Source organism: Furipterus horrens, unplaced genomic scaffold (genome assembly GCF_987537825.1).
Source record: "Furipterus horrens unplaced genomic scaffold, mFurHor1.1.pri manual_scaffold_5, whole genome shotgun sequence".
Classification (NCBI taxonomy): domain Eukaryota; kingdom Metazoa; phylum Chordata; class Mammalia; order Chiroptera; family Furipteridae; genus Furipterus; species Furipterus horrens.
The window spans coordinates 7,715,266-8,003,623 of NW_028327175.1; the positions used below are offsets into that span (position 1 = coordinate 7,715,266).

A 288,358-nucleotide genomic window follows, 5' to 3' on the forward strand; every position below is an offset into this window, starting at 1 on the left:
ATGTCCAGATGATTTTAATCTCAGCACTTTCTGCCTTCTCCTCCAGGGCGATAGCCCATCCTCACCAGCTGACCCTCATCTGGCCAGAGGCAGAGGGAAGGGCAGTGGGGAAATTCCCATACTCCCTTTATTCCCTTGGCAATCAATTCTCATGGCAAATATAGTCCTTCTAGCTTCCCTCAAAGCCCTCTCTTTAGCTAGTTACGACTTTATTTTGGAAGTTTTAAACAATTTTAAAGATTTAACATTGAAAGTCACTTTCTCCTTGCAGACCCACTGTAACAAACCTAATTCTCTTACAGACAATTATGAAAGTCTCTGTCTAACTAGAGGAAAGGTCAAATATAAGACTGTTCAAAAAAGAACAAATAAGGCATGAAATTATATATTTCAAGACAGCACCTTTCTACAGCCTCATTCACTGCCGCCCGCCTCCTCCAGCAGCAGGTCATTAATCCCTTCCTCCTCCTTCACTGACTCGGGGGGCTTCTTTCTCAAACTTTGGCTGCCATGTCTGCTGGGTTTCTTCTTTCCAGGCCTTTCTCCTGTGGCATTTCCTGATGCTGACCATTTCCTCTGCCTCAGGCAGGAAAGGGGCCGTGTTACAGAAGCAGTACACACTACGTCCAGATTAGCTTAAGACAAGAGGAGGAATTATTGGAAGGATACTGAGCTATCTCCTCCCAAATAAATTGCTTGCTCAACTCTTCGTTTTGAGAGCTCCATCTGGGCCTGGCATTTTCAAATCTCTTCCCCCATCCAGGGCATAAGTTAACTCCATAATAAACTATCAAATGTAGTTGGCCTCCTGTAAACATTTCTGAATATTATTGTTTTCAGTCCATTTGAACCTCCTTGTAACTTCCACACATTATATCTGAAATGTCACTCAAGGGACAATTTGGTATGTAAAGCTTGACCTGGGTGAGACCTGAGTACAGCCATTGTGGAAAACAGTATGGAGGTTCCAAAAAAAAATTTATAAATAAAACTACCATACGATCCAGCAGTCCCCCACCTGTGGGGATATATCCAAAGGAATTGAAATTGGAATCTTGAAGAGATGCCTGCATTTCCATGATCACTGCAGCGTTATTCATAACAGCCAAGAAATGGAAACACTCGAAGTGTTCAACCATGGATAAAGGATAAAGAAAACATGGTATAGGTGTACACTGGAATGCTATGCAGTCTTAAAAAAGGAGAAAACCCTACCATTTTGTGACAATAAGGATAGACTAGGAGGACATTGTGCTAAGTGAAATAAGCCAGCCAAAAAAACCGAAGTACTGTAGGATCTCACTTACATGTGGAATCTAAAATAGTCAAGCCCGTAGAAGCAGAAATTAGAATGGTGGTTTCCAGGAGCTAAGGCGAGGGAGCCATGGGGAGATGATGGCCCAAGGGTACCAAGTTTTAGTTGTGTAAGATGAGTGAGTTCTAGAGGCCCACCGGAGAGCATAGCTATAGCCATGTGCCAGCTATAGTGCCTTTAGCTAGCAACACTAATGGATGCTTAAGATTTTCTAAGAAGATCTTATGTTGTATAATAATAATAACAATAATAATAATAGGAGTGGGAGGAAACTTTTGGGAGTGATGGATATATTTATGGCCTTAACGGGAGTATACTTATCCCATCAAGCGGCATCATTCACAGTAGCCAAGTGCTAGAAACAGCCTAAGGGCCTGTCAGTAAAGGAGTAGATCAAAAACTGTGGTACATTTACACAATGGAGTACTATGCAGGAGAGAGAAAAAATGAACTACCCTTTTGCAACAGCATGGATGGAAATGGAGAGTATAATGCTTAGTGAAATAAGCCAGGCAGCAAAAGACAAATACCATATGATCTCACCTATAAGTGGAACCTAATGAACAAAACAAACAAATGAGTAAAACAGAACCAGAGGCATGGAAACAAGGAACAGACTGACAGTGACCAGGGGGGGAGGGGGAGGGGGAAAAGGGGAGAAATAAGAGGAAGGGTCTAGTCAAGGAACAAGTATAAAGGACCCATGGACATGGACAACCAGGTGGGGATTGATTGTGGGAACAGGGAGGTGGGTGGAGCAGGGGAGAGCAATGGGGGGAGGGGATTGAGACAACTGTAATTGAACAACAATAAAATAATAAAATAAAAAATATATATATTTTAAAAGAACACAGTAACCATTCTTTGTAGAATAAGTCTTTAAAATTAAACATGACACAGATTAAAAAAAAAAAACAACTCCAAAGAATAGTATCTTTAATGAGTATTTTAATCATTGCCATTTTAACGAAAGCTTTGTTGAAATGTATTTATCGGTATTAGAAAAATACAGAGATATTATTTGTATGCAAAAGCATACTTTAAATTCCATTTAAGCCCACTTATTTTATCTTTTGTTGTTTTAATGAAGAATGAATAAGGAATAAACTGAATGCCAATGCTTCAAATTGATCTACCTCCATAGCCCCTGAAAAACCTAGCGTGCATCCACATGGGAGAAAACTGTTCTCTCTCACGTGCAATCCCGCCATAGCTCAGGCATGAACTGATGCTTCCTACTGAAGGAAATGGGGCAGGGCAAAGTGGGGGTCTAAAAAAAGCCCCACCAAAAGGCTGACTTACATGTGTTCTCAGACAAAAAGGCAGAAGGTGCCCAGAACCAGGACATGATGAATTCGGCTCTGACCGGTCGCTGTTTTGATCTCCTGACAAGATGAGGGAGTCCTGCCTGACGTGCCTGAGACAACAGGTGGAGCGTGAGTGTACATCCCAGGAGGGACTCATTGTGCCTTTCTCCATTCCGGGTCCCAGCACTAACCTTTCTGTTTCCTAATCAAGCTACAGATCCGGTTCTGGCCCCTGGGCAGGGTCACTCAGACTTAAAGGATCAGCGGTTGAAGGGAGCACTTCATTTCTCTGGTCTAAATCTCTAATTTTTCTATTAAGAAGTCAAAGTCCAGACAAGTTAGCAATTTTCCCAAGAACACAGTTAACTCAGGCAGAAGTTCATGAACACTCGTCATCCGAACTGATATTTATTTTAAAAGGAAAAAGGAATATCTGATGCAGGCAGCTGGGGGGGCCGTGGGGGGCAGTGGCCCTGGAGGGGGGGGGGGAGAACGCGGCTCCAGCGGGGGACCCCGAGGCGCGCAGGCACATGGACGTGTCCATCGGCCACAGCCATTGCTGGATTCCGAGCAAGCCGCCAGCCCCGGGGGCCTACTGGGCTCCCCCCTCGCAGGGTCCTATGCTGGTGACAGAGATGCTCTGCCCTTGGCACCTCAGGGCGCCAGCCTCACACTCCGTCATGGTCCGCTCCTCGCCGCTCGCCTCCACGCAGACGCTGATGCCTTCGTCCTCGCACTCCGAGGCGTCTCTGCAGACACATCTGCCGTTCTGGGCTGCAAACGGAAGCAGAGGTCGGCTCACCGGCACGTCGTGGAGACGGGCGAGTCAAGGCCCTTTCCCTCCAAACTCACAATGTGGTGATTAGCGACCTGTAGGAGCTCCTGCCCCAGGGACGGAGTCCACTACCCCTGGACACGCAGGAGGACCAGGGGCGCCAGGCATTCCGCTCCACGCAGAATAAGCAGGTTTGGAAAGCGGTGCCAGGCTTGCTGTGATTGTTTGGCCACGAGGGATGGTTCTCCCAAGTCAAGAGCGGTCCAGCTCTCTCCTTGCCCAGGCTGCTGTCCCCGTGAGTCAGAACCCAAGTGGGCTCTGCCAAGCCCCCAACCAAACGGGGAGACCTCAGCAAAGAGCTGAGTGGCAAGGGTCAAAGAGAGACAGAGAACCCGAGAATACAACTTGCTTTGAGAGAAAGGGCATGAAGCACAAAAGGGCACATATCCCACAAAAAAAGAAAAGAAAAAAAAGAAACCCAGAAACAAGCTGTGCAGGATAGCGTTACGTGTGCTGAAGTCACTCCCCTTCTGGACACGCCGGCCAGGTGTGTCCAGAAGGAGAGGAACAAGGTCAGCCAGCCAACTGTGGTGACTACCAAACTCAGAGGGACCCAGATGTCGCTGGAGTTACGAATGTCATCGTCTGTGCTGCATACAGGTGGGGAAACTGAGGGCAGGGCCCCCTCCCCCCTTGGTGGCACAGCTGAAAGTGAGGGAGGGGGGCCATGCTAGTGGTCATGGCCAAGGTCACTGTAAGCGCCACTTGGACACGGCACTAGAAATACCGAATGACAACTCAAAAAATTAACTCCTCTTTCCGTTCTCTTCCTGGATTCCTTCTAGAACAAAGTGTCAGCTCGGCACTGCAGGTTCTTAGCACCTCCCTGCCCCAAAACTCCCTTTGTCCCAAAGAAACAGCCGCCCTCGGGCTCCCAGCAGCATCTGGCTAGAATCTATGCCCTCCTTTTGTTTTAATGTCTGTATTTTGATAGCTACCTAATATTCGTGGCAAGCAAGACTTCCTTTTAAGAAAACGATGTAAAGTTTCTTTTTAAAAAATAGTTCTTTTGGGTCTTTTTTATGGAATTGAGATTGTTTACTGACAAGCAGTAATGTTTATATTTACCCCAAACAGTTCTATAAACAACAGAGCACTTCTAGCAGGACGTCATAGATGTTGAAAACAACAGTAGCACACAGTAAATACAGTGATGCCCTCCACAGCCCCGACTACAGAGAGGAGTAGGCGGCGAACCAATGTGGAGGGAACCATGTTTTCAGATGGTTTTCGCAGGTGACAAGAAGCCCAGAGCACCACCCAGGAGGAGCGTGCAGGTCGGTCGGTGCCACAGAGACAGCTGCGCTGGACACCAAGTTCAGGTTCCCCTGCTACCCCTCTTCCCAGACCTCCCTGCCTGGGGGCAGCACCAGCTAAAGCTTCGGTCCACGCCACCCCACTCAGTCCTCCCAGATCATCCTTGCCAGTGGACTGGATGGATGATGGGCCTCTTTCTTTGTGCAGAACCCACGGACACAGACACTGTGTGGTTTCTGACTGGACTCGGCTTGTCTCTGGCCGGCACCGACCCCAAGGCGAGGGCCCTGCGTCCGTGTCTCCTATGCTTACAGGGTCTCTGGAAGGGGCTGCAGACTCGCCACAGGAAGGCATATTTTCCCGTGGAAATGGCCCGTGAGAGAAGGGACTGAGGACATAAAAGGCCATGAGATTTCTGAAGGCACCGGGACTCAGCAAGTCCTAGGAGAGACCAGTGGCCTTGCTGGCTGCTCGTCAGAGACGTAGCCTAGTTGGTCTGGATTCTCATTCGGTACCAATGGCATCATGTGACACTAGAGAGGGTGCTGTGTCTCTTGTGCCTAAGAGGACGCTGGGCTGGGGAAACCACACTGAGAGGTCACTGATGGAAGGGCATGTGTGAGCCCCAAGGAGGGCGATAGCCTGCGGCTGCGGACCCTGAAGGCACTACACTCGCCACAGCGTCCAGAGCTCAGGAGTCACCTGTACCATGGATCCCGGCAGGTGACCGGATTCTTACTGAAAGCAGAGAGGGAGCTGTTCACATCCAGCTCAGCGCTCAGCACCTGACCGAGGCCTGTCCCTGGGCGGGGGGAAGGCCCTGTGCCGGCCCAGCAGCCTGAGGGCTCAGCAGCACTTGCAAGTTCAAGGCTGGGCCCCTGCCACAGGGCCGCTGGCTGCACCGCTGGGCACAGCACCCCCAGTTAGCACTCCGCACAGGCGCACGGCTGCCTGGAGGCAGGGAGGCGGAGGGGAAGAGCAGCTCCGCCCTGGCTTTTCTCTCTGGTTAAAGCCAAAACTCCAAGGACATAATGTCACGCTACAAGGACAAGGGAAAAATGATGAAGGCAGAGTGGGACTCCCTGAGGTCTGGGAGGACATTCAGACCAGCAGGGATGGGTTCTTGGCCTCTAGGTACTTGACGGAACCTGCTTCCTGGGGAAACCAGCAGGGTTTGGTGGGGGCAGGGCAGGCGGTTCACTCTCAGACCAGTGTGAGCCTTTCCTGTCCTCACGGGTCTGCTCTGATCTGCTGCGGAGCTAGAAAACGACATTTCCGTAAACCTCAGCACTACGGCTTCAGCCGTTTTACAGCTTCAAATAAGAAATTCCCTTTACTTGCTTCGGCAGCACAAACACTAACATTGGAGCAATGCACAGATTGGCACGGCCCCTAGGCAAGGCTGGCACACAAATTCGTGAAGGATTCCGTATTTTTTTAAACAAAAGAAAAGAAAAAGGAACGCCCCTTACCATCACATTTTTCCCACAGTGGACACGCGCCGCAAGCTTTCTGGGCCAAGGCAGGCTGCACACAGCTCTCCCCGCCCATGAGCGTGAAATTGAGGCCCTGGCAGCGGAGAGCGTGCATTTTGCAAACTGTCACGGGCAGCACCCTCCTGTTTCTCTCGTCCCGAGCACACACACCCAAGGAAGACCTGAAACAAATTGTTTTGAATTACATCATTTACAAGTTGTTCGTTCTTAAAAGCTGAGGCTGAGAAGCAACAGGTGAGGCTCTGAGCTCAGGGTCTCAGGTGTCAGGACCCAGGGCAAAAAGGTGGAACAGAAAGTCACATCCCCTTCATGACGAGGACCCAACTGCCTCAGGTCTTCTCAATGAACGTATTTTGCTCTTTATTTGCTCACGACTTCTAGAAGCTGAGATATCTACTGTCAATCAAGTTTCATCTAGAACAGATCAGATACAGCGATTGGAAGAGAAAGCAAGATGGGCCAGGGACACGGGTAGCCTGATGACAGGAAGGGGACAGAAGGGATGCAGAGATCCGACACTCAGAGGCGGAGGTGGGGTGGGGACTGACTACAAGACCCACATGCTCCCCCAGCCCAGCAGTTGATGACTGAATCCTCAAGGGAGGATGAAACTGTGTGTTTCAATGTTATGTTTTAGTGTCTGTGTTTACAAAAGACGTGAGAAATATTTCCGTAAAAAATGATGCCTTTCTTCCTCAAGCATTGGTGCCTCGATGATGAGATCTGGCTTTTTAGAAATGTCACTGATAAAAACAACTACATTTCTGAATGTTGATGGATAAGGAAGACATTCATGTAGTAAAAGCTTAGACAACAAAGTATTTTATGTGTAGTGACAAAGTCTATCTTGACTCGTATATATATTTAGCTCTGAAATTTTCTCTTCTGGCCAAGTGCTAAGTTTACTTGGAGTCCTTTACAAATGAAAACAAATTCTTATATCTCTCTTTTATCTGTGTATGTAAACTTTAAGTAGAAGAACTACTCAAAACAGCTTCAAAGGCAGAGACTTTACAAGGCCACCTGCTGTCAGTATCTGATATGTAAACTCACACGTACAATAAGGGAAGTTGGAAAGATGATGAAAGTGCATCAGAGCAAACAATGGTTAATGGAAACTAACAGCAGAGTGAGAATCCTCAGGCCTCACGCCACTGCCATCCACATCATTTCCTTGTATTCTCCTTGGCACCAGAAGCCCCTCCCTGTAAGACAGCACTACGGTCACCATCACCCACGGCAGCTGTTCATGGAGCTGGATGTGTACTTTGATGATCATCATAATTGAAAGCCAAGTAGCTGGCCAGTAAATGTGTGTTCTGATGAAGTCCAGGGGTCTGGATATGTTTCTCCTACTTGCCTCCCCAGAGCCCCTTCCCCACCCCCCACCTTGCCTGGCAGGCCGCAGCATTGACCCATCAGCAGACTTCCCCCTCCCCTAGCTTTGGGGGCATTTAATCAATGTGAACCATGGTAGGAGACAGGAAGATGGGGAGCGTGCAGGTGGGGTGTTTATTCCCCTGGGTCCCCCCTCCGCTGCCATATCCAGCTCTCCCTCTGTCCCCAGGTTTCTGGCAATGCTCCTCTCTTGCTCCTTCAGGCTTGGGCGTGCACACACACCTGCGTTGTGTCCTGTCCAGGACACTGCCCTGTGGCTGGCAGGGTCCTTCCTCTCCCGTACCCTAGTTAACGGTCTCACTTGTTACCTTCCTCCATCTTAATTTAATCATGCCATCTGTACCCGGCTAGGACATGGCATGGGCATCTAGGAACTCCCTCGGGTCTCCTCCTATAGGGAACTGGTTTCCAGTTGGGTGGCATCTGATAAAGCCATCTAGAGACAGACATTTCAGGAATCAGAAACCCACTGCTTTTCTCACTATTGGCATTGCTTTCTGTCTCAGGAGGATTTCGGTCCTAATCCTCTCAAGCTCTAAATCCTCAGGTGGCAGTTTTGTCCTTTTGCTCAAGTAGTTCTTCAGCCCCTCTCCAGCCAGATTGGAACCCTGTGCTGGCCTCCAGTTGTCGGCCCTGGTGGCCCAGGCAAATAGCAGGCAGCAGATGGAGCTGACGAAAAAGCAAAGATCCTTAATTCTTGGTAAGCAGTACCTCTGATCTACCAGAGAGTAAGGAATTGTTTTATCTATCTTCAGTAAAATAAGACAGAGAAGTGAGCAAAGACAGGGCTTACCGACATTCATAGGGCAATTTACAAACACATCTTGAATTCTTCACTTTCTCCCAGGGCTGACATCTGGGCACGGCCGATGTTACAGGGGCATCTAAGAGGCAAGAGATATGGGCTTTGCAGTCATTGGGGAAAGAGCGTCTTCGTGGTCGACAACATGTCATTTTCATTAATGAATCTGGCTCTACCATAGTCTCAACTGCAAACAGTTTGTACAGTAAACTGGAAAGCATTTTATAAGAGACAGAGCATTCTTTGGAGCACCCTACAAATAATGTCATTGGTCATGGCTGCTACCATTTCTGGAGCATTTACTATTAGCTATGCATTTTCTATCCCCTCCTTAACACACGCCAATTTAAGAAATGAGGAAATTCAAGGTCAGAAAAGTTAGAAAGCTAGTGCCAGTTTACACACTTAACAGACTGGCCAAGCCAGGATTCAAGTCGGTATTTGTCTGAATCCAAGACCAACAGAACAGGGTCCCTTTTATCAAGAAGTTGGTGTTTTGTGCTCGCGACGGCAGCACATAGACTAAAATTGGAATGATACTAAGAAGATGGGCAGAGGCCCTGCACAAAAATAACACACAAATCTGTCCCGGACACAGACAGCAGAAGGAGGTGGCGAGCATGCAGTAAATTATACAGATGTTGTACGATGAAGTTGTAGACCTTCAATTTATATAGCGTTATCAACCAATGTTACTCTAATAAATTTAATTTTTTGTAAAATGTTGGTGTTGGCTGTGTGGACTGCATTTTGCCCACTATATCTTCAATGAAACAGGAAACAGAGATATAACTTGACTTATACAAGGAGAATTCCCTGGAATCCTCGGGAGATTTCTAACAACGTCTCTGATTTTCACGCTGTCTCCCGTGACCATGAGTAATGTCTGGAGGTACTCACAGTCAGAAAACCCTTTCCATTGTTTTGCGTTTCCTACCAACTGATCTAGTTAACCATCATTCCGATCTGACAGGGAAACGCCGGCCCAGATCATAAGGGCATGGTTTGACTTGCATGGCTTTGGCTACACCGACTACGTGGTGAATGATCCACAACACTCCGCAGTCCCCTCCTCCTGCCAGCTCCTTCACAATGGAACTTAGTGCCCTTATAAAACCAGTCACCTGTTGAAGAATACCTCTGTAAAGCAGGGGGTGCACCAACTATGAAGGACTTTCTAACTTTGGAAAACTTAGACGGGAAAGTTTCCTGAACAAACCAGAAACTTGGAAAGTGAGTAGCAAACGTGAAGGACACCTGCCATGTCCCGCAATGTCTGTAACAAATGTTTCTCCTTTAAACACTTCCCTTTAAAGAGCTGTTATCCTAAACGCTGTGTAGTATCTTGAATTGTATCTTAGACCATAAAAAGGAGATTCGTGGACAAATTGTTCATATAAGAACAAAGTCTGTAGTTTGGTCAACAGTATTGTAATAATATTAATGTCTCAGTTTTGACCAATGAAATTATGTCAAGTTATGTGAAATGTTAATAATATGAAAAGGCAGGGGAAAGGTATAAAGAAATCACATTTGCAATTTTTCTGAAACCTAAAATTATTCATACATATATTTTTAATGGTATTATCTAGATCAGTGCTTCTCAACCAGTGGCAGTTTTTCCCCCAGGGACATTTGGCAATGTCTGAAGACATTTTTGGTTGTCACAAAGGCGGCGGGGAAGGGGGTGGGGGCGGGGGGGGCACTACTGACATCTAGTGGGTGGAAATCAGGATGGTGCTAAATTTCTTACAAGGCACAGCACAGTCTCCCACAAGAATTATCAGGCCCAAAATTCCAACAGCCCTGGAGTTGAGAAAATTTAATCTAAATGTACCAAATCTAAAGTCCAATGCTAAAGCCATGTAAATTATTTCTGCATTACGATTAGAATTTCATTTGCTAATTATTCATAAGGATGGGATTTTAGATTTTAAATAGTTATTAGAAGTTATTATAATTTGTGAACATTACTTAGAGAATTACCTAGACCAAAGACTTCTGCATTTAAAAAGAACATAACTTTGTTTTCCTCATAGCTCAATTAACCACATAAACAAGCAATTAGGGCCCACGTAGAATATGTACCTTTACTATTTTAAAACCAGATTATCTTCTCATCAAGACTGAATACTGATTGGGTAGGGAGCAAAGGTTTCGTGTTTCATAGGAACAGAATTTAATTCGGGGAGGATGAAAAAGTCCTGGAGGTGGATGGTGGTAACAGTTACCTAACAATGTGTATGTACTTAATGCCACTGAACTGTACATTTTAAATGGTTAAAGTGGTAAATTTTAAAAAGACTAAATATGGATACAGCCAGTATTTTAAAACATTAACTTTAGAGCCTGACAAACCTGGATATTTTTGTTTATTATAGGCTTACTTTACAGATAGTTACTATTATCTACATCTTCTGAAAACATGCAGGCCTGAGACACATTCTTGATTAAAACTTAAATAGAATTTGCTACTGAGTGGGAGGAATTTCATACCAAATTGTCCTATAAAACGGCTGAAGCAGACGTTTAAGAAAGACAAGTACATCATCGCCTTTGGAAGTCAAGAGCAGCCCCATCAATTGTACATTGCTCTCTCTAACTTTAGAATTACTGTCCCAGGTCCGTTGCTTCAAATATGCAAATAAATTTCAAATATGCAAATAAGTGTGTATGTGTGCCTCAGTGCATGCAGAGCCTTTGACACGAAGCACGCGTGGTAGCTGGGAGCTGGGCCTTCCATGGGCTAGGCCACCCTCTGGTTGTCTACGGTCTCTTTCACAGCGCGGCCCACGGCCAGGCGTCCGTCCCAGGGGGCTCCACGCAGCCTGGCCCTGCAGTTGTGCCCAACCAACTCACGTAATAGCATCCCTCATGGAGTCTAGCACTTCGGTCTCACTAGAAAAGATTAGTTTCAGCCTTGAGTTCAAAATCACACCGTATAAAATGGAATGCAAGAGAGATTTTCTTCTTTCCTGTTTTTCATCATTTCGAACATTTTCCAGTTGTTTAAAAATGTAAACAAAGAAGAAATAAGAGAGCGTTTTAAAAAACAAATCCATTCTTCTTAAGTATTTTTTAAAAAAGAAATAATTTGTCTTCCCAAATCTCTTTCCATCTTTAAGTTCTAAAAAGAAACCCACACTTTTATTTGCCTAATATTCAAAATACTGTATTTTTGGATTGATACTATTTAGACCAACTTCAAAACCCACAGCACTCTTCCTTCAATAACTCTTGCTTTTCAGTGTTAAATGTAAATGCTTTTAAAATTTTAATTTCAATAATACTAATAAACTCTGTGAAAGCCCATAAATAAAACATACAGAACTTTATGTAATTATTATCTCAATTTTGTACTTAATAAAAGTAATTTAAAATCAGGAGGAAACCAGAAATTAGCTTTTAAAAATGCTTTCCCCTGGCACCGTAAGTGATACAAAGCTAATCTTTGATATGAAGGATTTCAGTTAAAATTTAAGAATCACCAGGGCTATTCTTGCCTTTCTTTCATTCCATGAGTCTATGTGTGCCATGTAATAAAACCTGTTATTCGGTCTATGACCCGACCTCCTTCTCATGGAGGGACAGCAGTGGAGGCAAGGACCCAACAGTTATGGTAACTTGGGACCATAAAGGACCACCACGAGGACTATCTCTCCCGAGTGCAGGTGTCCTTGGACAGACCTGGGCTGCTCACCTTTATGCACACAACGGACACCCTTTATCTCAGGACTCCACTTCAGGCTGGATCCACAGAGAAACGTCGAAGGACCTTCTAAGGACATGCCATCTGAACAGGACAAGGTCACCTTATCGCCAATTGTGTAGGAAGGTTTCTGGGGATGACTCTGCATGCCATCCATCAGTGCAGGCAGAACACAGGCCATTTCTGAAGATAAAAAAAAAAGAGCAGAACACAAGGGTCACTGCTTTCCCAAACCATCTTTTTAAAAACATGACAGCCTTGAAGGGTTCTGATAGACTTGTTCTGCTTTTTCACATTAGAAGACATGTTCCACCGTGCCCACATAAAATTAACCAATAAATGAAGACCAAAACAGTTCCCGCCTCCATGCCTACCGTCAAAGCCATGTGACAACTTAAAATAAAATAGCTTATAAACAGAGCCCTACAGTCTGACCTGCTGTCAAAACCAGACTTTTCACAGCTGCTACTTATCTCTCTGGTCTGATTAAGTCCCACTAGAATTTTCCCAAAACTGTGTTCATTTGTGTGTCATTAGCATGTAATCCAATTGGATATTTTACACTCTGAAATGCTTGAAGAACTGTCTTCAAACTTGCAACCATAAAAGTGTGAAATGTTTTTTGGTTTCTCATCACTTTTCTTTCATGTTTGATTAGTTAATTGGTTCAAATTTTCTACTTGAAAAAACAGCAAGGAGAAAAACGGGAAGCATGCATAGTGATGGAAAGCAAGTCAGAATTCACAATTTAAAAAAAAATCTTGGCAATCTCTCGAATGGACAATGGTCTACAAAATACTGCTCTGTTTCTGCACCATTTTCTTCAGAAAATCCATTCATTCATTCAAAACAGCATCTACTGAGCACCTCTATTTTGCCAAGTGTGTTGTCTGCTGCTGGGGATACAAGACACACGTCAAGTTTTGAAGGTTCAAGTTCCACAGAGAAAGGAAGTCTAAAGTGGTGATGACAACATTTGGTCATGCCCTGAAGTATTTACAAATTTGGGAGAAAAAATGTTGAAAGGCTGCTACACTGAGGAGAAAAATGCAGCTTAAAGGCTGAAAAGTTGAGTGTAGTTTTAGGCAGTCTCACGGGGCTAAGAGTTGAAAAAAACATTAGAGCCCAGTCCTGTCAAAAAGAAGGGACCTAAGTAGAAATTCCGATCACAATTTCAGTTGGGGCCCATTAACGGCCACACACTAGGAATAAAGGCAAACTGGGTGTAAACCATCCTCACCGGTTGCCAGAAACAAAACGAATTCTCTCAAGGAAGATAACAGCACCTAGAACCTCAAATTATTTCTTTAATATTTCACATACAAAGTCTAGTATTCAATCAGAACTAATCTAACAGTCTAAAAAGATAAGAATTGACCAAAATAAAATGAAAAGACTATAGAAGCAGACCCACAGCAGATCCAGGTAATGGGATTAACAGACATGGACCTCAAAATAACTGTGATTAACATGTTGGGAAAAAATAAATGACAAAATAGAGAATTTCAACAGAGAATTAGAAAGTACAGGGAAGTAAACAAATGGAATATCTAGAATTGGAAAGTAAAATTAAGAACTCAGTAGAGCTTTTAAAAGTACATTAATAGACCAACAATAAAAAAGAAAAGAAAAAAAGAACCACACAAATGGAACACAAGAAAAAAATCAAAGATACAATTGCACACAACTTTAATAAAATGAAATAAGATTTGAAAAAATAAGTACATTATACACAACTGTACAGAGAATTAACAAACTGTAGGACAGCTCAATAGAAAATTTAGAATGAAACACAGAGAAGAAAATTATGTAAAACAAATAAGAGAATATATATAACATAGAGAGTCTAAAAATGTATCACTTGTGTCTCATGAGGAGGGTGAGCAAGAATGGGAAGCAATATTTAAAACACAGTGGTCAAGGATTTTCTACGACTGACAAAGAACCTTAAAGAACAGGTTCAAGGGCAGCTAGGAGTATCCACCAGCACAAAGACAAAAAAAAATCACACCAGGGCACATTGGAGCAGAGTTGTTTCTGAAAAACAAAGACCGAAATAGAACAGTAAGTGAAAGGCAATGGAATGAAATCTTAGAGAGTTTAAAGAAAATAAATGCTACCTTATGATTTATTACCCAATAAAAATATCTTTCAAAAATGAAGATAAAATAAAAACATTTTAAGATGAGCAAAGGCTGGGGCAGTTTTTCACCAGTAGATTCACAATAAATGGAAAGAAGCTCTTCAAGCAGAAGTAGCTAATTAATCTTTTCATAGAACCAATTTTGGGCTCTATTACTCCCAGCTAGGGAATGTTTATAATCCATTTCAGTGATTTCTGCTCAAGAACTTCAGACAGAGACAGAAAGACAAGAGAGAAAAACAGACAAAGAGTAAGAGAGGAAGTCCTAAAAACCAGTAAAAAAACAGACAGACAAATCTTAAAAATGGACAAAAGACTGGACAGCTGCTTCACCAGAGGGGATGGCCAAATGACCGATAAACAAGTGAAAACAGGTTTAACATCACTATTCATCAGGAAAAAAAATACAGATTAAAAGATATTACTCCATACTCACTCATATAGCTAAAAAATGTTAAAGACAGATGATATTAAGTGTGAGTGAGGATACAGAGCAATCTTAACTTCTTAGATTTGGGTGGGGATATAAATTGATAATGATCACATGGAAGACCGGTAGCATCTTCTAAATTTAAATGTAGGTGTACCCCATGACCCAGAAATTTCACCAATAGGCATATATGCAAGAGAAAAAATGTGCTTGTGTTCACTAAAGCATTCCTTCCATTGCACAGGCCAACTGATATAGGAAAAATATATCTCTACACTGTCTGTCCATCTGCAAGCAAAATTCTATTGCAGTGCAGCTAAGATGGAAGCCAGAGAGTACTGTTAAGGAACACAATGTGCCTACACCGGAACAGAACAAGATCCAGAACATGTAAGGACGTAGATTGATTGTGGTATTGATTTGGCGCACTCCTAGTGATTGAACTTCAGAGGATGCCTTGGTGACCTTAGCCAAGACAGAGCTTCCTGGCCAATTCTAATTGGTCCCTGAAACTTTAAAATTGCAGTAAGATGTGCCGCACCTACCAGGAGCTCTATCAACCAGAGAATCCTGGGGGCTTCCTCAAGGCACTCCTGAAACTTAGGATCATATGAGCCTTTCAGATAAGGGAAGTCAAGACAGGGGGCACATGATGAGCAATTATTTATCTTGATTCATTCTCTTGCACAGTATTATCTTAAATTTTACACTACAGCCAAGGCCACTCACTCTGACAATGCATTTCCCCAACAAGCCACTGTAAATCATCTCTACATCTGGCAACGGGGTCTCCAACAAGAGAGTATCCCTCCCTGCAGGTATACACTATGTTTTTCCCAACAGGAAACACAGTATCTTCACCCTAAAAGAAAGAAAAGAAAAGGAAAGACTATGCCTATTTTGCATTACCAAAATGTTTCTTTAGATATATTTGATATAGAAACCATGCTTTCTTTTAATCATCAGGCATCCAACATTCAAATCACTGATTTAATAATTATTTACAAAAATATTTTTGTTTATAGTCCCAACCAGCAACACTTGTCCCATCATCAACTAAAATAAAGCCATTAATGTCACTACTATAATTTATCGATTGTGTTCAAAATAGCAAGCACTGTACTTTTAAACATTCTACTAAAATTACTATATTACACACTGCCCAAGTGCCTTCTTTCCCTTATACTTTTAGTTAAAGGCAGTTTGTTGTCAGATTTTGGAAACGTCCTTGTCAGTGAATCTTCCATGGTAAGGTGGTAGGGGCTGTTCATTGGGAATACTGCCTGATGAATGCCGGTATGAACAGACAGATAGTTCAAATCCCATCGGTATGTTCATGAAAGTCAAGTTTCCCCCTGATGACTTTTGGAGGAAGCATAATGTTGATCTTCTCCCACCCCACCCTGTAAGGAAAGAGCTGCTGGACTGGGTTAGATTCAAGGGCATGCCATCAGCCTCTAATGCCAAGAGATAAGTTTTTTTAGTAAAGCACAGAAGTCTGAGCCTAGAGTGGGCAATCAGGCTTGTTTGGGGTCTCTTTTGGGAGAGGGCTTAGAGCTGGACCAGCTAGGCTGCAGGCATTAGAATAAGATTCCATGGTGCCCTCTTCTTCCCATTGGTAGTCCTAGCCTGGTCTGGCTCCTTCATGGAAGCTGCTAGGAAGCAGAGGCCCAGGTTGCTATGGAGGTTTGAAGAAAGTGGAGAAGAACACTCAATCTGCTTTTTGTTCTAGCTCCCGGGCCTTACAAAAGGGACCTTGTATAGGAGAGTTGAACTCAGCAGTGTGTAAACTTGGCTCGATATGAGAACTGTTAGTAGCAATTTAGAAAAATATAGACTCCCAGGATCTACCTTAAGCTTACAGAATGAGAAAAAATGAAGGACAAGGGGCAAGTGGCCACTACTATTATTAAGGCCCTGGGTGACTCTGCTATAGTCAGTCCGTGGGCTCCTTACAGGACACCACATGCCCTGGAGTTTGGGACAAGACTCATGGTTTGCTAAAGTATATTAGCTTGCTTGACCTCACTCTCTGATCATATGTTACATTCAGAAACTTCATGGATTGTGGTGACTATAGTGGGACAATATGAGTGTTAGTAATACTAGATTCATCTCTCTCTCCCTCTACACACACACACACACACACAAACACACAGTGCTCTTCCATCTCCCAACAGTACATACATTTGGGAAAATGTCAGCAAAATCTCAGTGCGTGCATATTCTAGGGCCTGCCATTTGAGAGGCAAACTTGTTTGTGGAGAAAGCAAGGCTGGCCACACGGCACCCAGATGCACCCATCTCCATCTCCCATGTGAGCCAGGAGGAAATGCTACTGGGTCTGGGGCCCAAGCCTCATCATAACAAGGAGTGAGAAGGGCACAAATTAACAGGGTCCCAAAGCCAAGAGTATTCCCTAGAATGACACGTAGCAGATAGCTTGTGTTCCTTCACGAACAAGAAAATTTCCAGAAGTACAATGACCCATATCTCACCAACATTGGCTAAATGTCTGATTAGCTCCTGGAATAACCCTAATACTTTATCACAAACCCCATATTTATGAAAAATAACTTTTTAGAAAAAGGCTTCTTTTAATGGCAAGAATAGGGAATATCCTCATTTTTAAGAACTTGCTTATAGATTTCTATTTTAGTGGGAATGGAAATGTTTAGCCACCCTCAGGCACGATTACACTTCTAATTCATCGGGTAGCAGTATTGATTTACCTTGCCTTCTGCAGAAGTCTAATCACCTTGGGCCAAAGAACAAAAGTCATGATCTAAAACCCCCATCACTAAAACCAAGATGCACACACAAAATATTTTGAGCACCGTTTCATTGTGGAGAAGGACATGGATCATGACAGCAGAAGAGAGGTGGGACTTGAAGCAAAGAGTATATGTAAAGGGAAAATATATCTGTCTTGTAACCAACTTGGACAAATCCATGGTCCAAGGCAGGGGGTGGTGGACAGAATTCCATTGGTCCCGAAGGCAAAGGAAAGCAATGCGGTTCAAGCAATCTGGAAGGGAAAGAAAACAAAATATAATTAATGTGAGAAACTTCCACCGTGTGATCAACATTTTAAACCACAGCAAATTTTTCATTTGCATCTGAAAGGATTCCATTCACATAACTACGTTGGCGTGATATTTTTGTCATTGTCAGGACCAAATATCTGACCACTACCTGTGATAGACATAGACAACTCAAACATAAACTCAGGCTTGCAAAAAATAGCTACTAAGTCAGTAGAAAAAAAAAAACAGCAGAAAGAAAAGAAAAATAAATAAGTCATTGGACAACACACCTACTTTATGTAATTTGTAGACCTACTTTTTCTCCTGCTACTTGATACTGAAATTCTTTTAACACAGAATTAATTCTATATTAAAAAATAAGGTAATTAGAGTTAGTGATCCTGCAAGAGAAGTAACACAAAATAATAAGACTTATGACTGAATTTTTACTATGTATTTGGGACTTTGGGTCACTCTATAAAGGTGCATGACTGCCGTTCACTGAACCTATAAGATTATGTGGAGAAAATTCTCCCTCTCAGAGAATTTGAATAAGTTGTCCAATGTTATGAGGTAAAAAAAAAAAAAAAATACCAGGGCTGGATTCAGGTCTAATTAATTAATCAGGCTTTTAAAATCATGCTATTTCTACATCTCACAAGGCCAACGGGGGAGGGAGCCCATGGCCATAACAGTGATAGCAATGACACCCATCATTAAACAATGGTTTTCAATAGTGCCTCTGAGGTCAATGGGTTGCCAGTATTATCTCCACTCCACAGACATGGAATCTGAGGGAAAGCATGAGAAATAGCCGGTGAGTGCTGCCTTCTTTGAAACTCAGTTCGTTACACTCTGACTACACCCCGAGGAAACTCAGCAACGTGAAGGACTGATCATCATATCCTCTTTGTACGAGGAGAAGGGGGAGATGTTTCCTCCTCTGAGACCAAGAAGAGTGAATATTCCTTCATTGTTTGTTTTCCTTCTGTTGTCCCTTTCTGTCAAGCTCTCAGTCTAAAGACAGACAAAATAGTCTGGTGGGCAGAGGTCTCGTCCGAGAACTCATCTCGGTACAGAGAGATCTGATCAGCTCACTGGGGAGAAGTAGGGAGGGGCCACAGGGGGAGCTTGCCCAGGCAATGGTAAAAGGTCTAGGAAGGGATTGACTGAGAAGCTGAACACATCCTGAACACACGCAATTATGGGCAAGAAACTCTGAAATAAAAGAAGGGCTCTCAGGCTCACTCACTGGTTCTTTCTCTTCCTCAAGGATGCCTGGATGATCATGCTACAACTGCCTGCATTTCCCAACGGATGGTATTTTGAATGGATTGTGGATGGAAAAAAAAAACCTGGGTGTAGCCTAGAATTAGGCTGGTCAGGAGGAGGGCGGCAGGGTTATTCTTCTATGGGTGTTCTAGAGAGGACTACCTCTGAGGCAGAAAGAAGCCTGCCATTTGTCCAAAATTGTGTAGCTTTTGTATCTTACGTTGTTTTAGTTGTAAATTAACCCTATGGAAATAACATAATTAAAACTAACAGGGGTAAGTGATAGGATAATTCAGGTGTTAAAGAGGTTAGCTTTCATTGACAGGCTTCAACGATTAAAGCTGTAACTAAAGAGTTAGTTTAGGATTTCCATTTAAGATGGTGGCATAAGTCAACATGGCTTGCCTCTTTGCACAACCACATAAAAAATACAACTAAAATAAGAACAACTATCACTCAGAACTCTCAGGAATCTAGGTGAATAGAAGTCTAACAACTACAGAATCTTGGGAGCGAGGAGTCCTAGCCCCATGCCAGGCTCCCCAACCCGGGGTTCCAGTGCCAGGAAGATAAGTCCCCACAACTTCTGGATGCAAAAGCCAGTGGGGATTGAGTTGGTGGGAAAATTGCCCCAAGCAATTCCTCTTAAAGAGCCCACACACAGACCCCCCTACTCAGATTCACCCCCTCTGAGCTCCAGCACCAGGGTAGCAGCTTGAAAGGCACCAGCGGCATAAAGGGAAGAACTGAAGTGTCTGGCATCAAGGTGAGCAGAAGCCATTGTCCATTTTCTAAACCCTCTCCCCACAGAGCTGGCAAGCTGGTGCCATATCTGAGACTCCATCAACATGGCTAACACTGTTTGACCCACCCTGGAGATCCCAGAGACTCTGTCCCAACCCAACTTATGGGCCCACCCAAGATACTTTTCCATATGAATGACTGGTCTTGGCTCATGCTTCACAACTTCCTAAATCCTTTCAAACAAGCAACAGCTGGCCTCAGTGAGCCCCAGGTCCGGCACTAGCAGCAGCCAGCCTAGATTCACAGCTTGGCTTCACCTGGGAATCTCCAAGCCCAGCACAAGTAGCAGCCATCTCAGATTGCTTTTTAGCTCAGGCAGGGTGGCCCCAGGCAAAGCACAGGTGGGGGCTGACCTTGGCCTGCACCACCTTGGACATTCCATGACCAGCATACCCAGTGGACAGCTACAGACAGTGTCAGTACCACCACCATCATCCTGCCCCTGCACACCTGATTCCTCACAGAAGGCAGAGGTTGGTGATAAGTGGTCACAGCCAATCCTTGCAGCTGACTGGCCCAGGTAAATCTCTTCCATTGATCTTCCAACAGTAACCAAGTCTCAACTACAAGAGGAGGGTGTACTCAGCCCACATGGAGGGCTCACCTCGAGTACCCAGCTTGGGTGATAGGGAAGGCTGTACCACTGGATCCTACAGGACACCTACTACATTAGGCCATAGTGCCAAGCCACAGAGTCAAAGGAGCTCTACCTAATACATAGAAACAAGCACAGGGAGGCTACCAAAATGAGGAGAAAAAGGAACATGGATGGCCTAAATAAAAGAACAGATCAAAACTCCAGATAAAGAGCTAAACAAAATGAAGATAAGCAATTTATCAGATGCAGAGTTCATAACACTGGTTATAAGAATGTTCAAGGAACTTAGTGAGGACCTCAACAGCATAAAAAAGGCCCAGTCAGAAACAAAGGATACACTAATTGAAATAAAAAACAATTTACAGGGAAACGACAGTAGAATGGATGAAGCCAAGAGTCAAATCAATGATCTAGAACATAAGGAAGCAAAAAACAACCAATCAGAACAACAAGAAGAAAAAAGAATCCAAAAAAATGAATATAGTGTAGGCAGCCTCTGGTACAACTTCAAGAAGTCCAATATTTGCATCATAAGGATGTCAGGAAGAGAAGAGAAGGGGCGAGAAATTGGAAATCTATTTGAAAAAATAATGAAAGAAAACTTTCTTAATTTGGTGAATGAAATAGACATTCAAGGCCAGGAAGCGCAGTCCCAAACAGGTTGGACCCAAAGAGGACTACACTAAGACACATCATAATTTAAATGCCTATGGTTAAAGATAGAGAATCTTAAAAGCAGCAAGAGAAAAGCAGTTAGTTACCTACAGAGAGTTCCCATAAGACTGTCAGCTGATTTCTCTAAAGAAACATTGCATGTTAGAAGGGATTGGCAAAAAATATTCAAAGTCAGGAAAAGCAGAAAACTGCAGGCAAGATTGCTCTACCCAGCAAACCTATTATTTAGTTTGCAGGCTGGCACTCAGTCCACTGAGCCACATCAGCCAGGGCACAACCTATTATTTAGAATTGAAGGACATATAAAGAGCTTCCCAGACAAGAAAAAACTAAAGGAGTTTATCATCACCAAACCACTATTTTATAAAATGTTAAAGGGACTTATCTAAGAAAAAGAATATCAAAACTAAGAACAATAAAATGGCAAAAATACTAATCTATCAACAATTAAATCTAAAAACAAAATAAGTAAACAATAAAAACAGAGACAAAATCAAAGATATGAAGAGCATTTTGATGACTACCAGATTGGGGGTGGTGGTCAGGGAATAGGTAAAGAGCTGAGAGGATTAAGAAGTACAATTAGGTAGTTACAGAATAGCCATGGGGGTGAAAAGTGCAGTATAGGAAATGGAGTAGCCAAAGAACTTATCCGCATGACCCATGGACATGAACAATGGTTGGGGGATTGCCTGAGGGACTGGGGGGTGCTGGATGGAGGGGCACAAAGGAGGAAAAATCAGTACCACTGTAGTAGCACAATCAATAAAATATAATTTAAAAAAAATTTTTAAAGTTGAAGAGTTTAGCCTTAATTGATAGGCTCAAGTGACTAATGCATGTAGAAAGCTGTTGTTCCAAAATTGCGAAGCTTCTGAATAAAGACTCCTTTCCTTTATCACCAAATCCTTGACCCTGGAAATTTTCCTAGAGGGTAGTGGCAGGCAGCAGGACCCCACTTGCTGTTCAGTAACCATCTTCCCAGAAACGTCCCCTGACTCCAGCACCCTCCTACATTTGAAGTATGTTCATATTCAAATAGAGATCAAAGCATCCCAGCTGAAAGGATTGTGGACTGACTGAGAAGACAATTGTGCATTCAGCAAAAGGACTAACTTGAATGTTACGACTCCAACTCAGGAGGAACTAGGTTAGTGGAAGGAATTGCAATGTGATATTCCTTATATAAAAATGCATTGACTTTTTAAGAAAAGCTATTAGCCGTCTCAAGCATCTGGCCTTATAGTTCATCCTAAATAAATAAATAAATAAACAAAGGAGAGGGATTTCTGAAAAGTAATCCAACTATCATTGAATGCTTACTCTGAGCCAGGCACTGGACTAATCACTTTACACGCTTAATCTTTTTTTTAATTCTGACAATATCCCATTATCATTTTATGTACTATGATGATCTTAAAGTTAGAGGTGTGGCAAGTAACTTGCCCAGGGTCACACAGCAAGGAGGTGGCCTGTCTACTCAATGTGCTCAATGCCGATGCTGCTGCTCACATCTCCGGGGCTAGACTGCCTCCCCGGGCCCCAGCCTCTTGTAACAACGTCAGGAAAACTTGGAACATGAGTGCAAGGTGGCCACGACATGCCTCGGTCATTCAACTGACCCAGGGCTAACGGGCAAAGCTGTCACCGATACAGATGTCCATTTGACTTTCACATGTTTTGGTAGCAGCCATCGCGCTGTCTGCGCGCACGGTGGCGGGCCGCGAGTGTCTGTCCCCGCCAGCAGGCCTGGCCCCCGTTACCGCAGGTGCTGCAGCTCCTCGTCCTCGCGTCCGCACTGCCTGCTCTCTGTCGCTTCCCCAACGCAGGACTGCCCGCCCCCGCTGGGAGGCGGGTTACTGCATTCCCGGCGCCTTGTCTTCCTTCCTTCGGCGCAGGGACTCCAGGAGGACCAGCAGTTCCAACCTCCATCCACCCTCCCTGGGAGGTAAGGGAGAGGTTGGTCAGAAGGTACTTGGAGAGGAAGGTTTCAGAGCTCAGTGCTAAGCTCCCTGCTCATGTGGTCACTGGGGGGGAGGACCGCCTGGGGACCTACTACCTTCCATGTTCACCGAGGTCTTCCACGGGGCCCAGACGGTCTCTGCACGCTGCCCAGGGCTGTCCATACCAAGGCTACATTCCCAAACGTCTCGCAGTAATATTTTAAATTTATTGATCATTTTACAACCGTTTCAAAGCACTTTCAAAGCACATACATTCCATCACTGATTTACTTCTCACACGAATGAATCCATGTGAGCAGGGGGTCAATTACCATTCTTACTTGATAGGTGTGAAATCGAACCCAAAGTGATTGAATTCCATGCGCCGCGCTATAATGGCTGCTAAGGGCCACATCCAGACTGTAACCTGATCTAACGGCTGAGTTCAGGTTCCTTTCATCACCCCACAGTCTCCCAATCAAGTAAGTAAGTTCCTATTGTTAGGGCAGTGGAAGGGCGTGAGAAGGACATAGTGTACTGGGTACTCAGGCTGCCAACCACGGGCCGGCACCGTACAAAGTAAGGAGGCGCACAGGCGGGGGAAATGCTTTTACCGCCTATCAGGGACCTTTCCCAACAGTGTCCTACAGAAAGCACCTCCTCAGCCCACCCGGGCACCTTCCACCTCGGGGCTGATGCGTGACTCACGGTTCTCTCAGTGTTTCCCCACCGTATTCCTTGAGGGAGGCAAGAGAGAACTTGACCCCTCTTCTAAAAACGTGGCTTTGCTAGTGAGAAACTCACCTCAGAAACTATTCCCCAAAGCCCTTTTTTTTCTGACCGTAGATGGGTGTGTTTACTGTTCCCTATGCTCCTTAGCTATTTCTCCTGAGCAACCTTATCCCCTTTTATCCCTTACTCCACCCCACGCCTCAGCATCACCCACCAAAACTAATTTGTGTAATATTTCCCCCCGATCTTCCTTATGCTTTCTTCGGTAATTAGAAACTGAGTTAATAAAGCCTGCTGAGTATATCAATAGGGGGTAACAATAGCTTGATATATTATGCTTGCTATTCCACTTCTTGACCAGCAGGGGGAGCTTCCATTTTTATCAAAAAACAAAAAACAAACAAAAAAAAACCTGGAAATCCAAGCCATAAAGAGTGGTGGAATTTCAATTTACCAGGACAGACCCCTTGGAGAGGCGTCTGGTGGCAAGGACGCCTTCCTGATGCGTGTCTATAAGCATCATGTATTTATTCACTTAGCAAACATCTATTAGTAACTATAAAATCAAGCTCTATGTCAGGCTCTGGAAATAAAGAAAGAAATCAGTCCTGATCATAAGAAATGAGCTTTCTGGAGGAGAAAGACATGTAAATACACACAAGTTGGTTCATACTTCACCTACCCATAAAGTAACTCCACAGAGCCCAGAACTAAAGTGCTTAAAGCGCCAAGCACACTGTGGGGCACGTGGCAGATGGTCAACAAACGTGTGAATAATTGGGTGATGGGACAGAATACAAAATAGAAATAGAGATGTTTCAAGGAGCATGCCATCAGAAAATTTAGGCAATGCAAACCCGAGCTCCACGGACCTACGCTACAACAAAACCTTAACGAGATGACTTTGGAGGGATAGAAGGTGTTTGGGGCACTAATCGAGTCTAACGCAGGAAGGAAAATGGGGTGAGCACAGCAGGTCTGTCAATTCAGAGAGAAAAGTGGAGATAGTCATGGGCCTTGGCCCCAGGATCTACAATCCAGAAGTGGAACAAGGAGGGAGATACTGGATTGAAATGCCCGTGAGGCTTCCTCCTGTCCACACACCAAGAAGCTCAACCTCAGGGGCCAGAGGGAGTGGAGGGGAAGCTTCTTCCCCGTGGGTCCAGCATAAAAAAAAGAAAATCCGGCATACTGACCGGCTTCATCCTGTACGAGGACTCCCAGCTCACAGGCCACACCAAATGTGTACGGTTTGCAGTGGCACTGACACTCGGTCCCCTCCACAGTGGCGAGGCCGCCGTTTTGACAAGGCTGACAATGGCAGGGGTCAAATTCATCCAGGTACTCCTCGAGAGCCCGTCTCAGGTAGAGCCTTTTCACCGAGGCACAGGGCACTTCCTTTACCAGCTCATACAAAGGTGTCAGCTGTACAGGCAAAGATGTCACCACCAGAAATCAGAACGTTAGGCGACAACATTTTCCTTTTGGCATTTAAGCCCAACCCCCATTAAAACAAAATCAAACGCCACTCTTATGTTAGTTCCAATTATTTTTTTGTTCAAGGTTTTGAAAAAGCAATTTCCTTTCTTTGCAAGACAAATCTGGGAAAAATTAGGACCAGCTAGGGAAGGAATATTTTTGGTACCTTGTGTGCCTGCATAAATGTTTATTTTTTAAAAAACCAACAGGACGTTAATTTTCTAGTTATTGAAAGATTATTTTGAAGACAATACATTGCGAGCCCTGCAGACAACAGAAGAAAATGAAATGCATTCACATTACAGTAAAGAAACACATGTAATTAAATTTAAAATGAAAAATCTTGACCCTGAGAGACTTGACATGTCTCTCAAGTGAAGATCATTACTCCTTCTGCCCGAAGAAATTTATTGCTCTGTTTTGGGTACATCCGACACTTCGAGACCACAGATGGACGGGCTGACTTTAACAATCTGCTCTGCCAGGAACCAAAAGGCTCTGATCTGCAGCACTGGCTGCATTCTTCAGTGTAACTACTGTCACCATGACTCATTCCGGGCTACCTCCATGACATCGCTGAGCACAGAATTAGGAAAAGACGCACATTGCTGGCTTTGGAGAGAGTCAGTACACGTGGGCTGCGGCGCACAACTGTGATTACGTGGGAGTCGGTCATGTTTCCCCCCATCTCTGCCCGAGCTCGGCTGACCCGGGTGGCACCGCGTGGCCAGACAGCTGGGAAATGCCTCTGCCTTCTCTCTCCCTTTCCTGTCCAGCTAATAAGCTTGCACAGCTAGCTATGACAGGGACAGTCCTATGTGGAAAGCGCATAGCTGAAAATGGAAAAGGACATCTGCCTTTCCCTAATCAACAATGTAGCATTTTTAAAGATCTGTATGGGATACTGACAAAGAAAATAGCCACTTTGAATCTTGACGAATGGCACCTTAAGATGAGACTTCCCAGGAAAATTTCCCCCTCCCCCATCACCCTTACTAGGGGGCAGGTGGGTGCAGTATGGTGTTAGGGGGTAACTTGAGAAGCTATTGTAATTTTTTTAATAACACGAGTCCACATTTCTTAATCTCTGAAAGTCAAGTTTCTCCTGAGCCATTGCTTGACGCCCATGGCAGGGACCAGGTCATAGAATCAATTCTCTCTAGCATTTGTTTTGAAAATATGAATTTGTTCCATTGAGGTCGTTATATTAAGGAACAATCTAAGCACACCACACAAATTTTGCTTTTTCTTACATATGATTTTGTCCACAGGATGCACAAGAAATGGGACACAACGGAACCAAACCACACAGGAACACAAAAAACACACAAACACAGACGTGGAACATCCATCTAGCTCACCTCCTGTGTGGAAACTGCCCCCACCTACTTTCGGTGGTACAACCGTCCGTCATTTCTGATTGTTCTCCTACCACCTCACAGCTCACAAGCTGTCACTGCTCCAGCATCCAGCAGGCGCCAGATCTTTTCCGGGGCACCGTGCCACACTTCCTATGGTGCACGCATTTCTTCACAATGTAACATGTATAGACCTGTGCCTCTGGGTTGGGTTAGGTTCTTAATTTTTTGGTGTCCATCTTTTCTTTCCATGAGTGTCACAAATTACATTTTGGAATGTTGTGTCCCTAACCCTCTTTTCCCCATAAACCCTGTCATCTTTTCATTGTGCAATTTGGCCTCGCCCTTGATTTTTTAAGAACACGTTTGTGGCATTATCAGAGCACTGACTGGGTCAATAAAACACCCTAACGTCTTGCCAGCCACATTGGTTCCAGCTTAGTTTACATGACTCCAGGAGCCTGCAAGCCATGACCGCAGCAAGACAAGTGATCTGACAAATCTAACAAGCTGAACTCCTTCTTCTTGGAAGAATCTATAGCTCCCCTGCATCAGGGAACAAAGAAAACAACCAAATGTAGGGCAAAACCTTAAAACGCAAATTTTGTCATGAATGTCTCTTGGGATTTACAAGACATTTTAACTGAAGTATGGACATACAAGATAATCAGCCTTCTGTTTCTTATTACTGTGCATGCATTCCTTTTCTCATATAAACATAAGCTGGGATTCCGAAAATGCCGATTACGATCTTCTCTGTTGAACCACCTTGATTTCATCTCATGTTCCCAGTGCCCACCAACATGGCTGCTTTCTGCTGCTTTAAACAGAGCGTCACGTACCTTTTGTTCGATGACTTGGGGAAGCTCAGTCACAGATCCTGCCCAGGAAGAATATCGTTCCTGATTCCCAGCAGGATTGTCCAGCTCCAGGTAGCTGAGGCCCGACACGAAGCCTGGACTTCCCCCCCTGACAAAGGGGTCCCCTTGCAGTTTATTGCTCGCAGTTGCTACACGAGGAAAAAGCGAAGGAAGGAAGTCAGGAGGCACAAATGAAAATTAGAACGTAAACATGAAAAGCCTACCAAGTGTTAAAACACAACCCATCCAACTCTATGACATTCTGGAAAGGGCAAAACCATGAAAACAGTAAAAAAACAAATCATGTCTGCCAGGCGTGTGCATTGGGACTGGTGAATAGGTGGAGCACAGGGGGTTTTTCTGACAGCGACATTATTCTCTATGACACTATAATGATGGACCCATGTCATTATACATTTGTTCAAACTCACAGAATGTGTACACCACCAAGAATGAACTCTCATAGGAACTGTGGACTTCAGCTGATAATAATGTGTCAACGAACCCTGGCTGGTTTGGCTCAGTGGATTGAGCATCGGCCTGCGAGCTAAGTGTCGTTGGTTCGATCTTCCAGTCAGGGCACATCAGAGAAGGAAAACTCTGACTCCAAAAAACCTCCGCTCCCTTGCGGCATACCTCTTCAGGGGAAAGGCTAAGGGAGTAAACCCCGACAGAAAATCCGGAGCCGGAGTCCCTAAGGCGGTTTGATGTTGTAGTCAACACCGGCAACTCCTGCGGCGCACCTGAAGCCAAGCTGTATTGACTCCGTCTTTCCCTTGGACCCTTCAGCTGCGAAGAGAGGGGGGGTCTGCTGCATGGGCAACAGCAGACCCTCCATATCACCCTGCCCAGGCTCTGTAGCTTCAGCTTCACTGGAGAGGACACTCCAGCGTCATCGCAAGATGTCGATTCAACACGGGAGGAGACAGATACCGTGTCACTCCCGAGTCGGACTGCACAGCCATTCTCGGCGGTGCAGATAGACTCTTAAGAAGCTACACCATCGTCTCTCGAGACGGACGGCTGCCAATACGAATGTGTCAACGCAGATCCATCAATTGTAGCAAATGTACCACTGTGGCGCTGGGTGCTAATAACGGGGAGGCTGTCTCTGTGTGGGGACAGGGCATATGCGGGAATTCTCTGAACTTTCTGCTCAACTGTGCTGTGAGCCAAACACTACTCTCAAGAGTAGAAGAAGGGGAAGGGTCTAGTCAAGGAACTAGTATAAATGACCCATGGACATGGACAACGGGGTGGGAAGAAGGGGGAGGAGGGAGGGGCAGGGGAGAGCGACAGGGGAGAAATGGGACACCTGTAATAGAACAACAATTTAAAACTGAATAAAAAAATAAAGAGTAGTATCTACTTAAAACAAAAGAAAACCAGTCGTTACCTGACAGCAGATGATTTTAGGGAATTATTGTTCACAGTCTTAATGTTCGTAGTGTAATAAGAGTATTGTGTTATGCAGGAATAGTATTTCTTCAAGGATACATGGATATATTTAGGCGTGAGGCATCATGATGTCACTTCCAAATGGTTCAGTGCATATTACAAACATATAATATTTACACATTGCTGAGTAGTCAGTGTTATAAATATTACATGTAGATATATAGCAAGACATCAAAATAATAAGTGTTACACAGGGGAGGTGGATATGTATGTAGGTGTTTATTATTCTGTTCTCTCAACTTTCCTGTATGTTTAAAATGTTTCATAATAAAATGGGGGGAGTTCATTGCATCTGCAATGCTAAAAATAAGCAAAAAACTGTTGACTAACAGGCATACAGTAACACATGAAAAGTGTTCTAAAAAGTTTGAATACTAATTTAATCCTTTTTTCCATTTATGTGGCTTTTATAATTGCAGACATATTTTCATCTCCATTTGTAATTGATTCTTACACTGGTCATGACCGGAAATTTCTAACTGGCAGATAAGACTTGGTTGATTTTCATTTCCTTTCTATCAACTCCATTTCATAAAATTTTCAGAAAGTTTTGCAAATTCAAAAATTGTCATTTTATCAGCTGCGATTATTAAGCCCAACATTTTAAATAAACTGTCCAAGTACTTCCTCATCTTTACTATCAGCTAATCTTTAATGTGCAAATAGTCCCCCTTTTTAATGAAGCGTGTTGCCAAGTTCAGTCTGTGAACTACCTGAATCAGTCACCTGGAGTGACTGCAGATCTCTGAGCCCCAACCAAGGACTATGAGGGAACAGCCTCGGAATCGCTACTTTTAACAGGCTACCCTGGGTAACCCTCATACACGCGAAATGAGAATCATTGCCTTCACTGGAACCCCTGTTTACGAACTACAGATTGCACAAAATCAGCTTTTAGGGTTATGTGTGGGCCTGCGGCCTTCCTGTCCACACCCCAGTGAGCTCCGTGCTGGGGCCCTCTTCCGCCACACAACCAGCCTGACGCAGCAGTGCGGGACCCCGACTGTGAAGGCTGATTTCATGCATGTGTAGCCTCTGTCTGATGCTAACCAACTATGATCTTGGGCAACCTTTCTGCTGCTCAATGCCCTTGTCTGTAAAATGGGTATATGAATAATACCTGACTCTTAGCTAGGCAGAGCATATTAGTAAATTTTTGTAAATCACTTAAAATTGCACTGGGCACATAGTGTTATGTGTTTGTTAAATACAAAATAAAATAAAATCAGTGACTAGCTTCCGATCACTAGCCCAGATGATTTGTGAGGTCGACACCGTCCCAAGGCTCCCACTTCCGTCTCTATTTCCAGATCAGTGTACTTCCATCTTGTTCAAAGCCTGGACTCCTCCTTTGTCATGTCAGCTCTGTGGGCAGCCACTTTCTCTGGCAAATTCTACTGTATCTCCAGTGCCTACAACAACTCCTGGCACATACTGTGGGCTTCATAAACTGTTGATGATTGAAGTGAGTAAATCAACTTGGTTGCACTACCCTGTTTCCCTCCATCTTGTAGTCACCTACCAATATTCCCAGAATCCCTCTTCTTCAGTGAGAACTTTGGCTGCTGAGTCAGTTTTCACCTCCTCCCCACTTTCTGCCATCACCCCAAGAGAACTTAATCTCCAATATTGCTCCGACCATGTCCTCCCCCAATGCACTGCAGTCTCACTCCTGTCCACAGTCCGCAGACTCACACTGTGCATCTTTTCTCACTTCTATCCCCACCACATCACGAATCTCTTCATTTGAAGGCAATTAAGTGTTAGTTGCCAAATCCAGTGAAGAGTCTTCAGTCCTTTTCTTACCCACATTTCTCTCTGTTGACCTCTCCTTCTGCTTTACGTGCCATGTGACTAACCTTTCATGGTTCTTATCCTATCAGATCATTCTTTCTAAGTCTTTCTTCTTTCTTCATCATTTTATCTTTGTAAACTTTCATTTACTCACCGCCTGTATTAAATCCTTGAATGGCACCCCTTGTCATCAGGATGAAACCCCAACTCTTTAACTTGGCATGTAGACATAGTCTGAATCAGCTCGCTCTCCTGTTCCTTCTTCACTCAAAGACTAGCATTCTTGGTTCCCCACCTCCCTGCCACTACCGCCACCACCACCAATAGCATGTGCCAGAGACTTCAGCCTCACTGAGCATCATGTTATAGAGCAACCTGAACCCTGTCCTGATGGTGACATCCTTCTAGGCTTGTCTGTCAACCATCACCATAGGGGAGAGAGGTGGTAGACGCTGAGGATGTATGTACAGTCCACAGGAGATACCCAGGGAACCTCACTCTGCATGAATCTCGTTGCCTTGACATATGAAAGAAAGATCACGGGCAAAAATAACCAGACACATGAAAAACACAATTTTAAAGGACCCTGATGACCAGAAATCAACCAAAGAGAGAGGGATGGAGGTGACGCTGATAATGCATACGACCCTTTCCCATTTACCTGAAGCCCATTTTAAGGCATCTTCCAACTCCTTGCATTTGCTTGAAGAATATGTAAACACAAAATTGATATTTTTGGAAGAACATCCCTTCATACTTATTGATCTAAGACCTGGTGGGAAAAATTAAAGGGTGCTTAATTTCCATCTTTGTTGAAGACCTTTGAGATGCAGCCAGGTATGAAAGTAAAGATAAGAGGTGGTCTCCTCCTACTGTGCCCATATAATCAAGACTGATATGACAGATACATTTCAAGTGCTTTAGAAGAGTCAAGGGTCAGAAAGAGGGATATCTGATTTTTGTTATTAAACAAAGTAATAAATACTAAAACTTATTTTCAAATGGTTGAGCAAATATTGGCCCCTAGTAATTTGGACCAGAGAGAGAAGGAGATGGGGGTGATTCCTACAGGAAACCATGGAGGGAGCAGAAATTAAATACCCCAAGGAGTGATATCTTTCCGTTGTGCATAGTCAGCCTCTCAGCCATGAAGCAAATAAGTAAAAGCAGATGTGTGGTGGGCTCCAGCCCATCTAGTGGAGACCTCAAAGCCTGGCTCCAATTCTACAGCAATTAATTCCTAAACCAGAGCTTGACAGCCCCCATCTTTCTGTCTTAAACATCTCTTATTTCTCCCATTTCCTTCCCCTGACTTATAACTTCAGTACGTGAAAACTACTACCCATTGACACAGGCATTTCTTTTTTTACATGATAGAAGGTAACAAAGTGTAGAAATGTATTTTACTTGTATAACTGTATTAATTACAATAACCTCAATATTTCTTAAAAGACAATTGGGGGAATACACAGGGTGGAGCAACAGCAGGTTTACAGTTGTTCATATGGACAATAATACAATAATAAATAAAAAATAATTCAAGAATAAACTGTGTTTCATGTACTCACAACTGTAAACCTACTTTTGACCCCCTGTATTATGTCCCAGGAAATTTGGTTATATTTAAATTAAAACATTTAGGAGGAACAGAAACTGCTCACAAGTTAAATTTTACTCAAAAAATGAAAAAAAAAAACAACTTTTGTCAATTTAAAAGGCTTTGAAATATTTTTTCCATTTCTTTTAAGTGCTGAGGAAAAACTAGGGGCCGTGAAACTGAGTTTAGATCAAGCCACTTTGTGGATTAATTTTCCAAAGAAATATCGCCTCTGTCATTTCTACAAAAAACCTATGTGCATACAATTTATTTCCAACTGGTAACGTTAGAAAAGTTCAAATATTACTTGAATGTTATTGCTAAAGATTAAGCCCAACGGAAAAAAAATTAGCCAATGGAAACACAGAAACATACTACAGTTCACGCACAAGACACAGCTACAAGACCGCCTCCGAATCTCACAGAAGAGGCCTTACTCTCACTCACTCGAAAACTCACAATGGAAACAATTACTGTAAGTCTGGGAAACTGACTTGCCTTCTCTCTGGTAAACATATGATTAGACAATTGGAAACATTTCCATATAATCTCCTAATGACAGTTAGGTCAAGTAAGCGTATGACCTGAATCCTGCAATACCAATTTTTTTAAGCCTACTGCTCTAATGTTACCATCTTGTTTTAACAGCAGCTATTCACTAATTATTTCTCGTTACGGAAAAGGAAATAAAGTGTGCTGCCTAACATTTTTAAACTGCTGCTTTCATGAGATATTTAAACGTGTTTTTTTTTAAAAGAGGTCTTACTCTCCACCAAGGTCATAAGGGCATCTTGACTGATAAGGAACACCCCTGAAGCCATGATTTGGGATGGAGAAAGAAGCCTGGGCATCAGCTTGAGGACAAAGTCGGGAAGGAGCAGGTTTGACTGGGAACATTAGCAAAGCAGGGCCAAAAGGTCCCTGGAGAGGAAACGTGGATACTTAGACACAGCTCCCTCCCTTCCCACACCAGGGCGGCTGGTGAGGATCTCACTGTGACATCCACAAAGCACGGACTCGGTGGCATGCCCTGAGTTGAACAAAAAACAGGCCTTTCTCTCGGCCACATAGCAGAATGAAAACACCAAGCTGATGTTGGAGCCAGTTAGACCTTCTTCCAATCTACATGCCCTTTGATGAGTTTTCTCCGAGCACAGGGAGCTGTGTCAGTCTGTAGCACAAGAATTCTGGTGGCCACCTTACGGGGTGACGGTGAGGATCGTTGCTAAGATACGAAACTGTTGTAAGGAAGGTGCCAATGAACTTAAGTTATGGTTACAAGTATTAGGTAGCAAGGAAACTTGTGATATCCAGAGCAGATTTTTTTAAGGAATGTGAATGGTAAAGAACAGAGGTAAATAAAATACTTCTTTAAAAACATCTTGATTTCTGCAATAATAATCAATCCCTTATTGGTTTTCCCCAAACAATATTATGTAATCTGAGGAATGGGAAAGGTTAAAAAGTATTCTAAAAATTCAATCACCACTCTCTGGAGATAACCAATATTGATAATGGTTTAACTCACATTTCAGGGCATGGTCTAAAAGAGTAGGCAGGCTTTTCTCAAAGTCTGTAAGATTTTGAGTTAGAGTATAATGAATTCTTACAGGTTGGAATTCCTTTGCAATTTAATTTCTATCTGTCTTATTTTAAAGGTCTAAAGTTTAAGTTTACTAGAGGTCACTTCCCCATTACAATCCCTGCAATGCTTTTATACAACATTAAAAATATATATACTCTACCGCTTTCTTGCATTTTTTCCGTGTCCACATAAAATAGAACTTTGTATTCTCCCCCTAAGGATCCAGACTGCAGAAAATGTGTCCCATAGCTGTCAATCAATTTCCGGTAGGCACTGTAGTCATACAGAGAGGGGAGGTAGGAAAGTTCTCTCCAGAACGGCTCAGCGAGTTGTAAAAATTCCGGATTGTTATTGATGAACTGAGCCACTTCCACAGTGTTCTCAATAATCAACAATTGATAACTCTGTGGGAAGAGGACAGAAGAAAGGCAGTTTCAGGTTGAAGTGAAAGGTAATGGAGACAACACCCTGTCCATTGTCTCATCAACAGCCATCTTTGACCCAGAATATATGAATTTCAGTTTTGATGCATGATAAGGTATATTCTGAGCCCACTCACTTGAAGCAATCTAAGGAATTTTTGGAATTCCAAGTAGGAAAGATATCTGAGGGATGTCGTGATAATTTCTTCTATACATGACCTTTAAAACGCCACGATCAAGTTGGTATGCCCTCCTCAACTACAAAGAGAGAACCAACTTCATGAATTGCTAAATAATTTCACAAAGAAGTACATAAAATAATGTGTCCCCAGGGTCCACGCCTTGGTAGGGTGACTGTATAATTAGCTCGCATACTGAAGTATTAACAAGTTAAGCCACTTTATAATGAGGTCTTTGAATTATTTCTTAAGCCTTCTTGATGCTGTCCAAGAATGATCTACCTTATACCAAAGCCTCATTTATGGGAACAATATGAATATGATAAATGTTTTTATAGCTCATATCTCCACAGCTTCCTAATCACAAAACAAATAAAATATTCCTTTATGTCTCCCTTGCATGGTTTATTAATCAAGCTACTGACTTTGAGGATGAGACAAAATAGGCAGATCGTGACTGATGACCAGCCTGAACAGGTTTTCAGCAGTAAGCGCATATCCATTAGTACAATTCCTGTCAACTCTTCAGGTTGCCCAAGACGAAAGTTTTGAAATTTCAAAACAGCAAAGTATCTTAAGTCTTTTCACTTCCGTATGTAAGAACTTTGGCATCTCAAAGGTAAGAAAATAGTTTACATTTTTTCTAGTATTAGCATTTAGGAACACATATTAATTGAATTTTTAAAATTATAACCCTTAATACAGTAGTATCAGTGATCGTGGAGGAGAAATTTAAGAAAGTTTTAACTAGAAGATTTGGAGGTAAGTTTTGGTGGGTGTTTTTTAGGTTTTCAAATAAGTACAAATACTTTAATGAAAAAATAAAAATATAAATAAATATATCAAAGAGAATTAACAAAACCATATCTTTTAAAGAAATTCTTATTGCATTATCTCTTTAAAGAAGATATTATTGCCCTATTTAAAAAATGAAAGCTGATCCTTCTGTTAATGTTATAAATACTTAAACCTGTAAAACATGGAAGTGTTATCTAATATTTCATACTAACCTTTTTCTTATGCTCTTCATTGCAACCTGAATAATGGCTCTGTGAAGAAGATGATGAAGATCCAAAAAAAGAGCTTTTCTGCCGAGATGATGAATAGTCTGTTGATGTTTGTTTTATATAAGACCAGCTACTGTTGTAAAATTCATAATTAAAATCATTACTTATTTTCACCTATAAAGAAAATGAAAAGTTTTGCTATAAGCAAATTAAGGCCTTGGACATAATCAAGAATCTTGTGTCCTAGATCCTTCCTTATGGTTACTTTCTTCATGTAATCTCCCAAAGATAAAGCTCTTCACTGACACAAAACTATTGTGTCTCCTGTTGAGACGAGGCCTATACAAATATAAGGAATAGAGTTAAATCTGTAACTACTTTTTGTTAAGCAGGAGACATGGCGTCCAGAATGGCAATCCCAAGTGACTCACAAAATATATCTGTGTCCAAACATCTTCCATTTCCCTTTAATGTCAACATTTAGCCCAGAAGTGTGCAAATTAGCCAGGCTACACTAAAAAAAAGAACTACAATGCATTTATAGAACAGAGATACAAATAAGTTATATGAAGCAATCACATTATTTGGACTTTGTTTTGGAATGGTCTGTGTGATCCAGTAGTAGTTTTAACTTTCCAATCTGTTATGATTTACGTAAGTAAGCCTCTCACCCATCTGCTCTGTGCATAACTGTAAGAATCATCTTTTTTCAAGGTGTGGGATCTTACATTTTCTTTAACTAATACGTTCTTTATTCCAGCTTAGATTCTGGATTCCCTCAAACTGATCCTCCCTCTGAAATCACAAATTCAAACACCCTACACTGACATCGCTAACTCCTTGGACTCTCTCTCATTCTATTATTGCCACATCTGTCATTCAGCTTTGTAGAGACAAGTTCATCGAGTTTTTGTCCTTCCTTTCTTCCAATCAGCATCTTCACTTTTTCCCTTCCTTCCTTTGCACTTATGCCTTCAACCATTCTCTTGCCAGTGAACTTAACTTCCTTTCCTAGATATGTCTGACATCGTATTTGTCTGGCAAACACCCAGCCCGGGTTCAATGCTTGCAGTCAAACTGCTTAGCGCTACTAAAGAAAAATCACACAACTATAGATCAGTGCCCCCGTAAGTCCATTCATGATTTCCAACCGCAGTGGAACCCTCAATACATTCTAGCGGTCCTGTGATTCTCTGGTCAATTTTATCTCTTCCTCATTCTCTACAGTATCTCCTTCAAAAGCTCTACACCTCCCTCAATCCTCCAACCTTACAGTCACTTCCTTTACTCTAAGAAGATGAACTGAGCCTCTTTCTTTATACTCCCACTACCAGACAGTTTCTTAAACTTCTGCAGAAGTTAACCAGTCTACAGAGTTATTGACATTTCTTCTTTTCCTTTTCTCCCCATGTCTTTTTCCTCCTGTCTGAGGCTAATATCTCTGTCTCGGTATTCATTCCCTCCCACATCTTCAAAGGACTTATTCAATGGATTGATTATTCCCTCTCCAACAACGTCAATTTCTCCTTCTTTACTGTTTCATTCCTTTCAGCACTTACACATACTCTAACCTCACCAAAGTAGAGTGCACTGCAAGGACTCTGGGGTCCCACTTCCAGGGTTCAGGCCCTGTATTTGTCACCTGCTGCCTCTACAATCGAAGCTAAGTCATCCAACAGTTTTCTGTTGCAGTTTCTTCATCTGTAAAATAGAGATAATAGTACCTACTTTCTTGAGTTATTATAAAGAAAAAAAAATACATGTAAAGCACTTAAAATAGTGCTTCATATATAAATGCTTCTTAATACACATATTTTTATTATCATTTAAGTTATTCCTGGTTTACAAGCTAGACTGAGAAATCTCAGACACCTAAACTCAACTAAATTTAAACAGAGGAAGCAGAAGATAAAATAATTAAGCATTAGTTAAAATTGGTTTTAGAATACACTATTGCCTCACTTACCGCGGGTATTATGTTCTAGACCCTCCCCCCACGATAGGTGAAAATCCGCAAAGTACAAACCTTCCATTTATTTTAGTATTTATATATATTTTAAGGCTCTATAAACCCCTCCCCACACATTTATAAACCATTCCCAGTCCCTTATTAACCTTTTCCAACTTTTATAAACACTACTTATGTTTTTAAACATATTCTACACTCTTGAACCCACGTAACTTTAACAACATACGTATACAGTACCGCAAAACCCCGCGATATAGCGAAAAATCCGTGATAAATAATATAATGAAGTACATTCAAAACCAAATACAGGAGAATCCAGGAAGTTATTCATTTTTCCCATCCTAATCTCTCCTCGAAACTCATTACATGCTGAGAATCAATACAAGTCTTACGGCCGTCTCCCAGGATAAACTAAGCAGACTGACACCTTTCCAAAGGGACCATGGAGCAGGCATATGCTTATGTTTCAAAGGCTTCCTTGTGGTATGAAAAATATGAAGAATATGCCTCTGCAAGGTAAGCAGCTGGCTCCGGGTTTGCTTTGAATGAACTCTAATGCTGGTAATAAAAACAAAGATTTTGTCGTATGATTATTCGCTAATATTCACATTCCAACAAGCCAGATGTCCCCTTCTGGCTCATACAGTGATGAACACCCTATGGCCTGAGTTCCATCTTTGAACTCTGGAGGACAGTCACCACCCACAGCCCACCTGGGTGTAGCTGACATACTGCCCATTGCTTCCACTCCTCTTCCCAGGCTGGATCCTCAAAACATCTATCTTCTTCATTCAGTAACAGCCTCTAATTTCCCTCCGCTGTGACAAATACGTACCAATTCAGTGACTGGAAAGGTGTTGAGAGGTCAACCCCAAAACAAAGCCATGCTGAGGCAAACAAGTGTCAGGATTGGGCTGTTCTAGACCACTCCTCTTCTTCCAAAGCCGTGGACTCCAGCAGGCCTGCCTTCCAGCCGTGTCTGAAATCCCCTTCCCTACTATTCTCTTTGACCTGTAACTTTCTAAATTACGCCCAAATACATACATATTTTTTCAATTCTCTCTCTTATAATTATGAAAGAATTCTCAACACATCCTCCGAGGAATAGAAATAGAAAAAATGTTCTAGAAATGCCTATTTCACATTCTTCTTCTGGCCACAGGTTAAATTGGAATCCCTGTCACTCACCATGTAGGAGTTAGAATTGAAGTGCAATCAGCCCTGGCTGGTGTGGCTCAGTGGACTGAGCGTCAGCCTGCGAACCAAGTGTCACTGGTTCGATTCCCAGTCAGGGCACATGCCTGGGTTGCAGGCCGGGTTCCCGACTGGGGATGTGCAAGAGGCAACCAATCAATTGCACATCGATGTTTTTCTCCCTCTCTTTCTCCCTCCCTTCCCCGCTCTCTAAAAATTAAAATTTAAATTAAAAAAAAGAAAAGAAAAGAAATGCAATTAAATGCAATGCACTGGGAGAGTAAAATATAGTAGAAAAATAAAGGGTTGCCAAGTACAACAGGTTGGATCCAAGCTCTGCTACTTAATAACTTTGTGACTTGGAGTAAGTCAGCTAAAGTCCCCTGAGTCTCAATTTTTACATATATAAACTTGTAAAATATCACTGTCTTCCAAAGACATTGTGAGGATCAAACCTATACAGAGTGACAAAAATAGTGCAGGTGCCACAAGAGATACTCAAATTGGCGGCTATGATTACTTTTCACATCAGTTTCACTTTTTATTTTCATGATTCAATAACTCATAAATGTAATTTATTCTGTTGTAAGTTGGAAGATGGTGAGATTGCTATTCATAATCAAAACTGCTTTCTGGAGAGGGTTGATTCTGATAAACAAGGGCCTTTCTGTCTGAACATCCTAATGGGTTCAGTTTACAAATTTGGGAGTAATAGATAGGAAGCACTGAGACAGAAACTTGGGCATTCTGGGAAGAAGGAAGGAAAGCACGAAGAGAGGAGATCTTATAAGGAAGGGGCAAGGAAGGGGCGAAGAAGAGGAACAATTTTGAACCTGCTCCATGGATGCTACCAGCTGATGTGTCTGATAAGCAGCACCACTAGCCCGAAATAAGAGCAGTCTCCACAGTTGAAAGGAAGGAAGGAAGGGAGGGAGAAAGGGAGGGAGAAAGGGAGGGAGGGAGGGAAGAGGGGAGGGAGGGAATAGCTAAAACAGGATGAGACCAGAAATTCATTTTGTTGAGCTCATGAAAGGACAGACGTTTTTACACAAAGAATGTCAACTGTTTTTGCTGAATGTGTTTGCACAGCTGCAACAGAAAAATCTGTCCTCTATACACTGTATTACCTACAAATCTTCAGGAATGTCCTCCAAGGCCCTACTGCCTTTGCATCAGAAGGTCTTGTGCTGAAATCAAGGAACAGAATGGGTATCGGTGTGTCTGACAGAACATGTGAAAAGCAGAAGCCTGGAGCCAGAGGAAATCCTGACTGAGGCCATCAATGAAATGTAAAAGGCAGGCAATCGGATGACACCGGCCAGGCTGCGAAGCACAGGCCACCCTTTCCCATCGCTGCTTGGAAACTTTACCTAGAAAAGTATGTCATAGACCAGGCACCAAGTTGAGTTCCAGAAACGGCCTAGAAAAATTCTCCCTCATCAGCATGGCACTCGCGCATGAGAACATTCAAAGCACTTTCATAAGAAACTATTGGGAACAGCAATAAAAATGCCATCGACATCAGCATGAATAAAATACAACACCGTCATTTTGAGTGAAAACAAAACTATGCCTAGAAGTCTATTTGGCAACGAGTCCCAGATTCAAAGTAAATAAAATCGATGTCATTAAATACCTGGAATGTATAGGAGAGGACATTGGCACTCAGTCTGTAGTGGTGACGTCCGTCCGCACTAAACACCTTTCTGCACTGACCACCGAAACTCTTCGTGTTGATGACTCTGTTCTTGAACTGGCCAGTGAGTGCGTTGTAACTGTGTTTTGTCGTTGTTGTTTTTTTTTTTAAGGAAGAACAGATGGCAACAATGAGAAGTAGCACTTGCTGCAAAAAGCGTCATTAGAGAACTCTGGAAATCCAGTGCAGCTAAGGATGTCTTGGGGAGAGCACAGATGAAGAGAACAGGACCCCGCTGCATGCCGTTCACTATCCAGCCTCCCCTGCTTGGTGTAAGGGCTAAAACTAGTATCTAGGAAAAGCCAAAGAACAGCCTAAGAACACACAGCTCTTTTGTGTTTATGGCATCAGCGGGCTTGAAGCTAAATCTATAGATAAAACCAATACAATTAAGATTACTCTTGAGGAGAGAGAGCTCTCTACAATGAATTTCAACTAGCTGCCACTGGTATCCTCTTTAGAGTAATTTTCATATCTCTATGAATGAATTTTAAAATATCATAGAAAAAATATATCTATCATTCTATAATAATTATTTTAAAGCCTTGAAATCTTAACTTGTGTCTCTGACCCTTAAAAATTCTTCAGAATTCTTTTCATCCCAACTTTACCTGTAAATGAAATTTCCCAGCTAGTTTGGATCAATTAGTTTTCAACCTAAGGAGCCCTATGTCAGTGAATCAGCTCTCTCTCTCTCTCTCTCTCCTCCTCCCTCCCTCCCTTCCTCTTCTCCTTCCATTGTGGGACCAACTCTGTGGGTTTTTCCAGGGTCTGTGCAGTTTCCCTGAATGCAGGACTTTGGTGCTAGAACCAGGGCAGTCCAGGGGCAATTAATTGGTCGCTTGATGTTTTACCACTTATATGTGTTTCCAGGTATATAGACAGGAATTAAAAGTTGTTTCAGGATGTGGCAAAGAGCTCCCAGCCAAAGACTTGGCTATCAGGTGATTCGCTGTTAGATTTACCAAAAAATAAATACATAAAACAAAACAAAATAAGAATTATAACCCGCCAATGTGCACAGGGGGTTGCCCAGCGCCTCACCCGTTTCCAGTAAGTTCTATGTTGGGAGGAGGTTGATCGAGGTCACAGGAACGTCTGCTTTCTACGTCCTCACATCTGTCTTCATCAGCGCTGTCTTCTTCACAGTCAGAATCGCCATTGCAAACCAAGGATTTGCTGATGCACTGACCTGCCCATGAGGAAAGCCGCCACACAAGAGTAAGAGAGGGAAGAAAGGAAACACCACATGGGATCAGAAAGGTTTGCTCCCAACCCCCAGAACCACACCGGCCTGCTAATGTGAATTCGACCTAAACCCTCAGCACGTCCAGGGAAAAACTTGTGATTATTCTGGTCCTCATTTTGCAACACACAAAATCAATTCTCACCTTGGCTGGATGCAAAATTGAGACTAGAACCTGGATTCCCATTCTAGGCTTTCCCCCGTGAGCGTCAAGCAGTCTGTCTGAACCCTCCCGAATCATAGAATGCCAACCACTGGGAAGGCAGAGTGACCTCCTGCCTCTCAACTTTCAGTTCCTTTTCTGGAATCACTGACAAGCCCTGCTCTCCTTGGTGGCGGAGGTGCGTGAGCTTTGAGAGCACGGGAACTAAGCCAGAGGCTCAAACTCAACAGTTCTCAGCCCCTACTCTGTGTGAGACACTCTGCTGGGTGTGGGGATACAAATACAAATAAAAATGGTATTTGTCAGGTTTTTAATATACTTTATAATGTAACAGTAAAGACTACGAAGACGTAGACCATTACAATTCAACATCATTGCCGCGGGAGACATAAGCCCAGGGTTCGTAGGGAGCGCTGGAGGGTACAGATGATCCAGCCCCTGCCCACCCCACCCCCAGCAGCCTCTTCAGACACCCTGCCAACTTCCCATGCCCTAGGCACACTGAATCACTTACATGAGTAAAGGCCAGGCCTTCTGTCAACTCCGCTGACCCCACACTTACAGTCCTCTCAGCCTAGATGGGTTTTCTCTACCTATTACCCGCTTGTCTTCAAGAATCTAATTACACACTATCTCCTCCCAGAAACCATCCTTATCTCACAGGCTCCAAGGCATGCGCTCACTCTTGTCCTCAGAGTAGGTACTGCACACACTGTCATGACGGTACGGCATGCACCCCACTCTGCTGTCACTCAGTCCAATGCAGCAAACGTCTGTTGGGGGTCGACTATGCACCAGACACTCCAGATGCAAAAATCAAATATAATACAGGGTGGGGCAAAAGTAGGTTTACAGTAGTTCATATGGAAAATACAATAATAAATCAATAAATAATATAATATAAGCATAAACTTTGTATTTTTGCATACTCACAACTGTAAACTTACTTTTGCCCATCCTGTATTTCTTCAAGGAGTTCACAGTCTGCCAAGAGACACCCAGGCTAACAAATACTCCATCGTACAGATGGTACAATGTACATAGAGAACACAGAGAAGCGTTAATGAGCTTTAGTAGTTAAAAGTTTAGGGAAGACTTCCCGAAGGAGGTGTCATTTGATTTGGATTTTGAAAGTAAAATAGGAGTTTGACAGGCATTGTTGAGGAACACGTCTAACACAGAGATCATTTATATAGTATTCTGTTCATAAAACTTCTAATTTTTTTTTTTTTTTAGGGAAGAGGCTATGTGTTCCATTTCCAAATCCACAATCCTCATCAGCACCTCTGGAACATAATAAGAATAATAAATGTTTGCTAAAGGTTGTTGAGCTAATCTGACCGCACAAATGCAGCATGGACAAGAAATCAAATAATGGAAACACTTGGCTTCAATCACCCGTGCACAGGCGTGACCTGTATTGCTCCTTGATTAGCGATTACAGTTGCTTCTCTTATAAACATAATAATTTGGGTAGTAAGATCATGTTTGCCCAATCTCAGTGCTCCTACGAGGTCTTCACCAAAAATGCAATGCTAAGAACTGCTTGGGTCTGTCAGGAATCATGTTTCTTTTCAAAGAGGCAGAGTAGCCCCACTTTTATTACCACAGGCTTCCCTTTGCCTTGGGAGAACTACTAGTTAACTGTGTGATTATTATATCTATAAAAATGAGAATTGATATTTGGGGAAAATTCATTGATAGGTCCATATAAATTCAGTAAAATTCAACAAATGTCTTCTGAGCAAGTGAAACAAATAACATTTGAATTTGCACTTTGCAGGCTATGCCTATGGAAAACAAATACCTGAAAAACATCTGAACCGCTCTCCACACCCCTCTTCTACTGGACATCCTTGCTTAGGCTCGCACGCTTGGGTTTGAAAAGCACTTCCGGCACAAGGCAGGCCGCCATACTGCCCGTAAACAGCAACTGTCCGCCTGCGGGTCTAAACAAAAAACGGGTTGTGCTTATCCATAGCTTCGGATCCCTATATCTGAGAAATAAAATCTGAGAAAAATCCATACAGCTGGAGAAGCAATGTTGGGGAAATAGTTCTGGTGTCCTGCAGAAGTAAAACCTCCAAAGCAATGAACGCATAGACCCGCTTGTCCTTGAGTCCAGTGACATTTGGGTTATTATTATAGACTACACACACACACACACATACATAGATATATTTACTATGTATACTTACTATATACATTTACTCTCAGGAGTACTAAAAAAATTATATATATATATATATATATATATATATACATACACATACTAGTAAATCTTTAAGAAAGTAACCTGAAAATGTTAAAATGTTAGCTGGGTAACAGATGTGCAAAAAGATTGCAATATATAACAATTAATTTTTGCTAAAGCTATATACCAAGAGCTCATTAGAAAAGCAACAATGAATTTGGCTGGAAAGAGGGTAATGGTATTGGAAAGGGGATTGAGATGAAGTGGAGTTATGGAAAACTTCAGAAAAGAGGTGGCAATTGATTTGAAGTAAATATTAATCCTTTGGGGGAAGTCAAGGCAAGGCAAAACAATCCAGAGAGCAGTACACTAATAGAAGTCTAAGTACTCCAAAGGTGAAGCTGCATCTACAATGAAATTTTATGAGACAATGAAAATCATTGACTTCTGAAATGGGAAATATGCCAAAATCAAACCTCTGGGGAAAAAAGTAGGAGAAAATTGAGGAAATGATCAAATCAAGTGAGAAACAAGTAATCTTAAAATTCACTAATCGGAATTAAGACATGTATCCGATGTTTAAACAAAAGAAAGACCTACAAAACCCTTTCCTCCCTAAAGGCAATCAAAGGTCCATCTCTTGTGCTCAGCTCTTCCCATTAATAAAAATGAACTAAATCTGAGATTCAAGAGAATTTAAACCTGGAGCAAAGACCAACAGGGAAGACTAGAAATGTTGAATCTATTCATCCATCTTAAACTGGGTCAGAAGTAGGGGTTCCGTGGGACAAAGGGTCACAGTCCCGTGATTTGAACGCTGAGCAGTTTTACATCAGCCTGGGCCTGACTCTGGCATTTTTCAGTGAGGAATGGAACTCTGTGCAGTTTCTTGATAAGTTTTTAGTTTCTGTATTTAATTAATGAAGACACTTCTCACATATGGCTTATTAACTAGTTCTCTGAAGCTCCAAAGCACAGATTGAGTTGTTTGTATAAGTAATGTTTTCCCCCCTACCTACCAGGACGCCCTTGATGACAGTCTAAGCTCAGCAGGCTGATTCTCACCTGTCAGCCTCTGACCTTAGGACCCCTTTCTCATCTTCACTTGCCTCTTTCCAGATGAAAATTGTGATTTTACAAGCTAGGGGTGTATCCATGCTGACCTTCGCGCAAAGAAAAAAATTACTAATATGAAAAACACATTCTATCTATTTCTATTTAGTGTTTTTTCTTAAATTATAAAAATGTTTTCTGTGGTTAGTGTTGTTTGATATTTGTCTTGTAGTTCATGTACTTTTTGACCTATAATCAGAGTTGTCATCTACTATATTTGCCAGAAGGCACATTCTGCATTTGTGTTGTAACTTATTTTGGGAATACCACTCATGGAGGCACTAAACACATGCTTGATGAAAGTGAGGATGATGAAGATGCTTCAAAATTATCTTCCGCAATATGTTTCTGTGGTTCTAGTAGTTAAAAAATAAATTTTAAACACACATTTTTATCCAAACAGAATCACCTCTAAAATATTCTACAAATAGCAAGTAATGTTGTACGCCTGAAACCATTATGTTATGTGTAAATTATATTTCTACAATAAATATTTAAACATTCAAATGTTCAGAACCTTTAAAACAAACATAGTTTTGGAGTTATCCTAATAAAATTATCAGAAAGGAGAATATATGCCTATGTATAAAAATTTTTATTAAAGTTTTATTTACAAAAATATAAATATAAATAATCTAAATCTCAAACAATATAAATAATTGAAATCTCAAAAAATAGGAAAAAAGATAAATAAGTTTGCTGTATTAATATAAGAGAATGTAATACAGCTGTTAAAATTCATGCTAATAGTATGCTAGGTTAAAACAGTAGTGCACAAAACTATGATCAAATAATGCTGTTTTTAAAAATCATAAACACACAAAGAAAATAACATGAGAGAAATAAATACCTAAATGCTGGTATATTGGTTTCTTCTAAATGGTAGAATTATAAGTAGTGTTTTCTTTTTTTATATTTCTCTGTTTTTTCTGCAATGAATAATTTATAACAAGAGAAAAGGCAGACAGTTTTAGAAGTACTCTATAATCTCCTGATCAGGTCTAGTATTTTATTTGTACTATTTAAGAATTAAACTTTAAAACATTGCAAAATGGTTGACTTTTCATGGTCCTTCACTCTTTGGCAGGTAAAACAAGGCAATGATTTTGCTACTTGTTAGTGTTTATCTCAGATAAGAAGAAAAACTGAGGCTGCCACGCCCCAGGAAGAGAGGAAGCGGGCGAGGACAGAGACCATGTCGCCAGCGCGGGCGCCAAGGTCGCTTGCAGCCGGGCTCTGACGCGAGCTGGATGCAGAGTTGCGCACAGACCAGGTTCTGCGTACAGTTGACTGTCCCGACCAGAGGCGAGGCCTGGAGTGGGCTCCAGGTATTTAACGGGACCCAGAATGGTGTTTCCCAGCTAATCCACAGGGAGTTTCAGACCAGCGCCATCAGCGGAGACGCTGATACTGCCACCACATGTATTGGTGCAGGTGCTGCCGCGGCAGGAGTGGCTGGCTCTGGTGCTGGTATTGAACAGTCTTGCGGCCTTATCATTGGTTTTGCCAGCAGCCCTGGGCCGAAGGAGCGGCTCTCCTGGGATTTGCCTTGTCTGAAGCTACGGGCTCTTCCGTTCCGTGGCCGCTTTCTTGAACTTGTTTGCCATGTAACAATCACTACTGCTTGAGCCTTGGCTGGGGAGGTCAGTTGGTTAGAGCTTGTCCCCACACACCAAGGTTGCAGGTTCAATTCCAGGTCAGGGCACATGTAAAAAATCAACCAATGAATGCATAAAAAGTAAAACAACAAACCTGTTTCTCTCTCTCCCTTCCTCTCTTGCTCTAAAATCAATAATTTTTTTAAAAATGACTGCTTGAAATGTTGACATTCGTATTAATTATAAATGTAATTCTATGTACTTTACTGGGACTCCGAACACCCTAGTATGGGTGTCATGGAAATATACATTATTTCCAAAGTCATTTCATTAAAAATGAAAACAAAAAAAAGAGAGAGAGAGAGAGAGAGAAAAGGTGAACCTAGTAAATGTGAAACATTTTGAATTATCTACTAATTTCATTTCATGCTATCCTTATTTCTCTAATAGCTCAAGAGTTAGTGAATTGCTTTTAATTTTTATCCTATGTATTATTTCTTGGCTCAAATGTAAGATTTAGGAAAGTCTCATAAGAAAAAAAAATTAGAATGCAAAAATTAGTTTATTACAATATTGTTATACAAGTTATACTTCTTTTCCTTTGAAATTGCTAATCACAATTTCAAGGAACATAATAAATAGCATTCAAAAGTTAATACCAGTCTGTCCGTACCTAAGCTATTTCAGCATATAAGTAATAAATACAAATTTTCTGCACGGTCCTACCTGAGATTTAGTACAACCGTTGCATTCTGACCAAGGGCCGAAGGACCCCCACTGGCAATTGACTGGATAGGAGGTGCTGTGCAATTGTTCATCATAATGCAGGGAGAAAGAGAAGAGAGAGGGGACACAAACAAGTCAGAATGGTTAAAAACAGTCAAATACAGTCAAAAATTGCTTCACGGTTCTTTTCCTAAGAAAAAGAAAAGTATCCAAAATTATATTTTAAAGATATGTAAAAGGGATGCATTCTTTTAGAGATTAAAGTTTATTAAACCTCCATAAGGTAGCGGGAACTATTTAAACTCTTGAGTTGTAGACATATTAAAAGAGACGGGTCACTAGCCACCGACAGAGGGGAGGACAAATACACAGACGCCTGGGGACATGTTGTGGAAATATAGACAAGGGAGTGTTCAGAGTTGGGAGGGATAAAGGAGAACATATAGGAGGCAGGTACTATGGTCTTTAAAAGGATTCTGAAACCCTGGCTGCTGTGGCTCAGTGGATTGAGCATCGGCCTGCAAGCCAAGTGTCGCTGGTTCGATTCCCAGTTGGGGCACATGACTAGGTTGCTCGTCAGGTCCCCAGTTGGGGTGCGAGTGAGAGGCAACCACACAGTGATGTTTCTCTCCCCCTCTTTCTCCTTTCCCCTCTCTCTAAAAATAAATAAGTAAAGCAAATAAATTTAAAAATAATTTTTTTAAAGGATTCTGAATGGAAGAGTTATTCAGAAACTCTGAAGTGGGGGAGCAGGTGTTCTAAGAAATGGAATACTAAAAACTGGCAAAGGCTCAATGGACAGGAATTTATTTTTAAATGCTCCCCTGTTCATTTAGGTCATTTCTTAACCACACGCCCATATAGGGGATATTCAAGCTTAAATAATTCCACTCAAAAAGACACGTGGAAAATGGGGAGGTGATGCCCATGCAAGGCTAGACTCCGGCCATGTCAGGGCATAGACCTAGGAAATTAAGGCAGCCTGGGCCAAAAGCCTATTTACAGCGGGTAAAGGAAAGGAGACTCCTGATTTCTGGATTTCAAGCACATTTCTAGCCTGGGAAACATCTCAAGTTAAGGTGATTTGTGCTTATCTCAGGCCATCAGGTGACCTTAAAAGTACTGCATCCCATTCTGCAGTACGTGTGTCTCGGCGCTCCTATGGAGCCAACCTTGCTGACCTGTAGTCTTGACATGGCACCAATGATCCAAATGCCTTACACTCATTGACCCTTAAACAATCTGAACTTGCTATTTTTCTATTTTGGGGCCCATGGACAGCTGCAGCCCCAACACCGAGGCTCAGGGAGGGACACCACCAGCTTGGCCTGAACTTCTCTGTGCTCCCACAGCACCTTGTCCAGGCCCCTCGTGGCAAGAGCCCTTAGCACGTTTGTACTGCAGTCACCAGTTTCCAGATCTGAACCACCCAGCACCCTCTCCACGCGGGCCTGGTCCTCTTTGCGTCCCCGGTCACTAGCGCAGAGCCTGACACGTCATATTCGGATGGTTTGATAAAGTGAACTAAGCCGGTCCCGTCCCACCAAACGGACCACGAAGGCAAAGCGAGGCCATGGGTAAATGCTGCTGCTTTTTTCCAGGTCTTAAGAGCCAATAAAACTAGTTTCTTTAAAAGCTCTCAACCTTTAGAACCCAAAGAATGTTCTGCAGAGACGACATGTAAAGATCAAACTCTGCGCTGAGCTGCGTAGGGCAGCTGCGATTCTCTGAAATTCAGGTAAAACTGTGCAACTGGGACAGACAGAAACCTCGAGGTAGTTTTCATCTTCAGCTTTTTTCCTTACAGCGAATAAAATAAATTAAGAATAAGACTAAGACAAGCTTTTTTTGTAGAAAGAATCAACATGCTCAGGCTGCAATGCAGAAATCAGGCCACGCTAAAGAGTTTCCTAAAAATAAACAAAAAAAAAATTTTGTTTTTTAATGGTTTCCACACACAATCCAAAAAATTCTCACCTTGAGAAAACTGGGAACTCTCCTATAAATCCCACCAAGATGAACAAACGTATTGCCTGGGGAAAATAAAAGCATTATTTTAGTTTGCATTTCTTTAATGAGTTGAAAGCAAATTCATTTGTACAAGTCAAGATTTGTGGTTTAGGAATATAAAGAGTGCAAAGACCGGCCCTGGCTGCTGTGGCTCAGTGGATTGAGCGTCAGCCTGCGAGCCAAGTATCACTGGTTCGATTCCCAGTCAAGGCACATGATTAGGTTGCAGGTCAGGTCCCCAGTTGGGGGCGCGAGTGAGAGGCAACCACACAGTGATGTTACACTCCCTTTCTTTCTCCTTTCCCCTCTCTCTACAAATAAACTAAATAAATAAATAAATAAAATTATTTAAAAAAAAAAAAAAAAAGAGTGCAAGGACCACGGAGAAGGCTCGATGATTCAACCTGTCTTTTAAGTTTCCATTTTAAATAAGAGTTTAATATAATTCTGTTAAGCTCCCCTCCTACGATTCCTTTCTGTAAGAACAACTAGGAGCTGGGCGGTGTCGCGAACAAGTTAAAAATGCTCACTAAACTGTCACAAGCATGCCATTAGGGTGCGATCATCTTTGAATTCCTTTCTTTCTCCACTGTCCTTCTCTCTAACTCCAACACCCACGGGGACACCCAGAGAGGAGGAGTCTGCGAGAATGAGCAGGCAGGCTGAGGAGTCAAAGGGGAAATACATTTCATCAGCGAAGACGCAGAAGTTGAGACACACCCCTGGCCGGAGAAGCGGTGACGTTCGTCATACTCCTTAGTTCTGCGGGCGCCTCTGTCGCTCTTTGAAAAACCTCTGAGGTCTTTGGTCATCGCCTTTACCTGATAACACCAGCTAAGCATTGTATGTGAAATGTAACTACATTTTGTTTGAAAAATGAAATGTGTACTGAGAACAAGCTTAACAAGAAATATAACACAGACTAATAGTTTACTTCTGGTTGTGAAATAATAGGTGATTTCTATTACCTTACTGTTACTTTTAAGTATCCTCCTACTTCACCTGACAAACGAACGTGTAGGGAATACAATTCAAATCCTTACCGGAGACGCTCTAGGCATATCAGATGCATTCAATTCATAACCCACTATAAACGTCTTTAAAATCATCTTAACTCCTCGTGTTAACAGTCCAAATATCCTTTCTCCTCTGCCCCAAACCCTTTTTCTGTCAACGCAGCTGTGGAGTTGCTTCCTGTCATTTCCCCAGCCCCATGTACCTGCCCTCCAAGGTCACCTGTCCTCATATCAAGTATCTCCCTTCAGTTATGAAATGCTTCTTGCCTACCTCTGTCTTTCATGCTTCTTCAAATCTTTTTGCCCCTTATCCTCATTGGCACAACCAAGGAGCTGTGGGCAAGATGGAAATGAGTAAATAAGGGGCTGCGGGGGCCGGGACACTGCCTGAGTTTTCAACAAACGTGGGAAGCATAGAATTAAAGCAACACCTTTTAAAGGTGTTTTTTCTAATTAAAAACATGGGTTTTTTCCTTTTTTAAATATGTCTCTACACTCTCAATTTTCCTGCCTTTGGGAAAGCTTATGTCATAGCTTTATTAGTCACCCCCAGGCATTAACAAATTTTCAGAAATTCAAAATTCTGGAACAATTTAATAGTCAAGTTTCAATTTATCATCTGATTTTAAATTTCTGTCCTACTCAAAGTTCCTAGATGCTTATAACGGGGTGGGTATTCTTCCGCTTCTCTTTTCCACCCCCTTCTCCAGACTGCTTCTATCTTCTTAAAAGTCAGAGCAGCAGGAGTGAAAGACGAAAGAGTCCCAAAGAACTTTTTTTAATATCAAATTGATTGGGGCGACACCGCTTGACTCATTCAGCGGGAGTCTGGTGATGGCAAATCAGGGTGATTGGATGTTTGAATGCCAATTCTTTACCTCTCACAGTGTCTCTGCAGTTCTTTGGATGCCCCCTGCCTGCCCCCACCCACATCATGGCAGCACACTGTTCTCTCAAAAGCTCGGTGTCCAGAATGCAACCGATACTGCTGTGTTCTTTGTTCTGCTAAAGGCAGGCCAGTCAACCAGCCCGTGCCTTTAGATTTTCTCAGATGTGAGGAGGGTGTCATTCTATATATCTCTCATTCTCAGAGGGACACAATCTCACATAATCTCAAGGATGGAGATGGCCAAGGGGTACCTCTTTCTGTGAGACTGCATTGAATGTCCAGTATTTCACTTCAACACGAGGAGTCACTGAGCACTTACTGTTCTTGGACTTTGACTACCAGTCAACTCAGAAATCATGAAAAAAGAAATTCTTAAGATTCCATGTGTTTTAAAAGAATTCCAACTATATTTTAGCGAATATCTTTGACACCACCTTCCCCATATATGTACTCCTTATTATAACCCATGAAGATCTGCTTATTACAAAGCCAGTTTCTGTTCATGAGTTACACAAGCTGGATCTAACAACCAAAAGAATTTCTTAAGAATTTGCTAGCTAGAGACCTGAAAATGAAGCAGTTATTATGTCTTGCCTTTTGATAGAGTGTCTTATCAAAGGGACAAGGTAGAAGACACCTTAATGACAGAAACAGACACGCGTCTGTATTGACTCTATAAAAATTGCTTAGTTGAAAAGATGTGGTGTCTTCAGACTGTGTGATATGGCTAAACTGGAACTACATTACCCAGAATTCTCTTTTGTCCTTTCTTACCTGAACATTAGTGCTACCTCCTTCTTCTAAGCTGTTCCAGCTACAACCATCATCTCCACCCTTCTAATTTCTTCAAGTCTAGTCATTTGTGTTTATCTATTGAACCATGAGCACATTCGGGGTGAAAAAATAAAATACTAATTTCTGTAGTATACACTGGGTTCCAATATCCTTTTTCTTTAAGTAGGAAAAAAATCAAATTTAATTCATTGGCTTTTCCTAATTAATATTTTAATCAATATATTTTGAATATAGGGTACTATACAAATGAAGAAGTTAGGTTTTAAAGTCAATGTACTCATATCTTTATTAGAAATAAACATCAATTGTTATTCTAACAATAAAAAAATGCACAATGGCACAATAATATGATTGAATGCCCTGCAGCCATTAGAAGGACATTATAGATTCCAATGACAGGAGAGCACACTTATGATATAGTGAGTAAAAGGATCCATATCTAATTTGATAGCAATTTAATAAAGTATATTTTGTACATATTCATATAAAAGTCTGAAAAGAAATGGATTAAAATGTTAATAGTGGTTACCACTGGGTGGAGAAATAATAGATATTATCTTCTTTTTTAACTTATTTTTCCCAATAAGGTAGTACTGTAATCTGGAAAAAGACATGTTTTTTAAAGGCACAAATACCAATGCAGTGTAACTGAGCAAAGACAGCTGAAGATGTCAGATCCACTCTGGGTGTAGAGAGGAAGGAGAGAGGCCCTGTTCTGAGACACCATGGTGCCCGACCACATCCCAGCCCCATGAGAATCAGGCCTGCGGTTCACAAACCTTGTGTTCTTCTCTGTCCAGGGAGGAGATCGTAAAAGGCTGGACTACAACCAGATCAACGAGAAGCCCTTTTTGCTCTGAAGTCTTTCTGAAATCGTTCAGACCCAAGTGGTCTCCTAACCCAGGGATACAGAAAGAACCAGGGGGATTCTAGGACCACCTCTCTGAATTCAGTTCATATGACTGGGGAGACAAGACAAAAGGATGCTGCCCCTTAAAAGACCAGACCCAGAAATCATTTTTGGTAGTGTCTTCATAGCCCAAGTTTCCCTTCTCTGTAATGTATCATAAAAATATTCCCTTCAGGTTTCATGTAAAAATATGAATATATACTTTCAAATAGAGAACTTTGCATACAACTTGTAGGGAAATAATTTCTTTATTATCATGGCAAAATAATACCATAATAATCAATGATTGTGGATAAATTTTTAAGCACAAAGCAGTTATTAAGATGACTCAAAATAAATAAGGAAACTGGTTGATGGCTAATACAAATATTAAGAGAAGGTCTATTAGCTAGATGACCCTAAGAAAAGCATCATATTCTTTCTGAGCCAACAAATGTCATAACATTTTAAATAAAAATACAAGACACAGATAAAGATTAGATTCTATCATAAACTCTAGCTTTTGTAGGGTAACTTGGTGTTCTAGCATCATAACATTAAACAAATTAACGTTGTGATTTGTGTTTAATTTTTAATCATTTAATTCCATGTCTGAGTTATTCAAGACCCATCTCTTAGTCCTCCTCCAACCTCATCAGACTGAACATAGATTCAGTGTCACAAGTGGACAGTATGGTGACCACAAAGGCAACCTAGCAGCTGACAGGACTGAGAAATTATTGTTTCAGCATTATAGTGCAAAACTTTTAAGGTTTAAATACCTTAAGTTTTCAATAATAAAATTAGAGTCGAAATTTCAAGTTATTTTTGCATCCCAGAAATATAGTCTATGGGAGTGATTTCTGTCCTTGGTCCTTTCTCGGGTTGAGTGATAATTTTTTTATCATCTGGCCACTTTGCATGAGGCCAACATGTGTACTTGCTAAAGCCTCAGTTTCATTCCAACTACCTGTAGCCTCTGCTGTCCTCACGCTCTGAAGTTCCAAGTCTCTGAAACCTCTTCTTTTTATAAAGCTCTCACTAAGTCAGTCACAGGGCCCCTTGCTTGGCTCCAAATCAAACGCACAAAACTACCCTGGAGGGAATTTTCCCCTAAGAAATAACAGTAGTGCTGTTATATTTCTTAGTGGCTTTCTCTGGACTTTCATAAACATAGTCTCCAATTTCTGATCCCCAGATCTCTGAACCAGTCAGTTAACTGCAGGGCAAGAAAAAGGAATTCCCTTTGGCTGAGCTGTTCAACATACTTAAATAAGGAGTTTAACAGTCACCTTCATCGCCCCTATTTCCCTGGTCCTCTCCTTATCTGAGTTCTTCCCATGGAGCCTTCCTCTCACGTGCGATAGCTCCGCTTACAGAGGTAATGGAATCATGATCTCACCTCCATGTTGGGCAGGAGAGAGGACGAAAACTTCTGCTGGGAGTGCCCGTGAATGCTCTGCGGCGGAGGAGCCCAGCAGAGCGCGCCCTCCCGGCTCTCCCTCCCCGCTGGGCTGGGGCTGGGGCTGCCCAGGGTACTCTTATAGGGAGCGAGTGCTCTCAGACCCTGCTCCCAGGCCAGCCAGCGCCTCCTCCGGGAGAGGGGAGCCTGCCCTGTGATTAGTCTGCGTCTTGGAGTCAGATGCATCTCATCACTCCCCACAGGCCTTAGCTCCAGCCAGCTGGGGCTGCTCATCTGTGCACTTGGGAGGCAACATCTGTAAATCAAGAAAGGCAGAAAATGTTCTCAGCTCAGCGTTTAAGTGATTCTCAACCAAAGGACGCTGTGTGAGGCAAAGAATAAGTCTTCATCCCGTTGCAGTCTACCAAACTAAGTGACCGTTCTCAGGATTCTTTCAAGGGGTGTTATACACCAAACTCAGAGATTAAACACTTTGTGGGAGAGAAGATCTAAATGCAGTTCTGTCACTCAAAATGTACGGGGAACATTCTGGAGTGGAAGCACTCCCCCAAAAAATATATATATAAATGGCCTAAAATAATATGATGCACATCCTTCATGCTTGACTTCCATAGAATGATCAAAAAGAACTTTTTTTATCAAATATATTAAAAGGCATCACTAATTTTCCCAAGAACTTCCCTTGAGACTTTGCTATCCAGATCACTGTGTTGGAAAATTCTTGTCACGGTCCATCCATCTCCATTTTCTCTCCCTCAGTGGCCGCCCTGTCTCATTCTGCCAGAGCCTCATTTTTCACGGCTTTACATTGTTCTAGCAGCTTTCCAATATCCCTTTCACCGATTTCACAAAATACTGGTGTTTGGTACGACTTTCCAGGTGTTCTCTGAAGCCGAGCTCCAGTTTTACTTGCACAGTTAGGCTCAACACCCTGACACTTGGTGTTAGGGTATCACGAGCAGGACAGACGTAAGTGCGCGCTACGTGGGAGGAGACATCAGACACGTACTGGAAATGTAGACATCTTCGGGAAGAAGGGTCGTGGGAAGGGGTACAGGTAAAGCCACAGTCCTCGGAGACTGGTCTCGGTGAAATAGAAAGCCACCAGAAATGCTCCCACTCGGGGAGCAAGAAGACGGAGAAAGTCACGAAGCAGAGAGGGGGAGGTTGCAGAGGAGAAGGAAAACGAAAACAGCGCCTGTCGGGCCAACTGGGGAGAGAACTCAGGGAGAGGTGTGTGAGCAGTGACGCGGTGACGCGGTGACAGCACCTCCGAGCACCACCCGATGGCGGTCTGAGAGAGGGAGTGCGGCCCGAAGACCACGCCACCTGGCAATTAAAGCATCGAGCCTGAACTGAGGGCAGGGTTTCCCGACATGCTTTCTCCTCTGCTGCAAGGCACTTCGGAATCATTAATTTTGTGGTTCAGTCAGTGTAAGAGGTTGTGTGTATCATAGAGCCGCGCTGTGCTCGGGAGGACACTCACCACCTCCCCTGGTCTCTTCCCACATGGCAATGACACCCTCCCCAGTCGTGACAGTCAAAAATGTGCCCGGACAGTGCCAGAAGTCCCCTGGGAGCAAGATCACACAGTCCTCCACTGAGAAGCACTGGAAAGATGTCTCTGCTAGCAGACGCCCAGCCTTAAGATTCGCCAAGCACAGGGCATTATAAATTCAATGTTCTGGAAGCGCTACAAGGCACACACCTTGCAAATTAAATGTTCTGAAAGTTCAACACCGAGTAATACTTCTCTTTCACTTTTTTTCAAACCAGAGTTTCCCAAGTTCATGTGAGCACAGAACCTGCATTTCTAACAACTCCCCCCACCCAAGTGGCACACGTGACATGACATGCTCCGGCGTGTGGTGTCTGAGCCAAAATTGAGTCGGTAGAGGAGAAAAGCAGATTTCTGCCAGACGGGAGAAGGGTACTCAAGGGCCCGTCCCTTTCCCCACCTCCTGCCTCAACACACCCCCTTTTCCCAGTTAGCCCTCACTTCCCTTGGTAGCACCTCCAAAGCTGTTACCATCCCCACACCCTCATAAAACTACTAGACAACCGGTGATAGCCAGAAGCTGTCATGGTTCACCCAGGGGAAATATTTGAAAACATTCATTGTAACAAGCCTGTTTCGTTTATTAGCCATTTGGTTTTGTTCTGAATTGTTCCAACAGATCCCACTGCCTCTGGAGGCGCAGGGGAAATGAACTCACTGGGGAAGGATAGGGCCTCTTTTTTCTCTCCCGTGCGGAGACGGGTAAGGTCAGAATTGAAACTGCCACGCTTGGAGCGAGGAAGCAACAGCGCCCCCGCGTGGCAGGTGTGCTCAGCCCCTGGAGTAAAAGAAGAGCAGTAGGCGGTGGAGTCAAACCACGTGGAAGCCGTGAGAAACAATGACTCTCCTTAGGCTCCTAGTCAAAGTGCTTGTTAAGCTAATAAACACGCCAGGTGGTCTCTCTTTTTCCCTTAAAGTGTCACTGCGTGAAGAGTGAAAAATGACTCTTAGGCAATGCCTTCTCCAAATCATTATTTCAGCAAAATCATGATTAAATGTTTTATCATTACACCTACTACGATTGTGCCCATCTCTGCCAGTAGCACTACATTAAATACTGCAATTTGTGCGTTAGTTTAAAGGGAGGTCACTAGATTAGTAGCCTCTATTGGCATCCAGTCTTTCATATGAAAGTTGCTTAAGGTTTAAGCAGAGTAAGAGCTATTTACAGGGCTTCACACTCTTCTTTTAGACAGAGGTCACTGCCCCTGATACCACCACACAAGCCTCCCACCCACCCCACGCCCCGCTCGAGGATCCAATTAACATGAGGAGGTGGTAAGACTGCCTGTCATTTTGTCATTAAGGTTTTCAATAGTGGTGGGCACTTGCTAAATTCAGGAGAAGGCTCGATAGCAGTTCGAATGCTATCTGGGTCTTTGCCTTATCTGCAATGCACATAGTAGCAGCAGCCTGCAGGTCCAAGATACATTTCATCTGGTTCACATTTGAATGAAGGCCAACAGCTCTGAGAAGGAAGGCGCAAAATACAAAGATGCCTGGTTGCCTGCAGAGGAAGGGTGCATACCAACAGACAAGGTCACTTACTCATTCTACACTTTAACCTTGAGACACCTACCTACAAAGAAAGTTGGGTTTGTCTGGGTCTTTTTGGTTTTTGTTTTTCAGATCAAGGGTTCAGCATATTGTAGCCCTGAAGTAAAAATTAATCAGTCTCAGGTAATGTCAATCTATTCTGTAATTTTAAGCCCTGGCTGGTTTGGCTCAGTGGATTGAGCGTCGGCCTGCGAGCTAAGTGTCGCTGGTTCGATCTTCCAGTCAGGGCACATCAGAGAAGGAAAACTCTGACTCCAAAAAACCTCCGCTGCCTTGCGGCATACCTCTTCAGGGGAAAGGCTAAGGGAGTAAACCCCGACAGAAAATCCGGAGCCGGAGTCCCTAAGGCGGTTTGACGTTGTAGTCAACACCGGCAACTCCTGCGGTGCACCTGAAGCCAAGCTGTATTGACTCCGTCTTTCCCTTGGACCCTTCAGCTGCGAAGAGAGGGGGGGTCTGCTGCATGGGCAACAGCAGACCCTCCATATCACCCTGCCCAGGCTCTGTAGCTTCAGCTTCACTGGAGAGGACACTCCAGCGTCATCGCAAGATGTCGATTCAACACGGGAGGAGACAGATACGGTGTCACTCCCGAGTCGGACTGCACAGCCATTCTCGGCAGTGCAGATAGACTCTTAAGAAGCTACACCATCGTCTCTCGAGACGGACGGCTGCCGACGACGATTCTGTAATTTTAGGCTTTTCCTCTTTAAACTCTCTCTAGCAGATGTAGTTTGATATCAGGCTCATCATTACATACGCCACAGGCCATGAAAGAATAAAGAATGAGCGGTGGAAAGAAGTAGAATCCCGAATTGTACAAACTCTTCGAATGCTTGTGAAAAAATCTTGGAAACAAGTGAAGCACAGTCACAAACACATAACTAGAAACTTCCTAAAAGAAGGAACTTTTCTGGAATCAGTAAAGGGTACTAATTTATGTTTCACTAGTATAAAAATTTGCTGTAAAGGTGGAAAGTCTGACTCCAAGTCTTAGGCAAGTTGCTTACTTTGATCCTCTTGCTTCCTTATCTAAAAAGTGGAAATAATATTGTCTACCTCATAGGGCTGTTACAGTAAATGAATCCAAGTAAAGCAGTTTGCACCGTACCTGGAATATGGTAAGCTCAGTTCAATAAATGTCAGCTGTTGTGCAAAAGATTAGAAACAACCCAAATATGCATCAGTCATGGATGGGTTAAGTAAGTTATAGTATACAATTAAATGAAATATTATACAGTCATAAAAAATTGAAGAAGTTCTCTATGCATTGATATGAAAAGATTAACAAAATACACTGTTGTTACTTTGGGGTGAAAAGGAGGAAGGATAAGGGGAATATGTATTCATGTTTTTTTGTATCTGCATGAAGAAAGTCTGGAAGGATACTCAGGGAACTAATAAAAAACTTCACCTGACTGGGCATGTACGTGAGAAGAGAACTGGGTAAAAAGATGGGCACAGATAGATAGGAAAAGAGATGGGACAAACACTTGTCTACCTTAGGATGGTTTGCATTTGTAATACATTAATGAACATATTACCTATTCAAAAATAAAAATTTAAATTATTTTGTTAGCTGCTAGTGTTGCACTATTCAGGGTATGATAAAATAAGCATCCTAAAGATTCTCTGCCCTTGGTTTGCCTCTTGGTTCATCCACCCCATTTGAAGGAACTGGGTTATGCGCTCAGGATACGCATTGCACCAATAGGTCTCGCTGAAGGGCTACGGGGAAGCCAGAGCCAAAATGACGGTCTGGACGCTAAGCAGATCTAGTGATTCAGAGCTCTTCACTTTAGGGACTGCTAATACAGTTCCTAGACTTTTTTTTTTTTTTATGTGGCCACGTTTTTAAGTGCACGCGCTCTCAGAGTGAGCACTTGAATGAAATGCACTGACCATATATGTTTAAATATACATGAAGACGTGCTCAGTTTCCCATACTCATAAAGAGATCGGTGTATCTCTCTTCTGGCTCCTTCTTAAATGTCAGTTAGTGTGGGGTCCTGCTTCCTGGGAGAAAATGGGCCTTGCCAGAAAAAGCGTCAGACAGATCTTGTTTTGAATCTGAGCTTTACCATTTACTATTTGTGTTATTCTTTTAAGCCTCAATTTTCTTACTTAAAATAAAAATAATGAGGTAGGAGAGGGTAAAGAGGAGTAAACTGTGATGAAGCAGACTCAACTTGGGGTGATGAACACACAATGCACTGTACAGATGATGAGCTATAGAATTGTGCACCTAAAATCTGTATAATTTTATTAATCCATGTCGCCCCCAAGTTTCAGTTAAAGTTAACATTGAAAAAATAAATAATGAAAAATTTGAAAAAGAAAGCCTCTTTACTGTTCATGACTCAAGAGTGCCATCTAGCGACCATTCAGGCACTTGACAAACACAGAGGCGTTCCATCAAATTAGAAAAGAGAAAATAAGTTTTATTTGTATACTTTTTTTTTAAATAAAAAATAATGAAATATTTTATAGGGCTGATGAAACTCAATATACATAAAATTCACACTGCAGTATCTTGAACACATACAGGTATCCACAACCTCAACATCCACAAACAATAAATGAGTCTTTCAGAAAATACACATAAGTGAATGTGAGCCGAAGAAAAATTTCAGCAAAGTAGTTCATTCAAAGATATCCCTTTCATGATACACAGTTTGGGTGCCAGACTTCCTGAGAGGAATAAAATCAACTTGCAAGCACTGAGTCCAGAATGAGCCTGATTAATAAATACAACTATGTGACTGACATTAGATTCTTATGGGCCTGTGAAGACAGTCATTGGAGAACCTGGAGTTTACTATCTAAATTTACATGATCTGAAAGGAATGTGTACAGGCTTATAAAGTATCAAGGTCTTGTATTTACATTGAAATTATGTCAACTGGGCACAGCCCACACCAGTGAGACAGCCAAGGCATAGTTGCATTATGATAACTTTGACAAAAAAAAAATGATATTTTTTATTGCCCCAAAATATTTCAAAACACGTGACCCCCAATTCAAGGTGAAATGAAGAGGGCACCCCATTTGTGGAAATATCAAAAACTCCGCAGAACATTTAACACCCAACATAGTGTCAATAGAGGTTAGTGGCTCCTTCCGTCAAGACTGAAATGGGGAAACCTCAAAGTGGGAAGTAGTCTTTCAAAACTGTCCAAGCACAGGAAGTAACCTTTCTGTTTACGGGGGAAACTGAGCAATTGGGTTGTATAAAACAGACTTACAAAAATGGACATACTGGATGTTTTATCAGAAGTATATCTAAAATTGCCACCTCTCTTCCCCCATAGTCGATCCTATGTTTTCAGCCAATGTATGTTGAGGGACACATAGTCTAATGGGGTGGGCAAATATACAATAAGTCAATGGAATACAAGTTGATAAGGCACCTCTGAATTATTCTTGAAGTTTTCCTTCACTCCCCAGCCTCCCACACACATCAGTCAAGGTCTGTAGAATATACTTCTGATTTATACCTCTGTTCATTCTGATCTGCTGTCGGTGGATAGCCAGACCCTCCCTGACCCCTGTTTGTTTTTTGGGGTATAACTTATACATCATAAAACTCACCCTTTCAGAGTGTATAACTCAGTGGTTTAAAAAATATTCACATGAGTGTGAAATCACCACCATCTAAATAATTCCAGAATATTTTCATCATCCCCCAAAGAAATTCTGAACCCGTTAGCAGTCGGTCCCCGTATCCTTCAGCTCCTGGCAACCACTAATCTACTTTCGGTCTCTATGGGTGTGCCTCTTCTGGACATTTCATCCAAACAGAGTGATGCAATATGTGGCTTCTTGTGTCCGACTTCTTCATTCAGCATCATGTTTTCAAGTTTCATCTATAGCGTGTATCAGTACTTCGTTCCTTTTTATGGCAGAATAATATTCTGTGGATAAACCACACGTTATTTATCCATTCATGAGCTGATGGACAGGTACGTGTTTTACTTTTTGGCTATGGTACACATAACACTGCTATGAACATTTATATACAAGCTTTTGTATGGACATATGTCTGCAACTCTTTTGATAATATACCTAAGAACAGAGTTACCGGGTCATACGGTACTTCTTTCCCTAACATTTTGAGGACCTACCAAATTGTTTTCCAAATCAGCTGCACCATTTTGCATTCTCACTAACAACGTGTGAGTGCTCTAACCTCGCCATGTGCTCTTCAATGCCTCTTCCTGTCCATCTTCTTCATTAGAGCATAAGAGAGGGTGCAAAGTGGTATCTCACTGTGGCTTAAATTTTCATCTTACTGACAATAATGTTGAACTTCTTTTCATATGCCTTTGGCAACTTGTACTTCTTCATTGGAAAAATGTCCTTCATGCATTTTCTTCATTGAGTTTCTTACCTCTTTGTTATTGAGTTGTGAGAGTTCTTTATATACTTTAGATACTAGACCCTTATCAGATATATAACTTATAAATAAGTTCTCCCATTCTGTAGATGGTCTTTTCATTTTTTTTCTAGTGTCTTTTCATGAACAAAAGCTTTTTAATTTTGGTGGTTTAATTTACCATTTTTTGTTGTTGTGCCCTTAGTGTTAGTGTCACATCTAAGAATCCACGGTCAAATCCAAGATCGCGAAGGTTTAGCCTTATGTTTTTTTCAAAGAGTTTCATCGCTCTCTTTAGGTTCTTAGTTTTTTTCATAGATTCCTTATAATTGTCTCTATGTAACACCATATCATCTGCAAATAGAAATAATTTTACTTCTTCCTTTCCGATCTGGATGCCTTTTTTTCCTTGCCTAATTGCCTTGGTTAAAACTTTCAGTACAATGTTGAAGAGAAGCGGCAAGCAGACATCCTTGTCTTGTTCTTCATCCTGGAAGGAAAGTTTTTAGTCCTTTGCCATTAGGTATGAAGAGAAGAAAGATAACTTTGGACTCCAGAGTACCCATCATAGCAAACTGGCTGGGAACGCTCTTAGGCAGGCCTTTCAGAGAGGCAAGGAGCCTCTCTCTCAACCCTCATGCCTGGGACTGAACTGGTGTCTTTTGGGGCACTGGGATGGTCATGATCATGGGTGAGCTGATGCTGCCAAGGTTTTAAGTGGCAGGAACAGGGACTCTCTCAGCCCTGTAAGGGCTTAGTAGAACCAGTACTAGGCTTAACTACTTACTATCTGTCTCATTGATCTCATTGATCTTATTGTGAATCTTTCTTCACTGGTTTCTACTTAATACTAATAATTGGGGTGCTGGGGAGAGGTAGGGGATGCAATGGGAAAAGTTGATGAGTGTAACCCAGAGTAAAAGAATCCAAGAATTCTTACAGAAACATTTGTGAATAGCTGCCTCATACTTGCTTTGCCCCTCATTCCTCCGATATCGGCGGTCTCACACCGAGACCTTGGTCCTTGGTTAGGACCAAGGACTCTCTTATCTCATGGATAAAATGGACTCTGTTATGAGAGGACTTCCACACTTTCACTGTGCATCTACCCCCCTGCCATTCCCTGGGCCCCAGTACTCTGCCTCGCCCTTTGCTACCACAGACAATCTCCACACACTCCTAACGGAGGCCATTCCTCCAGCATTGACCAGCTCCCATCCTGTCTACTCGCAGCTGAAACCTGAGGAGCCAGACTTCACTGCCTTAAAAACAAAAACAAAAAACCTCTGCTTAGAAACAACCCTGCACTTAGTACCATCACGTTCTCCACCCCCTTTACCATTAAGCATTGCATGATGGACTCACTGTGGGACCCCTATTCCAGCAGAGATATTTAAATGTTTCCTTGGGTAAGTGCCTTTCCAAGACCCAATGACACTGTACATTAGGGCCGCGATTGGGTGCTCAGAGCATTTTTCAGAATAAATAACATTCGTAGATACAACTCCAGATCCCACGTGCAACTCCAGCCAGAGAGTTTCCAACCCTCTCAGCCAAAGCTTTGCCTAGTGTTTGATCTGGTTTTGATGAATGCCCCGATAAAGTGCAATAAAGTATACTGATTGTGCCTATTTCAATAAAGAAAACGTATAGTTTTTAATCCAACAGTTTCCCCACACTTTATGCCGAGGGGGACTTCTTTTCATTCCCATAACCCATTAAGCACGCTGCTGAATGATGTGCCCCTTCTGGTTAAAAAGAAAAGAAAAAAGGTAGAATTGACCCTCTGTTCACCCTAAGTCCCCCCCCCCCCCCCCCCCGGCAAGCATATAGAATATATGGTGCTGCCTATAATGAAAACGGGTCCCTGGAGCATTTTATATTCCGTCTGAGAGCAGCCTTCAGAAAGATCGATGGGGAAAATGCCAATGATGAATTCAGCGCCCGTGAAAGGGGGCCTGTTAAGCCTGCCTCTTCCAGGCTAGACTCAGTGCCGTGAAGTGGCACTTTCTCAGGAGTCAGGGCCGACACCACGCATGGCAGAGACTGTTCCACGCGCCCAGCCCCTGCCCTCGCTTTTTTCCCCTTCTCTTTCGACCAAAAAAAAAAAAAAAAAAAAAAAATCCCCCACGCCAGTTTTTATGCACTTATTCAGGGCATATTTTCTGGATATCCTTAACCGAAATATTTATCTGTCATGAGGCCTGGAAGTGTAGCATTAATCATTTATCCTTTGCTTTAAATAATCCTCCAGGCTGGGCAAAAAATAAAAAATAAAAAGGCCTACTTGAAAAGAGAGCTGACTATGTGGAGGGAAAGAGGAAAGCTGTAGGAAATAAATCAAGCTGCATTTTAGTCTTCCAGTCTGTTGTTGGGCCCAGCCAGTGATGTCAGCCCTCCTGGCTGTCAAAGCTCCTGCTCGGGCCTCCCCCCTCCCCCAGCCCCCTCTGCTGTCCAGTCACTGACTTCACAAGGGACTTCTGGACTGCAGCCTGGTCCCTGCAGTGGCCCCACCACGTGCCTGAAGCTGCTGTCGCCAAGGCAACATAGGAGCAAACAGGTTGCTGCGGATTCCTCGTCCAGGCAGAGCAGATTGAATATTCTGTCTTCCCCCAACGCAGCAGGTGTTTTCTTTCAGGAAGGGCGTCGCGACAAGTGTCAGCAGGTATTTCCCTGCTCGAGAGCCCTTCCCTTTGCCGGTCTGGACAGCAAGCGGTCGTTCCCGGGAAGAACAGGCAATGCGCTCGCTGGCGGAGCAGCTGTCGCCCCTTCGCTCTCCTTCATCTCCTCGTCGGAGTTTCCCCGAGTCCGTTTGGCCGCCGACGCTGGAAGAATCGTCCGAGGGAGCAGAGCTTCCTGTGAGCCAGCATGCATGAGAGCTCAGTCTTGATGTGCAAACCAAATTCAGGGTGGAGGGCCGTGGAAGAGGGTATGGAAATTCACGGTAAAGCTTTCTGGGGGTCTACTGTTTTCTGGCCTCTACACGTTTGACGAGATCCCAGGAAGTTTCATAAGCACTAAAACCTGAGAAGCACTACCCTAAAGCAGGCCAGTTATAGGGACTAGGAGGCCAACAGTGGGTCAATGACACCAATATCACAGTCAAAAAAAGGGAACAAGAGCATCTTACAGCTTCTCAATCTAGTTGCCCAGTGCTTGCTGAGCTCTTACTATGAGCTCTCCTCGGGGCCTCAGCGATACAGTAGTGCACAAAAGGGACAAAAGTCCTCCCTTCACGTGCTTCAGCTGCAGATCAGGGTCAGGACACAGCAATGCAGCTGAGGAGTCTCAGTGGAAGGGCTGGGTGGGAAGGATGCCTGTCAGTGTCACTAAGAAAAAGACCTGCCCTAGCTCTGCTCAACATAATAATAATAACAAGAATTATAGTCACTATTGACTGAGTACTTAGAATGTGTCAGGGCATGTGGCCCCTCATATGCATTACTAAGCATTCTAATGCAGGCCTTTGTAGCAATAACTTTTCCCCCTCTGACCAACTTGGCCATCATAGAAAGAGCATTGCTGGTGAGCTCAGGATATTCGGACCCAACTGGCGATGGGACCATTTGCTGGCTGGGTCATCTTCAGCAGCTCACTCACCTTTCCTTGCTCTCAAGTTCACTGAATGCAAATATTGTCTGCAAACTGTCACCATGGAGAGGGCCAACTGACTTCTCTACGCTAAGCATCTAGGACGGCACCTCACTCGTAGAAAAGACTCAACAAATATCGGGCACAATCACTATAATTATTTAAGACCTTATTATTAAATACTCAGTGTAAGTAAATGACAGTGCACCGTAAATTTAGCCTCACGGTGTGGATTCCATGGAACACTAAGTGTTCCTTCCTGTTAGTTTAAATTTTTCTTGAGTAGAAGCCACACAACATTATTTAAGTCAATTTATTTTTATTTTATTTATTGTATCATAGATTATGAAGCTAAAAGTAGACTTTATTGCCTCATGTTTCATTTTTAAAATCTGAATGTATCCCTCTACTAGTGGCAGAAACCCAAATGTAATTTTTCCTACATAAACATCTGCCAGTAAAAAAATAAAAGATCCGTTATTATTGCCAGCACATTTAGAACTACATCGTTGCTTTTCACCAATGTCAGAGAACGGCATTACCTAGGTGCAGTACCATCACTTACTTACGCATTCTGGGTTTTTCTCGTCCTTCATAAACGATGTAAAAATGTTCATCTATTACATATGTACACCTCTGCATACATTAACAGGAATACATGTAGGATGGATTTACAAAGTAAATTTACCAGAGCAAAAGTTACAGGTATTTTATTTTATTTGTTACTCATGCAGTCAAATTGCCTTCCCAAAGGACTGTATTAATTTATTCTCCCACCAGCAATGAAAATGCTTTTTCACTCAGCTCCTCTATTAGCATTAATCTCAGAAACTGTCATTGGAAGAGTTTGAAATTAATGGCCAAAAGGTGGCTGACAAATTACTTGTAAATTTTAACCATGTACGTTTGTCTCCATCTTCTACAATTAAAAATAACTGACCTCTGAACACATTTGAGATGTATTAAGGTGTTAGAGAACTTTTCCCATTAATAAATAAATAATTTTAATTATAGGAAGTTTAATATGTCAGTCCCAGATTAGAAAGAGTTGACCAGACCTGATTTAAACGCCTGCCGCTCACTGTTAGCATTCAAAAGATCCAGAAGATGGCGGTATGATGGTGTTTTTTTCCTAAATTTTAGAAGACAAAACATTTACGTAGGAAAATCTGAAAATATATAGATTGTTTCTGTTTTTATTTTCTCTTCTCTTAAGATAATCCAAGATCACAAGATACAAGGCACTAAGGGGTGAGTAGAGGAGACCTGACACTTCCAGGAAAGAGCCAGGATGGGGTGGGTCGCGCCCGTAACCAGGCAGGGAGTCCCAAGACCCCTGTCCCCAGTCGTGGCCCTTCCGGCAAGTCCCTCATTGACGCAGACTCTCGGAGTTGTATACAAACTTACCCAGGTCCGCTTACCCGGGGGCAGGGGTAGGGGTCGTGCCCAAGACTGCTCAGACATTGAAACAAGAAGAAACACTTTCCACAGAGAACTTGGCGCCAGTGCAGGTGCTCCAGGAAGGAGATGCTAAGAGAGTTCAAGGGCATAAAGGGGGAAGGGGTCAGAGTGGGTGAGCAGAGCTCACAGAGCCTGAAGTTATATTTATGTCCTAAATTCAGACTTTCTTAAGATATCTGGAAAACCAATACTTCATGTTGTTTATACTGCCTGCCCCTAACAATGTGTTGGACTTGGCCACATTTGACCCTAGTACAGACTCAAAAATGTAATTGAGTGCTGCCTGTAAATATACACACATAGAAAAAATACATAAAAATATTATTAGTGAGCTAAAGGACTACATTACTAGTTACTCTGAATTATGAGATTATGGGCTTTTTTTTATGTTCTTTTCCTTTGTGTATTTCTGCACTTTCAAAACTATGAGCTTATAGTTTTATAATAAGGAAAAAACAAAGATTTATAGGATCGCACAACTCTAGGATTTCTCATTCTGTTTCCATGTCTTCTCAGATTCTAATCCGATGCCTTGCACATAATAGATGCTCAATAAATATGTGTGAGAGAAGGAAGGAAAAAGAGGAAAAGAAGGAAGAATGGGATGGAATGGGAGGAATCCGCTGGGTGTCTTCCGTTTGCTCCTCTAGATCCACTCTCCAACCTGCTCTGAACCCTAAAAGGCTTCTCTGCATGAACTGCCTGGATGGGCTTCTTGTTCTCTGGTTTTGGGCTGTATTCGGCTAAGGGACATTCTGGCATTTCAGAGGTAAGGAGTGGGTATTTATTCCCTGGGATACCTCCCCGTGGGTCACTGCAGCCTGCTGTAGCCTCAACCAGCCAGACCCAAGACCCTCTCCACACAGCATTTCTGACTGGAGAAAGCACTCCTCCCTCCCTTCAGACCCTGGGGTGGTGATGAGCCTTCCTTTAACTAGATCCAGTGTCCTGTATTCTCCTTCGTGCTGTTTTTGCATCTTGCTCACTCTTTTATAAATAGCCCCTTTATTAAACTCTCAAGTTGTCCAGTTTCAATGTCCCATATATGAAGTGTCAAGACCCAGAAGACCCAGATAGATACCAGATCTGTTGGTGACAATAACCTGACAAGTTCTATCCTCCAGGAACTAATCTTGAAGGATTCAGAGGAAAACTTAAAAAACATCACACTAGCCCTGACTGGTGTGGCTCAGTTGGTTAGGCATCTTCCTGCAAAGCGATGGGTCACTGGTTCAATTCTCAGTCGGGGTACATGCCTGGGTTGTGGGTTCGGTCTCCGCTGTACGAGAGGCAACCGACTGATGTCTCTCTCTCACATCAATGTTTCTCTCCCTTTCTCCTTCCCTTCCCCTCTAAGAATAAATAAAATCTTTAAAACATTTTTTAAAGTTAAAATTAAAATTAAAAACATCACACTATTGCTCATTTCAAAAGCTTAAACAACAAAAGGATAATTTTCATTTGAAAGATACCACTTTTACACCAAGGATTTTGGACTTATGAACTAGTTAGCGTGCTTTCTGTCCTGCCGAAGATAAAGATTCACATGATGCAGGCTTTTCTTTCTTTACCCTTACTCTTACTTTAGAGGGATGGCACACCCTCTAACTATTCAATATTGATTGTTTGATATGTGCACAAACAAGTGAAAGATACCTATTGTAGTATGAGAATGTTCTCAGAGATTAATTACTGTTTTTCAAAGATCGTTTCTCATCTACTTTGTCAATAAGATTTTTTTGTGAGTTCTTGAAGGCAATTTATTTTTACTCTGAAAAGACAACTTGGGGGTATTTTAATACTTAAAATTAATTTATAAAATTTACAAACTCAAAAACCAGGGCTCCTAATTCAATTTATAATCATATTATTTCTAGCTAATAAATTTAAGTATTTTCCTTTAGAGTGGTCTTTTATTAATATTTGGTATCATGCCCTAACCAGACTGGCTCAGTTGATTAAGCATCAGCCTACAAAGCTAAAGGTCATGGGTTCGATTCCTGGTCAGGGCACAGGCCTGGGTTGTGGGCCAGGTGCCCGGCTGGGGGCATGCGAGAGGCAACTGATGGATGTTTCCTTCTTTTTCTCCCTCCCTTAATCTCTTTCTAGAGATAAATAAATAAAATCTTTAAAAAATACATTTGGTATCATTTACAAACTTAATTAAAACTTCACAGAAGTATTTTAAATTAATATAGTACTTTTATTTAGTGCTTTGAACTAGCAGAACTTAGCAAAATGTTCAGGACAAAAATAAATCTAATAAATTAAAATGGTAAATTCTGTGAATCTTAAGTTCTCTTAAACATTTCAATGCTTTTAAACAAACTCTCTAAACAGGTCTTAATCTTTTCACATTAAAAATTAGCAACTCTAATGTTAAAAATTTAATTACACATTTTAAGCTGGCATCATTTCAGACCCTCTAAGCCAAATTGTCTTACCTATTACCATTATTTAAAATATGAAACATAGACAGATCGCTCTTAAAGTTGATAAAAAATAATTTATTTATTGGTTGATTGCTCATTTTCTCTATATGTAAGGGTCAAATGAGAGTTTTATTATCCAAGCAAACTGAGGTGGTTATTAGAAGCAAATTGATTATCCCGAACAAACAGGGCTATCTGCTCAGCGGCTGATGTTAAACAAAAAATTTGGCCAAGACTCCTCTGGCACAGGCAACACCGAGACGACCGGAGTCCTAGTTTATGGTCACTTTGCAGTTAGACAGCAACCCTGTTTTCCCCCAAGTGGGGCTGCCTCACGGCCCCTATCCCCTGGATTCAGGCTATATATTACCTACTACTAGAGGCTGAGTTAAATTAATTATTTACTGCTTGATTCTATTCTTCATTCTTTTCCTATTTTCCCTCTTTGTTAGGGACACAATTCATACAGAGAGCTTAATGCTGTCCCAGTAGACTGTGCGTGTCTACTTCTCTGTGTCATGCTAATGACAGCAGTCTCTCATGATCACTGCCACTCCTCCTCCAGGTGCTGCTACGAGATATCAAATGGCTGGATACAGGGAGCTTCACAGGTCTCTGGGGTAAGCACTTTTAACGCTTCCCACCCCTCCTGGGTCCTGCTTTTGAGTAGGATGCCTTAGCCTGTGAATGACTGGTCTGGGATGACTTGGGTTGGGTAGATCTGGCCTGAGGTCTAGACTGGGAGGACTGGGGTTGGTGTGGCTGGGGCTGAGAGGGTTTGGATGGAGAGGATCTGGCTTGGGAGGGCTGGGGCTGAGAGGGTTTGGATGGAGAGGATCTGGCTTGGGAGGGCTGGGGCTGAGAGGGTTTGGATGGAGAGGATCTGGCTTGGGAGGGCTGGGGCTGAGAGGGTTTGGATGGAGAGGATCTGGCTTGAGACGGCTGGGGCTGTGTGGGTTTGGGTTGAGAGGGCATAGATTGGGAGGGTTTGGGTTGGGGGTGCTTGGGCTGACTGAACGGAGAGCTGGGTAAAAATTTGTTGTTGGGCACGGGATGGGATCCCGCTCGGACAGCTGGATTCAAAGGCCCGCCTTGAGTCTTCGGCTTGAATCCTTGCTGAAAGGCAGGTCTTATGGGTTTTTGTAGGACTCCTGCTGGTTGACAGGCTTGAGGGTGAGGATTCACAGTATGGGATGCTGTTCTCACAGGTTTTCCAGTTGCCTCGGTTGGCTGTGTTCCCCGAGTGTGGGCTTGCCTAGGCTGTGGCTTCCCCAATGGTCCTGCCGGCTGTGAACCTGGAGGGCGGGGATGACCTACCGGGGAGACCACTGCAGAAGGCCTTTCACAAACTCCCATTGGCCGTGGTCTGCGAGGCCAGGCCTGAACATGCTGATAAAAGGGCCTCAGTGCTCTCCTGAACAGTCCGTGCGTGTGATGTCCCCGAGCAGGTCTCGGGAATTTCATAAACCTTTCACCTGAACAAAATCTCGGGGGTTGGAAGTACTGGGCCCCAAAACTTTGACCTTGACTATGGACCCTTGAGTTCTGAAAGGGTGACGGTCGGAACCACTTAGACCTCTGCCCTGACCCAAAGTGGGGGCCCATAACCCAGGGCCCTCTGAGAGGAACATGGTTGAAGTGGCGCCCGGTCATGATCGGGAAAAGGCAGGAGTCCCGCAGGTGAGGCGTGACTGCAGGTACAAGGCCGACGCTCTGGGGAGCAGGGCTCCCCTCCCCGCCAGCCCCGGCCCCTCTCACTGGCAGCTCAGCTGGGCTGTTGGGGGAGCTTTCTGGCTGACGGTGCCTTTGTGGACCCTCATCTTCAGCGGTTCCAGCCAAGTTTCCACCAGGAGGAACTTGAATTCCCTCAGCATCCTCAAAGTCTTGGTCCACCTGGATTCCCAGCTCCCTGGCCAGGGAGCCCATGTCCTCCACAGACACGCGTCGGAGGGAAGTGGACATCACCTCTTGGAGGGCAGCTTTGAGGTTCTTCATGTTCCTCCCTTTCTCCTCAGCTTCCTCCTCCTCCTCCTCCCAAAACAGTAACTGGGATGGCTTCAACTTCAGAATCCTCTGGAAAATCTGAGCCTCTTCACTCTCTCTGGCCTGGGGACTGAGGACAAAGTAGCATCTTTCAATGGCAGCTTCTCCTAAAAACATGAGCAGGTCCCATTCCTTCTCACCTAGGCAGTCAGTGAAAAAAAACACAGCCGAGGAAACTTCCACCAGGAAACCAAATTGCATCCAAAACCTCTCGAGATCGCCGCGAAGGTTGGCCAGAGCAACGGGCTCTCGGAAAAAGTGAGCGTCCTCCTGCGGACCGTCGCGGCCGGGAAAACACCACGCGACCTCCACCAGGCCATCGGAGATCCGCCGGGGCGGCAGGGGCGCGGGCCCCTCCCGGTGCAGGAAGACTCTGTGCGACTTCAGCTGGCCAGGGCTGAGCAGCGCGTTGAGGATTCGAGACTTGGAGAAGCTACAGTCTCCCAGACGCACGAACGAGATGACGGGCATCTTCAGGAGCGTCAGAAGCTTCTCGGGTTCCCCCGCAGGCCCCCCAGAAGCCTGTCCTGGCGGCTCCTTCACAAGGTCCCCCATGGCTCCCAGCATTAAAATGCTCCTGTTGTTCTCTGCATCCGGCAGCAGCAGCGGAAGGGCAAACCCGCATCGGTCCATGCTGGACAGGACTCGGCGCCGCAGAGAGCCATCGGAGCACAGCACAGAGGCGCAGAGCACGTCCAGGGGATGGATGGTGCGCACGTCCCTCGCTCCCACGCTCTCTGCCCCAGCTGCCCATTCCCCTTCGCCCTCCGCGCACGGAGCGTCGTGCCTAAGGATCGAATCTCTAGCCGTCACATCCAGGGCTTGAACTTTCATCAGGAAGCTCCAGGCCAAGTCTCCCGGAGTCTCGGGTGTCCACTTACATCCTCGATCCAAGGAGAATTGTTTAACAGAATCTGGCTGGAGCTTTCTGCTCCTATCTATGTTCAAGCACGACAGGACATCTTTAAACACCTTTCTTCTTTCTGCAGGAAAGAAGACACTCCGTGAATGTCACTTTCAAATTCAAAGTCCTTCACTGACTTTTAAAATTACATAGTGATTGACATTTTCATTATAAAAAGACGAAGCAATACAAATAAAGTGGAAGTTCCCTTTCACCACTCTGCCAATTCTACTCTTCTTCCGAGAGACGTCAGTATGTTCGCTTCCCATCCTTTTTCTGTGCAAGTCCACAAGCACGCATGGGCATAGAAAGACTTAGTTTGGTTTAATGGATGCTAGTTTATTTTTATATAAATGATATTATATTAAACGATTCTTCAACCCCTTTTCACTTAATGACATTCCTTGCAAATTCTTCCCAGTCAGTATCTATAGAGATCTACTTAATTTATTTTTCACTAATCCATCATCCTTCACCGTTTCAATGGACCATGATTTATTTCATTGTTGTCTGTTGATAATCATTTAGGTTTTCCAATTTTTTTTTACTAATGTTTATATGCAGCAATTTAACACCTTGTTAATGTTTCATTATACACACATATGAGGAATTCTCTAAGTTGATAATGATTTCTTTTTTTTTAAGATTTTATTTATTTTTTTAGAGAGAGGTGAAGGGAGGGAGAAAGACAGGGAGAGAAACATTGATGTGCGAGAGAAATATGGATGGGTTGCCTCTCCCACAGCCCCAGCTGGGTACCGGGCCCGCAAACCAGGCATGTGCCCTTAACAGGAATCAAACCAGTGACCTTTTTTGGTTCACAGGCCAGAGGTCAATCCACTGAGCTACACCAGTCTTTTTTAAATGTATCTCTTGCCAAAATGTGGAGATATGGAAGATTTTTTTTTTCCCCAAAGGTTTTCTCAGAATTAACATGTTGTACCTAACTTATCCTAATCTCCCATTTTCCAATGTACCTTCTAGCTACTTCTTGAGAATACAGAAATAGTGCTTAGTACAGAAAGAAGATCTAAGAGCATTTTTTCCTTCTGATGCATAACAAATTAGCATAAACTTCTTGGATCCCCTATAAAAGGTTGCATAGAAGAAACAATGGAAGTGAGAGAAAAGTATGGATTTCAAGAAGTAACAAAAGTCACTCTAAGAAATCTTGGGCTGCTTGAAAGTTGCTAAAGATTTCCAGCAAACCACCAAAGCTAGAAACGGGTTCTTGTTTACAGCCTTTGGAAGGCACGAATGCCGCGGACACCTCCCCTTCAGACTTCTGGCCTCCACACTGCCGAGACCATACATTTCTGTTGTTTACTGGATAAGCCACCCAGTTTGTGGTACGTCCTCAGGGCAGCCCTAGCAAACTAATACGAAGTGGAAGTGCGCAGAGGAGAAAAGAACTCTTTCCCCACCCAGAACTGGATTATGAGTCCCCCGGGGTGTGGACTCGGTGTGAGATGGTATTCATCTTTCCCCTCTCCACTCAGAACTTGGTTGTGCGTATTTTCCAAGATAATATCTCCCCAAATATAGCATTTGTCATGCTTTGAATTTCAAAAAGCTGTGGTCCTTTTACACAATGGTATATGACTCAGCCATAAAAAGAAGGGAATCTTACCCTTTATGACAGCATGGATGGACCTGGAGAGCATTACGCTAAGTGAGATAAGCCAGTCAGAGAAAGACAAGTGCCATGTAATTTCACATACATGTGTAATCTAATGAGCGAAATAAACGAACAAGCAAAACAGAAACAGACTCATACAGAGAACAGGCTTATAGCTGTCAGAGGGGGTGGGGTAGGAAGCGGGATGAAAAATGTGTAGGGATTAAGCAAAACATACAAACAAACAAACCTCATAGACAGACAACAGCCAGAAGAAAAGGAGAGACGGGGAAGGGAGAAGAGGATAAAGGGGGGCATAAATGGTGATGGAAGGGGGACTTGGGGAGCTGAACACACAATACAGTGCACAGATGACGTATTACAGAATTGTACCCCTGAAACCTGTATAATTTAATTAACCAATGTCACTGCAGTGAATTCAATAGAAATAAATAAATAGATTTTTTTTAAAGGAAAAATATTCTAATTGAAGCTACTAATAGAGCTTCCTTCATCAAGATGGCAATATATGGTGGACTGGATCAAGCCAAGTAAGAGCATTTTGGAATTTTCTCCGTTCACCACCAACGCCTCTCCTGCTTTTACTTCAATAGTTAGGCCCCCAGTGACCCTATCCCATTGGTTACAAAGGCACTAAAACAACTACAGTGGCTTGATCGAAGGAACGGAAGGAAATGCCTAAAATAAGTGGCTGGCAACTACAGAAACCTCCAGGCTGCCATCAGGATTTACTTTTGCTTACACCGTGCAGCAGTTCCTAGGTGCTGGGTTTTCCTCCCCGGCAGCACCCACCTCTGAGGAACGCCCACTTACAGGGGGGCAAAGCATCTCTGAGAAGCTGACATCTGGTGCCCTTTCCTCCTTCCTCCTCCTCTCTCTTCATTCATCACGGCAACCTAAAAATACGCTGTTGCCTAAAAACCACAGATCATTCCCATACCTTCCACACTCCTCTCCTCCTCTTCCTCCAGGGACACGCCAGTTTCGGGGTCCCCGTAACTCTGCTGTTCACCAAAGAACTCCGTGGCTTCCTCCTGTTCGCCCTCATAGACCAGGTGCTCTGGGTCACCAGGATCCTCCTCTTCCACAGCGCTTTCTGCGTCTTCAGAGTACGTAACCCATTCCAGATAGTCCTCCTTTTCTAAGTATAAAGAATCATCGACCTCATCGTATCTCTGTCCGTCCTGTAAATAAATAGTTTCTGAAACTTCATATTCAACATTCTCGACTGAAGGTGGCGATGGGACTGTGGGCGTGTGGTGGCCCTCACTTTCCCTCGGAGACCAAGCTGTTCCCCCGTAACTAGTTTTCTTGTCCACGGATGTCTCAGAGGTTTCCAAATCCAAGTGTTCTTTCTCTGTGAAGGGCGCTGTGAGCTCAGAATTCTCAGGCTGTTTCTCTCCCAGGGAGAACGGATCTTCTAAATTCTTGCTCAGACCCAGAGATTGAGGAGGTTCTATATTCTCCTGTTTTGAAAATTCTGAAAAAGAACAAAAAGTTTTAGGTTTCTTTTGTTTGTTTGTTTGCTTTCCAATTAACAAAAAAAGACATTTTACGTTTACTTGAGTTTTGAGCATTATCTTTCTTCTTTAATTCATTGGAGGATAGGAATACCTACCACCTCCAACATAAATGGCAGTAAGTCAACTGTCAAAACCTTCTTTCCCCACTGGAAAAAAAATTAGACCACACTCCTGCCTTGATCAAAATTCCAAGTCTTTCATAGCAAACTCAAATGTTAAATGAGCGAAAAAAATTAAACCTTATGAACAGTGTTTATGCGTGGATTTACTGTGACCCCAAACCAACTCAGAATTCCTAGGGCCATTGCTAATAAAGTCTGATCCTAATAATTTCTAAACAGGAAGCAAATAGCTCTAATTTAAAATAGCAAATCCTCAAAATAAGAAGACCTATTTCTCTAAGCATACAGGTCTCGTTCTACAGTAGGGCCCATTAACATTAACCTTTTTCTCTGTCACTCTACCTCTCTTAACAGCTCTTAACGTATTCCTTAGATTTCTCAATATTCCTTCGATTCCCATAAAAGGAGCTACACTTGCCCCTGGCGGTCATCGACAGAACTGCTAAACAATCCATTCTGGAAAATTTGCCACTAATCCTCTTTGAACGTTGAAAAATTAGCATTAGAATTGCTTCAGAAAACGAGGGCTCTGCTGGCGTTCTCATCACAGGAAGAAATACGGATTTGTTTTCCTTGTATTTCCCAAAAGGTTGCATTAAGTGAAAGACGCAGCTTGTGGTTTGGGGACTGTTTTTATGTGTGAATTCACAGACTTGATAAAGAAATCCCAGACGTGTCGCCAAGAGCAGTAGTCTCTTCCCAACGGGAGCATTTGAGGATGTCTGCCATGAAAATGAGCGTCTATACTGGCGCTAAAACAACTGCAAAGGTTGGTGGCGGTTTAAACAAAAGAAGTATCAATCCTCTAAACCAATCAGATACATTCACTGTTTCCTGCTTTTTAAATCCTGGCCACTTCCCCTTTATCCCATGTCAGTGAAAAGTTATCTCTGGGAGAAAGACAAATGAAAATAAAAAATGATCATTTTGTTTTTTTGGGAACTCTGGCTCGTCCCTTTCACCCCCTCCCCCCCCCCCGGGAAGTGTAGAAATTCCACTTACCGTGCCTTAAGTCCCAAATGGTCTCTGAGTCTGGAAAAGTGCTAAATAAACATTTGAGAAAATGCTGGCAACTGACTTCTCCCTTTTTCTGGACCAGAATTAACAACTTTCGACTTTTCTTCAGGGGATCCGTAACGTTCTCCAGCGTCTCATACTCGTCCTCAGAAATCAGCCTCCGAGAGGTAAGGGAATCCACGACAGAATCAAGATCTTGCTGGAGGACTTCCAGTAACTTTTTCCGTTCTCTTTCTATAATCTCGGAAGGAGCACTCCCGGCAGCCATCGTCCTTGTCTTCTGTAGCCCAGGAACTGGATTACAAAATCGTCCAAAGGCTCTAAACGGGTTGAGGCGGATCCCAGCACCTGGTCGCTGCCACCCTGCCCAAGAGGAAGGTCAGCTCCCCCTATGGGGCGGTGAAGGAGGAGCCCAGGAGGAGGCTAGCCAGTTCCTGGGCTCCTGCAAAAATGGAAACGGAGCCAAAAAAAAAAAAAAAAAAAAAAGGTGGCCGGAAAGGGTACTCTGCAGGCAAGAAAGTGCACACAAAGGGGGAAGGAAAGCAAAGGGAAAACAGGCAGAAGGGGCTACCCAAGACCGACCTGCAGAACACGGAGAAACTAGAAGACGAGGAGAGACCAGCCTCTGATGAAACAGGAAAGAAAGAAGCCAAGTCTGGTTAATATCACACACCATGACTTACTAGTGATTCCTGTCTCCCCTTTTTACAATCCAGAGGAATATTTTTAGCAACTACGTACTGTACTTGGTAAATGTAAGTTTTTAGTTGCTCAAGGAACATTTTAAAGGAGGGAATTCCACCTTACCCCATTTTTTTTTTCCCAAAAAGTGTAAATGCTTGTTTAAAGAGATGAAATCATTTGCTGCTTTACGTTTTGGTACAGCCAGAAAATAGTGGAATATTGAATATGGGAGGATTTGATCATCTTGGGTGTCAGCTTAACATTCCATAGGTGAGGGTATGTCCCATAATACAAAGTACATACAGTAAACGGCAATTTGGAGTCAGTTCTGTGTGTAACATGGCTTGAACGTTTTAAATTACTTCTACTCCCAAGTTTTTGGTAGACTTTGTTTCCTAAAGAAAACCACTCCTCTCTCTGGGCTCTCTGTCATAAATTTGTGCGCTCTGTAACATCTTTGGTGTGGTAGTCATTTTCCTCGTAACATTGTTAATGTGCTGTGAACGATTGAAGGTTAGATTATGTCATGTATATGATATTAAATAGTGAATTAGTGGGACTATGATGTAACAGTGTATCAACATTTGAAGATATTGATACCTGATATTCTATTAAGGAAAATTTGCCTCCAAATTTTAAGCTGGGAAGTCACTGGAATAATTGTTTAGAAAAAGAATCACAATTGTGTTTTAGGTTTGGGGTATGGAGGTTAAAAATTGTGTACAAATGGAAATGTCGGTGTTCTTATCCTCAGAACAAGCAATAAAATCTCAAGTAAGAAAGATGTTTTAAAAAGGGAAAGAATAATTCTATTTGGCAAAGATTAAATATGCCAGTGCTGCCTAGTGTTGGGAAGGGCTGATACAAACATGCCAAGGTAGTGTGACCACCCAGCCGGAGCCCGCCCTCACCCTGGCTCCTTGTGGTTTATTTATCTGCCCTTTCTTTGACTGGGCTCAGTCTCCACAACTGGGCCCAGGGTCCACTCCTCTGAGAGGTCTCTCTTGAACTTCAGATGGGACTAGGTATTTCCTGCTCTAAGCTCTATATGTGATAATAAAAATGTGAATCGATTAACTCTTTTTGGAAAGAAATCTGGCAATATGCAGCAATAAGTAAAAAAAATGTTGATAGAAAAACATATCCATATCCTTCAATCCAGCAATTTCCCTGCTAGGAAATTATCTTAAGGAAATGATTGGACAAATGCCCAAAGATCCTGTATTGCAAAATTGTTTATAATAATGGAAAATTGAAAGTAATCAGAATTTCCATTAAATTGAGGATTTGTGGAATAAATGCTAACATAGCAACAACCAAACACCAAAAAGTGGTTAAAAAGGATGAAGTAAATCTCTACAATACTGACAAGCAGTGATGCCATTGACGTATTGTACAGAAAACAAGTTATAGATCCCATTTTTTAAAAAAATTAATGTGTATAGTGTACATAAATGTGTATATATACATTGTAATGAAATAAGACAGCCATGAAAGAGATACCCTGATTGTAACACTGCATCTCTGCTGATGTGATTACAGAGGAAGTCAAACTTTCTATTTTAAACATTACTATTTAATGTTACTTTTTTGCTTTTATTAGTAGACTTTATTTTGATAAAAAAAACAAACAAAAACCCTAGTTGGTCTTTATTCAGTGATGCAATTCATAAGAATCTGAAAACCATCTAAAATAATGATCCTCAGAATACTGGATGAATAAAGGGGAGTATTTCACAGATGGGCAAAAAAAAGGGGGGGAGTGGGGGGGCGTTCTATAGAAAGTAACCTCATTATATCACCTGGTCTTAAATTCCTACCTGGGTCAAGACCCAGGGACGTAACTTTTTAGTAAGGGTTTATCTTTCTATTCACAGCTCCTAGAAAAGAACCTAATACTTATTAGGCAATGCTAACCTGGCAGAATTAAACCTGATTCGTAGAGTTCATCTTGTTCTGCTAGCGCTTAGTCAATTACCTTTGCTGACATTTCACATGAACAGGGTGAGTTCTTGGTTTGCTTTAAAAATGTTTTGCGAGGGCGGGGGCTTTGATGGGGAAGGGGTTACAACTGGATTCACGTTTACAGAGGTCTGAGAACCAGCAATTTCGAAACTATTTAGAAAGTGTTTCTGAAGTGCAGGCTTCCAGAGCCTACCCGAAGCAGCCGAATCGTTCTTCACGCTGGGATGCAGGAAACTACCCTCAAGATCCACGTGTGCCTCCTTGGCACAATGAAATTCGTACTCAAAACTCCACCTCTAGTTACTACTGTTTTCTAACATCATGTGCTTGCTTTTCGGATTCTGAACCTCGGTACTCGCAGCGACCTCTCATCGAAGCTTCCCGCGAGTGAGAAGGAACCCCGAGAACCCAGCTTCTCTGCACCGGGATCCCAGTTCCATCACGACCGCGCTGCACACGCTCGGAGCGCTGAGTCGGCGCGGGTACCCCCGGGCGAGACAGCTTCATATTCCAGGGTCGCCACCCGCTCGCGACCGCAATCAGCGATGTGGCCAGAACTGGCTGAACGCGCGCGGAACGCCCAGAAGCGGTTCCGGCAGCAAAAGCAGCAAAAGCAGCAGAAGCAGCCGCCGCAACAGTCGCCGCAGCCGCCGCAGCCGCCGCAGCCGCCGCAGCCGCCGCAGCCGCCGCAACAGTAGCAGCAGCCGCAGCAGCAGCAGCAGCAGCAACAGAGAGCGGAGCTCCGGCCCCGCCCACCTTCCGAGAACTCAAATCCCTATTGGCCCCGCCTGACTCCGATCCTCCTCTAGATCCCAGCCGACACCGCGGAGACGGACACTTGAGAACGGTGCACCGCACCACGCCGGAAGTACTCCCCTGAGCGGAAGCTTCTCTGCACGATATAACGCAAGTGTCTCCTCTTCCGGTCTCTTTGGTCTCGGCGGCAGCAGCGAGATGGTGAGTTGTTTGCCAGGGGTATTCCAATCACCTTCCATCCTCGTCCCCAGCGCCGCGCTCCTTGCTGTCCGTGGGGTGCCCGCAAGGTTCCCGATGATAGGAGCGGGTGGGCAGGAAAGGGACATGCTGTGGCCCTCACGAAGCAGAAGAACGACTCCAAACTCCGGGGGCGCCGAGCCTGCAGTCGTGGAAGTGGAGCCGCTTTAGATTCCTTGCTGCGGTCTGAGTTTGGGGGTCCCGCACCGCCCTGCCCTCGGATGAGAACTGAGGGAAGAAGGTTGGTTTGGGAGCGTTCCTCTCTGGAAGCAAAGGAATTTCGGTGGTGGTGCCTAGCAGGCGCCCCTGTGGCTTTTTGGGTGAGGGTCGGTAGGAGAACCACATTATTTCGTCTTTTGCCCTTTTTTCCCTCTTAAGTGTGGCAGATTTCAAAACAGCACCTCTTGCGGAAAGCTATAGATAAGCGTGAAATGCTGGGAGTTTTTTTTTTTTTTTTTTTTTTTTTTAATGGAACCTTGAAGAAAAGTTATTGCGTTGGCCAAAAAGTTCGTATGTTTTTTCCTCCTACGACGGCTCTAGTGGTGCTTAGTTGTCTTTAACTTCATTGGAAACAGTTCTGTCAGTTTCTGTTGTGACAGCTGTCATGTCACCGTGCCTTTTAAAAACTATCGAACGGGTGCATTTTTGCGTGGTCATTTTGATATTGGAGATGGAAGAGCATGCACAACGTTCCCGGTGTGTTGTCCTGTGTTATTTCGAGAAACGTAAAAGCACAAAAGTGATTTGTGCAGCACACGGAGGTGCTGTGACGACGGATTGTGTCAGTTGTGAGGTTACTTGACACTTTTGACATTGGGGCCAAATTATTCTTTGCTGAGGGGCCGCCTTACTCATTGGAAGATGTTCTACGCACTAGAAGCCAATAGAGAGGGAGGTAGTTGACATACTCCAAATATCAATCGGTAGTTATTGGTGAAAATGAAAAATGTGTTTATTTGATGGGGGAAAAAAACCGTATGAACGTTTTGGCCAACCCAGCAGAAGCTTCGGCCCTGTCTTAGCTCATCCCGTCGACGGTTCCCTCCCGTGGAATGAGCGGTGACGGCTGGATGTCACAACCGCTCGTCCCCTTGCCTTGCAGACGAAGGGGACGTCCTCGTTCGGCAAGCGCCGCAACAAGACGCACACGCTGTGCCGCCGCTGCGGCTCCAAGGCCTACCACCTGCAGAAGTCCACGTGCGGCAAGTGCGGCTACCCGGCCAAGCGGAAGAGGAAGTGTGAGTGGGCCGCTCGGGGCCGGGCTGCGTCTCGGGGTCGGGATGCGTCTCGGGGCCGGGCTGCGTGTCGGGGCCGGGCTGCGTGTCGGGGCCGGGCTGTGTGTCGGGGCCGGGATGCGTCTCGGGGCCGGGATGCGTCTCCAGGCCGGGGTGCGTCTCGGGGATAAGCGTAGCGTTGTTGGCGTCGCTGGCTTTGGACGTTCATGGTGCCCGCCCTAAAGGTGTGCGTCTGCGTGCCAGTAAAGCTGATCGAAACCCCGAGGGCGGCCCTGATCTGTATGCACCAACTGAGTCCGCAGGGTGTCCGGGGAAAGCCATTTAGAGCCTTTTATCCGATTTTGTGTTTTAGATAACTGGAGTGCCAAGGCCAAACGACGAAACACCACCGGGACCGGTCGCATGCGGCACCTGAAAATCGTGTACCGCAGATTCAGGTACAGCTTCTGCGTTGGGTCGTTGCAGGTTCTGCGAGCCTGGACAAGGACCATCTCGTTCGTTTACGGGTGTGAAGTACGAATGCTGTCCTGATGGGTGGGAACGGGGTGTTGAGAGCTATTTTCTGCCGCCACAACCTGCGGATCCATTAAATCTGGGTTTTATTGATCTTTCAGTAAACAATGGGGAGAGCTACAAATCCCTTGGGTATGATTTGAGCTAGATTCCTGAGATATGATAATACTTGGTACTAATACCTGCGTCTCACTTTGTTGCCAAATTTGTCAAGACGGTATTGTGTGAATGAGGTCTGGAGCCACACCATCCGTTCTGTGGCCTTGGGCAAGTCCGACGTAGGAAACTGTTACAGTCGCCGTTGCGTTTGTATAAGAGAGAAATAATCTTTTGTTCGTAAAGCAGAGATTTTAGCCCCAGCCTAGACTTACAAACTGCGCTTAAAGCATTAACCCAGCTAAGGTCTTGACTGAGGCGATTCTTTGTTGTGAGCAGCTGTTCTGTGCCATGGCAGATATTTAGCAGAATCCCTGGTCGCTGCCCACTCAATTCCAGTTTTTAGACTTTTCAGAGATCGGGAGAGGGGGTGTGTGAACACAGACAGCAGTCTTCGATGTGACTGTGTTCGCGTGCTGAGGTGACCTTTGTGGTGCCCTTCAGACCGTTATACGGTGGTGCGGACTTTGGGTTGAGTGGCCTGCTGGTGGGACTGGGGTTACGAACGTGAGCAGAGGCCAGACTTGAGCCTTTCTGTGCCTCAGTTCACGAGTCCCCTGAAGGTTTCTGACAACAGTACGCTTCCCTTCCGATAGGTGTGGCTATTAAGTGAGTTAGAACGGAAAGCATTGTTGAGCAGCTTAGGAACTGCCTTCCGTTAAACGTGCGCGTTGTCCCTCTTCGGTTAAAGGAAAGTAGTTAACATCTGCCTCAAAGCACAGGGTCCCGTTTTCCCAAGTGCCGTAGGTCTCCGAACAGGCAGTGGGGGAAAGTAGTCCAGCGATCTGTAAAACCAAATACGTTGCTGAGTTTGTTTTTCAAGCACAGTTAACTACGTCCCCAGAATAGATACCTTGGAGCAGAGGGGTGTGAATAAACGGCTGCAGCTTATCCATGATGTTGTAAAAATAAATGTCTGAACATATGAATTCATTATTGATTTCAGCATTTAACTGAGATAAGCTCACGTGAAATCTATTTGAGCAGAAAGTAAAGTGTCTGTATGAGGTCGCTGAAGTAACGCTTCTTGTTTTAACGCGGTGCAGGCATGGATTCCGTGAAGGAACAACACCCAAACCCAAGAGGGCGGCTGTCGCAGCGTCCAGTTCATCTTAAGGATCACGCCGATGAGTGGCACAATAAACGTCTGGTCTAAAATCTGTGGTGTGCTCAGGTGTTCTTAGAAGACTCGTAGTGTCACAGCACTACAGGCTTGGGAGGGGGACAGCTCAATAGCAGGGTTACTTGTTAGGCGGTGGGTGTGAAGCACGAGCTTCTGCCCTGGGTTGGGGTGCTGCCAAAGGGGCCGGGAAGCCAGCAGGACTCCAGGGCTCCTTCCAGGAGACAGCGCTGCAGGTCACGCACAAAACCCAGTGAGAGGTGAGATCGCACAGCTCGGGCAGCGTATTTGGGTATTTTAAGTGTTAGAGTAAATGAAAGCGTAAATTACTTTTATTTATGTACTTTATTAATGGTTTTATTTATTTTCCGAGGGGGGTAAGGAAGAGGTGGGGGGGGGGACATCAGTTGGCTGCCTCTCTCACACCCCCAACCAGGGACCTGGCGGGCAACTCAGGCCTGTGCCCTGACCAGACACTGAACCGGTGACCTTTCAGTCCACTGAGCCCCACGAGCCAGGACATTAATTCCCGTTACTATAGTAGCATTCGTCTGCTGTAGTGTAATGACTTCAGGGACTGGTTGTCAGTCCTGTACAGTAGGGCTTGAGTACCCATGAAAACATGAAAGGATAAGGGTCAGATGAATTCTGCCTAACCCCAGGATCCAGAATGCTTGCTTGGCATCTTATGTAATGTAGGCTTTTTATGAGGTTTAAGTGGACAACTAAAGCAGCCTGCTAGGTGTGTGCAGGTCTATAGGGCCACATGCAAACAGTGGATTGAGTCAGAAGGAAAGGAAAGCCAAGTATAAACTGGTCCCTGGTAGAATTTTCTTTAATCCTCAACTGAATGATTAAGGGTTTTCCTGTGTGGAAGCGCTCTGGCACTTTTGCCACGCTTTCCCATTTTGGGTAGCTTATTGCCAAAGAGCTTCTTGAAATGAAACGAGGCCTGCTTTGGTGGGCTGCTAAGTGAGAGGACAGAAGGGTAAACACAGGTGTTGGGGCGGTCACGGTAAAATAGTCAGGTGGCCAAGCTGCTGTCTCGCTTGTAGCTTCTCATGTTGAGAGTGACATCCGTAGTCTGGCCTTCAAAGGCTCTTTGAGGTCTCGCTGCCTCGCCAGTTTTATCTTGACTGCACTCTAGGGTGCTTTGCCAGGATCACAGTCAGTTCCTGCCTCGTCCTGCTTGTTCCTCAGCTCCTAACCCACCTCTCAGGTCCCGGGGTATATTCACTTGTACCGAAGTCCCTGCTGATCCAAATCCACATGGGGCTTCCTCCCACTGTATGAAACAGTGTTTTCATAGAACTGAGGTGACTTGCTCTTAAGGTCTCTGAAATCCTGGGGTCACTGATGGCGGATTTCTGAATAATGGGCCCATTAAGACAGGTAATAGTATGGACTGTGTTAGGCTTTGCGGCAAGTGGGCACCGAGCTGAAGACCTTTGGGACTTCTGGGTCCTGGGTCAGGAAAAGACACCAGCACAATAGGGGTAAGGTGAGGTGGGCAGTGATACATGGAGAAGGGCCTGTGTGTTGAGTATAAGGTGAACTTGACTCTTGTTTGCCAGTGCCTGTGGCCCTTGGCACAAAGTGGTTGTCTGCGGGAAATTACTCTGAAGCAATGGTACCTACCCCTATACATCCTAGGTGGCTCACAAACCAAGAGAAGGTGCACTGGCTATGGTTTAAGTTGGTTTTAAGACCCGGGGAAAAGCAATGGGAAAGGTGGGGCTGGATTAACATTCAAAGTGCAAACAGGTGCATTCGGCTGCTCATTTAATCCTACTTTGCAAAAAGTCATATGTTCTTTGATGGCTTTGATGTCCTGGGGGACAGAGTTGAGGTTTAAGCAGTGGACCCCTCATCTGACCGAAGGTGCTTGGGGTCAGTGACAAGTGTGCCTGAGCCACGCCTGTGGCCCAGCTGCCCAATGAACAGCTGAGGAAGTTGTGTTTCTTGGGCAGAGGGCGCTCGAGACCAGATGGGTGTCACCAGTGGATAGCTGAGTGAGACCCAGGAACACTTGGGTGCTTGTGTTATCTTATTTACTTGGCCTTGCAATCACAAATATTAGGGTTTGTCAGGTCAGGAGAAGGGAGGGGTTCGCAAGAGAAGAATCTAGTTGGGTGATAATGATCAATCATGAAACAATGGTACGTTACTGGAGGTTCCAAGGACACATGATTAGTTATTAGCAAGATCAATGTGGGAGGTGGTGCAGGTGACATGTCCTGAAGCTGGAAGGCAACAGGTTCTCAAATCGTCTGTGGAGATCAGGACATGGGCTGAGGCCGGGGCCGTGGGCTGGCTGGAGCAGGGAGGTGTCTGCTGGGAACACCTAAAAGTTGACTCAAAGGGAGGAGCTTCCAAGCCCCACTTTCCTTCTGAATCTCATGCTGTGTGAGGACTCCATAGGGTCACATAAAAATACCGCATTTTGTCCAGTGCAACGGGCCTCAGAAACAGCGGGCAGCTTGGGTGGCAGGTTTCTGACCAGGGCGAGGAGGTGGTGGGTGCCCTCAGAATAAGAAGTGGGGACGGACTGAAGTTGGGTTTTGTTGAGAGAGATGTCTGTGGGACCCCAGGAGGAGGAGGAGGAGAAAGTGAGTAAACCTGGTAGCCGTTCAGGTGGAGTGTGGGCTGGAGGCCTGCCTTTGGCAGGAATGAATAGTTGTGAAATGGAATTGACCTTAGGGTTAGAATGGTTAACATAATCTAAAGGAGATTAGAGGAGATAGAAAAGGATTGTGTTTCTTCATCAACTTCAGTAGCCACTTCCAATTCAGTAATTGTTGAAACCATTCGGAAAAATACAAACTCCAGAAAGAGGACAATGTAGACACAACAGTTTGGGGAGTTGTCCGTCGGAGACAGCGGTTCATTCATGGGGTCAATGTAAAACGTGTGACGTGCCTGCTACGCAGTGGAGGCTTCTAGTCCTAAGCGCCGCACAGATGACGCACTTCAGTGGTGGGGGTGTGAGCTTGTGTGCATGTTTTCTGTATTGGGGGTGACCGTGAACAAGTAAGCAATTTCGGGTAGTCACTGGTGCTGTAAAGACAAAGGCAATGAATGTGGTGGGGAGTGGAGAATTCCTCTTCAGAAAGTTGGTTAAGAAAGCTAAATGGGGCCCTGGCCAGGTAGCTCAGCGGGTCAGAGCATCGACCTGATACGCCGAGGTTGCAGGTTTGATCCCCGTCAGGGCCCATACAGGGAGCAGCCCAGGAATGCTTGATTAAGATGAACAACAGCACAGGAAGACAATCTGTGTGGAAAGTACACTTTCTTTCTCTGGGAGTAAAGACTCACAACAGTGATGTGGCCGGACTGCATTCTTTAAGACATTATTGTACAACGTAAGATCAGTTTTGTAGCCAATTTGTCTTCACTGGATAGAGCTCTTACTCATCTGTGGCCTGGATGTGGAACCACAGCGCTGTTCTTACGTTGTGAAGTATGGAGCTCCAGATACCACTCACGTGTAATTTTCGCATTGGACTGGCGTTTCATAAGGAAACAGCAAGCCATTTTCCAGTCATCTTGATGAGAGCAAACCTGCCCTTTCCTGATCCCCTCCCTCCAAAAAAAAAAAAAAAAAAACGTACTGTGAGAGACTATATTATGGAATAGGGGCAGTTTTATATTTTGAATACATTTTATATTCATCAAAGAGACAACTCTTAGAATCTGAATAGATGAACTAATAGGTTTAAAGACAGTATCACATTCTGCCTTACGGTATTTTTCATTGTCTTGAGTTTAGACCAATGCTAAAATCTATATGTAGATGCAAGGAGAGATAAGCATTTAGTGTCTGCAAAATAAGCAAGCTTCACTTATTTGACTAAAAGGTAATTCATTATATAAATACCAGAAAAAACATGTAGGGTATAAAAACATAAACATCCAATACAAATAGTTGGTGTATACGTCAGAGTTCAACGAGGAGACAAATCACCTAGTAACTTGAACAGGAGAGGTTTAATATAAGGGGTTGGTGTATTCAGGGATTGGATAGTGAAAATTAAAAAGAACTCTAGAGTCTGGGAAGAGTGGAAATGGGACAGTGACTCCCTCTAGAGCTGAGAGAGCACCCCCCAGGAAGAGGCCTCTCACCCCCGAAGCCGAGATCCAGGTGTCAGAGAAGGTGCAGCTTAGCTCACTGGATGCTGAAGCGTCTTGCCTCTAGGACTTGCTGGAAAGCCACCAGAGGGATGGCTGGGGGAGCCATTCACAGGGAGGGGTCGTGTCCAACAGCGTGCTGCTGGGAAGCTGCGGGGAAGCTGGTCACCAGGCGCCCTGGCCAGTGGTCTTGGCAGGAACCTGGCACGGGAGGAGCACCCACCCTGCAGGGCCTGGCACTGGCAAAGCCCCCAGACGATAGGACTGGGCCCTGGAGAAATCATAGCCCTCTTTCTGAAATTCAGCACGTGTCATTTTAATACAGCTTAGAACTCTTTGTCAGATTCAACCTGAGTAAAATCTGCTGACTTGGCTGGTGTAAGTGTCTGTAAAATGTGCCAGACAAGCATCGTCTAGCAGAAATATAATGTGAGCCAGGAATGCAGACCACATACTAAGTAGTTTTAAATTCTCTAATAGCCTCATTTAAAAATGTAAAACAAAAAGTGAAGCTCATTTGATTATATTTTATTTAAATGATATGCCAAACTCATTATCATTTACCATGTAGTCAGTATAAAAATTATTGAGATCTTTTACATTCTCTTTTTCATATTAAGTCTTCAAAACGCAGTGTGGATTTTACCCTCTCAGCACGTCTCAGTTCGGACTGGTCACATTTCAAATGCTCAATAGCTGCGTGTGGCTGGTGGCTACTCTACTGAGTAGCACGGACCTACTCAGTAACAGACTTAGTGTTTTGGGGTTGAGTGATCATGTGGTAAAGTTGTCTTCATCAAAAATAATGGTGCATTCACTGTAGAAGTATATAGGTAAAAGCAAAACACACAAAAGTCACTAGGTTTTAGGTCAGCGAATTAACTGAAGACCAGTTTTTTCCCTGCAAAATGGTTGTACCAACCTCTTAACATAATTGTGAAATGTTGCTATGAGAACAAAATAAGATGGTGCATAGAGGGTGTTCAGCGTGGTGCCTGGCGCATGGTAAGAGTATGATAAATATTAGCAATTATTATTGCTATGTAGATATCATTCCTGGATAGTGGGTATCGCTTTGATAACAGCAGAGGACAAAACCCTGTAAGACAACATGGATCCTGGTGACTTCACCACAGTCAATAGCCTACAGTATAAGCTATAGATTCTAAAGCACTGTCGGCTCAGGAATTTGATTTGATCAGAACTATGACGCTGGCTTATCTCTCAGGTACCAAGTCACCAAGATGAATGTATAATCAAGGAAGTTATTTTTAACTGTCTACAAAAGTAAACTGAACACTCTGTGCCCAGCACTGATCTAGGCATTGGGAATACAGTGAACCAAGAGAGGTAGGAAAAGGGAGAGGGGTCACAGATGAACTTTTCTTAAGACAAAAATACAGTCAACCCAGAGAAGAAGGCAATGTGACCACAGAGGCAGACTGGCGTGCTGAGGTCACAAGCCAAAGGACATGTGGAACCATCAGCAGCAGGCTGAGGTAAGGGACAGATTCTTCTCTAGAGCCTTGGAGGGAGCGCAGCCCAGCTGACACCTTGATTGTTGACTTCTGGCCTCCTGAACTGTGGGAGAATACATTTCTCTTTTTTGAAACCACTTGGTTTGTGGTAATTTGCTACAGCAGCCATAGGAATCTAATATATGGCACTTGCCCATTCTGGTCTCAGTTTCCTCGATTGTAAAATAACATTTAAGCTCCCAGTTCTGACATTCTCCCCATAATTCCCTGAGCCTCAGACCCCTGTGGGAGGACAGGTCTCCATTCTCTAGGTTTACCCCTCCCGGTGACATTAATACCTAAACAGTTCAACTTCCTTTGCGGAACACAGCTGATCGAGTCAAGATGACTTGCTAAGGGTAAAATACCTTCACGAACAGGCCACTTTTTTCCTTACTGTTAACTGCTGGAAAAAGAGTCAGCTGTACTCCAAGGAAGCCATCTAGATAACGCAGCCTTGTCCGCACACTTCAAAGAAAGCTTTGAGTATCTGCTTTCTCCTTTCTTCCTAACAGTCCCCGCAGCTGAGGGACTGTGGTCAAAGGAGCTCCGCACACTGCTTCGGGGCTGCTGGGTAAATGCCCCACAGAGGTGGTGGATTCACCTCATCTCAGGGCTGGCTTCAGCACTCCCTGCAACTCCATCACTAGCCGCTCACCCAATGGCTGCTCAAGGCTCAGGGTACCCAGTTATGGGACTCCGAGTCTCACTTGCAATTACCATTAACCAGAAAAGCCCCAGGACTGCTCTGTGCCCACCGAATATCTTACAATGTTCACGGAAACCAGAGGGCTGGAGGAGGCTGCAGGGAGGGGAAAGCCTTTAGAGCTGAGCTCCTGGAGTGCCCACCACCTGCTCTGGCCTCGCCCTTATCCTTTGGGCCCTAGAAGGTGCGAACGAGCTTTGAAGAAGCTCAAGCCTGGAGAGCCGGAGGAAGACGGTATTATTTCCGGAGGATCTGGAATGGGACCCTGGCAGGTGGCTGTGTCAGTAAGAACTGAGTAACCTACACAATTAACCTTGTTGGAGCCTTGAACTGCTTTAGCAAGGTGTTCAGGATGGACACTCCAAAGGCCACCTCTGAGTTTCTAAAAACAATGCCTAGGTCTTTAGCTCTTCCTCAGCTGCCTGTTTTGCTGTGTCAAGCAGGTGAGTGAAAGCCCCACTGCCCATGGCCTTTCCCAAGATTATTCTATGAATGGTCGGGGTGATGTTTGTCTTTGCCACCTTTTTCTCCCTGGCTCCCGCCTTTGGTGATCCCCCTCCTCCCCCATACACCCCCCACCCTGCCCATGCCCACCTCAGTCACTCAACACACTTCATCCACGCTGGTTAGCCTTAGAATGAAAGGCCAGTGGATGTTTCAAGTAATGATACTAAAATGCCCCCATATTAGGGTTAGTATCTCTGTCAGCCATTATTGTAAAAAAAAACAAAAAAAAAACCCCACAATCAACCCTTAACTATGCAGGTATGGGGGGGGGGGGTTAAGCATTTGGGGATTATCCCTCAGCTACTTGGTGGGGATTTCACTGAAGGCAAAGAGAGCAGAGAAAGCATATTCCTGGGACTCCTACCACATGAGCTCAAGTTCAGTCTGAAGGTCATTCTTTCTCCATTAGTTCAACTTCACCACACCATGCACTTGGCCTGCTTCCATGATTAACGCACTCCCACATAATTAAGAATTATTTGCAAATAGGCTTGCCAATCGATCAAAACTATAACTGCCGAACAGAATACTGTATTCCTGATGGCCTGCACACACTTTCTCTAACTCCAAAAAAGCATTCTTATTTTTGTATTCCCGAGGAAGTGCCTTTCTGTGGCTCACAGGAACTAACCAAAGAGGAAAGTAGGAAATATTTGCTTTTATTTATTTATTTATTAAATCAGGAGAGAGCACTAATGCAGTCCCCCACTACCACAAATTATACAGTTAAGTTCCCCACATGTGGGGAAATTGCAGCGGTCAGCACATCCCAGACTACAGTGAATAAGCCTCGCCCTGGGGAAATCACCCTTGTGAGCATGGTATCTACCCTGCCAGGTAAGTGTGGGAAGTACTTGCTTTCACACAGAACTAACTAGGAGGCTAAAAAGCACTGTCTACAACCAGACGCATTACCTGAGAACACAGCTAAGCACAGCTTGGTTAATTACATTATAAGGCTGATCCAAGTGGGTCTGGGTCTGAAACTTGGCCCAATTCTCAGACACCAGCAGGGTGTCCTATAATTCAACTCAATTCTGACACTATATACCTGGAGATGTGTCAAACCTCACAGGGTAAGGACTCTGTCCACAAGATGCCCTCACCCACCCCCGTGCAACCACCCGCTCTTCTCTAGAGAGCCCAAGCCTTCCCTCCCTCTGTGATTCTGCTGCGCAGGATCTTCCCCCAAGTTCCCCCATGCCCACACCCGCCATGCTTCACTTTGAGTATGAAGCACCATCTCTTAATGCTCCCCTAAACAGATTCAAGTTCAAGTCCTAGTGGACCTTCACAGTTAAAGGTTATACCTGCCTCTCATAATCCCATTAGGACCGTAGATGTGTTTTTATTGTAGCATCTATCACATTGCTATGACATGTTGAAGGCAGATACTGTTCCTTTTTTTTCTGAGCCCTAGCAAACTGCATTATACCTGCCTAGCTGTTGTTAATAAATACTGTAGTTGCAATGTACTACAACTAACCTAAGGGAATATTAGGCTGCATTAATAGCAGTGGAGTGCTCAGAATTTTTTACCTCTGGTCACCATATTTAGAGGAAGACACTGAGGAAGTGTAATGTCCACCTGACAGTGTCAGGTGTACTAACACCGTGATGTCCTTGAGAAGAAAAGGCTAAGAGGACCCAACTCCCTTAGAATCTGAAAGGCTGCAGAGGAAGAAGCAGTTGACAAGTAACTGCTGAGCGTCTTCACCGCAGTGTTGGGTCATCCTGGTATGTCTTCATCAGCGCTGAAAAGTACTGTAACTTATTTGTACTAATAAAAGCTGAAGTACTGAAGTCTGAAAACAATTTACTTGTCCTTCACCTTAAACTAGAGTGGCTTCAAGGCCTCTTCTCTAATGTCACTCCTGCCTACTTATATTCCAGTTTACTTCGCTATATTAGGGGCTGAGATACAACAGATGGGTCTGGAAACTGGGTAGAAGCCACAGTCTACCTTATCTTTGCATCTATACTGGGAGTTGTTGAGCATGTGAATATTATCTATTCGGGGAGGAGCAGGGAGAGGACTCAGAACTGCTGTCTTAGATTAGAAGCTCCTCCAGAGCAGGGAACATGACTTGTCATTTTGTTTTCTGTCCACAGTGTCTGGCAGTTATCAGATGCTTGGAGTGAAGGTCTGGGGAATGGATCAATGGGAGAATAAAAGGAAGAGAGAGTGGGAGAAAACGTGACTTTTTTTTTGAAAGGAATAAAGGGAAAAAGCAAAGAAAGGCTTATTTTATAACTTTCTTAGAAACATTCAGTTTTTAATGGGACAAGAAAAAACACAGCAGTAAAAGCTGCTTAAACAGACTTTGGGAAAATGGGACTACATCAAAGTAAAGAGTTTCTGCTCAGCAAAAGAAAACATCAGCAAGATGAAAAGGGAACCAACCATATGGGAAAATATATTTGCCAATGATACCTCAGACAAGAGATTGATCTCCAAAATATATAAAGAACTTACATGTCTCAACACCAAGAAGACAGACAGCCCAATTAAAAAATGGGCAAAGGACCTGAACAGACACTTCTCCAAGGAGGACATACAGAGGGCCCATAGGCATATGAAAGAATGCTCAACATCACTAGCCATCAGAGATGAAAATTAAAACCACAATGAAATACCACTTCACACCGGTCAGAATGGCCCTCATCAACAAATCAACAAACAAGTGCTGGTGAGGATGGGGAGAAAAGGAAACCCTACTGCACTGTTGGTGGGAATGCAGACTGGTGCAGCCACTATGGGAAACAGTATGGAATTTCTTCAAAAAACTGGAAATGGAATTGCCTTTTGATCCAGTTATTCTATTGCTAGGATTATACCCGAAGAATCCTGAAACACCAATTCAGAAGAACCTATGCACCCCAATGTTCATAGCAGCACTATTTACAATAGCCAAGTGCTGGGCACAGCCTAAGTGCCCATCTGTGGATGAGTGGATCAAAAACCATGGTACATTTACACAATGGAGTACTATGCAGCAGAAAGAGAGAAGGAACTCCTGCCATTTGCGACAACATGGATGGAACTAGAGAGAATTATGCTGAGTGACATAAGCCAGGCAGTGAAAGACAAATACCATATGATCTCACCTAATACAGGAAACAAAACAAAAAAGAAACAAACAAAGACTATGAGAGACTGGATAAGATAACTTCTAAGTTCCTAGTCAATTCTTTGATCCATGATTTTAGGTTTTATTTCTCCAACAATGCTTTTGAGTGAATAGTGGCCTTTAACAAATATTTATTAAATGGAATTATAATCTAAAATATCCCCAAAACAGAAGCAAACTGAGGTTTCTGATATAAAAAAGTTTACATTCCTTTCTGAACTGGGTCTGCATAGTTTCAGGAAGAGATTGGCAGGCTGTCTGCAAAATTCAGCCTCCGTTTGCTCCCTCGTTAAGATTCTCTGTGGCTTCACTGGAACTGAACAGACTGAGGAACCTTGTGATTTTTTATTTTAGGCTAAAAGAAATAACAGATACAAATTTGAAGTAATTTATTTTTGGGGGTGGGGGGGAGAATTAAAGGGTTGGTCCCCCCCCCCCCCCTTTAAGAGAATCCAGAGAGCTCCTTCTGCTTTGTAGAGATGCCAAAAGCCCGAGCTGGAGAAATTCACAAGGCAAACCAATGAAGGTGAAGAAACCAGAAAGCAAAAAATCAAAACATTAACCATTGCCCCCTTCTAAATAGCTCCGTAATCAAAGATCTCTTAATTTTTTGGACATTCAAAATATAAGCAGTCCATACCAAAGCAGGAACTGATGTTCACTCCAAGGATAGTTGTAACTGTTCTCTGCTTATCTGAAGTAATTCTAAGTTAAAGGCTTTTGCTTCCCTGGCAGTACCTTGCTTGAAATGAAGCAGTGCTTAATTCATGTTGCTTTGATTTCATAAATAAAAAGCCTACACAAATCAGGCCAGTTTGGCAACTTTCATTGGAAGAAAATAACATTTTTAGTTTTTTACTTTTTTATTTTATTTTCATGAAGAGTCCAACTCTTTGCCCATTGACACTGGCCCAAATGCAATGACATTGCAGAACTGAGGTCATATACACTGTTCTTTAGTCTTTTTTTGGACACTAGATTCTGCCCATGTCGAGCAATAAACTCACTTAAAAATTCCTTTTTAAAAAGTTTACCCAAAAATATATTTATTAAAAATAAGTATACTTTCTCTACTTCCCCTGTGATGTGGCACAACGCCATTTATACAGATACTAGTCCAACTCTTACTCATTTCAAGCACAATAAATATTTGTCCACTCCTCGTGTTTGGCTTCCAGTCCGCAGACTTTATAGAGGGCAGTCCTCACGTTCATGGCCTGGAGTTTGCGCTCACTAGTTCAGAGGCCCCCAGGCAGGCTACACAGTGTGACAGTGGGTAGCCTCTTGTTCGTACAGAATGAATTCGTCATAAATTTACCACGTCGAGAATTCCAGATAAAGCGTTTCAGCCTTCTTCACTTGCAGACCACTAGAAATACGGTGGGGATTCACAGCACCCTCATAAGCTGCGTGTTGTTAACAGAATAAAATGTACGAAAGACGTCTGTCCTGGGGGAAAAAGATGTAATCAAGATGCTTGGATGAGAAAAGGCACATTCTCCTCAAGTTCACAGGGACATCCCTTCAGTGAATACGAAACTGAAAGTGCTTTAACACTTGATAAGAATCCAGCCCCTGAGCTGCCACAAGGACTCCCGAAGAGGACAGGCTCCCACGTGCCCCACGCGCCCCGGGGAGTTCGTGCGGTGACAGCCAAGCCTCCTGGACCAGAAGGCAATGAAGTCCCAAAGGCAGAGCTGTTTCAGGTTGAAAAGTGCAAATCATTTTTAGTTAACGGTGGCGAGGAAGTGTTCTCCTTAAAATGCATGTTCAATGCCGGTCATTTTTCCTGGCTAAAAAACATTGTCGACGGATCCGCTGGATGCAGCTGTAAGCGTTCTCGTCGGGTCCGTGCCAGTCTCCACTTCTTCGGTGTCTAAACCATTCCCCCCCGTACATCAGACGGCCGGCTCACATCCCGGTCCTCGAACACACGTATCCCCAGCCTGGTCCCTCCAACAGAGCTCGCTTTGGGGAGGAAATTTCAGGAGAGCGTCCAAGTAGAAGCAAGACCCACAACGCTCCTTGGGCAGTCGCGGTGCCCAAGGGCAACTTACTGGTTCAAAGTTAAAAAAAAAAAAAAAAAAAAAAAAAGGAGCGGCGAGAGGGGGTGGGGGACTCATCAGAGAGGCAACCGACCCCTGTCCTTGGCTGCGGGGCTCTCCCCGCGCAGGGAACACGCAGAGGTTGGCAGGCCGTGCCGGGCGGTGCCCACCCCCGCGCTCCCACGCAGGCGGCACTAGGAACGGGCCGCACGTGGGCCCCGCCCGGGCGGGCTGCAGCCGCCGAAGAGGGGCCCCCGGCCCAGCAGAAGCCACTGGGGGGACCCCTGCGGGAAGAGGCCCGGCCCGAGGGGAGGGAGCCCGGAGGGGCGGGCGCCCCGCCAGCCAGCCAGCCAGCCCCGTCCCGCGCGCAGGTGGGCGGGCGCCGCGCGGCACAGATGCGGGCGAGCGCGGGAGACGGTTCCCGCCCCGCCAGGGGGAGCGTCTGCGCCGGCGGCGGCGGCGGCGGCGGCGGCGGCGGCGGCCGGGAGTCCGCGGGCGGCGCTGGGCGGCGGCCGGCGGCGGGGCCCCCCTCCCGCGGCCCCACACCCCCGCCTGCCCCCGGCGCGGCCCTGCCCGCCCCCTCCGCCCCCTCCCGCGGCGCCATGCGCAGACTCAGTTCCTGGAGGAAGATGGCGACGGCCGAGAAGCAGAAACACGACGGGCGGGTGAAGATCGGCCACTACATCCTGGGCGACACGCTGGGGGTGGGCACCTTCGGCAAAGTGAAGGGTGAGCACCCCCGGGCGGGGCGGGACCCCGGCCCCGGCGGCGTCCGTTTCGCGCGCCCCTTCACCCCCCGCGCCCCGTGCGTTCCCCGGCCCCGTGTCCGGCGGGAGCGGAGCGGGAGGCCGCGGCCCCGCGGGGCCCTCCGGGGCCGGGTGGGGACCGGTCGCCATGGCGACGGCGGCGCGGCCGGGGGCTCGCCCGCGCGAGGGGCGGGGACGCCGCAGGGCGAACTTTCCCCGCCGGCGGTCGGGGGCCGCGCGTGCCGGGTGGGGTCGGGGGGTCTCGGCCCGCAGCCCCGCGGGGCGGCCCTGGCTCGCCGGGTCCGTGCTCCGCGGCCGAGGGCCAGCCCCCCGCTTCCCTGGCAGCTCAGCATTGTCCGTATTTCCGTCCTCTCCGGGGGGCCGTCCACCCACCTGCCCCGGCTGATTCTCGAGTGGGAAGGGTGTTCCCTCGAAAGTCAGGGTGCTTTAGGGGTAGCTAACGGAACTGGAAAGGGAGAGAAGAGGATAAAGGCCGCCCGCCGGAAAGGATGCCTGTCTTTTGGGGTGGTTAACGCCCGACACCCTGGCGCGGTGTGCGCGGTGCCCGGTGGACGTTCTGAATCGGGCTCCGTGCCTTCAGCGTTCGGAGCGCAGTTCGCAGCCGCCGTGCCGCGCGGCGCTGGCAGCTCGTGCTGATCGGTCCTCTAATGCCGGTCCTTTCCCGTTTCGTGGCACAGGGGAGTGGTCTTTCAGTAAACCATTCCGTGCCCATCATTGGAACGTTTCTTTTCTTTTTAAAGAAAAGCGTGGATTCTCTTCCTCCTGTGTTTCAACACAGTATTCTGGAAATAGCAACCTTGCTCTTCAGTCCGATTCTGGCACAAGAAGTTTAATTGAAAACTTTGTGAGGCATAATTTTCTTTTCCCTTTGAAATGTTTGCCTTTGTTATTAGGGATGCAGAGGAAAAATGTATGAACCTGATAATTCATGCATTGGCTTCTGATAAGGAAGAGCCTATGACTTGCATGTAAATATTTGACTTGATAAAAGGAAACGTTTGCGAAAGTCTGTACGGGGAATTAACTGACTGAGCCTTGCTCTACCAGAGCTAAATAAACATTTTCTGATTTTATCTAGGGATGGAAGAGGAGAACCTTTCCTTCTTTTGCCCTTTCTGAGTCATAGAACTGGAAAAATGCTGTATAGCCTGCAGGGAAGCAACTGCCTAAACCTTATGAAAATCAGCAAGGCCAACAATGTAAGAAAGAAAGAAGCAAATGGCAGGATAGGGTAATAACATCCATTGGGGGGGGGGGTCCTGTTATTAGGTCAGTAAGTCGGTTGCGCTCCCTGGAAGTTATTTGTTTAGTGTTGTTTGCTTGTTAGCAATTACAAACTGCTTTTAGTTTACAAGTACTGGTAAGAAATGCTCATTAATGCCCCCCCCTCCCCCCCCCCCCCAGTGAGGAGAGTATTGGTGCCCCCTCATCCCTTCCTCAATTCTACTTGGATTGGGATGCTCATCAGTCTTTTACTGTAGACCTGAGCACAATCAGGTCTCTCTCACTCTCTCTCCTTGTTTTTTAATTGTTAGGTGGTTTTGGCATGGCAGATAGGAAAGCAAGAGGAAATTTGTTTTGTTTTCTGGATTTGATCTGTGATGTGGTTGAGACATGAGGAACAGTGACTTGCGAGTCCCTCACTTTCGCTCCGCCACCTGTGCCTCACTGTCAAAGTCTACAGCTTCGTTAAATGTACAAGGGCCAGTATTAGTCAAAGGATCACAGGTTTCGTAGATATGGTTCCATTTGTTCGTCAATACATTAGTTGGCATTGGTCAAAATCCTCAACCAGTGTGTATTTAAATTGTTAAACAGTTGGGATGCTTTTTGCCCCAATAGGAAATTCAGCTCAACCTGGCCAAGAACATCTCTCTCTGTAATTCTTTCCAGAGGAAGTGTTAGTGTACCTCTTATGAGTCATTGACTCATCCAGTCCCTCTGGCCAGGGACGCCTTGTGCCAGCTGGCTTAGGCTTGTGTTCCTAAGTAGGCACTAGCAAGGGAAGTGGAATTACCCTTGGGGGGGCATGGCCACCCTTGGATGTGCATGTGTGTGTGTGTGTGTGTGTGTGTGTGTGTGTGGTGATGGGGAGGGGAATCTTCAGAAGTACTTGGTTAGTGTAGGGGCACAGGGTAGATACCTAGACAGAAGTGGGTGTTATTAGAAGAAAGGGGGATATAGATGCTCAGTGAACAGGCAAAAATAGCTATTCTAGTGGTGATATTGATAACTTACACTAGCCTTAATTTGACAAGAATAATACGATTAGCCATATATTTCATTGGAGATCCTTTGGAGTAGATAGAGCTTTTAAAGTTAGTTAAACACATTAGTAAATTCAACACAGAAAAGGAATCTACGAGGGAACTGTAAATTTAAAATGCTTATTTTGTTTCCTATTTCAGGTTAAAAAAAAACAAAAAACCTTTGGTAACTTCATGGTGACATTTTGAGGGGAAAGTTTAAACAGACAGCTAGGGTTAATTTGGAATTATGCTTGAATTATCTTTTATTCCTTCCAAGGCCCCTCCACTCCCTGTTGTCAAGGTGTTAGTCTCCACTCTTGCTGGTGCACCCCTCTTCCTTCCAGGTAGAGCAGGTGTTGATCATGAGTGAACAAAGACTCGTGTGACTACTGCAGTCAATTAAAATGGCAGTTTTTGTTAGTTTTCCAAGAGGAGGCTGCCTTTGAGTTGTGTACACATAGAATCTTCTAAGTTGGCAAGTATTTCTACATAAAACTGCAATCTCAGGTAAACAGGTGACTGTTCTCTTTGTAAATGAATCACAGTGGAAGTTATTTAAACATCTCTTTAAGTAAAAAATCTACATATGAATTAGAGTTATATAAGCATGAGTGAATCGCAAGTATATAAGATTAAGTCACTAAAGTAGAAGAATATGTACACTTGATATTTATATAAATTTAAAAAAACATGCAAAAACATTCATTGCTGTTTGGAGTATGAGTTGGTACCACTTTTGTGGAGTGTGACATTATTTATTAAAATACTAGGAATTTATTCTATAGATATTCTCCTGTGTTGTGAAATAATGAATTATTCATTGCCTTATTGTTTGTAAATGCAAAAGATTGGAAGTAACTTTCTAATAAGAGAGTAGTTAAATTTTGGTTTATTCATACAGGGATCTGCCTTGCAAACAAGGAAAAAAAAAAGGGGCAAGAGACTACAGTATATAATTTAGGAAACAGTTTCCAAGTTGTATCTTTTAAGATGAAAAATAAGGGGGTAATAGAGCAATATGTATGGCATACCTACCACTTATGTATAAAAAGCAGGGCAACTATGTATCCACATGTAACTACTGGCTTATGCATGGTGCGTCTCTGTAAAGATACAGAGGAAACTGTGTTACATTAGCTGTTCAAGGGAGGGGGAAACAGGTAGCAGGCGGATGTTTCACTCTGTATCCTTTCCTACTTCGGAAGTGTGTAGCGAAGAATATATACAATCAAGTTTGCAAGCGAAGCCCAGGAAAACAGTCTTCCTGTATTGTTTATGGATGCATAGTTGTGGGAAAGATGGCCACCCCACTCAAGGCAGTGGTTATCTCCGTGGGAGAGAGAGAGGAGCAAGGTCTGGGGGGAGTCGCACTGGGCTTCAGTTGTACCATGTTATGCTGACGCCAGGGGTGAGTGAGGCGTGGGTATTTGGTCTGCCTGTTGGGATGCCTGAAATGTTTTGCGCATAGGTAGCTTTCTCAGATGCCCCCCCCCCCCTATAGTTTTTAAAGCTTACCTCTCCCCAGGAATTTTTTTTTTTCTTTTTTTGCTACTATTTTTATAGAGTGGGCATGAAATCATTAGGTGATTAGAATATCTTCAGTAGATATTTCTTTGTAGATGACATCTCTTTCCTACTTTAAATTCTCTCTTTCAAAGTACGATCTCGTTTCACTTCAGGACTCCGTACGTGGTTAGAAGAGCATTTGTTCCAGTGTCCTGTAGTGGCACCAGGTTCCCTTGGCAGAGCAGGAGCAAGCTGTCAGCTAACGGTTCGTGGACAGTTTTGCTGTTCTTGTGAGAGAGAGTGAATTGTGGTGACCGTTGCCGTGAGTGATGTGCGGGTTTTCCATTTTATTCAAAAGCAACACCTTTGCATGGCTGTAAAGCAGCAGAAGTCTGAAGAGGGAAACTCTGAGCTTCGGTTGCTTCTTGTATGTGCCCTGACAAGAGAGCGAACCCGTAGCCTTGGCGTATAGGATGCTCTAACCAACTGAGCTACCCGGCCAGGGCCCATCGTGATTTCGAAAAGGGAAAACGTGTCCTTTCCCAGACTTCATTATGCAATATTTTCTGTGGAGAATCTCCAGTCCTTGTGTTTTGCAGAGCATACTTTACAGACTCTATTATAACAATTTTCGTTTTATGATTTTTCTAGCCCATACAAAACTAGATTCCCTAAAGTAGAACGTTGGAGAGGGGGCTACAAGAGTTGGCTCTTGGTGGTCTGTGGAGGGTGAGACATAACTTCAAGAAGCAGAAAACCACAAGAGCTGGAGCACACCGCCCGGGAGCAAGAAGTGCTGGGAGCGAGGAGTCCTGTCCACCCGTGTAGCTCCCACGATGTCCCTGTGAGGGCACAGGAGGGGCCGGGGCTCACGCTCGCTGAGCGTCTGCTCGGCTCCCAGTCCTGCGCAGTGTGCTCCGCCTGTGTAGTGCGTTTCAGAAAACCTGTTTTCCAAAGGTATTAATTCTGTTAACTTGTGAACTGCGAATATCATTTCAGAAAACTCACTTGCAGACTAATAAACTGATTGTATCAGTGTCCTGGGGCTACGGTAACAAAGGACCACAGGGCAGGTGGGTTAACACCTCTGTGCTCTTCTGTGACCAAACAAGTGTCCCCCGGTTTTTAAGTAGAAAGCGCATCTAGCAGTGATCTGTCGGAAACCAGCCACAGTCAGAAAAGGGGTCGGAGAGGAGAAGCTCCAAATCTCGGGACTGGTGTGGATGGGAAGGGGAAGGACGGAGCGGGCTGGTGGGTCTGAAGTGCATCATGGGGACAGGAGCTAGCGGTGTGGGGGTTACAGCTCTTACTGATTTAGCACTTCCTGTGTGCCTGGCTGCAGGCGTGCTGCGGAATCTTAAGAGGAGAAGGGGCCAGGCAAGGAGCTGAGACAAAACTGGCCATCCATCCAGCTGATTGGATAGGGGTGGGGGACAGGTCTGGGAGGAATGGAACGTCAGTAGCCCTAAGTGCCATTTATTTATCAAGCACCTACTGTGTGTCATGCACTGTGGAGATGCATGCTACTTTATGTGCTCCTTACAGTCACCCTTATGGAGTATGTGGTACGTATGCTTATTTTTACAGATGAGTGAATAGAAGAAGGTTGAGGTCATTTAACTTGCCCAAGTCAGACATGTAGCAAGTACCTTCATGCAGGAACAGAGCGCAGGTCTGTGTGGCTGCAAAGTCAGTGCCTTGTACAGGTGGCCTCCCCGTGTGGAGGTGGAATTGGGTGCTCAGCCCTTCTCCCCGAAAAGGTCAAACTGCTAACACCTAACTTTTTTTTTTTTTTTAACTTCCCTTTGGATTTTTTTAATTGCAAAAGAATATAAAACAGTAAGTACAACTTGAAAAGAAAAATTATTGCAGAATAACTTTAAAAAATTTTTATTTATTATTTTTTAAAGAAAGGGGCGGGAGGGAGGAAGGGAGCAAAACATCAGTGTGCGAGAGCTACATTGATCGGTTACCTCTTACACGCCCCCAGCTGGGGACCTGGCCCGCAAGCCGGGCATCCGAGCTGTTGGCTTGCAGACTGGTACTCAGGCCACTGAACCACGCCAGTGTTATTTGTGTAGTTGGAGAATGTAGAATGCGCGTATGAATTTTGTTTGCTCTTTTTATGTTTATAAGAACATTTTCTATAGTCTTCCTGTGAGAGTTTGTTATGTTGGAATAACAATGTATTAAACCGTTTTCTGAAATTGGTTATTTACGTTATTCACAGTCTTTGTTCCTGTATAAGACACTGTAGTAAACATATTTATGCACATTTTTTCACCTACTTAATTCTAAGTTAAATTCTGAGGAGGGGAACTGCAGATTTTTAGAAAATGACTGTCACCCTTAATGCTATTCTAGGACATTGGCAACTCTTTTATTCCCTTAAGATATTCTCTTAGCTTACCCAGCCATGAAAAAGGAATTATTATATTAACTTTCCATTAAAAAAAACAACTAATCGTATACCCTGCCTATTTACTTAGTCCTTAACATTGTGTGTGCGCATGTGCGTGTGAATGATCTCTTCGCAGTTGCTGTGCAGGCACCTGCCCGCTCCCTGCCACTGTCCCGTTTTTGTTGGAATATTTATACAGTCCGCTTCGGTGATTTTCCCCCAATGTTTCAAAAGTGAAGACATTATACCTTTACACCTCTAATTGATAAACTGATGAAATGGTCATGTATTAGCAAAGACGTATGAGCTGTACCTTGATTTCGTTCTGCTTACCCTTTGGAGGTTGCGCCTACCACCCGTCGGTGCAGTGGCACTCCCTACTCATGAGCTGAGTTTTACTGGATTCCATATTTCCTTCCCTCTTGTTCTGGCTCATTTCTAACTCATTGTTTGGTACGTGTTTCATGTTTTCTGTCACATTTCTGCTCCAACTTAACTGCTTTGGAAGTGACTTTTTTTCTGATGCAAAGCTTGTCTTGCTCTGCTCTTATTTTATAACTTCCGTATTCTCTTAACTATCACCCTGAAGTAGTTTATAATTTTTCCTAAAACATTCATTTCTTGGGTAAGCTTAATGTGAACCCCCCCCCTTTTTTTTTGGCACTATAATTGTTTTAGTCTTACAATTATCTTGGCCATCCTCAGTGGCCAGGAAGGTCACAGAGGCCAGGAGACTCGCAGCACCCAGGTCCCTTTTGGTCAGTGGTGTTTTCCTGGCAGCATGAACCGGCGTACAGCGGGCGCTTAGCACACGACGCCAGAGGAACAACCTTGAGAGAATGCTCTGACTCTTATGGTTCCTTTTTCAATGACAGAATATACGTCTGGAGTTCCGAATAACCCTGATCGTTTCTTAACACTACTTAGGGGGAAATGAAATTGCGCAGGGTATGGTATGAGAGGAGACCGGTGGCCTCAGTGGATTCTGTTTTAATGTTTCCGCACTGCGGTCTGCCAGCGTGCCGGTATTGTGCGTATTTCCCAGGGTGGCAGCGGTACAGTTAACGGGAGAAGGTGCCTAGTCAGTGAGCCAGGGCTTGGAGATGTGGGGGGGCGGGGGGTAGATGGGACACATGAGATTACTACTTCTTCAGATATCGATAAACTAGGTCTCAGAGAGAAAATACTTCTTTTTTATAAAAAGGTTTTATTTTATTTTTAGAGAGAGGGGAAGGGAGGGAGAAAGAGAAGGAAAGAAACATCAATGTGTGGTTGCCTCTCACGCGCCCCCAACTGGGGACCTGGCCCACAACCCAGGCATGTGCTCTGACTGGGAATCGAACCAGTGACCCTTTGGTTCGTAGGCCAGCACTCAGTCCACTACAGCTAGCGCAGAAAATACTTCTTGAATTGTGTTTTAACAGTCAAGTTGATTTCTCTTCATCACGTCTGTTGGTGTTGGACATTGAAGAAAGCCTTATCAGAAAGAAGAATGTGCTTGATTTCCACAGTTCATTTTAGTTGTGACTATAGGGTTTTCTTCCCCACTAATCTAACATACATTTTAATGAGGTTTTGATAGAAGTACGAGGTCTGTCCAGAAGGTGTCCAGCCATGTAATATGAGAAGTAGACATTTATTGAAGAAGGTACAAGAGCCAAGAAACATTGTGCATAGGACAATGACGCCTCAGTCCCCTTCAAAGTAGGCACCTTGAGACCTCACACAGGTCTCCCAATTGCCATCAGCTGTCCCTTCATATTTTCCTGAATCTCATTGAAGTCTGAAATTTTTTCCCTTTCAAAGGTGATTTTAGTTTTGGGAAAAGCCAGAAGTCACAAGATGCCAAATCTAGGCTATAGGGTGGCTGAGTCACCTGGGTGAGTTAATGTTTCACAAAAAAGCTCTGGAGGAGACGTGATGCATGAGTGGATGTATTTGGACGTATTGTCACGATGAAGCTGCCAGTCACCAGCTGCCCGTAGCTACAGCTTTCTGAACCTGAGTAGTTTCTGGGGAGGAATGTTCAAGCTTAATGCAAAACTTGATGCAGATTCATTGCTCTACACTCATTTTTTTAATGTGACAGCCACACAGTACACACACTCAATGGCATTTACCACCCCCACTGACTGGTATAGTGAAGGCATCATTGCTCACGCAGGCGCATTCCTGTCCGCTCTCCTTGGCTGCCAGGTTACATCGATGTTGCGCAAACTGTTCTTGTTATGTTAACAATGGCTGGACTTTTTCCAGACAGACCTCATCGTATATCCAGTGCATTCCGTTACTCTGCCATCTTTCAGGAAGCTGCTCTAATTCCTCAGTCATGGATGGTTTTGAGATTAGTTGAAGTATATAAAGCGCAGTTAAATTTATAGTTTCCTTTTACATTATAGTAAATAAAAAATGACATTTTACCAGGGGACTCCTGCGGGCCCTCTAGGTGGACTGAGAGTCTCCTCTCCCTCCCCCCCCCCCCCCCCCCACGTCTCTTGCTCCTACAGGCTCTTGAGTTAGACCGGGAGTTTCCCTCTTACCTCTAACCCCTCTCTCTTCCTTCCCTCAATAAACCTGGTGTCAAATCCTAAAAAAAAAAGGCATTTTACCTTCTGACTCGGGGGTAACCCTTTGGGTTACAGCAGGCTGTATTGCAGCTGCACATTGGCTCTCTTGCTGGTAAGGTTAGCTTCGTAGTGGTGTCGTGAAGGTAGAGGATCTGCACCAATGGAAGTCGAATTTAGGTGGTAAGTTGTGTTCTTGAGAAGGGTTGAGGGTTAGGACTCTGACTTAAACACTTTTCTTAGAGTCTTATTTAGAAAGACTTTTTTTTCTCCCATTGTGAAATATCTCTGTAACTTGGCCTTGGATTTAATATTGGCAGTGAATATATTTAAGCAAATGGCAAATGCTTAAAAAAATTCAAAATAGTGAGGAACTACCCCATCCCCTGTCCTGGCCTCTCGATTGCAGGGGCTGTGGGGTGGGGGCAGCAGGCCCCATCATGCTGGTCTTGGTTAGCGTGGTGGGGAAAACTGTAAACTTGTTGAAAACCACTGGGCCTGGTCTGTAAGGTTCTCATTTTGGGGGGCAGGGGGGGTGTTTCAAGGATGGTGAGGCTCAGCTCTATTCCAAATCCCAGATCAAACAGGAAAGCCTATTAAGATTGGCCTGAGAAAAATTCTTTGTTTCAGATAATGTTTTAAACGTAATAAGTTTAGGGCATCGATATTGAGTTTTCAACTTAGAAATAGTAAAAAAATAATGTATTACTTTGCCAGGGCTGCCGTAACAAAATCCTGCTGACCGAGTGGCTTTAACAACAGAAACTCATTTCCTCATAGTCTGGAGGCTGAAGCCTGAGTCAAGGCATCAGCAGGGCTGGTGTCTTCTGGGGCTCTTCCCTGAGCTTGCAGACGACCGGCCTCCTTCCTGCGTGTTCGCGGTTTCCCGTGTGCACCCCTCCTGTCCCTCCGTGTGTCTGGATTTCCACTTACAGGGACACCAGTGAGGTGGGTCAGGGCCACCTGAATTGTCTCATTTTAACTTTGTCACCTCTCTAAAGGCCCTGCCTCCAAATATGATCACATCCTGAGATACGAGGGGTTAGGGTTTCAACCTACAAAACTTGGTGGAGACATAATTCAGCCCATAACGAATGCAGATAACTAAGAAGGGATTTAGGGATTTCTTGTTATCCTGACACTTAATTTTCAGCTAGTAGTGATCAAGGCGGCCAGCAGAGCTCTCTGATAATGGCCTTACATACTGCGTTCTAATTTAGAAGAGAACATTTTCTTCCTCTAAAGCTAAAACCCTAAATCACATATTTATTTAAAATTATAATTTTTTTGTTGAAGTGATACCTGTATAATTTAAAAGGTCAAATAGTGCTGAGAGGTGTATTTATAAAACAGAATTCCTTGTCTCCACTTTCAGGCCTTAGCTGTTTCTTCTCGTATTTATCTGTTGTTTTTCTTTAAACCCCCACATTTCTAATTGATACTTGCATACATACAAGCTGTCTCTTAGTTCTTATTGACAGGCCTTCTTTTGTGGACTTCCTCTTGTGGTAGATGAGGATGATCTCTTATGCTTTTCCTCTACGCCTTCATTCTCCTAATAACATTATATCATTTTTTTAAAAATCCATATTTGGGGATTTCATAATTGTGACTGTATAAAAACTGGTAAGCCAATGACTATATTTTCTACAGAACTTTTAATTTTCCTTGAGTTCTTACATCATTTTTTCATTTGTTTGGTTTTCTCTGAACCTGTGTTTAAATTCCCCACATTTTCAAATGTCTTTGTAAAATCCGTCAGCCCTGGTATTCCATACTTTCCAACCTGGAAGACTCTTTATTCTCTTTTTTTTTTCCCCATGGAAATAACCGTCTTGGACCTCCCTGTAACATTTCTGGGCCTTGTACATACCTGCTAACCCAGGATTTGGCTCCATTACCATATTGGAGATCTTTGTTTTCCTCCTATTGTGAATACCATCTTCTTGGTTCTTGAGAAAGGGTGAAATTTTTGGAGACTTTGCCTCTATAAAAATGTCTAAATTTTATCACCATTTAATATCAGGGTATTATATTCAAAATTAAAAGATAATGCTTTTTCTTACTTAAAAAAAATAGAAACTACATGCTCATGAACCAAATTTTAAAAGGTTCAAGGGGTTATGGATGGGGGACGTTTGCCTACTGCATGCGGAAGGTTGGGGGATGATGGAGCTGTTCTGTATGTCATTGTAATGGCGGTTACACTGCTTCTAATGTGTTAAAATCTATAGCACTGTCCACCAAAAGAGAAAAAGTTCCATTTGTATTTCTGATATTATAGTTTTAAAAATGAAAAATAAACGAAGAGAATTTAAAAGTGCAAAAAAGCAGTCTCTCTTCTTCCTCTCTGCCGGACCCTTCCAGCCTTCTTCCGTGGGAGGAACCCGCGTTACCCGTTTCTTGGGTGTTCTCCCACTTAATCCCTCACGTAAACATTCATGGGCTCGTCAGGCAGAATTGAAAGGAAGTTAAATTTGCTCAAGCATTTTCTGAGAATGCCGAGATTACTGTTCTAGGCTCTGTCTGCCTGTGTAATTATTCACGCCTGGCACTAATGCGCTGCAATGCTTTCTCCCGCAGTCGGCAAACACGAATTGACCGGGCATAAGGTTGCTGTGAAGATACTCAATCGACAGAAGATTCGAAGTCTTGACGTGGTAGGAAAGATCCGCAGAGAAATTCAGAACCTCAAGCTTTTCAGGCATCCTCATATTATTAAACTGTAAGCTCTGATTATATTAAATATAGTCATACCATTTTTTCATCACTTTGGTTACTAATTAATATGATAAGGGAATAAAACGACTCAGTTCCTTGGTCTGTCCTTGAGGATTTGGGAGTTTCTTTCTGTCCATGTATTATTTCTCCAACCCTCTTCGATGTCACTTCAGCCTGCGTCCTTGCCTTGCCCTTGGGCTTCTCAGCGGGGACCTTTCCCATTCCTTCTCGTGTTCTCGATTAGGGCCCTTCTGACAGGTAATGCTCTGCGCAGTATTTGCTGCAGAACCGACAGCCACTTGCTGGAGCGGACTCCTGACCGCCACACGCCCACAAGGCAGGCAGCCTCGCTCCAGACAGGGCAGCGAAGAGGGTTTTCTCCCGCGTTGCTTCCATCTCATGAGACAAATAACAAATATTAGACCGTCAGGAACCCAGTATTTCAAAAGGGCAGAGACGTGGCTGCTGTTTTACAGTTGCCAGCTGTAGGGTTTGCAGGTAGTTCATTTACTGCTCAGCTTCCTTCTGCAGGCTGTCAGTTAAAACTACTCCGACTTCCGTACTGAACTGGCTGACTCAAAATTGGGTTCCCTCTCACTTCCTCTCGTTTATTGAGGTGCCGTGGTTTTATTTATTTACTTATTTACTTACTTAGTCACTGATTGATTGCTTGATCGATTGACTGAGGTGCCATGGTTTTAAAACAGCCCACGTGCTAATGACCCCTAAATATCCATCTCTTGCTTTGAGGCCTCTTCCCCGAACGCCAGACTGGTGCCCACTGCCTGCCTCACGCCTCCATGTGGACGTCCCCGAAGCGCGTGAAACTCTGCGTGGCTGAGACTGAGCTCTCTGTTACCCTCCCACACCTGCTCTTCCCACAGTGTCCACCACCTCAGTGGGCGTCCAGTTCCTCAGGGAGGACACTTAGGAACCACCCTTAACTTCCCGGTTGCCCTCTCTTCCCGCCATCCATCCATTTCTTCCTTCCCAGTCCCTTCGCTGCCCTCAGCCTGGCCTGAGCTGCCCTCCTCTCGCTCAGGGGCTGTTGCCGTAGCTCCTGCGTCCACCTTGACTGTCTGCTGTCGGTTCTTCACGCTGCTGCCACCGTTAACGGGGGACTAGGCCAGATCACAGGAGTGCTCTGCTGAAAACCTTCATCTCCCTTAGTGTAAGGGCCAGCGCGCCGTCATGGCGCGTTAAGGGTCCGTGTCCTCGGCTCCCCAGTGACCTCTCGGACGCCACCTCTGTCTCTGCCCCAGCGCCCTCTGCTAGCCCTCTTACCATCGCTTCGCCACGCCAGGCAGGCTCCCACCTGGTGGGGACGCCCTTTGTGCTCGCTGGTCCCTGCCCGGCCCACCTGCTTCCTAGACAAGGGCGCAGGTTACCCCTGCCTTCCGCCAGGCTCTGCCCAGATTCTATTTTACCAGCGGGGCCCGCCTGAATGCTCCGTGTGAAAGGTTCCCCTCAGTGGCTTTCCTAGTCTTTCTAGCATGTTCTACCAGCTGACATTTTGCCGATTCATTTAATGTCTGTTTCTTAGACCGTGAACTCCAGGAGGGCAGGGAAGGTTTGCTTCCTGCAACTTCCTCACCTCGTAGCGCAGTCCCTGGACTATTATAGGTTCTTAGTAAATATTTATTGAATGGGTGACTGTACATGTTTTAACGCTGGTAGGTAATGTTTTCTCTCACCAGGTACCAGGTCATCAGTACACCATCTGATATTTTCATGGTGATGGAGTATGTCTCAGGAGGAGAGCTATTTGATTATATCTGTAAAAATGGAAGGGTAAGCAGTTCTGATTTAATCCTGTATCTGTTTTGTAACTCCCCTGATCTTTTACTCGCTTCAAGGTACCGGAAAGCAATTTTGTTAAAAGGTCAATACTTGATAACCTTTTCCCTTAGTCATGTATCGGTCTAGAATCATAGATGATTAGAGCTAATAAGGACCTTATAGATTATTTCCTTAGCCAACTTACACAGATGTGGAAGCTGAGACTCACAGTTGATATATTTGCTCAAGGTCACATGATTTATTAAATGACAGAATTGGAACGAGACCCCAGAACTCATGATCCTCAGACTTAATGCTTTGGGGCCTACAGATGCCTTTAATATATATCTTAAAGTATTGTATGTATTTATTTAATCCTTACAAAATATGTAGTTAAATACTTAAAGAACTAGGCCTTGCTAGTTAACCCTAGCCACATTTAAACGGCATTCGTTTTTTGGTTTCAGAAATCTGAGGTACCTAACGTAGGAAGAACAGGCTCCGTGAGGGACGTAGGAATTAGACGTAAAGAATTTAGAGTTGGAAGGAACTTTAGAAGACACCTGAGCAGAATCTTAAGTTACAGATACAAAAACTGAACCCCGCCCCCTGGTACGCAGAAGCCTCTTGCTGGAGGGGCCGTATCTAGAACTGAGAATCCATTTTTTCCTCTCCCAGTCTGAAGCCCTTCATATCATTCATTCATTTGTTCTATGTAGTGTATGTTTACTTTCATCAGACTCAACTCATAATTCCAGTTAGTTTTGATTTGCTGTTTCTTAGCATGGTTCACTTACATTTTAGACACATATGGTGCTTCTCTGTTCACTGTGCCCCGCCCCCCACCCCGTCTCCACGTTCTGCCTGGAAAATATGGGAACGGGCGCTGTCGAATTGCTGTCTTCTTTTCTTCTCGCTTGTTTTTCATCTTTTTGTCGGTTTGCTTTATATTATGAGAATTTTCTTCAGTTTGTACCTGTTGCTTATTAACATTTCAGTTGTCATTTTTCTATTTCAAAGATCTTTTTTATTTTCTGAGATTTTCTTTCTTTAGCCTATTTTTCCTCCACAGATGTGATAATCTTACCTGTCTGAAAATGACACATTTTGTTCCTTGTGTTCCCTGCATTGTTTCTGTACGCTCCGTGCTCCCTGCTCCTTTGTTTTTTTGTTGTTGTTCTTCCTTTTATTGGCCTTGGCCTTTTGTGCACTGGCCTGCCCTCATTGGCTGTCCCTTCATCTGAGAGTGACGTCCTAAATGCCAAGCTCAGGGGATGGAATTACTGATTAGTGGGCCTCCCTGTAGGTTGATGAGGTAGTGACCTCTCTATTTTTTTAGGGTATACACCAAATGTCCATAACTGCACAGCTCTTTCCTTGCATCAGAGAGTCGCTCCGAAGGAAACCTTCAGTCTCCTGGAGAGTGTCAGCTCAGGTGCCAGCACTCGGCAGCTGACTGGGGAGGAGGCTGTAGGTGACCCTAGTCAGGATGCTGACTTTCACTTAATCCCCACGTTTTCCTTCTGGTGCCTCATCCCTGCCTCGCAGTCCTTGAGGACAGAACTGAACCAGCCTTACTCAAGAGTAAACCGTAGATCTTATTCCCTAGTAGAGGGGAGCTTAAAACTTCTTTCTTCAGCCCGTGGTCGGCCCACCTCTCACTTCAACCTTCAAAAATTCCCAATACTTCCAACTTCTGCGTCTTTGCAGGGTTCTGGGTGGAGACAGGTTTGTGTTTGGTTTCCATCCCTGTGGGCTTAGGTCCCAGTGGCCTCTGGTCGGGGACATCTTCATCACTATTCATCCACTCTCCGGTTCGGTGGCTGCTCTTGATTCCTGCTGTCTCTTTGCTGGTTCTTTCTGTTTTTATATAATAAATGCCACTTTAGTAATCGTTCAAGGAGTGGGGACAAAAGGTTCAGTTTGCTACATTTAACTGGAAGTGTGCTGTGACTTTTCTAATCTTCCTTTGTAGATTTCCCCTCCTTCATCCTTTGGACTGTATTTATTGTTAATATAGAATAGTCCTCATTTTGTAGCCTATTTAGTTATATTATCCCTTATATTTTGTTTAATCAGTTAAGTTTTCTTTCACATTTAGAACACATTTTTTTTCATTTAGTATATTGATATAAAGTATTAAAAATGAACCTACATTTCTTTTAGGAATAAAGGTTTTACATTGCTAATGCATTAGTGTTATTTTTAGTGGAAGGGTATCTCATAGTTCTAATTTTGCCTTAAACAGATTATTCCCTCTTTTCTCCCAGATTATCCATATCATATAAGGTATAAAAGTCTGGTTTTAGAGTGCTAATTTGTGCCCTGTGTTAGAGAGCTGCATGTTAGAGTCCTTTGCCTAAAGGATTTCATATCTTAGTTATTAAATATGACTTCCTGGGAGCAAGCATGTCTAAGTAATGATTATGGAAAAAACAAAAATAAGAAAATACAGAAGTACAGATAAGTGGGAAGAGAATTTTATTTTATTTTATTTTGTTTTTTATCATTGCCTAAGGCCTCTTTTTCATTGCTTTTAGGGTTGGGGAGGGGAGTGAGGGTGAGGAGGGAAGGGGGGGAGAGACAGACAGACAGACAGACAGAGACAGAGACATCCATGTGAGAGAGAGACATCGACGGACTGCTTCTCACACACGCCCTGGGCAGGGCCCTTACCTACCAACTGGGTCTGTGCCCTCACTGGGAATTGAGCCTGTGACTTGTTAGCCTACGGGACGATGCTCTAATCAACGGAGCCACACCAGCAAGGCTGGAAAAAGATTTTTTAAAGAATATTTTAAAAAATGTATTTGCAACATAAGATAATTTTTTCAGTTAGCAGATTAAAGATAAATGCTTTTATATATTACAAACTAAATGAAATTGTTTTTCTTTTGTTAAAATAAAAGTATCTTTTATTTCAGAACATAAAATGGTTGGCCCTGGCTGGTGTGGCTCAGTGGATTGACTGCGGGCCTGCAAACCAAAAGGTCGCCGGTTCAATTCCCAGTCAGGGCACATGTCTGGGTTGCGGGCCAGGTACCCAGTTGGGGGTGTGTCAGAGGCAACCACACATTGATGTTTCTTTCCCTCTCTCCCTCCCTTCCCTTCTCTCTAAAAATAAAATAAATTTAAAAAATAGAACATAAAATGACATCAGCAATATTGGAAGTCATCTTTGACTCTTAAAAAAAGATGGTTGCTTGCTAATTCATTAGCAATACTTAAATGTTAATTCCTCTTAGAGTTTAAAATAGCATCACCACCACAACATAACTCTGTGTCCTTATTCTGCTTTGTTTTTCTTCAAAGCACAATCACTCATTTACTTTATTGTCTATTTTCGTCAACTGTATTAGGTCCTTTGTTTTATTTGTTGGTATATATCCTTAAACAGTACATGGCACAATGAAGATGAAACATTTTGAATTTGTAGGAGAAAACATGCCTAGTTTTAGGCAGAAAGTGGAACTGTTTGAAATGGCTCACGAACTGTAAAGGCAAGCAAGCTAGAGCGGTGTAACCCTGCGGGCGACGAACTTAGAAGGGTGCGTTACTGATTTGGCTTCCAGGACCCCACTAGGATTTGTTCGGTGTTGCAGCTCTCTCCTCTGCGTTTCCAAAGCGTCTTATAAGTGAGGTTCATTTGGAAGGTTTCACGCACTCATATAACTGTATGGGTCGGGGACTTGTAGGCAGAAGAATGTCTTTTGAAAGACACGCCTTTAAGATGTCTCTCCACGTCTCCTAGCTGGATGAAAAGGAAAGCCGCCGCCTGTTCCAGCAGATCCTCTCTGGTGTGGATTATTGCCACAGGCACATGGTGGTCCACAGGGACCTGAAGCCGGAGAACGTCCTGCTCGACGCGCACATGAACGCCAAGATAGCCGACTTCGGTAAGGTTTTTACAGTTCCCCGCGCTCGCTGTGTTCAACGAGCACGCGTAGCGTTCTTCAGGGGACTTTTATGTGACAAGCTGAGCTTCCCAAAGTCGTGTCTTCACCATTTTGTTGGTGAGCATAAAGGAGGAAATACATGGAACTCTCTTTTCTTAGCTTTATGTCTTTAAAATTGAGTTTTGTGACAGTAGGTAAACAATTTACGTCACTGGCAGTGGAGACATCATTTGAAAGAACCTGTTACAAGGAAGAAATTAGCGACTTCACTCCAGCGTGTACTTTTGATCAGTTTTGAGCGAGAGGGAAGAGACAGGGATGGGTTATTCAAACTTAAAAGCCAGATGGCAAACTATAGGAACAAACTTCTTTAGGAAGAAAAGGTATTTTAAATGATAGGAAAACAATTTCAACTTGAGAAAAACATAATGTCAGCTTGAACATTATTTGGATTGTGAAAATGAATTTACTTTCCCTTTATTTCCTACATAAATTGCCGTTGACGTGATTAAGTCTGAGAGCAAAATGAATCTCTGCAACTTTCTTTTACTCAGTTTCAGTGCAAATCAGAGGAGAGTCTTACAGATAGTTTCCTCAGTTTTGAATATAAATTTTCAGTTGTAGAGATTCAGTGAATAGTGCCAACCACCCGTAAGCTACTATTTCATTTTGTTTTGTTTTGTTCTTCGGTAATTGACTAAATCATTGGACTTCCTTATACCTCAACCGTGATAATCATTTTTATAGAGTACATTTTTGAGAAGGCAGAGGTGTCTTCTTGGAGTAAAACTATAAGGAAACTTTGAATTTCAAAATTATTATATCTTATTGAAGATTCAGAACAAGGGTTAAGAGAGACTTATAATTTTAATTCTTCTACTCCCCTGTTCTACATTTTTTTCTGGTGATCTCTGTATTAATAAAATTTAACCAAGAAATTTATTCTAATAAGCACAGTGACTAATAGCTTAACATACACTCATTAAACTCCGGAAGTGCACTAACTTTCAATGTTGAATTACATTACAAATTTTAGGGCATAGTGGCAAAATATTTGGGAACAGTAAAGACTATAGAATTTTGTTGGAGCAAAGAGTGAAATGATTGATTACATGAATGCAAACTCACTTGTATTGTTTAATGGAGTTTTGCTTTTATTTTTGTCCTTGGGAAATCTTGAGTAGTTGATTTTGTGCATTTTCAGGTCTTTCAAACATGATGTCAGATGGTGAATTTTTAAGGACGAGTTGCGGCTCACCCAACTATGCTGCACCTGAAGTAATTTCAGGAAGGTAGTATCCGCCCCCCAGCCCCACCCCCACCCCCGCCCTTGGGGCACTCGTGCTGGTCTTTTCTGCCTAGATTTTGTTAGTCTGTGCTGCCTGCAGTATTTAATTCCAGTGCCAGGAAAGAGACTTAAGGCTTGTTCTTTTCTTATCCAGAACCTGTTCTAAGAATAAAACATAATAATTAAGGACTCCATTTATAGAGGAAAATGTTGGTGTACAAAGTCAATATTATATTAAAGTAGTTAGATGAGAGTACTTATTTTCCCGGTAGAAGAAACTGAAGGTTTAAAACTAGTGAGTTTTAAAGGTAGGTAAGACGTTAAAAACTTGACTAATACAGAGATATCTAGTAGTTAGAAGTGGTTTACAGCTTACTTAGATGAGGAATAAAAGCGTAATGTTTAGCTTTAATTTTTCAGATAGATGGTATTTTGTAGTGGCTTAAGGTTTTTTGGTAAGGGTCCTGGAGAACTGGACTCAAGTCTGAAATCTTCAGACTTCATTTATTTTGAATTTTCATTTGAAAAATCCTTTAGAGACTGTAATATTATAAGAATGCTAACCTATCAATTTACTAACTAACTTAATGTTTGAGAGGATGAAAATCTTTAAAAAAAAAAGATTTTATTTATTTGTTTTGTAGAGAGAGGGCAAGGGAGGGAGAGAGAGAGGGAGAGAAACGTGTGTGAGAGAGACATGGATTGGTTGCCTCTCGCACACGTCCAGCTGGGGACCGGGCTGCAGCCGGGGAATCAAACCCGCGACCTTTTGGTTTGCAGGCCAGCGCTCAACCCACTGAGCCACGTCCGCCAGGGCCAGGGGAGAATCTTTGTAAGGTGCAGCTTTGTGAATAGTTTAGATGATGAGGAAATTTACTTTTTTTAGAGAGTAATTGTTGTTCACTGTACCACTGAAATTCAAAACAGAAGGTTGATTTTATTTACTAGTTTTTATAATTAACTTTTAAGAACTTTTATCTAAAACATGCTTCTTTGTTTGAAGGTTTGACGTCCTGATTAATTCACAGTGCAGAGATATTTTATTACTTTCTTGGTTCATAAGCTTCCTTGCCTGACCTGCTCAGAGAAATTATATTTCTGTAAAGTCATTGCTGTGACAAAGACAGAAGTATCCTGATTTTAGATTTGTCAAGTTTTATCATTTTATATTAACTTAATGTTTAAAATTCTTTAAAAAATATTTTATTTGTGTTGTCTAAATTATTTTGGGAAGAAAGCAATTCAGGACCTAGGTACTGGGGGCTGGGTTAAGTCAATAAAAATAAATGTATTGTGATTATGCATCTATGCCGTAGGCCCTGACTTAAGTCTCTAATTTTCCTGGTGTGCACAAGGTCTTTCTGGAAGGTCTGTGTGAATAGAAACTTTTACTTTCAAAACAGTGCTTATTGTTCAGTCCAACAATTTATTTGACCAATTTAAAGACATCCTTTCTCCGAAGCGCACCTGTGACTGGATTATCTAACCAGTCTGCAGCTAGTCTAGTAGGTTGGTTGTGGTGTATTGTGAACAGAGTCGTTTGCGAACCAGGGAGCCTGGCTTCCTTCCCCAGCCGCAGACCCCTTCGGCCTTGGTGGGAGGTTTTGGTGGGAGCCCATCCATAAGTAACGAACATTCTCAGCTGAGGAAAGATCACTTCCTCCCTCCTCTGTAACCAGACAAGGGTTTTAAATTCTCTGATGATATATTTGTTCAAGGTCTGACTCCATTGGCTGGATCTCACGAGGACCATAGTCAGGTCGTAAGAGCATAATTTTAGCTATAGCCTATAACTTAAAAACAATTCTTAACTTTTGTTTTCAAAGAAAATACTGATAGAATTAGCCTAAAATCTATGTGTGGTATTCAGCAGTGATGACACAAACTATATTTTGACTAATAATTAAGAGGAAGGATCCAAAAAAACTTGGAATTTATTTATAAAAAGTTGGGTATTTATTCTGACATGTTTAAACCTCAGTCACATTCAAAGTGCTCTCCATTTGATGCAGTACACCTACTGAGATGATTTTTCCACTGCTCAAACCAGTTTTTGAGCCTGTCCATTTTGATGCCTTTTAGGGCTTCTGTGTTTTTTGTTTCACTTTTTCCTTTTGAGAACTTTTTTTCATCCAGGGAAACAAAGTCACTTGGGGTGAGATTGGGTGAATAGGGAGGGTGGGGAATGGGGTCATGCCGTTTTTGCTCAAGAACTGCTGAACACTCAGTGCGGTGTTGGCTGGTGTGCTGATAAATCACCCAGCATGAAATGGGCAGACAGCATTGAAAGAGTCTTCAAAAAAAATTCAATGAAGCTAAATGCAGCCTCTCACAATAACACCAGCTGGCAGACCGATACAGATGGCTTCCTAGGACACTCACCTAGTAGAGGAAGCCTGGACTACAAGGGGCCTGCCCTCCAGAAGATAATTCTAGTTTTTATGAAGTATCTATTCTTAAAATTTTTGATTAAATGATTGACTCTTAAGTTAGCGATGACTATTTAACCCGACGGCTGTTTCCTGTTGCAGATTGTATGCAGGTCCAGAGGTAGACATATGGAGCAGTGGGGTGATTCTTTATGCTTTGTTGTGTGGAACCCTTCCGTTTGACGATGACCACGTGCCAGCGCTTTTTAAGAAGATTTGTGATGGCATCTTTTATACCCCTCAGTATTTAAATCCTTCTGTGATTAGCCTATTGAAACATATGCTGCAGGTGGATCCCATGAAGAGGGCCACAATCAAAGATATCAGGTAATAACACCACTTGGAGAGGACCAGATCTAATAGTACCAATGATATAAGGTAACTGGAAGAAAAAGTTGAAGGGTAATATGCACTATTTTTACGTTAGAAATAGTGTACAGACACGTTTATTTATTTTTTTATTTAAAAATACACACTATATGGCTGCCCTAGGGAAGTAGGATTGGTAGGAGGAGGACTTCCACTTTTTACTTACGCATCTTTATTTGATTTGAAACTGTAATACAATGAACATTGTATTTTTAAATTATAAAAATAACTAATGAAAAAGGATCGAGAAGGGTGTTAGATTTTTTTATAGCGGTTCTTTAAGCTTTTCTATAGTATGCTTCATATTTGACTTTTGTGTATCCTCATTAGGATTAATGCTTTTTAGTAGTAAATTTACATGTAGCTATTTGAGTTCTGATCTCATGAGTTATATTTTTTTCCTTTTGTTCATCGCAAGGAATGATGAAATTGTAATATAATCAATGACATGTATTTTTTGTGTAAGTAGACATAGAACCACATATGAAATTGCTGTCCTGTAGGTAAAAGATTCGTCAGTATGGCCATCTTCATATGGTTCAAACTAGTAGCTTAAATAAGGCAAAAGTGATGGTGACAAATCTCAAATTCGGGCAAGCCATTTTTTTTTTTAAGATTTTATTTATTCATTTTTAGAGAGAGGGGAAGGAAGGGAGAAAGGGAGAGAAACAACAATGCGTCCTGACTGGGAATCAAACCCATGACCGATTGGTTCACAGGCTGGCACTTGATCCACTGAGCCACACCAGCCAGGGCTCGGGCAAGCCATTAAAAAATATATTTCATTTTATTTATTTTGAGAGGTAGGGAAAGGGAGGGAGAAGGAGGAAAAGAAACATCGATGTGCAAGAGATACATTGATTGGTTGCCTCTGGTATGTGCTCCAACCGGGGACCAAACCCACAACGCAGGCATGAGCCCTGACTGGAGTAGAACTGGTGACCTGTGGCGGGCCGTGCACAGTCAACCGAGCCCCATCCGTCACGGCTGGGCGAGCCGTTTGGGGTGAAGGCTTTTAAAATTCATTGCAAGCTGTGTTTCTCCTACCGTTGCGTTTCCTTCCTTTTTCCCCGCTATGGGAATTTCTCTGAGATGGGGGGACAGGGAGGGAAGAAATCAGGTGTCGATCTGGGAATGGTAAAGCCGAAGAAGGAGGAAAGGCTCTATGGGCTCCCCCTCGGTGCGCTGCCGCCGGGCCACACCAGACCACAAGGGTCAGGGCGGGTGTCACCCGCCGAGGGACGGGCCGCGTCACTTTCTAAAATTTACATTTTAAAATACCCAAGGGAGCGATGCTTTTTCTTGTTTACACATTTTTTCCCAATTTAAATGTACTCTAAAGTATACACATTTCTTTTCCTGCTACTGCAGCAATGCTTTCTCCCTCTTAAAATCAGAGGGAGGCTGCAGAATTTCCCCTAAAATATACAGTGAAATGTGAGCCCGAAGAGCAAAGTCTCCATTTAAAAAAAAAAAGATAATATAGTATGAGTATAAATATACATGAATTTCTAGCCTGAATTCCCCAAACTGTTACCTTCAGTCTCATCTCTACTCAAAATCCTTCTCCTGGCCCCGCCTTTTTCTCCCAGGGAACACGAATGGTTTAAGCAGGATCTTCCAAAATATCTCTTCCCTGAGGATCCATCCTATAGTTCCACCATGATTGATGATGAAGCCTTAAAAGAAGTATGTGAAAAATTCGAGTGCTCAGAAGAGGAGGTCCTCAGCTGCCTTTATAACCGAAACCACCAGGACCCTCTGGCGGTCGCCTACCACCTCATCATCGACAACAGGAGGATCATGAACGAGGCCAAAGACTTTTACTTGGCGACAAGCCCGCCCGACTCTTTCCTCGAAGACCACCATTTAACTCGGCCCCACCCTGAAAGAGTGCCCTTCCTGGTTGCCGAAACACCCAGGGCACGTCACACCCTCGATGAACTGAACCCGCAGAAATCCAAACACCAAGGTGTAAGGAAAGCCAAATGGCATTTGGGAATCAGAAGTCAAAGTCGCCCGACCGACATCATGGCGGAAGTGTGCAGAGCCATTAAACAGCTGGATTATGAATGGAAGGTAGGACGGCAAGGGCATTCCCGTTATTAGCACATGAGCAAACCGGTCGTGGTTCACGGGAGGACGGCTTTTGACGTTGTTTTTGTCCGCACTCCGCGCCAGGTTGTAAACCCGTACTATCTGCGAGTTCGGAGGAAGAACCCTGTGACGAGCACCTACTCCAAGATGAGCCTGCAGTTATACCAGGTGGATAGCAGGACGTATTTATTGGACTTCCGAAGTATTGATGGTACGTACGTCGCCAAGTGCCCTAAGTGGCGTATTAGACTTTGTTACCTGACTTGGCCGTTTAGTCTTTGATTCTTTTGAAGCTTCTTGACTTGTTCCTAGTAACTCACTAGCAAAAGAACATAGAACGTGAGATTTTGTGCGTTTGTGAAGTCAGCATTCGTGAGCCTTGTTCTTCTTGTAATCTGAAAGCATGTTGCCTTTTTAAGATTATCTTGTAGAATCCTTAAAGCCAGAGGCAGTCTGGTCCTAAAGTGGTAGTTTCTGCCACATTTCTGGTTTTTTTGAGGCGGTTCATTCTGGTAAGATAAAATGTTTTATTTAGAAATAACCCTTGACTTCTCTAAGTTTTTATTAAATAATTTTTATATCATATTTAATAAAATTTTTAAGGATTAGAGGATAGTTATTAGCTTTTGGAGTTGAGTGACAGGGTACTGTAAATAGATTTGATTAATAGCTCAAAGGACAAGGAATTATTTGCTGAGAAAAGTTTCTTGCAGGCCACTGAAGAGAGATGTGTTTTGTAGGGATTTCTGGTTATTTTTCTCCTCTGAACTAGCCTTTTCCTCCCAGCCTGACTATAGAGACATAATCAGAGATAGGCGTCTTTTATAATTTTTGTGATAGTTATATGATTCCAATTTTATTTACCTTTCAAAAAGAGTGCTTAAATAATAGATCACTTTTTTGTGAAATACACTGTGGAAGGATTTCTAGGAATGAAGTATTTTATGTCCAAGGTGACTGTCACAGTTAGGAGTGACATTAACCTTAAACCTAGACTTTTGTACCTTTCTGTGTACTAACTATTACAATCACAGACAACTGATGATCAAATCACTGAAATATTTAAAATTTTAAATTAGGGCTTTTAATTGGTTATCAAAGTAATGACTGTGTTTCATCATAGATCTTAAAGTACCTTCTTGAATATTATTAAAGAAACATTAACTATATTGAGTATTGTTTTACTGTTTTAATAGTTTGAAAATGAAAATCTGTACTTGGAAAGTGTATCTCTGGTTACCATTATGTTTAGTTTGCGAGGCTATCTCCTTCTCAACAGTTTAGATTGGTTAACTTGAGGTAAATTACCATAGTTGCAGAAAGAAAACGGACTCTTGGTTTTTGTTGTTGCTTTTATTTTTAAATGGGAAAAATGTCTTAAATGCTTATATATATATATATATATATATATATATATATATATATATGATAGATTATAATACCTTTAGTAAATGGTACAATAATCCTGACATGATTTGAAATTTATATTAACTCAGATTTCCCATGTGTATGTGCTCTTAAACCTAATTTTTCTTATTTATTAAAAGCTGTTGGAACACACTTGATTTGTAATTCAAGTAAATGTTCTTTCTCCACTCCATCATTATGAAAGGGTATAGCTATATATATAAAAGCTCTCTCACAGACAAAGCCTGTAATTAGGTAAATGTTTATGGCAATTCTTCATTGGCCAAATCAACTGAGTTAAGATGTGTTGCCATTTTTGTTCATCTAAGATTGGATGGAATTGTCAGGAATTTTATCTTCCTTATAAACTGGAAGACAGTATCTGCATAGTATCAGAAAGACGCAGGTTTCAGCTGTGATATGCTGGCCAGACCTGTTTGTCTGCTTCTGTTTGTGCCCGAAGGGTGTTTACCTGCGAACGCACTCCTGCCGCTGTCTGAGAGATGTAGTGGGTTTTACTTCCTCACTGCATTTGGATCAACTTCTCAGCCTTAGCACCTGGGTTTACCAGTGCAACGACTATTGATTGTTTTTGTATTGTGTTCCTATATTTAGTTTTTTTCCTCCTTTTGTTCCTTTCCTTGATTTTGTGCATTGTTGCCCTTTTATGAGCTCTTAAATCCAGTATGAAGAGAAAACGGGAGAGTGGAAAGCCTGGAGGCGGGAGCTAGGAGATGTGGGTTCTAGGTTTACTTCTGTATCCATTTGTTACCTGTGGGAAGTCACTTCACTTCGGGGGGTTTCTTTTCATATTGACAAAACAAGGAGTTGGATGAGATGATTTCCAAAATATCTTCAAAAAGTGCCTTTATTCTGTGATTTCATTATAGAGGGATTCTTTTTTTTTTTTTTTTTTTTTAAGATTTTATTTATTTATTTTTAGAGAGAGGGACAGAAACATCAGTGTGTGGCTGTCTCTCATGCACCCCCAACCGGGGACCTGGCCCACAAGCCAGGCATGTGCCTAACTGGGAATTGAACCTGTGACTCTTTGGTTTGCAGGCTGGCACTCAATCCACTGAGCTACACCAGCCAGGGCAGAGGGTTAATTTTTATTGCTAGGGAATGATGTTCATTAAGCTCCAAGTTATTAGTTTATTCTTAATCTTGGATTGCAAGATTGATGAGTAGCTACATACTGTACCCAACCTTGATTAGCCATCAGGAGAATGCATGCTGTGTGTAAAGAAGTTGAGTCATTTAATACAGATGCTTTTCCTCTGTTTGAGGAGGTATTCAAAATAGACATGCTCTTGAAAGCCGATCAGTGGTTGCACTCAAAGAAGATGAAATACTATTAAAAATCTTTTTTTTTGGGGGGGGTGTAACAGATTATAATAAATGGAACTATTTTTTTTACCCAGATGAAATTACTGAAGCCAAATCAGGGACTGCTACACCACAGAGATCGGGATCTGTTAGCAACTATCGATCTTGCCAAAGGAATGATTCAGATGCTGAGGCTCAAGGAAAACCCTCAGAAGCTTCTCTTACCTCATCTGTGACCTCACTTGACTCTTCTCCTGTTGACTTAACTCCAAGACCTGGAAGTCACACAATAGAATTTTTTGAGATGTGTGCAAATCTAATTAAAATTCTTGCACAGTAAACCTAAAACTTTGCTTATTTCTTTGATAGCAATAAGCATGCAAAATAAATCATAGCCAAATGCTTCCATTTATAATCAAGTTAGACATCATTATAACTGAGGATTGGCCTTTCGGAATGTATTTTGCGCAGGGACTGGAACATGATTAATAGTTAAAAGCCTAATGTGCAAAAATGAATTCAGATAATTTTGTTCCTTGTTTAGTAGGCATATGGCATAATATAATATACACAATGAATTATAGGTCTCTCAGGCTCACTTGATTTTATATTTAGTGTACACAGGGCTTTATAGAATATTAATTTACCATAAAGGCCTTCATATATTATTACATGTTGTGTTACATAGTTGCTTCATAAATTTATTCAATAAATATTTGCCTAGAATCCTCAGAGAATCTTATAGGTGATTTTGTTTTCTGGGCTCCTTAATTTAAGTAGCAAGGATCTTCCAACAGTGGTACACTATGGATCACTCCCCCGTATCCCTCCTAAATGTTCTGTAGTAGTGCGTGGTAAGTCACATCAGAGAGAGTAGACACATGAATGCTTTTCCTGTAGCTTCGTCAAGTCAAAAAAACAAACAAACAAACCACACACAGAATTAACATATTTAAATATCCTAGGCACTAAGTTTAATCTTAATAATTTGTCCCATTGTATTCTGTACATAAATTGCTCTTTTTGTGTCAAGAGCTGAGTTGCATATACTGTAAATAAATGTTTTTTGCCAATCTCACAAATTGCTCATGTCAGTATTGAAAGTGTGCAAACACTTCTTGTCATTAAATAATGTATCTTTTAAATTGGTCCAGTGCACAAAAGAAACACCTCTTACAAACTATTTAAATGTTCAGATATGACTTTTTCCTCCCAGGTTTTATTATAAACATTTTTACATGTGTGTCTACCACTGGGATTCAACGCTTGTTAACCTGTTGCCACATCTGCTTTATATCTCATTGTGTATATAGATACAGTTATACATATGTTATATGTATATATGCTCTTCTTCTCTGAACCGTTTGGATGTTGCAGACATACTCATTGACCTTTGACACTTCAAGCATGTTTTAAAAAGAATGATATTGTCCTCAAAAAATATCCTATTATAAAAGTAATTCCCTAATGTCATCTAATCATGCATATTTAGATTTCCTCAGTTATCCTCCAAATTTCTTTTATAGCTGGTTATTTCAAACCAGATCCAATTCAAGTTTACACATTGCATTTGGTTATGTCTCCTTGGTCAGGTATGATGTGTCGGTTCAATATGGAACAAACTGGACAGTTCTAAGTGGTCACATTTATTTTGCATTTTAATTTTTAAGCATTATGGGAACTGTCTAAAGATGCTTAATCTTTCTAAGATTTCTGATTTGTTCTTGTTGCTTTTAGTAATAGCATGATATAATAGGTATAAATGAAGATTTAAAGTCACCTCATAAAATTGGTATCATGTGTATGCTAATAAAAATTAAAAATACCCATATTTGCCTTATACTATCTTAACTTCAAGAATTTGATATTTTTTCTATGAATCATTTTTCCATTGCCACAGAGTTATCTGTTTTCCCTTTTAAGACTATTTGTTAATATGGGAATTTTTTTTTTTTTTTTTTTTTTTTTTTTGCAAATACAGTGAGCACTTGTGTAATTTAATGTATTCAGATGTCCTGAGAGCTTGTATAGTTACGGTAGTTGTAGATTTGGCTCCAGCGCCCCTGGAAACATGCACTGAATTCAAAAGAAAAATCTTGGCTTCTTTCTGTCCAGGGTTTGTTCTATTCAGTTTAGAACCTAAAAGCTATATAAAATAACAATTCCATTTAAGTATAAGTTCAAAACTGTGTTTTAACTTGTATGTGCCCTCTGTTTTGAAGCTATTGATTTTAAGGAGGCTCTAAATGCAGCATTTTTCCTGATGTGAAGAACAGAAGACTGTTTTTAAAGGTACACATTTATCTATAGAATGAAGACATTGTCACAGTGTCCAGACCAGCGGTTGAGGGCGGGGTGGGGAACAGGAAGCGGAACCTATGAAACAGGACCTTCCCAAAATTGTTAATTTTGTAAACTTTGCTTCTTTTTAAGTTATTGTGATTCCTTTTAGTTACTGAGTTTTATTGTGAAGATATTTAAATATTGCACTTGTACAAATAGTATGATAAATGCACAGACGATTGCAGTAAATTCTTTTTTTAAGCTGGGATATTTGAAACGACAACTTTTAGTTGCGTATATAAAGGTTGCGACAGAATTTTCACACATTTATTGTAGTTTGCAAATTCTTACTAATTGAAGATGTAAAGGAGTCAATGCAAATGATTTTTAACCTTTTTATTATTGTTTCAGCAATTTATATTTTTTGTGATTTTATGCAACCATATTTTTACTTTGTTTTGACAACTGAAAGATGTATAAGGTTTTTTGCCAGAAATGTACTATAATAGTTTTAAATATAACAGATTTTACTGAAATGTAAAAATTTTGCCATTAAAAAAAATGATTTCTCTCCAAGAGGAACTTTTCTACCAGGTTGGGGGATATGGGAGCTTAATGTATCATATCTAATTTAAAGTAATTTCACTGAAATAAACTCCATGGCTTTTACTTTGATTATATTTTCTCTTGAGATGCTTTTATAGTTTTTCAGAGTTTTTAGTGATTTTATAGAAAAAGTTCTGCCCTCCCCTACCCTTGCCTCACCCTGTTTGACTCTCTAGGGATCCGTTCACACTGAGTTCAGGCGTGGCGGACTGTGGCTACGTGCAGGCCTCTGCGCATCTGTGCTCTGGCTGGCCCCTCTGGAATGAAGGAAAAACGTGTTGTGTAAGTCTTACCTAACTCCTTCCGTTGCCTGTGTCCACCACAGAAACCTCATTTTCATTGTGAGTTCTGACCAGACGAATGAAATTCCACATACCACGTAACTATAAATTGGTAACAGGGTAGAAATCAGTCTTGGCGGTCCAATATTCTGAAACATGTTCATGTTTATTTTGAATGGATATATTTAAGTATAAAAATTTGTAAAATGGATAATAAAGAAAAACATATTTCATCTGTTACAACGTGCTTAACTTTTTTAATCGTTGGGGAAATAAATGAAAAATAAAATCCAACACTTTATAGTTGACCATCTGTGCATCTTCCTTTTAAAACAACATGCCTAGCACTTGCTGGTGTGGCTCAGTGGGTTGAGCGCAGGCCTGTGAACCAAAGGTTTGCCGGTTCGATTCCCAGTCAGGGCACATGCCTGTGTTGTGGGCCAGGTCCCCAGTAGGGGGCGCTTGAGAGGCAACCACACATCGATGTTTCTCTACCTCTTCCTCCCTCTCTCTAAAAATAAATATTTAAATATAAAATATAGTGCTTGAACAGACTTTAGCATTCAAACATTGTGATTTTTGTCTCAACTAAATTAGTTTTGATTTCATCTAAAAACCACCCGAACAAAATATTAAGATATATCTGATAAAAGCCAAAGCAGTTGCCATTTTTCTCTTGGCTGCTAACATTAGGTCTACCGCTCCTGGTAGAATTCAGTTAGAATTAAATCTTGTATTCCATGTGGAATTTTTAGGCAGGGCTTGTACTAAATCGGTAATTTTCAACCTCTTATTTTTAATCCTCATACAAAACATGCTTACAGATTTTAGAGGGGAAGGGAGGGCGGGAGAGGGAGAGGAACACGGGTGTGAAAGAAACATTCATTTGCTGCCCCTCCTGTGTGCCCTTACAGGGAACTGAAAAACCACAACCCAGGTATGTGCCCTGACTGGGGAATCAACCCGTGACCTTTTGCTTTGTGGGACAACGTCCAACCGAGCCACATCGGCTAGGACAATTTTCAGTCTTTTTCATCTCATGGCACACATAAACTAATTACTTAAGTTCTGCAGCACACCGAAAAATGTGTTTTGCCGATCTGACAAAAAAGTTATAATTCTGATTGATTCACACTGGATATTGTGTTGGCTGTTTTCTTTCTTTTTTTTAAAACTGACAATCTAAGGGAAAACAGGCCAGTGCCCCTGACTAGTCAGATATTGCATGTTTTAAAAATTGCTGCGGTACACAGGTTGAAAATCGCTGTACCAAATTGTTGGCATTCTAAATTGTTAATATAGCTGGGTAATTGTAACAAAACAGTACTAAAGACTATTATGAACAGCACACAAGGTTGTTCTTTTAGGGACCTTATAAATTGTTCTAGGTATTATATTTACCCGGACTGTACACAGTTGTACAACAAATGGTTTGAAAACCAATATTGAACTGTTCTATTGATTGTGAATGCCAATAAATACTACGATAAATTTCGATGATTGCTAGCATTTAGGAAGATGATCATGTCTGTAGACAGAAGGCATGGCAAATGTATTAACTGTATCCATAGGTGCATCTATATCATAGACCAAAGCAAGCAGAGAAGTAATGGGTGGCGGTAGCCTTAACCACAGTAGAGTGGATCTGGTTGAGTTCTGAGAAAGTTAGGAAGAGCCCTAGAAAAGGCTTGACGCTGTCATTTTAAAAAAGTATTTATTTTTAGAGAGAGGGGAAAGAAGGGAGAAATAGAGGGAGAGAAACATTGGTCGCAACCCAGGCACGCGCCCTGGCTGGGAGTCGAACCCGCGACCTGTCGTTCAGCAGGCCGGCACTCAACCCACTGAGCCACACCAGCCAGGGCAGCTTTATACACCCTTTGATTATTCTGCAAACTACAGTCCCTCATGTGGCTACTGGGAGCCAAGCACTACCAATGGGACCATTTGGCATACAACCCGCTGAGCGTCCTATTGGGGAGATACGTGCATTTTAAAGACTTAGGTACACGCAGAAAAGGGCACAAGTCACAAGTTTGGCCCAGATGTTCAGTGTTTCAGGTTCGTGGTGAACACGGCGCTGTCAGCCTCTACGCAGCTTAAGAAACGCTGCCCCCACCTTAGTGTCTGGTACAATTTATAACAGAAGGATGTCCCGTAAGTAGCACAGGACAAGCCGGTGCAGAGGGAAGGAACCACCAGGGTGAGGGCCAGGAGCAGGCCGGCCACCAGCGTCCTGCACGGACCGCCTGTCGCCTCCAGCTTCACGCAGGCAGCTCCACGCACGGCGATGCCTTGACGCCAGCGCTATACAGAGAAGTCCCATCTCCGATCACCCGCGATGACCTCAGAACAGTAAGGAGGCATTGGGGAGCTGTCAGGGTCGTTACGGCAGACGTTTCCCCAAATCACCATTTTTGGGGCAATGAAACCGTAGGCACTTTAGTCTGCAGCGCAGCCTCGCTCACAGGTGCCTGGACGGAGACGTGACACTCCCGGGTGCGGCGCGGGCACTTCGTGTGTGTGTGTCCCCCCCCCGCCGCCCCCCTCGCCCCATAGGGAGCATTAAGAATTGTACGCAGGGGTCATTTTAATACTATTCACTGCTTCCCCGCGGCCTCTTCGGAGGGACTTGTTTTTAGTGCCATGCGTGGGGGCGAGGCCACGCCTGCTCGTGCGCTGCCATCACCGCCCCGGCGCGCGCCGAGGGGCCAGCGCTCCACCCGCGGACGCCCGCCCGCTCTCAGGGCGAACGTCCGCGCTGGGAATGGGCGAAGGACGTCTCCATCCATCGCGGTGCGAAAACGGGCTCGGCGGCCCGCGGATCGGCGGTCCGCGTCAGTGGGTCTCAGCGGGGCAGCGGGACAGCGGGTCAGGGCTTGTCTCCCACGGGCCTTTGGCGACGTCTGCAGGCGCCTCCGGAGGTCGCAGCCGGCGGGTGCCGAGGGCGCCCGGCGGCGGGGCCCGGGGCTGCTGCGACGCTCCCTGCGGCGCGCGGTGAGCCCTCCTGCCGCCCAGCCGGCAGGGCTACCGGAGGAGGCCCGGGCCACCGAAACGGTCTTCCTCGAGCCCGACGGCCGCGGTGACCACAACCTCAAGTCCTCAGTTGCCTAGCCCGTTCCCTGGGTGGCTTTCCCGCACTTCTTATTTATTTCCGAGACGTGAAGCGCAGCTTTTTCCAGACCGTAATTCTCCCTCCCGGGTCCGCCTCCTGTTTTCCGACGTGAAGCTCGCAGTTGAGCGCCTGTTCACTGAGTTTGCCTCTGGCTTCTGCGGGGGGCCGACCTCATTCGTTAGCTAAGGTCATATCTTTATGCGATGAACGCCCCCAAGTCGTTCGGCCCGTGCCGCGTCCACTTTATCTGCCGACCGGGCCCGCTTCCCTCCGCGCGCACTTCGACCCGCGCAGCCACCGTTTCCCGCGCTCCTTCACCGCGGGCGCCTGCGCACTCGACACTCCCGCCTGCCGCTAGAGAGCGCCCGCAGCCCCGGTGGCCCGGACTACAACTCCCAGAGGGCGATGGGGTGGGGCTGGCCGCAGCGACTTATGGGATTCGTGGCCCAGGGGAAGAGATTGGCGGATAAAAAGGGCTTTGAGAAGCGCCTCTTCCCTGCCGGTTTCTCTGGATGATGATTCGGACGCCGGGCTTCGGCCAACCCACTATTTTAGAATCCCATGCCTTAAAGGTAGGCAGGTCGGAGGTCAGGCATGATGATTTCCGCTTCCGGTGGGCAAAGGGCAAGCGGAATGTAAACACAGAACCGAGGTGGTCATCAGGTAACTGGGGCTACCTGGTTGGGGCTGGAAACCGGAGGAAGAGCAGGAAAAGGGGGCGAGTGGGACTTGGGGTTAGGGGAGAAGGAGCTTCAGAAGTTGGAGCTGAGATTCAGCGGGGCGGTGGCATAGCCGGGACACTAAGGTTGGTGTTTAGGGACGAGCCGGTGTGGGGGTCGGGCCCTCCCTTGTAGCGGCGCCCGGGGCGGCCCCTGCGCCTTAGCGACGGGAGGAGCGGAACCGCTGTCTGCGGCTGAGGGCGGGGCCGTTCGCGGCGGCTTTGATGAACTTCGCACGTTTTTATTGCTGTGAAAAATGAAGGGAAGTGGCTGATACTGGTTTCAGCCTTGCGGGGCAATCGTTTCTTGACTTCCCCCCTCCGAACACATCCCTGTACCCGGAAGGGGTCCGTTCTGAGTTTCGGACCGTGTTCACCCAGCGGGTCGTCGCCCCGGGTGCTGCACCCCGGATCGGCGAAGACGAGCTTCAGGCTGGGGGGCTGAGGGCACTGTCCCGCCGGCAGCAGTAATCGAGTGCCTACTGTCGGGGTCATTGTACCAGCAAACGGATTTAGACCGCAACATCGTTGTTTCGAATTTAATGGCGTTAATGAAATACAAGTCTGCGTGAAATGATCGTGTTGTTTTATGAGTTTAACGGGAAACCCGTTTCATTATGATTTGTCCATAGGATTTTTCTGTCCTGGTGGAAGATGTAAAGGTTAGGGGGTTGGTGCCTTGTGCATCTAATTACAGATTCAAGAAAGCCTTCTTTGTGAGAAGTTTTAATTTAATGTTCAAATAGCCTTAGAAGAACAATAAATGTGTACTATTTACGATACCAGAATCAATTCGAAGTGTTACATTTTCCAAGGTGGAGAAGTGTGTTGTATATGGTAAGGGGCTCACCCTTCTTTTTAAAAAGCCTGGCTAGTGATGTATTCTTCAGAATACACGGAGCCTGGGGTTTTCTTCTCTGCCATCCCAGCATCCTTTGTTTACTCTGTTAGGGCACTTATTTTGTATTGCCAAGAGTAATTGGGGCCTCCAGGCAGGGAGGAAGAAAATACGAAATGGTACTAATGGTTCTGGTAAGAGGTTTGTGCTTTTTAACCTCTGTGTGCCCTTGATACTGTTTGGCAACATCACTCGTCCCTTCCTGGTGCTTTTCCTCTTCTTCACGGTGGTGGTTTCAGACCTTGTCTGTTGTCATGTCGTCATGTCTATCATCATGTTCCATTTCTTTTCCCTTTACTTGGAATGGATGACTAGCCTTCTAGTTCTCTCAAAAATTTGTAGCTTGGTGGTATGACATTTGTCATTTGCTTTTTCCTCTACCCCTGAACCTGGCTATAGGTCTCATTCAGTGTTGGCTCTTGTCCCTCTCTTCAAGGCTGAACTTGTCAATTGATAGGGGACATCAGGCCTTTTATACTCCTAAAACCTCATTGTGTCCTGACTGCCACAGCCTCTGGTCTCTAGGATTTCTGGAGGAGAGTGGCAGAAACACCCGAGGCAGTGGGGTCTGTGGCTTTTTCATACAAGATTGAGAACTACCTTGTGGGGCCTTGGCTTATCCTTGTCCTCAGCATTTATAACAGTGGTTTGGGTTTGAGGATGGGGGGTGGTAATGAGAATCTAAATGAACTTTAATTTTTAAAAATACATGTAGGTCTGTCTGTCCTTTTTTCCTTTTCCTCCTACTCTTTAACCCCTGCTCCCCAAAATCTACAGACCTGACCGAGAGTTATGATATAATTTTCTCCATCTGTATGAATAGAGTTTCCACCCATGGATAGCGTGCCTCACAAAGTTGCACTTGGAAACTTGAAACCAGAAAACTAAATCATCTTCATCCTGGACACTTTGAGGGACAGTCATAAACACACTTCTCTCTGATCTTGAATTATCCTGGTATCTTGTGAGACTTCCTTCATGGTCCGCTCTCCCACGTTGCCCTCACTCTGTGCCTCTGGACTTCTGTTCCGTGGTAACCGCATTTCCATGTTCATCCATTTCTTGGTTCTTTTCCGAAGTTACTTGTAGTCATCTTCAAACAGAGGATTCTCATTTTCTCATATTATAATGGGTCTGGGGAGAGAGTCTGGCATTGTCCTAGTTCTTCCCGAGTATTGTTTGTAATCCATTGCTTCTTCGGGCTTTTCTAAAAATCCCTGCTCCTTTGTAAAGCGTCTGGTTCACTCTTATCAGCCCGTCTGTTTCTTGATTGCTGTAATTTATTGGCACTCACTCATATTCATTAAGAACTTAGGCACGTAACCCTTAATTCATTACCCCTGCAAGCTCTGCCGTGATCGTGGGCCTTTCCGTGTGAACTGCCTCACTCCACTCGTTCTGTCCCTCTTGCTAGTGATTACTTACGTGTTACTGCAGACGGGAATCGGTGGTAAAGACCTTGATGTCTGCTACAGCTTACTCACTATGCATTTTTCTCTCTCCCGTTTTCCCTTAGTGCCCATTCTTTGATAGTTTCATGAAGGCCTCTGGCTCATTGCCTTTCCTGTCCCTCAGGTTGATCAGTTAGTTGATCATAAGCTCCTTGGGGTCATAGACCTCTTTACGAATGCACACAGGTGTGTAAAAATTTATATAAAAATTCCAGGGCTTTCTTAGTATTTTTAAGCCCATCCGTGTAATTAGTAAGAGTTCTTGGATCCCTCAGTAAATCCCTTCTCTAAACATTTGTTGAGTTCTTCCAGAGTTTCCTTTAACTTTATTCCATCAGTGATTCTTTTATTCTTTCTCATCTCTTACATTTGTATATCATTACAGATTTACAAAACAGTTTAACATTTGTTATCTTTTTGGTTCACCCAATACTGTGAATTTGCCAAGTGTGGGACTTTAAAAAACTCTTTATTGTGGAAAATGTCAAACATACATGAAAAGAGGGAAAAGTATAAGGAATCTTACGTACTGGTCACCTAACTTCATCTGTTACCCACTCACAGCAATCTTTTCAGCCGTGTTTCTCCCCTGCTGCACCCCACCCCCACCTGTTACCCTGAAACAATTCCTAGATAGCTTCATGTGAAATATTTTAGTATGTATTCCTAAAAGATAAGGGTTCTTTTAATAAGTGTAACACTAATGCTATTTATCATACCTTAAAAAATACCAGTTACTCCTTAATATCACCAGATAGGAAATCAGTGTTCTGATTTCCCTTGTTCCGCCCCCTCACTGGCTTGTTTGAATCCAGAGCTCACCAAGATCCACTTACTCTATTTGGTTATTATGTCTCTTAGCCTATCTTAATATAGGGGTTACCTCCCATCTCTCTCTTTTTTATCCTGGCAGTTTATTTCTTGAAGAAACCAGCCTTTTTCTTTTTCTTTCCTTTCTGCTTTTTTTCTTTTCTTTTCCTGTCTGCATCTCTGTCATGTCATTTTTGCATGCTCATCTGGATCTCATGCTTTTCATAAGCCAGAGGCTAGATCTGACTCAGGATTAATTTTTGGACAGGGTCCACTATGGGTGGAGTGGCACTTCCATCAGGAGGTGCCCAATGTCCACTTGTCCTCCTTGATGTTTAGTTAGCAGCCTTGGATGATTATTTCCTAGGGCCACTGGTTCATTAGGGGTTAAAAAATGGTGGCAGTCTGATCCTTATTTCTTCTTCCCCTCATTGGAATACTTCTGTAAAGGGCCGCATTTGAAATTGAAAGCTGTTTCTTTGCGGTTTTCCAGAATGGCTTCCTTTGGATGGAAGAGGAAAATCGGTGAGAAGGTCTCCAAGGCCACTTCCCAGCAGTTTGAAGCCGAAGCTGCCGACGAAAAGGGCGCGGTGGAGAGTGACGAAGGGAACGGGCCACACGCCCTTAAACGCAGGAGGGACGTGCCCCCCGAAGACTGTGCCGAGAAGAGTAAGCAGCTCAAGGACGAAGGAGCCAACCTGGCTGAAAACAAAAGGTAGGTTTGTAGACTTCTCTTAGAACATTTACATTTTCTGACTTGCTGTCAGCAATGGGATGTAGGGTTATGAATTCTCTAAGTTCCATGTTTTTAAAGTCTGATCTAGGTGCTGAATTAAAGAAATGGGTTTTAAAGTCACCTTTAAATGTTCCCATAGAATCTCAAAGTTTAGAAAAAAGTCTTCGAGATGCTTATAATGTCTCTGCTTTGCAACTTTTTGTTCTGTCTAAGGTGGGTTAAATGCTCCATATAGCGTAATCCAACTTCCTGGCTGATAGGCGATGGTGTACTTTCTGGAAATTTTCTCTGTGGTAGTATCAACATGTACCACATAAATTCGATGTTTCCTGAATAGCTTTGAGGGTGTGGCTCAGTGGATTTGGCATTGTCCCGCAAACTAAAAGGTCTCCAGTTCAATTCCCAGTCAGGGCACATGCCTGGGTTGTCGGCCAGGTACCCAGTTGGGGGCATCCAAGAGGTAACTGATCGATGTTTTTCTCCCTCTCTGTCTCCCTCCCTTCCCCTCTCTCTAAAACAAACAAAAAGAAAACAGAAAACGAACTGAAGCTATGATACATCAGCAAGTCAAACTGGGAAAGGAGGGTAGAAAATAAATAACAATCAAGGATGATTAACAGTTTAACAGCCTGATGTTAGATCATGAATTCTCATTTTAGGCACAAAGAGTTTTTGTCTTGTAGAACTTCCTAAGATTGATCATTCTGTCTTAGAAGAAAACCAGCTGTAAATTTTCCACATTTATGAAATCACTTTCAGAAAATCCATCAAACATCTTTAGAAATTCCTGTAAATGCCTGTTAAAAGTTCATTAACTCTTGTTTTTGCCTTCTCTAAGTGTGTGAAAGGGAAAAGTGATTAAGTTATGACCACGGGACTCCCTGAGTCCCCTGTGGTAGAGGACGGAGAGCGGCTTTGTAGATAAACAAAATAACTTTTATTTTTTTGCTTGCATGTCAAAACATTGAGTCATTTCATTAAAATCAGCTGGAGTACACGCTCTGTTTTGAATGAAGATCATCGTGAGATCATGAAGTTTTTTTGTTCATTAGCACTGGTTTTAGCGTGGTGTAAACAGAATTAAAGGAATCTAGTGCAAGTGAGTAGTTTGGTGACTCTGCCAAAAATAAATAGAAATAATAGTTTAAAATATTTAAGATAATATTAAACTTGATTGAAAATAAGTAAAGAAATAATATAAGCATAAATAGTGAAGTTAAATTTAAAAAAATACAACTCAGTTCCTGCCTCTCAAATCAGCTTTATGTTAAATCACCCTCATTTTTACTACATTTTAGCCACTGTGGCCTCCCCCTGGTTTTGAATGCAGCTCTTTTACAGCTTTATTTTATAATCCCCGTGTGAAACGCTTTCCGCGCCTGCTTTCTATGTCCGTCTTGCTGTCCCTCAGGCCTCTTCTCATGCGTCCTGCTCAGGAGCCCCTCTCTGACACCCGTCCAAGGGGGCACCTCATGCTCCCTCCTTCTCCATCACAGCAGCCTTTCACACTTCTTTTAGCGTGTCTTTCTCTTTCTTTCTGAAGTTACCTTATTCTTTAATTTTTTTATTTTTATGTCATTCTTCTCTCTTCTGTAGAAAGATAAACTTCAGGACAGTAGGGATTTTGTGTGACTTTTGTACTGCATCTTCTGCCGTTAGAACAATTCGTGGCACCTGTTAGGCTCTCAGTATGTATTTATTGACTATTTCTAAAGCTGCTATTATTAGCTATATTATCGTTAAATAGGTTTTTGTGGATTAACTGTGATTTATTGCATTGTATCTATGCGAGTATTCTGAGGATTTATTTTATACCCCAATAGCATTTTCTCACGCTCTCCCTGCTTGATAATAGGGCACTTGAGAGTCATTGCTCTTTTCCAGGTCTCATTCCTTTCCCTGTAACCTATACTTTCCCCCTTGCCTTCCAAGTAGTTTGTGGGCAGAAGGCTTTTCTGTAGACACTGGGAAAATAACAGCAGGCTTTACAGTATCGCCACGTAAGCGCTGGGGCTTCAGAGCCCGGCGGCTCGTTCCTTATCTCAGCCCTGTCGTGTACCAGCGCTGTAACATTAGGCAAGTTACTGAGCCTGTCTGTGTTCAGGTCTCCCCATCCGCAAAAAATACCTACCTCATAATGCTCTTGTGCTGTTGAACTGATCTTACATAGGAAAAGTACTCGATATAGTGCCTGCCACATAGTAAGAACTCAATAAATGTTAGCTATTATTGATACTATTATAATATGGTCAGTTATTCGATGTCATTTATTGGTGATATATTGTCTCACTGGTTATGTTGTTTGCTTCATAGGGTTTTTGTGAGGCTGAAATCCAATGATGGATACAAAAATACTTTAGAACTTAGGTGTGGGCTTCAACTTGCAGCCAGGGGACAGAACCAAGAACTGGAGCTGGACAGCCCCACACAACTGGAAAATTGGGCAAAAGATGGGAAACAGCTGTTTTCAAACATTGGGTAATAGCATAGAATCCTGATCTTTGAGGGCTGGGGCCCAAATGCGGTGACGCCTGTGCCTTCTTCCTTTCTGCCTAGAGGCAGTTTCTAAGCTCCAAGCGCTTGGTGGGGAGACCAGACACACCAGAGTGGCCTTGCTGAGCAGAGGAGGTGGAGACTGGGCTTGGGAGAGGGCAGGGCCGCTGGAGGTTGTGGAATAGCGTGCCAGAGAAGAGGGAGCTACCGAGAGGCGGAGCTCCGGAAATCTGTATGAGGCTCCCTTCAATATTGAATATCAGGCCATTCAGCTGCGGGGAGAATGCCACAAGTCCAGGTGAAATGACTGCAGCCTGGTAAGCTGAACTGCTCCCAGAGTTCATCCAGGCCAAAGCAGTCAGTGTTTTAAGTTCGAACCTGCCAGAGTGGAGAGTTTGGACGTCACCCGAGACATTCACTGGAGTCCACACGGAGTCTCTCACGCTTTGGTGGGATGACTGCACGGTCCCGGAGGGAAGGCTGCTCCACACCCATCCTCCCAGAGCTTGAAGATGGATTCTGAAGGGTTCCAACTGATAGCAAGTCAGAGCAGAGCCGAAAAGTACCATATGGTCAAAAAGGCCCTTAAGCCAGTAATGGTGATAAAATGAAATAATTGGAAATTAAATTTCTTTTAAAGTATCATTTACAGTACCACTCCCAAACAAAATAACTAGAAGTGAAACTCAACAAGTAGGTGTGAGAACTATACACTGAAAACTATAAACGTTGCTCAGATACATTTAAGAAGACTTAAATTGTTTAGATATATGTGTGTACACACACACACAGACCACATTCTGGGATCAGAATAAGTTTTGTGAAGACATTGGCTCTCCCCAGATTGCTCTGTAAACTCAACACAATTCCAATGAAAATTCAACAAGCTTGTTTTTATAGTAACTGACAGCTAAGCTTATTCTAAATCTTATATGGAAATGCAAAGACTATATTAGTCAAAACAATTTTATGGAACGAAACATACTTAGTGAACACTTAATGACATTATTGAATGATGGATCTTTATGCAACAGTGTTAGTGTAAGGATAGACATATATAGAGCAATGACAAGAGTATAAGGTACTGAATTGGCTCATATATTTGGTCAGTTGATCGAAAATTAAAACTTCTGGTTATCAAAAGGCATAATTAAGAAAATGAAACATCAGGCCACAGACTGGGAGGAAAGGTTTAGAATACATATCTGACTATATACAATACATATTTAAGGTATATAAAGAACTCTCACAACTCAATAAGACACTACCAATTAAAATGTTTGAACTGAAGCTTTAAAAGAAAATATGTCAATGGCCAATAAGCACATGAAAAGCTGCTCAGCATGATTAGTCATCAGGGGATTTCAAATTAAAACCACAACACACTACAACATAAGCACTAGAATGCTAAAATTGAAAAAATTGACAACGTCAAGTGAGGATATGGAGCAATTGAAATTTCATACATTGCTGATGAAAATGTAAAATAGTTTTACTACTTTGGAAAACAGCCTAGCTGTTTCTTACAAAGTTAAACATACACCTTATCATACAATCCAGCAGTTAGTTCTATGCCTAGAAATTTACTCAGGAGAAATGAAAACTTATACTCATGTGAAGACTGGTCTAACAGTGTTCTTAGTGGCTTTCTTCATAGTGGCCATGAACTGGAAAGAACCAAAATGTCCATCAACAGGGGGATAGATAATTAGATTATGGTGTATCCATCCAATGGTATCCTAATGAGCAACGAGAAGGAATAATTGATGCATCCAAAAATCATTATGCTCACAGGAAGAAATCAGGAGTGCATCTAGTCTGATTTCATCTGCACAAATCTCTTTCAAGATAAATCTCATCTGTAGTGACAGAACATCAGTAGCTGTGTGGAGCCAGGAACTTGGGGGTGGGGTGGGGGGGTGATTGAGAAAAGGCACAAGGAGCTTTTGGGGTCGATAGAAATGTTCTTTATTGTGATGGTTGTGATATTTACATGGGTGTATACATTTGCCAAAACCCAGCAAAAAATAGGTTTAAAATAGGTACATGTTTTGGTATATAAATTATACTCCAGGAAATTTGATTTAAAAAACCAAACTTGAAGTGTTAATTTTGTATTTGTTTCATATTTCTCTATAAGTGTTTTGGGTATATTTTTGTTCTATTTTTGCTGTTATTTGCAAGTTAATTGATAGAAGGAACAATTTAGATTCCTGTAACGCTCTCAGTCTGGATGGGGTCTTGAGCATTTTATCACCCTGTCAGCTTTCTTCAATCTGTCCTCTGCTCTGAGAGCGGTGACAGAAGTGGGGATTTTTTCGGTTGCATGTATTCACAGATCTTGAGTTTGAATCTCACCTCCTCAGTTTAGCATTTCAGAGGTTTAGCATTTTAGAGGATGTATAACAATCACGTAATGTTTAGGGGGCTGTTTTTGTAAAATGATGGTAAGGATTAAGTGCAACAAAGTGTGGAACAGCTTTGCACTTGGAGTTAACGGTCCGTAGAGTAGCAGCGAAGCAGAGATGCCTCTGGAGGAATTGCTGAGAGAAGAAGGCAGGGAGGAAGGCTGATGAAGAGGAGGGAGCCACTCCTGTGTCCTGGGATACTTTCTCTGGCCTCTTGTGGTTTTCTTCTTTTTTTTTTAACCATCAATATTTTCTCATTTGGTTTTATTTAGCACATGGAGAGTTGTCTGAACACATGAAGTGTAGGATGAGCCACTGGGGTCATGGCATCCTTCCTCCAAAGGAGGCCCAGTTCCCCAGCGGCAGCCTCCTGCTGTGCGGGTCGCTCTGTTAGTGCCCCGCTGCTGTAACCGCTCTTAGAAAAGCTGGTTTGCAAATAAATGCTCTTTACATTCTGCAGCTCTGCCTTGTAATGCTCACGATTCTTTGTAACCAAAAACGGGTTTCCTCTTCTGCTCAACCTCTAAATAATTTTGGTGTGTGTGGAGATGGTATAGTGAGTCTAGTATCTGAGTGTGGATTTTGAAGTCATTTAACCTCTGTTCAGATCCTACCTTTTATCATTTCTGTCTGTATAAACTTTGTCAGACGGTTAACTTTTTAAGCATCCATTTCCAGTGTCCTCAGATGTGAAATGGTGCGATTTCTCTCCTAGACTTGGGAGATTAAAGAGCAAGTCCATGTAAAAGGTTTGCCTGCTACCTAGCACCTAGTAAGCACTCAGTACATGTATGTTAGATATTATAGTTTAGGGTTTTATGTGTGATCGGTACATTCCATGTAGTACTAAAGTTTTTTGTAAGTTATTTTGTTCAAACATCTTTTTATAGGATTATTACACACTAGGATGTACCTTCCGATGGTTACAGTGTGGGTCCCAACGCTGCTGTGTTGGTTTCTAAGGCTTCAGCCACTAGATGGTGTTATTTGGTTGTGTAGCTAAGTGGTCTGTTTCTCCTTTGCGAATCAGTGAGTATGTATATGAAGCAGGAAGGTAACTGGGATTTACCATGAATTTGTCTTCTGTCTGGGAGTGAATTGGGGGTGGTTTGGCCATGTGACACACATTCTCCTGAGTGGCAGCGTGGGTATATTTAATGACAGTGATCTTCATTTCGACGTCATCTGTCGCTCCCTCTCGTCTGGCTCCTCCTCCCCAGTGTGCAAGCCACGCTGAGCGCATCCGTGCAAAAGCTTCCCCTGACGCCGCACGCCCTGCCATCTCTCTTCCCCTTCCCCACGGACTCCGTTTCTCGGTGATTCACCTTCTCAGTCCACTCCAGCCAGGTTTCTTACGCCGATTATGTGACCACGCCGGCCCGTGCAGCCGTGCGTCTCTGTCCTCACTTAGCACGTGTCCCAGTGGAGCACAGCAGACCGACACTCCCGTCCTTGCGGCGCACACGGCTCCCTAAGCCACAGGCGGCCGTGCCGTCCCCTTGTCCCGGTGTCCGCTCCCTGACCTCTCCGCTTGGCCTCTCCTCGGGCCCGTTTTCTGCGTCCCGGTGGGCCTCTTCTCCTTTCCCCGTCCGTCTTTTCCTTCTTAGACGTCCGCGGTGCGCGGCTCTCAGCGCCGTCTCCGGCCCGCGGCCGTCGGGTGCACGTCAGCGGGGCCGACTCCGCTCTGTGATGCTCCGTGCCCGCTCGGATGGCGCATCAGTATCTCGAACTTACCGTGTGTCCAGCCGAACTCTGGTCCTTTCCAGTCTTCGCTCTCAGGGAAGGGCCCCATCAAGTTGAGCTGACTTTATTTTTAAACACAGTCTAAACCTCTGTACCGAGCCCTCTGTTTTCATGCCGTCGGCGCTCCCCCAGGGCCCTCGTGCAGCCCCCTGGCTGGCCGCCTGAGCTCACCCCACACCCGTCCGTCCGCCCGTCTCCCCGGGCCTCGCTGGTGTGTCTGTCACAGAAACGCCCTGCGGACCCCCCGCCACAGGTCCCGATCAGTCCGTCCTCATACCGAGGCCCGCTCTTCCCGAAGTGCTGGTGGCCGTGGCCTGCGCCTTGCGCCCCTCGCTGCGCTCCCGCCTTCCGCCGTAGCCAGGCCTGTTCGCTCCTTTCCTCGGGACGGTGTTAAATCCCACCTCGGGCTCCTTCTGCTCTTTGTCGGCAGTGAACTTTCCCCGCATCTTCCGCTGGCTGATCTCGGCTCACATGTCTTCTGGGAGACCTTCCCTGCCACGCGCTCAGGGTAGCCGCCCCCTCACTCCCCACCGCATCGCCCCGTTTGTTTTCCATCACGGCCCCTGCCATATTTTAACCTGTGTTTGTCTTTTTCTGCCTTCTTTCCACACGCCAGTGTTCTAGAATGTAAGATCTAGAAGAGTAGGGTCTGTTGATATCTTTAGATTTTTTATTGAATTTATTGGGGTGACGTTGGTTAATAAAATTATGTAGGTTTCGTGTGTACAGTTCTAGAGCACCTCATCTGCGTGTTGTGCTATGTGTTCTCTACCCCGAGCCAGGTCCTGCTCTTATCCCCCTTTGCCCTCTTCCATCTGCTCCCACTGCCAGGTCCACTTATTCTGGTTGAATGCTGCATCCTCAGTTCTTAGAATCCTGCCCGACCCAGAGTAGGTGCTCAGTAAATATTTATTAAGTGAATTAGCTGATAACTGTAGAGCTCATTAAACTTGGAGTTACAGTAAATTAGGAATCTAATTGGGAGCAAAGTGGCTAAAGGCTTTGACATTCCTCTCTGATAAATGAGTGTGCTCTTGGGCCTGGTCCCCAGCTGGCTCTGCGGTGGGGCGGACGTTGCCTCCCCCGCCCTGTGCAGCCCTTCCAGCTGTTTGCTCTGCTTCCTTCCTTGTGCGGTGCCGTTAGACACAGTTAAGGCTGTCCTCAAACTGGCTGAATCAGCCCTTGGTCACTTATTAACCACAGTGACTTCAGATCAAGTTTCTAATCTGTTAATGCTTCCTGCCCAGCAGCTGCCAGTGTGTTCCCGACTGACGTTGAATTAAGAGATACGCTGCCCGGCCTATCTACGTTGTGCTCTCTTAAGAGTGTAATTATGAGAGACCGTTGATTAACTAGGTGCCAAGTTTCCTCCGATCCAGAAGTGGAGGATCTGGGAGGTGTCACCCTGTGGTTGTAGGCCCAGAGCAGTGAGGCAGAGAGAGAAATGGGGGAGGAGAGGGAACTCAACAAGCCGGCAGCAGGGAAGTAAATGCCCACCGTGCTCGCGTCTCTGTTTCCGTGGGAAATGGCTCGCTCGTTCCTGTGCACCGCGGTGTGCCCTCTGGGCAGCAAGGCGCGTGTCACTTAGTGACGCCTCTGCTCTCCGAGTGGTCATGTTTGCAAAAGGAACGCTGTGCAGTCGAGGGCGAGGACATTTTCCTTTTTTCCTCAGATCTGTGAGTCTGTGTTTGCAGACATGCATGTGGGCATGTGAGGGCATGTATGCATGCCTGCCTAGTGCAAGAGGAAATCAGGGCCAGCGGTGGTCGGTGTCATCTGGAACTTCCTGGGTGGCTTTGTGCTTTGGGATAATGTAAGCCTAGCTACCTAAGCAGCTTTGTAGGGCGAGGGATGGGGAGGCATTTGGGGCAGGACCGTTTTTTTGTGCAGGATTGCCCTTTCCCTTGTAGGAACTTCTGTGGTCAACTGCCACTAGTGCCTCCAAATCATAGTGACAACCAAAAATGCCTCCATGTGTTGCCTTCAGTGCCCTCCATGGGCTGCTAACTGCCTCTGGTTGAGTTAGGCAGAAAAGAGGACTGGAAGTAAAACGGACGTCTGACAAACGGGACACACTAACAGTCGGTCGGGCCAAGTAGAGCAGGGTCGGCAAACCGCAGCCTGCTTTCGTTACTCCTGTGTGGGCACTGCGGCGCACGTTTGTTCACGCGTTGTCTCTGGCCGACTGTGCGCCACAGCGGGATTGAGACTGTAGGGCCCAGGAAGCCTAAGCTAGTCCCCGAGTGGACCTTCAGGTCTAGAGACCAAAGACCTATAGCGCCTTTCTCAGATGAGTCCCAGACACCCCTGTTTCTTAAGGTCCCCTGCTATACCTAACGTTCTGATCTCTTGGTTCTTTCTACCCGTATTCCTGATCCCCTGGTTTGGGGATTTCTTGTAATTTCAGTACCTGGAATGGTGAGATGATAAATGTAAGGATTAAAGTGTTTGCTACTTCCGTATTAGGGTAGAATTTTTTTTTTTTACTTAAAAAAAAAAGAAGTATGATTAGCATGCTAGCTCCTGTCCGCTCTTTTCTTTTCATGTCTTCCATGCTTCTCTCTGATGCTTCCCAAGACTTCTCTTGGAGGAAAGAAGGTAGGACAAATGAGGTGGACAGAATCTGTGATGTTAGCACCACCTGATATCACAGCCTAGCCCTAGTGTTCTAGACGGCGCAGAGAACGCAGCTGAATCCACCCTTTGATCTCTGAGCTCATTAGTAAAGAGAAAAGAAATACACAGAGATTTAGGGAAGCATTAAATGGGAGATGGCTTTGGGGAAGTTGGAGAAAGCTTTGGTCTTGTACTTAAAGCGCTAGTTTCAGATCTTGGTTTCTGCAGGATGAATACCGTGTGTGCTGAAGGGTTAGCTCTGTGGCCGCTTTCAGCCTTTGTTCCTCCTCAGTAAAACGAGAATAAACAGTGCCACTCATACACGACTTCTGTATCCTGAGTTAGCTTTTTGAGAAAATAATGGTGTGTTAAGTAATTATATTCAGAATTCTTTTGAAAACAAATACTTTAGAAATATGTGTTACAGGATTTTAAGTTGGTGTTGGAGTTGAGAGAGAGCTTTTGAATAGGTGAAGAGGAGGAGGAACAGAAGCCTAGCTCTGCATGTATGTGCACCAGGTACTCCTGCGAACAGGCGTGATGTGGGGACCGGGATGCGGCAAAGGCACAGCTGAGTGGAGCAGGGGTGTGAGTGGGGGTGGGAGAACCAGGATTGGACAAACAGGCTAGTACTGGAAAAAATGCATTTGCTACTCTTAAGTCCTGCAGAATTTACTGCTACTTCATTTGTTAGCAAATTGTGAGTGAAAAGGGATATTATTAAGGAACAAGTTAATTTTCCAGAGAAAGAAGACAGAACATAGCATATTTCCAAAGCTTTTCATGTTATTTAGAGATAGGCTTGAAATTGCCTACTGCTTTTAGAGGCAATATTAAAGCTTAGTGGATAATAGCACCAAAAGATTAAATTTCTTTGAGATAGCTTTATCTATCTATACTGTTATTAAGAACATTATAGAAACAGCTGTAAATAATCAGAAAAATTATATTAAGTATTGTTGAGTGTCATGTACTTTTATTTCCCCATTATCTATTAGATAGGAAACCTTTCATAATTTTTTCTGAGGTGTATCCTGTGTGGTCATGTGGGTTTTATACTTTATTTTTATATCACATTGAAAGATTTTTATTTTTATTAAATTTATTGGAGTGACTTTGGTTAATAAAATTATATAGGCTTCAGGTGTGTATATAATCCTCTTTTTGGCTTAAAATTTATTATTCGTCATGACTGTGTAGGTGGCTGGGCTCAGCAGGGTGGTTCCGCTCCACGTGTATGGCTTAGGTTGCCCGTGGTTGCAGGGGCCCCCCTGTGGCTGAAACGTCTCAAGTGTACAGTTCTCTGCGACATCATCTGTACATGAGTTAATCTTTGTGAAGGGTGCTGTGAAGATGACTGCTCTGGGTAACATGCAGGGCTTCGTCATTCCTTACACTTACTTTTTAAAGAAGAAGAGTGCCTCTGTGCTTCTGCAGATTTGGCATGGAGGGTGCTGAGATCGGATACGGGCATATTGAGTTGGGGGTATTTTGGGGACATCTAAGTGGAGACGTTAGTTGACTACATGGCTTTGGAGCTCAAAAGAGAGACATGACCAAGAGAACATCAGTGAAAAGGTGATAGTGGAAATTAACGTCTGCATCCTGTTTTTCATTGATTTGTCCCATATCTTACAAACTTACCCTGTATTACTAGTGATGAACAAGACATGGTCTCTGTGTTCATGGACCTTATCATAGACAAGGAAAGTTAAAATGGAAGCATCTTTAAAACTTACCTGACTACTCCCTTAAATTATCATCTCTGTCAGCTAGATTGCTGCTGTCCAGAGCTCAGGGTTGCAACCTGATTGTACATTTTCCAGAAAAGTTCTTTATAACATTGGTTTGGCCAAGAAAGTCTGTTTAGTTTTTTCCGAAAAGTAAAAGACACATTTTTCATTTTTACCAATAACTTGATTAATTTGGGTATTCTGAGTATGTTGGCTAACTCCTGCTATTGGCTTCTAGTGGGTAGAGGCCAGGGATGCTGCTAAACGTCTTCCAATGCATAAGGCAGCCCCACAGCAAGGAATTATTTGACCAGAATGTCAATAGTGCCAAGAAACTTTACAAACCATTTTTGACACATTTGATCAGTCACAGCATCTTCTCCATAGACTGCATAAGTCATTTTTTGTGTTTCAGTTGTGTTTTTACCTTTCTTGAAATGATAAAGCATAATATGCTGAAAATGTTGCGTATTTTCTTCCATCTTCAATATTAAAATGGCTGCACAAAAATTCACCAATTTTGATAAGTTTTTTTAAATGCCCGCTGATATGACAGCTCTCACAATAGAATCTAACAAATCTAACAGAATTGTTTCGAATGACGTTAAAGACAACTAAGCACTACTAGAGCCGTCGTATAGAAAAACTGAACAAACTTTGGCCAACTCAATACGTCTAAAATGAATGACATTGAGGTTGATGAAAAAAAGAAAAATTCTTGTGGTGATTTCTCAGTCCAGGAAATAAAATCTTGAAGAAAGATTTTTAAGATCGTTTATTTATACTTTGTTTTTTATCTCTTGCTCTCTTTTCCCTTTATCTCTGAACTTTTCCTGCTTTTTATAACGTCATTATTATCAGTTCTTGAATAGTGGTATTTCTTTGTAAACAATTATTCCTTAATATTTAAATTTGGTCATATATTCTCAAGAACTTACTAGAAATATGAAATAAATATAACTTTAACAACTACAGATATCGAGAGGCGATTCAGAAGTGGGATGAAGCACTGCAGTTAACCCCCAATGATGCTACCCTGTATGAGATGAAATCACAGGTAAGGATTAGGAAGACTTTTGCTTTCATTTTGAAATTGTTTGTTTGGTGAGCAATGATGGACCAAAATAGCATTTCCTTCCATTTTTTTTTTAAATGCAATTTATTTGGGAAAAAAGTTTGATATTATTTTTTATGGCTTTTCCTTATGTATCAAGTTAGAAATTTGTTTACCTTCACAATGCAGTTGACCGTTATTTCAACATAACTATGGTAAGATATGAGCAGGTGGACATCTTTTAAGAAGTTACTAGTTGTCTCCTAAATAAATGAAATATGTTTGCTCTCCTTGGAAATTAATGGTAGTGGACTTAGCAATAACTTAGCTTCTTTCAATGGATTGGATTCTAGATGATGATATTTCTCTGAAAATGACTTAGTTCTTAGCAAAAGGTCAGAATAGACTCAATTTATTAATATTTAAAAAATAACATTTGTATTTAAAAATACATTTCTAGTATTTTTTGGGAAAGTTCACAAAGAAAACCTCTGAGTATTCGATTAAGTTATCTGAGAGCGACTTCTGGTCAAGATGGAGGCATAGGTTAAACATGCTTCACCTCCTTGCGTAATCACGGAAATAATTACAATTAGACCTCAAAACAACACCCAGAACTGTCATAAAATCATGCTGTAGGGAACTTCAACAACCAAGGATTTAAAGAAGCCACATTCATCCAGACAAGTATGAGGGACAGAGAGACGGTATGGCATGGAGAGATGGCGGCAGCTGAACGGAGGGTCCCATAGTCACGTGTGATGGATAAAAATCAGGAGGAAAACCATGGGAACCAGGGATCACAGCCCCAGGCCCGACCACACAGCCCAGGGTACCAGCGCCAGGAAGATAAAACACATAACTTCTGGCTGTAAAAACCCATAGGGGTGGGGTGGCAGAAGAAACTGCCATATTTTCAGGAGACCCCACTTAAGGGGCCCACATGGACTTGGAATATACACAGACACACCCCCTCTGGGATTCAGCACCAGGGCAACAGCTAGAGGGGCACCAGTCACATACAGGAGTAAGTGAATTAACTGGAAACAGGGTGAGTGCTGGGCAGATCTCCAGGAGCCAGGCAGTGGCTTCGTCTCCTCTTTGAGCCCTCCTCCCATACAGAGCCTCAAAGTGATAAAGTGGGTTGCCCTGTCCTGGTGATTACCTAAGGTTCTGCACCATACAATTTCCAGGTGCCTTTTCTACAGTAGGACATGCTACTAAGCCAGGGAGTCAAAGCAGCTCTAACTAATACACAGATCAAACACAGGGAGGCTGCCATATTGAAATGACAAAGAAATATGGCCCAAATGAAAGAACAGAACAAAAACCCAGAAAATGAACTAAATGAAACAGATAACCAACCTATCAGGTGTAGAGTTCAAAACACTGGTGATCAGGATGCTCAGAAAACTCATTGAATATAGGAATAATATAAAAAAAAAGACCAAGAATAAAGTGAAGCTTACACTAAGTGAAATAAAGAAAAATCTACAGGGAACCGACAGTGGAGGGAATGAAGCCGGGATTGAAATCAATGATTCGGAACATAAGGAAGAAATAAGCATTCAAGCAGAACAGCAAGAAGAAACAAAAATTCAAAAAAAAACAACAACAACAAAAAAAAACGAGGATAGTATAAGGTGCTTCTGGGACATCTCCAAATGTACCAACATCTGATTCATAAGGATGCCAGAAGGAGAAGAGGAAGAGCAAGAAAGTGAAAATTTATTTGAAAAAATAATGAAAGAAAACTTTCCTAATTTGGCGAAGGAAATAGACATATAAGTCCAAGAAGTGCACAGAGGCCAAACAAGGTAGACCCAAAGAGGACCACACCAAGACACATCCTAATTAAAATGCCAAAGGTTAAAGGTAAAGAGGTTATTAAAAGTGGCAAGAGGAAAGCAGAGAGTTATCTACAGAGGAGTTTCCATAAAATTGTCAGCTAATTTCTCAAAAGAAACTTTGCAGGCAAGAAGTATTCAAAATGATGAAAAGCAAGGACCTACAACCTAGATTACTCTATCAAGCAAAGCTATCATTTATAATGGAAGGTCAGATAAAGTGCTTCTCAGACAAGGTAAAGCTAAAGGAGTTCATCATCACCAAGCCATTATTACATGAAATGTTAAAAGGACTTACTATTTAAGAAAAAGAAGATCAAAACTATGAACATTAAAATGGCAACAAACTCAGAACTGTCAATAACTGAATCTAAAATAACAAACCAAGCAAACAACCAGAACAGGAACAGAATCATAGGTATGGGGATCATTTGGAGGGTTATCAGCTGGGAGGGGGAAGAGGGAGATTGGGGGAAGTGGTGCAGGGACTAAGAAGAATAATAGGTAGGTAAAAAATGGACAGGGGACATTAAGAATAGTATAGGAAATGGAGAAGCCAAAGAACTTACATGCACGACCCTTGAACATGAACTAAGGTGGGGGGGGGGTTGTTGCTGGAGGTAATGAGGATACTGGGTGGAGGTGGGTGAAGGGGAAAAATTGGGACAACTGTAATAGCATAGCCAATAAAATACATTTAAAAAATCTTATCCAAGAGGCTTTGGGTCTCAGAGCATTGAACATACTTCTGGCAGGGAATAGTTCCAGTGCCACCTTCATTCATACACCTGACAGACATCTTTCCTGTTGATGATCTCAAACATAGGGTACATTGATATCAGCTTTGATTTTAGTTTATCCAAGAAAAACCTAATTAAATTTTATATCTACTGAATAAAAGTGGTATGAGGACCTTCATTTGGATGTCATTTTCAACCATCAATATATATTTATTAAAAGCAAGATTTGTGGTGAATTGTATGCAATAAGTTATTTAATTTGGAACTGTTAATGATGGTTGTGTCACAAGTTTTGTGAAATGCACATGGTCCCAAAATTATAGATAAAATCCAGCCCTTTTCCATAGATTGAAAGTGAGGCTTAATGAACTCCTTAATTTTTCCAGGTTGTGTGGTATGAAGAACCTAGTTGTGGAGCGCAGTGCTGTGGAGTGTTTAAATGATTTTTATAGCAGGAAGATGTTCCCTAGGGACAGGATGTGTGGTTGAACATATTTAAATTTACCTGGTTGAACAGCAAGACGTGGGGCACCCTAAAATTCCCATTGTAAGTAGACTAAATAGAGTGGAACTGATTTCAAATAGCTCTGAGTGACTATGGCTGGAGTATGACCCCATAGTTTTGAGCAGGTAGACAGTAGGGTTCAATAATTGGAAAGGGAATTGTTTGTATTTTTATAGTATTGATATATCAGTAGTTGGGAGAATATAATTCCTGACCCTGAATGGCAGTGGTGGGGGCCAAAACCACTGAGATGCTATGTTTACCAGCCTAAAATTATAGTTTTGAAAATGAAAATGGTTATTTATGCATGGTTATCTATTAGTTTGCCAGTTTGTGAGTATTCCTGACAGTTCTGTTTCTGTTTTTGACTGTAGGTCCTCATGTCGCTTCATGAAATGTTCCCTGCAGTTCATGCAGCGGAAATGGCTGTGCAGAGAAACCCGCGTTCCTGGGAGTCCTGGCAGACTTTGGGGCGTGCGCAGCTGGGATTAGGAGAGATAGTCTTGGTAAGGAAGTCAGATGACTATAATGCTAAAATTTTATTTTGACAGGTTTTGATCAGCTGTAACCAAAAGTTAGTCATTAATCAAATCTATGCAAAAAATAAATAGCAAATCATCTCTTTAAGGTATTAAACCACAATTACAGATCAAAAGTATTACTGTTATTTCCATCGTACACACCAGTTATATCAGGGTCAGGTTTTTGGAATCATGGAGATTAAAACAAAATTTAACATAAAACGTTGGCATTTCGTAAGCCTTATTTAAATATAAAATAAGTAACTTTAAGGTTAAATCTCTTCATCATTAAATTTGTCACATTATAAAGCGGTGTGAGTATCACCATGGAGATGAAATCACTAAAATATGCTGGGGAAGGAAGAAAGTAGAATATGAGCATGTGATAAATATTTGGACTGAAAAGTTGCTAGGCTTAGTGGGGGTGGGGGATGGGAATGTGTAGAAGCTTATAAAAATGAAATATCCATTGTGTAACGCTTACTATCAACTGGTATTTAATGGATTTATCAACTTGTCTGGACTATACCTTGTAGGTTGCAGAGGCCACGTAGGTGAGAGCTAGCTGTGAGAGCCGTCCTGTTTTTGTTTCGGCGGGCTTATATATTCCTGACAGCTGATTTCCTAAGAAGTACGTGCACATCTAATATAGCAGTGCCAGATTTCCTTTTTGTCATTTAATAAATTAATATTTCTCAGGCTTTTATAGGACTTTGTGGTTAAAAAAACAACAAGTTTCTTTAAAAGCTAAAATTATTGGTAAACCCTGAATTTAAGTTTGCCAGCACTGGCTCCAGTTAGTTGTGGATAACGTAGATTTTTCTGGTACACTTGTAAATATATTATTTGTTTACAAAGAAACTGTGTTTGTCAAATACTCAGAAATCATACGTAGGGAATGTTGATGAGAAGAGAATTGATTGGAATAAAGTAACTTAAAAATGATAATCTGAAATGAAATTCACAGGAACGGAAACCAGTTGAACCAAAGGCCATTTTCTTTCTTTGCCACGTAGCAAAGTCATCTTTTCTCTCCTGAAGACTTAAATCATACCAGAGTTGGAAAAAAGGTCAAGGAATTTGGTCTTCTAATAAGTTAACAGGGAAACAAATAAAAACTTATATAATACTTTCCCCATTTTTCCTTTTTTTAAAAACGTATAAATTATTATGCTTTTGCTTAAAAGTACCTATGCTAATGGAAAAAAATCTCTAGGACAGAATGTTTAGCAAAATATTGTCCTATAAAGGAAGAAAATACACTGCACGTGAGATAACAGGTACTTCAAATCAACCAAAAAAAGTAAAATTATTCAAAATTCTAAGTTAAAATAAGAGTACTAGTTTAACTTTTTTTCCTATTGATATGGTAATGTCCGTTATGCTCGTATTGTGAAATTCTCGGAGGAATTAAAGTTGTTACTTTGTCCTCATTTCATGTTTTTTAGGGTTCTACTTGAAAAAATTTGTAATTTTGATGTAAAAAAATGTTTTTTGAAGTTTATTGCTTTTAGAAAGAGGAAGAGAGAGAGAGAGAGAGAGAGAGAGAGAGAGAGAGAGAGCGATACATCAGTTTGTTGTTCCCCTTATTTGTGCGTTCATTGGTTAATTCTTGTATGTGCCCTGATGAAAATTTAACCCACAGTCTTGATGTATTGAGATGACGCTCTAACCAACTGAGCTACCTGGCCAGGGCTAAACTTATGTTATTTTGAAAGACTGGAATGGTTAAAAATTAGTTTACTCAATGGCATAATCAAGTGATACAGTCAAATGTCAGTTCTTGAACATCTCCCATGTCGAACAATTTGGTTCTTAACCAAGTTATTCACAGAAAAAATGTCTCAGTTTTCGAAGAAACTTTGGTTCTCCACCCTACGACCCTTTCAGTATGATAAGTCATGCATCCCCAAGGTGTGATGTGGTTTTTGAACAAATCACTTCTCGAACACTCTTCTGGGACGAATTAAGTTCAAGAACTGAGGTTCTGCTGTACTATGAAAAATATATTGAAAGCAAGCTAAAATTTTTAATATATAATAATTCTTACTACAGGGGTAGGAAAAGTAGGTTCTCAGTTATTCGTATGAAAAATAATACAATAATAAATAATACAAGAATAAACTATTTTGTGTACTCACAACTGTAAACATACTTTTGCCCCACCCTTTATATAAAAACAACAAAATACATAGTTAAATAGAACAGGCAATGAATTAAAAGTCAAGAGTTGGATATATCTCTGTTAGTAATTATGTATATTTTCATGCAGAATTGGTTGTGTATATTGGAAAATGATTATAGACTTAGTTTGGTCTTCATTTTCTAATTTTTTGAGGTGTAGAGATAGGCTTTTTTACTTGAGATCTTTCTTTTTAACATAGGCATTTATTGCTAGAAACTTCTCCCTTAGTTCTGCTTTTGCTGCATCCTGTACTAGTGTATTTTCATTCTCATTTGTGTCAAGATACTTTCTGATTTCTCTTTTGATTTCTTTTTGAACTTGCTGGTTGTTCAAGAGTATGTTGATTTCTGCATATTTGTGAGTTTTCCAGCTATCCCTTTGCTACTGATTTTTAGTTTTATTCCATTAGAGTCAAGAGATGATTGGTGTATCTTTAATTTTTTTTTCCTTGCAGTGTGAATTTCCTTTTGATTGATTTATTTATTTAAAAATTATTTTATTGTTTACACTATTACAGTTGTCCCAAATGCTTGTTTTGTGGTATAATGTGATCTGTAATGGAAAATGTTCCATTTATACTTGAGAATAATGTATATTTTGCTGCTGTTGGTGACACGTTTTATAGAGGTCTATCACCGGTCCCTTTGCTCTGTAGGGTTGTTCAGGTCTTCTGTTTTCCTGTTGCTCTTCTTTCCTTCAGTTCTGTCAGCGTTTACTTTATGTACTTAGGTGTTACGATGCTGAGTGTGTATATATTTATAATTGTTATGTAATCCTGCGGAATTGATCCCTGTATCACTATGCAACGTCTACTTTTGTCTCCTGTGACGCTCAATGTGTGTTAGCATTATTATGCCCTAAGCTCTTGGCTTCAGACTTGTGCATCCCTGGTACCTTCCTGAGACCATGGTTCAGCCCAGGAGATCCCTAGATTCCTGTGTTTGCTGATCTGCAAAAGTTAAGCGATGTAGTTGCCTTGTTTTGAACCATAATATGTCTATTTTAATGGACTTTTAGTCCTCATCAGCAGTTTGTTGGTTATTTTGTTACACTTTTATAATGTTTGTTTTTGTCATCGTAATCATCATCAGTGGTTAGGGTGCAACCCTAACTTCCATCCTTACAGTGTATTCCATTAAAAATATATGTGTGTATATATATTATCTCTGTGTGTGTGTATGTGTGTGTGAGTGTGTGTGTGTGTATAGATATGGATATTGTGGATTATGTTAAAGACATTCATTTTTTAAAACAGAGCAAAAAACCCAAGCCTGACCTTTTCTTTCCCTAGGCAATTCGAAGTTTTCAAGTAGCCCTTCATATCTACCCACTGAACCCTGAAATATGGAAAGAAGACCTCTCCTGGGCGAGAACGCTGCATGAGCAGCAGCAGGTGGCCCAGCGGGTTAAAAGAAGCGCGGCCCCAGCGGAAGCACCGCAGGTGTCGCCCAAGTCCATCCCTGACTATGACTTCGAGAGTGATGAGATCGTCGCTGTCTGTGCAGCTATCGCCGAGAAACAGAAGCCGGCGGCAGCGGATAAAACCGTGGTTATTGTGTCGGCTTCTGGGACGGTAGAGACTGTCACTGAGAGGGAAGATGGGGCCGCCCCACCCGACGGCTCTGTGTTTATCAAAGCCCGGTGAGGCGGGGTTCTCTGAGTCTCCCTTTGTCGGCGGCCGCCTGAAGTTGTAGGCACACAGGCATTTCCTCTGGAGAGACCGGGCAGAACTCCTGTTTGTAAAATAAGTTTCTCACTTGAGGCTTAAAAAACTAAAGGGTAGAATTATTATATAGTGTTTGGACTGTGCTTCGGTAAGTTATGATTTAAACCTGTTAAGATTACCATTCTGACCACAATGGTTTTTGATTAATGAACTTAATCCAAACATCTGAGTGAATACATTTTAAAGACACAACTTGGCAGTGAATGCTCAAATAGTGAATAACTTGATGGCCAGTGTTACTAAAATGTTAACTTGTTCATATTTTTTTGATAAAGGAAGTAGGTGGTTTGTTTGCCTCCTAAAAATACACTGCTCTTACTATTCAGTCTTCTGTTTTTCTTGTTTCATTAGAGTAACTGTCGCAAAGCTTAAATATTTTTGATGTTCATTTGGATTCAAGGTTTTCATTTGGTTATATGTAGATTCTTTGAAAGTTTGGCTGGAAATGCATGCAAATGTGTACATTCTGGACATTTTCTGTATTTTCTCTTAATTCGAATTTAGGTTTGTTTTGACTTTGCCTTTAAAATAATTATAACCATGGTAGTTGCCACCTTCAGTATTTGCTGGATGTTGGGAGTACTGATTAAATGTGAGAATGGTGGTTTGGTTTTTTTAACAATGGTAGATAGTCTTTACCATAAACGAGTCACTTTTAAAAATATATTTTATTGATTATGCTATTTCAGTTGTCCCAATTTTTCCACTTTGCCCACCTCCACCTGGTACCCTTTTCCTATACTGTTCTTAACACCCCCTGTCAGTTTTGTACCTACCAGTTCGTACTTCCTGATCCCTGTACCTTCCCCTCATCCTCCCCCTCCTCCCTCTCTGCTGATAACTCTCCAGATGATCTCCAGATCTATGATTCTGTTCCTGTTCTGCTTATTGGCTTAGTTTGTTGTTTGGATTCAATTATCAATAGTTGTGAATTTATTGCCATTATAATGTTCATTGGTTTGATCTTCTTTTTCTTAAATAAGTCCCTTTAACATTTCATATAATAATGGCTTGGTGGTGATGAACTTTCCCTTGTCTGGGAAGCACTTTCTCTGCCCTTCAATTCTCAATGATAGCTTTGCTGGATAGTGTAACCTAGGTGGTAGGTCCTTGCTTTTCATCACTTTGAATACTTCTTGCCAGTCCCTTCTTGTCTGCAAAGTTTCTTGTGAGAAATCAGCTGATAGTTTTATGGGAACTCCTTTGTAGGTAATTGTCTTCTTTTGTCTTGCTGCTTTTAAGATCCTCTCTTTACCTTTAACCTTTGGCATTTCAATTATGATGTGTCTTGATGTGGTCCTCTTTGGGTCCATCTTATTTGGGATTCGCTGTACTTCCTGGACTTGTATGTCTGTTTGTTTTACCAGAGTAGGGAAGTTTTCTTTCATTACTTTTTCAAATAAGTTTTCCATTTCTTGCTCTTCCTCTTCTTCTTCTGGCTCCCCTGTGATTCGAATGTTGGTATGTTTAAAGTTGTCCCAGGGGTTCCTAAACCTCTCCCCATGTTTTGAATTCATTTTTCTTCCTGCTGTTCTGATTGAACACTTTTTCCTTCCTTGTGTTCCAAGTTGTTGATTTCATTCTTGGCTTCATCGTCTCCACTGTTAGTTCCCTGTAGACTTTTCTTTATTTCACTTAGTTAACCTTCATTTCTGCCTGGGTCTTTTTATGGTGTTGAAGTACCCAGTGAGTTCCTGGAGTATCGGTGTTTCGAACTATGCATCTGATAGGTGGCTTATCTCCATTTCGTTTAGTTCTTTTTCTGGGTTTTGTTCTTTTGTTTGGGCCATATTTCTTTGTCTCCTCAATTTGGCAGCCTCCCTGTGTTTGTTTCTGTGTATTAGGTAGAGCTGCTTTGACTCCCTGTCTTAGTGCACCCGTTAAGTTGTAAGGGGCAGAGCCTTAGGTAATTGTCAGGGCCGGCCAACCTGTGTCACCTCTCTGTTGGTCTACATGAGGGAGGGCTTGCAGAGGGGACAGTGCCACTGCTTGGCCTCTGGAGTTTTGCCCAGGAGATAGCTATCTCCCCACTTGCGTTTCACTTTCTCCCCATATGCCACCGGTGCCCTTCTAGCTGTTGCCGTGGTGCTGAATCCCAGCGGGGGTAGGTCTGTGTGAGTCCTAAGTTCGTTGAAGGCCCTTTATAAGGATGCAGTTCCTTCCACCACCCCAACCCCCATGGGTTTTTACAGCCAGAAATTATGGGGACTTATCTTCCTGGGATGGGTGGTCTGGCCTGGGCCTGGGCTCCCTCACTCCCAAGGTATCCCTCTTTTTATCCGCCACACGTTGATGTGGGATGGCCTGTTTCTGTCTCTGCGCATCTGCATGCCCCTCCTACCCGTCTGGATGAAAGTGGCTTCTTTAAATCCTTGGTGGTTGGACTTCTACACAGCTCGATTTTCTGACAGTTCTGGGTGATACTTGTTATGCAGTGTAGCTGTGTTTTTTGCTCTTGTTGTGCACAGAGGTGAGGCTCGTTTACCTACACCTCCATCTTGACCGGAAGTTGCAAGTCATTTTTAAGATGTACATTTTTTAAGCGAGTGGCTCTTGTAGCTAGTTCATAAATTGTACTACAGTGTTGTCCTAGTCACAAGCAGGATTTTCTTTATTTCTAAAAGCTTAAAGCCCTGGCTGGTGTGGCTTCATGGGTTGGGTGTCATCCTGCAAATCAGAAGGTCGGTGGTTCAGTTCCCGGTCAGGGCACAGGCCTGGACTGCAGGCCAGGTCCCCAGTTGGGGGCATGTGAGAGGCAACTGATCGATGTTTCTCTCTCTTTCTCCCTTCCTTCCCTTCTCTCTAAAAATAAATAAATAAAATCTTTTTTGACAAAACCTTAAATACCTTGAAAATAACTTACCTTTTGCTTATAACGTTTTAGCTGATGGTTTGGAATTCATTTCCTAGATAACTTGTTTGGAACTACTCAGAAAATGAGAAATAATCATAATTTTAAATAACTAAATTATATCTTTCTAAAGAAAAGGTAAGGATGTGACTAATAGAGTCCCAGTGAATGAATAAACTTGGCACAGCACACACAGGAACTAAAATGTGACTGTGGTATGATCCCATGAATAGAGAAGGATATATTGAAGAAATAGTTCATTGAAACACCACAGTTATATCCACAAATCAGTATTGCCATTGCTAATGTGAATTATTATGTTTTAAATTTTTTAAAAGATTTTATTTATTTTTAGAGAGAGGGGAAGGGAGGGAGAAAGAGAGGGAGAGAAACATCGATGTGTGGTTGCTCTCACGAGCCCCCAACTGGGGACCTGGCCCGCAACCCAGGCCTGTGCCCTGACTGGGAATTGAACTGGCGACTCTTTGGTTCTCAGGCTGTTGCTCAGTCCACTGAGCCACACCAGCCAGGGCGAATCATTATTTTTATAGTGCATATATTGTAGTACAATTATATAGAACTGCTGGGTATTGTTACTTCTGACACTCAGGAAGCTGTTATTGTTATACAATTAATTTTATCTTTGTTAGAGATGAAATATGTTACTTTAAGAAATCTTAGACTGTTGGAGCATGTAAGTAATGGTTCATATTTTTCTGAAATGATTTTTGAAATTTTTCTTTTAGTGGAATGTTTACCTCTTTTTTGCAGCCAGAGAGGTCAGCACTTGCCTTGGAAAGTATTGTGTTTCCCCCCAAAGTTATATTAGAAAATTAGCTCTGGTTGGAGAGGTTAGTTTTAGAATGATCCAAAAAAAAAAAAACCAAATATTAATTATATTTTATTTTGCTTAATAAGAAATGTTCTCAAAGGACAGATAGATGGGTATTGGGAGAAGCTGATATGTTGTTTTGAGTAATGGGTGTTTATTGTGTAATTTGTGAATAGTTTTTTATGTATTGTAAAGTTTTGCCTATTTTGTTATTAGCTTTTGAAAATTAGATTGATTTCTTATGTGAAATAAAACATGTAAAGCACTTTCTATGGTATCTCGCATATGAATTACTCAGTAAAGGCTGGCTTTTTCTGTGAAGAGCTTATATTAGTTTGGAGATATTTAACCTCAGTTTCTTCTGATATTTAAGAAAGGAAGAGAACTTCTTTGTAGTTTTTTCCTTATCTGAAAGTGAGAAGTCACTGCTTTTGCTGTTATAGGACAGATGGTTATCAGCTGGGGATTGTTCCTGGTACAGGTCTGCGTCCCAGCCCCAAAGAGGCAGGACCCGGGATGGAGTGCGTGTCGCCACAGATGCTGCCTAGAACTCTGTTTTCCTTGGAAGTCACATCAGTAGGCTAGGTTCGCGTCCTCCTTACTCAGATATAAGACATAAGACGGCTTACACATAAGACGGAGGAGGGGAAGAAATGCTGAATTACGGAGAAAAAAGGCAGCTCATTTCTCCAGGCCCCAAAAGATGCCTAGTTAACGCTCTTCCATGCTTGAAGAGAAAAATGCATAGGTTATTTTATAAGGATGTAAATACATCTGTACTGACATTAACTAAACTTAATAACTGTAATAACACATTTTTTGAATCTGAAGGAAAAATAATTGATGTTCGTGATAGTAATATAATTAAAGATGTTTAATATACTTTCTGAAACAACACTAAACACTAAAATTACATGGAATATAATTTGTGTTTTTCTTGGTTGAAAACTGTACGGCCTAGATGCTCATTAGAACACTAGACGTCCACACCATGCCTGATACATTGAGAACCATACTCTTTTCTCTAGACAACAGGTTCTTCAGTTGTAGGATATTTATCTTAAATCTGCTAGCAAATGCTACATAAACATTGAAAAGTCATGCAAAGTATAGGTCACAGAACCTACATCTATTGCAGTTGGGGCCTTTGCACATTTTACAGTAATAGTCTCAGTATGAAAAGCTTTTAAGTTGATGTTATATGGCAAAACTATAAAGACAAATAAAATAGTTTTCTCTCAGAAAGCTGGAGTTTCCCTCATTATATTGGATCGTTATAGCCTGTTCAGTTTGAAAATTACGCTTTACGTCATGATGTCAAAAGCTCGTTCCACTGCCCTTCCCAGCAGTTGGAAAAAGGTCGATCATTTCTTTAATTTCAGGCTTCATTAGTCAGAAGCCCTTCCAGACCGACTCTGGACTTTGATTTCATGACCTGGTATAAAATGAGTTGTGGGTTGACACGAGAACCAGTTTCATAATTATCTTCAAATCAATGGCTATATTAAATGTGTTTTTTATTTTCTGAGAGATTATTACACTGATGGTGTATTTTGTAATTGGTGGCATTTTGAGAATGAGAAAGTAATTTTTTTTAACCAGTACTCTGGACATTTTTAAATGGTTTACTCATTACTGAAGTTAATTGAATTATGTTACTTTAGTCATGTGCGATTATATATGGTCACCTGATTGGAAGAGAAGGGGCGGCCCCATCGCTAGCGTTCCGTGAACTGTGCCTCAGTGTGCGTGGCGTGTGAACCTCACCTGTTGCGTGGGCCCGGGTGGAGGAAGGGCTGGGAAATGCTGACCTTCGCTTTGCTGGCGAGGCGGAGGGTAAAGATGGCTCCCTTTCCCAGCGCTTCTCTGGACGCCCGTTAACCACGGACTCCTGACCTCTCCCTTTCCCTTTCTCTCCCACATCCTTGGGAGAGGGAGCATAGGATAAGTAACTGGACATAAAAGCTCCCTTCGCCCCTTCCTTGGGATTTATCTTGCCTGCGGAGGGCCAAACCTATGGACATGTAAGCTTTGCGGTGAGGTCTCTGCCTGGCTGCCCACGCCTCGGTGAGCATGTCTGTCTGAGTCTGGGTTGGTATTGGGTGGCCCCTGTGGGCACAGACCTAAACTACATCCTCTAACCGAGACTTCTGCAGCAGTAAATCTGACATGCTGGTTCTCCGTCTGCCTGGCTCCTTTCGTCTTTTGAGTGGCTCGGAAATCAGGAGGGGACGGGATATCGCTGCCTCCCTCTAACCCCAACAAAGATCAGGGCAGATCATACTTTCAAGTAAGCACGAGACAGAAACCAAATTAGGAATTTTTTTCTAATTTTAGATTTCTTTAAACCATGGAACTTCTATTGAAATTGGGTAATGCTAATTACAAGGTAACGTGTAAACATTTGTTGAGGATATTAAAAAAAAAGACTTGGAATTGTGATAGACCACAATATCGACTCCAGGTTTAATTGGAAGGAAAGAATGTGAGACAAACCATTATACCCTCTGTGCACACTGTCAACTTTCTTAAAGTATGATTTACATACAGTGAAACATCTGTTATAAAGGTACAGTTTGAGGACTTCAGACAAATGTGAACACCTATGCAATCGCCATTACCATCAAGATGTAGAATATTGCCAGTCACCCCAGAAATTCTCTCATGCCCATTTGCAGTCATTCGCCCCCACCCCAGCAGCCAGCACGGTTCTGCTTCCTGTCACTATAAATTAGATTGGACTTCTAGAATTTCACGTACAATTACGTACTCTGTGTCTGACATTTTTGCTCAGTGTAATTAATAATTTTGAAATCCATCTATGTTGAGATTGATCAATGTTATTGTGCGTATCAGTCATATGTTCCTTTTTACCGCTGAGTATTATTCTGTTGTATGGATGTACCACATTTGTAGCTTTTCAGGTTGCTGATGGACATCTGGGTTGTTGATGAGTATCTTAAGTATTGATCTATTATAAATAAAGCTGCTATGTATATATGTCACAAGTCTGTGTGTACATATGTGTTCTCATTTCTCTTGGGTAAATACCTGGGGGTGGAATTGCTGAGTCTACGGTGAGTATATGTGTAATTTCAGAGGAAACTAATGTGTCCAGTTTGCATTCCTACCCGTTGCTCTATGTCCTTGTCAATGCTTGGTGGGGTCATCGTTTTTAATTTGAGTCACTTTAGTGGATGAGTAGTGGTATCTTGTTGTTTTAATATGCATTTCCCTGGCAATTGTTGTTGAGCATCTTTTCATGTGCTTTATTTGAAATTTGTATCTTCTTTTGAAAAGTGCCTGTTCAAATATTTTGCCCAATTTTTACTTGAGTTATCTTTTTATTGAGGTGTAAGAATTTTTTCTATATTCTGTATAACAATTCTTTGAGATACATGTATTGTAAATATTTTATCCCTCGGTGGCTTGCCTTTTTTGTTTTCTTAATGCCTTTTGAAGAGTAGCTTTTAATTTTGATAAAGTCTAATTTTTATATATTTTTCTTTTATGGTTTTACTTCCTGTGGGCTGAGAAATCTGTGCTTACTCCAAAATCAGAAAGATTTTCTATTCTGCTGGAAGTTTTACAGTTTTAGCTTTCATAGTTAGGTCTCTGATCTATTTCACATTCATTTTATGTATGATATGAGGTAAAGTTGAGTTTTTGTTTTTATGTCCAGTTATTCAAGTACTGTCTGTTGAGAAACTGTCCTTTCCTGTTGAAATACCTTGGGATCTTTGTTGAAAATTAATTCACCATGTACTGAAGTTTTGTCTCAGCTGTGTTCTGTTACACTGATCTACATGTTTATTCTTATGCCAATAACACACTGTCTTGATTACTAACTTAAAAATTGCTTTAAAACTCAGTGTGACTTTTCTAACTTTGTCCCTCTCTTACCCCTCCCCCCCAAAAAAACAAAAAACTTGTTTTGCTGTTGTAGTCTCTTTGCCTTTCCATATCCCTTTTAGAATCAACTTGTCTCTATTCACATGCAAGTCTGCCTGGATTTTGATTGGGATTGTGTTGAATCTATAAATCAGTTTGGGAAGAATTGCCATTTTAACAATGTCATGTCTGAATCCATGATCCATGGCATAACTGTCATTGTTTTAGGTCTGATTTCATGATGTTTTCTAGTTATCTGTGAATAGGTCATGCCCATATTTTTAAGTATATCCCTAAGTATTTCAGGTTTTTGATGCTATTACAGGGAGTGCTTTGAAAATCTTATTTTCCAATTTGACACTATTACATAGAAATACAATTGGCTTTTGTATATTTACTTTGTCAGGGTCAAATGTTCTCTCTGTTACAAGTCTCTCTTAGCCTGGTTCCATTTCTGGTGTACCTTGAGAGCTATCGTCGGCAGCCGTCCGTCTCGAGAGACGATGGTGTAGCTTCTTAAGAATCTATCTGCACCGCCGAGAATGGCTGTGCAGTCCGACTCGGGAGTGACACGGTATCTGTCTCCTCCCGTGTTGAATCGACATCTTGCGATGACGCTGGAGTGTCCTCTCCAGTGAAGCTGAAGCTACAGAGCCTGGGCAGGGTGATATGGAGGGTCTGCTGTTGCCCATGCAGCAGACCCCCCCTCTCTTCGCAGCTGAAGGGTCCAAGGGAAAGACGGAGTCAATACAGCTTGGCTTCAGGTGCGCCGCAGGAGTTGCCGGTGTTGACTACTACGTCAAACCGCCTTAGGGACTCCGGCTCCAGATTTTCTGTCGGGGTTTACTCCCTTAGCCTTTCCCCTGAAGAGGTATGCCGCAAGGCAGCGGAGGTTTTTTGGAGTCAGAGTTTTCCTTCTCTGATGTACCCTGACTGGAAGATCGAACCAGCGACACTTAGCTCGCAGGCCGACGCTCAATCCACTGAGCCAAACCAGCCAGGGGCTTGAGAGCTATAGTGAGGTGGTAACTTGCAGCATTTTGGACTTGGGTTTGGTGGTGGGGGGAGTGGTGGAGGAGAGCACACTTCATGGCTCATTTTGTTTTGAAACTAGTACAAGTAATTTAGGGGAAATAAATATTTCTGCGTTAAGGTTCATGGCCAAAGGCATAGCTATGAGTAATACAGATGTGACTTGATTATTCCATGGCCCTTTCTATTTGTGGCTCCAGTAAGAAGCTTGTGGAGAGAGGTGGCTGTGTTTTGAGAAAGGACTTTTGCATTCCGTTGTCTTATGGTCAAAATATCTTAACATATTTTCTAAAATATTTGACCTGGTTGCTTAGATTGTCTTAGAGATTATGAGATGGTGTTAAAGTTATTTGTCTGCGATACTCTATTGAGACAAGGTAGGATTTAATACCGGCCATTTAGACAACCAGAACTTTCCTGAATAGAAAATTTGAAGCTCTATGTGGTCTTGAACAAGTTTTCCACAAAAAACCATCTTTGCATAATGCAGCTGTTAAGCCTTATGAATAAATGTAGAATAAAGAATAAATGTGGATGACAGATAATATTGGATTTTTTCTTCTTTGGCTGTTCTTTTAAGAATAAGCCAGACCTACCCTGGTTGGGTAGCTTAGTTGGCTGGAGCGTTGTCTCGATACACCAAGGTTGTGGGTTCGATCCCCAGTCACAGGCAAGAGTTAATCAGTGAATGCATAGATAATAGGAACAACAAATTGATGTTTCTCTCTCTCTCTCAAAAATCAATTAGAAAAATTTAAGAACATGTTTTCCAAACTCTTTTCAAAAAAAGAAAGAAAAAAATAAGTCAGACCCAATGATAAAGACATTGTTATGGACTGAAGTGTGTCTAACCCCCATTCATATGGGGAATCTCTAACCCCCTTTGTGTCTATTTGGAGACAGAGCCTTTAAGGAGACAAGATTAAATGACAACATAAAGGTGGGCCCTAATCCAATATGACTAGTGTCTTTATAAGAAGAGAGATGCCAGAGATATGTGTGCACAGAGAGAAGGTCATGTGATGATACAGCAAGAAGGTAACTATCTGCAAACCAGAAAGGGAGCACTTACCAAGAATCAGATCTGCTAGCACCTTGACCTTGGACTTCAGCTTCCAGAACTGTGAGAAAATAAATTTCTGTTGAAGTTGCCCAGTCTGTGGTATTGTGTTATGGCAGCCCTAGCAAACTAAGACGGACATATAACTCAATTAAAATGATTTGAATAGACATTTTTCCTGGCCAATAAGCATACGAAAAGATTCTCAACATCATTAGTTATTAGGGAAATGCAAATCAAAACCACAGTTGACCAATTCATACTGTTAGGTTGGCTATAAGCAGAAACATGGACAGTAACAAGTACTGATAAGGATATGGAGACACTGGAACCCCTGGATTTTGCTTTTGGGAATGTAAAATGGTACAGCCACTTGGAAAAAATAGTTGGGCAGGTCCTCAAAAAGTTAAATCTGTAGTTACTATATGATTCAGCAATATCACTGCAGATTATCTATGTTAACACAAAACTTATACTCAGATGCTGCTATCAGCATTATTAATAATAGCCAGAAAATGGAAACAACCCAAGTGGCCATCAGTGGATACACGGATAAACAACTGTATATCCATACAACGAAGTATATCCATACAATGAAATATATTCAGCCATAAAAAAGGAATGAAGCGCTGACTCATGCTACAATATGGATGAACCTTGAAAACATGCTAAGTGGAAGCAGCCAGGCAGTTAAGGCCACATACATAATATATACTGCACGATTCTATTAATGTCCAGAATAGGCAAATTATCCATATAGTGGTTTCCAGGGGCTGGGGGCAGAGAATACGGTGTGTGGTTGGTTTTTGGGACAATGAATATGCTCTGGAATTAGCAGTGTTGATGGTTACATTCTGTGAGTGTATTAAAAGACAAGGCCAAGTTTAAGATACGTGAATTATATTTCAATTAAAAAGCATAAGCCAGAATCAGGGTTCTGGATGGTGACCCCGAAGTCAAGGATGAGTGACTTTATGCCCTGAGATTATATTGGTGATGCTGACCTGTGAATGAGGCTTTTGTTTTTCTTTCATGAGCAGATAATATATACATGTTCACTTATATATAAATCCAGATGTTGTCTCATTGTATACATGGGAGGGAAAAAAGCCTCTTCCACAAGTAAATTATTCTCTGAAAACATATTTCGTAGGCATTGGTTGGTATACATTGATGAACTAGAACTATTTTTACTGGTGAAAGAACACTTTAGAAGTCTGAGCCCCATGCTCCTTTTCTGAGCCGTCCCTGCCTCAGCCGAGAATCACTGTTCCATGAAGTCAGTGAAAATGATGGCCTTGTTTGTCTGCCATCATCCGAAAATACATGTAAAACTTGCCAATAGCAAATGATGACCTCGCTCCTGGGGATTATTGCTCCTCAAAGCACGTCCATATTCTGGCAGTCAGCATCACTAGGGGGTTTTCAGAAATATGCACCCTCCGTCCCCCAGACCTACAGAGTGAGAACCTTTGTGCTGTTGAACTCTCCAGGTCGCTGAGTCGCGCTCAAGTTTGAGAACCACTGATCTAGAGAACTTACAAGCAGGAGGTGATCCTGTCTCCCCCACCACCCCCACAAACTGGTGATTTTGAGTATGCCTCGCGTCTAGCTCTTGGTTTCTAAATATCCTTCTCCACTCAGTAGACCCAAGGCTTTGTACTATTCTTGCAGCTTTTCTCTAAATTTGACATTATTTCAAAATAAATTTTAAAAATATTCCAATGGAAAAAGATACAGAAGATAACCTAAAACCAACAAAAATCACACTGTTCTCCAAAACTGAGGACATGGAACTTAGATTGAGTGTATTTTATTTGTTACAATCTCCAAAATAGTTTCAGTTGGTACAACTGCTTCTTTAAACCGTATCACTATCAGGCTCAGAATGTAATTACAACCAGGCAATTTACAAAAACACTTTTAAGCAACAAAACATGCTTAATATTTGAGAAGGTTTCCTTCACATACGTGTACAGGATCACAGGGAGTGACACAAAACTGTTGGAAGGGGACCCTGTGTGCCCACGTTCTGCACCCCTTATCCTGTTAGGCTCTTCTAACACCCGAGAAAGGCTAATTGAACCAATCCTTCCACATCTCAAAGTAAAGGTCTTGATTGGTGCATGCAGATCTGTTTTCAAGGATATTCTAGGTCATCTCTTAGGAAAGTAAAACTGCACAATTTTCAGGGGGGGAAACAAGCTGCTTAGACTTTTTACTATTCTATTGTACACTTCAACTATGGGTTATTTATTGAAGACTTTTTAAAGTTTATGTTACATTTTAAAAAGTACCAGTTGGTGGGGACAGAAATAGAAAATATTGGCCAGCATGTTAGATTCTCCAGAAATCAGTTTTCTGGATAAATACATATAATCAGCTTGAAACTTTTTTCACTATGTGTTATACATAGCCTGGGAACAAACTTTAATATTTTGGACTAAACTCTTTTAAAAAAATCTATATCCCTTTTATAGTGAGTTTCACTGTGAATTTTCAACACCTCGGCTTGAACCTGTTTATGGAAAAAACAAAACAAAACATAGCATCTGTAACTTCAGCTAGTTATACTGGGAAGAGATGGGTTACCATACTTTTATTATACCTTGTATTAACGGCAAACCTTCTCACGGAGAAGAAAAGACTTGAAATACCTTAAATCATATTTACAACAATAAAATTCACATTTCATGCTTGAGTGAGACTCGGAAGTCATCCCGAAGACGGTCCTCGCGGCTGACCGACTGAAGCCCTTCGGCACCCGGCCTGCTGCTGCGGGCCAGGTACAAAGCTCCCGGTGTTCTGAAACCAGGACGACCTCCGCCGTCTTCCCGTCAAGTCGAAAACTAAGGGTCGATCTCGGCCATCAAGCCGTGACCGAAATCCACCCTGGAGAGGTGGCGCGCGATGTGTTTCAGGCCACAGGAGCCACGGGAACCAACCTGATGGTCTGAAAAGTGCTCGAAAACCAGATGTTCTTTCTAGTTTGTCCCGGGACGACAATAGCCCTTCTGAGCACAGCCGAACAGTTCCCTCCGTGTCTATTGCACAGGGTCTCAGAAGCTTCCAGAACGAGCGCGGCACGGCTTTCCTTGGCTGCTAGATACACTTCTCCGACAAGGTCAGTGTTTCGTTGGGAAACGGGACTTGCAGGGCGCTGCCCTTCGGGGCGGGCCCCGCGCCGCCCCCCGCCGCGTCCACCAGCAGGACGCTCTCCGAGTCCTGCCCCTGCGAGGACGAGTCCGAGGTCTGCGACGCCCGCAAAGTCCTCAGCGACGTGGTGTCCGCCTGCGCGTGGGGCGCGCTCACGCCGGGCACCCCCGGCAGAAGGTGCCCGCCGGCCGGGCCGTGGTCGCTGAGGTCTGGCAGGTAAAGGAGGGTCTGCGACGTGCTGCTGATGTCCCGCAGCTCCCGGGACAAGAAGGAGCGTGAGTGGCTGGACACGGCGGAGGAGGCCCGGCGGCTGTCCGCGCAGTGCTGCCCCGGCAGGTCCCGGCGGGAGCCCCCGATGCGGCAGAAGAGGCATTTGATCTTCTCCATGGCTTTGCTGAGCACTGTCTTGCGCAGGAGGATGTAGATCCAGGGATCCAGGATGGGGTTCACCGAAGCGATCCGGATGGCCTGCAGGTCTGGGTTTTTGCTGATTTCTCGCACTAAACTTGGCTGATATAACTGGTTGATGAACACTCGCACCTGCACAAATGACACGCCCACAATTAGATTTTATCATTGATCAGCTTGGAAACACGTTTGCATGCAGTGTTTAATTTTGCAATTAGGGAAATGCCCTCTTGGCTGGTAATCAGTGCACCACCAACCACCCACCCACCCCCCAAAAGAGGGAAAAATAAAGCAGCATATGCCTCCGATAAACCACAAACTTTGAATGTATACTTAGGCTTTGAGTTCGTATAACTAAATATTTTTGTAACTTCCTTATGAATATCTTTCCTAGATCAAAGGTATCATACAAAAAGGCAGTGTGTGTACAGGTTGAACATGTTCATAAAGTTCCCCTGAGAAGCATTTTAGTAACTTCATTTCTGTGAGTGCTTTTAAGGTTTGGTAATTCTAATGAAGTGATCAATAGATTTTGCTTTCCCTTATTCCAGTTGCCATTTGTATATTTAAATAAAACTCATTTTGTAAGTCAACTAACCATCTAGTCACCACAGACAAGCCCAGAGGTTCCTTTACTTTAGCATCTAGAAAGAATATGAGAACTTTTAAACCAACATCTGAATCTCCTATCATCCAGAATGACCAGAGAAATTTTTATTTTTCCTCTGAGTCTGTTCCCCAGCCATAACAAACTCTTCTTTAAAAATCTGTTCCAGTCTTTACCCTCTTAACTGCGTGTCTCATCTGGATTATGGGATCAGCCACAAAACCAGCTTTCCCACCTCCAATTGTCCTCCTCTCCAGTCCGCCCTCCAAACTGCGCATGGAAGGTTATTTTCTAAAATGCAGATATAACCGTGTGGCTCAGCTGCTTCCACGGCTCCAGGCTGCTGGTGAGCCGCGGTTTGGCTCAACAGCAGGGCTCAGTGACACCGTCCTGAAACTCCAATCAGAATCCTGCCTTTGTGCTTGGGACAGCATTTGAGCTGTAAGTAGCCAAGAGCTAACAGGGCCCTCTGGCACCCCAGTAGGGATGACAGCTCATTCTAGGACAGTTTGATAGCTATTTGAGGGGCACGTGGGCCAGACCACAGACCGACAGGCTGGGTATGGCTGAAATGAAGTAAACACAAGGAGACCCTAACAACCTGTTTGTTATTTTGGAGTCTTACTGTTGGCAGTTAAAAATATTTGCTCTTATTATAACCACTTATTTACTGCACGTGTTTTTGTTTTTTAAATTTTTCATTCTAGAATGTAAAGCTCTTTTTAATTAAAGTACAAAATCTTGTGAAACAAAACATCTTGGTTTCTTCCTACCATCATCTCTATTGAGGTTCTCTGATGTGCCTGGACACGGAGAGAGTTCTCTCCCTTAGGTCCACGGGCCTCTTCTCAGATGCAATGTTGCTGAGACCTAGAGGTTTTGAGGAACTGATCAAGGTCCCCCACTCGGTTGTTGGCCCAGGTCTCCAGATGACGGCCATGTTGCTTTTTCTGTTCTACCAGGTTGGACAGCTGTCTGTTTAACACATTCTCCCTGGCAATGGAATTATTGGTACAAAGCATGAGGTTTCCATTTTACTCACATTACATACTATGTTCCTAAGGATAAAAGAAATGAGGGATGAAATCAGACCCTCTGTGTGTAGGTAGACGAGGGAAAAACCTACTGCAGGGTTAATAGAACTTGAGACTTGCCGCCTCCAGGGGGCAGTGTTGGTCCACTTGGGACTTTCTCATCCCACAGAACCTCCCTAAGAAACATTTTGTCCAGCCATCTCGAAGGCTCTCTCTTTTAAGAACAGATTCTTGGTTAAGTCTAAACTTGGCATTTCTGATATTTTTAACATTTAAATGTCTGGTTGCTGGTTGCTTCTCCCATCACTACCTCATGGTTACTAATGAGAGGAAGAGAATTTTTGGACACTTAAAGTGGATATAAAAGGAATGAAATTTGTAGCTATTTAAAGGAATGTATTAAAGGTTAGCATATTATTTTTTTTAAATTTAGGACCTTCTTTAGAAAAGTCAGTGTTGTAAAAAATTAATAATGGGCTCCCATAATCAAAGGTGATGACAGGCAAGGAAAGAATAATTTCTGAGCCTCACTTCATCCACAGCAATAATTAATTTTGACTTCTGTAGAAGGAAATGAAAGAAAGCCCTATTTAATGTAATTAATTAATTTATTTATACAGGAGAAAAGGAATACAAATTTATCAATATTTTTACATGCACAGGAGTTCACAAAAAAATAACTAGAAAAGGCTTATTTACCCTTCTTCATAAAAGAGGTTTTGGGCGTCCAGACAGGTCAAATGTGGGGCAGCAACTAGGGACTCTGGGGAGGAACTAATTGAAGATAAGAGTTATTATTATTATTATTTTTTAGTAAGGTTTATGCAGGCTCATCTTGGTGTTGGGTCTGTCTCCCATGATAAGGTTCACTCTCTTCATCCTGGTCCTGGGGAGGGAGGGAGGGAGGGAGGAAATTCATGCCACCTTCACGAAGGGAAAATTTGCGCCCTGCTTTTAGGCAGATGAGGGCAGGAATCTAAGGAAACCCTATTTTAGAATTCTTGTGGTGGGGGCGGGGGCAAGCTCACAATTAACAGGAGTCACTGAGCCTGCCTGCCTATGATCACCTCAGGAAGGGGGGGGCGGTTCACAGGGTGGCAAAAAGATGAGGAGAAAAAGCAAAATTCCAAATTCAGGTAAGAAAACAATTCTCCCAAGTTGGTTCAATGATTTGAAAAGAATCAAGACGGATGCCTTAACCTTTGCAGCGTGTTCTCAATGGAGATTGATTTAACGTACAGAAAAAAAGACAAAAATGAACAGGAGCATTTAGGAAAGTATTAGCCATCTCAGCCTTGCTGTAAAGGCTGCTTGGTTTGCTCTTCCCAAAAGGGACTCCCCGGAGTAAGAGGAGACTGTCCACCGCAAGGTCCTGTGGGTAGGTGAAGAAAGCACTTTTCTGGGATTCTTCGTCCAACAGGCCCTATATGTTACACGGGTGGACACATTCAGGCAGTTTTCTGTGTTGGAAGAGCATGCTGCTGATAAAAAACGGAACCTCTGAGTCAGGGGTGGGGAAAACACCATAAAAAATTCACCGAATACAAACAGCATACTTAACCTCTTGCAATTTTAAAAGTGAGTATTTTTTTAATAGCTGCGTATTTGCACATGTAGTGAATTGTAAATATTGGCACACCTTACAATATTTTCAACTTCCTGAGGACGACTAGAGGTTAGGGTGCAGGAGAAAATATGATAAATTCAACAGAAGATGTGACGACAGCCAAGTTACTAGGAGGCCGTTTGCTGTAGAGCTAAATGCCCAAACTTTGGAATCAAACGAACCTGTGTTCAGATCCTGGCTCTGCTCCTTCTAATTTATGAACAAATCATGAAAGTGCTTAGTAAAATGGCTAACATATAATATATTGCTTGGCTGTCGTCCCTCTTTTGGTAACCCATATGTAGAAGCTTGGTCGCTGTGGAATAACACATCAATAATTTCAAAACCACAGCTTAGAGGTAGCTATTGGGAACAGCAACGATACACTATCAAAAACATGTACTTCCTGTTTAAGAACAAGCGGCTGGCAGAGAATGTCTCATTGAAAAAGAATGCTGAAGTCTTGATTAAACCGATTTTTAGTAAATGACTGTCCAGGTAGAAATGCTTTTCAATAAATGACAAGATCCTGTAACTGGATGTGGGCATCTCTGCTTGTTCTGTTCCAGGCACATCAAAGGAGTGACCGTGGGTGGTGAAAAGAGCGGCAGACTAGGACTCGCCCACGGCCACCCCGTAAGTTGCACAATAATATCAATTCTTCATCTGCAGTTGAGGAAACTGAGGTGCAGAGAGAGTGAAAATATCGGCCAGCCCTGTTTTTCCTCCCAGAGCTTTTTTCAAGAGATGCCGGATGTGGAAATACTTTTATGTCACTCCATCATCTTCAAGGTGGAACTAAGAGGTCTGCTTTAAGAAATTGCTATTTTTAAAAACTCAGCTCAATATGTTTGAAAAACTATCAGATCTTTCAGGCTCTGCTGTAATAGCACCCAAATCTATGGCCCTCTTGTACCTAGAGATGTGAATTTTACTCATCTGAAGTCCCAGCAGGTGTCTGATGACTCAATTTCCAGTTTGCCCGCAGGACACAGAAGTGTATCTATTTATGCAGTTTTCATTTGCCCTAATGCACCTTGGCTAATCAAATGCTGGGGAGGGCTTTTTACAGACAATTAGTTTATGGTAAGCAACCGAAAACACTCGCAGGAAGCTGTTTTCCTGAAGACCTAAGGTTTGGGCAGAAGATTAATTAAATTGGCCATTTTACCCCTAACAGAGACGAATACTTGTTACTTCAGAGTAAGAAGAAAGAAAGTAAAAGAAACAAGTAAACAAACACGGCACTGCTTAACCCGGGGGCGGGGGGGTGCAGAGGGGGATGCCTTTCCAAATCCTATAGTGTAACTGTTTAGTTCTGAGTGAGGCAGAAATTCGATCACAATTGTTATATTAACGCTAATAATGCCAAACATAGGCCTCAGCATCGATTTCAGCTACAGCATTTAACGCCGGACCTTATGAGGCTGTGTTGCTTGCAGATTTCTAAAGAACACAATCCCTTTTATGTATCTTAAGCATAGACACTTTCATTTCCTCAGCTTCTCCTGTACTTAAAAAGAAAAGAAACTGGTTGACAAAACACACCTTCCCACTGACTCTTGACTCTTGTTATGTAGTATAGCTTGTAGATTGTACTTACACCTTCTGTTAGTTGATCATGACTCACTTTAGAAAATTTTGCCTGTTCAGCACAGTTCCTTAGATCCACAACTAATTTCCCAACCTTTCTCAAGTTTCCAATCCAAGCTCTATTTATGAGACATCCATACTTTGGATAACAAAGTCATATTTACTTTTTATACTGAACTCTTCATCAACCGTCCTCTGAGAGCCACTGGGGCTTCTGACTCCCTGGTGCCCGAAAGACGAGAAGTTGGCTGCTTTTCAGTGACTGACTGGGTCAAGCTTTCTGAAATTCCAAGTAAACTGTATTAGCTTTATTGGGCTTTCCAAGTCTTTTAAATGTTCTGAAGGGTTTCATTTTCCTCAAATAGGATTAGCAACCACCTTGATTTGATAAAGTTAAAAAAAAAAAAAAAAGATGCTTCATTAATGTTTTTGGAACTGAAGATAGGTCCAACTGCTTTAAATGATAGAGTTCAGAAAGTTTAAGCTCAAACTACAATATGAATATGGGTAACATGAAAAAAAAAGAAAGTTGTAAATAGAAGCCAAAGAAGATGATAGTTGTGGATAAGTTTCTCTTTTAATTCTTTCTGTAATTGCTGAAGTGGGGGTGGGTGGGTGGGGGAGTATGCATGTCATTAATTTACAATTAAATCTGTTCTGAAATTAGACTTTAGCAGCCAAATCTAAAGACCCCAAACTGAAGCTATTAACACTTGTATTATGCCATCTAATTTACAAAGGTATGTAAAAGCGTCACTATGTGTATAGTTATTAGCTGAGCCAGTTCCAGTCAGTTTTCAGGGTAAAATTACTTAGTACCTACTACACATTAATGACTTTCTATAGAGTGGACAGTATTCATTACTTAAAATGTGGTTAATTTTTAAACCATAAATATAGCTCCTATACTTTCTTGCCTCTAGTTTCTCCAATAATTTCAAAGACTTGATAATAATTGGTCCTATACCATAGAGCCAGATCTGCCCCTTCGGCCCACAGGATGAATTAAGCATTTTATGTCTCTCTAGATGCTGCAAGAAAACAATTCATCTGTAGCTAACTGTGAAGTAATCAATAGCTTCACATGTTCACCTCGAACCAAAACACATTTAAAAAGTACGTGCACGTCCCTAACCCTCTAGTCTCATTCCTCTGTTCCTTAGAGCAGGCATTCTGTAAACGACGACCACTCACTCTGTCATTTACGGTTCTGTAAAACAGAAGGCAGAGGCCAGAGTAGGGAGCTCCAGCAGGAGCTGCGTTGTCTCTTCCAAAACCTCACTTTATTCTGAGCTACCATTACACACAGTAAAATATATTTATGTGGCTCAAGTGTGATGTAACTCTAAATTATAATGGGTCCTAGAGTGGTTTAAAGGCCCTTCTGGCCAATTGTATTTACTTCTGTATATACAAATTGGCAAGAAGCTACTGTATGCTGACTCTCAGCTCCTTCCAAGTTCCTTCCATTCACAGTCACTTCTATCAGAGATATAATATTTTTATATTCAATATCCCTGCACAGTATTAATAAGGAAAAGAAAGGAATAAGAGCCCATTACATTTATTTTCTCTTGCTCCCAACCAGCATAAGAAAGACAAATCATCTCTTCTTGAGTTCATAGCTTTGAATTTCCAGGAATGTAGTGTTTTGAGAGATGAGAAAACTCAGAAGTAGTTGCTTTTAAGGGAAACTCCAGATAAATTATTATGTGCATCTGCCCCTCGGTTTCTAGTGCATTCCATTTTAATGACAGGCTAAGTAGAGGAGAACTAGGTAGGTTTTCAACTTTTCTGCTTATATAAAAGTTAATCCAGGGGTAATTTTACAAGTGATGCCCTGAACTCCAAGTGTACCCAAACAAACAGACCATACGAAGGCCAAAGTTAGAAGCGTTCTAGAAGGGAGAAGTGATGTAACACCGTAAGAAGAGCCGGGTTCGGAGTCAGAGAGGTCTGAACTTCACCACCAGCCGCAGAGTTTGGACCGACAATAAATAAGACGACCATCTCTAAAGCAGCGTTTCTCTAGAACGGCACTGTACCTTTCGCGGTTGTGGAGAGTTCAAGTCCAATAGTCCATGTCCATCAGCCTGCCTGTAATAGGTCCCCTGAGAAACCTTGCTTTCCTGACCCCACAGAGAATGAAGGAACCCGAGTCTGGGCCACCCCCTATGTAGGAACTGCAACCCACATGTGTACCGAGATGTTCTAGGCACGGCGTGGTAAAGAGCAGGGAATCCAGCTAAACAATGGAGTTCTGGAGTATTTTAAGCAGGTCACTTACTATGTAAAGTGAGGGAGACAGACTAGACTAAACAAGCATTAGTCTTTTAACTCTAAAATTCTACAAAATCTACCCCCAAACCTACATAAATCAAAACACCCCAAGCCCCACTGCCCTTCAGAACGGCATACATCAGAGAGACCAGCACCCCTGATGTTTTGGGTTCTGGGGTTCACAGTGTGGAGCACGAGGCCAAGTCACCCTATGGGGGTTTCCTCTCCAATCTGACAGAGAGGAAGTCTTCCTGGAAGACTCAGGGCCAATGTCAGGCAGCAAGGGATAGGGGCTGTCCCAGGGGAGAGAGAAAATCACGCTTTCGGGAAACACCTGCTCCGTCTCTCTCGTTAGGGATGCGGCCTGAAAGGAGGCTGGGCCTGCTCTCAGAAGCAGCGTGTGGGGGACCCCAGCCCCGACCTGCAGTTGACACCTAGAGACACCTTACCAAGGAGTGAAAGCAAGGGGGGCAGGGGCGGGGGGGGGGTGAAGGACGGAGGCAGACGCGGAGATGGGCCGAGCGCAGCCCCAGCCCGGGCCACTCACCACGAGCGGGATGGAGCAGATGAGCACCACCAGGGAGGTGGCGATGAGTAAGATGACCATCTGGATCTCTGCGCCGGCGATGTGGCGGAAGCTCCGGCGGCGGCGAAAGTCGCTGAGGCGCGGCAGGGAGGGGGAGGCGGCGGCCGGTTGGCTGCGGCCGGCGGTGGAGGCGAAGGCTGCCGCCGCGGTGACGGCGTGGTGCTGATCCGTGCCCAGCGAGGTGCGGCGCATGAACTGGCGGTGCATGCGGAGCAGCGCCCCGCACACCAGCACGTTGCAGAGCACGGTAGCGAGAATGAGGAAGGAGCTGAAGCCCGCGTACATGTAGGAGAAGGCGGCGTGCGCCGTCACGTTGGTGGTCCAGTCGATGAAGCACCAGGTCTCAGGGTACTGCAGCCGCGAGCTCCCCAGGCCCATGTTGGGCAGCGCGCAAAACAGCACGTTGGACGCATAGACCGCGAAGAGCGTGAGGCCCGCCAGCCGCTTGTCCACGTAGTGGCTGTAGAAGTAGGCGTGGTTGATGGCCAGGTAGCGCTCGATGCTCATGGCACAGATGATGCTGAGGCCCGACAAGCCGAAAAAGAGCAGGATGAAGGTGCTGTACTCGCACAGAGCCTGGCCGCCGGGCCACTGGCCCTTCATGTACGTGGCGATGGTCACCGGGCTCACCAGCAACGTGCCCAGCAGGTCGGTGACGGCCAGCCCGCATACCAAGGTGTAGAAGGTCGTCTCCTTCTGCTCCTTGCGCGATTTGCATAACACCACGATGGCCACCAGGTTGCCCACCACCCCGAAGATGAACATCACCGCTGGGATGGTCACCGGGTTGTTCCGAATCAAGGAGGCAGACGCATTGGCCGCAGGGGTGGACATGGTGAAGTGCGGGGCTAGGTCTGGGAATGGCAAAAGAAAGACACAGGCGCTGTGAGCGGAAATTACCCCCTGCAAAGTGTCAGACCCGCGTCCGAGAAACAATATGCTGATGAGACACGGGGAACAGCTCGCTCGATCCTGCTTCGTGCACTGTAGCCACTTGCCAAGAGCGGCTACCCAAATATTCACGCTCCGGATAACGTCCTGCCCGCAGCGCCACTCAACTCACATTAATATTTATAAGTTGATACTGCCATTCTCTCCTCCCCCAACCCAACTTCACTTCATTGCCAAGATGAACAAGATCAACCTCAAGGGAAAAGTGGCTCGCTCTAATTTCCGACAGATTCTGAGTCAATAGTAGTCTCCTTGAAAACAAGTTATGGAAGACAAATTGGAGAGAGCGCGCTCTCCTCCCCGGCTCCGCTCAAGGAGCGCCCGTGCTCCGCTTTCTGCCCAGTGCCCCCAACCCCAGCTCACCTGTGCTGGCCGCAGCGGTGGCAGCCGCCTAAGCCTCCGGCCTCCAGCGTCAGCGGCGCTGGACGCACGTCCAACCTGCCTTCCGTCTCGTCCCGCGCAATGGGGAGCTTGTCAGTTTGCCTTCTCAGTCAGGTCCCGCTGGCTGTCAGTTTTCTGGAACTGGGGTCAGAGTGGCCAGCTTTCAAAAACTTGGGGAACTATAAGGGCATGAATTGAGGAAGCCTGCTCTTGGGTTTCTTTCTGTTCTTTCCGTTCCTTCGAGGACGATCCAAGCTTTGCGGGGCCCGCTGGGTCAGTCCTCGGACGGACAGCCTTCAGGTGTGTGTCGGTGCGCGCAGGTGGCACTGAGCCTCAGACCCCGTTGGGGCAGCCCTCCTCCGCAGTCCTGGGCAGCGCGGGCGACTGACTACCGGGGCTGGCGGCTGCCACTGAGGCCGCTTCTGGCTCCCTGGGAGCCGCTTGACGTCCACTGGGCCTGAGGTTCTGATCTGGGACCTCTCATTTTCTTCTTAGGCGGCGGGGTTTCCAGCTCTGCTCTAGCCCTTCCAGCCTCTCTCAGTACAAACTTTTCTCCGGTTCAAGTTTCTCCGAGGAGGCGGGGACACACTGAGCGGCCCGGGCGCCCATTGGCCGGACGGGGAGGGGCGGGGCGCATCCTCCCTCCATCGCGCCGGGAGGTAGCGAGGCGGGGCCCGGTGGGCGGGGCTCGGGGCAGAGCGGCTGCGGGCAGCCGAGAGTCTGGGAAGCCCCCGAATTCCCCCGGGCAGCCACCCTCGTCGCCCCTCTGAACTCGGCCTCCAGGGGGCCAACTCTGAAGCCAGCATCCCTAACCCTCCGGCTCCGAGTGGGCTATTTCTCGCACTTCAGCACGCGAGTTGCAGCATCTGGTTGCTGGGAAGGGAGGTCCCCCGCCTTAGGGCGCTCCCCGGAGCAGCTGAAGTGTGTGTGAGCGCGCGCCCGGGCCCCGGGTTAGGAGTAGAGCGCGCGCTACGGACTTGGTTGGTGGATGGGCGGCTGGGTACCAGGTTTGGGCGGGGAGAAAAAGAAGTCACCCTCTCACCATAAGTGGGGTAAGGTGGCAGTTCCCAGGCCGCGATCGGTAGGCCAGCCCCCGGCATAAAAGGAGACAGGACAGCAGCCTCTCCTGGCGCAGGTGGCAGAGCCCGGCAGCCCTGCAGAGGTGGCACTCGAGTGCCCTGTGGGAGAGTTCGAGGTCGTGGGAGGGCGGTCTAACCGCAGAGACCGTTCTCCTCCCCGGAACCCCGCCCCGTAGGAACGGTTAGACAGAGCTTGCGCCTTGGTTCTGTTATAGTCACGTTAGACACCTCCGCCATGAATCCTTGGGAAGGCTGATGCGGGGTAAGGCAGGGATTTGAAAGTCACGAGAGCAAAGGAATTCTCCAGTCACCGCCTCCTTGGAAGAGCCACGTTCCTCTACCTTCTTTCTTTGAATTAGTTTGATTTCTTTTACGGAAGGAACAGTTTTTCTGTATTCTCATTATTCACTTCCTAATCTACTTCCTAAAATCAGCTAAAACCTTAAAAAAACGATTGTGAAAACTTATGGTGTTATTATAACCATTTCACCATAAAAAAAAAAAACCATAAAGTGAGACTGTGTGGCGCTCCGCACAACTTAAATTCCTAGAACAACCTCTTTCCTTGTGCCCTATACGTGCATTTTAACATATTGCATTTCCTCACAGGGTAAGTAAATAACTCGATTCCTTTATATGCTAAGCAGGCGCGGAGCCCTTGAGTGCTATTTCATGAGTGCACAGGCCTAAGAATTTATCCGGTACTCCAGTTATTCTCAAATGGCACAGTAACAAGTGAGTAACAGAAAGAGGGCATTCCAGGTTTCAATTCCAAGGCATTAACCCAGACTCACACTGACTTGTTTAAGGCACCACGTGGCTATATTAAAACAGCATCGTTTTATTGTTGATATGATTTCCTCTTGAATATCAGGGATTCGGAAACAAAAACACATTTGTTCGGCAATATAAAAAGAAGGACAGCGATTGGTCCATTTCTCAGAGTTCCCTCTTAATCACCACTATGGCCATCTCTGTTGTCTCTGCTTCCTTTGAGTAGGAAATTCTACGATCTTATCAGCCCTGAAAACAAATCAACACCAGAAAAAGGAAGCCGCAGATTCTACCCCCATCCTTCCCTAAGCACGCTGCATCACTGCCACCGTGCCAGGTGATTGTCAGTAAATACAGGAGGGGGGGTGGGGGGGTGGAGTGGAGGACTCCCACATGTTTCACTTTCTGCTAATAAAATGATCTTTACCATTTTTTTTTCCATTTGAAGTTCCTAAAACAGAAAACAATTAGGGCTGGTACTTGTTAATTTTTCACAATAGAGTGTATTAAATATAAAAATTGAGGCACGCTGCTGAGATAATTACATAGTAATCTGAAGGAGTAGATATTACAGGTTTTAGCATGTCATTGATGAATTGGGCTTGTTGTTGATGGAGGTGTTTTTCTTATTAGTCCTTAAAATTTTCCCCCCACAATAGCCTTAGGAAGATGAAAACAAATAAGAACCCAGGACACAAGACTAAAAAAAATGTAATGAGGTTTACCTGTGTCCCCTTTTGGGGCATGATTCTTAAAGCTTAAGTTAAGCCTTCGGAAGTAGAAGTTGAAGATTTGGGAAACAAATCATTCTTAATCTGAAAAATGGGGACAGAGTAATTCAATTTCCCACAACACTCTCCAGGAATTTACATTGCTAAAGGAAATGAAGAATTGCCATGATTATACGGACAATTTTTGTCACTGTTTGTATATCTTCAGTTAAGAGGTTTTTATTCTAAACATTGTTTTCTATCCACCCCTGCATTTTCTGTGTCAGTCCCTACTTCTCTGAACTGGAAGACTTTGGTGCAATTCCTTCGAACTGTCATTAAATTCTCTCTAAAGGTTTGAACTCATCCAAGAATGGCCTAGCTGATCAGTTTGAATTCTCTCTCCTGGCTAATTATTTGAGTAAAAACCATAAAGTAAGAACCCAAAAGCGAAGGCTGCCTGGAGGCTGCCAAACACATTCCCTTTGAGTAGGTTGACTTATCCTTGGGTCAAAGGAATAGATAAGAAAGTTGGTAATTGCTGGGAGGAAAGCAGTAGGACGCATGAGCTCTGGCCTGGACCCCTTACTGAGCCAAAGCTGGCCATGTCTTGGATCATTCCAAAGCACTAACATTCATGGAGCAAAGCCTGTGCAAATTGTGTTTGCTCTCTGTCTTCCATGACAGGCTATGTGGATACTCAAAACAGAGTGACAAAGGCATCTATCTGGTACAAATAAAACAGTGGCCTTGGACACCTTCGCCTTCCATATGCTCACCCAGTTGGTTCTGTGGGTTGCAAGCATGTCATTCACCTGCCCTTGGACATGAAAAGAGGTCCATGATTGGGTTTGTGTCCCTGATGACTGTCCTCCCATGTTAGTGGTGTATGTCAAAGGTGTGGTCTCCTACTAATTTTCATTTTCTAAGTCTGAATTTTATGCTGACTCCAGTGCATGGAGTTGTTACACGTGCCAGTATTGTGATTAAACCCCAACATCTTCATGTGGTGATAAATTATGGCTGCGAGGCTGGCTGCCACCAAGGGATCGCTTCGGGCTGCCTCCTTCTCTGACAGTTACATTCCTTCACGTGATGGCTTTCTTCCCTTTGATTATTTCCCCTTTTTTTTCTCTAAACAAATATTTCCACTGCACACCCATTGTGGACTGAGCTACTGAGCAAAGAAAGGGGAATTTTTACTTATGGTTGCTCATATTTTTTATCCTCCCCCAAGGAGATTTTTTTTTTTCCATTGCTTTTAGCAAGACAGGAAGGGAGAGAGAGAAACATCCATGGGAGAGAGAAGCATCGATTGGTTGCCTCCCGTATGCACCCAGACTGGGGATCTTACGTGCCCAATCCAGGATGGGGGTGTGGGGGGGTGTCTAAACTGCAACCCAACTGTTGCTCATTTCTAAAGGTACAGGTGGAGAGATTAAGCTTTATGAGTTCAGGTGTATCTTCTCCAGTATGATGGCCTTTCTGATTATATTTCAGTTTCTTCTGATACCACCTGAACTGCTGTATATTTTAGCACTTCAGAAAATACACAGGGACTCCCTGGTTTAATTAACCACACTGCCATCATCTGTAGCTTGTTAATCACTTTCTACAGCATTTTCACACTTTTGATGATCTTATTGGTAAGATCCTGAGGGTGTTAGGCAGGTGTGATGCAGACTGCCATGTTTCACCAAATCCCATTTCCGTTTCTTCTTGAACACATAGCTGGGTGGTTATTTATGATACTTCCTGTGATTATCTGAAGCCTGTGCAACTGGGTTCCTGCCAGTGAAATCCTGGCCCTTCAAAGACCCTGATCCTCAGAGGTGCTCTATCTTTCTTCTGCTGCCAACAATGTACAAGGCCTCGGTATATCACAGAACCATTATACAGAAGGTGACTGGGTTGCTGAATGCCTGCATTCCAATTCCAATGACTTTCATGAAATGAAAGAGAAACAGTCCACTGGGACTTGAGGGGCTGCTTGTTTCAGCAGTTAGCCTGTGACTCATACAGTATGACTGGAGTCATCTCTCTTCAATAATGACCCTGCGGGCACAGAAGAGGGATGTGACTTGCTCAAAGGCATGATTAGGAAGAGCAGCTGAAATTTATCCAATGCTTAGTCTGTGTGAGATACCATGCTGAATGCTTTATACCTGTGCCTTATATGTCTTATCTAATCCTCACAACAGAGCAATGAGGAAGGTACTGCATTGTAATATGTCCATTTTACAGATGAGCAAGCTGAAGTTTGGTTATTTTTTAAAAGACTACAGAGCCTCTAGGGATGGTGGTGCTGAGGTTTCCTGCAGTAGAAATGGCTGCTGGCTGAGGCTTCCTGACCATCTGTGTGCTACTGCCAGCCTTCCTATCGGCTCTGTGTAACTGGTTGTCTTTCCAATAAGTTACTATCCTGCTTAAATTGACCACACTCAGATTCTTTTGCTTGTGAATCCTAACCCCACCCAGTAGAGAGAGACTGAGTGAATTACAGATCACCCTGTTGATAGATGGCAGGGCAAAAAATTTAATCTAGACTGTCTGAGCCCCAACCTGCATCCCACCCTCTATATTTCTTAGCCCAACTGGAACTCCAATCATGTTGATACAGAGATCTGATCAGATCACTGGTGAGGGGCCATAGGTGGAGTTTGCTCAAGGCAATGGTAAACAGCCTAGGATGGGATTGGCTGAGAAGCTGAATGCCTCCAGAATGCACAGAATTATGGGTGAGAAGATTTGAAATAAAAGAGGGGCTCTCAGGCTTTCTTCCTTGAGGATGCCTGGGTGATAGTGCTGCAGCTGCCTGCACTTCCCAATGGTATTTTGGATGGGAAGAAGCTCCTAGCACAGCCCAGGGTCAGGCTGGCCTGGCAGAGGGTGGCAGGGTTATTCTTCTTTGGGTGTTCTAGAGGGGATGACCTCTGAGGCAGAAGCCTGTCCTTCTTCCAAAATTGTGTAGCTTTTTGTATCTTATGTTGTTTTAGTTTGTAAACTAACCCTATAGAAATAAGATAATTAAAATGAACAGGGGGAATGATAGGGGAACTCAGATGTTAAAGAAATCAGCCTTAATTGATAGGCTTAAGTGACTAATGCCTGTGGAAAGCTGTTATTCCAAAATTGTGAAGCTTCTGAATAAAGACTCCTTTCCCTTATCAGCAAGCCTTTGCCCCTGGAATTTTGCAGAAGGTGGCAGTGGGCAGCAAGACCCCAATTCCTGTTGGGCAACAATATGACTCTTAATCCTTTTTCCCCCTCCTCAGTATCATTGGCTTTGAGATAAAGAAAATCTGAGCTAAAGACCATGGTAGGTAAGTTGCCATAGTGAAAGCAGTTTTTACTCGGTTCTTTTGCAGTTTAAGTAATATTATAATAGTGAACAGAAATAAAATGTGATTCCCATATTAAAAACAAATGTAAATCTATTATTGTAGTTATTATTACATACACATATGCCACCCAAATTCGCCTCTAGTGATTGTATGATTATTTGTTAGGCATACATTGTTTAGAAGGGCTGTGATAAACTGAGCATATATAACTTCGATAGAACTTATTTTTGCCTGGCCCTAACTCAGAACATTCAGAGACTGGTGGTGTATATTATCACAAAGAGAGAATGAAGGTAATTATTCAGATGATTTAAGCAATCCCTTTCCCTACCTTTTGATAAGATCGAAAGAATTACTTTCAATGGCATGATTTCTATTGCCTGCTTACACTGCTGAACTGCATTAGATAATTGCTCAGGAGTGCATTTAATATTGACTCTGTAATCACACTGTTAATTAAAAAGATATTAGGGAATTTTACCCCAGGCGCAGATGTCACCTGGTTCTCTTCCAGAATAAGTTTCTGATTTTTTTTTTTTATTTTGAGATATTTGTAAGAACAACTGAGATACATTTGTTTGGGAGAGCGGAATACAAATCTGCCTGGAAGCAAGCAGTCAAGGCAAAGACCTCACAGGGGGTGGGGGTGGGGGGCGGCTTACCATTGAATTCTGCCCTCCATTTCCCCTCCCCAAGGGGCCCCTCCTAAACACCTCTCCCCATCACTTACAAAAGCAAAGACCAATGCCACCACATTCCAGTAAAAGATGAAGGTAAAACCTCTCTGAATAATAATGGTATATTCATCTAGCCACTCACCACCCATCCCTAAGATCCCGGAGGCAGGTGCCGAAAGCAAGAAGCAGAAAATCTCTCATAATATTTCTGACTTGAGCATATGAAAACTTAACTTAATGTTCTATTTCATGTGGAGTAGTTTACCACTTCTGCAACTACCAAGGGGATCGACAACAACTTCTATCATGTTTAAATGATCAAATACTTCCTTATGAAGCTCTGGCTTATTCTGTTCATAAGCACGCAGCCAAAATCAACTTTCCTGCTTAGTATGAGCCAAGACATAATGATAAAATGGAGAGCGTTGTCCGTGACGTGAAAACACACCAGTCAAGTGTAAGCTACATGCCAGGGGATTATACTGAGCTTTTCATTGTTTATATTAGACAAGCCTATGGGAAACCTTCAAGGGAGGGGGCATTGCAGCACCTGTCGCTCCCTCAGGGTGTAAAGGCTGTAAGCCAACCTGCACTCATCTGCTGCATCTATTTTGTGGAGATTGGGTGGGATGGGCGTAAACAAGGATGAGTATAAATTCCAGGATGCAAAGGAGAGGAGTGGGAGATCCATTGTCTATCCCTTTCTGTCTTTCTCTCCTCATTACAGACATTGCTAATCAACAGCACCCTTCCTTCAGAGGCCCAGCTGCTAGGGATGGCTGAAGAAAGGACGCTTCTTTGCCATGCTTGATCTAGCACAGGATGTGTGCGGAACGGATTCAAAGAGATCCCAATGTGGCACAGGTATGTGTGTGAGGCTCTCCTTGCTTCGGCAGTTCTGGAAAGGCCACGAAGAACCTCCATCAGGATATTTTGCCTTGGAGGGCAAACTCTGTGACAAGAGAATATGAAAGGGAATACAGTAGGAAAAAGATCATGATCTTTAAATACGTAACTGGAAATCTCCTCTAGGATAGAGAGTCTTGCAGAGCATGAGCACCAATAGAAGAGACACATCAAAAATGTCTGTAATGTACCTAACAGTACAACAAATGCCTTCCTACAAAATACCCACATTTGCAGTTCAGGGAGCAGCGGGACATGACCTGAAGAGGCAGGGATGAATTGTACCTGGGTCAAATTGAGACATTTCAGTCTGGATGTTTTCAGCTCCTAATGAGCCAGCTAACTCTTTCTATACCTCAAATAGAATTTGATTTTTTAAAAAAAATCAATTGCAGCCATTAAAACCTAACTTTACTTTATTTAGTAGATACTTTCTGGTGTTTCAACAAACACAAAATGAATATTTGGGAAACTGATTTGACGGCATACAGTTTCCTACAATAATGGAGTCCTTTGGGGACTATTTTCCTAAAGGGTCAAACGTTTATTAATTATATCTATTTTGTCTTTTGTTTGTGATGCTTGTGTGTTTTAGTAATTATTACTTATGTACAGTAGAATACATATTTTATTTACGTGTATACAAGTTGAACTGTTTTCTGATCTCCTTTGACAAAAGGGTAAAATGCTGTTCCGTTCTTGATTGAGAATGCAGTGCCGCGCACAATCGACTAGAATCAGAGAGAGGAGAACAGTCAATTTGGTCTTAGCTTGTACCAGCCTTAAATATTTCCAAAAATCGAGCTTATTCAGGCTGATTTTGTTGTTCTTGTTGCTGTTGCAATGCATCAGTGTTAAATACAGGCCCTTGAAAGAGCTGAGTCATTTTCCAAGATGTTTTTCTGACCTTCTGTGTTTGGTAAGTGCCCTCAGGAGAACGTAGTTTTCCAGCTCATAAATATTTTTGGGTAAAAAAGCATTTTATAGAATAAAAATACACTGTATAACTTGATAACCTTTCTAAGGTATGGAAGAAGAATATATTAAAATTTGGTCGTTGGGGAAAAACTAAGTATTTAAGAGTAATATACTCAAGATGGTCTGGGATTTGCATGTGGCTGGATGAAGGAGCCACATGCTCTTACCGCATCGGCATCCTTCCTCACTAATGTGATAACCTGCTTTCATTAACGTGAAGACTGAAGTTGTTACAGAGGTCTCTTTGCTTTGAGTCTTAGCTTTTAATTTTATTTAAAAATGCAGTAGAAAGAACTTTCATGGGCTTTGGTTTTAAAGCATTAATTTAGTACCTATGGGATGTCTTCCCATGATAACACAGATACATAAAGGTAAAAATGCCAAAGATAAAAAAAAAAAAAAACCTTTTTCAGTTTTTTATATGTAAGCATTTGACAGTTGGGAGATTTGGAAAAAGAGAAAGGAAGAAAGGCAGGGAAGACCCTGGGAGGTGAGGGGGGAGGAGAGAGAGAGAGAGACAGAGAGAGAGAGACAGAGACAGACAGACGGACAGGCAGAGAATGACAGCGGGATGGGAAATCAGCTGTATCTTTTCTGACAGCCACACGCCCAGTTCCAAGGTGGTGGTGTGGAATTCCACCTGGAAGTCTTCAATGCAGCAAAGCACAGACCTGAAAGGGAAGCCTGCGTATCATCACCTGCTATTAATAAGCTAGGAGATTGGGGTGATTTATTAGAAGTTATTTATAGTTCAGAAGGTCCAATATCATTGCGGATGTTTCCTTCTGAGCAAGGTGCGCTACCTTTCCCGCAAGAGACGGACTCTTTGTAAATGACCAGAGGAAATACGCTGTTCTGTCCATTCTGATTCCCCATTATAAAAATATTCTAAACAGGCTAATAGAGAGCAGTATAAATTAATATAGGCAGCATCTATTTTTTAAATGTATGGGCTCAGAAAGTAACACTGTAACCTTTTGAAAATTATACAGCTTAGAATATCTTCTCAGTGTCGATCCTACCTAGAAAGAAGGGTTTCGTGGACAAGTACATTTTGGAAATGCTGTGCCATATTCCCATGGTACAAAGTCTTATTGCATATGATTATGAAAGGCCCTGAGATGTCTTCCAATGAAAAAAACCAAAACTGTTTAAGTTTATTTTAGTTAGCATCCTCCAGGGTTTTTTGACTGCGGTTTTCATCATAACACTTATCAACATGATACGCATTAGAATTTCTGGGAACGCATATAGGGGTTCCTTCCAAGTATGGCAAAGGATGGCTTATTTTTCTGAGCAGCGGTTCAGTGGACACTTATGTATGTGTGTATGTATTTGTTTGTGGCCCATCCAAGCTCTCCCCTCACTCCAGATCTTTGAGCAGGCTGCTCCCTCTGCCTGGACGTCCCTTCCCACTACTATGACCTGGTTAAATCCTGGCTCTCTTTTAGATCTGCGTTTCAGGGCCACATCCTTAGAGGGATCCTCCAAGTCTGAATGCTATCTCTCCTTTTTCTCCTCATTGCACCTTCTTTTCTCTCAGTCCTTATCTCAGTTTGTAAATATAAGTGACGCGCTTGTCAATATCTGCTTTTCCCACGAGTCTGTTTTGAGAGAAAAGCTCGTGGCTGAGTTACTCACCACCGTATCCTCCATGCCTAGCGTTAACACCTAGCCCTGAATGAATGACAGTAAAGATTTGGGATTATCCACTGTATTAGTTATTTGCTGCTGCGTAACAAATTAATGCACAAACTTACACATTGACTTAAAACATTTACTTAACACAACAAACCGTTCTGGTGCCATAGTTTCACTGAGTAGAGAACTTGGAGCGGCTCATTTCAGTGCATCTGGTTTGGGGTCTCATAGCAGGGCAGTTGAGATGTCAGCCAGGGCTCTAGGCTCCTGAGGGCCTGAGTGGGCTGGAGGGTCTGATCCCAGAGGGCTCGCTAACTGATTCTGTGGTGTATTAAGGCGATTGGCAGGAGGCTCAAATACGTGCCACCGGGGCCCCTCTGTAGGGCTGTCTGAGTGTTTTCATCATATGGCAGGTGGCTTCCCCCGGAGAGCTGATCCCAGAGAGTGAAGGTCATTGCTGAAGTAGTTACTAACTCTGGCAATCACCTATTGTCATTTCTACTACATCCTCTTCATTGAAAGCAAATCACCAAGCGCTGGTCAAGGGAGAGGAAATTGGCTCCGTCTTCTAAAGGGAGGAATATCAAAGAATTTGTGAATTTCTGTGAAAACCAGCATAGTTCTTCCTCTGGCCACAAACTGCTTATATTGCCTCTGTGCTTATATTGGCTCTATGTGCAGGATACACTAAACTCCTCCCAGCATCTCCCAAAGACTCATTTTAACGATCAACTCCAAATCCAGGATGTTGGCTTCAACATCAGGTTCAAGTAGGGACAGTCTCCTTGGGTGTAGTCTCTGAAGCGCAGCTGATTTAATGCCATTCCTCTTGATCTTTAGACCTACAAACTAAAAAGGCAAACCGTCTCCTCCCCCCACAGCCATGGTCGGGGGGGGGGGCGGGGGGGGACTCGCCTAACCACTGCAGGCAATCTTGTGAACAGGGAGAATGGAGTGCTTGCAGGAGCCCGGGGTCCATGGCAGTTCTGAAATGCAGCCGGGCACAGGTTATGAAGTAACTTTTCATGGCTCTTGGCTCCGCCCTTTGCTCTTATTTTCTACCTCTGAGCCATCCAGGGTTTTTTGTTTGTTTGTTTGTTTGTTTTTGTAGTTTGTTTTCATGAAAGGTAGTATGTATTTGCAGCAGAGTAGTGTTTTGCAGCTTATAGAATTTTATTTTGGAGGGTGTGTTCTAAGTTGTCTTTTCACTTTGTGTTCTCTGTGTCTCTCTCAGTCCAAGCCTGTGGTATCTCTGCCAGTGTGATATATGTAAGATATGAGTCCTAACAGGCACAGAAATTATAGGGAGGACTAGATTAGTTCTGCTGTGGGCAAGGAAGGACTGGGAAGGATCTAAGATATATAATGTCTAAGCAGCATTTTTGAGAATGAATAGAAATCCATTAGAAAGGCCACATACAGAGGAACAATCTGAATGTAGGGAAGAGCACATGCAGAAGTACAGGGGACTCAAATTGTCATCCATATGCAGGTACGTACACATAAGTTGGTAATAATAGAATATACAGCAAGCCAAGACTGGTGTGCGTGTGTGTGTGTGTGTGTGTGTGTGTGTGTGTGTGTGTGGCTCAGACTTTGCAAAGTCTCTGCCTCAACATGCATTAAGATAGGATGAGCTTGGGACTCGGAGCCAGGTGGCCGACTCACCAACTTCACACCTGTTAATGATGTGACACGGGGCAAGTCACTTAGCCTTTCTAGATCTTGATTTCCTTGTCAGTAAAATGGGCACAATAATAGAAACTGCCTCACAGCGTTGCTGTGGGGATTAAATTACTCGGGAAGGCCTGGTACGTAGTGAGCCCTTGATAAATACTAGCTGTCTTACTCCAGTCCGTAAGGTTGTGCTCGCCCTTCCCCATGAGACATGTAATTCATCTCTTCTTTGTACATGACATTACACATATTTTCACATCAATCATCTAAGCACTTACTTTGAAGTCTCTTGTTTCAGTTTCCACATAGAGCCAACGGTCACCTTTCCCATGCCTATAAGTTTGACTAGGCAAACAAAATTTAGCAGCTAAAAAATTTGCATTACCTCATTGTCTATTTATTAATATGATTTTTCTGTTTCTTCAGTGCCATTTCCAGCTCATTTTAAAATAGGCCCATCTATCACATGATTATGAGGTTTCAAACACACATGCTCAATGCAATTCTCATGAAAAGAATATTTAAAGAGACAACTTTAGTTTATTAATGGCTTTGCATCTTTTTCCTGAGGCATCTCTGGGTTTCTTTTAGATCCTGGTAGTGTGAACCACATTAGTTTGCATGACTGTATAAAATGTTATCAGAGATCTTTAAAGGAACCAGCTAGATTATAACATAGTAGTCTTTTGATTCCCAGGCATATAGCTCTTAACCATAAAAAAAGCTGATTAACATGGTCTCTATCTATTACTTCCTACATATTTTCTGTGATCTGGCTGGTCACCTTGGCTTTAAGGAGAAGACTGAACTTGACCTTACATTGTTGGAAATTGGGGGTAAATTTTATTAGCTTTGTCTTAATTAAACCAGTGCCATTCAGTAGGAGCAAGGATATCACTGCCTTTTGGCAATCCTCCCTTCTCTCTTTTGTGATAAATTACCTACCCTTTGGCCTCTGACTATGTACCAGGCAAACAGGTTATTGCTTTGTGGAACAGAAAGGAAGTATATTATTGTTTAATTTTTAACTGCAAGGTTTGGCATATTGAGTTAGGAACAAATAAATCGGAACAGTTACTTATCTAATGTTTAAGTAATTCTCGGCTTCTTTTGTTAGAGCTTTACGGAAGACTGTCTGCAAAGGTTGACCTGCTCTGACTGGCAGATGTGTAGGTGAGGGAGCCATGACTGCATCTGCATCTCCAGAAATGAGGAGGTATCTGCTCTCCCAGGGAGTGAGACATTTGCTAGAACAGTAGAGCAGTGCTCATAGAATATGGAGGCAGTCAGTGGAGTATTGCAAATGTGTGTTTTAAAATTTTTTTTTAATTAATTTGAGAAAGAGAGAGAGAGAGAGAGAGACATCATTTGTTGTTCCACTTATTTAAGCACTCATTGGTTGTTTCTTGCATGTGCCCTGACTGGGGATCGAACTTGTAGCCCTGGCATATCTGGATGATGCTTCAACCAACTGAGCTAGCTGGCCAGGGTCTGTAAGTGCGTTTTAAAGGAGATTCCTCCATTACAAGCAGGAGTTTTACAGACTAAATTGCCAATAGTGGATATTTCTTTGGAGAAGAATCTGATGGTCAGTAAGTAGGGATAGCTTCCATTTCTAACTTTTTATATACTCATATTGTTTGGTAGTTTAAAAATAATGAATGCAAATTACATGTGTAACGATAAGGACCATGACAAGGACTAGTGGCTCTCCAATGCTTCTGATTTTGGAGCAACACTCAGAGCCTTTATCCTGTCTTAGCTAACAATTAAACAGTTGTCAGCATTCGTGTGTGGCTGTCAGAAACAATCCTCTCCCCAAGACTGTAGATGGTACTTTAAAATTAGGCATGACTGAGCAGAGACAGGGAGAAGACATGTGACATGAAGGGGAGGTAACAAATGAGGTGACACGGACAAACCAGAGTTCTAGAAGTACTGCCTGTAAGGAATTGACTCGGTGGGCGAGGAGAGCAAGCCCCTGCAGGGGTGTGTTCGTTTGCCAGGGCTGCCATCATCAACTTCCACAGGCCGGGTGGCTTCAACTACAGACATTTGCTTCATTGCCGTTCTGGAGGGTGGGAGGTTTAGGTGAAGATGCGGTTGGTTCTGTTCTCGTTGCGCGCCTGGCTTGCAGTCAGCTGCCCGCTCTGTCCTTATGTGGTCTTTTCTTGGTGGCTGCACCTCCCTGCTGTGCCCCAATGTTCTCCATAAGGCCACCAATCAGATCAGATTAGGACACACCTTAACAGCGTTCATTGAACTTAATTACCTTTTAAAGATCTTATCTTTAGTACACTCATATTCTGAGGTTCAGGCTTCAACATAAGAATTGGGGGGGGTGTCACAATTCCGTCCCCAACAATACATACATTTTTCTAGAGCTTTTTATTATTATTACAGATTTCAGTGAAAATGAGTTAGGAATGAAAATGACTATAAACACTCAGGCTCAAATGATCTGATTATAGTTTACTGACCAACAGCAGATAATCCCTAATCCATTGTGCAAAATATGGAAAATTAAAATTAAAATTGAAGAGCTCAACTGAGGTGCAAGCAAAGTTATGCTGTATGTTTTTGGCATAAAGAATAATCAAAAAGGAAATTAACTGAAGAACGCTGGCGTTTCTGAAGTTTGTGTGGTTTATTTTGAAATCTTGCTACTATTATAGTCAAGGGACTTATGTTACTTAATTATTTTTTAAAGAAAAACATGGAAAAAGTATAAACATTAAGCACACTGAAGCTTAACAGAAGATGTTATTTAGAAACAAGGAAAATATTTACCCAATTCAAAATCCTTTTAAAAGCATAGTCAAAGAAATTTAATTACAGTATATATTTAGTAAAGTGTTTATAGGATTATACCAAGATTTGAAAAGTAATATCACCACAATTATAATAGAAAATATAACTCTTTACAGTTTTCTTTTTAAAATATATATATATATATATTTTTTTTTTTTACTGATTTTAGAGAGATAAGAGGGGGGAGAGAAACATCAATTTCTTGTTCTGCTTAAAAATTAAAAAAAAATTTTTTAGAGAGAGGAAGGGAGGGAGAAAGGGAGAGACACATCAATGTACAAGAGATACATCAATCAGTTACCTCTCACACGCTCCCAATTGGGGGCCTGGCCTGCAACCCAGACATGTGTCCTGACTGGGAATTGAACCAGTGACCTTTCTGTTTGCAGGTCGGCGCTCATTCCAGTGAGCCACACCAGCCAGGGCTGTTGTTTCACTTGTTTATGCATTCATTGGTTGCTTCTTTTATGTGTCCTGAACAGGGATCAAACCCACAACCTTTGTTATATCGGGACAATGCTCCAAGCAACTGACCTAGTTGGCCAGGGTCACAATTTTCTAACTCTTAAGTTATCCCAAGAAGTTTTTTATATTTTTTAGTGTTTAGAATGCTGAGTGCTTAAATTATTTCTAGATTTCTTTTTTACATTTACTGTCAGCCTTCCAATTTGACAGGTACCATGCTTTTGTTGCTGCATTTTGTTTTCTATGTAGTCTGGCATATCGTGGATAGCTAGTGAAATATTTTATTATCAAGGTCAAGGTCGTATAGGACTTTGCCCATACATTTGACTCTGTTTCATAAAACTGAATATGTAAACTGAATTATAAAAATTGCATAGTAAAGGGAGGAAAGAAGGGGAAGGGTCTAGTCAAGGAACTAGTGTAAATGACCCATGGACACAGACAACAGGGTGGGGAGTGACTGTGGGAGAGGGGGGAGGTAGGAGGGGTGGGTGGGGTGGGGGGGAGCAATGGGGGAAAAAGTGGGACAATTGTAATAGAAAAGCAATTAATAAATTTTAAAAAATTGAATGGTAATTGCACGGTTAAGTCTTTTTAAAAATATATATATTTTATTGTTCAGTTACAGTTGTCCCAATTTTTCCCTCGTTGCTCTCCCCCGCCCCTCCCCCCGCCACTGCTCCCACAGTCAGTCCCCACCCCGTTGTCCACGTCCATGGGCCCCTTATACTAGTTCCTTCGCCTTCTTTAGCTATTGTGTCAGTTGTCCAAACAATTATCTTAGATCCCAAAATACTTTAACCTGAAACGTTTATAAAATTCATGTTAAAGGCTCATTTTCATTTCTTTCTCAAATCACCTGCGTTAGGCATAGCATGGTGGTAAAAATAGGTACGGGTACATTCATAATCCTGGCTTCGCCACCCACGGGCTGTGTGAAAACGGGCAAGTTACCTGCTGAGTCTGTGCCCAGTTTCTTGGGTAAAGGGGGGTAATATTACCACCCACCTACCCAGCAGGGTTTTTCTCCAGAGTAAATGTAGAGCTCTTAGAGGAGTGCCTGGTGCAGCATACAGGCAACGTTTGCTTTGCAGATGTTTTCATCCGTTTGTGGAAACAGGTGTGTAGACATCCCCTGACCCCAACCCAGCCAGATTTTCTGTTTCCTGTGCTTGTGATGTTACTCAATGAAACAAACAAACAAGACAACATCGTTTTACTGATCAATGTATCCCGCAAGCAGAGAACATTTTAGCCTGGGAAAGGAAGATTTGTGCTTCCCAGGCCAGATCAGAGTCTAGGAGCGGAGTAGCAATGGCGCCCTCCGGGAAGGCTGGCTCCCCAGATCCTTTCTAGCCAGCGCTGATGTGAGGAATGCTCAAGAAACGAGCGGATGAAAGGGCAGTGCAGACGGCATGGATCGAAGTTCCCTCCAGAGGGCTCACTTCAGAAAGCTAATCAGAGCGCCAGCTTCAGTGCCCTGGGTTACCACACAGAGACTGGGGAGGACTCAGCAGGATCTCAGGGGCCTGCAGGGCAATGCCCAGCAATTAAGAGCCACATTCTCGCAACTAGGTCTCTGGAATCACGAACAAGCTGTGTGCATGGGTCTTGCTTTCTCTAGTACACAGATGCCTTTGGGTGCAGCCCTGAAGTTAACCATCTGCATGTCGTTGGGGTCCTAACACTGGCTGTGTGGCTTTGGGCTGGTCACTTCACCTCTTCAGATTTCGGTTTCCTCACGCGTCAGTGTGGGGATAAGGCAAGGTGTTCTTTAACTTATCTTCCAAACTAACGGTCTGCGATCCTGCAGGGCGAACGGAAGCACAGCCAATAAAGATATGCCTCGCTAACTCACAAACACCTCTTCATGAGAGCAAATTCAGAGGTTTTGCAATGATATAGTGAAACACTTTTTAAAAAACCCTATTCAATGATGATAAACTGAGATCTGGAAATGAGATAATTTGGATTTCTAATTAATTCATTAATTATAACATTGTAACTTTTCAGAGAAACAAGCAAATCCAAAGAAAACAATTTATGATAAAAAACCAAATATCTGAAAAACCCAGCGTCAGGGCCCAGCACAATTCAGTTCTAGCTCCTATAATTTTCACATCTGTCCCCTGCTACGGCTATATGAGATGCTCAGCCATATATCCCTGAAGTACCAAAGGCAGATTGAATTACTTTAACTAGGCTATACTGACAAGTAAATGTACCAGTATAGTTTATATTCTTGCAGATAAATCAGAGAAGCATTTTGATAATAGTTGCAATTCAAATGGGTTTCCTGTAAAACTTTAATGAGAAAATTCAATTTGTCAGACCTGCTTTGGAGGCGCAGTATCATTGCATAATAATTTCACTAATAGTATTAAATGCATTCAGGCAAGTCACTTCACTCCTTCATCCTCACTTTTCTCACACCAACGCAGGGAAACAGGGACACAGGGTAAGTGAAGAGAAATCTTTAACATGCTTTTTAATCGCTTAAATCCTGTTTGAAGTCAAGTCCTCTACTTCTTCTGTCTCCTGTTTAAAAGGTAGATTCATTTATTTTTATTCTGATTCTCTCTCCAAATTTCCTCTGCCCTCTGTAAACCCTGTAATACCAGTGGACACTATTATGTGCTGACAAAATGCCCATCTCTGGTGAAGGACATGTGACTGCTCGTCCCCTCTGCTGCTCCCAGAGATGTACTTTGGGTAGTTTCATCACCCACATAAGCCCTGTTCAGAAAACAGATGGAAAGATTAGCAGATGACTGAAACCTGTGTTAGCTGCCCAACACAAGACTGAAATTTTCTGTCAATTCAATCAACCAAATACCTAGCAACTATTTGACAGACTAGGTACAAGACACATAGTCCTTGGTCCTAAGAAGGGTATATTTTTAACCAAGGAAGTTGAGAATTCTAAATGCCAAATTGTATGGCACTCACAGTAATTGTGTTAGAAGTGCCCAGAAGGGGGAGATTTGGGTTTGGGGTAGTCAGCAGAATTTAATGGAGGAAATTTGAGCTATAGAGCTTTTATTTTGTAAGTATATTTTATTGATTATGCTGTTACAGTTGTCCCAATTTCTTCTCCTTTGCTCCCCTCCACCCAGTACTCCCCTTCCCTCCAGCAATCCCATCCGCCTTAGTTCATGTCTGTGGGTCATGCATATAAGTTCTTTGGCTTTACCCTTTCCTACATTATTCTTAATTTCCCTCTGTCTATTTTGTACCAACCGATTACGCTTCTTAATCCCTGCACCATTTCCCTATTTCTCCTCCACCCCCCTCCCAGCTGATAACCCTCCAAATGACCCTCGTACCTATGATTCTGTTCCTATTCCAGTGGTTTGCTTAGTTTGTTCTTGTTTTTATTTTTTTAGGTTCTGTTGTTGATAGTTAGGTTTGTTGTCATTTTAATGTTCATAGTTTTGATCCTCTTTTTCTTAAATAAGTCCCTTTAACATTTCATATAATAAGGGTTTGGTGATGATGAATGCCTTTAGCTTTACCTTGTCTGGGAAGCACTTCATCAGCCCTTCCATTCTAAATGATAGCTTTACTGGATAGAGTAGTCTTGCTTTTCATCACTTTGAATACTTCTTGCCAGTCCCTTCTTGCCTGAAAATCTTCTTTTGAGGAAAAAATGGGTACTTCTTATAAGTACCCCTTTGTAGGCAACTCTTTTCTTTTACTGCTTTTAAGATGCTCTCTTTATCTTGAAATTTTGGCATTTTAATTATGATGTGTCTTGGTGTGGTCCTCTTTGGATCTAGCTTGTTTGGGACTCCGTGCTTCCTGGACTTGTATGTCTATTTCCTTCGCCAAATTTGGGAAGTGTTTCTTCATTATTTTTTCACATAAGCTTTCAATTTCTTGCTCTTCCTCTTCTCCTTCTGAAACCCCATGTGACTTGGCTGTTGGCATGTTTAAAGTTGTCCCAGAGGTTCCTAAGCCTCTCCTTGTTTCTTCATTCTGTACTAGTTGACTGTTTATTTCTCCCTTATGTTCTAAATCATTGATATGAAGCCCAGTTTCCTTCCCTTCACCACTGGTTTCATGTGCATTTGCCTTCATTTCACTTAGCATAGCCTTCACTTCTTCCCTTATGCATTTGCTGTACTCAAGCATATCTGTCAAGTCTGTGAGCATCTTTATCACCAATGTTTTGAACTCTGCATCTGTTAGGTTGGCTACCTCCTTGTCTGTTAGGTTGGCTATCTCTTTGTTGCTTAGTTCTCCCACTGGAATCTTGATCCATTCCCTCTTTTGGGCCATGCTTCTCAGTCTCCTCAACTTGACAGGCTCCTGTATTTGCCTCTGTGTCTTAGGTAGACCTGTTGCACTTGTTACATTATAAGGGGCAGAGGCTTAGGTATTCATCAGTATGGGGTGACCCACTTTACCATTTGTAGTGCTGTATGTGGGGGGCTGGGTCTAAGAGGGAACAGTGCCACTTGCTCAGCACTCGTCCCTCTTCCAGGCACTTCTCCTGCTTCCCGTATGTGACTGGCACTCCTCTAGCTGTTGCCTTCATCGTGGTTCCCAGAGTGGGTGGGTTCACAGACATTCTATGACCATGGGGGCCTCTAAACAAATAGACTCTGCTAAGACTGACAGTTTCTTCCTCCATCCCAACCCCCATTGGTTTTCACAGTAAGAAGCTTTATTTTCCCCATTGCTGGAGCTGTGAGCTGTGTGGTCTGGTCTGGGGCTGAGAGTACTCCCCAGGTGTCCCTCATTACTTTTTTAAATATGTGACTGCACTTCCCACCAGCCAGCCACAGCTGTTGTCACTGCCTCCACACTGCTTCCTCCCTCCCTGGCTCCACCCCTCCTACCTGTCTAGATGAGTATTTCTGCTTTATATCTTTGTTTATTGGACTTCCATGAAGCTCAGTTTTCTGGAACTTCTGGTTGCCTCCAGTCTTGACGTAGTTGTATTCCTTCTTAGTTGTGGAGGGAGATGCAGCATGTCTACTTATGCCTCCATCTTGGCTGGAAATCTATAGAGCATTTTTAAGGAAGAATAATATATATGATGCTTTCATGCATTCATTCATTCAACAAATATTTACTTAGTGGCTACGATGCATTGAACTTCTCTAAGTGCTAGGAACACAGCAGTTAGCAACATGAGAAGACGCTTTGCCCACACAAAACTTTCATTTTAATAGAGGTAAGTAAGAAAAAATGAATAAGTAAAATAGATGCTATGTCAAATGATAAATACTATGAAATTAAAGGAATATTTAGGTTAGTAAATGCTCTAAGACATGGCATGATCAGATGGTATCAAGCTAACCCTTTCATTTTATAAATGAAGAAACTGAGCCTCAGATGGGTTAAGTAGCATAGCTGCAGTCACTCAGTTTGTAAGAAGAAAGCGGGGAAGGAATAAAATCCAGGCTTACCATCTCCTGGTCTGTTGTCCTTTTCAATATGCACACACCTAGGTGGTTAAGTCACATGGTCACAGAGGTGGGAACAAGCAGAGCTTGTGTGGGACCTGAGGGGACAGACACTCAGGGTTGGGGAGAAGTGGAAGATACAATTCAATGGAAAGAACAGTGCCAGATCCAGAAAGCCAGGCCAGACAGAAAAGCTTAGATCTGATGTGGTGACAGGAAAGACATGAATAAAATGACCCTCAGAAAAATTAGAAAATATTTAGTTGATTATTAATTCATGCTTATGTGATTGCCTTCTTCTTCCTTCCCTTCTCTCCCATAGTTCCCTGAGAAATAATTCATTTGTCTAATGCTATTTACCATCAGGTAGACCAGTGATGTTATCTGAGAATATCAAAGACACTATGCTATGGTTTGTCTAAAAATTAGAAATAAGGCACTTTGGCTAAACACAAATATTTGATGGCAGCGGGGGATTAAACATTGGTGAGATAAACATAGAGTGAGAACTGAATCTGGCTGTTAGATTTGGACAAAATGAGCAAGCTGATTCCGATGCAGATTGAGAGATGTTGTTACTCATACTTCCAGCACACATGGGGAGTGAAGTACTTAAGTACATAAATTATAAACCAGATCATACATTTCCTTAAGTGCAGCAGTCGTTATTGCTGATTCATTTTTATTTAAAATCACCAGTAATTTGAGAGAGAGCGAAACCACCAACAAAACGCACAAGCGGGATTTATTTGCAGATGTAAAGATGTACAACAGTGTAGGTGCAGAAGGAAGTTTAGTTTTTACTGTTCTTTGAGGAAGAACAGGAATTTTAATGAGGAAGAAAACCTATGCATTATACTACTCACCCCAAGTTCAGCAATCAGAAAATTATCACATAGGGCAAATAAATCTTACGGTTTTAGCTGTTGGTCACATGTGAGAGGTGGGTGCTTACTTTGGCTTAACTCTAAAGTGTGTCTTGTTTAAATGCAATGGGTATTTTGGAAAGGCTCTCGGAGCTTGTGTATAAGGTTATAACCAGGGCATTGTGAGCTGTTATCACATGGGGGTCATGGAATACATTCAAGAACTTAGCTGTGCATTTTGGGGTCCAAGCAAATCTTTAGGGAACAGTCTAGGCCCATGACTCTCTAATTTCAAACCGATATTCAATGCGATACAAAGGCTGCTGGGATTTATACATCAGATGATCAGGGTGGGTGTGGGGAGATAGCCCTAATACTCATGTGTAAGTCATTACCTGTTGCAATTTCCCACCTAAAAACCGGAATCCCTGTGTAATTAATGCAAAGTAACTGTTACTCATTAAGAGGATCCCTCCTACTTGGTTTCAGCCTTCTGGCCACCTTGGGGTTCATGATCAATGAAACAAAGAGACCTGCAAGCAGTGAAAAAAAAGTACCTCTCACTGAATTTAGGTCTGCTGTTGGAGGTCTGGAGGAGTCACCCCCAGGACTTTACCCAGAGTACACAGAACATGCACAGCAAAGTCTGGGGGTGGTCACCTGGAGAATACACAGAACATTTCAGGCACAAGGTGGACAGATGGTCATTATTTAAGAAAAATGCCCCTCAGTTATTTATGCCAAGTGCTTATTTCTGAGATAATTGAATATATATGGGAGGGAAAGTTTAGGTACCTTAAAATACCTGTCAGGGGTCTATATGATGCTACATAGCTTGCCTATTGGCTTATGGTAATGGTTCTGAGTGGTCAAGAAATGATTTCAGTCCATTTACTCTGTTCACTAAGGTACAAAACAATGAAATGTCCAACGAGATTTGTCAAAATGGTTAACAAAGAAAGTTTCTGTTTCACAGGGAACAAACCAATGGTTACCCGACTGGGGGTGGGGGCTGGTACCGGGAGAAAAGGTTAAGAGGATTAAATACAAATTGCCTGTTATAGAAATAGTCACAGGGATGTCAAGTACAGCATAGGGATAGTCAATAGTATTGTCATGACCCTTGTATGGTGCCAGGTGGGGACTGGACTTATCGAGGCGATCATTTCATAATGTATACAGATGTTGCATCACTGTGTTGTACACCTGAAACTAATATAAAATTGTTTTCCAATATGTTGACTATAATTAAAAAATAAAATAAAAGAAAGAACAAAATTTTTGTATATTCAAAGGGGCAAACTTAGGTTATTTAGAAAGTCCACTTATATTAAGGGCTTCATTCCAAGACCAGGAGGAAAAATTAGGGCACTTATGCAGCACGTATCCTATGTACTCAGCAGAGTGGCAGGCACTGTGAGTGGTGCTGGAGGCGCTAATAGGGGCCTCAGCGCATGAAAGCCTCACCAGGGCCCTGAAGATTTGTCCTGTGTCTGTCAGCATGCGAGATGTTAGGGAGATGGACTTCCTCGCTCTCCTAGATTTGGCAAGGGCAGGAAGGATAGGCAGGAATGCATGCTTGGTGGGTCAAGTGGGAAATTTGAACACATTTTCCTATCAGTCTTTAGGTTTTTCAATAAGAGGAGATTTGCTTTTCCATAGATACAATTTTATAAATGATGGTTAGTTTCCAAGACCGGCTCACATGAGTCTTTTTACTCCTGAGGCACTGAGTTCTAGAACTCTCCCTTAGTGATCAGCTTTTGGCAACAACTGCCTATGATGGGTGGCCAAGCGATGAATTCAAACCATTACTACTCCAAGGGTCTGGAAAAGATGGAATTTAGATAATGAGGAGTTGACAGGGACAATCCAAATTGCTGAACCTATAAGGACAGAAAAGATAGGGTAGAAAGGAGTGGCGGGCAGAGGGGCGGGGAGAGTAGGAGTCTTAGGCAGAGAAACGGCAGGGCAGAGGGCATAGAGCAGCGGTCCCCAGCCTTGACTGCACCTTTCAATCATCGGAGGCCCTTAAGAAATGCAGGTGACTAAGGTTCCCTCTAGAACCTCCAGTGGTGAGCCCAAGCATGGGCATTTTCAGAACTTTTTAGGTCATAGTCAGTGAAGAGTCACTGACTTAGAGTCTGGAATGAATCTTATGTGTTTGGAGGACATAAAGGGATCAATCAGTTTGGAGAGAATGGAGGTCCCCTTGCTTGATGCAGCAACCCAGGGACAAGCAGAAAATGTCTCGAAGGACTCTGAAAACTGGTCTCATCTGAAGGTTGATGGGAGACCGCTTTTTTTGTTTTTGTTTTAGCAATGATAAACAAGGATAAAGTAGTCATCGTGACATTTAGTCTGTGTACAGGGCTTCTTAGAATTAACAGAGAATAAAGATAAGGCTGTTGGTTAAGAGGCCATTGCTGTTACTCAGGCACGAGGTCATTGGCCTTGAGTGGGAACCATGGGAGCAGAAACAAAGGTACAGGATGGAAGAAACTCTCAAAAGTTGAAATGCTAGATTCTGTATTTTATGGGATAAATGAATGGAAGGGGCTAAGGGGAGAAAAGTACCAAAGAGAACTTCAAAATACGAGGGTTGGCAAATTATCTTTGAGAGCAGGCAGGAGTGGGGAGGTGCTTTAGGCAGAAAGGTAGATTCCATTGGGGCACGTTACATTTGCGGGTCTAGGTATAATGAGAATAGCTAATGTTTTCATGGCTGCTCCTCCTACACGATGGAACCCACGCTCACTTCTTTATCAGCCCCTGTTCTCGGGTTCTCTAGTCATGGCCACTCCTTCCACTCTAGGGTTCCCCATAAGCGCTCCCCCAACATCGCTTGGGGTCTTGTTCTTACTCTTTCTTTGACCACATCCTACTCACATTTTTTCCGTAAGGATAATTTTCTTGCCATGCCGCCCCTAAATTCTCTTTCCTGTAAGCTTGTTTAGCATCTTTTCTGCAGATGATGCCTTCAGAGCACATACTACTCTTGTACTTTAGCAATGACTTTGTCAAGAGCTTATTCCCCGCTCCCCCCCCCCCCCAACCGGGGAGGTAACCTTCATATAGGCAGAGATCTTGTCTGTTTTGCTCATGGCTGTCCTCCCAAGTCCAGCTCTGTGACACAGTAAATGCTTGAATAACTGAATGAATAAGGGTCAAGCACGGAGAAGATGTAAAAGAGAAAGTAAGGACTTTTAGGGATTTGGAGATATTGGAATTGGAAGGGCTCTTCAAGTTCATGGAAGCCCAACTCTTCATGGCAAAGGCGGAGAAAGTCAGTGCAGGAAGCTGAATGTCTGTGCAGAAGCCTCACAAGGGATAATTTTTTTTTTGCGAGTGTACAAGCTCTCAGGCTCCCACTTCTGGTTTCTATAGACAAGTTGTTTGGGGCCAATGAGTGGGCAAGTCCCTCCCACTCCAACCCCCAAGTTGAAGACAGAAAGAAAAGAAATTAGGAAGGAACTGAAATGCGTATTGTGGGTAAATGAAGTGTTTAATGGAACCTTGTTTGACTCTGATTACACCATAACTGTCCTGTTGTCACAACAGAATTAGCTTGTCTTTGACTTTGGTGCCTTAGGCTTCTTTCACTTTGGTCCCCACGCTTAGCCAGGATGACTGCAGTGGGGAGATACCAGGTATGTCTTTGCCTCATGGGAAAATGTGGGGCTTCTCTAATACCTGGGTTTGTTGTGGCCGAAGTGTAGTCCCCGCTTGACTCCTAAGTGTTCCACCAATTTTGCCAATGAGGAAACTGAAGTATAGGGAGGTTAACAGACTTGCTACTTTTGTGTAAGAAAGATGGGTAGCAAAGGAGTAATAAAAAAGAGGAAAGAGGAAGGTATGTTAACCTGTTATCAGAATTAAATTTGGGATATATGTCCTGTTTTTTTTTATAGGTCTGGGGTGACATCAACCTGTTAATTTGACATAAATTAATAAATTTGTTCTCAAGTGTACCTGACCGGGCCCCTAGCTTCGCACTTTCCCCAGCATCAGACTGATGGCTCTGGAACTCTGTTATCTATCTAACTTTGGACTTCTAGGGTTAGGCAGGAATTAACTTCACCTTGGGAAGAAGGTGCCTCCTTTTCTAGGTCCTCCCCCTGAGGGCATCTGGTATGTAGTTGGGGCCGCCACATTACGCTGATGTCACTGCCACGCCCAGACCTGAGGGAGGATCAGAAATCAGAAGCCACCCACGGTTCGGTGCCCCAGTCTGAACATTATTTATATAAATGCAAACAATGTAGGCTGCTTTTACCTTATTTATCTTCAGGGTTAGCATCTATGTTCAAAACTTGGCTGCTCACGTGGGTATTTCCCTGACACAACGCCCGCTTTCCTAGCGTTGTTGCGAGAGAGCAGGCGGGTAAGTGCCCGATGGGGGGTACTGAATTATTATTGCTCAGTGCATTGGAAGGAGGCTGAAGTCTAGATAAGGAAAAGTTCCCTGAAGTTCTGACTAGTGAGAAATTCTCCTACCGTCTGGTCTTTGCAACATCCCTCTAACAAAGCCAGGAGCTTATTTAGCGTCTGTTTCTCTGGAACTCAAAGGGATTAGCAGATGTGATCTGATTATTCCCCTAAATGCCCGTTTGTAGCAGGCAGCGAGGCATATCCACCTGTTAGAACTGTAGGGTCACTGGGACGGAGGTGAAAGGGTTCCTCCAGGTCATGTCTTTATCTGCGGTGGAAACTTGAGATTTCTTGCTTTTAATGCAAGCTTCTTGGTGGTCTTGTCTTCACAGGGCAAGGGGTGCTGTGGTTTTTCTTAGGCTCCCAAAGAACAACTTCCCCCCTGAGGGTCTATAGTCCTCCACAAAACTACAAGAAAAGTGGAGCAGGAATACAGCTCTCAAGGTCTACACTTATTCTACTTGCTCATTGAGTAAAATAAATTCAGAACCTGAGCCAGAATGTTTTAGAATTCCTTACCTTAAGAGTAACTGAAAAGTAGAATGAATGTGAGTAAGGCTTATGATTGGGGCAAACGTATGATTTATCTTGCCAAACATGATCCTTTGAGAACGGAAGAGGTTACCATTACCTTAAAACAGTCTTAAACTGGGGCTGTCCCGAGGAAGCCAAGGTTGTGTAAATCACTCCGCTGGTGATGGTGGTGGCAGAGGGGTATTATCTCTCAGTTGGGTGCATGGTGCGTTTCCTTCATTAACTTAATGTGGAGTACAACCCTGCTGTAGGTACGGTGAGAGAAACAAGCCTGTAGTAGACACATGCCTCCTGTCCCCCAGGGGCCTATGGTGTTGTTTAAGCTGTTACTAAAAGTCAGAACAATACTCGTTTGCTTTTTTTCTATCAGTCTCTGCGCTCGTGATTTTAATCTCTCAGATTATCAGCACTTCCTTGTTTGAAAGGAAATGTTGTAATATCTTTGTTAACTTCATTAAGTGAGGTCTATATTATAGAAGTTCAGTTCTCTTTATAACATGTTTTCCTTATGCAGTTGATTATACAGATGTTTTCAGTTATATTCGTTTTATGGATCATAACAATACAAGGTGTGATAGAAATATTTTAATGGTAAAATATGAAATTGTTTCTTACAAAACTGTATTCAGTTAAGGTAAGTAAGCATATTACCTTGTGTAGTGCTTTTAAATTGACAAATTACTGTAACATAAATACTCAAATATCCACCAGGGTCCTTGTCTGTCTTACAAGGAAATCTCTAGCACCTAGAACAATGTCTAGCACATAGAGGTTGTTCAACAAATATTTGAAATGAATACATTTTTTATAATATTTTTACTTATTTTGTTCAGCGAGTCATTTATTAAAATGAAGCCTTGCCTAGATTTAACAAACACAACTGGTTATAGTAGAATTTTTGTGGCTAAAAGGAGGGCATGGTCTTGAGGTCCATATTCCAAGCTTCTCATAACCTCCATGCCTTGGAGCAGATATGCAAACTATTCATCAAAGATACAGAATCTTGGAGACAGAAGGAGCATTTGACCACAGAGTCAGAGAGCTCATTCTGTCTATCAATGAAGAAAATGGAGCTGAGTGAGTCTGAATAAAATGCTGAAGGTCACTGGCTGTGTGACGTGGCCTGGACAGGCATGCAAATCTCCTGACTCCAGGGCAGGGACTGTCCTATTATAACCAGAGCTAGAGTAAAGGGAGCATGCACTAGGCTAGCCAGGCAGCTCTGGTGGAGCTGGCTTGCCAGGGAGCTGGACATTACTGGAAAAGTACCAGATGGAATACAGCATATGTGACTGGAAGACACCAAATTTGGTTGGAAGAAGTATTTTGATAAGTCCTGTACGTGAGAGGCGAGGTCCTTCCTAGTCACATGTTTGAGAAACTGCAAATAAATAATCCTCAAACTGCTTTCAAGGGAGGTAGGGTCTGGTCATCCCCAGGGGCTCTGGGTCATTGGTTCAAAGTTGTCAGACTTGGGGTTAGACTTACCGGTTGAAGAATTGAGCAGAGGGCTTTGTTTCAAATAAATGTTGAACAGCCGTTTAAAGAATCTCAAGCCTGGGTCCAGTCCAGATGAGAAAACTCCGATTTTCTCACTTGCGTGTAAGGGATTGAGATGCTTCTGCTTAGAAAGAGAAATATGTCAGATTGTGGTATTGTAATATAGATAAACCGAGAGATTGCAAGGGTTTTTCCAATATTGCCCCTGATGAAAGTAGGTAAAAGTGTACCAACCTGATGATAACTTTGAAAGAATCAAACCAAAATTTCTGACCATTTAAAAACTTTTAAATTGACTTCCATCTGCAAAAATCAGTTAATCAGTATTACTGAATACTTCTCGTGCTATTATAGTAATGTTTTCCCAACGTTTTTGATTATGGCATGCTTTAGAAATACATTTGTTATCCCGTTCAGTATATACATTTATAATTGAAAAAATAACAGTATTATGAAATAGTGCTTACCTTTGCTATGTATCACACTTTTAAAAAATTCTGTTTTGTTCAAAAAGGGTTGGTCATGACTCAGTAAAACAATTTAACTACTCTGTAACAGTTCATTACGTAAATCTTGAAAAACAATGAACAATTTGAGAAGAATGAAAGGTAACCTTTGTGCAGGAGAAGGACATTGTAGTCCACTTGGGGAGAGAAAGTTAACTTACAAACCATTGGAGAGCATTTTAAGACTATCATGAATTAGCTGGGTGACACAGTTTAAAAATGATGCACGTTCAGCTTTTATTATGTGTTTTCTGTATTGAAATGGCCAGATCTGAGGTCAAGAAGAGAACTTTTTAAAAGTATGCTTTTTTTTTTAGCAGTGTATGTCATGTTCCCAAGATGCACTGCTTTACATATTCTTACATCTCCGACAATGGGATGTCTCTTACAATTGATGATAATTTCCAGTAACTACTTTGGGGCAACTGATTCGTCATTGCCCGGGCATGTGCAGTCGTAGCTGTCATTGCTGGTAGCATGACGGGACACCTGAAACTCGCCACCACTTTATGCTCTGAGCCATTTGAAAGAAGGAATGCGAATCTTTCCTAATAAGGAATTCAATCCAAGTCTAGTAGGAGCAAGTAAGTGTGAGCATCAAAATTTGCAGAATGTCATTAGTGGCTTAGAAAAATCTCGAAAGCAACAGTGGTGGTGACTTCTGAAATAAAAGACCAATCCCTCCAATACCATTGTTAACACCAAAGTCAATGCTTTGTGGAAAACACATTGATAACTGCAAGCCAAAAAATGACTTAGAGGAGCTGGACTCTAAATTTGAAGAAGTTTTAAGGTTTCTTCTCCAATAATTTGGCTAATACCTTCCTTTATATGTGAGGTATGTATGATAAAAAGTTGATGCCTAAATAAGTCTAAGCTTTGTAAATAGGCTATAAAATAAAATTTCTAAGTGATGAGAAAGCATTGTGCCATAGTTTAATCAATAGCATTTTTTCCTTAGTAGCACATAAAATATCTATGGCATCTTACACTCATAATTAGTCATAAGCAAGTGCATGTTAAATGCACAATGTGATACCACTACACACCTACTGGAGTGGCTAAAATTAAAAAGACCGACAGAACCAGTTGTTGGTAAGGGTGTGGTACAATAGAATTCTCACACATTGCTGGTGGGCGTGAAAAATTATATAGCCACTTCAGAAAACAGCTTGTCATTTTCTAAAATAGTTTAATACATACTTAGCATATATCCCAGCAATTCCACTTTTAAGTGTTAATCAAAGAGAAATGTAAACATGTCCTCACAGACATGTATGCAAATGTTCATGGTAAACCCAAATTGGAGACAATCCAAGTGTCCATGAATTGTCAATAGATAAAGAAATTGTGATGTATACATATAATAAACAGTATTCAGCAATAACAATGAATAAATTGTGCACACATACAACATCATGGATAAATCTTAAAAATGAAAGAGCCAGGTGTAGAAATCTTTATATTGTACAACATCGATTATATGAAATTCTAGAAGAGGCAAAACCATTGCAATGGAAAGCAGATCACTAGTAGCTAAAGACCAGGGGCTGGGCCACAAGCCTGCAAAGGGAAATGAGAAAACTTGCTGAGATAACAGACCTGTTCTTTGTCACCATTGTGGTGGCTGTTACAAAACTGAATCCATTTGTCAATGCTCTTCGAATTGTATACTTAAAACTCATAATTTTTCTGTATGGAAATTGTACATCGCTACAACTGATCAAAAAAGTAAGGTTAAAAACAGATGGTCCCTTAGATTTTATGAAATGTGGGTTTTTCTTTATTTTAAAATGAATATAGAGAATTCCAGAAGCAGAAAGAGGGGGACAGCACTTAGATTTGCACTATACAAAAACAACCATTTAAAAACGTTAGTCTACGTTTATATTTCCCCCTCTGTGTCGTTACAATATGAATGGCTGTGAGAAACACCCTCACCCCTTCTAAAACTCAAGAAATGGACTTGGAGACAAAAAGTACAGCGGCAGTGGTGCTTTAATGGCGGTCTTGCAAGATCGGGTGCCTGGCATGCAGGCACACCCAGTATAGGTGCAGTGGGGTTTTTATTTCCTCGTGCGTGGGTCCCTTCCCCCAGTTCCTCAATGGCTGAGTACTATGGGAGGTACAATCTTTCCAATCGTGTCTAAGAATTACTGACTGTTCCCTCCCCTCTCTGTTCTCGAAGGCATTCGGGGCAAGTCGTGGAAGTCCCCTGCCCCTACCTCCAACTGCCACGTCCTCTCTCATGCATCCTGTTCTGTCCATGCAGGCTGGCCACCAGTAATTTTCTCTTAGTTCTTACAGGCTGTACTAGCCTGAAAATAAACCATTAATATCCCTATTCCTTACAATGGCATCACTAACTATTTTCCCCGTGGAGTTAGAATCGGACAGTGTACAACCTGAATGAGGGGTTTGCTTACCCCCCTGGTGGGTGACCTTATTTAGGCCAAGGCATCCAAAAGGGTCTTCAGCCTTAGGTTCCCGTAACATCTCTCTGTGGAATGTCATTCAAAGGATTGGAAATGTTTATAATACTTAAGTCATTTCCCCCAAGGATTTTGGGTTTTGATCATCGAGGAAGAACTCTAGTACAGAGAGTTCTAGGACTCTTTAGCTTCAGATACTGAGATATATGCAATAGTTTGGTGCTCGGTGGCCCTTGCGGAGTGGCTTTATGGCGCTTTTCAGTTTAATTGTATCACTTGCTGATTCTGTAGGCTTTCCTCAGCAGTGAAGGGATTTGCAGTGCGACGAACGGAAATCATTCCGCATTTTGCCCTCCTGCTCGTACCTATACCCGCCCCTTAAGGTTATACAAGGAGAGGCGGCTTCCCCGGGGTGGCAGTTAGCTCCGTCGTTATGGGCTCAGGGCCTGCGAGGGTTGGAGTGAGGAATTTTACAGGAAGACGAAGGTCCAGACCCTCGCCCTTGGGATCCAGAGCTGTTCTGACACCACATTTTTGATGTACTTTGTTTTGTATAACAAATTCTGTGTCACAGACGCCCCCGTGGCTGTGAATGGGGTGAGGGGAAGGCCTACTTGGCATCAGGTGACTTGTTCCTAAGAGGCAGGTGGAGGCAAGTGCAGGTAGAAGTGGGTTCCAGGTGTGACTCCCTTTTGGAGCGGACCGGGGCCAGTAGCTTCCGAGTGTGGAGACTGAGTTATTCCAAGGCTAGAGGCTTGTGAACTTTCAAGTGCCCGTGCCCAGGGTCTCTGCCGCTTCCACTGAGAAGTTGGCAGAGTTTTCTTTTTACTCTGTTTCTTTCTTTAGTGACCACCACATACTGGGGGCTGTCATAGGTTGTCTCATTTCACCCTCACAACCACCTCAAGGGACAAGTCTTTCTTGTTCCCATTTGAGAGATAAGGAAGCTGAGGCCCAAGAAGGCCGAGGATCTTGCCCACAGCCGCACAGCGGCTCAGTGAGAATGGAGCGCCTCTACCATCACATGGCGGATCTCTTTCTGCTTGATCTGCAGAAAGAGCCAATACCTCTCAGCTGGGATGAGAGGAAGGAATCTGATCTCATCCCCCACGCATTCATGTAAATGACTTTTTTTAGCCTCATTTTCCTCACAGTTTGAAAGGGTCCCAATTCTCCCTCTTCTACTGTGTGAGGTCTTGGACAAGTTTCCCTTTTTCCCTTTTTCTATGAGAAGAAAAAAAAGGTTCTTGAAGAAACTTGAGCCAGTTACTTCTCTAAGCCTCGGTTCCTCTATCTGTAAAATGAGGGTAACAATGTTACTGATCTCCTAAGCTTGTCACATGGCTGTTATTAATACTACCATATTCGGGGAATTGTTTACATGCTAAGGGAAGTGGGAACAGAAGCTTTCATGTGGAAATATTCCCCTTACATTTTATACTTAACCTCGATGACTGGGGGTATGATATTTTGGACCTGAAAAAATTATTCTAACTCTCTTATTTTCTTTTTTTTGGGATAAGAAAGTGAATTTAGAGAAAATTCAGTAGCTGTGAAGAATATTAACTGAAGATGCTATGAAAAATATGTTCCAGTTTTTCCTCAATTTGGCTTGGTTAAAAAATTAGAGAAAAACCTTTTGCTGTCATTCAGTGTTGAAACAGAAACTATAACTAGAGTTTTGAAATATAAAGTGTTAATATTTATGAGTATCTAAATTAATTTTTTCATGCCATGTAGAATTGCTGAATTCCACCCCCCACACCACATTTTTTTTTTTTTTGTATTAGAATAAGAAGAAAAGGGTCTGACAGTTAAATATCACCTCATAAAATAACGAGTTCAAAAGACTAATAATCAGTTTTCTCTTAGTGTGTTGCTTATGTTATGTTTATAGACATTTGTCAGGCAGGAAGTTTTTATGTCACCAAACCAATCCTTGTTTCCTTTATAGATTTTATTGTAACCTGACTTTTTGTCTGAATCATTTTATTAAATTTACTGTCCAAATTTCAGTTCACATTTTCTGAGTTCGTGGTCAGAATCTTAAGATTCTTTGATCTCCCCAGACATCACAAAGTTTTCTTTCATGGGTGACCATCCTTAGTCACTCTTGTTTCACGATTCCCCTAAAGAAGCTGTCCCCTTAGTTCTTGCTTCTCTGCCTACATCACACTCCCTGGATGATCTTATCTGCTCCAACGGTCCCAACAATCCCCACAGGCAGATGACCCTGAAGTCCCTCAAGCAGTATTTTTCACTGTTTACAAGGTGTTTCTATCTTGATGTCCCACAATCACCTTAAATCAAATTTTTTAAAAACTGAATTTTATATACCCTTATGAATATATTGAGACAGAACGATCTCTAAGGGGTATTGTTATACTTTTTTCTTTTAACTTACAACAAAGAGTATGTATGGAATATTTTCCATGAACAAAAGAATATAATATGTCTATGTAATATGCATAGATTATCTCTAGGAAAACAGGAAAACACAAAACTGGTAAAAGTGGTTATGATTATGGGAGAAGACATACTTTTCTCATGAACTTCCTTGTGTGCCTTTTAAATTTCATACCATGGTATGTAAGGACTATTCAAAAATAAGCACAAGCCTATGAATAAATAAAGACTAATATTTAAATTACTGACATATAGTATTTGAGCGCTATATATCCCATATAAAACATGCTTAAAACATGGCACCCTCCTCATCAACTTGTGGAAAGAAACTCCCACATAGCAGGCAGACAGAACTGGTTTGTGTAGGTAGAAACAGATCATCCCATCACTGCATTTACAATGGAAAAGCCTGTATTGATAGCACAGTCTCCATTAAAAAATTTTAATCCAATAAGCATTTATTGCAAAGCATTGTATGGCAGTGACAGAAAGATGAATAAAAACCTAGTTTCTGTGGAAAGTAGTAATTTAAGAGAGGAAAAAGGGGAAGGAAGAGCACCATCAATGCACAACTGACTGGGAAATGAAAAGTCTGGGCTGTGCGTTGGGCACAGAGCTTTGCGTTTTGTGGTCTGCTCATGGCAAGACCTCTGTCTCAGCCTCTTCTAGACGTTAAAGGCCTATGAAACCACTCAGACCCTCACGTGGGATCAACTTCTGGCTTGGCCTCCCTTCCAAAACTGCTTTCATTTCAATGAACCAAAATGTAGGCGAAGACGCTACCTCTCTGGGTGGCGTTTTTCTCCAGTTGGGGTTTGGTGGTGTTGCCGTAGCAACTCATTTTATGGTTTGAGTTCTGCCTTTGATTATGTAAGCTTCACGCTGTTTTATCACCCTTCACTTCCCCTTTTCTCTCGTTTTGAAATGAAGACTAAGAGTGTATAATGATGAGATAGAGGGAGTGAAAATGGAAATAAATGGAATTTACAGCTATTACATAAAGTGGCAGCCCATGTCCCTCACAGGGAAGATAATTGTCTCCTCCCCAAAGCCCTCCCAAGGCCTTTATCTTCTTCAGAGCAGCCTTCTAGGCTGACCTATGAAGAAGCCTCAATCTTATATGCCATAAATTAGAAAGACCCTTCCATCCTGGAAGTACCCTTCCACATAATTCAGGAGAGCCAGAGGGTAAGTTTCCCTCACAAAGGGCAGTAAGCTAGTTCTAAAGATAACTCAGGGATTTTTTTAAAAGTGTATTTTATTGATATGCTCTTGTCCCAGTTTTTCCCCCTTCGTCCCCCTCTTCCCAGTAATCCCCTTCCCTCCAGCAATCCCACCCCCCTTAGTTCATGTCCATGGGTCATGCATATAAGTTCTTTGGCTTCTCACTTCCCTATACTATTCTTAACGTCCTCCTGTCTATTTTGTACCTACCAGTTATGCTTCTTAATCCCTGCACCATTTCCCCCTTTCTCCCCCTTCCCCCTCCCAGCTGACAACCCTTCAAGTGATCTCCATACCTATGATTCTTTTCCTGTTCTGCTTGTTTGCTTAGCTTGTTTTTGTTTTTTAGGTTCAATTGTTGATAGCTGTGAGTTTGTTTTCATTTTAATGTTCATTGTTTTGATCCTCTTTTTCTTAAATAAGCTCCTTTAACATTTCATATAATAATGACTTGGTGATGATGAACTCCTTTGGCTTTACTTTGTTGGGAAAACATTTTATCTGTTCTTCTATTCTAAATGATAGCTTTGCTGGATAAAGTAATCTAGGTTGTAGGTTCTTGATTTTCATCACTTTGAATACTTCTTGCCAGTTCTTTCTTGCCTGCAAAGTTTCTTTTGAGAAATCAGCTGATAGTCTTATGAGTATGCCTTTGCAGGTAACTCTGTTTTTCTCTTGCTGCTTTTAGGATTCTCTCTTAATCTTTGCCATCTTAATTATGATGTGTTTTGGTGTGGTCCCCTTTGGATATAACTTGTTTGGGATTCTCTGTGCTTCCTGGACTTGTATGTCTATTTCCTTCACCAAATTAGGGAAGTTTTCTTTCATTATTTTCTCAAATTAGTTTTCAGTTTCTTGTTCTCCTCCTTCTCCCTCTGGTACCCCTATGATTCAGATGTTGGTACATTTAAAGTTGTCCCAGAGGTTCCTAAGCCTCTCCTTGTTTTTCTTGCATTCTTGTTTTTTCCTTATGCTCTAGGTGAATGTTTATTTCTTCTTTTTGTTCCAAGTTGTTGATTTGAATCCCAGCTTTCTTCCCATCACTATTGGATCCCTGTATATTTTTCTTTATTTCACTTTATATAAGCTTCACTTTTTCTTTTATTTTGTGGCTGTACTCAGTCATTTCTCTGAGCATCCTGATCACCAGTGTTTTGAACTTTTCATATGATAGGTTGGCTCTCTCTGTTCCATTTAGTTCTTTTTTGGGGAGTTTGTTCTGCTCTTACATTTGGGCCATAATTATTTGCCTCCTCATTTTGGCAGCCTCCCTGTCTTTGTTTCTGTATGTTAGGTTGAACTACTTTACTTCCTATCTTAGTAGCATGGCCTATGTAGCAAAGGCACCTGTACAGTGTATGGGTCAGAACCTTAGGTAATTTCCAGGGCAGGGCCACCTGCTTTACTGCTTTGTGGCTCTGTTTGTGGTTGCAGGTTTGGAGAGGGAACAGTGGCGCTGCTTGGTTTCTGGAGATTTTCCTGGCACGGCACTTTCCCCATTTCCAGTCGCTTCACTCACTTCCCGCATTTCATTGACATACTTCCAGTTGCTGCCCCGGGGTTTACATATGTTCGAAGATCATGCAGGCTCTTTAAGTGGCAAAAATCCAGCAGTTTCTTCTGCTGCTCTGTGCAGGCCCTTTGAGTGGCAAAAATATGGCAGTTTCTTCTGCTGCCTCAGCCTTCACTACCTTTTTATTCCCAGAGGTAATGGGGGTTTTTCTTCCTAGTACTGGAACCCTGGGCTGTACAGTCTGGCCTGGGGGTGGGATCACTTGCTCCCAGGTTACCCCTCCTGATTTTTATCCACCACATGTGGATAAGGGACCATCCATTCTGCTGCTGCCACTTGTTTGAGCCACACTGCCTCCCTGCCCTGTCTTGACTTCGCCTGTTCTACCCATCTTAGTGAATGTGGCTTCTTTAAATCCTTGGTTTCTGGACTTCCGTATGGCTCGATGTTATGATGGTTCTGGTTGTTACTTGTTTTTGAGGTTTGATGTAATTCTTTCTATCGTTGTGGGAGGAGGTGAAGCATATCTACCTATGCCTCCATCTTTAATGGAAGTCGCTCAGGGATTTTTATACACTGATAATGAACTATCAGAAAGGGAAACTATAAAAAAAAAATCCCATTAAGATTTGCTTCAAAAAAAGAAAATATTTGGGAATACATTTAATTAAGGATGTAGAAGACCTATTAAATTAAAATTAAAAGACACTGAAGAAAGAAGTTGAAGAAGATACAAACAAGTAGAAGCACATACTGTATTTATGGATAGGAAAAATTAATATCATTAAAATGTCCATACTATGCAAAACAATCTACAGACTCAACACAATTCTTCTCAAGATGCCAATGGTCTTTTTAACAGGGCCAGGACAAATATTCCAAACAAATTTATATGGAACCATAAAAGCTGATGAATAGCAATAGAAATCTTGAGGAATAAAAACAAAGTTGGAGAAATCATGCTCTACTTGATATTAAATTATACTATGAGGCCATAGTAATCAAAACAGCATGGTACTGGTGTAAAAACAGACATATAGACTAATGGAACATCATAGAGAGCCCAGAAATAAATTCATGCCTTTATAGTCAATTAATTTTGACAAAGGGGGCAAAAAGATAAGTGGGGTAAAGATAGTCTATTCAATAAATGGTGTTTGGAATATTGGACAGATACATGCAAAAAAAAAAAAAAAGAAAAAGAAACTAGACTGACCACCTTTTTATAGCCTACACAAGAATAAACTCAAAATGGACTAAAGATGTAAATGTTAGACTCAAAATGATTAAAATTCTAGAAGAAAACCTAGGCAGTAAAATCTTGGACATTTCTCATAGTAATTTTTTTTTCTTTCTGATATATCTCTCTGGGCAAGCGAAACAAGAGAAAAAATAAACAAATGGAACTATATCAAACTAAAAAGTTTTTGAACAGCAAGGGAACCATCAACAAAATGAAAAGACAACCTACTGAATGGGAGAACATATTTGCCAATGATATTAATAAGCTTATAAAAATCAACACCAAAGGAAAAAACTGTTCAATTAAAAAAGGGCAAAAGACCTGAATAAGCGCTTCTCCAAAGAGGACATACAGAGGGCCCATAGACATATGAAAATATGCTCAGTGTCCCTAATCATCAGAGAGATGCAAATTAAAACTACAATGAAATATCACATCACACCTATCAGAATGTCTATCATCCATAAATGAACAAACAACAAGCGTTAGTGAGGACGTGGAGAAAAGGGAACCCTCATGCACTGTTGGTGGGAATACAGATTAATGTAACCACTATGGTAAACAGTATGGACTTCCTCAAAAAATTAAAAATGGAATTGTCTTATGACCCAGTGATCCCACTCCTTGGAATTTTTCTGAAGAAACCCAAGACACTAATTTGAAAGAATATGTGCACCCATATGTTCATTGTAGCATTATTTATAATAGCCAAGATTTTGAAGCAGCTCCAGTGCTCATCGGTAGATGAGTGGATAAAAAAAAACTGGGGTACACTTACACAATGGAATACTACTTGGAAGGAAATTTTACCCTTTGTGGTGACAGCACGGATGGACCTGGAGAATATTATGCTAAGTGAAATAAGCCACTCAGAGAAAGAGAGATAGCATATGATTTCACTCATATGTGGAATGTAATGAACAAAAATGAATTAACAAGCAAAATAGAGACAGATCCATAGGTAGAGAGCAGGCTGAGAGTTGTTGCGGTGGGGTCTGGGTACAGGGATGTAGGTCATGAGCAAAAAAAAGAAACAGGGAAAGACCTCGTGAACAGGGACAGCAGCGTGGTGATTGCTGGGGGTGGGGAAGTGGGCGGCAGAAGGAGGGCACAGGGGGCATAAATGGTGAGAAATGGTGACTTGGCTTGGAGTGGTGAACACACAATACTGAGTACAGTTGATGTGCTGTAGAACTGTACACCTGAAACTTGTATAGTTTTGTTAACTAGTGTCACCCAGTAAATTCAATTAAAAATAAAAATAAAGATAGCATAGGGAAATTTCTAGATGATGCTATTTTCTTTCAGAGAATCTCACGAGAGCATTGCTGAGTATCCCAGTGCAGAATTCAAACCAAATATAAAGCTCCCAGTTAAAGCATTAAAGCTTGGATGCCAATTAAAAATAAATAATGTCATTTATGACAGAAAGAGGGACATTAAAAGCTTGATATTTAAAAGTATGAGCACATTTCGTTAATAAATGAAAGAGTAGTTGCTGAGATTGAGCTTAAAATTTTAACAGGGAATTCAGAGTTTTCAAGTGATAAGATTATTCTTATAAAAATAAGGGAAAGTGGGAAATATATGAAGGTTACATGATATTTGTGGTTGAAGTTGCAAAGTTGAAGTGTTTTAAGGACAGAAGAACTCAGCTGTGTTTCTAGTTGGCAGCATATTGCAAATTGTCGTTCAAGTAAATAGGCTCCTGTTTATGCCTAAACACAGAGCCTCTCAAAAGATCCAGTTTCCAGTTTCCCAAGGAATCACAAAGCAAATAATGTGCTTAACTTGTTTATGACAATATTGCTCCATGGTGACAAGATGCTTTCCCATTTTCCTCCTGGGGATGGCTATGGTTTTGTTTTTTTTTAAATTGAGGTCTTTTACTTACCTTTGAGTAGAAGGGAGTGTTATCTAAAATGTCCTCAGTTTTATGTTTTAAACAAATTTACTGTTTTGAGTGGCCAGTTCTCTCCAGAGCAACATTTCCAAGTTGATCATAATTTTTAACAAATGAATGCGAGAAACCTTTCAGATTATTAATTTCTTATTTTTATCGACATAGAATCCTACTCTTTAGATCATACATGGCATCAGGTAGAGTGGAGACATTTCTTTTTTTCAGACCAGCTCTGAAAGGATGAAAGGAAAAAGTTTCTTTAAATGTGAACAGAGAAACAATGGATGGTAAACATTTCCCCTAAATTACAAAGCAGTTGTACTTCCTATTTCAAAACAAAGTACAACGGAACATGTTTTGTTTTCTGTTTCATTTCTAATAAAATCCTATCTGAGGAGAGTAAAGCAATAGATATGATCTTTCTAGAAATACCAGATGTTGACCCACCTGTCTGATCACTGTTAAGAGCACTAATCTTGTGGTTAGGTAAATACCTTAGTTAAATCACATGGCACTTCTGCATCCTTAGAATAGGTCAAAAGTTGGAACTCTGTTCAGGAATTTGAGCTGGTGTTGGTTTGTATACAGTTTGCTCATATCCACCCAGAAGAACCATTACGTCATTCTTGCGAAGTCAGATTCCAGCCTGGCCGCTCATCAACGCTAAATAATTTTGGGCCTTCGTTCCCTCACTTGAGATAATGACGTCTACTTAATAGACTAGTTTGAATAGGAAGCGATACGCTGCGTGCGAAGGGCCTGATGCAGAGGGAGCGCTCAGAAGATGTCAGCCTCTGCCCATCTCGCCTCTTGTCTGTTATGATACTGATGCAATCTCTCTTAAATGTTGTTATCATCTTATCTATTGGCACAGATGCCTATAGTAAATTTTTTTACTTATTGTATTTGTTCACTTATTCACCCATTGATTCAGAAGTATTAATTCAATATTATATTTGTACAGAAATGAATCAAAACATGATCCCTGCTTCTGAGAAATTCACAGGCTAATCAGCCAAATTAATTATGGAATTTAAAGCTGTCTTTTAACTAAGTGGCAAATACCTGTTTCCCATGTCAATACATCATCTCTCCTTATTCAGTTATGGGGTCCCTTTGCCCGAGGCTCCTCAGCATTGGTTGAACAACGGAACACCTTGGGTGATTTTTTCCAAAAGCACTAATGCCCGGGCCCAGATCAACAAAGTCTAGGCATGAGTGTGATTAAAAAGCTCCCAGATACAGAGTCAGGAATCGCTGGGCTAGAGTCAAGCCACACTCAACCTCCTGGCCTTATTCTGCATGTCGTCCCTTTTTATTTCCCTTCCATCAAGTGCCATTCCTTTGTCCTTTCTCTTTCACTGTCCCGCATTGCGTTCGGAATGCAGCTTCCAATGCATCTTTACAACGGATGGATGTCGTGCGAGTCACGCCCTCGCTTATGCTCCCTGTTCTGTGTGGTGCCCTCTTCGTTCCCGTCCATTATTATTCTATTGGAATGTATTGACAAGTGAAGCGTGTGCAAGTTTTCTTTATTTCCTCTGTGGGTTCTGTTTCCCAGATCGCTGCAGAATCTTCCCGTGTTCATGCTGTTTTCATGCCCTGGTTCACGGTGCCTGTACATGGCTGCCGGCTGCCGTGGGCACTCACCGAATGGTCGGGACCCGCTGACTCACTTCTGGTCGACTGACTTTTTCCTCCAGACTGTGTTGGTGGTAGCAGCTGTGGGATCTCAGCATGAATTATTGACCTTTGCACTTGACTTTCTAACTCCAAATTTTAATCTTTCATTAGCCAGTGCTTGGAATTTAATCTTCGTTCCTTCCCATTAGTCCAAATGACATATTTTAAAATTTCTTATCTTTAGGCAGTTTGTGGGAAGGCACCTGCATTAATTAAATCCAGATACAATAAAAGTCATAGTTCTGAACCATATTCTGCTAAGTTTCTTGAAGGCAGGACCATGCCAGACACATGGCATACAGCAGGTTCTCAATATAGATTTGTTGAATTAATTGAGTTAGTCCTTTGTTGAAATTAAGGTTCTGTATTCATTTATTATGCAGACTATTTTATAAATGAGAAACATTTTTTAATAGCAATTTTTCTCTTCATTTATCTTCTTATTACTCATAAGTTCTGGGAATTGAACTTTTCTGTTCTATGTCACTGTACCTCCCTTAGCTTTTCAGGTCTCTGACATCTTTTTGGATTTTGTGTTGGCTCATATTGATCATTGATCTCTCTGGCTGTCAGGGGATCTGTGCACATCCAATGCCACACCTAAGGAGACCCTTTCGAGTTACTGCATTCAATGAACTTAGCTTTATTTTTTAAATTCATTGGAGAAAGCATAGGGAAATATTAAAAGTAAAATAATATTAAATGTTACTCAATTTCTTTCAAGACAATTACTGGGACTATTTGTTGTATTTTCTGCCAATCTTTTTTTTTAAATATGCATTTTTAAAGCACGGTTGTGATCTAAAATTCAACAGTTTATTCAATTTTGCATTTTAATTTATTTCTTTAATATTGCAAACTATGTGTTTTCCAAGGACTTACAAATGCTTTGTTAAGGTTTACTTAGTGAGTCTATTGTATACTAAGATATAAATGTACAATGATTTTAGTAAACCATTCTCTTATTGTTAAACTTTCAGATTTTACTGCATTATTTGTTACCACAAACAACACTATGATGAGCATCTTCATGCATAAAGATTTTTCTGTAAGTAGGTTTCCATCCCAGAAGCTGTGTCCAAGAGTATGAACATTTCCAGGTTCTTGATACAGGTGAATAAGTTACTTCCCAAAGGGTTGTGATCTTCCACAGCCCTGCCAAGAGTGCATGAGAATTCCCACTTCAAATAAACTCTTGTCAGACTTAAAGATTTGTTTTTTTATATGAATGAGCTAGTTTCCTTTTCATCTAACACCCCACCGGAGGGTCTCTTTGTGCACATTTTTAAGGTTTTACTCCATTCACTTTGGCATCGCCACACCAGCTTGTGGCTCGTTCCACACCGATACTGTCCTGATGCGGTCGTTGCTATGAAGAAACTGGTTTGTTGGCTTGGTGTGAATGCACTGCTGTGTGTACTGATAGAGGCGGGTGGAATGAATGGCTCTGCGTGTACTGATAGAGGCAGGCTGGGGTGTACAACTTTGGGTGTGTCCATAGAGGCAGGCTGGGGAGCATAGCCCTGGCTGTGCTGACAGAAGAGGCTAGTTAGAATGCGCTGCTATGGGTGTCCTAAGAGAGATGCTAGAGTCAACATGTCACGTGTGTATCTGTGCATGTTCTTATAGGTTGAGAATATCCCCAAAGAAAAATGGAAGCTTAATTCTTTGGCTAGAATTCCTTATGTAGGCATTTGTACATCTGAGCTAGAGGAACACAGGGCATCTGCAAACTTCTGAAAGTTGGCAATATATTGCAAATCGTCCTTCAAGTAAATGGGAACGCATTCTTAAATGGATGATCAATGGCATGTATACTAAATTTGCTGTTTAAGAAGAAACGTGCTTCTCATTTTATAGGTGAGGACATGGGTCATAGATGAGTTAAGTGACTTCCTCAGGTGACAAAGCTGGCTACAGCACAAAGCCAGGTTGAGCACGCAACTGTTTTTATGTTCAATTCCATGTTTTTTCTAATATTCTTCAATGTAATTCACTTTAAAACAATTGATGAAAATAAGTAAGCATCTGATTGCATGGAGTAAACAGCTATAAAAATAAGCGTTCTTATATTAGGGTGCATGTGTGGTATATTTTAGAATGACACATATGGAGAAGTGCTTTCACACTCTGTGTGAGAGTCATGATATTATGGAATTTTGCAAAGATTGAAGAACTGAATTCTCTGAGAAATACTTTATAAAAAAAGGTAATGTCTTAGTGTTAATGTCACATAATGATGACTTTTATTACATGCCATAGTTGGAGAAATGTCACACCTATACTTATACTTCGTAATTTTTTGGTGAGTTAATGAGATGAATAAGCTTATCTAAAATAAATAAAACTGTGTTTGACTCAAGTGCTCAGTATTATTTTTCTTAACATAACATTCTTTCACTAGATTTTTTTTCTGTTTTGAGACATTCAGAAGAGGCAAATGAAGTGCCTGTAATGGTAGCTAGAAGACTCAATTGTCAATTTAAAAGAAGTTATTCTGAGGAAAGGAAGATTCCAGCAGAGAGAATTGGCCTAATATGAACCAATCGGTTCATACTCTTGATAAGTTGCTATATTAGTTCATACTCTTGACAGGTTGAGTGAATTTCATTGGGTCATCGAGGGACAAGGCCCATGAAATAAATCACTCTCTTCCTCTCTCTCTCTTCCTTTCAAGAGCAGCTGCTGGAAGCAGTGAGTGGAAGAGGGTCACCAGGCAATGCTCCTCATTTCCCAGCAACTCAAAGGCAATAGGCAGATGTCATGTAAGGAAGAGAGGCAAAACCAAAAACAACAATAAACTGTTTATCTTTCAAGAACTGGAAAGGGATATCTGAGAATGCCATTGAAAAGGGACAAAGGGGAAGAACATGGGGAATGGGAGAGAGCACAGACCACGAATAAACTCAGTGATCTACTTGGGTTTTGGTCTAGCATAGCTTCCATGTTTCCCACCCCGGTAGCTTCTGCACCCCTCAGTTTTCCTGTTAGTAAGAAAAGTGTGAATGACAAAAAAAAGTTCCCTGGTCTTTTGGAATAAGATAAGGGAATGAGTGTGCTGGCTAAGATGACAATCTATCTATCACCCTAGTTCTAGCTTACGGTTTTAGTTAGCATTATTTTCTTTGATTATTCTTAATTACTCTTAGAATCCATAAGAATGTCACATGGTTTTTGAGAAGAAAGTTACTTTAAACAAAATCATGGATTTTATTGCTCTAATTGAAACGGAAACTCGTGGCATTAATTAAATTGTCATTTCACATGCCCTTGGTTCATGGGATCATCCTTCTTAGTATGTATAAAACCTCAGTGTGGAATAATTACATATTTCCTTAAGCAACCTAGCCCCAGTACATTAGTAACATCCTGGTTAGGGGAGGCAGGAGTCTAAACCCATGCTGGGGACATCCCTATGAGAGTGTGAGTCTAAGCTGTGTCCTTTTCCTTATTGCTGCACGTCACGTAACTCAGGCCAGGACCATAGCAGTTTACTAAGTGGTTCCCAGGCAGACACTGATGCTTGCTCTGCTGTGTGACCTCCATGTTCAGTTGCTGATGCTCTATCATGACCTGTCAGGCAGTGCCAAGTCTGCACTCAAGCTTCAAGCAGCATTGAAGTCACAGTCTTCTGTAGGAATGAGCATTTCAAAATGTATTAGGATAAACAGTCCTAGCTGCCACAACAAATACAACCTTGCAGTCTCATGGATTTACCAAATAAATGCTTATTTTTTGCTTATTTCCCAGTCCCGTGTTGCAGCTGTGGAATCCGGAATGGGTGGCCTCTGTGGTCGTTGTGGGTGGAAAAATGGAAATGGATGAGGAGCCTCAGTCTGGAAGTAACAAGCATTTCCACTCAGAGTAGTTTGGCTGGAATTTGTCGCGTGACTCCAAGTGTACCTGAATGCAGGCTATGAAATATGGAGGAGCTCCTGGCATATTTGGTGAGTATTTACTGCTTTTGACACATTAGGATTTCTGGAGAGCCCTGGAGAGTCCTCTAGCTTTAGGTATGGATGAGCCAGCCAGGTCATTCTGTGGGGAAATCCTATTATTTAAATAAGTTAAACATGCAAGTCCATTACAAAAAAAATCAAGTTGTTCTTTTGTGATGTCATGGACTCTGCCATGGAAGCCCAACTGAAAAACAAAACAAGACAAACAGAAAAACCAAACAAACAAATATACAATCCAGTTCTGTTGCAAATTTTAAGTTGCAAATATTGTTTTGGTCTTATGGTTCTCATCAAACCAGTAGGATACTTTCTTTGTAATTTGGTATCTGTATTAGTCTGCCAAGGCTGCCATAACAAAGTATCACAGACTGGGGTTTAAACAACAGAACTTTATTTTCTCACAGTTCTAGAGGCTGGAAGTCCAAAATCAAGGTGCTGGCTGATTTGGTTCCTGATGAAAGCCGATGGCCACCTTCTCACTGTGTCCACATTTGGCAGAGAGACAATGCACGAGCCCCCTGGTGTCTCTTGTAAGGACACCAATCCTGTCAGATCAAGGCTCCGCCCTTATGACCTCATTTAATTTCTTCCATAAAGGCTCTACCTCCAAATACAGTCACATAGAAGGTTAAACATCCAGCATATGCATTTTGGGAAGACATAAACATTCAGTCTGTAGCAATGTCTAAGAATTCCTGATGAGAAGTGGGTTTCTCTTGGCAAAGGGAAGAATAAGAACTAAGGAGAAGCTACCAGAATGTTGATTAATCATCTTTCTTAAGCCAAGAGAGAACCAACGTTTCATACTAGATTTTCTGTTGTTGTTTAGGTCATTTCAGTCACTGAGTCTTAAGAAGGCTCATTCAAGCTGCAGCTGCAAAAAGTCTAAGGTCTATCCAGCTGTGAAGAGATTTGTTGCCTGAATTTTGTCTCTTTCTTAACTGGCTCTCAGAGCTGGCTTCTTGAAAGTTGCATGTGGTCACATCTCTGTACAGAATTCTATTGAATTTGGATTATACTTATGTGTCTGTCAGCTCTAGGAACTCAAGAAGAGTCTCATGCATTTCTCTACAGTCAGTTTTAAAGTTGTGCCCCTGAGATACCATGTTTTCATGCAAATAATGGTCATCTGGAAATCCTTAGAGGAAGTCTTCACATAATAGAGAAATTAATAGAGAAATATTATGTTATTTAACTAAGCAAACATGTTACATTGAAGCAACAGATGAAATAGGTTATGGTTCCATATAGAAGCCAGCACAGAACCTGGGAAATATTATTCGCTCCTGAAGCATGGTTGCAAGCCTTCCAGGTTGTAGAGGGGTGTTTGGCAGCAAAGTCACATGTGTTGACCTCAGCTTAGTCTTTTATCTTTGTGAAGTCAACTCTTGTATATAGTAGTTCACGGGAGTTCCCTTCTCCCTTACGTCTTATACCACATCATTGTAATTGATGGAAGTCACCTTTTAAAATAGCAAATGGTAGGGCTGAAAGAACATCTTATCGAAACAGGAGCCTTGGGAGCAGCATGGATACTAGATGGAGACATTGCTATAAATGTCCGGCCTGCGTTCTCTCCACTCTCTGCTCTGTCCTCATCGTGTTCAGGGGCCTGCATCCCCCAAATGACAGTCAGAACCTCTGTGTGACTCCTGTCAGGCAAGAGTCACAGTGGCTTTACCTTAAGACACGTTTGCTTCTACAGGTTACAAGATGTTTACTATTATAGTAAAGCACCAGTTAGTAAATAGTTGTAAAGTTCTTTGAGAAGAAAGGGTACCCATTGCATGGGTTTAAGGAGTTACTATTTTAAAAAATATTTATGAAACACCTTGCGGTACAATTATCCTTGTTTTTGAAAAAAACATTTTGTTTGAACTCAGCAGGATGTTGTGATTATTGTCTGAATTACTGGGTCTTCTAAAAGCTATAATTAGAGCAGGGAAATGAGAGGGGGGGGTTGGATGCAGCCAGAGGCTTGGCCGAGGGCCAGGACTCGGGGAGAGGCCTGTGCAGGGGAAAAGCCGGGTGTGGAGCAAAGGACAGCAGTGGCCTTCTTGGGTCACTAACCCCAGATGGCACAAATATGGAAGAGCACAGGGGATTTTTCTCACCAAGCCACTAACTCTAACTGTGTCATAGCTCCTGCACTCTCCTGGTCTCAAGTATTACAAGTATAGAAGGAATGTGGGCTTTGGCTTGGGAGAGCTCTGGTCGGAATCTTGACTTTGTTTCTGAGGAGCTAGGTGACCTTGGACGCAACACCTGACCCCATGGATCTCAGCTTTCTAACCCATGAAGTGGGAAAAGTATTGCTTTGTAGTGTTGTATTAGCATTGGAAATAATGTGTGTCAGGTCCTAACTGGTGGGCTCCATTTGTTATGTGCACTCAATAAATTGTACTGATAATCACCATCATTACTATTAATAGTAACATGAGAACATTAGTAGTTACATGTTAGGTTTACCTTAACAGAGACCATTATTTATTTAGAGTTGGGCCTTGCATTATAAAGGTTTAATTAGGTAAAACCATTGTTTCTACCACGTTAACTGGTTACTCCTTTGAGAAAACCACTGTTCGTATTTCAAAGAGTTCTCCTATAGGCATCACAATAGTTTAAACCAAAGAATGGTTTTGCTAGGAATGTCCAGCCCAGGACCAGGCTAGTAGAGGGGACTTAGGGAGCATACCTGACTTTTGACTTTTAGATAACATTTTATAGGGGAAAGTTGACATTACAAACAGACACTGGCATTTTACATTATTTAGTTTAGGAGTTTGGTGTTTGATATGGGGATTAATGCAGTGCCCAGAAAAGGGCACGATGTATTTATACTAGTGCATTTGTAAATCAATTTTTGTTACATTGAGATAAAGCATGACAATATTAGTCCTTTGTTGACATATGTAATGGGCTTTTCTAACCCCATTATGTCACCTCATAGTTTCCTGACTTGTGCTATGACTGTTTGAGAAAGAATGAAAAGAAAAAAATCCATATGGATATTTTTGGAAAGAATTTCTCTTCTGATCATACTTCTATTTTTAACTGCTCAAATAATACCTATACTCTAAAAAGTCCCAACCATTCAGAAGTACATAAAATAAACATGGAATATTTTGTACCCTAAAGAAATTCATACCATTTCAACCTCAAAAATTTAATGAAAACAATTAAATCAGTATCTCACTTTTCCTTGACATTGGAAAGCTCATGAAGGGTCTAGGGCTTTCTGGCAAAGGTATCAAACCCTAAGCATTTCACACACGCACACCGTAATCTCTTCTATCCATGGATTCTTTCAGGATGACCTCTCTGTGTTGGGTGGTGAGTTTTGAACACAAGCTTCTGGCCTGGGACACTCCACACTGTTGTCAGCAATTTGTCACACATGGATACGAGACAAAGGAATTTAAAATTTCTTTAGGAATAACTAGTCTTATAGCCAACTAATAAAAAGCGCTATAGACTAGGCTGCGGCCACAGTGTAATCCATCTTGTTGTTGGGAGGAGCGCAGTGAGAGTGGCTTAGGGTTTCCGAGCTCTTCCAAGTCAGAAGGACAACATCAGGCTTTCAAAGTGGAGTTTCTCTCTGAGGCTCCATTTCTAGACTTCTCAGGATGGAAAAACAGCAGGACTTATGGAAAACAGTTTGAGCATTGCCGAAGGCCTCTGCTGAAGTGACTATTGCCGAAAAGCCTTTTATGAAAAACCCAGTAGAGTTCTTGGCTCTCGTCCAGCCGGAGCTTACAACTGATGATTGCAAGGATGGCAACACATATGAAGGACATGTGTACAGTTGAGAAAGTGCTGAACAAATGTATGGTTGTGCCATTTATAAAGGAAGGAGTAAGTGTATGCTGGAGTGCAGAATGATTATGATAATAATTTAGGAACTTGATTTAAAAATTCTTTTAATTGTTACTCATTCCTTCTTTGTTCAAAGGAAGGATTAGGGCAGCTTTTAGGGGTGTTTTTCAGCTCTCGATGGTGGTGTAACAGACCACTCTGAAACTTCGTGGCTTAAAATAATATTAACAACCATGTATGGACTAAGCTCAGGTGGGCGGTTCTTCTGCAGATCTTGTCTGGGGTTATTCATGCAGTTGCAGTTATCTGGAGGCTTTCTAGGGCTGGAAGTCCAGAATGCCCTTACTCACGTGTTTGGTCCCTCAGCGGAAATGCCTGCAACAGATGGGAGCTGGCCAGAAATCAATCTCTCTGTCTCTGTGTTTCTCTCTCCTCTCTGTGTCTCTCTCTCCCTCCCTCCCTGCCCCCACCACTCCCTCCATGTGGTCTCTATAGCAAGTACCTATTTTCTTTACAGAGCAGAAGCTTCCATACCTCTTAGGGCCTAAGCCAGAACTTGAAAAGTTTCTACTAATCAGAGGAAGTCACAATGATTCTATGTCAGAGGATAAAAGAGACTAATTTCTTGATGAGAGGAAGAGCAAAGAATTTGAGTCATCTTTAGTTCACCACCGGGTGTGCAATACAGTAGTCGCTCTCTATACCGCGGTTCACTTATCATGGCCTCACTGCGTCGCGGGATTTTAAAAAATATTATATTTAATTATTTACCGTGAATTTTTTGCCATATTGCGGGATTTTGCAGTACTGTATACGTATGTTGTTAAAGTTACGTGGGTTTAAGAGTGTAGAGTATGTTTAAGAACATAGGTAATGTTTATAAAAGTGTGGAAGAGGTTAATAAGTAATTAGGAAAGGTTAATAAGGGACTGGGAATGGTTTATAAGTGTGTGGGAAGGGTTTATAAAGCCTTAAAATATATATAAATATTAAAATAAATGTAAGGTTCCTACCTCGTGGACTTTCACCTATCATGGAGGGTCTAGAACGTAATACCCACGATAAGTGAGAGAATACTGTATACAGCAAGGTATGCTATAATACCCTCTAAAAATTGCTATTAAACTTTTTGATTGAAAGGCAACTATCGGATCTGATATATGTACAGTCAATAGCAACAATGCAAATGGTCTAATTCCAAGAGCTCTAAAAGGTCAACTTGCCAACTAGCTGGCACAAGGTTTAAATTTTTTCTGATCAGAGTTACCCATAAAGTTTTATATTAAAGTTGGGGGAGAACTTGAAGATTACCTAGCCCAATCAAATGTCTTTTGACAAAAACAAGCATTTAAACAACATCACAGACATTAAGCTGGAACACATAGTGTACCAAATCTCCTGGCTAATTTGTTTATATGACTAATTTATTATGACTCTGGTTGAGGACAGGATTAGAGACATAGAACATAGAACAGAAACAGTTTCCATGGAAGATAAAAGGTAGAAAATATTTAGAGTAAGGGGTGTGTACACCCCTTAGTAAGGTCCTAGGAACAGAGATCTGAGTAATAGTCATAGGAAACACAAAACACTTCATATTGAGGAGGGATCCAAAAACCTGCAAGAATTGTTTTAGCAAGATTACACTTTTGCCTGAGAGAGGAACTTTAGAAGTGACTTACTCCAACTCTCTCCCCATTAGTCAGAGGAAAGACTTCTTGGAAGAAGTGTTTCAACATCACTGGAAGTGAGAATCAGGTTTTCTGTGAACTGGTCAGCTAGTGTAGAGAAAAGCTCAAGTTTTCCTCCAGAGATTGTCTTCCACGTGTCCTTGGATGGGCTCCAGGATTACCAGGAGATAGATATCTGACAGATTGCCGCCTTTACCTTTTGTAATTCCTCTTCTTCATCTTCCTAGAGGAGGGTGTGAATCGAGTGACCCGAGCTACTCTTGCTCACTGGTCTCCTGTTAGTTTCAGAATGTATTGTTTCCGGTGTGGGTTAATGCTGTAGAGTGTGTGGTTATCATAATAGAGCCTGGGAAGCCTAGCCTGGTCGTTGGCCCCTGTGCTTGCTGAAATACATTTTCTATTTCATTCTGCACCTGTCCTTGCAAGCTGGGCTTAACAGCTTTGGTCTTCTCATTTTCTGAAAATTATGGGAGTGCTTTGAGGTCTTGCTACGCCTCAACATTCTCTTAAGGAAGCTTGTAGAGGATCTGAGGTCACTGTGAAGCCAACGCATGTCAGCTGGAGACAGAAATGTCTGTAAAAGAAAATAATAGGCAAGGGAGTTCCCTTAAAAGGGATAAAGCCAGGAATTCTCCCCACCCCACACCCCCACCGGGGACCCCTGTACTGCCTTATGCCATTGCATTCTTCTTCCCACAGTTTCTGGCCTCTCTGTCTCCTTGTTGACCAGCCCAGTGTCCATAGCAGGAGTTTCTAAATGCGATAGAGCTCCTTTTTGCAAAATTAGTTATGTTCTTTTCGGACCCAAGTAATTTTTTATCAGTATGCTAGCACTACGATCCCTGAACTTATTTATAGAAAATTTATGAATATAGTGGGTGTATAAAAACACTGATTCCATTACATATTTTTCTTCTTAAATATAAGATAATTTTAAGTGGTCCTGAATTTCTTAAAATGTCTTAGTATTTTGGGGCAAAATATTCAGGTCCTGGCCTGTTTCTCACTGTAGAAGGTTTGTGGAACTTGTAGCTAATTCACACGCTAGGTTCTGCTTCAGCTAGTCCCCTATTATGGAATTAGCTAAAATATGAACTCTTTAATGAGTTGAAAAGACAAATTTCCTGGTCTCACATGTGATATTTGTAAAAAACTTTAGATTTCTATTTTAGTAAAGCTTAAAGAAACGTTGTTCCAGTTCTATGCAATTAATTTGTGGGACTCTTGATTGATCTCCCCAGGAAAGCTGGCCACTGTAGATGCGTGCCTCTACTGGGGTACAATTTTTCTTTTGAAACTTCATTAAAGTACAACAGGGGTAAGTCAATGCCTATTGACTCACGGTTTTGGTTTCTCATTTTTTTCCCTCTGATGTGATGAAATGGCTTTTTAACTCATTAAGCATCATCAGAAAGGACACCTCTGGCTAGAAGTGTTCCTGGCTGTTTGCAGTATCTCTAAATTTGCCCTTTTCCCCCCTTATTTGTCCTACCTTTTCCTCTCTGGTGCCTGGAAGACAGATAGTCTCAATGACCTTCTAATCTGATCAATACCAGGAAATCTAGGCGGTCATTTGGAAAAGTGTTATCACAGGATTCTGAGCCTCACAGAAATGTCAGTGACTCTAAAACAATTTAGCTGGAGGGCCAAGGCACATCTACCAAGGTTTGCTTTCCAGATTCCATGGGAACCTGAGCTAGCAGGGGCCTGCCATGCGTGTTTTCTGAAGTTCATTCACTTACATAGACCTAAGTAAGCTTGGAAGGGAAGGGTGTGGCATTCATAACATGACAGAGAGCTTCCACATTTGCCTTCTGGGGAAACTGAGAGGAGAGGTCACTTCTTCCATCCAGAGTTTGGCCCCTAGACCTAGATTCCCTTCCCCTTATTACCAGAGATCAGATTTTAGTGATAGCCTCTCAGAGAATAGCAATCTTCCAACAATGAGCAGAGGTTCAAGGAACAGGTTAGGGACAAGAGGCCTAGTTGTCAACCAATTTTGGTCAAACTCAGGCTGGTTTAGCTATCTTGGGGAAAGAGAGCAATTTTGCCTGGAGTCATTTTTGGGACTGGTGACAGCTGAAGGGCTCAGAGGGACAAGTAACACCTGGCCTGGAAGGGTGAGGGTGGTAAGGAGATAAGTAATCAGCCATGTAATCAGTGGGCCTAGATGAAGAGAGGAAGAGGAGAGGAGAGGAGAGAAGAAAAGGGAGTGAGTTGGGTTGTGGATGCTTTCTGAGTGCGCAGAAGTAGAAAAAAAGAATTAGGAGGCTAAGGATGGGTCCACAAGGGACTCCTGCTCCTGATGTCAACTCTAATAATTCATCTTCTATGGTAAGGCGTCATCTGACTACAGAACAATTTTCTCATTCAAAGTTATAAGACATGCATCTCGGTTTCTGGCATGCAGCATGTCTTTCTTCTCTGGGGTATATATTTTCAATAAACTTCTCAAGTTCAGCCTTGCTACTGTCTCAGCCTCCTCATGTTCTAGTCTCTCCTGAACCCACTTAAGTTAGACTTCCTTTCCCTTCATCCCCCTGACACTTTTGTTGCCAAAGTCTCCATGTGCTCACTCCATGTGAATAAATTTCACGGTCACTTCCCATTCCTCATCTCTCTTGACTTCCCTACCGCATTTGACACAGCCTTCCCTCCTTCCTTCTTGAAACATTTTCTTCATTGGCCTTGGAGCACCAGCACTTCCCCTTCTCTGCCTGTCTCAGTGGCTGTCCCTCCTCCATCTCTTTGCTGGATCTGCCTTCCTTTTCATTACTTTGGACAAGGAAGGGTGGCCCAGCACCTTCTCTGTCTCCCCTAGATTGTCTCATGCACTTCGGTGGCTTTCAATCGAGGGCCCCTCGAACTCCACAGTTGGCCATTCCCACAAATTCCAGGCTCTGACACTCAGTTATCTACTCATCTTCACTTGCATTTTTAATAGGCATCCCAAATTTAATGTTTCTAACCCAGAACTCTTAATTCCACATGGCCCCTCCCCCTTCCCAAAGAAACATGTTATTTGCCTGTGCCCCTCAGCTGCCTATGCCAAAGCCTTGGGGGAAGTTCGTGATCCTTTCCTTATCTCGTATCTCCATATCTAAACCATCTTTCCAGCTGACGAATCATCATCATCTCTACCACCATCGGCTCCTGGACTGCGGCAGCATTCTCAGATGGTCTCTCTGCTTCCGTCTCATGTTTATTGACCATGTTTAATTTATTTGATGAAATGCCTGTGCATGTCCTTCACTTATTTTCTACTGAGGATTTTAATTTCTTTCTTGTTTGCAGAGCAACGCTCACTCAATTTACAGAATGTCAGTAATTTCAGAAAGAGGTCAGGAAAAAGTGGAAGACCCCGTTTTGAACCAATACAAGTCTTATGTGTTATACCAAAGATTTAGGTTCTTTCTTTTTGGTAGATAACAGTAACCACAAAAGATATTTGAGGTTAGCTTCTTTCCTACAACCTCCCTACCAGATTATGATGAACACATGTCTCAGACCAAATTCTGCTCTACATTCAAATATGTATTCAACAAACATTCATTAACAAGCAAGCCCAAAACCATTTATAATGATCTGGAGAGTCCATGAAGCCCCAGTAACCTGTTCTCTGAGAGTACATTGGTACGTTTCTATGTCCTCTAGTCAGTCTTCGGTCATCAAATCAATGACTGGATATTGTGTGTATTAGGATTAAAGTCTATTCTATGAGGGGACAAGAAGCTCACCTCTCTGGCACATGCAAAGGTGAGCAGATTTTTAATAACTTTAGACAATTCACATTTTTGAATATTATTAATTAAACCAGTGGGAGAAAATTTCTAGCATGCTTCATGTAAACAGTCATTAGTTTCACCAATAAAACCCTATTTTCACATAATGTGCTAATTAGCAAAACATCAGTTGTCAATCAAGATTTGCATAGCAGAAATATTTAGAGTAACCTTTCATGGAAAAGGGTCCTTTCTAATGCAATGCTAGCTGGAATCCCTGGACTATGAATTCTTAAAATAATGTTGCTGATTACAGAATAAAAGGTTGAGCTAATCAGCACTTAAATAATATTGCAATACTTATATCGAAGGATTTTAAGAGAAATAACAATCACTGTAAAAGATTTTATTCTCCACTAGATATTTTTTTCACAAGTTGAATAGGTAAACCTTGAAATAGCTACTGTTAGATATTTACTTTTTTGATAAATGCCTTCACTTTCCTGGGTAAAACTTAGTTTAATGAATTATGAAGCAAACACCTGTATAAAGAACAAACACCAGTACGTTAAAAACAAATCACCAGTAAAGTTAAGAAAGAGGACATTGCTGACATATACCTGAATGATCCCACCCAATCTTACCCTCTTTCTTCCTCCTACAGGTAAATATCCCGAGAAGGATAGCAAGGTGTTCATGTCCTTCTCTTCACCGTAGCTTCACCGCCTAGTTAGGTACCCTGAACAACATATTAGTTTGCCTTAAAAATTAGTGGTTTTGCCCCAGCTGGTGTTGCTCAGTGGATGGAGCACAGGCCTGCAGACTGAAAGGTCACCTGTTTGATTCCCAGTCAGGGCTCATGCCTGGGCTGTGGGCCAGGACCCCCAGGTGGGAGCATGTGAGGGGCAGCCGGTTGATGTGTCTCTCACACATTGATGTCTCTCTCTCTCCCTTCTCTTCTTTCTAAAAATAAATAACTGAAATCTTTTAAAAATGGTCTAAAAAAAGAAGCATTTAAAAAAAGCAACCATGAGAAGAGTTTCGATGAGGTATATTTCTCTACCCTATCAAACTAACCCCACAAATTAGCTTATGCTGTCTGTGTGCCCGTCAATCAGAAGTGGTTCCCTTTTGCATCCAGTTAGCAGCAGGTGGCCCATTTACATGGGGCATCACCCAAGGGAGGATTAATAAGTAATAAGATGAACACATTGAGTGCTTACTAAGTATCAGGTGAATATTAATTACTTCACATACAGCATTGCTCCTATTCCTCATGGCAGATATTGCAATATCATCAGCCTCATTTTATAGATAGAAACCTAAGCTAAAGGTGTCAGGTAATTGCCCCAAGATTACACATTTAAATAGTGGCTGGCCCTGATTTGAATCCAGGTTTTGACTCAGAGGTATGTGTGCTCTTAATCACCATTTATTTCTGTATCCCATGGAAGCGGTCAAAGTGCAGCTCTGGGAAGTTGGTTTTTCTTTTCCGTGGCTCCGGGAATGGGTTAGGGTTCCATTGTGACGATGTGCAGTTGGCCACCTCTCTGGTCTGGAGTCCATTATGAAGAACAAAGATGTGGTCGAGCTCTTTTATAAATTTTGCATGAGTCACTGCATGCTTTATTTAGGTATCAGAGAACCCTTGGCCCAACTTTTCAACTTTATGGAGCAAATGTGTTGGCTCTGTTAACCCCTGGCTTGATACAAGGCACTTTGATTCGTGCATAAAATCTTAAGTTCCTGGAATCTCATCTGGTTTTCTGCTGTCCTATCAAAAAAATATTTTTCTCAAGCGCTCAATATATTATTTAAAAATCTCCGCCCATACTTACCTCCTCACTATTATTAGTAATCTGAAACTGCGTGTCTTCATTTGCTAATTTCAAGCAGTTGAGAGTTTGTTGGAGATCTAATGGTATAAGGAAAATAATATGAATCAAATGATCCTCTATTTAAATTCCAGCTCTGCTCGTTACTGGCTGTGTGACCTGTGGCAGCTTACTTAACCTGTCTGGGCCTCAGTTGTGTTTTCTATTAAATGGAAACATATATGAACAATTACCCTGCAGGATTCTTGTAAGAATTAAAAGAGTCTAGCCTAGCTGTTGATATGCTATATATACTCCACAGAGTCCTCCAAGCTCTGGCTAGGTCTCAAGAATCATGTACTCCTTTAAAAAAGGAATGAAGACGTGTAGATTGGTAGTTACAAAATAGTCATGGGATGTAAAGTACAGCAGAGGAAATATAATCAATAATATTGTAATCATTATGTATGGTGCCAGGTGGGTACTGGAAATATTGGGGGAACACTGTGTAAAGTATATGATTGTCTAACCACTATGTTGTACACCTGAAGCTAATACAGAATAATATAGCATGTAGAGTGTAATTGAAAAAGAAATTTAAAGACATTTTCAAAAGCTATTGTGATTTTTATTGACTAGAACTATAGAATCTGAAGGTTAGAAAGAAACGTACAGATCACTGAATGCGTATTTCCAAAGCTAGCTATGTGTCACCACCACTTGAAGAGCTTTAAAATATGTAAATTTCCAAACATCAATGTCAAATAATACTGATTTAATAGGTTTGTGATGGAGAGTGGGAGTCCTGATCCTTAAAAGGTTCTACTGATAATGATGGAAATATGTTGTTATATATTTGTCAAACCCCATGGAATGTAAAACACCAAGAGTAAGCTCTAATGTAGGTCACAGACTTCAGGTGATAACGATGAATTAATGTGGGTTCATCGATTGTAACAAGTGTACCACTCTGGGGCAAAATGTTGGTGGCAGGAAAGGCTGGGCTTATATGGGAGCAGTGAGGATGTGGATACTTTCTGTACTTTTAACTCAATTTTGCTGTGAACTGACCACAGTCTAAAAATTAGTCCATACTAAAAATAGTTCCGTATTAGTCCATATTAAAAATAGGCCCCAGAGGAGCATTCTGATTTGGGAACCTGGGGCCTCTCGAGTTCACCATCTGGAGCAAAAGCACCTGCCGAGACGGAAGTCTGCTCAGTCATGGCTTCCTTCCTGTGCCGCCCCAGGAGGCCCATTGTCCTCACCAGTAAGTGCAGTGAGCCAGCTCCACTCTGGGGAGGTCAGCATTCAAAAGTTCTTTCTTATATGGAGCTGAGGTCAGCCTCATGGTCACTTCCAATCATTGTGTGTGACTTCTCCCCCTGGAGCTACGTGGAGTAACCCCACCGTGAGCCTGTTCATGTGTTTAAAGGCAGGGCTCGGATTCTCAGATTCTCAGATTCCTCCTACCCCATCCTATCTCAAGTCTTCTTTCAAAACTCACCTTCAATGGGTCTTCCTCTGATATAATTTCTAGGCAATGACCACCCCTGGTGAGTAGTTTTTTTGGTGTTTCAATTTTGAAAATATTAACAGTCCATCTGGTACAGGGAGCAACCTGTCAGGATGGAGACCTGGCCTTGGTGTAGGGAGGGGGTGAGGTCCTGGGCGAGGGGCCAAAATGACAGGAGTCTGTAAGCAGCAGCTATTTAGCAACAGGTACAAGGCACCACAGTATTCTAACAGTTTGGCCATAGTGGCGCCTACCTGGTAGATAACCATCTAGACAACCTCCCTTGTATGACATAACTCTAGTTGAGGACATGATGCCTTTAGAAGTGGCTTGAGATAGTTGAGCGGGGACTGTGTCAGCTTGCAGCCATCTGCGTCACTCTGTAGGCTGTATGTCTGATGGTAAAATATCTAGAAAGTATTTTCAACTGGAGAGCTGTGAAAGCATTTTTCATCACACCGGTTATATCAATTTTGCATTTGACTTTTGAACCCAAAAGCAGGTTCCTTTATCATGAGATTTATGGTTCATTTTTTGCTGCCCATGGTGGGTTGTGGGGTAGGTCAGGCAACATGTGCCCCTGTCTTGTGACTTCAACCTGTGTGCTGCTGATGACTTCTGACATCATTATTGATAACAAGGTTGAAGGCGGTAGGAACAATGCAGCCACACACAGTCAGGAACCTCTCTGCAGCAACTATTCATTCCATTCATTTTGACCTGTCTGTACTCAGAAATCACTGGGGAAATTAACAAATAAACACGCCCAGAGTCTTCCTCAGGCCTCTTGAATCAGCATCTCCAGGGGGTCACATTAGACAAAGCTCCCTAGATATTATAATTGTGATACATGGTCAGGGTTAGGGACCACTACTATAATGCCTGCTCTTTCGGTATTATTTTCAAACTTTATGAATGCACTTACTGGATAGGTTTTTACTTCTTTTCATTGAATTTTGTCAAACCTAATACCTTTAAAAATCATCTTCATGCACTATTTCAAAAATAACACTACTGTTAATATCCTTTCAAACTTTGAGTCATCACTTTCCCCCAAGGGGAATTTTTTAAATGAGAAATGGAAGTGGTTAAATGTCTTGTTTCAGCTCATTTAAACATGTTCTAAATTTTTTTTTCTCTTCAAGCTCACTGTTCAACCAATGTGTGTTAATTTGGGTTTTTATGAATCCATAACCTTCTTTGAAAATTTCACCAACATAATGCCAAAAGAGTTGTTTCCATCGTATGTCTTTTACTTCTCTAACTGAATGGAGTAGGCTGATGATATATTGATTTTGTTTATTCATGTATTTAGCAAACACTTACTTACAGCTTACCATGTGACAGGCACTCTTCTGAGAATTTTACACCTATTAATTCATTTAATATTCATAACTCCTCTATGAAGCTGTATTATTTTATTTCTCAAATGAGGAAATTGATGCAGAAAGAAGTTAAGTAACTTGTTGAAGGCCTCATTATCCAGAGAGAATGGATCTGGTTTTAGAATCTTTGTTCCTAGTGACTAGCAAATCCAAAAAAAAAAAAAAAAAAAAAAAAAGAATAGCAATAAACGTAAAGTGTTTTTTAATTTGATTTTTTTTTGGTGGTAGTCCCAAAATGTCACATACATAAACCAAAACCAGTAATCATATGGTTCTGCCCTGGCTGGTTTAGCTCAGTGGATTGAGCGTCGGCCTGCGAGCTAAGTGTCGCTGGTTCGATCTTCCAGTCAGGGTACATCAGAGAAGGAAAACTCTGACTCCAAAAAACCTCCGCTGCCTTGCGGCATACCTCTTCAGGGGAAAGGCTAAGGGAGTAAACCCCGACAGAAAATCCAGAGCCGGAGTCCCTAAGGCGGTTTGACGTTGTAGTCAACACCGGCAACTCCTGCGGCGCACCTGAAGTCAAGCTGTATTGACTCCGTCTTTCCCTTGGATCCTTCAGCTGCGAAGAGAGGGGGGGTCTGCTGCATGGGCAACAGCAGACCCTCCATATCACCCTGCCCGGGCTCTGTAGTTTCAGCTTTACTGGAGAGGACACTCCAGCGTCATCGCAAGATGTCGATTCAACACGGGAGGAGACAGATACCGTGTCACTCACGAGTCGGACTGCACAGCCATTCTCGGCGGTGCAGATAGACTCTTAAGAAGCTACACCATCGTCTCTCGAGACGGACGGCTGCCGACGACGACGAATCATATGGTTACCATATGGACTGTTTGTTTTTCTTTCTTTCTTTATTTCCTTTTCCTAAAAATGGCTTTATTTTATTTTATTTTTTTCTATATAGAATTTTTATTTTGTTTTTCAGTTACAGTGGTCCCATTTTCCCCACCCATTGCTCCCCTGCACCCAGCCCACCCCTTCTCCCACAATCATATCCCTCCCCATTGTCCATGTCCATGGGTTATTCATACACGTTCCTTGACTAAACCCTTCCCTTACTTATCCCCCTTCTCTCCCTCCCCCTCCCCCCTAATAACTGTTATTCTGTTCCTTGTTCAATTTAGTTCATTTGTTTATGTTGTTGTTTTTCATTTATATAAATTCAAAGGTGTTCCTTTAAAGTTTTTTAAATTGTTATTCTATTACAATTGTCCCAATTCCCCCCACCTTTGCCCTCTTCTGCCCATCTCACCCCCTACTCCCACAGTCAATTCCCACACTGCTGCCCATGCCCATAGGTCATTCATACATGCCCTTTAGCTAGTCCCTTCCCTTTCTTTTCACTGTTATCCCCCTCCCCCCGACCTCTCCTCTGGTTACTGCCAGTCTATTCCATGTTTCCATGCCTGTGGTTCTATTTTATTTGTTAGTTTATTTTGTTTATTAGATTCCTCCTATAGGTGAGATCATATGGTATTTGTCTTTCACCATCTGGCTTATTTCACTTAGCATTATACTCTCCAGTTTCATCCATGCTGTCACAAAGGGTAGGAGTTCCTTCTTCTTTCTGCTGTGTAGTATTCCATTGTGTAAATGTACCAATAAAAATTTCAGATATCCCATGTAGTAATATTTTTGTTAATATATCTCCTAGGGAAAACTAAATAAAGAAAAAAATAAACAAATGGGACTACATCAAAATGAAAAGCTTCTGCATGGTAAAGAAGCCATAATCAAAAATAAAAGGGAACTGACTGTATGGGAGGATGTATTTGCCAATGACACACTGGATAAGGGTTTGATCTCCAAAATATATATAGAACTCATATGACTCAACACCAGGAAGAAAAATAATCCAATTAAAAAATGAATGAAGGACCTGAATAGACATTTCTCCAAGGAGGACATGCAGATGACCAATAGACATATGAGAAGACGCTCATCATCATTAGCTATCAGAGAGATGCAAATTAAAACCACAATGAGGAGACTTCCAGCCAAGATGGAGGCCTGGACTGACACACTCCATCTCTCTCCACAACTAAGAAGGAATACAACTACTGCAAAACCAGAAATAACCAGAAGTTCCAGAAACTAAATGGAAGTCCAACGTATGAAGTTATAAAGAAGTGGTGCTCATCTGGATGGATAGGAGGGGCGAAGCCGGGGCAGAGAGATCAAGCTGTGCTGGCAGTGGCAGCAGCAGCAACAGTGGCAGGACGGTGGTAAGCACAGACACCCGTATTTAGTGGGAGGCAAGAAGCACCTGGGTAGCACCCTTGGCTATAGTCCAGACTCGTCAACTTGTGATTCCAACGCTGGGGAAGGCAGACTCCCATTGCCTTGGACTGTGAGGCCCAGAGGGGGTGGGGACGGAGGGGGAGGCTCCCAGTCTCTCAGCGGAGAGTGAATGGCAGGAATCCATCTTGGACCCCTGCTCCCAAACAAAGCGCCACAGTGTGGTAAGAAGGGTCACCCAGCAGTGATGAGTGTATGGGGCTCTGCCCCCTATAGTGTAGGAAGTATGACAGCCTCACCCAGGAAGCAAAAGTAAACACAAAACTGTCAGGATGGCGCAGATCATGATAGAGATCCCAGTGACGCAGCTGACCAGACAGCAAATATTTACTCTAATGAAGCAGCAGATAGGAAATCTTTCTGAGGCACAGTTCAGAGCTTTGGTTATAAGAATGCTTACAGACCTAACAGCAGATCTTAAACAAGATGGGGAAGGAATGAAGGCTAGTCTTGCTGAAATGAACAGAAACACATATGAAACTGGTGGTGAGGGAAAGAAAACCAGGGATAAAAATCAACAAATTGGAACACAGGGAACGAACAAACAGTTAACCAGTACAGAAAGAGGAAACAAAAAGTGAGGAAAACAAGGAGAGGCTCAAGCTATAAGCAGGCCAACATCCAAATCATAGGGTTGCCTGGAGGTGAAGAAGAAGAACTAGAAATTGAAAAATTATGTGAAAAAATAATGAAGCAGAACTCCCCTAACTTGGGGAAGGAAATAGACTTACAGGTCCAGGAAGCACAGAGAGTTCCAAAAAAACTGGGTCCAGGGAGAACCACACCAAGACATATTGTAATCAAAATGTCAAAAATTAAGGATAAAGAGAGAATCTCAAAAGTAGCAAGAGAGAAAAGAATTACGTACAAAGGGGTCCCAATAAGACTCTCAGCTGATTTCTCAAAAGAAACTTTGCAGGCAAGAAGGGACTGGCAAGAAATATTCAAAGTAATGAAAAGCAAAAACCTATAACCATGATTACTCTATCCAGAGAAGCTGTCATTCAGAATAGAAGGGCAGAGAAAGTGCTTCGAGGACAAAGTAAAACTGAAGGAGTTCATCAGATCTAAACCACTGTTATATGAGATGTTAAAGGGACTTGTTTAGGAGAAAGAGGATCAAAACTATGAACATTAAATAAAAAACTGTATCATAACAACCAACAACAGAAGCTAGGGAACCCAAACAAAGGCAGACTAAGTAGGCAATGAGAGTGGGAAAAGAATTATAGGTATGGGGAACATACTGGGGGGAGGTCAGCAGGGAGGGGGGAGGGGGGAAAGGGAGGGAGGTGGTACAGGAATTAAGAAGCATAGCAGGAGGGAGTGAAGTAGATAGGAAGATGTTGAGAAGAACTATATGCACAACCAATGGGCATGGACTAAGTGCGGGGGACAACTGGAGGGAGGGTGGGTCACTGGGTGGAGGGGAACAAAGGGAAAAGAAATTGGGACAACAGTAACAGAATAATCAATAAAGCATATTAAAAAAAACCCACAATAAGATATCACCTCACACTAGTCAGAATGGCCATCATTAATAAATCAACAAATGACAAGGGCTGGTGAGGATGTGGAGAAAAGGGAACCCTAGTCCACTGTTCATGGGAATGCAGACTAGTTTAGCCACTGTAGAAAATAGTATGGAATTTTCTCAAAAAAATTAAAAAAGAACAAAACTGAAAATGGAACTGCTTTTTGACCCAGCGATTACGCTGCTGGGTATATCCCCTGAGAATCCCAAATCACCAATTCAGAAGAACTTACATACCCTGTGTTTGTAGCAGCGCTGTTTACAATAGCCAAGTGCTGGAAACGGCCTTAGTGCTTGTCAGTAGATGAGTGGGTCAAAATTCAAAGGTTTTAGACATTGAGCTCCACATAGAAAATTCTTCATTTTTGTAAATGTCCTGGCTCTATAATGTTAAAAATGTGTTTTGGAATGAACAAGGAAAATAGAAATATGCGAATTTTGTTCTTTATTTCTTCAATATAATGAAGAAAATAACAGACAAGGAAAGCATCTGGATTTAAGAATGTGGCCTCTAACCTTGCCCTTATCTGTACCTATTTCCAAGGAGACTGAGTTTCACTTCCTTTAAGCCCCTGTACTTGGCCATTCATTTGTTCTTTTATTCATGCAACAGATATTTTTTGAGAACCAAACATGTGTCAACCTTGGGGAAATAGTGACCAGAAAAATCTAGATATCTGCCTTCATGGAGCTTAGAATCTAGGAGGAGACAGACATAATCAATGATCACAATGTAATGTATAACTCAACAGTGTGTAATTTGCTTTATCCTAGAAGTTATCATGTAAACTGTGAAAGCTGAGTTATCTGTCTGCCCCTGTCCTAAGATATTTGAGGATGGCTCTAGGTGTCTTCTCTATGTTTCCAGGGCTTGCTAATTCTGATGCATCGAATTACAGGCTAAACTAATGGATGAGTTAGCTTTTTTCCTAAATATGCATCTAAAATTATTGGGCTATAGTGACTGCAATCTTGTCTTCGTATTTCAGAATGTGGAACGATAGTGTAAATTCTGGGAGCAATTCAGGAGCATTTTATGGGCTTTGTTAATCAACGAGAAGGTGTTTTGGTTGATCTCTTTGGTGAATTGCAATTAGAAATTTCACCATTTTCTTCTCTTAATATAAAGAATAATATGGAAGAGAAATGAAATTTCTAAGAAATGAGAGAGTCGTTGAAGTTTTTGAGCCTACGAAGACATTAACCATCACCCCTCTCAACCTCACACATTGCTGAAGAGGAACTTGAGGGCCAGCGGAGGTAATTTCACCAAGACCACATAGCAATTCACAGAGCCACAGCCAGAAATTGGGCTCTTTTAAGTCCTCTTTAAAACAAAACAAAACAAAACAAAAACTATGTAGTAATTTTTTTTTCTTTTTAATAATTGTGAATTTTTCCTTCTCAGCTTTCTGAATTTTTAAAGATTTATTTGTCGATTGATTGACTAAAATGGCCCCATTATTCTTATTAATGACAAAAGCAGACTTTCCAGAACACAGATTGTTCATGCAGATTGTAATTATTCTGTTCATTCTGCTCTTCAATCTTGAACGGCCAGTCCAGAAGCTCACAGAGTAAATTACAGAGATTGCGGTCAATCGGGAGGCCACTGGGTTCAAAGGCGGGTTGCGCATGGGCGTTAAATGGGTGGTTACAGATGTGCTTAGGGAACAGCAGCAGGGCCAGCTGACCGGGCTTTCCGAGAAAATTAACTTGCTGGGGTTGTATATGTGCAAATTCCAAAACGCATTTTCATTGCAAAAAAGTGACTCTAAATTATTCTGTTTCACTCTAATCGGTTGATTCTACCTTTTCTGGATATTCAGGTAAAATTCATTCTTAGAACTCCGCATTTAAGTCATTTTTATAATTGAAATAGTCTATCGGATGGTAAAATCATTGAGTTCTATAGAGTTCTGATTTCTATCACTTGCTTTCGTTGATGATTGATTTATTGTTTGGTTGATTGATTCATCTGCTCTTGAAGAATAATTTGAGTGGACGTGTGCCTCTGTATTATGCCTGGTCAGGATGCAAATGTGAAAATAAACACTGACGAGGCTTACAGTTTCTTGGGCTCAGCAGCACCAACAAGTTATCATAGCCCAGCCCAGTGGTACCTCTTGAAGTCCCCACAAAGGTTGTAGCCTCTGGAAATGCAATTTTTTCTTTAAGACTTATTAAAGAAATAGTATCCAGTGACTTACATAAACATTTTGGGAACAATTTGTTTTCTTTTTATTTTAAACTGTTTCTGAGGTAATGTTCACAACTCTTTCAAGAAGACTACTGATGCTCTAAAATACTTCTTTCTAGTTTCATATTTTAATTCTGTTTTGGGTATTAGGTGATGAAATGCCCATTCGTCTGGTTTAAGGCTTTATACTCCAGGGCAGTGGTTCTTAAATGTGATCTGAGGATTCCTGAGCAGATGTGGCATGGTGGTTGGTAGTTCAAGGTTATTGTGAGAGAGTTGCAATTCCATGTGGACTCTAACTTTGTCTTTGGTAGGATAAATATATGATGTCGCACATAAATATACACATACTGAAAATATGTAGATATAATAAAATGCAAGATAATTAAAAAAATGTTTCAATTTGTGAATGTTTCTTGTCATAATGCATTTTCCCATTCAACAATTATTAAATGTTCGGACACTGTCATGTGTTCTCAAATATTAAAAAATAAAATTTATGTACTTATTTTTAGAAAGAAGGAGAGAAACATCATTGTGTGGTTGCCTCTCGTGTCCCCCAACTGGGAACCTAGCCTGCAACCCAGACATGTGCCCAAACTGGCAACTGAACTTGAGACCCTTTGGTTCACAGGCCAGGGTTCAATCCACTGAACCATGCCAGCCAGGGCTCAAACATTTTTTGATATTAAAAAAGACTTTCATACTCAAAACAACTAGAAGCCACCAACGTTAAACATGTCCCTCAATAGGCTTTGTTTTTCTTGATAAAAAATCCAAATCTTGTTTGTCTGCTCCTGATGGACCCGCCATTGCTCCAGCATTTTAGTTGACACCTTCGTGTTTTTTCTAACACTGTCTGCCTTTCTTTAAGCAAGGTTGCAGAATTTCACAGAATGTTTTGTGGTCCTACGGAGGTGAGATAATCAAGCTCTGCTTCATTTCCATCACATTTCCTGAATATACTACACATTTTCTCGGTTCTTCTGCCCTCGGCCACTCACTTCTATGAGAGTGAAAAATGGTTCCTTCTCTGAGTTGGCTTTGCAGGTTGAAGCCGAAGGTGGATTCCCTGTGTTGTCCTTTCCTGGCTGCTGAGGCCCTCAGCCTCCCACTCCCGTTCTGAATTTCCCTCACCACCCCAACTGGAAAGTACAAACTGCCGTCTGTGCCCTCCATTTCCTTTTCTTTTTTTTAAGTCAACCTCACTCTTCCTCTATACAGGCTTTTACCTCTGCCTTCAGCTGTCTCATCTTAGAAAATATTGGGTTGGCCAAAAAGTCTACATGGTTTTTCCATAGAATAAAAGACACATTTTTCACTTTCACCAATAACTTTATCGATTTGGGTATTTTGAGTATATCAGCTATCTCCTGCATGGCATAACATTGATCATTCTCAATTCATGTCTTGATTTGATTGCTACCAACTTCAACTGGTCTACCCGACGGTGGAGCATTGCCCAGTGAGAAATCTCCAGCATGAGACTTTGCAAACCACTTTTGACACATCTGATCAGTCACAGCACCTTCTCCACACGCTACACAAATCTTTTTCTTTTTTGCATTTCAGTTGCATTTTTACCTTTCTTGAAGTAATAAAACACGATACACCAAAAATGTTGCACGTTTTCTTCCATCTTCAATATTAAAATGGCTACACAAAATTTACCAATTTTGATGAGTGTTTTTTCAAATACACGCTGATGTGACAGCTGTCACAATACACTCTAACCAAATTGTTTTGAATGAAGTTAAACACAAGTAGGCACTCTGGATTCTTTTGTCAATCCGATAAAACCTCACAACCCAATATCCAGCTGCCTGTCACCTCTCCCCTGCCCCCCTCTCTCATAGTGTTAACCTTCATCGACACTCTCTCGCCTCCTGTTCATTCCTTAGCTTCCAGCCATCTGGCTTCTGCCTTTATCTTTTCACCAAAAGGACTCCAGCAATTCCCCTATTTCAAAATCTAATGGACACTTTTATTTCTTATTTTAATTATCCTCTCTGCTGCACGTGAGCCACACATACTGCTTCGATTGGGTCCCGTTGTCACATCTTCCAAGGCTTTCCCTCATCCTCAGTGCTTTCTTCCTTAAAAAAAAAATTATTTTTTGAAACAAGCTAACTGCTGTGTACCCTTGAAGATTCAGTGTAAAGTGCTGACCGGGGAGGTGGGACCTCATCTTCCTCTCAGCCTCAGGATGAGGTAGGGTCCCCAGAGCACTCTGTCTTTAATTTTATAATAGCATATAACACATACTATTAAACATGTGCATGTTAACTTCTACTTTGGGTAAGTATTCTATGATCATTAAATCGTCGGCAGCCGTCCATCTCGAGAGACGATGGTGTAGCTTCTTAAGAGTCTATCTGCACCGCCGAGAATGGCTGTGCAGTCCGACTCGGGAGTGACACGGTATCTGTCTCCTCCCATGTTGAATCGACATCTTGTGATGACGCTGGAGTGTCCTCTCCAGTGAAGCTGAAGCTACAGAGCCTGGGCAGGGTGATATGGAGGGTCTGCTGTTGCCCATGCAGCAGACCCTCCCTCTCTTCGCAGCTGAAGGGTCCAAGGGAAAGACGGAGCCAATACAGCTTGGGTTCAGGTGCGCCGCAGGAGTTGCCGGTGTTGACTACAACGTCAAACCGCCTTAGGGACTCCGGCTCCGGATTTTCTGTCGGGGTTTACTCCCTTAGCCTTTCCCCTGAAGAGGTATGCCCAAGGCAGCGGAGGTTTTTTGGAGTCAGAGTTTTCCTTCTCTGATGTGCCCTGACTGGAAGATCGAACCAGCGACACTTACGTATATATTAGAGTTGTCCATGAAGTAAGTTTCATGTCAGCATGGATTTTGCCTAATTTTCCTGCATTCGGAATAATTCTTGATATTGATTAAATACTTTTAAATTAAAAAAAAAAATCTTTTTAAAGAACGCCCAATTTATTTGTTTCCCTCATTACCAAAATTACAAATTCCTAAGTCTTTTCCTCTCTCCTCAGGACCAAGAGAACTGTGCCCAGCTCTAACAGCACTTTCAGAACTAAAAGGCCTCCACATTCAGTTTGCTGTCAGGTTAGAACGATTTTCGGCGGTAATTCTGCCCGGACTAACCAGCCTCCCCTTCCTGTGCTGACGCTCTCAGGGCTCGAAAGGGAGGGGGTGCTAAGTGCCAGCCAGTTCCCACTCAAGCTCAAAGCTATGCAGGTCGTGTCTCCAACATACATTCTCCCATATGACTAACTGCTAAGCTAAGCTCTTTTCCCCCTTAACTAGCTACCCTCACACAAGTTGTCCAACAAGACAACTAGGACAGGCCTCTGACAACCTCCAAATAGCCTTGTGTTTACCACGTCACCCCATATTTTCCATCTAACAGAGAGTTGGCTCTGCCAAGTATTTATTGTAGATCTTTGTAAAGACCGAGGCACATAAGACATATGATGTGATACTGATCTAGATATTTACTATGCTGTACTTTCATGTTTAGAGTGCACTGTTTCTACGGACTAAAAGAAAGTTCGCTATAACACAGTGCAGTATTACTCTGGCGGTGGCCTCATACATTTTATGTTCACTGCATCCCTTGATTGGAGTTTTGTCTCTTGTGCTTACTTTAACTTCGTGATATTTTGTTCATCATGGCCCCTGAGTGTATAGAATCCACAGCTAATGTTGCCGGTGAGCGGCCAGGTCGAGTGACTGAACTAGAAGCAACCTTAAAAGTGATGAAGGACCACAAGGTGGAAAATCAGAGATGGTTATCGCTTGCCAGTCAGGATCGGACAGGCCGTGCTGGGCTGGATAAGTCCTTCCTTTCCAGGCTGGAAGGCCTTTACAGGTGAGCTCATTCTATGGGGCGCTTCTGAGACTGCTTGGAGGTTCCCTGCTAGAACTCTCTTGCATCTCCTTTGACTAAGGGGGACGCTTCCTCCGAAGATGGGCACTGAGCAAATCCAGGCACTTTCTGCTGAGACTTCCTCGCCTCTCGAAGACTTTACAGAAGAGAGTCCAAGCCGATTCTCTCTGGTTGTCTCTGCAGCATGGCCACATCGGACTGAGAAGCTCTCAAGCGTCCTTCGACTCAACACACCCTTGGACTGCCGTCCGCACCATGCCGCTGGCTGTTCTGGCTCTTCCGACCGAGCAGCTGAGCCGACCCCGCCCTTGCCTTTGGATCATTAAATATAAAGCAGATAATCTAGTGAACATGAAGAAAAAAATCTGTAATCTTGTAACTCCAAGGGGGTCACTCCTAGTATAATATTTTGGGTTTTACTGTTCTAATGCATGCGCATCATACATGTTGATGTAGCCTGTTTTTTAAACATGATCTATTGTAAATATATACGGAATATTGTTCCATAATCTGTATCGTCATTTTTATGGCTTTGGTGTTTTCACTTTGGATGTATCTTAATTTATTTAAACTGTTCTCTTTTCATAGATAGCTGGATGGCTCCCTCTCTCTCACTGTTATTTATCACACTGCCGTAAATATCCTCATACAAACATCTTCGTAACTGGTCATGTTACAAACTAAGAATAGATTTTTAGAAGGGAAGTTGTTGGGGTGAAGGGTATTTACAGTTTTTGGACTTTTGATATATTTAACCAAATTAGTCTCTAGAAAAATATTACCTCAGTTTATGAGAACAGCTGACCACATGCTACTGTGGGTCTGGCTTCTTTGCTCATGTTCCTCCCTAAATTTTTGGTGCTTGAGTGTGATGATGATGGAGATTCCTGTTAGAGTGTCTAGCAGCTATTTGTTGAAGGAACTGATCTGTATTAAGTATTTTGTGAGGGGTTCCTTTGTGTGTTTTCCAAAGTTCCAAAGAAGCATATTCATGCCTGCCTTTAGGAAATAAATCTCCAAAAGTAAATAAAGGAGGACATATTTGTAAGTGGAACACGTCACAACTATTGCAAATGTTGATGTCGATGGATGGTGGTTGTTTCCAATACGCTGTTACGTAAAAAGAGCAGGGGCGAAAGCAATATGGATGGTGTAATTCCATTCTTGTAACACACACCCATGTGCCTAAACTACATTCACAGAATTGAAATTGTGATGTACCATGTTTGATTATTGGTGTTAAAAGAGTGCCCACGAACCATTTTATAACATATAAATAAGCAATTTAAGTCATCCATTTTACCAGTGATATTTCCCCCCTATTTCTTCTTTCCTTCACTAAGAGATAACAAGAATGACAGGATTATAATTCCAGTGTAGCCACCATGTTAAAGGATAGTTTACTCAGCTTCTCTTGAGTAACTTCTCTAACCATATGGTAGATGTAATTGTGCCCATCTGTGTCCTCTTCCAAGGGCTGTTGTGAAAGAGTAGAGATAAATTGGTGTTCTTGGGAAAATGGTGTAGAAATCTTGGGTATTTTTGTTAATTACTAATATATCCTACCTTAATGTTTTAAAATGGCCCAGGACTTAATATGACTTAGTGTGTGTACCACAAGGCTACTTGGCAGAAGGGAAGGAATCGGATGAAATATAACACAATATTACAGATAAAATAGTTATTATTTTCACTACTTTAAGAGGCTATAGAATTGTTTTCTTTAACATCACCATGACATAATGATACATGTGTTTTCTGTACTTTCCTCTCTTCCTTTCTGGTAATTTTGCCTTTTTAAACATCAGGAAAAGTCATCGTCCTTATGACGGGGTTAAGAGAGAAGCTTTACAAGTTTCAGTTCATGTTCCTTTGTTTATCACCCTTATACCAACATAAAAAAAAAAAAAAAAAAAAAGAAAGAAACAACTACCTGGAAAATTTGAGGTAAACCAAGTTCTGTTTTGCTTTCTATTTATAATAACATCCCTGCCTTTCCTCCGATGAAACGAACACCGGAAAAGCAAGGTGGATAGTTCTGTGGCAATTATTAGATACATCACTTTTCAGGAAGAACTCACAAAATTTGCTCCAGATTGCTGGCATCAAGGACTATTTCCTGTTTTTATTAAATGTCCAGGAAATAAATTATAATTTTTATCTTATGTCTTTTAACTTTTTAGTGACTAGTCTCATCCATGGCCATAGAATTGTTGAGCTAATCCTATTAAGCTGTATAATGATAGTAATTCATTTAGAGTTTATGGTATGCTAAAAATTGTTCAGTGTGCTTTACATGTGCCACCCCATTTATTATTGTTGCTATTATTTACTATTTGGGACTACTTTACGGATTTTTCATTTCATGGATTTTTTTTTTTTACATTTCTCCTAGCTCCGCAATTCCTGGCATTTGTATTGACTTATAAATACTTTGCCAAATCCATGGCGATAAATAATGAAAGCAGCAGTAGAAGCAGAAGTCAAAGCAATAGAATCAGAGGGAGGTGACTGGCAGAGGGGGGCTGGCAATGTCCAGGATAGCCTTGAATGAAGTGACACACACTTTATTGTTCAAAGCGGGACAATTTCAGCAGTGACAGAGGGACCTCACTGTACAGTGTGCTGGGACAAAGTGAGTTAGTTGGGACTTTCTGGGGCAAACTGGTTACCCTAATTAAAAGGAGGCAGAGTAGGCAGCTACTTGTTGGGTGTGGGAAGGTTTACTACTTTCTGTCTGCCCTGGGATATGATTATCTCTATTTATAAATTTATTCCTAGAGAGGTTTCTGGCCTAGGACTCCATATTCATTTGTTAATACCCTATATATATTTTTAAGTAGCTTGATACATTGTAATTTAACTGTCTTGAGCCAAAAAGGGACTTCATAATAGTCACGGGCCAAACCTAAGGACGGTGGCTTTGCTTCAGGAACAGGCCCCAGATGTTGTCACAGCTCCTCTCTCTGCAGACTCTGCTCCTTTCCATGCATCTGACTTAACTATTTTGCTGCCTTCAGAGCTCCCTTCTTCCATTTCTCCAGTCAAAGGTGGGAATTTGGCTGTGGATAGTTCATAAGCCTTATGTCTAATGATGACGGCCACCAAAGAAAGACTGCTTCAGTTCCTGGTGTTTTATGTTTTGAAATCCCCAAATTGTTGAATTTGGTTTAGAAGCTGATCTACAATCAATTAGCTATGACCATGGGTAAGATTATGGAAGGACATGGCGGCTCGCTTGTGTTAATAATGGGAGCCAAATCCTATAATTAACTAAGGGGTGCCCTAATTTTTAAAATTGGTTTATAATTTGATCTATTTGCTAAAAAATGAGTGAGCCAAGTCCTAGAAATACCTGCTGTTCTGAAAGTTTTGTTAGATTGTTGGGCAAACAGATACAATTCAAGTTTAACTCACTCAACCTTCCTCGGGCACCTGCTGTATGCTAGGTGCCAGTGTAATCGATGCCTGTTTTTACGAAGAAGTCCCAGACACATAGAAGCAAATGATGTTACAGTATGGGGACCTTAGAAATCACTTAGCCTGTTAGTTGTCACTCTGGGTTCGCCCAAGTTTATCTCTGGCCATCTTTGTAAACAGAGAAGAAATGGAAAGAATCAAAGAGGAGACTGAGTAATAGAATTCTCCTGCTATCCTGCTCATTTCCACTAGAGCAGCTCCAAACTTTTATTTGTTGGCTCTTTGGAAGTTTCCTCCTTTTATACAGAAGAAGAAATGTAGGGATAGTGTGTGTCTGAGGCCAATAGCATGTGGGCTAAGATTAAGGTGCAAAACCAGGACCCCTCCATTTACTATACCAACAAGCTGCATAGTATTCTTTACGCTCTTCATATTCTTTTTAGGAGTGAGTTTAATCTCCATCATATTTCTGAAATCCTTGGCCAAGTCAGACATGTTGTACTCAGATGTCCGTGTTATAGTCATCTACTAATGGCAAATGTGGTAATTTAGGGGTTATTAAGAAATTGCAAACATTGAGTGTGATGTAAATTGCTCCGACCTTTTAAAAATGTTATTTCCAGATCTTAACCAACTCCTCCGGGTTTCTTTTCCATGTGTCCAGTTGAAATCCTAAATTTATAGTTAAAAAATTTCAAGTTTATCTTCTTAGTAATAGACTAAAAATTACCATGTGAACTCACAATTCCATGTCCTCTTTACAAACACTCTGATAGAAGAGGACATTTTGAGTTTGGGAAATTACTCTTTATGAATTCTAGCTATTTGTGCTCTAATACTATCATTCTGTAGTTTTTCTTGGACATTGTATTTAAAGAAAGGATGCATCGCATTCTGTCTTTTTAAAATTCCAGTTCATTCTGCTCTTATCTATTAAGATAAAATAGAGGACATGGGAACTCAAGTATTTCGTGTCCAGTCAAAGGCTAGAACTGCTTAGTCAGTATTATAAAAATTACATTAAATTATTGAGTAGAAAGATTAAACTTTGTTCTAGTTAAGCTGTGGAGCTCAAGACATGGACTTTCCTGCTGCTGGATCTGAGCATACAGTCAAGGAGGCAGACGTGGACTCTAATATCTGGAGACCTCTGCTGGAGTGGAGGAGAGAGGGGGACAGCTACATTCAATTAGGGATGAGTAGGAGCAGATCAGAGCTGCAGCTGGAAGAGCTCATCTGGCAGCTGCAGCTTGATCATCACAGTGTCTGTAACCCTGACAAGAAAAACAGCATGTGGGAGGCTGTCTGCCTGCAATTTCCTTATGCTGTATTAAAACAATATTAGGGCTTATTGATATTTTTCAAGAAGGAGAAAAAGTTCACCAAGAATAGATCTTGATGGATTTTTTTGAAGAAATAAAATAACTTTCATTAATAAAATTCTTATTTTTAGATATTTAGACAGTTTCCTTTTTAAACTTTGCTATGAAAAACAATACTGTGACATGAACCTTTTTTTTTTTTTTCCCTTCTATTTCTCATTGGACACATCCTGTTTTATTCCCTTAGGATAAAAACCTAGATTTAAAATTTCAAAGGAGAAGAGTATATATATATATACAAAATTAAGGTTTTTGATATATAATCAAATTATCTTGGGAATTTACAGACGTTCAGGGTATTAACTTCTAATTTACTGCTCCTGGGGCTCCTGAAGTTAGATGGAACACTCAGGGCGACCAAATGAATCATTTCTACTGTATTATACTTTCTGAGCTTTGTCTTCTTGCCAAAGTCATAACCTCTCCTAAGGTCAGTACTCTGACTTCTCTTCTGTGCTGTCTGCTTTGTGTCCCCCCTACACCTAAGTGAACTATCAAGTCAAGTCAGGCCAATCAAATTCTTTATCTCGAGAATTTGAACCAAGAGGCATAAAATCTAGACACTTAGAGAATGTAGCAAGACACACCAGATCTTGGAGTTCAACTCTAGCTAAGCTGAAGTAGAAAACCTATCCTAGGGAGGGGTTGTAGAGAAATAAACAAACATTGAACATCGGAAACCACGTAATCTGAAAGTCAACAGTGCAGTCCATATGAGACCCATCAGTAGACACTGTCGATTGTTCCATGAGATGCTCCTTTGCTTTCTGAAGGTTTCTCCATGTTGATCCTCATCCAAGACACCTGACTCCAGATAATCTGCAAAGCCTTTACTTCAGAGATCTATCAGTCATTTATAGGGCTGATCTTGGCAAATTCAGAGTCTATAGGCCTCCAACTGTAATTTCTGAAAAGTAGATTAGGGCATGTCTGACAGAAGATTATTTTTCAGGTTGCTAGAGTTATATGACAAGTTACCAGACCAGACCTTCTCTTAACTGTTTGAACATATGGACTTTTATTCACCCAACTTCACTTTGATTAATCTAGTGCAAGGCTTCTCCAAATTTAGCACACATCAAAATTACTTGGGGTGCTTGTTACAACACAGATTGTTGCCCCCCCCCCTTAAGTTTCTGATTCTGTAGTTCTGGGTTAGGACCCAAGAATTTATATTTCTGACAAGTTTTCAGCTAGTGCTGATGCACCTAACTTTGGGGCTGTACTTGAGAACCATTGAACTAGTTAGGATGTGGCAAAGTCCCTCAGAGAGGAAAGTGCTGCCATTTCTCATATTTTTACTAGTCATTCTTAGTGACATCTTCTTCACATTAACTTGTTTCCTTATCCTTTTCTCCCCTCCACTTTCCTACGTCCCTCCATCTTCACCCCTGGTAAACCTATTTTCTCAGTTGTCATGTTTTACCTTGGCACTTACCACACTGGCAATTGTCTGCCCAGTTAACTGCTAGCACCCTGAGAGTAAGGACCAGTGCATTTCGTCTGTGTGTCTCCACTGACTGGCACCCTGCCTAGACATGGCAGGCGTGACAAACAAATGGGTTAGATGAATGAAAGAATGAATGGAAATTTCTTTCTTTTCTTGCTGGCTCTTTAGGTCTTTGAGAAAGTCCATCTTCAGTGAACTTGATCCCTCCATTTTCTCTAGTAAAATTAGGAGACTGTTGTGTATCTCTTTGCTGACCTTTATTCTTCAGACAAAAGTGCTTTGTTAGGATGGAATAAAGCATGGAAAAGGAAAGCATGAATGTGCTCCCTTTTCCTTTTCTCGTATTTCCCTCTTGGTGTTCATTCTGTGATACAACTGTGCAAGTCCATGGAATTGGCCATCTCCACCGGATCACGGACTTCCTTGACGAAGGTCCAGTTCATAGAGTTCTATTTTGCCTTCTGTGATGTGTGATTCTGGGTTTTGCTCGAGTAACAAAGCATAGCCCACAAAACTAGATTGTTACTCATTCATGTAATTTCTTGTGAGTAAAAGGCAACTTAATACAGAGCAAAAAATATTAGCCTAGGAACCAGCAATACTGGGTTCTAGTCTTAGCTTAAGCTTTAATTATTTGCATTCCCTTAGCCAAGTCTTTTAATTTGATTGTTCAGTAGGGGCTTTCATACAAATAATTTAAATATTCTTTTCCAAATATTAATGCTCCCAGCATGTGTGATGTTGAGAGGAATATGTTCTCAAGAGTGTGACATGTTTTAGGCTTATAATGATTTTTATACTCGGTTTGGCTTATGTGTCCCTTTAGGCGGTAAAGAGACCATTTGGTGAAATAATGACATTTCAAAGACTACAAACGAGGCTGTGTTGTGGCAGTTCAACCTGTGTCTATGGGTCTTCTAGGAGTGAAAGGAAAGGGACATTTAAAGAGAAGGAGTCAGTCAGAAGAGGTATTTTGCATTTATTCCCACAAAGAAACAAGCTAGAGTTCTTGCCCAGGCCTGAGTACTGTATTTAATTTTTCAGTGAGCAGAAATCAGACCCACCAACGCATTCTCTTCTTTGAACATGTATGATTTATTCTATATTTTGTCCCTGTGGAACTTCCTGAGCAAAGGGATGGTATGTTTGACTCCTAAAAAGAAGATAATGTGACCCCAGAAATATGCTGTTTGGCTTCTGAAGGAAGTCCAGATTTAAAGTATCAGCACAGTCACTTGCTAACATGTTCCAAGTGTCCAGCTGCTATCATTACAATATGTTGATGTCTTTGTCTTGGGAAGTATATTTTACAGGAATGTCACAATGGCAGAGTAGTTGGTAAGAATGTTTTTTCTGCATATTTGACTTGTTACAGAAAAACAGTTTTGGGGAAGTGATGGTAAGGGTGGAGAAACATATTTTCAGGGTGATGAAGCCACAACAAGTTTCCAGAGGAAGACAAGCTGTCACTTTCTTGACCTTTTGAGATTCTCTGAGAAATTTAGTTCTCCATCACTTTGCTAATTCATAGGAGTTCATCTGATTCAAACATCGAAATGGCATACTGTAAGTACTCTTTCTTGGGAACTGTGTTGGAGGTGACTTTTAAATAAACTACTTGGTGCTGAGTGTGATCCAAGATATTAAGTGACTTTTATTTCCAGTTTTCTGATAGGTCTTTACCTAAAAAAAAGACAAAAACAAAAAATACTTCAGCTCAGTTGATTGAATGGTGATTGATTTGTGCCTCTGATATAATATTTCCATTTGGTCCTCCTTACTGGGATGTTCAGAAAACCTTAAAATCCTTAAAGGGCCACATTTATGGCAGCAGAAAGGTGCTTTGACTTCCTGGGTCCATTAAAAAAAGTATCAAATTAGAATATACATGTACCAGAAAAGTACATATAGCATCAGTATAAAACTAATTAAGCTTCCAAATACCAAACACACCTGTGTAACCAGCACTTAAAACAAGAAACCAAACACTATCAGCACCACATAACCTCCTCGTGCTGTGTTCTAGTCCCTAGAACCTCTCCCTACCAACAGAGCCATCATGTTCACTTTTAACAGCCCAGACTACTTTTGCCTGTTCTTATACTTTTGGTCAAGTGGTGGTCATATTAAAGACATTCTTCATTATGTATGTTTTGTATTTGGCTTCTTTTGTTCAACATTATGTTGATAAGAGTCCTCATATTGCATATAATTGTTGATCATTCTCATATTTTATTTTTATTTATTTATTTGTTAAAGATTTTTTAAATTTTAAATTTATTTTTAGAGAGAAGAGAAGGAAGGGAGAAAGAGAGGGATAGAAACACCAATGTGTGGTTGCCTCTCACACGCCCCCAACTGGGAACCTGGCCTACAACCCAGGCGTGTGCCCTGACTGGGAATCGAACCAGCAACCCTTTGGTTCACAGGCTGGTGCTCGATCCACTGAGTCACGCCAGCCAGGGCCCATTCTTATTTTGAATAATGTGCTCATATACATTATTTATCAATTTTAGTGTTGATAGAATTTGAATGTCTCTTTTTCTGGCCATTATAAATAGCTTGGCTATGAACAAACTATTAAGAGGGCTTGTCTGGTGAACGGATGCATGCATTTGAGTTGGATGTATAGTTAGGAGTGAAATTGCTAGGTCATGAGATAGTCATAAGCTCAGCTTTAGTATATGCTGGCCAAACAGTTTTCTAAAGTTATTGTACCAATTTACTGTCTCGTCCTTTGGTTCTTTTGATTGGTCTTCAAGAGGTGCGAAGGCGAGAGGACAGTTGAGCAGAGTCCTAATATTAAAACCAGATTGTGGCAAAGAGTAGAAACCTAATGAATATGCTTTTTATTATATTACCAAGGCTCTGATCTTTCCTTAACTCTTATTTAACAAAATCCTAAATTCCTATGCCTTTCTTTCCCAGTCGAAGGAGATGCTTAGATGATGTTGTTCTGAGCTTCCCTTATTAGATATTAGATGGTTTAAAATAATTTTTAAACTTCTATACAAATGAAAAAAATTCTAAAAAATGAATCTCTGAGGAAGATTATCCCTCCCTGACCAGTGTCAAAAAAATGTTAAGCAGTGAAATTCACTTTTTTGGTGGCCTTTCTTCAATTTGCTACCTGCTTCCACTAAACTTTTAAAAAGAGAAAACATAATGAGTTAATGACAAAACAGTCCTTATTTAAAGAAAAAATGCTTTTCAGTGGTGGAAATAATATAACACTTACAAAAACACGTTGACACACCTGCCTAAAAACATCTCTAAAGAAACTACAATGAATTAGAATACTTCCTCTGAGCAAGAAATTCTATTGTAAGAAAAGACTCCCATCCAATTTTCTTTGAACAGCTTTCTTAAAGGACCCTGAGCACTCCGAATTACTCAACGAAATATTTCTAAGTTCTTAGGATATAAGCATTATCATTATTCATGAGCAATTTAGTAGTTGTTGTAGTCTGCATATTAATTTTAGATAAAATATTGTGAAAAACAGAGTAGGTCAATATTTTAAGTAAAATAGAGTAGTCTTGTGTGCAATATATGCCTAAGTCCCTTAGGTAATCTACAATTTCGTTGAGAGAGTGCAAGGACTTGGGCCTGAGAACAGAAAAATATCAGGTGTCCAGGAGGCCAGATTAAGACCAGGTGACCAGAAGAAGTGCCGAAGGAACTGACCACATGAATGTCACCACCCCATTACTCCTTCCTCAGAAACACAGAGGGAGCTGATTTTACCTCCCTCGTCACTGCTTCCTTGCAGATGTTGCTCCTGATGACCCGCATGTGCAGCCGCTGATCCTGGTTTGAGCTCTATGTCCTTCGGGGGATGATGGTAGTGAGCTACCCCACCATCCTGCTCCCACAGCTCAGGCACATAATTACTGGGTAACACATCTCGAAAAGGAAGTCACCTGACCCTGGAACGGAAATTTTCTCAAGCAAAAAGCCCACCCTTTGGCACAAGCCCACTTTGTCCCCAGCTAACAAAAGCAGCTAAGAAGATCCAGCCCCTGAGTCAGTTCAGATTTCCTCTGGGCCACCTCTACTGTGCTGCAGCATAAGCCTAATGAAATTTCTCCAAACATTTCTGTGATGTTTCTTCTTATTTCTATCTTTGGGAATCCAAGGCACCCAAATGCCAATGATGACAATATTTGATCCTATGTCTTGTTGGACTCGAATGACAATTTTATTACATCAAGGAGTTCTAAGATAGGTATTTTTAATTTTATTTTCTAAGCTACTAATATGGGCATGTCTGTAATTTATTCTATATGAGTTTCTTGGTTCAGAATGCAATATGCAATTAAACATGGCTTCATAGGGAAAATAAATCATATAGATTTCAGGGATGTATTATGAGTGTAACTGCTGTGTTACACTCTCTCTGTTGTGTGATATGACTCTGTGTACACATACACAGACATGTGTCAAGCTTTCTGGTGGGAAGTAGAGACTGTTTATTTTTGCAAAAACAATGCATTCTAGTGTAGCTCTGAAGACCCGTGAGTGCTCACCTCAGATGTCTGGAGTTTTGCAACGGGCAGTGGGGAGCCAATTAAGTTTTCCACAGAAGAGTGAGGTCAGACGTACTTCAGGAAGATGACTCTGGGAGGAATAAGAACAGAAACAACTTAGAAGCCCACTGGCTTATGTGACAGAACTGAAATTCACAACTGTCTTTGCAGAATATGATGAACCTTTGGAACCTTTATTATATTAAGCTTAAAACAACTAAGAATCTAATTCTCTGTTTTAAATAGCATCTCAAAGGAAATTCTAGTGTGGACAAGCTGTAGATATGTCAGATTTTAAGAAAAATATGTGGGGGCAAATGCATTCTGTTGAGAAAAACCAATCCATGAAATCTTAAAAGAATATCACCAAGGTTTGATTTAAGAAGAATTCTCAGGCCATCGCTTAGAATCTCAACGTTTTGTAGGAGTAAACCTCGAGAACTGTTCGCAGCCGTCCCTCGCTATATCGCGGTTCACTTATTGTGGCTTCACTGTATCGCGGGATTTTAAAAAATATTATATTTAATTATTTATCGTGGATTTTTTGCTATATCGCGGGATGTTGTGGTACTGTATATGTATGTTGTTACAGTTACATAGGTTTAAGAGTGTAGAATAAATGTAAGGTTCCTAATTTGCGGGGAGGTCTGGAACGTAATACCCACGATAAGTGAGGGATCACTGTATTCTACTTTTTCGCTTGACAACGAAGACTTAACTAGAAAAGAGGCAAGAAGAGCAAGAAAATAAGGGATATTGTGATGGAGCTGACGAATGACTGATGGTGGCTGGTGAGGGGGAGGGCGTGCTGAAATATTAATAACTCTCCATTACGTGGAAATTCTTAGCAACAGACCCAAAGCTTCCATTCTCATTTGGACTTGGTGGTAGGTCTCGAATGTTTAGGAAACTTCCTTTTCAACATATCTTTCTTTCAAAAGCAATGGTATGTCCATAGGCCAAAAGCATATAGAGAAGAGCACTCTCAGAAATCACCTTTATCTCTTAGTATTCGTCCGGGCTGCTAGTGTTCAGAAGCACGAGAGCATGTGAGGTAGGCTTTTGGAAAAAGCAATCTCTTTAGACCAACTGTTCTGTAGAATGTACACTACACTCCTGCGTGACATTTCTAAATAGGTTCTTAATTACGTTCATGCACCTCGATTCTTGAGAGGCAACGAGCGACATGCAGCAGAGCTGGAAAATCCCCGTGGCTTTATGGTTAATGACATAGGAGCACAGGTGGCTCTGAGTGATGAGGTATTTAAAGAATGACACAACCTAACTTTTGTTAAGCTGCTGCAGTGATAAATGACTTACTTGGATAAATACTTCTCCATAGACCTTAATGATAATTGTGCACAAAAAAATTTTTTTAAAAATCCCAACTGAATGTTCTTGGCACAACGTTGGCCACCTGGCTTGAGCCCCAAACCAGCTCACAGGGAAGTATGAAGTCAACTGTCTGTGGTATTTGTGAACTAGAAGAAGGCACCATGTAAGCTTTGGCTCAGCACCTGAAGTTGTAATTTTGTGTGCCAGGGATGCATTTGAAGAGGAAAGCAGCAGTGTGTTGTGATGACTGAGGAAAGAGAGACTTTGGTCTCAGTCCCACGAAGGACTGGTGCTCAGCTAATGCAAATCTTTGGCTTTGCTTCCTTCCACATGTAACCTTGTTATGGTTCAAAGTTACTATAGCAGAGCCTTTAATACATCGATTAAAACTTATCTCCTGACTTTTAAGGGATCACTACCTTAAGTTTCTTCACCTAAACTTGCATAGTTATAAATAGGGTTCTAGTTATAAAAATGCACTGAAGCCCCAGCCAGTGTGACTCAGTTGATTTGGCATCATCCCGTAAACTGGAAGGTCGCCAATTCAATCCCCAGTCAGGACACACACCTGGGTTGTGGGCTCGGTCCCCAGTCGGGGCATGTGCAAAAGGCAACCAGTTGATGTTTCTCTTACACATCAGTGTTTCTTTTCCCCCCTCGTAGGAAACTGTCCTATGAGATCTTAGGATAGAAGGGGCCAAGCTATAAGAATAACGATGAGTTGGGGACAGTTTGCTTTATTGTAAGACATGCTCTGCTACTTGGAACTATATTAAACACAACCGCGAAGTGAATACAGTGACTGTGAAAGTGAGTGAAATAAATGGACTGCTGCTCACTTTTGGAAAAGTGAATTTAAAATTGCCTATATGGGTGTTGTAGTGGAGAGCCAGGATGCTGCCTCATAACACAGAACTCTGGGGAAACCATATCTAGGACTGGACATTTTGGTCTGGGCACATACAGTCTTCATGGAAGGGATTGAGGAGAAATAACTTTTGACATCTGTAAGACAGAGTTGAGGCAAGGTGAAAAGGCTCTTTATTGTAGGTATAGGTATATACCTAAACAGTTAACTATATATGTATGAGGGGGGTCCCCAAAAGCCCAGAATTTATAAAAAATAGTGTAGTTATTCTTACATATTTAAACTTCAGTCACCTTCAAAGTATTTTCCATTTGATGCAATACATTTTTTCCCACTGCTCAAAACAGGCTTTGAACTCATCCATTTTGATGCCTTTTAGTGCTTCTGCCATTTTTTGTTTCACCTCTTCCACATCAACAAATTATTTCCTTTTGAGAACTTTTTTCATCTGGGAACACAAACAAACAACAAAAAAAAAGTCACTGGGGGTGAGATCGGGTGAATAGGGAGGGTGGGGCATGGAAGTCATGCCATTTTTTGGTCAAAAACTGCTGAACACTTAGCACAGTGCGGGCAGGAGTGCTCCTAAACCACCCATCATGAAATGGGCAAATGTATTGAACAAATCTTAAAAAAAAAAAAAAATCACTGAAGCTGAACATAGCCTCTCACAACAATGCCAGCCGGTGCACTGATACAGATGGGTTCTTAGAACACTGACCTAGTTGGGGGAGGCCTGTATTACAAGAGGCTTGCCCTCCAGAAGATAATTCTGGTATTTTTGGGTCCCTCCTTATATATGTATTTATTAAATATATATATCACACATATAACTACGTATGTGTTTATATATGTATACACATAAAATAATATAATACACACAAAAGATTTATACTATGGAAGTATGTATATGTGTGTACAGCAATCATATTTAAAGCAAAATATAAAAACTGACAAAATCCTTTAGGAGTGATTTTTGGGAGACCAATGAGATTTTTATTATATCCACATAAACTTTATCTTTACCTTAAAAGCAGGAATCTAAGGCAAATCTTTTAAGATATTTCCTCACTGTGAATTAGTGACAAGCATTACTGTCTTAGGGGAAAAGTCTTTAACTGCATATTAAAATTGTATTTTAGAAAAAATTTTGGAAGGGTACATCAAGACATGTGAAACTGGTGGAAAATTATATTATCATTAGGCTCCAGTAACATAGCATCTTGATTCTTCATAAAATACTGTGAAATAAGTATGTTAAGAAGATTTAATTATGTGGATGAGCGAAATAATAAAGGACAATTGCACGTTAATTGCTTTCCTTAGAGATGTTATTAGGAGTGGCAGTCGAATCATCTTAAATATGCTTTTGGGCTGCTCTCTTTGCAATTATTCTGGGAAACAAGGGAGAGCTAGGACCTGCCTGCACAGATTTGGCAGAATTCTTCATTCTCTGTAATGTGCCACTGCCTCTGGGAAGCCTTCCCTGATTTTATCGGAAGACTTGCGCCTCTCATACTTTGCAGATATCCCTTATGCTTCTCAGCACATGGCATTTTAATAATTATGCCATGTGTTTGTTTCTCCTTCCAAAAAGGGAGCTCTCTAGATACATGACTGTGCTTATTCTTGCCCATCTCTAGCTCTAGACCTGACACAGAAGAGGTTATTAATGTGGGTTTGTGGAATGAGTTGAAAGTCTCCTCTCATAGAGCCAAGGGTCTTCAGATGGGTCTGAGATAAAGTTCTCTCCCTTTTTTCCTTTCAGGAGCATCTGAAACAATTCCATTATCTTAAGAAAAAGAAAAAGAAAAAAGATTTGCCTAAAGAGAGTCAGTCCATCGATAAACTCCTCCACTTCCTTATCTTCTCCAAATAAGAAAACTTCCATTCCCTTCTCTTCACTTTTCATCTCACTGGAAATATAGCACTCGAAGCGTGTGACTGAGCATTCAGAACAGCAGACCCGTCTATGATTCGAGGTTTAACATGGAAACAGTCAGTGGTCTTCTGTGTCTGATCTACATGATCTTAACTGCTCTTTAAATATGTCTTGAATTTCCCCATTTGCTCTAACCTGTTACAGATTTGGGTGCATGTGACAGGAAGAAAGGAAAGGGGAAGTGTTGCATAAAATAGTCCAACTGTGATGAGCCTTCTCAGGGTCAAGTTCTAGGCTCCTAAGAAAATGTGTACAATAACTTTCTCTCAAATTATTTTTTCTATGTACGGTAGGTTTTGGCACCATCTCTTCTCAAGGGTACATATGTAAAGGGTGCACACCTAATAAAAACACCCCATTTAGAGTAAGAAAGGAAGTGATATCCCACATGCACTTATGTGTTTAAGGATGAGGATGAAAATGAACTTTATTGGAGAACTAATGCCTTTAATCAGGAATAAAGCAGAGAATTAGAAAAAAGTCAGAAAAGTAGAACCAGAGGGGCTTATCATTAAAAATGGAAGCAAATAAAAGTTTGATTCTGTAAACGTCTGTTAAGGTTAAGCGTCCTTTACACCTTTGTAGATGACACAGAAGTGAAGTAGTTGCTGAGAGGAAATCTGTGAGTTCAGAGAAGAGAGGCAGACTGACAGAGATATGTAGAACACCAACCAGAGCAATAAACCAGGTAGAGCGTTCAGCGAGGGCCACACCGAGTGTCGTCGGCAGCCGTCCGTCTCGAGAGACGATGGTGTAGCTTCTTCAGAGTCTATCTGCACCGCCAAGAATGGCTGTGCAGTCCGACTCGGGAGTGACATGGTATCTGTCTCCTCCCGTGTTGAATCGACATCTTGCGATGACGCTGAAGCTACAGAGCCTGGGCAGGGTAATATGGAGGGTCTGCTGTTGCCCATGCAGCAGACCCCCCCTCTCTTCGCAGCTGAAGGGTCCAAGGGAAAGACGGAGTCGATACAGCTTGGGTTCAGGTGCGCCGCAGGAGTTGCCGGTGTTGACTACAACGTCAAACCGCCTTAGGGACTCCGGCTCCGGATTTTCTGTCGGGGTTTACTCCCTTAGCCTTTCCCCTGAAGAGGTATGCCGCAAGGCAGCGGAGGTTTTTTGGAGTCAGAGTTTTCCTTCTCTGATGTACCCTGACTGGAAGATCGAACCAGCGACACTTAGCTCGCAGGCCGACGCTCACACCGAGTGTAACCTACAGCTAAGGTAACTGGCACTGGAAATTATCTTCCCTCCCCACCTGCCTGTCTCTTGCAGGCTAAAATATACACCAATGGAAGCATTTTAGAAAGAAAGAAGCAGAAAAGAAGAGCATACTGTCCACGCATACATGCACACAAATACAAGGGGGCTTTAACTGAAGGGAGGTAACTCATTTCCCTTAACATGATCTGTCCCCCGAGGCTCACCTCTCTCTTTTTCAAAAAATTATTTTTTATTGATTTTGCTGTTACAGTTGTCCCCAATTTTTCCCCTCTCCACCTCGCACCCCCACTCCCTCAGGCAATCCCCATACCATTGTTCATGTCCATGGGTTCATGTGTGTAAGTTTTTTGGCTGCTTCATTTCCTGTACTGTACTTTACATCCCCGTGGTTATTCTGTAACTGCCTACTTGTACTTCTTAATCCCCTCACTGCGTCACCCATTTCCCCATACTCCCCTCCCATCTGGCAACCATCAAAATGCTCTCTGTATCCATGATTCTACCTCTGTTCTTTTTTGCTTAGTTTGTTTTTTAGATTTAATTTTTGATAGATTTTTATTATTGCCATTTTATTGTTCATAGTTTTGATCTTCTTTTTCTTAAATAAGTCCCTTTAACATTTCATGTAATTATGGTTTAGTGATGATGAATTCCTTTAGTTTTTTCTTGCCTGGGAAGCCCTTGATCTTCCCTTTGATTCTAAGTGATGTCTTTGCTGGGTAGAGCAATCTTGGCTGTAGGTCTCTGCTTTTCATGACTGAATATTTCTTGCCAATCCCTTCTAGCTTGCAAAGTTTATTTTGAGAGATCAGCTGAGAGTCTTATGGGAACTCCCCTATAGGTAGGTAACTATCTTTTCTCTTGCTGCTTTTAAAATTCTCTCGTAATCATTAACCTTTAGCTTTTAATTATGATGTGTCTTGCAGTGGGCCTCTCTGTGCTTCCTGGACTTGTATATCTATTTTTTTCACCAAATTTGGGGAGTTTTCTTTCATTATTTTCTCAACTAAGTTTTCAATTTTTTGCTCTTCTTCTTCTCCTTCTGGTACCCCTATGATTCGGATGTTGGCATGTTTAAAGTTGTCCCAGATGTTCCTAAGCCTCTCCTAATTCAATTCTTGCTTCCTCATTCTGTACCAGTTGACTGTTTCTTTCTTCCCTATATTCCAAATCATTGATTTGAGCCCTTGTTTTCTTCCCTTCAACATTGGTTTTGTGTGAATTTTTCTTCATTTCATTTAGCATAGCCTTCACTTCTTCCCTTATGAGTTTGCTGTACTTAAGTATATTTGGCAAGCCTGTCAGCATCTTTATCACCAGTGTTTTGAACTCTGCATCTGGTAGGTTGGCTACCTTCTCATCTGTTAGGTTGACTATCCCCTCACCACTCAGTTCTCCCACTGGAACCTTGATCTGTTCCCTCTTTTGGGCCATACTTCTTTGTCTCTTTATCTTGAAAAGCTCCTGTGTTTGTTTGCCTCTGTGTCTTAGGTAGAGCTGTTGCACCTGTCTGCATGAATATTTCTTCTTTATATCTTTATTTGTTGGACTTCCATGCAGCTCAATTTTATGGAACTTCTGGTTATCTCTAGTTTTGAAGTGGTTGTTTTCCTCCTTAGCTGTGGAAAGAGACACACCGTGTCTGTCTAGGCTTCCATCTTGGCAGGCAGCCTGCTTAATGTTGTTCTTATTGGTTGTTTTTTGCTTCCTTATGTTCCAAATGATTGATTTGATTCTCAGCTTTATCTACTCTACTGCTGTTTCCCTTTAAATTGCTCTTTATTTCAGTTAGTGAATCCTTCATTTATGACTGGATTTTTTTTTTTTTTAATGCTGTTGAGGTCCCCACTAAGTTCCTTGAGCATTCTTATAACCAGTGTTTTGAACTCTGCATCTGATAGATTGCTTGTCTCCAGTTTGTTTAGTTATATTTTAGAGTTTTGATCTGTTCTTTCATTTGGGCCATGTTTCTTTTTATCCTCATTTTGACAGCCTCCCTGTGTTTTTTTCTATGTATTTGGTAGGACTGCTACCTGTTTTGGTAGTGTGGCCTAATGTAGTAGGTGTCCTGCATGGTCCAGTGGCCTCCCCTATCCCCTAACTGGGTACTCGAGGTGTGCTCTATGTGTGGGTTGAGTACTCCCTCCTCTTGTAGTTGAGCCTTGGTTGCTGTTGACAGGTCAATGAGAGGGATTTATCCAGGCCAGTCAGCTACAAGGACTGGCTGTGACCATTGACTACCAACCTCCACCCTTCTTAGAGGAGCAGCTGTGAAGGGGCAGTTTGTTGGTGCTCTAATGTGGTCTGTAGTTGTCCACTGGGATGCAGGATCTGGGATTTCCTGGAAGTGCAGGTAAAGGTCAGCCCCCACCTGTGTTTTGTCCAGGAACATGCTGCATGAATTATGAGCAGTCAGAGATGGCTATTTCTTGTAGTGGATTAGAGATTCCCAGGCAAAGCCAAGCTGTGAATCTAGGCTGGCTGCCTCTAGTGCTGGTCCTGGAGCCACTTAACAAGAGGTACATGGTCTGGGGGCTCACTGAGGCCAGCTATTGCTTATTTGGTAGGATTTAGGAAGTTGTGAAGCATGAGCCAAGACCAGACATTGATATGGAAAAGTCATGGTTAACAGTTTGGGTGGGCAAGTTGGGTGGGATGGAGTCCCAGGGGATCTCCAGGGTGGGGAAAACAGGGTTAGCCAGATTGATGGAGTCTCAGCTATGACACTGACATGCCAGCGCTCTGGCTCTGTCAGGGGAGGGCTCAGAAAGGGACAGTGTCCTCTCCCTGACTATCTGTCTGAGAGAAAACTGCCCCCCAGCTTTCACCTTGATTTCAGACACTTCACTTCCTCCCTGTGTGCCACTGGTGCCTTCCAAGCTGCTACCCCAATTCTGGAGCTCAGAGAGAATGAAGGTGTATAACTATGTGTGTGGGTCTTTAAGGAGAACTGCTTGGGACTCCAGAACTTTCTTCCACTGACTCAATCCCCACTGGTTTTTGTAGCCAGAAGTTATGGGGACTTATCTTCCTGGCACTGGAACCTGGGCTGGGGAACCTGAGTGGGGCTGGGACTCCTCACTCCTGAGATATGCCTCCTGAATTTATACCCACCACATGTAGGTGGGAGTCTGGCCTGTTTCATGTCTGTGTCTCTTCTACCAGTCTGTATGGGTGTGGTTTCTTGAATTCTGGGGTGGTCAGACTTCCATTCAACTCAATTTCTGATGGTTCTGAGTGATAGTTGTTCTATATTTTAGTTGTCATTTTGATGTGGTTGTGCAAGGAGGTGAGCCGCATTTACCTATGTTGCCATCTTGACCAGAAGTCCCAGCCTCATCTTTCTAAATCATTGCCAGGCTCATTAACCCAGGGGTGGGTGTGTGCTCTCCAGTGTGTGTGTGTGTGCATGCACTTGTATTTAGGTTGGCAATTAGGTACTACAGAGACAGAAACTGAGATAAGGCCAGAACTTAGAGAGTAAGAGAAACAGAAAATGGGAAGAGGTATTTATTCAGAGTTTTCTCCACAACGTATTGATTATATCCCAGGTTGATGTATATGAGACAGACAAGAAAATGAAGTTCTAAATGGTTTAATGTTTAAATTCCTAAGCCATTGGCTTAAATTTCAGAGATTTATTTTGAATATTAGGCTTCATGTCAATTTTTTTCTAGTCATATCTGGCTCACAGACTTGTACTGGGACAGACTTTTGTGTCATTTTTTCTTCCGTTTCTGCTAATACATGAAGTGCTCATAATTTGTACTTAGCAAGTTCTATAGGATGCTGTGACAGCCTGGATGAAAACTACTACATTGGAAACCAATAAATTGCCACCAAAATGTGTCATAAGAAGACTCTTCTCTTGGCTTTTCATTCCCTATAGATGTATTTTATTTAGTGCCCCATATATTTAAGATGTCCCTTAGAAGAACTTGATTTATCAATATGATAATTAATAAGTATCTTTTATTTTATTTGACTTGGCCTTATTCCAACTCTGCAACACAGACTTTCTTTTTGTAATTTTATAGATAATGAAACTGAGGCCCTTAAAGTTTAAGCAACCTCCTGAAAGGCTCCCTTCTGGCTAACTCCCTGAACGACCCCTCCTCTTTTTACTACACAACATTGCTGAGCATCAGTCCTCAGTTATCTGAAACTTACAGCTTGGTGTCATGCAGTCTGGGACTTTGGCTAATTCAACTGGTGATGGAAATGGCAATTGTGAACAGATAGTATTGTTTTCACTTAAGCTGATTATAGGTTTAATTTCATATTGTGTTTTTGTTTCCCCTTCAGTACATTCTGACTGCAGATCTGGAAAGCTCTTTCTCCACAGGCCAGCTTGCCAGACTTTAGGCTCTAAAGCAGTTTTTGAATTAGTTTGTAATATATGTGTGCTTAGTAGGAACCATCATATTGCACAGAAATTTGACCCCTTGTTCTCTATTTGAAGAGAGATATCATGTGACAAAGATGATTTGAGGGTGGTGAGGGTGTGGAGCTGTTTTCCCTAAGTGCTTTGATCTTGAAGTTGAGCAGTGTTTTGACCTTCAATTTAGAGCTGTGTGGCCTTTCCAGGATAGTCTTAGTGGGACACGGAGTAGAAGCCAGGAACTCTTTGGCTGCTGAGTGTGCTACAAGCGAGAGCTGGACAGAGCTGATGGAAAGTGAATAGAAGAAAATATTATCTATAAAACTTTTAAGACCTAAGACTTCCACCTGAAAAAATGAAGTTGTTCTCTACGCTTTGTCTACTTCCCTCCCCTCTTACCTTTGCCAAATCCCAGCTGGTGATAGTGGACAGTGACATTTGTTTCTTGACTTCAGAGGTGCCACCTCTCTATCCAGGAGAGGACCTGTTGACTTGGAGATGATTCCATGGGGACACTCAAATGCCAAAGCAAATAACATAATCATCTTTTTTCTTCAGCTTTGATTCTAGTTTGCAAGACAAACAATGTCACCATTAAGTTATAGAGTAGGCTCTCCATTACCTGCGTGGGGCAGACTCTATCGGTTGCATACCCTCCATGCTAATGCACCCAGCCTCTGGGTCAAAGTCACATTTGGTGTAAAGTAATTATGGCAATCTTGTTGTACCTTGACAGTGACTTGTCTGGGTGGACGTGGGATCTTGTTTTGGAAAAAAATTGAACACATAACAAGAATGAGTAAGCAGAAAATGAGCCTGCATCCTGATGACATCATTGAGCCACTGATTCAATCTTGGGATGGCCTCTCTCTAGTCTTTTTGTTACGTAATGTCCTTGCGGTTTAAGTTCACTAGTCAACTTTTCTCTTTCTTGTGGTTAAAACTATTTCTAATTGATAGACTAGTCTAAAAGGGATTGTATATTACAGTTCACTTTTTATAACTTTCAATTTCATGCTATAGAACTCTTACACTATAATTAAAAGGACAATTTATTCACATAGCAAATGGCAAAATCGAATAACAAAATCAATAGAGAATATACTTGAATATTATGTTAAGAAATGGAACAAGAAATTAATGTAGCATATACATAATGTATAAATGTGCCTCATTAATTCAATGCAATTATCTGTAATCCATTAAATTATGCAAGCTTAATTATCATCCTCCTATATCATATTAACATCAATATTTGGAACAAATTTCGATATGCCAACAATTGTAGGCTGTTGAAATATTGATGCCTGCAAAGAACGAGAACATATTTCAATATATTTAAAATAATATCGCACTAGTAGAAGCGAAGGTGAGGGTAAATTCTTGAAAAGCAAAATATGCCGTAACAGATTATTTATAGTTCTCAAGATATCTGTGACCAAATGGTTGATGACTGAGGGTAGTTGTCCTTTCTCTGCCTAACTTTGCTCCCGGGTAAAGACTAAGGGACTAAGAAAAAAACTCAGAGGCCCTAGGATGATGAGCAGAAGGAAAAACTGTGGGAGGCTGGAAGATGCCATTAACTAGAAACTGGCATCTAAGCATCTGAACCTCCCCACGATGTGTGTGTTTTCTCAAGGGTAGGTTGCGTAGCGCTCAGGAATGCCTGGCATCCGCAGTCAATAGACCATCTAGCTCCCCAATGAGCAAGTGCTGAAGCAACAGTGCTCTTCGGCCAGCACATTCTCTCATCCCGAAAACAAGCCCAAGTCTTTAAGGGATTATTAGAGGAACAACTTTATTTTCACAGCGCCTCGTAGCCAGCTGTGAGGGCCTTGAGTACAGCTTATGCTTTTCTGCTCCCTCGCTTCTACCTTTGGCACGCCTGCAATGGGCGAAGTGCTTTTCCTGAAACGGCAATCACTATTAAACCCATTAGCTGGAAACCAAAATGTTTCCCTAATTGTTTAAAGTCTCATTGCGAAAAGGAAGTTTCTATTGATTGAAATATGAGGGGAAACAATTCCAAGTTCATCATTCTTTTTCTTTTTATAAACATAGTCAGTTGAGACAGACACACTCAAGAGTCATCAGCTTTGCTGCTCTGAAGACTTTTGTTCACCACTTGAAGTTTCTGGTCTGGGTTTCTTTGTGCTCCATCATTCTGTTATTTACTTTTTTGTACTTGATGACTACTTTCTCTTATTTTTTTTCCTCAGGCCTCTCTTATGGGCTTTGTATTTTTTCCTCGTCTTCAAAATTTTTATCAACTTTTAATTATTTTCAACAGCAGATCTGTGAATAATTGCTCTGTCTTTGTAGCTAGCTGGCTGGCCCCTGCTCCCAGAAGATGGCACCTTTCCTTTCTCTCCAACAGCCATGCCATCCACTCTCAAGCTCTCAGTCTTAGACCTTGCCCAACATGAGGAATCCTGATGACACACTTCTCTGGCCCTGGCCTTTAGCTATGTATCCCCAGTTCCTAGAACAACATCTGACACTGAGTGAGTATCACTTAATATTCCTTGAATGAATGAATAAACTCAAGTGTTTTTAAAAATCTCATCAAAAATTCACTTTGACCAAATAAATCAACCCATTTGAGAACTTCTGCTGCATGCGGTTAGACAGTATCTTATTTGAATTAGACTCAGCCTCTTTGATAAATATTTGCTTCTTTCTTCACTGAACCAAGAGTGTTGAACAATTTTTGGGCAGAGAGAAAAAAATATTTTTCACTTAAGGTCTTAATAATTATAAATCTTAATGAAAATAACGTTTTCAATTAACATACTTTATACCTTTAATATGCTCTGTGACTTCTAAAAGGAAGCTATAGACAAGTATTATTAAGCCTTTTATTGTAAAGAGTCTGGCTACATTATTCACATTAAAGAAAACTGCTTATTGAAAACTTAAAATAAGAGACGATTAGTCCAGAACAATTTTACAGGTGTAATGAAAATAACAGAATGGCAGAGGACTGGATTTAATCAAATTGTAATAGTATGCTTGGCAGGAAATATTTAATTTCTCCTTAGATCATTAATTATACATCTTACTGCATTGAGAGAAATTACTGTATTTGATAATAAAAAATTGAATTTCATTTGATAGTCATGATAAGCATGGAATATAGAACATCAACTTTATACTGCTTTCCATGGTGTTGAAATTCAGATATTGTCTCTTTCCCAAGTGCTTTAAATTATATGGTGGAGTTCCTGCCACAATACTTAAAAGCAAAATAAATTGAGACAACATTATTGATTTAAATTTGGCAGTATTTTCATGGGAATAAGGATAGCCTATTACCAAGTTCTAATAGTAAAAGTCCAAAGGATTAAGTTTTTTAAATTAAAAAAACTTTAAATTACAGTTGATATGCAATATTATATTAGTTTCAGGTGTACAACATAGCCATTAGACATATAAGGTCTGTCCAGAAGGTATCCAGCCATGTATTATGAAAAATAGAGACATTTATTGAAGAATATACAAGAGCAAGAAACATTGTACATAGAACAACGATGCTTCAGTCCCCTTCAAGTAGGTACCTTGGGACCCCACACACTTCTCCCAGTCGCCATCAGCTGCCCTGTTGTATTTTCCTAATCTCATCGATGATCTGAAATCTCTTCCTTTTTAAAGGTTATTTTAATTTGGGGAAAAGCCAGAAGTCAGTGGGTGCCAAATCTGGGCTGTAGAGGGATTGAGTCACCTGAGTGAGTTCATGTTGTGCCAAAAAACCCTGCACAAGATATCATGTGTGAGTGGGTGCATTGTCGTGATGAGGCTGCCAATCACCAATTGCCCATAGCTGCAGCCTTCTGAGTCATCTGAATACTTTCTGTGGAGAAATGCTCAAACTTAATGCAAAATTTGATGCAGATTTGTTGCTCTAACCACTCAGTCATTTTGAATGCAACGGCCACACAGTGCACACGCTCACCCGATGACGTCTACCACCCCCACTGACTAGTACAGTGAAGTCATCATTGTTCATGCATGCGCATTACAGTCCACTCTCGTTGGCTGCCAGGTTATGCTGATGTCGCACAAACCATTCTCATTATATTAACATGGCTGGACTTTTTCCGGACAGACGTTGCCCTAATAAAGCTTGTACCATCTGACAACACACACAGTTATTATAAAAATGTTGATTATTCCCTATGAAAATTCAAAGGATTTTCAGTGTGATCTTTATGTTTTAAATAGTGCTCAATGTTGAACTAAGGTACCATGTGCTCTCATGGTTATCTGTGAGCTTTGTACATTGGGTAATTCTTTAGCATAGTAAATCCAGAGAGTTAAATTAGCTATCTTTTTAGCTCTTTACTTGAAACTAGTTGAAATATTTGCCAAAAGATTGTGTGATTATACTTCTACTTAGGTGCCTTGAATGACACTTTTGTGTCCAGTTTCCTTTCTGTTGGCCATGCAGGTGTGAGTCAAGTCAAACCAGGCAGCATGTCTCGAGCACTTATTATGTGCTGGAGCTATTTTAAATGGTAGAAACTCACTGAGACCTCACAACAATCATGTAGTATCTAATACTATCTTCACTCTGTGAATAAGGAAACTGAGGTGTAAGTCACACAGTGCACATGATGGACTTGGGATTTGAAACCAGGAAGTCTGGCTGCAGAGCCTTGAGTACTTTCTTGTATCTGGGAAGGGCTCCCAACCATGTCCAAGGAATCTAAAACATCTATTTCAGGCAAGGATTTTAAATATTATGTTTCTGGAGCCTGTGGATATTTTATGTTACATGGTAAAGGGGAATTAAGTTTGCAGATAGAATTAAGATTTCTAGTCATCTGACCTTAAAATCGGGAGATTATCCTAGATTATTTGGGTGGGCCCAACACAATCACAAGAGTCCCTAAAAGTGGGGTTGGGAGTATGAAGAAGAGTTAAGTATTGGAATCATGAACTATGGGAAGCACTTGGCCAGCAATGGCTGGCTTTGCAGAAAGAAGGGCCACAAGCCTAGGATTATGGGTCCCTTCTAGAAACTGGAAAAGAAAAGGAAATGGCTTCTTTCCTGAGAGCCTCCAGAAAGGACTGCAACCCTGTTGCACATTGATTTTAGCCTCGTGAAGCTGTGCCAGACTTCTGACCTAAAGTACTGTCAATAATACATTTATGTTGTTTTAAGCCACTAAGTTTGCATTAACTTTTTACAGAATAATTGGGAAACTAGTAGTTTTTTTTTAAACATAAGTAAAAGGATGGCAGTTTTGCTGGTGGACTGGTAGATAGGGCTTCTAGAGCTTTGTTACTGATAAGAGACAGAGGAGAAAAAGGTAAGTTTCTCTGTCAAGGAGGAGCTGACCTGCAAATTTTTTTAATTCAAAAGCTAATTCTAAATTAACCGAGACCATGTCGGTGTTGAGCAGTGTCTCCATCCTCAGAGGCACCAGTGAGAGCAAATGCTATGAGTCCTTTGCAGGAGTATTTCACAACTATCTGAGCATGCACTCATGGGGAGCGTTAGTCCTCAATGTCAGTAGCGTACCAGATGCGTTGCACTTTTGCGTTGCATATACTGCACCTTTGCACCGATTCCTATCTTAAATTCAGAAAAATGTTCAACGTAATGAAAAATAAGCAAAGCAGCATGTCATTGGAATTGGCGGGAAGGGAAGTAGGCATGATTTTTCACATTTCCTTTCAGCAGTCCATAAATTTGAGCATATCCTGGGAAAACAATAGAGAAGGGTGTATAGTTCACACCAAACAGGCACTCAAAATGTTTATTTAACGAACTAATGAGTACATTTTAGATGGATGTGTAGACAAGCTAAGATCCCACTCCTAGGCTGTGAGCTTCATGCAGAAATTCCCAGGGAAGTGAGAAAGAACATAAATACCTGGGATCTGAGTTCTGACGGAAACTCAACTCTTAGATCTTAGAGTTCAGATCTTTGAAACATGGGTGGGAATGGTAGGAGAGGAAGACAAAACCATGTGACATTTCAACATTGCAAGTGTATCTCTGTGTACAGGAGACTTGAACATACCTTTAGCAAAAAGGGTTCTTTTGTCGGGGAAACCACAGCAATGGGGCGGTTGGTTTTAACATTGCAGAGGTCAGCCCATAATTACAAAAGTGTAATTTTGAGAGTGGTGGCTCTCTGTACCTAAGCTGCTCTGTGTGACAGTGTCCCATGGTGCGTATGTTCTAGACAGACCTACACCTCTGTAGATGCTGTCCCCTTTAGATAATTTCTTTTTCCACTTTGAAAGTTGTTACTACTGATATAGAAACTGTTACTTATTCTGATGAAAATATTTTGTGTCTTCCTTTTCCCCAAATGAAGTTCAGTGGTAAAAGGTGATAGTGAGGTTCAGTACTATAGGGGATTGACTGCTGAGCTTTGGGAAGTTTGGAGATGGGAAGGATGACCTGTGCCCACTGTCTTGGAACGGCTTAGATGAGTGATTGGTTCCGTGGAACTTTGGGTATAGCAATATTTCTTCAAGTCCCAGGTGTCAACATAGAGTAAGAATAAGATTGGGGAGTGGGTTTTTCATTTCCACAGTTGGCCCAGAGCCCAGCAGCTTTCTGTCATCAGAGGATGGGAGACAACATCTTTGGCCTGAACACCAGGGTTCTCACAATGACATCATCTGCAGTGGCAGCTGGGATTTCTTCAAGAAGCTTTGTGAGCATGGCCACACATGCATGCACACACACACCATCATATGCTTATGAATATCCTTTATCTTTTATACAAACCTAAGTGTACTCGACATGCCATTTTGCCCCCTTAGACATTGTTTTGTGTCTTAAAAGAAGAAATTGTCACCAAAATAAAAAGGTTTGAAGAGTCGCTAAAGATAATAACGTCACTAATTAACATTTATTGAACAATTTCTGTGTGCCAGGTACTATGCTTTATGTATATTTGCTCACTGATCTCTACAATTGCCCAACATAGGTTCATAGGTACTTCACAGAGCAAGAAGCTTCTTGTCCATAAATGTTCTCAGGTAGAGGTAGGCCACCATCTGCTCCAGACGGTGTAGAGAAGATTTCTACTTTGAGGGGCGGCCAGAACAGGTGATTGCCTGGCCACCAATTAATGATCAAGTGCAGGGTTGGGTACTTGTGGTTCACACTAATGTTTGTCAGGGACCAATGAACACTTGAGCGTTTCTCTTGCATTTGGGTAGTGGTTGGTGCAGGTTAGAAGTGGGGTGGGGTGTCGCTGCATGCTGCTCTTGTTGTAATGAGACAAGCTCACAGTGGCCCACAGTATGTGGCCATGATTGAACCAAGTTATTGAGCGAACTAGAGGTACAGAGAGGAGAAGCTCTGTCCTTCTTTCTTCTTCTTTTTCTTTTAGGAACTCTGAGAGTTTTTCAAGTTAAAAAGTTGCATCCAAATTTTTAACATTTTCTTCAGGTCCTCATCTGAGCTACAATAATGGCTTAAAATGCAAGTTTAGATTATCCAGATGTCTTTTTTTTTTTTTAAGAGTTGTTTGAACCAAACTGATGATCTATGCCAGGGAGCAATATCTCAAATGCTCCCCAGATGTCCTATGAAGTAGCTGGTATGATAGCTTTAAATTGAGGCTTTCTGAAAAAAGTTTATCAGAGGAGTAGGCTGTTCATTTTTAAAAATAAGTGTATCAGTAATTTATTTGTCAGGAACCATTCGATATGCTGGAAAAATAACCATTCATCTTCAGAGGGAGACCAGCACAACTGAATGCAGTATCAGCGCTCTGACGAAGATTAGGGACAAATGTGGCAACACAGAGGAGAAATGACTTTGAGGGATGGAGGTGTCACAGTGGCAATCATGACTCAGCTGGGTTTTGAAGGATGAATAGGCTCGCCCCAAGCAAAGAAGAGAAAAAGGACAGTCAGGGCGGTGATAATGCTCCGTGGCTTGGAGTTATGAAAGAGACTGGCCCAGTGCGTCCCTAGGGGACAGTCACAGAGTTAGCAGTAGTGCTGGCGGTGAGTGTGTCGGTGCCGGAGCAGTGTGGAATTGTGCGTGTGGCAGAGAGTGCTGAGAGGTGAGCTGTATAACCAAGAAGCTGGAAATTGAGAGAGGATTCTACATAGAAGCTAGGCTGAGAATTAAAAATATATATATATACCTGACCCATAATTTAAAATGATAGATCATGGTTATTGCCTTCAGTAGAATCTTCAACATATGCAACAGTTGGGTAAAAAATTGACTATCTTGTCTGAAGAAAAGCAAGGGGCCTAACTCAGAATGTGAGCAAGAGACCCCAGACATCTGGAACCACAAGTAAAATCAAGTGTCAGACTTCTCGTATAGGTAAGGAAGAGATATTTTTTTTGTCAGCCACATCCGCGCGCATACGAGATAGTGATCATCATCTGTGGTGCCATCTTTGAACACAGATGGAGCCTCCTGCGGAGGCCTCCCGTGCCCCATCTGCAGCGCTCTGTGACCTCTCACCTAAGTTGCCTCCCTCTGAGAGAGGCCCAGGCACTTCCTTCCTAGCCTCCATTGTGAGCACCTTTATGGCAAGGATCACACCTTCGGATTTTCTCTAGGATTCTCTGTAGGTTTACCTTAAATGCTGGCTGAGTGAATGCCCGTTGTGAGCCATCCTGGAGGACCTGTGAATACGGAGTCTGACCTTGGGGTTTACTGTTAACCATGCTCACCTTGTTCGTCCGGGCTGACATTGGCAGGCCCTCGCATTGCTTCTGTGACCTGTTAGAAAAAACATTCAGGTGGGGACTAATACTCTCAGGTCCCTTGTTTCAAGCTTCAGAACAGCAGTCATTTAATTACTAAAGCCAGTGCTTTAGTGAAAATGCCAAAGATTGTCTTTGTCAGGGCTCATCCCTTCTGCAGACCTCTGGGGGGGCCCTCTCGTGCTCTCGGCTTTTTAAATTGAAGAGCACCCCTCAGCACACACTTCTCCAGCGAAATCTCCAACCTCTGTTTACGCCTAACTTTATCCATCTCTTTGTCTGTTTCTATCATTAAACCCACCTGTGCCAAGGTGTTGGAGCCTAGAAATTCGACTTGAATTTTAGGAGATACTTGGTGGAAACAGGGAACTGACCTCAGACACAGAGAACATCCTGAGATTTTGACCTTTCTCATATTAGGTCCCCTTCTGGGCTTGGATTCAGAATAGTTTTATCAGAGGCAGCAGAGTAACTGAATCTCTCTCTCAAAACATCTTCCCTTTTATAGACTCTTCAAGGGAGAAACAGCCAAATGATGAGCAATTCTCTGAAACCAGATAGAAAGTGAGGGTGGTAAAATGATTCCTTCTCCTCCCACCACTGGCTGGGAGTTTATTTAAAAAAAAAAAAAAAAACTACAGCAGGAATAATTGTGAATGAAATAAAAGACATCAAAAGGATCTTTGTAATTAGCTTAAATACAGATTGTTACCATCAGAAAGTGAGTCAGCCTAAAAACACATGTAATTGCACTCTTCCTGTGTTGTGGGAAGCCTGGAGACTGAAGAACTGTGTTAGGAGAGAGGGAAAGGACAGGTCATGGTGAGGTCCGTCCTCATGAAGAGATGGATTGCCTGAGTGAATGCAAAGCGTTTGATAGCTGGAGGGCTGGCTGTCTTCACCACAGAGCCTATACGTGAACGGGAAGCTCCGTAGTAATCCTCCTGTTGACAAATGGGGAACTGAGGAAGTTATAACTGGAGTTAAATGAAGCGCTGATGTTTAGGGCCGACTGCAAGCAACACTGAGAGAGACCTTGGTGCTCCGTCCTCCTTCCTTGATGCTGCTTTCTGATTGCGTGGTTCTCCTAGTGAAACTTCTCCCCGGGCAAAGGTCGGTCACCAGCTCTTTACACCTCTGTGTGAATGCCAGTAATTGCCTTTCTTTTAGAGCGCACCTGACTATTAATTCTTATCTCTAATTATAGTACAAACATTTTTGAAGGAGCTCTCCTAAACCCTAAATTCCTAGAGGAATTATAGACATCACTAATTGGCATGAATCTGGTAGAGGAGGAAGGCCATGGAAACAAAGTCTTTCCTGGTACTCCCGAAGTCCCCCTGCAGACTTGCTCTGGGTGAAGTAAAGCAGTGAAGAACAACTGAATTTCTTTTGAAGAAACAAGTATAAAAGGCTGATTGATTATAGGTTAACCAAAAGAGATCCTTTCACGGAGTACAGATTATAAAAGAATCACTCGAGAAATATACGTGATGCCCAGTTTGGGGATTATTGATTAGTAGAACTGATGTCTTAGTTCAATCTAAATATAATAAAACCAGTTTGTATGTCATCACGTATTAAAATATTCCTAATTCTATGGCCTTAGGTAGGGGTTATTTTTCTTATTAGTGCCATAAACTTTTTGAACATTGTTACAGAGTCTAGGGGTTTCTTCATGAAATAACGTTTTTAATGTACAAAATCAAACCCTTCAAATTTCAGTGAAAACCAATACTATTGAAAGAGATGTATCAATATTTTTGAAGAGTGACTTATACTTTATTCATCTATTAAATAACAAAACGGAATGCACAGACTTAATGACCACATAACTTCGTCGTAGGGATGCACATGTATTTCAAGATTTTTGCAACAACTGCACTGTGATATTAAAATATTTGAGACTGCTAATGGAGTTGAAGTTACAGGTGTCTGAACCCCTGTGGCTACTGGAAAGAAACGTTACATTTAATTAGAGGTTAGTGAGAGGCTGGCAATGGACTTCCTGGCTTACCAGCTGTCCCTTCTCTGAGCTGTGTGGCGTTGGAGAGGGAACGCAGCCTGGACTCACAGCTCCGAACTCAGGTCTCCCTGAAGACTTGACCTCCTGCGTGACTCAACTATTCTCCTTAGCCTTTAAAGACATTATTCATGAAGGCGTTGAGTGGACTAAATGACAGAAGACCTGCTCAGCATCTAGCACAATGTGTATTGCAGAGTGGAACTCAGCAAGCTACAGCTCTGTCCAGGCGTTTTCCCCCGAAGAGTCCGAAGGGAAAGGGAAGTAGGTGGATGGTTTGTGAAGTTTAGTCTTGCTCTGAGATTCTAGTTCGATGTAAGTTTGCTGCCTGAGGCAGGGCGGTACTTCAGTTTCAAAAGAATTTGAGAAGGAAAAGGCATTGGACAACGTATCCCATTCTATGCGTATCTAAACCGAGCCAAGAAACTAGCTGTCTAAAATTTCAAGTCTGAACCGTTCAAGCCAGTTGTCAGAAGCTAAATATCAAAAGGTGATTAAAATTCCAGTGAAATCAGATAACATTTTAGGATTTGTAAAACAAGCTTTTCTGGTTGCTGATGAAGTAAAGATTTACTTGAGTTCTCATGTGCTCCCATGCAGGGGTGAGACAAGGGTGACGGACAGGGGAGCGCTGGAAGGGGACGGACACCATCTGCTCATGAGCCTGATCCACTGCCTCACGCTGGGCTCAGGAACTGAGCAGGAGTGGGACTCAGCGGCTAATTTCAGATACGTTGCTGACATGTCTAAAACAGTTACCTGGGAAGAAAGTTCATGTATTTCCCCAGGGAGAACTTTCTTGACTTTTATCTTTTTAAGCTGTCAAGAAGTTATTGGGTTTTTGGAATGTTTACTATGAAATCTTCTAGACATCTGATCTCTAAGTTATTTGAATCTCACAGTTTAAAATCTTAACTTAAAAACAACAACAACATATAACCCATAGCATAAGGCATACATGTTCTATTGAATACAATTTGTTCGGATTTCTATTTTCAGATTTGGGAAGCTAGGATCAAGGCTGCTTAAGAAGTAGGGCCCAGTGTGTAGGACTATTACCACTATCCGTGGGTGTCCCGCACCGACACTAAGAGACCGGCTCCCACCCTTTACTTATTACTACCCGTTTATTTATTTTTCAGTTACAGTACACATGTACAGGAGAACCAGACTTGTCGTCCCTTAGCCCGGTACTCCTGTGGGAAATAATCAGTTATAGCTCAGTGCTTATCAGCAGTCCCTTTTGTCTCTAGTCTTACAGATGCCACCATTTCTCAGTTTACTTACATGGGCACCTTTCCCTCTTCACGCCCCTTCAGCGAGGTTGTTTTATACCTTTGTGATAGATTCTCTTGTCGTAGTCTGATTCCTTCCTGAGATCCTCAGACCTCCGAAATGCTTTTTCACAAAGTTTGTGTACATTCGGGTTCACCCTCTGCTCTGTGCATTTCTATGGGTTTTGATAAAGGCAGAGTGCCAAGTGTCTCCTGTGACAGAATCACACAGAGTAGCGTCACTGCCTGACCAGTCCCCATGGGCATCACCTATTCAATCCTGTGTCTCCCCTGAACACCTGGCCACCAGGGATATTTTTTTACTGTGTACTGTACAGAATGTCATATAATTAAAATCATAGGGTATGATTCTACTTTCAAAAAATTAGTAAGTAAAGGTCCGACACCCACACTTCTCTGAAAACACCTCCAACCACAATTCTGTAAAGAACATCTTGTCATTTATAAACATTTGATGTAAAAAATTAAAAAAAGTCAAAGTACACTTTATTACATATTTTTATGAGTCAAGAAAATTAACTGTTAGTGTACTGCTGTTTTTGCAAAGTGGGTAAGACATTTAAATATGTATTTTTATCTTTTCTAGTTTAGCTGTTCTAACGCTTGCCCACCCCCCTCCAAAGAACTGAGATTTAGCTTATGCAAAAAGGAACTTCAAAATTGCAAGAAGTAAAATTGATCGAGATCCAGATTTCCAAGTCGTTAGGCCATCAAACACAATAGGAGGTATAATTTCTTGGCAGGGCACGAATGAAGTGTAATTGTACCCTTGGAATAAAGTGGACACGTATTGCTAAACGCAGTGGATGATCCTCTGCATTGATCTTCCCTGATTTCTCAGCAGCGAAGGACCAGATGAGCTGTTCTCACCCCCGGAAACCTTTAGCTCCATCAGCCTCAAGCCCCTACATTCTCCCGTTTTCCTTCTGCCTTCCTGCCACTCCTTTATAAGAGGATTTAAGGCCTTGAGAGCTCCGTCCAAGCCACCACTCTCTCTTCTTGCTATCTTCTGTCTAAGGGATATCCTCCAATCCCAATCCTTAATAAGTTCTAAGTGCTTGTTATAAGACTCCACTTTGACCTCTCCCTTGATCTTATTCTCTGCATGTCTTAAAGCTTCCGATCCTGAATTATTCTGAGAAGTAAAGAGGCCGATTGCAAAGGGAAAGGGCAGTCTTTAAGCTCTGTTTATTGTTTTTGCAGTGGCCTTTCAAATGCATTCTTAAGCTTCAATTAACTTAGATATTTCCTACAGGAAATACCTATGCAATTCTGAGTTTTTAGCAGGAAGTTATATCCACTTATCATTGTTTTTTTCAACTTCCTTTTGGAGCCATGAATGCTTAGCTATCAACATGCTGAAAGGAATCATCTGCTGATATGCCCCTGGCCAAAAATATCTGTTTCCGCCAGTTCCAGGAACTCTGTCAGTACCCTCTTTGGAAATACTGGTTACTTTAGCCCCTGGACAGGTGGCCTTTCACTGCTGATTAATTCACAGCATTTAGGTAGCTGTCCACCAGCACAGTGTTTCCAACCTTCACTACACATTGTAATTCTGTGGGGAGCTTTTCGCAAGTGCTGCTGTTTGGCTCCCTTAGAGATTCATATTCAACAGGCCCTGACTGGTGCCCACGTGGAGGGACTTTTCCAAAGGCCTTTAGGTGATGGTAACATGAAACTAACTTTGAAAACCATTGACATCTGTACCAGAATGAATGATCTTTGCCTCCACTGAGCATGTATTCAATCCCCCCTCCCCATTATTCTCAGCTGAGTGTCTTGGACTCATAGCTAAAACTTTCTGAGGCCAATTCCTCCGCTGTAATACAGGATGAATAGGGACCACACCACAAAAGCTTGTTCTGAAGAGAATATAGTTTAACCCAGCATGTCTATAACTTTTTATAGGATTTAATAGGGGCTTTAACTCCAAGTACAACCATTCCTTATGATTGTCTCTCTTATTATTCTTCCCTGGTGACATTTCTTTTAGCCATTAGTATCATTTTCTTTTATTCTCCTAAATGCGAATATATCCCCACACTAGCACTTTATTTTATATCGTGTTGTTGATGGTAATAGCCACGAGAAAGCAGTGGTTCAAAAGTCGAGAAACAGAATCTTGTGTCAGCTGTGATTTCACCACTTAGTTCTTTATATTGGGCACCTAAGAACCCACCTCAGCTATGATCTGCTGCCAGCTCTTTCGTTTTAATTTTGGGACTATATTAATAGTTATACCCTCTTTCTTTAGAATCAACCCTTTGAAAATTCCTGGTTTTAATCCTCTAGGACCCTTGATTGCAATCACAATATCAAAAATAGCCCATTCACAAGGTCTGAGCAGGGGATAATGAGTTAAATAAGCACCTTTCTTCATAGGCTGAGATAAGTTTTACGAATATTTTCAAATTCCTCTTTTTGGTTGAGTCAGGAGCTAACATTTATGAACCAGATAAAAATCTATTTTCTCAGCTATTTTGTAGCAGCTCATTAGATAGACAGTTTTCCAAGAAGGTTGTCCTGAGTTCATGAAAAAGTCACTGATGAGTTATTGACATCAAACCAATTATTTTCATAATGCCACGTTAGCTTTATTTTCAGCCCAATATCACTGAAACAAAGAATACCTTTTATGTTGATATTTTAACTGAAAACATTTCTAGGCCATAATCAATGTGGATATAATGTCATCTCTTTACACAAAAACTGAAAAACGAGATGTAAAGCTCAAATTAATGGGGAAAGGAAGATATAATCAATATTTTGTTCACGTACTGGTGATTTATTTTCTTATAGATAATGTACTGTTCAGAAGTATTCTAATCCATAAAGGGCCATCTTGAATCCATTTGTGAGTGTTCAATTCCAAAAAAAGCATAATCACTCAGCAGTAATATATACTCCCAAAGCAAATATCATTAAAAGAAAATCAATACCTCGTCTTCAACATAGAGGATGCAACATGCTGTACTTTGCTCAGCAAAACACAGTTCTGTCCCTTGAAACGCTGCAGATCAAACAGTTCAGGAACTTGGTAGACTTTACAACAACCAAATAATAACAAAGAAATCGGGTGAAAGGTGTTTCTTTTAAATGATAGCAAAGATTCAAAGATGACTTGGTTGACCATTGTTTTGCTGTGATATAGAAATGACCAATGAGATAATCATGCGCACATCCATAATTACCCTAGTCTTATTTTTCCAGAGATTTAAAAAGAGGAGATGCAAGGAAGGAGATTTTAAAGCAAATGGTCAAATTTCACAATATCCATCAAAGCAGGTGACAGCCATACACGATGTACCAAATGTTATCCTATGCATGACACAAAGACCTTATTAAACTGGGAAGTCATTTGTTACTTGAAGGAAGGATGTAAATGAGTTAGGGAAACAATAGCGAACTGATGCTGATCATAAAGGAAACAGTGCTACCATATAAATTATCAAAGAAAGTTCCCAAGTCTTTTTGGGGACAATGTTTCAACTTCCTTTTTCTACCAGTAGGACTCCTGAGATTTTGGAGGAAGCAAAAATAGCTTGCGTTTTAGCACATTTGGATAAGCTAACCCAACAAAACACTTGAGGCTAACAGATTACTAAGGGGCTGTCATTGTAAATGTCCACTTTTTGATGACTTTATAAGCGCTTGCCTGCTGGCCTTCCCCAACCATGCTGTCAACTCCTCGGTGTCAGAAAGTGTGGGGAATTGCTGAGTCCACTCTGAGAGAGTTACTACCTCTGAATTCACTCAAGGGCTTTGTTCTGCTTTGAAACACTTTAAACAAACTCAATATAATAAAATAGGGATTTATACAATAGCTTAATAATTTGGGGATGTTGTATTCTAGGTTCTGAGAGGTGAAATTAGCTAGAAGAACTTTAGGGTTATAATGACATCCAGGCAAATCAATATAAAATCAGTCTGAAGGAAGATATAAAACTGGATGCCAAGCCAACGAGTAGGAAGGAGAGAAAACACATACGTACTTTTGTCCAAACTAAGCCTAAGATCTGTGGTAGGTGACTCACAGAGATTCAAAGGTCAAGCAGTTAACCCAGGTATAATTGGAAGGCAGCCAGCAGGAACTAGAGACAATTTCTAGAAGACAAGAATGAAGGGTGGAAGATCTATACTTTGAGGAACTAGAATATCAAGCAGAGACATGAATGGCAGTAACTAAGAGTGAATACCAGCAACATAAAAAACCGGAACCTAGGCTGGTACCTCTGGTGTCATTTGCCATCAGCGAGAATGACTCAACAGTGAAACACAGAATTGCAGGTAACCAGGACACGCTAGAGCACCAGGTGACAGGCCAGGACAATGCCTACATCAGAGCAGCTTAATCACTTCAAAGCAGAGGTCTGAGTATCACAAGGGTAGCAAGTCAGACATATGATTACAGGGGTGATCTGTCTACCCTAACGTAGAAATTTAAGTATGTGGAACTTGGTTTTGTCAAAAGCTGTTTTGTTTGTATTTTTATGAACACATTTGTTAAAGAAAATGTCTTAATCTTTTCCCCTTTCATTTAGTCACTGAAAAAAATCTATTAATTGCATACTATGACTCATAATAAACTGTGCACTGGGGATATAGGGGTGCATATGGCCTGATACTTGCCCTAGAAGCAAACATAAGGGTGAACTGGTACATAAAATGCACAACATGGGGGAGACTCACAGGGTACTATGGGGTACAGCTTGGGAAGAGGAAGCTAGATGAGGCTTCCTGGAATGAGAGCTATAATCTGAAGTGTAATTGGATGTGTAAACTTTATTCAGGTAGATAGACAGGGGTGAGGGACAGTGCCAAATGGAGATGAGGTCGTTGTAGCCAGGAGGACTGCAAGGCCCATGTAAAAGGTGACAGATGGTCAGTAGCAAGACAAGAACTAATGAAGATGGGCAGAAAATGGGATCAGAAAGGTAAACGGGGGTTAGATCGAGAAGGGCCTTGTGTGCCAGGATAAGGAACCCCAGTGCCACCCTTTCGGTGAGGAGGGGCCACTGAGGAATTGAGTGAGAAGGTCAGCTTTCCCAGTGGACAACCTTAGTCTGATTTAACTGGAGGAATCCTGTTGGAAGGCTGCTATAGGGAGAGACGCTAAAGGTGTGAGCTGGAGCAGTGGCCTTTTGTTTATAAAAAGAAGAAAAGACATTGACATGTAATGAAGCACCCGTGGAGACTCGAGTTCAGATTATTTGGGTGAGGGGAGGAAACATCTTTCAAGTTTTTTGGCAGGAAGGATATACAAATGTGGGAATGAATTGAGTTGTACACTTACGATCTGTGCATCCCATTGTATGTAAGTTGTATCTTAATGTATTTTTAAAAAGATAGAAAGAAGAGTGCTAGAAGTTGTGTTTCTAGCAGAGGAGAGGCTAATCCTGTTTGTTGACAAGTTTAATTTTTTATAAGAAAACTACTAACACAGGACCTCTTCTACTCAAATTTCTCCAGAGAGCAGAGTCTGAGTACACCTGGGTGGTACCTTCCTGGGGACTGTCGTTGCAGCGTGCAGCGGTCCTCACAGGGCAAAGGAAGCAGAGCAGGAGGGAAAACCCATACAAGAAAGTGTTATCAAGTTGGAACCACTATGGGAAGGATAGGTTGTTGAGTCCCAAGGCAGCTGCCGAGGAACGGAATGAAGTGCATCTTGGGGGAGATATTTTCTTCATTAGCTCCCACCTGCACTGGTCAGAGTTTTTCCCTGCAAGAACACAGACATGGCTTGGATTCTTACATAATAAATCCACTTTAACATTCCAGCCTCCCTGACTTTTCTGACCTTTTTCTTAGTACTATGCTGAGAAAGTTCTGGCATGTTCACTTCACTTGCTGGGGACCCATCACATATCTAAGTTTCAAGGACACATCCCAGCAGTGTATTAAGACTGGTCCCCTCTTTCAGTAAATTCTCCCCTGTCTGGTTTTATATTTCTTCCTTTGGACCAACATCTTCAAGATCCACTTCTACATGTGTTCTCCCAGTTACTGTGGTTCATCTTGGCCAGGCACTACGATTCCTTTCAGTGTAAGCTATTTATTCCCTGAGTATGGGCTGTGCTAAGACCTGATCCTGTTATTGGCCTGGGGGTAATGAGGGATGATGGGGGTGGCTCATGAGGAGGACAGGTACCAGCTTGTAAGGCTCCTGCATCCCGTGAGGGCCTTGCAGGGTATGGAGGCTGCTCCTTTGCTTTTGGCTTCATGGAGAGTTTAGGGAAATATGAGAGATTCATCCAGCAAATGTCTCCCTCCCAGGTCTCAGAGTATGTACTCCCTTTTTCTTATGGGGGCTTGGGTTTGGCATGGGCGACTCTCATTAGTTTTCGTTGCAATCTGGCTGCCCTCAGAGTTAGACTCCATGCCTGATATCTATGAGTTCGACCTGCAGCTGTGAGAGGCCGTCTCCTTCACAACATCTGTGCCGGCCCCCGGGCTATCACAGCTAATTTACGTTGACAGTTGGAGTCTCTGAGCCTATCATTCCCTTTTCTCAAGGTGAACCAATACAAGGAAGTTTTATCAAGTTGGCCACCATTATGAGAGAGTTAATAAAAGCCAACCTATTCTATAATCAAGCGATACAGCTGCAGCACAGCCCAGTGCTCACGTCCAACCTGTATCTTATCTGAACAAATCAGAAGTTAAAAACAACTCAAACTGTTACTTGCACATCAATCAAAATAACTGGAATTTATTCATAAAAAAATGTGTATTTATTCTTACACGTTTTAACTTCACTCACCTTCAAAGTCCTCTCCATTGGATGCAGTACACCTATCGGGACTTCCCCGCTGCTCAACACAGGTTTTGAGCTCGTTGATTTTGATGCCTTTTAGTGCTTCTGTCATTTTTTGTTTTACCTCTTCTACATCGGCAAAGTGTTTCCCTTTGAGGACTTTTTTTCATCCAGGGAAACAAAAAAAAAGTTGCTCAGAGTGAGATCAGGTGAATAAGGAGGGCGGGGCAGGGGAACATGCTATTTTTGGTCAAAAACTGCTGGACACTCAGGGCGGTGTGGGCAGGTGCGCTCATAAATCACCCAGCATGACATGTGCAAGTGTGTTAAACAAGTCTTAAAAAAAAATTACTGAAGCTGAACACAGCCTCTCACAACAACACCAGCGGGCACACTGATACAGATGGGTCCCTAGGACACTCAGCTAGCGAGGTTAGGGAGGCACGGAGCTTGGACTACAAGGGGCCCACCTCCAGAAGACAGTTCTGGTCTTTTTGGGGGGGTCTCTCCTCATAAGTCAACAGCTAAAATACTTTAAATTTAAGTTGTTGAAATAATGTAATTTATGGCCAATTGTAAATATTAACATTAAAACAAACTATCAAGTCACCTTAAATTTTTTCCAATGAAATCTTAATAGAAGATAAATTCAGTAATCACAATGCCTCATTTCCATTCATCTTCCCCCCACAAATTTTTAATTTAATGTAATTTTTATTGCATCTTATACTGATTACATATACTTTGAATAAATTATGTATATGAAGTTAAATTTGAAATGAAGATTTTCCTGATGTCTCTAAGAAAAAAAAAATTGTTTGGATCAAGTTAACTTTACTAATATCATTATGGCACTAAGCAAATTGTTTCAAAAAATTTTAGTTTTATCATTATAAACACAAAAGTAAACTTTATGTGAAAAACGCTCCCGCAGATATAAACCATCCTATGGACCACAAGTGTAAGCCCTGCAGGCCACCCGTGCCAGGTGTCCCGGAAGTGTGCCGCGGTCACAAAACCAGGCTTTCGGAGGTGAAGCTGGGGTTCCGGACACGAAGCCCAGAGTTCCGGACGAAAAACTGGGCCTTCAGATGTAGCACGGGGGCTCCCGGCGCGTGTGGCAGCATCTCTCCAGCGGATATTGGTGCTCCGCCTTGGGGCGGAGGGAGCACGGGAAGGTGGAGCCCCGGCATTCGTCCTTGGGGCGCTCCCCAGCAGGCCCTGACACGTGTGTTCAATCCACGTCCCGCTTTGAGGCTAAAGTTCGAGAGGAACAAGGAGCCTTGCCCACACGAAGGCTGGGTGCCCCTCCAGGTCCGCTGCGTCTGCGCTGCCCTGTGGTGGGTGAGTCCCGAGGTGAAGCCTACTGGTTTTCTAAGTTCGATAGTTTGGAGGGCTTATCTCTTAGGGGCAGGTCTGAAAAGTTAGGATGTCTGATGTGAGGTTCAAACCCTTTGCTTCAAAGAGAAACCCTGAGTTTTGGGTTCCCTCCCTCCTGACTGTGGGGCACCAGGCCAGAGGGTGGGGTTCACGGTGATGGTCCGAACTTCTGCCCACTTGGATGGGGACTTTCTCTGGTTAACCTGAGGGGTAAGAGTCATCGGCCAGATTTTTGTTTTTTTTTTCTGAAGGAAGTCATTCTATATGCCGCTGTAGATTCAGGGTGTTCATGGGAGGAGGTGAGCTTAAGATCCTTGTATGTCACTATCTTGAACTGGAAGCCCTGAAAAGGGCTCATGAAGAGATACTGTAGCTCATTACCTGCATCTGAATATACTGATTATTGGAAGGAGATGGGTGGGGTTCAGTGGAATTCAAAAGCCGAAAATGCGGAGGATTCTAGGTGGACAAAATGTGCATTGATCATAGCACTTTCTCATGAACTCTACCAGGTATATGATACAAATGAATAAGCAGTGAGAGGAGCGTTTGGTGGGTGACAGGTGGCAGAGGGCGGGTGCCCACGTAAAAAATGCGTATGTGTTTCCATGTGTGTGGTGTGGAGGGCAGGGCACGGGCCAGCAAGGCGCCCGAGTACAGGGGCCTTGTCAGAGTAAAACTGAGCATCTGGAAATTCTTTGCTTGGAAACCACTCATGTGGGGTTACTCTCATGACGTTTTCTATAACCCGGGGGCACTAGCATCTCAATTAGAAGACCCCCTAACGGCCGTGTTTTATGACTATCATTAATTCTCCTGTGATCCAATAGAGCAGAAGCGGTGAGAATAACAGTGCTGATAAGCATTTACATCAGAAATGAAAACAGAAATCAAGTAGCGCGGGCTTTCTAAAAAGTGGGAAAATGAAGAAGGTTCATGTCTGCGTGCGCTATAGGAATGATTCCGAAAGAAGAAAGGGAAAAGCAAACAACTGGTTGGATTCTAGCAGCAACAGCAGAGAAGAGGGACAATGAAAACAGATTCCTAAAATGAAAAAAGAAAACCAGCCTTTCAAGCCTGTGGCGAGAGGCTTAAAGGTAATTATTGTATCACGAGCTCAGGAGAAGACGTGGCTGTGCCGGGCACCTTAGAGCCGCAGCTCGGTGCCGGCGCACGGGTAAACTCGTTCTCAGTCCATTCACTGCCCGTGGCACCTGCGCGCTATCGAAGCGGGGACGAGGGAGCCTGGCAGGCACCGGGCACACTCAGGGACTTCCAGGTAGTGTTAAGTCACAGCAGGACGACGCACGCTGATTGGGCAGCAACCTCAGTCCAGTGGTGATTGCACTTCAACGACAAAATAGCAAATCAAGTCAAGGCCAAATGTCTTGTTTCGGGATTGTGTAACAGACAAGCAGGTGTGGGTGTTCGTCTGTTTTTAGCGAGTAGCTCTCCATGGACTATAATTTGGTGATGGCTTCGAGCACTAACACATCCCTCGGTTTCCCTGGAGTAGCTGATGTATTAATTCAGTCCTTTTCAAAATTATTCTTCGTTCATAGTAGTGGTCTATGGTTCTGGGTATTGAAAGTGTATTTCAAGGGGACCTAAGAGTAAAGACGGCTTTCTTACGGTCTCACAGCACATGCTTTTAGGATAGGAGTTACATCCCACTTGAATTTTTGTGCATGTGTCCTTTTCTGCCGCTGTGTAACAAGCCCAGGAGCTCAGACCCGCTTGTGTGTCTTTGACACAACCACCCTGCTCTAGGACAGAGAACACACTCTGTTGGGTGAATAAATAAGTGGCTACATGACACCTGCTCAGTGTGTGATGACATTTAAACTGAGATTTTCTCAGGACACTCAAATGACTTGGACAATGAGTCCTGAATTCCTCTATTTGGTATGAAAATGAAGAAAATTAAATGATACATTAGAGCTAATCTTAACAAGTGCATCTTAATTCCATGAACAGAGAGACATAGTTTATATGTTCCATTTATGCTCAGATATAGAAAACCTCAACCTTAAGAAGTAGCATGTACAATCTTAGAGAACTCTTTGAAACACCCAGTAGCTAAAAATATGTTATGGGTTTTCAGATGAATAGCTCCTCTAAAACATTTTAAATTGATTCTCTTGGATTTTATAGGTCAAGAATCACACTACATGCAAATAAAAATAATAATGGTTCTGTCTTTTCCTCTTCTAAGTTTGTAATTTATTTTACCTTGTTTTGGTCTGACTTCTAGAATAGTGATAAATAATTTGGCCTTCAGGCACACCTGTCAATGAAAACTCCTCTGCTTTTTTCTTTCTTTCTTGGCAGTTAGCTTAAAATTGGCCATTGGTTATTTGGACTGAGAGAATTTTTCTTTATTAGTGTGCAGAGGGCAGGCAGAAAATAAAATCTGACTGGACTAATTAGAAGACAAATATTTATGAGATGGGGACTCCCGTGTGTGTAGGGGAGAACGTGATGTGATTTAGGGAAGCTAAAAGCATTGTCACCTTTTAAAAATATTTCCTGTGAAGATGGATAGAATGATAAGAATTTAGGTTGGATGGAAGGAGGGACTGCTGGGGAAGGCTAGCTGCACTATTGCCCAAAGTTTACAACATTACACAACACCAATTTTGCATCAATGCTCTGGCCAAATGCCAGAAAAACTCCCATGAGAAAGTCTACTATGAAGCCAGTAAACAACTGGTTTCTGAAGGAACACATTATGAAGATATTTTATATTCATAGACATTAAAGCTGCCTCTGCGGTCGGCAGTAATGTGAAGCCACTTGCATCTCCTAATTGCTTACTTACTCAATTATCTTTTTAGACTTGCGCAGTAGCAGTGAATAAAGAAAAGCCAGCAACAGTTTTATGATTGGGGACCTATTTATGAAGCCCAAGTTCAGGTCTTTGCTATATCCCTAATTTACTAGTTGGCCTTGGTCAGATTACTTTATCTCTCTCTCAGCATCAATTTCCATAGAAATAAAACAAGGTACTTGCATTCTGAGTTGTTCATGTTCCCTTTTAATGTTGAAGTTCTAGAATTTTGTGATTGAAATTCCTGTCAATGCTAAGTGTTAGGTGAGAATTGCAGCTCTTTGTTTATTTTAATCTAAGCTCAATATATATATAGTCTTTTACCACCAGGCAGAACTAAGTATAAACCATCCCCGAAATACTTTAATGACAACCAATACTCATTACTTGTGTATGCTAGGCACTTTAGATGCATTCTCTAATAGAAAGAGGAAAATACTGTGGAACAGTAGTTGTGGAGTGAGACCTGTGAAGTTCAAAACCTTCCCCACCCCTTCTAGTCAGGTGGTTTAGTCAAGTGCTTCTGAAACTTCATAGGCATAGGATTTCTTTGTAGGTTTTATTACAAAGCAGGTTTTGTCGTGGCCACTGTGAATAATGCTGCAATGGAACATAGGTGTATATATCTCTGCAGATACCTGTTTTCAAATTTTTGGGTTTGCCGGGTCATATGTTAACAACTCTATTCTTAACTTTTTGAGGAACCACCATACTGCTTTCCATAGTGGCTGCACCAGAGATTGATGAATGAGGGCTCCTTTTTCTCCACAATCTCCCCAACACTTGTTATTACTTGGCTGATAATAGCCATTCTGACAGGTGTGAGGTGGTATCTCACTGTAGTTTTGGTTTGCACTTTCCTAATAGCTAGTGAAGTTGAGCATCTTTTCATATATCGGTTGGCCACTTGTATGTCTTCTTGGGAGAAAGGAAAAGTTAAGAACCATAAGATTTCATTCACATGTGGGATGTAGAACTGAAAGCAACAAATGAAGCAACAAGAAAAGCAAGCAAACAAACACTCATAGGCACGGACAATAGTGTGGCGGTTACCAGAGGGAAAGGGGGTGGCGAGGCAGCAAAGGGTAAAGGGGATCAAATATAGATTTGCCTTCAGGTGGTGGGCACACCATGCCATATGCAGATGATGCATCAGCGAGTTGTGCACTTGTAACCTACATAATCTCATTGACTAATATTACCCCAATAAATTTAATTTAAAAATTAGATTTTGATTCATTAATCTCAGGCGGGGTTTGAAAGTCTGCAATTCTAACAAGCTCCTGAGCAATGCTGATGCTTCTGGTCACTGGAGCACATTTCTGTGGCTCAGTTTCCTCTTCTATAAAATCATCATGAACAATGGTGTGGAGATTGTGGGAAAGGGAAGGGCTGGGGAGGGGGGCGAAGGGGGAAAATTAGGACAACTGTAATAGCATAAACAATAAAAAAAATTAGAAAAATAG

General features: G+C 42.3%; 6 protein-coding genes, 2 non-coding genes and 4 pseudogenes across 9 annotated transcripts; 8 read left to right on the forward strand and 4 right to left on the reverse strand.

The window, feature by feature from the left end:
• Positions 1 to 2,246: 2,246 nt before the first annotated feature.
• Positions 2,247 to 54,522, reverse strand: C7 (complement C7). The gene is made up of 18 exons (XM_090276146.1): positions 54,382 to 54,522; positions 49,358 to 49,413; positions 47,381 to 47,456; positions 43,557 to 43,698; positions 41,385 to 41,532; positions 40,281 to 40,419; positions 35,485 to 35,655; positions 34,034 to 34,277; positions 31,353 to 31,463; positions 27,422 to 27,588; positions 24,939 to 25,167; positions 22,831 to 23,008; positions 17,633 to 17,720; positions 15,422 to 15,554; positions 12,111 to 12,302; positions 8,402 to 8,492; positions 6,187 to 6,371; positions 2,247 to 3,396 (listed from the first exon to the last, which is right to left on the reverse strand). Exons 1-18 carry the CDS (start codon positions 54,385 to 54,387, stop codon positions 3,215 to 3,217), a joined length of 2,538 nt encoding a protein of 845 aa, XP_090132272.1. The 5' UTR covers positions 54,388 to 54,522; the 3' UTR covers positions 2,247 to 3,214.
• Positions 6,052 to 6,151, forward strand: LOC150008159 (U6 spliceosomal RNA; annotated as a pseudogene).
• LOC150008160 (U6 spliceosomal RNA) lies at positions 8,909 to 8,997 on the forward strand (annotated as a pseudogene).
• Positions 45,346 to 46,667, forward strand: LOC150008161 (ATP synthase F(0) complex subunit C3, mitochondrial pseudogene; annotated as a pseudogene).
• A 15,151-nt stretch (positions 54,523 to 69,673) lies between the features above and the next one.
• On the reverse strand, positions 69,674 to 77,034 carry CARD6 (caspase recruitment domain family member 6). Its single transcript, XM_090278875.1, has 3 exons — positions 76,610 to 77,034; positions 74,903 to 75,442; positions 69,674 to 72,402 (listed from the first exon to the last, which is right to left on the reverse strand). The coding sequence occupies exons 1-3, from the start codon at positions 76,890 to 76,892 to the stop codon at positions 70,007 to 70,009; spliced, it is 3,219 nt and encodes a 1,072-aa protein (XP_090135001.1). The 5' UTR covers positions 76,893 to 77,034; the 3' UTR covers positions 69,674 to 70,006.
• On the forward strand, positions 76,958 to 77,325 carry LOC150008163 (non-histone chromosomal protein HMG-14 pseudogene; annotated as a pseudogene).
• Positions 77,326 to 79,818: 2,493 nt separating this feature from the next.
• RPL37 (ribosomal protein L37) lies at positions 79,819 to 83,328 on the forward strand. The gene is made up of 5 exons (XM_090279302.1): positions 79,819 to 79,967; positions 80,083 to 80,230; positions 81,369 to 81,504; positions 81,854 to 81,938; positions 83,217 to 83,328. The coding sequence occupies exons 1-5, from the start codon at positions 79,819 to 79,821 to the stop codon at positions 83,284 to 83,286; spliced, it is 588 nt and encodes a 195-aa protein (XP_090135428.1). The 3' UTR covers positions 83,287 to 83,328.
• On the forward strand, positions 83,056 to 83,135 carry LOC150008165 (small nucleolar RNA SNORD72). The gene has a single exon (XR_016511582.1). It is a non-coding gene; the product is annotated as a small nucleolar RNA SNORD72 (small nucleolar RNA).
• Positions 83,329 to 90,828: 7,500 nt separating the features above from the next.
• Positions 90,829 to 90,993, reverse strand: LOC150008166 (U1 spliceosomal RNA). Its single transcript, XR_016511554.1, has one exon. It is a non-coding gene; the product is annotated as a U1 spliceosomal RNA (small nuclear RNA).
• A 4,921-nt stretch (positions 90,994 to 95,914) lies between these two features.
• Positions 95,915 to 122,863, forward strand: PRKAA1 (protein kinase AMP-activated catalytic subunit alpha 1). The gene is made up of 9 exons (XM_090276147.1): positions 95,915 to 96,053; positions 107,395 to 107,536; positions 109,230 to 109,323; positions 113,063 to 113,207; positions 114,412 to 114,499; positions 117,027 to 117,251; positions 118,886 to 119,372; positions 119,475 to 119,601; positions 122,222 to 122,863. Exons 1-9 carry the CDS (start codon positions 95,927 to 95,929, stop codon positions 122,464 to 122,466), a joined length of 1,680 nt encoding a protein of 559 aa, XP_090132273.1. The 5' UTR covers positions 95,915 to 95,926; the 3' UTR covers positions 122,467 to 122,863.
• Positions 122,864 to 128,878: 6,015 nt separating this feature from the next.
• Positions 128,879 to 152,544, forward strand: TTC33 (tetratricopeptide repeat domain 33). Of its 2 annotated transcripts, none has more exons than XM_090276149.1 (5): positions 128,879 to 128,980; positions 132,779 to 133,000; positions 144,990 to 145,071; positions 148,535 to 148,666; positions 152,158 to 152,544. In XM_090276149.1, the coding sequence occupies exons 2-5, from the start codon at positions 132,780 to 132,782 to the stop codon at positions 152,509 to 152,511; spliced, it is 789 nt and encodes a 262-aa protein (XP_090132275.1). In that variant the 5' UTR covers positions 128,879 to 128,980; position 132,779; the 3' UTR covers positions 152,512 to 152,544. The 2 variants fall into 2 exon arrangements, with proteins under 2 accessions (XP_090132275.1, XP_090132274.1); XM_090276148.1 differs by lacking the exon at positions 128,879 to 128,980 and adding an exon at positions 129,027 to 129,071.
• Positions 152,545 to 165,298: 12,754 nt separating this feature from the next.
• PTGER4 (prostaglandin E receptor 4) lies at positions 165,299 to 175,347 on the reverse strand. The gene is made up of 3 exons (XM_090276151.1): positions 174,843 to 175,347; positions 173,490 to 174,382; positions 165,299 to 165,954 (listed from the first exon to the last, which is right to left on the reverse strand). Exons 2-3 carry the CDS (start codon positions 174,360 to 174,362, stop codon positions 165,361 to 165,363), a joined length of 1,467 nt encoding a protein of 488 aa, XP_090132277.1. The 5' UTR covers positions 174,363 to 174,382; positions 174,843 to 175,347; the 3' UTR covers positions 165,299 to 165,360.
• Between the last annotated feature and the right edge of the window lie 113,011 nt (positions 175,348 to 288,358).

What these genes read in the sequence shown, in the direction of transcription:
- C7 (XM_090276146.1), bottom strand. An exon ending in GGAAAAAATGCAAGAAAGCG is followed by an intron (nt 31,464 to 34,033) that starts GTAGAGTATATA and finishes TTTTCCCACCAG; the next exon opens with GTCTTAGATCAATAAGTATG. An exon ending in TGTCCGTTGTGTGCATAAAG is followed by an intron (nt 8,493 to 12,110) that starts GTGAGCAGCCCA and finishes CTTGCCTCTTAG; the next exon opens with ATGCCCCTGTAACATCGGCC.
- CARD6 (XM_090278875.1), bottom strand. Translation starts at nt 76,892, where the DNA reads ATGGCTGCCGGGAGTGCTCCTTCCGAGATTATAGAAAGAGAACGGAAA. An exon ending in CATTTGGGACTTAAGGCACG is followed by an intron (nt 75,443 to 76,609) that starts GTAAGTGGAATT and finishes GTTCTTTTTCAG; the next exon opens with AATTTTCAAAACAGGAGAAT. An exon ending in GGAGGAGAGGAGTGTGGAAG is followed by an intron (nt 72,403 to 74,902) that starts GTATGGGAATGA and finishes TCTTTCCTGCAG; the next exon opens with AAAGAAGAAAGGTGTTTAAA.
- RPL37 (XM_090279302.1), top strand. Translation starts at nt 79,819, where the DNA reads ATGTGGCCAGAACTGGCTGAACGCGCGCGGAACGCCCAGAAGCGGTTC. An exon ending in TCGGCGGCAGCAGCGAGATG is followed by an intron (nt 80,231 to 81,368) that starts GTGAGTTGTTTG and finishes CTTGCCTTGCAG; the next exon opens with ACGAAGGGGACGTCCTCGTT. An exon ending in GGCCAAGCGGAAGAGGAAGT is followed by an intron (nt 81,505 to 81,853) that starts GTGAGTGGGCCG and finishes TTTGTGTTTTAG; the next exon opens with ATAACTGGAGTGCCAAGGCC.
- PRKAA1 (XM_090276147.1), top strand. Translation starts at nt 95,927, where the DNA reads ATGCGCAGACTCAGTTCCTGGAGGAAGATGGCGACGGCCGAGAAGCAG. An exon ending in CACCTTCGGCAAAGTGAAGG is followed by an intron (nt 96,054 to 107,394) that starts GTGAGCACCCCC and finishes TTTCTCCCGCAG; the next exon opens with TCGGCAAACACGAATTGACC. An exon ending in CGCCAAGATAGCCGACTTCG is followed by an intron (nt 113,208 to 114,411) that starts GTAAGGTTTTTA and finishes GTGCATTTTCAG; the next exon opens with GTCTTTCAAACATGATGTCA.
- TTC33 (XM_090276149.1), top strand. Translation starts at nt 132,780, where the DNA reads ATGGCTTCCTTTGGATGGAAGAGGAAAATCGGTGAGAAGGTCTCCAAG. An exon ending in TGTATGAGATGAAATCACAG is followed by an intron (nt 145,072 to 148,534) that starts GTAAGGATTAGG and finishes TTTTGACTGTAG; the next exon opens with GTCCTCATGTCGCTTCATGA. An exon ending in GATTAGGAGAGATAGTCTTG is followed by an intron (nt 148,667 to 152,157) that starts GTAAGGAAGTCA and finishes TTCTTTCCCTAG; the next exon opens with GCAATTCGAAGTTTTCAAGT.
- PTGER4 (XM_090276151.1), bottom strand. Translation starts at nt 174,362, where the DNA reads ATGTCCACCCCTGCGGCCAATGCGTCTGCCTCCTTGATTCGGAACAAC. An exon ending in TCTGCTCCATCCCGCTCGTG is followed by an intron (nt 165,955 to 173,489) that starts GTGAGTGGCCCG and finishes TCATTTGTGCAG; the next exon opens with GTGCGAGTGTTCATCAACCA.